The sequence below is a fragment of the Chelmon rostratus genome, chromosome 1 (genome assembly GCF_017976325.1).
Source record: "Chelmon rostratus isolate fCheRos1 chromosome 1, fCheRos1.pri, whole genome shotgun sequence".
In the NCBI taxonomy this organism is placed as follows: Eukaryota; Metazoa; Chordata; class Actinopteri; order Chaetodontiformes; family Chaetodontidae; genus Chelmon; species Chelmon rostratus.
Window position 1 is genome coordinate 9,958,353 of NC_055658.1, and position 288,357 is coordinate 10,246,709.

At 41.8% G+C, this 288,357-nt stretch overlaps 13 protein-coding genes and 1 long non-coding RNA gene across 22 annotated transcripts; 8 read left to right on the forward strand and 6 right to left on the reverse strand.

Annotated features, from left to right (window-relative positions):
• Positions 1-267: 267 nt before the first annotated feature.
• On the reverse strand, positions 268-78,080 carry kif26ba (kinesin family member 26Ba). Its single transcript, XM_041937682.1, has 28 exons — positions 78,021-78,080; positions 76,293-76,685; positions 51,245-51,961; positions 41,720-41,895; positions 34,490-34,697; positions 22,051-22,266; positions 21,097-21,190; positions 17,527-17,672; positions 17,154-17,270; positions 16,015-16,201; positions 15,251-15,449; positions 11,891-12,062; positions 10,829-11,161; positions 10,552-10,728; positions 9,907-10,045; positions 9,471-9,732; positions 9,273-9,374; positions 8,902-9,029; positions 8,214-8,393; positions 7,722-8,032; positions 6,866-7,547; positions 5,621-6,564; positions 5,189-5,421; positions 4,664-4,816; positions 4,331-4,545; positions 2,102-2,367; positions 1,001-1,151; positions 268-416 (listed from the first exon to the last, which is right to left on the reverse strand). Exons 1-28 carry the CDS (start codon positions 78,078-78,080, stop codon positions 268-270), a joined length of 7,110 nt encoding a protein of 2,369 aa, XP_041793616.1.
• Positions 78,081-81,371: 3,291 nt separating this feature from the next.
• Positions 81,372-89,952, forward strand: LOC121606499 (PWWP domain-containing DNA repair factor 3A-like). 2 transcript variants are annotated; one of them, XM_041936854.1, is made up of 15 exons: positions 81,372-81,571; positions 82,089-82,156; positions 84,367-84,512; positions 84,645-84,961; positions 85,084-85,339; positions 85,530-85,670; positions 85,761-85,831; positions 86,241-86,317; positions 86,584-86,644; positions 86,738-86,813; positions 86,951-87,001; positions 87,115-87,356; positions 88,429-88,650; positions 88,770-88,858; positions 89,501-89,952. In XM_041936854.1, exons 3-15 carry the CDS (start codon positions 84,506-84,508, stop codon positions 89,598-89,600), a joined length of 1,710 nt encoding a protein of 569 aa, XP_041792788.1. In that variant the 5' UTR covers positions 81,372-81,571; positions 82,089-82,156; positions 84,367-84,505; the 3' UTR covers positions 89,601-89,952. The 2 variants fall into 2 exon arrangements, with proteins under 2 accessions (XP_041792788.1, XP_041792779.1); XM_041936845.1 differs by lacking the exon at positions 82,089-82,156.
• A 3,659-nt stretch (positions 89,953-93,611) lies between these two features.
• amfra (autocrine motility factor receptor a) lies at positions 93,612-105,678 on the reverse strand. Its single transcript, XM_041959425.1, has 14 exons — positions 104,885-105,678; positions 104,159-104,480; positions 103,980-104,072; positions 103,652-103,816; positions 100,428-100,580; positions 99,690-99,730; positions 99,104-99,236; positions 98,854-98,987; positions 97,582-97,692; positions 96,923-97,119; positions 96,717-96,820; positions 96,475-96,609; positions 96,078-96,268; positions 93,612-95,677 (listed from the first exon to the last, which is right to left on the reverse strand). The coding sequence occupies exons 2-14, from the start codon at positions 104,411-104,413 to the stop codon at positions 95,521-95,523; spliced, it is 1,869 nt and encodes a 622-aa protein (XP_041815359.1). The 5' UTR covers positions 104,414-104,480; positions 104,885-105,678; the 3' UTR covers positions 93,612-95,520.
• A 172-nt stretch (positions 105,679-105,850) lies between these two features.
• On the forward strand, positions 105,851-110,124 carry si:dkey-148a17.6 (uncharacterized protein LOC108190685 homolog). The gene is made up of 2 exons (XM_041959472.1): positions 105,851-105,866; positions 108,689-110,124. Exon 2 carries the CDS (start codon positions 108,718-108,720, stop codon positions 109,801-109,803), a length of 1,086 nt encoding a protein of 361 aa, XP_041815406.1. The 5' UTR covers positions 105,851-105,866; positions 108,689-108,717; the 3' UTR covers positions 109,804-110,124.
• On the forward strand, positions 106,879-108,684 carry LOC121622660 (leukotriene B4 receptor 1-like). The gene has a single exon (XM_041959573.1). The coding sequence runs from the start codon at positions 106,901-106,903 to the stop codon at positions 107,915-107,917; it is 1,017 nt and encodes a 338-aa protein (XP_041815507.1). The 5' UTR covers positions 106,879-106,900; the 3' UTR covers positions 107,918-108,684.
• Positions 110,125-113,099: 2,975 nt separating the features above from the next.
• Positions 113,100-135,899, forward strand: esrp2 (epithelial splicing regulatory protein 2). Of its 3 annotated transcripts, XM_041963754.1 has the most exons (17): positions 113,100-113,232; positions 113,406-113,558; positions 114,061-114,189; positions 120,959-121,072; positions 122,229-122,343; positions 122,610-122,705; positions 123,367-123,421; positions 123,924-124,034; positions 124,732-124,864; positions 125,026-125,068; positions 127,240-127,541; positions 128,270-128,503; positions 129,090-129,288; positions 130,629-130,833; positions 130,949-131,147; positions 132,449-132,549; positions 134,379-135,899. In XM_041963754.1, the coding sequence occupies exons 2-16, from the start codon at positions 113,427-113,429 to the stop codon at positions 132,533-132,535; spliced, it is 2,154 nt and encodes a 717-aa protein (XP_041819688.1). In that variant the 5' UTR covers positions 113,100-113,232; positions 113,406-113,426; the 3' UTR covers positions 132,536-132,549; positions 134,379-135,899. The 3 variants fall into 3 exon arrangements, with proteins under 3 accessions (XP_041819688.1, XP_041819768.1, XP_041819849.1); XM_041963834.1 differs by lacking the exon at positions 113,100-113,232 and having other exon boundaries at positions 113,239-113,558; positions 123,927-124,034; XM_041963915.1 differs by lacking the exons at positions 113,100-113,232; positions 132,449-132,549 and having other exon boundaries at positions 113,239-113,558.
• Positions 135,900-136,484: 585 nt separating this feature from the next.
• On the reverse strand, positions 136,485-203,580 carry nfatc3a (nuclear factor of activated T cells 3a). Its single transcript, XM_041963636.1, has 10 exons — positions 203,330-203,580; positions 181,083-182,265; positions 176,264-176,426; positions 162,795-162,994; positions 162,101-162,273; positions 161,476-161,616; positions 155,797-155,852; positions 155,533-155,659; positions 152,424-153,506; positions 136,485-139,736 (listed from the first exon to the last, which is right to left on the reverse strand). Exons 1-10 carry the CDS (start codon positions 203,418-203,420, stop codon positions 139,660-139,662), a joined length of 3,294 nt encoding a protein of 1,097 aa, XP_041819570.1. The 5' UTR covers positions 203,421-203,580; the 3' UTR covers positions 136,485-139,659.
• A 12,562-nt stretch (positions 203,581-216,142) lies between these two features.
• On the reverse strand, positions 216,143-226,234 carry LOC121605194 (coiled-coil domain-containing protein 81-like). The gene is made up of 16 exons (XM_041935053.1): positions 225,863-226,234; positions 225,633-225,694; positions 225,390-225,543; positions 224,119-224,303; positions 223,935-224,009; positions 223,681-223,852; positions 222,139-222,250; positions 221,121-221,214; positions 220,671-220,817; positions 219,536-219,634; positions 219,044-219,213; positions 218,874-218,952; positions 217,759-217,869; positions 217,121-217,230; positions 216,895-217,020; positions 216,143-216,684 (listed from the first exon to the last, which is right to left on the reverse strand). Exons 1-16 carry the CDS (start codon positions 225,936-225,938, stop codon positions 216,546-216,548), a joined length of 1,911 nt encoding a protein of 636 aa, XP_041790987.1. The 5' UTR covers positions 225,939-226,234; the 3' UTR covers positions 216,143-216,545.
• Positions 222,594-234,817, forward strand: LOC121605010 (interleukin-1 receptor accessory protein-like). 3 transcript variants are annotated; one of them, XM_041934764.1, is made up of 13 exons: positions 222,594-222,877; positions 224,135-224,291; positions 225,396-227,155; positions 228,745-228,881; positions 231,113-231,368; positions 231,884-232,070; positions 232,200-232,344; positions 232,440-232,505; positions 232,600-232,723; positions 232,843-232,988; positions 233,110-233,253; positions 233,409-233,561; positions 233,641-234,817. In XM_041934764.1, the coding sequence occupies exons 4-13, from the start codon at positions 228,827-228,829 to the stop codon at positions 233,988-233,990; spliced, it is 1,626 nt and encodes a 541-aa protein (XP_041790698.1). In that variant the 5' UTR covers positions 222,594-222,877; positions 224,135-224,291; positions 225,396-227,155; positions 228,745-228,826; the 3' UTR covers positions 233,991-234,817. The 3 variants fall into 3 exon arrangements, with proteins under 3 accessions (XP_041790698.1, XP_041790781.1, XP_041790864.1); XM_041934847.1 differs by having other exon boundaries at positions 233,176-233,253; XM_041934930.1 differs by having other exon boundaries at positions 222,595-222,877; positions 233,179-233,253.
• Positions 231,437-236,027, reverse strand: LOC121605275. Of its 2 annotated transcripts, XR_006006794.1 has the most exons (3): positions 235,980-236,027; positions 231,862-231,963; positions 231,437-231,788 (listed from the first exon to the last, which is right to left on the reverse strand). It is a non-coding gene; the product is annotated as an uncharacterized LOC121605275 (long non-coding RNA). The 2 variants fall into 2 exon arrangements; XR_006006791.1 differs by having other exon boundaries at positions 231,437-231,963.
• A 2,641-nt stretch (positions 236,028-238,668) lies between these two features.
• On the forward strand, positions 238,669-243,751 carry LOC121605947 (interleukin-18 receptor 1-like). The gene is made up of 10 exons (XM_041936092.1): positions 238,669-238,835; positions 239,780-240,035; positions 240,449-240,623; positions 240,844-240,988; positions 241,085-241,150; positions 241,237-241,360; positions 241,503-241,648; positions 242,096-242,239; positions 242,342-242,494; positions 242,574-243,751. The coding sequence occupies exons 1-10, from the start codon at positions 238,715-238,717 to the stop codon at positions 242,915-242,917; spliced, it is 1,674 nt and encodes a 557-aa protein (XP_041792026.1). The 5' UTR covers positions 238,669-238,714; the 3' UTR covers positions 242,918-243,751.
• A 1,383-nt stretch (positions 243,752-245,134) lies between these two features.
• On the forward strand, positions 245,135-255,182 carry LOC121604229 (interleukin-18 receptor accessory protein-like). 2 transcript variants are annotated; one of them, XM_041933689.1, is made up of 12 exons: positions 245,135-245,361; positions 245,493-245,703; positions 246,199-246,367; positions 246,453-246,621; positions 249,832-249,903; positions 250,294-250,423; positions 250,568-250,722; positions 251,562-251,699; positions 252,162-252,266; positions 252,346-252,495; positions 252,591-252,706; positions 254,331-255,182. In XM_041933689.1, the coding sequence occupies exons 1-12, from the start codon at positions 245,268-245,270 to the stop codon at positions 254,568-254,570; spliced, it is 1,749 nt and encodes a 582-aa protein (XP_041789623.1). In that variant the 5' UTR covers positions 245,135-245,267; the 3' UTR covers positions 254,571-255,182. The 2 variants fall into 2 exon arrangements, with proteins under 2 accessions (XP_041789623.1, XP_041789631.1); XM_041933697.1 differs by lacking the exon at positions 245,135-245,361 and having other exon boundaries at positions 245,568-245,703; positions 246,236-246,367; positions 254,331-255,181.
• Positions 254,606-258,075, reverse strand: LOC121604243 (PEST proteolytic signal-containing nuclear protein-like). Its single transcript, XM_041933709.1, has 5 exons — positions 258,006-258,075; positions 257,098-257,324; positions 256,674-256,748; positions 256,526-256,581; positions 254,606-256,348 (listed from the first exon to the last, which is right to left on the reverse strand). The coding sequence occupies exons 1-5, from the start codon at positions 258,052-258,054 to the stop codon at positions 256,237-256,239; spliced, it is 519 nt and encodes a 172-aa protein (XP_041789643.1). The 5' UTR covers positions 258,055-258,075; the 3' UTR covers positions 254,606-256,236.
• Positions 258,076-259,705: 1,630 nt separating this feature from the next.
• On the forward strand, positions 259,706-267,006 carry stk16 (serine/threonine kinase 16). Of its 2 annotated transcripts, none has more exons than XM_041935799.1 (8): positions 259,706-259,772; positions 260,165-260,289; positions 260,427-260,646; positions 260,733-260,866; positions 262,137-262,224; positions 262,658-262,786; positions 262,904-263,025; positions 263,954-267,006. In XM_041935799.1, exons 2-8 carry the CDS (start codon positions 260,204-260,206, stop codon positions 264,090-264,092), a joined length of 918 nt encoding a protein of 305 aa, XP_041791733.1. In that variant the 5' UTR covers positions 259,706-259,772; positions 260,165-260,203; the 3' UTR covers positions 264,093-267,006. The 2 variants fall into 2 exon arrangements, with proteins under 2 accessions (XP_041791733.1, XP_041791742.1); XM_041935808.1 differs by having other exon boundaries at positions 259,707-259,810.
• Positions 267,007-288,357: the final 21,351 nt, after the last annotated feature.

Below are 288,357 nucleotides of genomic sequence, written 5' to 3' on the forward strand. Positions count from 1 at the left end.
CTCTATATATCTCCATTCCTTTTATCCCTCCATCTCTCCATCCATCTGTCCCTCTGTCTACTGCACAACTGGAGGAAACATGAGGATGAGAGGCGGCCAGTCCATCCCCGTATCCCTGCCTCCAACTATCAAGTCATCCAATGAGATGTATTAGTGTAGGAGATATTTTCTAAAGGTGATTAATCAGGGGGCAAAGGGTCCAAATGTTAACTATGTCCAGCTGTGTGTCTGTCGCTCTGTCCTCCAGCTCTCCGTCCCTCCATCTGTCTACCGATGTCTCGAGGACACGTCGAAGCAGGTGATCATCATGAGGTGGGCTTTGCAGAAGTTGACCCTGGTTTCCAGTTTGTCCGTCACAGTCTCCAGGGCTTCCAGATACTCCAGAGAGTCCACTTCGTAGGCCTGCTGCAGCTCAACTGGACAGACAGACAGAGAAAAACAACTAACACACCTTGCACAGACACTTTGGTTCTGAGTATATCAGTGATTTTAGTGATTAAGTCTGGTGATACTCTCCAGTTTTCATACTGACAACAAACATGTGATTAACTGTGTTAACCTGCATCTGGAAATGCTCCTCAGCAGACCTAAAAACTACACTGAGACTTTTTTGAAAATGAAATTATATAATGGTGACTCATTTTTAAAGATGGAATGAGATGGGATGGCAAGCTACAAACAGAAAAGTTGGAAATGACTGAAACCGACTAATGCTTTGTTGGTTTTGGTCTTTTCATTGGATTTGTTGGCAATAAGGAAAATTAAGAATACCACCAGATGTAAGCTTTTAAATCCTACTCAGACAGCAATTGGTTGTGATATAAATAATAGCTCATTGGTCATAGGTCACTGCCACAACACTCTTCAACAACTGACAAGAGAAAATATAGACATATGCTTGATAACTTGTGATACTGATTCTGTTTTTATTCTAATCTACTCATAAAATGAACTTCCTCAATAACACACTGGACACTGGATGTGTCAGAGTCCTGCTTACACTCAGAGGTCCACTTGTGTGGCTCCAGCATCAGGTGCTGTTTGGTTTGTTCCAGCTCCTTCTTCAGACACTGGTACTTGGCTCTGACTTCACTGATTCTCTGCTGACGGTGCTCCAGCAGACGGAGCTTGGCGCTGACACACACCACCTCCTGACACGCGGACAGGGGACAGACACACAGACATTTTATTTATTCACCTTTAGTTATCTGGAGGAGTGTGTCTTGAAACACGTGTGGCCCTCTGTCAGAAGCTGCCTGCTGAACGTTCACGCAGCTACACGCATTCACACCTCATCGACTCTCAGTGTGACGGCAGACGAGGACTTTCGGACGCTGAGCAGCTTCGCTGGAGCAGTCGGGGGTTAAGTGGCTTTCTTACGGCCGCTGCAGGGAAGATCTATATTTCATGGTTTTCTCTCTCACCGCTTTTCCCAAAGCTCACAATGCTCCCTCCCCTGAACACATAAAGGTTTAAGAGAAGAAACCCAGAAACCTGCACCGTGCATTAATTTGCATTTACATTAGAGTTTTGCTGTGCCACTCTTTATTCTGCTAAATCTTTGGAATTTATAATAATTTCTAAATATGCTTTGAAAGTGACACGGATGGAAATGCAGTGTAGATTTATTGGTGGGGGGGGGGGACTCACTATTCATATAGAACTTATTGCTAATGTTGAGTCATTCATTTTGTGAAAATCCTTACTGCTGAATTTTTAAAGCTCTCTTCCCTCCTTCAGATCCCTTAGCTTCCTGTATCTCTTTTCTTCTGCAGCTCCAGCCAACAGTGTCCAACAGAACACTTCTTGCTGTTTAATGTCTCCCACTATTATTGCTCATATCAGTTTCACTGACACCAAGTGCAATATGCCTCCTGCCCTCTGGGCCTCCTTTTCCGCTCTTTGGCTCTCCAGCTTCTTGAATTCTCTCCCCGCATCCATGTCACCACCACACAGGAGAGTCCCCTCACACACTTTCTCCTTTCTTTAACCCTTTCCTGCTTTCTCTGCTCCCTCTTTTCTGTTACACCCATTTTCCTGCCTTATCTTACTCTTTTCCCAGCTGTCCTGTATGTGAAAGTGTCTCCTTTCTCTCCCTCACCTTGCTCCCTCCTTTGTCCCTCCTCTTCTGCAGTCGCTCGACGTCATCTATCTCGTACACCTTGATCTCAAAGGCTTCTGTCGTTGCAGTCGCGCCCCTGATGTTCGAGGGAGCTGGGGGCCCAAGCGGACCATCAACCCAGCATGCACCTGGGCTGGAGGATGAGGAAGAAGAGGAAGTGATGGCCTGTTTAGACGAGCGGTGAGAAGGCGAGGATGAGGAAGAGTCCAAGGTCAGCGCTGGGATCAGACGACGACGCTGGAGACCTGAACGAACAAACCAGCGAAGATAATAAAAGAGTTTTAAGCAATTTCAGACAGAAACACATTCAATGCTACATACTGTAGCCTTTAAACTCTCCTATTCATTTATGTAGGAGCTAACACTGTCATACAGATACATGAAAAAAACAAGAAGTAGTTCTTCTTTAATTCCAAATGTACTCCATCCTTTCATTGTCTTTGTAGTCGATACCAGTAAAGGAATAGTTTGTGGATTTTGAAAATATGCTTATTGGCCTTCTTTCCGAGAGTTAGATGAGAAGATCGATACCACTCTTGTGTCTGTCAGTTCAATTTAAGGCTACTGCCAGTTAGCCTATCTTTATATTATGTAATGGTTGCCTGGTAACGTCACAGCATCAACAAACCAGCAGGAAGTCATTGTACCCGGCCAAGAAATAGTCTGGTACATAACCACCCGTGAAACAACAAACTGATGTTTGAGATGGGTGACAGAGGAAAGAGAGGGAGACGGATGAATCGCTGTAGAGAGGCAGAAAGGAAAGAACAAAAGGAAAGTACTGAGCGATTGAAAAAGCAGAGAGGGAACGAGCAACAGATAATAGAGTATGAAGCGAGATAAAAAGTTTCGACTCTGTTCATGAAGCCCATAGATAACAGCTGCAGGTCACTCTCTAATCTGCCCACTACGCTAGAATGAACACACACGCTAGTACGTGTGCACACGCTTTGCATAGAAATTGCCTGCCATGTCGACAGGAATGAGAGTCATCAGATTCACCAGGAACCCAGAGATAAGGTCCAGGAGCGAGAGAAAGTGGTGATTTTAATAAGGTTGCAGCTGTCTTTTGGTCTCAGTGTGGCACCGAGAGGTCAAGCAGAGACATTTGTACTTCATTACGTAGCAGGAAGCGGAAAATAAGTGGACGGAGACAGAACGCGGGTCTGCAGGGAGAGAGCTGGACGAATGAGGTTGAAAATGTGTGAGAGGAAGATGAAAAAAGACGCGCCGAGGAGGAGACGTGGAAGAAAAAACGAGAGAGAGAGCTGGTGAATCCGATCTAATGGAAATCAAGCACAAAGAGAGACTCAGCTGGAGATGTGATTAACATTTCAGTCGCTTCAGTCTGTGGCACATCTGCCCTTTCTTCCACTATTTATACTCTGTCTGCCTGAGCAGGGACTGGGTTGTTGTATCCATGTCGAACACGTGCAACAAACAGAGAAATCCTTTCTGCCTTTGTGTCTTCCTGTGACAGTCTGACAGCGAATGCTCTCTTTGAGGAACGGAATCGGTTGTGGTCAAAGGAAAATGAGAATAAATCCAGATGTTGTGCTGCGTGGCAGGAGGTGAGGCTGCACCTCAGTATGCATATGGATGGAGAGCGTTGCTCCGGTTTAAACACAATGGGAAGAGCTGCCTCTATCCAATTTGATTTTCTGCACATATCCTTCCTCATAGTTGGACAGTAATTTGATGGGGCCCATTAGCAGCCTCTCTGGGTGGAGTTCTGGTGAATATATATTCATTACAGCTCACACCAGCAGATTCCCTTTACCATTTCACAGATGGGTGGTCAGGGTCACCTTTCCTACCTGTCTCCTTCTGCAACCACAGCTTTCTTCACTTTGTCCTGACCTGATCACTGCTTTCTCACTGTGCTACTTCATAAAGGTCTATAATTTTCTTTCTATTAGTTCTATCTTCTATCTTCTGATCACATTTTGTCAAAGCTTTCACCTCTATGGATTTCAGAATGAAAGATTCATATTTTTAGGTGCCTTTCTGCTTTAAAATATTAGTCCTGAAAGAATGCAAAACACTAATGCATATTGAGAACAGGATAAAATGAACGATAATAGTAATTTTTGCATTTGGCATTGTGATTGTGTTCACTGATTCAGAAGTCTTTCTTGTTGCCATCTATGATCTAGTTCAGGTCATAAAGCAATACTTAGAAAACAGGTTTAAATGTGTAATCGCGACCTGTGTTGCTCCTGCTCTTCTTGCTGCTCTTGGAGCTCCGTCTGGAGGAGGTGGTGGCTGAGCTGTGCTCACTGAGGGAGTCCTGAGCGGAGGAGGTGCTTCCTGTGTTCTCGCTGCTGTCTCTCAGCATGCTCTCATAGCCACTGCTGCCTCCACTGTGGTAAAACAAGGCCGTCTTACCCATGGCCGGGGGGAGCTCGCCGCTCAGCACGCTGCTGTTAGAGGCAAAACGAGATCACAGTCAAAGGTAAAATTAAACCATCAGATGCTTTAAGCAGCACCAAAACTATGTTGTGGAAATGTAAAATGTGACATTTCTAAGTGAGCTTGTACCTGTTGTCGCTGGCATGGCCGCTGCTGCAGCGGTGTGGTTTTCTGGGGGCTGTGATCTTGCTGTAGGGGGAGGGCAGCGTTTGGACCACTGCTGTCCTCTCCTCCGCCATGCCACCTCCACCACCACCACCTCCTGTTCCAGCCCCCCCTCCACTAAGAATAGGAAAACAGGACAAAATAGGTTAAACCATGGACAGTTTCTGAATTTGTTTTAATGGCATTTTATCTTGCTATAACTGTTGACAAAGAGAGCAGAAGGCATCACATGCAGCAAAATTCCTGAATGAAAGTTGAACTGAGGGCTTTGAAGCTTGCACCTTAGACCATCAGGACCCCCCCAAACCATTTGTAAATGTTATGCCATGTCTGTAACTGATGATATTCTTACATAACCCAAATATGATGTTACTTGTACATCATTTACTGTCAGCTAATGAACTCAATTTAAGCAAAGACCACAATGATTCTGCACTTTTCTGCTCAATATTTGGAATGTGAAATAAAAATAAAGTAAAACCGACTCACCTTGCTCCTCCTACTCCTCTTTCCTCTCCTGGATCTGTGCCCCCTCCCTGGGCAAGACTCCTGGAACGGGAGCCTGCGCTTCCCTGGAGGAGCTCTGAGATTCGACCGTTGACGGCCCGCAGAGGCAGCTTAGCAGCCAGGCTTCCGCCTCGACTGCGACTCAAAGACTGGGTAGACCAGGATCCAGGGGAAGGTCCCTGCTGCTGCAGAGGGCCCTGGACTGAGCTCTGGGGCTGAGGAAACAGAACAATAGCTTAGGTGGGTGGAAGGAGAAACAGAGGCCGTGACGGCTTGAGTTTGTTGAGTAATTGTTAAGTATGTTCTGTGTTTCTTCTTGTGTAAAACTGACTTTTGTCTGATGAGCAGAGTCATGGAGTTTACAGGTGTTAAAAGCTTGTTTTTTTTTTACAGTGAAGAAATATTCCTTTCTACCTTTCCATTAGGAGGAAGGCTGGAGCTGCGGCTGGAGGCTTGGCCTAAAGACTTGGTGGAGAAGCTCAGAGTCTTGGTGCTGGAGGCAGACAGACTCCTGGCCTTGGGACTGCTGGTCATTAGCAGCTTACTGACCGCTGAGATCTTTGACTGGCTGCTGGTTTTGGCGGGCGACTGTGGAGCACTGCCTGGTCCGGGACCGGCACTGAAAGCGGGGCTGCTGCTGTTTCCAGTAGGTGAAGATACAGATCCAGCGCGGGTGAGACTGCGCCCAGTACGAGGCATGGTGCTGTCGCCCCTCACTCCTCCTCCTCCCCCTCTCAGGCTGCCACCCCTCTCCAGAGAGAAGCAGTCGTAGTGGTGGGAACCACCGTGGGAGCTGTGGACCCGACCCAGAGAGTTGGTTCTGTTTGCAAGCTGTTCCAACTTGGCGCTGAAAAGTCTACTGCTGTCTATGCTGGAGCCTCGTTGCCTGCTGACACCTGTGAGGCCGCATCCAGGTACTCCTGCATCATCTGCTGAGCTGCCCAGTAATGAGGCCACGTGGCTGGGTTGGTGGAGAGGGCTGGCTGCCCTGTTCCGCTGGTCGAGGCTGGATTTCCGCACTGGTGGCAGAGGTGGGATTCCCCCCTTCTTGTGGGAGAAAAAGCCCTGTTTTCCAGCGGATCCTCGGCGGTCAAGCGTGGCACGGGGACTGCAGGGAGTTGAAGTAGTGACGCCGAGGTTACGGTACTCGACTCCGCTGTCCAAGCCGTCGTGGCGGTTGAGGCGGTGCCAGCCGCGGGGAAGGCTGGCAGTGCGGTGGATATCTGGGCTGTAGATGCTAGTCAGGCCTTCTCCCTGGGCAACAACAGCCACCATCTCACAGCCATCCACCACTCTCTTGAAGGAATCTGGAGACGACACAAGCTCACCACCTGAGCTAGAGCTGCATTGATCCCCACCTGGTGATGGTAGAGCAGCAAATAAGAAAGAACGTGTGGTTAATTTAAGAATCCAGTTTATACTCGTATACTCGTAAATGCCAGGTGCAAAAAAAAACATTTCATAAAAGAGGCTTAGTTATGGAAGTGCAATTGACTAACTCTTGAAACTGGAGACAGTTTTTAAGTGTGTTTTGGAAAAGTGTGTTACTGGCATAAATAGTAGACTATTTTCATAAAGCACTTGGTCTGTTGTGGCGATTGGCCTGGACTGATGTTAGATTCCCAACCTGAATTATCGTCCCAGCCTAGCCCTGCTTACCATCCCTGCAGAGGCTCCGGTGGTCTCCAGCCCCACCTCCAGCCTGGCTCTTTGAATGCTCAACCTCCCTCTTCCCTGGCTTCACTTCACACACAAGCTCCCTGGACCTCCCCTCCTCCATGCCACGCTTCAACCAGGGGTCTTCAAAGCTCATTTCACTGGAAATAGAAGCTAAAAGCGGTGCATTAAATTTGCCTGGGTCTTTCATTAAGACGGTCTTGGTAGGTGACAAGAGGATGTTTGGTTCCTGTACAACCATTGGTTTGACAGCGACACATGGGTGCACGCTGATGGTGGTCTTGAAGGGAGAGAAGTTACCAGGTCCTGCCAGAATCTGGATGTTCGTTTTAGCCATGGAGGGAGGCAGTTTCCTCAGTCTGTCTTTAGTTGGAGTTCCCTTTTCACTCCCATTCTCTGACAGCACCACCTCTCCTTCCAGGCTCCCTCTTCTCGGGCTTTCGTAACCACCCAGCCCCTCCACTCCAAAGGAAAGGCTCTGGATGGGTTCAGGTTCAGCCAGGGCCTCCCCTTGCTGGCTCTGGGACTGACTGAAGCTGTGGAGAGACTGGTCAGCTTCACTGCCCACACTTAGGTCACTCATCCAGGAGGAGACAGGTGAACCACAGTTGGACATCACTGTGGCTAAGGCTTCACCTTCTATCCGCAGCTTGGCCATGGCCACCTACGACAGGACACAGCTCAGTCAGGTGTGGCATGAAATCCAAAAAACAGTCATTTACTGCTGATTCTGTAAAGCATTTTGTGAAAAGAAATATGCTTCACATGTGAATTTTAATCTTATCTTTAGAACACACTCTTAGTCACTCTAAATGCAAAGTAAGTCAGTCACACTAACCTCTGCCATGGCAACAACCTCTGTAACCCCTGAAGTTACTGCAGGACCTACAGGCATGTAAAAATCTTCCACAGCTCCATCCTCAGCAACACCGCTGATAATGCTGACAGCTTGCGAGCCCGAGGCGAGGGCGGCGACGGAGCAACGGTCACCGCTGAAGCTGATGATGCTTGTTGGACGACAGCTCAGGCCCTGAGTCTCCATGAGAGCCGTAGCATCAAGATTGTCCACACCTCCAGAAGCCACAGTGTAAACCAGTTCATCCTCCCCAAGCGAGAGGGGTCCGACTGTTCCGACAGATACTGCTGGTCCTGAGGCTGCAAGTGGAGAGTGTGAGAACCAAGTTACCAAATATGTTCATTTCCTGTTCTTGCTTAGTATGGTACATATTTGTCATCATGAATCTGAGGATTTCATATGATTCATATGACTTATTTTGCATCCCACCCCCCTTCCCTTGTGTAAAAATAGCAAGGTTTTACAGCATCTCACCATCCCTGTGCGTATCCAAGGGTATCGGCGGCACATCGTCGTCACAGAGTGTCTCAGCTGAGCCCAGGCTGGCAGACAGAGACGGGGTTGGCTCTCGGACTTGTGGGCTCATGCCCACCGGAGAGGTCCTGGACAGCAGGGACTCTGTGGAGGACCGGCCGCTGTCTGCAGCCAAACTGTCTGCAGAATCAGAAACAGACATTTGGCGTCGTAATTACTGTTATTTTCCAAGTGCAGAACACAAGAAAATTGGCATCACACCATGCCTTGTGAAGCTGTTGGTATAAAACAGCAATAACATTACCTGCAGGAGGGATTAACAGTTGAAGAACATGTAAGGATGCCCAGTAACAGACTGTTTATACATTATTGAGACTTAAGCTGTACCACTGTCTTACCATAGCATGTGTTACACAACAGGAAAACAAATGACAGAAACAGAAACTCTGTCAATTAAATAGAAATATTCTAGATTTACTGTGTATAGTGGATTTACTGAGGATATGAATACCCATTTCTACAGAGTGTGGCAAAGTCAGACTTACTAAGAGAAAAATAACACCGGAAAGGAAACAAAAAATGGACAAATAGTAATAATAATGATATAAATCATCATAAATATTAAATATCTATTTCAAGGTTTCATTACAAGCATAGTTCTAAAGCAGAAACACAGAAGGATGCGTACTGTCTGAGGTCAAAATGTCTATGGCTTGGCCGTCTTGAGCCAGAGTGTGTGAGGACAGAGGGGGCGTTGCTGGCATCACGCCCTTCTGGGTGTACACTTTACACCGCTGGGAGGGAGAGGACGGGGGCCTGAGGAAGAACACAAGGATCAAACACTATGGAGCTGGACTCTGGTGCTGCTGTCTTCTTACACATTTAGCGTGCATGCAACTCCTTCATTGCTGCTCATGGTTTGATTTGATGATTCAATAATAACAGAAGTATAAGCAATTATAAAACAAGTTTGTGTTCATATATTAAAGTCCAAATTTAGTTTTTATTAAAACAGAATGAAAATCAGCATTATTGCTAATGTGTATGCAAGTACCTTACCTGTAGTCTGAGGTTTTGGTCAGGCTGGCAATACCAAGTCGTGGTGATCCTAGTGGGCGTGCCTTCCCGTCAGCGTTGCTGCCCACATTCAGACTCTCACGACTGTTCAGAGAAACAATATATGAGGCATCTTGTCAGCTAAAGTCAAATACTTAGTGAATAGAATTCACAGTGGCACAAAGCACCACCTGTCCTCACCTGTCATTCAGGTGGGAGCTCTTGGCCCTGTGCAGGGGGTGAGAGGTGATGCTGCTACTTCCTGTAACGCTCCTGGTACTCGTAACTATGGTGGGAGCAGAACTCTGAGTCAGGCTGTGGATCATGGTCTGGGCCAGCTCCGCCTCCTCCACCACCTCCTTGATGTCCTGCAGCTGCTGGTCATTGGTCCTCCTCCTGGAGACTGCTGCCGCTGCTGAGGACAAAGAGGACTGCGCTTTACCTCCTACAGCACATGCAGAGCCTGGAGACAGAACAGCGTTTTCCACAAATGTCAAACGGGCCTTAATGCTGAGAACAATTGTCACACTGGTCGATGGGTGACTTCAAAGCCAGTTTTTGGTTGCAAAGTATTTCTAAAAGTAAAGGTGCTGGAACATCTATGTACAGTACAGTGTATATAACCAGTGACTGTGACCTGTTTTGCTTTCTGTATCCAACACAGCAGCAGAGGGTAGAGCAGGAGGAGCTGGGGCTGGGACAGCTGTAGATGGACATGGCTCTGGTTTAGCACCTTGTTTGCTCGCTGGAACCTCCTCAAAGGGGAACTTTGCCACCTGAACATAGAAACAGAGTGATTGATGAAAAAAACAAGGCTCCATTCTTTATATGAGAATACCTGAGTTTGATTTCACTGTTGACACAGGAAAAGCTTTCCACCTACGTCGCTGGTGGATGAGAATAATAACGACCACTTGAGCTGCTAACAGCATAAAAACCTGCGTTAGCGAAATGTAAATAACACAACAACGCCTTTTCAAATGGATGCCTTCAATTGTGTTACAAAACAACACAATTCAAAGCACATGGTTATTGAAAGGGACAGAAAATTGGCACTTCAAATAAGCTGTGAGAGCAAGCAAAAGGTTCTGCAGGTACATGCAGAACATTTTAAGCAGATATAGACAAAATCCTTTTTTCCATTTGAATAAATCAGCTTGTCAAACAACCTGCCAAACTCTCAATATGCCATCAAATGCAGATCGCATCACCCTAACAGAACAATTTGCCTTTCCTTTTAAATAATAACAACAGCAAAAGAAGGACAGAGGACTCTCATCACCTCCTCGCTGCCATCAATGCAGTCCAGTCTCTCCTGCAGCTCAGCAAAGGTGTTGCACTTCAGGCACTCAGCTCCTTCCTCTGGGACAGGAGCCAATGGCTGCCCAAGCAGTGACTGAGAGGGCTGCGGGAGGGGCTGAGATGGGCCACCGGGCTGGTCCTCTGGCTGCGACTGCACCTGTTGGAGCAGAAAATACAGAGACGTAAGACAATGTTCCTCCTCATCAAATGTTCTTCTCATTGCTGCTGCTTGTCTAGATTAAATATGTTTAAGTTACCTTGTTCTGGGCTCCAGCTGCCTGACTTTGCGTCTGCTGCTGCTCTGACGATTTACCTCGAAGCAAAGCTGGAATAATTGGTACAAATTCTGGTGGTCCCTCATTGTCCGTCAGCTCCCGATCTGACACCGAAGCCCCATTCGGGCCCACATAGATCACCGTGTCACATGACTGCTCGCTGCTCGAGTATTCGTCGGGATCACTGGACAGTCGCAGCAGCGGAAGGTCAGAGTCAGTGTCACCACGGGGATGGAAAGGTCGCAGGTGGGTCGGACGACGCATGCGACCCTCCTCACAGGAGCTCTCTCCTCCAGAGGAGCTGGAGGTGTATTGCTGAGGGGAGACAGACAGGGAAAGAGGAGGCGGAGTAGGGCGGTGAGAGAGAAAATATTCCGTTTTTAGATTTGCAGAGAGCGGTTTTTATCATTTTTTTTAGCCTTTAATTGGCAGTTCACACCAGAGAGAGACAGGAAAGATAGAGAAGAGAGAGATCCAGACAGATCCTGGACCAACATGCACTCTAGCCAAGTAACATAACAGATTTAAGATAAGAACTTTAATTGAATTATTCCTACTTCCACCACTGCATTTAAAATCTCATCACCTCATTTTTGCCAAGTTGGAGCTTTATTTTTAGAGCTCTGAAGCCTTCACCCCCTTTTCTCCATGTGAACAGTTTTGAAATAAGCATGAGAGGTGAGAGTGTATCAGTAGCACTACAGGCACACGTGATGGAAAGGGAGAGGAGGTGATAATATGCATGATGTTTGGAAATCAACTCAGCTCAAACAGTTGAAATAAAGTAATTTCAACTTGTTAGTTATGTAAAGCCAAGATTTTCACACGAACTCCAGAAATAAAACATGCAGTACAATGTCAAGATGATTACAGTATGAGCAGCATGTACGTATATGTTTCATTTGTCCATCTGTTTAATTTATCTTCCCAGTGACTGTTATTGTCTTTATCTTGGACTTGATGGAGCTAAAGTTTTATTTTCATGAGATGAAGAGAAATGATCTCCCAGCTGTGATGAAGCATCAAGGTTCGGTTCAAACTCACCACGGTGACTTTAGTTTTCTTCTTTTTCATGCGGAGGACGCGGGAAGCAATCTGGATGGTGGAAAGGGTTTCTGAGAAATCTCTGGGTGAGGCAGAGATGTGAGCAATCATGGTGGTCCGGCAGTTCATGTTGCCTAGCGACTCCCTTAGCAACATGGTCAGCTTGCTGTCCCTAGTAACACACACGTACACTGAGATGTGAGAACTACAGACATGTTGGAAATGCACACAGCCACTCCAAGCTGGTAGATTTTCAAACAGACGCCCAAACATTTCTGGCATTTGACAGAGGACTATTAACAGCTCATCTTGGTCGCAAGACCACTGGACATTTTTCTCAATTTACACTGGAAAACACTGGGCTAACATATTCATATAAATGAATGTAATTATTGATTATGTGTATTGATTGAGGCTGCTAAAAGATATGAAAGGTTGCTATTCAGGACTAAAGCTAACAAAGTCTTAAAAGAAGCACTCTGGATATTATGCAGTCTAATATTGGGAGACGATCTGTGTCCCAGAGAGATTATACTCACAGATGGGAGAGTAAAAGTAGGCTGTGTGTTTAAGAAAAGACTTCTCCTGGGTGGGCTATTGCAATCATTCATAGCCTTATGTGTGTATATGTGTGTGTGTGTGTGTGCTGAGGCCTGCAGGCTGACAGTGAGTAAAGCTCCTCTGTGGCCCAGTACCTCACGCTGCTGTCCCCCTTTTCTAAAAACACAGCCTGCAGGCATGTCTCACACACGTACGTATGTGTACATTCACATACGCAGACACTCACACGCAAGTATGTACATGCGCCTATCTTGACCTCCTCTTTCTCGTCGATGCTCGACTCCTCTCCGCCCGTTTGTTCTTTCTCTGTTTGCCGCCTCAGGCTTCAGCAAACCTCTTCTCTCTCCCTCAGTCCATCTCTAGCTGAGATTAATGTAGGTAAATTCATGACTCATGCAGTATTCATTTGCATGTTAATTCAAGTGCTTTCAGCCTGAGCTGCTTTTTTATTTTTTTTTACCAGGAAGGACGACTGTATGTAACATGCTGCTGATGCTCTATAGCCTATAGAGCCTATACTGAGTACAGCATCTAAATCACCTTTCTTATAAGGAACTAACATGAAGGAGCACACCTGAGGAAGCCACACTGTGAAACATGTCGTCCTTACTTATTTATAACTCAACTAATGAATGAAAACCATCTGGATTTTCCTATTAAGAACTGCAATTGTCAGACTGTGTATTAGAGTATAGAACAACTGACTGTGTCTCTGAAGTGTCTTGTATGACAGAGGCTCCGGATAGCACAGGAGTAAGAGCAGAAATGGGAAAATTTAGGGGGGCTTTGCCAGGAGAGAGAGACAGCAAACCAGATGGGTAGTGGTCCCCAATGAGAAAGGCTGATGTTTAGTGAATGTGGGAAGACTTGAGCATGTTGTGGCTGAAACGTAGATTTTGCAGACTGTCTGCAGACTTGGATTCCAAGTCTTCCAATCCAAGAGTTGCTTGGATTCTTGCCTGGGCAAGAGCCAGAGTGTTGAATTTGTGATGACAGACAACTGTCTCTTTTCCTCGAACTGGAAAGCTACAAATGCATGATAATGTCCAATATTCTGCTGATCAGCTGGCGTAGAATCACCGGTTACCTAGCAACAGTACTGGAACAGGGCTGGGATTATGAGAACAGGATGGGACCCAATCCCAAAAGTAATGAAGCACTGGAAGACAAACTCAGCCTTTAAAAGTGATTAAATGAATGGAACAGAGTCTTTGGACTCAAACTGTATGGCAGCATGTTTGGTCGAGCCATTGTCAGTCAGTCAGTCAGCCAGTCCGTCTTCCATCACTGTGGTCCAGACTGAAATTATTCTATTAGATGGATTGATGTGACATCCATGAACCCTCCAGGGCCACCAGCAGGGCAACATTTTGATTTATCCAGTGAAATATCTCAACATCTACAGGATGGATTGGCACAACTTCTGGTACATGTTGGAGTGATTCTCAACATTTTGCTTTATGACCAAATTACTTGACAAACTAATGACATTCCCATCAGCCTCAACTGTGATTTATCTTTAATGCTAATTAGGCCATTTCAGCATGCTAGGCTTAGATTGTATTATCTGCATGTCAGGATGCTGATGTTAGCATTTAGCGCAAAGCACTGCTGCACACTGCTGCCTCACAGAGTTGCAAGCGTTTCTGTTGATTCTGGTCTTGGTTCTCTAATTTTGAAGGTGCTGTTATATATCGTTCATACATCCTTGCCTCCAACTGCCAGCCACCTCCAAAGTCCTGTACTGTGTAACGACACGGCCCCTTCTTTCTTTTATTTTTGGTACACTAACAACCTTTTTTTTTTTATTCAGTAGCTATTTGCTGGTCTTCTATATTCTGCTGTCTACAGCCTGTAGTGACATGCTCCACCCCTCTCCGCTGACATGCATGTTAGCAGGGATTTGTGATTCCATCGCTGTGTTCTCAGTCCTCGGTTCGAGCGCAGTGGCAGCAACACGGCATACGTGGTTAAACCAGTTCAAATCCCCTCACAATCCAACAACACTCTGAGTCACCAGTGCCAAACCAGACTCTGCACAGCTTTGCTTGCAGCTTCAGTGTTAGGTAGGAGGTTGTTTTGCAATGTAAATGCAAAAGCTGGTGATTAAATTAACCCAGCAAGAAGCACAAAGCGACACAGCCTGAAGGAGGTGGAAGAGCAAAGAGGAAGGATGGAAGAAAAGAGGAATTAAATAGAGGGAAAGTTAAAATGAGGACAATTACTGTACAGTTTGGTCCATACACTGTACATCCTGTATATAGCATACATTACTTACAACAGCAATTTTTTTCTACCTCCCTCTCTCTCTGTCTATCTCTCTTTCTGTCCCCCCCCCCTCTCTCTCTTGCTTTCCTTTGCTCTCATTGCCTGTCAGTTAACCAGGAAAATGGATGTGATGAATATGTAACAGCAGCTGTTGTTGTTTATAACATTAAGTCCCCAAAACCTGAAGCAATTTAAGAGATCTCTCAGCTGCTGTCCTCTCCTCCTCTCCTCCAGCTTCAAAACCATTTCACCCTTCCCTCCACACTTCCTTCTCCAAACCGTTAACCTTATCCTCCTCTTTGTTTTCTACCTCAATTTCTTCTCCCTACTTTATTCAAAACATTTAAGTACATTTCCTTCCTCTCCTCTCCTCTCCTCTCCTCTCCTCTCCTCTCCTCTCCTCTCCTCTCCTCTCCTCTCCTCCCCTCTCCTCTCCTCTCCTCTCCTCTCCTCTCCTCTCCTCCCCTCTCCTCTCCTCCCCTCTCCTCCTCCTCTCATATGCTGTACACACACTTAAACACACCACCTTACTTGTATGGGATGTGCTTGCTCCCGTTGACCAGGGCGAGGATCACGTTGCCGAGGGCAGATAGAGAAAGGCACAGAGGGGTCGAGCTGGGTGAAGAGTTCTCCCTGTTTTTCCCACCTCCTCCTCCTCCTCCTCCTCCGAGTACTTTGGCATCACAGCTGCCCAGGTCCAGCAGGTGGAGGCGACTGCGACCTCCTGACACTAGCAAAGTGAAAAAGTGTGTCAAAAACCGAGGAGGAAAGCCAAGAGGATCGTAAAACGTCAATTTCTGTGTGTGTTTTCAGGAGCATAGATAGATCAGATGGATGGCATACAACTATGAATGTAGCCTTCAGTGTAGTAATGTGGTGAAAGTCCTGCACATTGTTACCAGTTATTTCTGTAAACATGAGTGCATGCGTGAATTAAACTAAACACAGAGTCTATAGAGGGATCATACAGCCTGTGATAGGTGTGTGCACACCTCTCCTATTTATCCACATTAGCTGTTGATGTGTCATTGTTGCGCTTGCTCTCTTCTTTCTCTGTCGCCATGTGGTGAAACATTATTTTAATAGTAAACAGCATGTTTATGTCTGCTTTTATCCTACTGTGATTATCAGGTGTAGGACTCACAGCAGGTGATGTGTGACATGATGACAGCAGTACAAATACTGTAGTAGCTGTGATAGTTAATTTGATGTTGAGTATTAATTGTAATAATTACACTAGAAATGGTGTCAACAATAATAACAGTAATAACATTGTTAGAAGAAGCAGAACTTACTCCCTCCTTTGCCTGTCTTTTCCATGCGATACTGGTATATGTGCAACGTAAACAGCATGTGCGAGTTCCTGTGTTCTTCTTCTGTGATGTTTGGACGCTGGCTACTGTGGCGAGCCGCTATGGCTGCGTCCAGAAACCAGGCGGCCTTCTCTGGGGTCGGAGCACGCAGTTCAGACTGATTCTGGAGCTGGAGAACGTTTGGGATGAGGAGAAATTGTGTGAATATCGCCCATGTAGGCGTAATAAAGAAGGACAGAGAGCCAGACAAGAGGCAAGTGTCTCTACACTGATAATATTATGCACGATGAGGATTCTGTGTCTAGAGGACTGATTGGCATATTCAAATAAAGGATTTTCTCATTTGCCTGCAGGTATGTGAGACAGAGATAGAGGAGAGCAGAGATGAGTTAGAAGGAGGAGGGTTAGCGAGAGAGAGTGTGTGGTACTGCAGGATATCATTACTGATGAGATTATGTCAGATTAGTTAAGGATTACACAGATGTTCTTGTATCAGACCCTATAATCCTATAAACATATAACTGAAGCCACACACACACACACACACTAGCTCACCCTCTGTCACTCAGTCGTTTTTGGCACTCTCCTACATACACACACACCATTCAGACTGCTTTGTAGTTGACGATGATAATAATTAAATGGGGATGAGAGTGGCTTGTTTAGCAATCAGTAAATGCAAAATTCAAACAGAAAACGACATTTGTTCTGTTTGTGTTTGTGTCTTCACGTCTTTTGCACTTGACACTGTTCTTTCATTCTGACTTCGCCCAAGAAGCACAAACCGTATTTCAAGTAAAACAGATGAATGAATGAACCTGGTGTTCGAACAGATGCCCTGTTTGTTTTGGAAGAAAAGCAGCTATAATGGAACGTGTGTGTGTGTGTGTGTGTGTGTGTGTGTGTGTGCAAGCAAGCATGCACATCCCACAATAGCTGAGACAACAGAGAACTGCCTGAGGCTAAACAAAGGCAAAGTATATTGATATAAGTCCCTAGGCTGTTCACACACACACACTCACAGAATTTAACCTAAAGCAGCCAGGCTAGATATACTAATGTCACTGTAAGATGCAGAGGGTGTGTGTGTGTGTGTGTGGTGTGGGTGGGTGTGTTTATACCTGCATGCCACAGATGGGGTCCTCACACAGGTAGACTCCAGGAGACTGTCCATCTTGTAAACTGCCTGTAGCAACTTCAGACAGCAAGTCCTTAAGGTTCTCCTCTTTTCCCCAAACCTACACACACACACACACACACACACACTAGTTGACTAGTACCTCATTATCTTTTATTTTCTCTCAACTTCAAACTGATCTATGACAAAATCTGCTCAGACCAAACTTGGGAGGGAGGGAGGCACTACACTGCTAGCATTACAGCTAATGCCACTATTTCTTAGTGGCCTCCTTTCTTAAATGTCTGTATCAGTAATGGTACCAGTTCAGCTCTGAAGGGAATGATTCAAATTGAGGTCTCAGCATGAACACTGACCTCAACTGCAGAGACGCGAACGGAGAAGCGTGCTCCTGTTTTCTCCTTCCTCTCGTTGATGAGCTTAAACAGCCAGGAGATGGCACAGGGGATTATACCCAGAGTCTGAAGAGAGTCGTCACAGCCAATCATTGTGTAGGATTTACCTGGAAGAGACAGACAGAAAGACAAAACAGGAGAAGGTTAACAGAAAAAGATGGAGACATATATCAACAAGAACATCCGTAAAAAAGAGAAAGAAGTGCTTCATATGAATAGACATGTGTGTGAAGTGTGTGTGTTAGATGTGTCCCTTTGAGCCACAAGATGATGATCCCCACACACACACACACACACACCTGCTCTGACTGTCAGGAGTTGGAGATCAAACACACACCTAAACAAAGCCATATGTCAAGCCTAACAATCACGTCGCCACGAACGTTTACACAAAAACAGGGGACATGAAAAGCCCGGCGTGTGTGATGCAGGGTAGAGGAACGTGTTCACTTTTGTTCAGAGATCAGGACGGAGGGGAGGTTGTCACCTACTCTGTAATTTCACATTGTTGTCTTTCGATGTTTCCTGGAGCGTCTAGACTCAGTGTCAAAACAAAGTTGCTTTTCATGATTCGTCTCAAAAATGTTCTAAAAACTGAAGGAGACGCAGTAACGATGCTAAAAAAAAAAAAAAGAGGCAGCATTTAGTGTCAGAAAAGCTTTACGTGCACCATTATAGAAGTGTTCATATGGTGGTGAAAGGAATATTTTAAAGCACAGCACCCAGACTCTTCTAGATAAAACCTCAAACTACTGTAATGTCAAAGAATGTATTACATTTTACAGCTTGCTCAAAGCAACAGTGGGTCATTTACTTTCATTGAACTGATTTACCAGTTGATTTCTTTCTATTTAACAAATTAGAAGGCCTGCCTCTGTCGTAATGGCTCTACTGTATCTAGTATCATTAACATAACCACAGAGCACTTTAACTACCCTCCTTTTTCTTTTTGCCTTGCAGGACTGTGCATACGTGAGAGAGTCTTAAATTACACGTCCAGGTGAGTGTGTGTGTGGCTCCACGATGTTTCCTTCTGTTCGGACGACTGCAGGCAGTCGAGACTTGGTCAGCTGGCTGACTGCTCCGCTGACTAACACAACGCTGCAACACAGTGACGCTACAGGCTACAAAGCAAAGACTGTGTGTGTGTCCATGTCTGTGCAGTTGATGTATATTCCCAGTAATTGGTCGCATCAAGCAGAGCTGCCGATGCTGTCAGAGGGAAAGTGAACAGGGTGAGAAAGAGTGAGAGAATGAGACAGCATTATATCATCAGTGCAGACACATGCACACACACACACACACTCTCATCATTACTGAAAGATGATTCATTCAAGGCCAGTAATCCAATAACAGATAACAAAATCCATCAGACATGACTTAAAGCCAGATGATCCCATTACTCTCCTGAAGTTCATCCATTTATTTCAGTGTTATTTGGACTTTTCTGGTTACTCCTTGTCAAAGTGTGTGTGTGTACATAGACTTGTGTGCATCCCCATATGTATCCTCAGCTAAGGGCCACGGGGCCTAAGACAAATGCTCCTTGTGTTACTTTCCTCATTTTAATTAGGGAAAAAGGTAATAGTGTTATAATGCAGCCTCATTATGATCCATGGCCTTAGGTGAGCTGTATCATAAAGAATGATCTCATCTGCTGCTACAGCCGTTCATGCTGAAGCCAGCAAGGTCAGAGGCGCTCCACAGCATTAATATGACAGTAAAATTGATTGAAAGAGCAAACTCTCTTTGGTGGATTTCTCACTCGTATAAAAGCACTTGCAGTATTAAAGCCAGAACATTCTGTTAAAATCATCCACTACAATCAAACCCTGACAATAAGTGGTCTGCTGTGTGGGTGTGTTAGGCAGTTCACAGCCATATTATACTGTATGAATTATCGTCATGTATAATGACACGGTCGGCATTTCCATGAGTCAATATTAGAGAGCTGAAAGAAAACATGTAAACATGGCGAGATGGGAAACAATGATCTAGACAGGCTGTCTGATGTGTACGCCGTGCTGGGTGACTGTCTTTGGAGAGCTGTGGTGATTATACATGCATCTGTTTCTTTTATGTGTCCTGTATGGGCCTTTTTGTGGGAGAAGCAGGCAGGTTCTGCTCTCTGCCCACTCGTTAGCTTTCTAATATTAAATGTGCAAGGAGCCTGATTTGAAGGAGAATACCTGTTTATTACAGCTCTGCTCTGATTTTCGTACATGGCCTTCTTGCTTAATCATGGTTAAACTCTGATTTGCCACGCTTGTTGTAGTTCTGTGCACCATGCAAGGGCTTCTTCCTAACATTACATGTGCGTTTATGCCTTTTAACAGCGTACTAGAGACTGTACCGAGCCCCCTGGAACAATGCTGGGCTATGAGGCCATTTTGGAGTTGTGGATAAACTCGGTAATGCAGTCATGCACAATGGGTCACACTGAGACTTTTCCCATACACATTATCAGAGTCATCAGAATTGTGGTTTTGAGTATAAAAACACTCCAGAATTACTGTTTGGTTTGGTTCAGTAACATCTGAAAAGTCTAGAAGAGCCGTATGACATTCAACAAAGGTCCCCACCAAACTCCAGCCAGAGACGTTGCAGGTCAGTGGTTTAGAATATAAACCACTTTACCTGGAGGTAAAACTGAGACTTAACGTTAGTTAATCCGTCCAAACGGCTTGCTTTTTGTACGACCTGTCTGATTGACTGCTCAAGTTTCTTGCTCCATTGGTCTGGAATCATTCTTTAACTGAATCGCCAAATCAAGGGGACCAAAATATTCACTCATAATACATTTATAAAACAGTTTACTTTTACTACAGGTTTGGCAAATTCCCTGCAGCACAACGAGGAAGCTCAGTAGTTTGCATGTTTTTACACAGAGCTTCATTACTGTTTGTTCCAGTAAATAGCTCAGCCATTAACACAGAAGTATTGCCTGCTGAACTGCGGCACTTCAATTCTCTGGTTTTGTCCTCTGCCAGCAGGTCAAGGGGACTTAAAAAATCCAACTGGATGTATGAAGATCATGAGCCAAGAAGGATAATGCTGCCTGCATGTACAGGGATAAACACAACAGGGGCTGACCAAGGGTTGGGGAACATGTCTCTGTCTCTCTCTATGTGTGCGTGTGTGTGCGTGCGTGCGTGCGTGCGTGCGTGTGTGTGTGTGTGGTGGGTGATTGTGCCAGTGCATGTGTGTGGGTTCAGACATGTTGCAGTGTGCAGTAAGGGGTCCTGACCCTTTTTAAGACGGCTTCTCTAAAAACCAGCTTCAGAAGGATTAGCGAGAGAGGAAGGAAGACAGAAACACAGGCAGAGCAGACTGAGAACGCTTTCAGCATCAGCAGACACTAATCCTCCTCTCTCTCTCAGACTGATTGATGAGGGCCAGTGGAGAGACGGCCAAGTGAAAGACTGACACACTGGCGCTCACACACACACACTAAAGACGACTCACAAGCCACTCTTGCTCTTATTTGTTAGCCTGCATGCATGCGTGTGCGTGTGTGTGTGTGAGTGTTACCCAGCTTGGAGTGTCCAAAGCAGAAGACACAGCCATCTGCTCCATTCACCACCGACTGAATCACCTCGGCAACCGTTCCTGCGCACACCTCCGCCTAGCAACAGGCAGACGGAGAGAGTGGAATGAGGAGAGACTTAGGAAGAGGGTCAGGAAGAGCATAAATACCTGAATACATACACAAAAAATATCGGTTTTTTCCCATTGACAGACAATCTAGAAACGATGGGAAAGCATCCTGTTATTCCAACTTGGGAGAGTTTGTGTTATTTCAAGATAGTTTCTCATATTGCTAACAATTCAGTCACATCAAAAATGAGTGAAAGCAGTTTAGCTCCATATTAATTTTTAATTGACTATAACTTCTAAGCTAATAGTTTGACACTTCGGGAGAGTTTAATATGAAGCTAGAACCAGAGTTAAAAAATATAGGCTACCTACCAGCACCAGCAAACCTCTCACATGAGCATGTCATATCTTGTTTTTTTAATCTGTACATCTTCGTCAATCTTTTGGTTTTGTCGGGTTTTACCTGCTGGAATCATTCGTTAGCTGGGCACAGAGACCGCCTGGTGCGGGTAGCTGCATCTTTTTGCTTCCAGTCGGTTAAGCTAAGCTAACGGGCTGCTGGCTGTAGCTTCATATTTCTAACTACAGACATGTTTCCCAAAATGTCAAACTATTCCTCCAGTATTGGATTTTATTTAGATAAAACTGCCAGTGACGGGAGCTTTGCAGCCAGTTTGTCAACAGCCTGTTGACTCTTCTGTAAATAAGATATTTCAAATATCTCTGACTTGGAATTACAGCTTTGAGGCTCATCCACTCACTATGACGTATGAAGTCCAGCTTTTTGTGTATATCTATGATTATGACTGTATTTCAGTGTAATGTCATTAAACATTTTGGATCGAAATCACAAGTCCTTCGTTTTCTAAAATCACAATTTTCTCTCACCTGTGATGCATCAGGAGGGAACGCAGCATCAAAGGTGAACATCTTTGGAGGGACCTGATTGGCTGCCCCCCTTTTCTGGGAGGGAGTGGTTGGTGTCTGATTGGCTGAGGGATCCATGATGGTGATTTGCTTCTTCCTGGGATCCACTTTGAGAAAAGAAGTGGACTCAGCTGCATCTGACTGAGACACTGGACACACGCGCACCATCACTTTCACCTGAGGGTAGGAGGCAGAAAATACATATTTAGACACGACTGAACGACAGAGACACCTCCACCTTCGTCCCTCACAAAAACAAATGACAAAATGAAATTACTTCCAGTCTGATACTTTATAAACCAGAGAAATAAAACTAATCAACAGGCCCACGACATACATTCATAAATGTTAAGCTAAGTTTATGTCTTTGATGATGTCTTTGCATCTCCTTGGATGCCAGTCTACTGATGTGTGCTGCACTCCTCTGTTGATAACACTTTCATTTCTCGTGGTTTTCTTTGTCACTTCACCCACGTTGGCATCACTGCTAACTTGTACCCACTTACACTTTCAGGGCACTGAAATATTTTCCCAGGAAATATACCCGACATGAAACTACCAACGCGTTTGATAATCCTGAGGTATTGTTGCTAGAAGCCATCTGAACTCCTCTGCACCTTCGCCGCGCCAAACACCTCCCAAAGAGTCACAACACTCATCGCTCCCTCTCTTATCATCTTATTCACCCTCTGCTTCTTCTTCCTTCTCCTCCTTCACCCGTCACTCTTTCCTTATCTCTTTCTCCCTCTATCCCAAATCCTTTCCCTCTCCTCACCGCTCCTCTCTACCTTGAGCTCACTGCCACATATCAAAAGTGCAGGAACCCTGTTTGGGGCTTTCTCTCCTCCTCTCGCTCTTCCTTTCCTCCCACTCCTGTCACAAACTGTTAGCAGCCGCAATTTGCCGCCCGACAGCTGCTGTTGTTTTCTTTGATATCAGAGGAAGCAAAGCGCTGCGTCATCGAATCTGAGTCAGTTCCAGAACATTTTAACATATTAACAACCTTTTCTCTGTTCGCTGAAGATGTTGCTCCCCAACAGTTTGTCACTGCTCTCTTTCTCCTCCTCTGGCTCACCTGGATGAATTAATCTTGCTATCTCTCGTTATTTTGATCTCTCACTGCCTACATCTCTCTCTGATTCAGTCCGTCTGTCTTCCTCTTGCTGTGTTTGTCACTGAATCTTTATTCCTGCTACATGCACCATGATTATCCAGAAGATTTACTCCAGATTTTCCCTTCTGACAAGGAGGTGCTTGGCTAAAGCCGATGATCAGTACAGAGTGTCATGTGCAATGAGTGCTGTGGCATTGGATGGATTCGGACTTGTGTTGGGATAGGAATGAAGTCAGTGGAGTTGTGTTATTCACATGTTGCATGGTCTTCGCTGGCTTGCTAATGTTGGCTGGTTTTGTTCAGAGTTGGAGGGTGTGTAACGCTGCTTCTCAGGTCAGGTGTTCTGTAGAGCTGTGTGCAGTCGCTGAAGCTAAGCTAGCTGATAGATGGTCAGTAAAATCCCTCGATATATAGTCGGGCTTCTTGTTAAAACACCATGTCTTGTTTTTGAGGAATGTAACACCTTATTTTTGCTGCTGGGTAATTTGTACTTTTTCGACCAGAAATGTGTAATGTGTAATTAAATACAGTTTTCAAAAATGTATGTTTCAATTCAGACAGTTTCTTTTATTTGTTGAATGTCCCTCCAGTTCTTCACATGCAGCAAGAATGGAAATGTTGTGATAATGATTTTTTAGCCCGTGAGAAGGTGAATTTGTAGTACTCTGTGCTCTAAGTCCTCTGCATTATTTCGCCAAAAATCATTTGCTGGTGCAGCTACTATTCAATTTTTCTTCTAACAAAGTCTCCACACCTCCAGCTGGGGGCCACACTTCTTCCTCACCTACCTTTTTTTTTTTTTTGCACACATTACAATAAAAAAAATATCCTAAAACATGAGAGCGCTTTTTGAAAACACCTTGCATCATATTTCAGGGAGGTGTTCAAGGAAAATTTTAATTTAAGACTGTGGAAGCACATACGAATCCATGAAGTAAAGATGTAAATATAAGGATGGAACAAGGCGAGCAACATGACCGATGACCACACTGTGGAAACCGAATCGGCCGAATTTCACGGTAAATTGGCCAGAACTTGGAATGCTGATGCCACAAAATCAGAAGATTTCTGACAAGACAGTTTAACTCATGACAGATATAAAGACCTGGATGTCCTATAGACAGCAGAGCGGCTGACAGGGTATATCTATATATACAGGCTGACAAGCACAAGATATCAATTCCTCATCCTATACCTTCTTGTTCTCGGTTGACAGAAAATGCATGAATGCATTTTTTGTTTTGGCCTCTGTGAGACTAGACTGTCTCATTTGGAGAGACGTTGCAGGTTCAGTCTGTCCCTCAGTCCTCGAAAGGACACAAATGTGTGGACGGCATTTTTTAGAAGAGCCAAACCCTGAATGAGGCTGCAGCACCTGTGTATGCCCTGCCTCTCCCCAGTGCATGGTGGTGTAGAGAATCAAAGGAGGGATGGATAACACTGCAAGTGCAGTCAAGTATCTCTGCAAAGTCCTGACACCTCTCATAGATAGTCATACTACACTGTTATATTACTAAATGTGCAAGCTCCACCTAAAAGTGTACAGTGACAAAAATCTGTGAAATCTATTTTCTATTTGATTTTAGCATGTGTTTTGTGAACAGGGTAGGAGTTTGTCACCAGGGCTCAGACGTGCAGGGCAGATGAAAAGACTGCTCTGTTTTTGAGGCTCCTCGGAGGGATCGGGAGAGGGGAGCAGAGATCTTTTGTCTGTTTGTGCTTGTTAGAGCAGATGAATCATCGTCTGAAGTGTGATTCTACGCTGCGCTTCCAGTTAAACACCACCACGGGATTACGAATCACGCAGTAATCCCGTAACACTCCAAACCCCACTGCACCCGTGGATGGAGCGCTCACAGAATAAAGGGAGGACTGTTAGTGAGTTCAGCTGTGTATTTATTTACTTACAGACACATTAGCTATGAAGAGGGATGTGATTCTAAATGAAAATGGGTACACAATGAGCACGGGTCAGTGACAAGAAAGAAAACTAATTGGATCATATAGTGTCTGTCATAGTACATTCATGTTTGAGCTTGGCTTCATTTCTCAAGTAAATTGGATTATAAATTAATTATCCTCTGCTGCAGTACAGCGCTGCTATAAGATCAATAGCATACGTATATAAAGCCAATTACAAATTGGTACAAATTATGTGCAATAAATTATTTCATGGCCCTTGGGCAAGAACCAAAGGCAACCAGAACAAGGTCATGTCATACTGAACAAACTCACCTAGAATGGTAAGTGTTTCCTAAAAAATAAAAGACTAAAAGCCTGCTGGTAACTGATATATTGCCATGTAAAAGGCACAAAGGCAAATAACACTGTAAGAGTGCTGCTGTTTATATGCACATTTCTGTCTGTGTGTCTGCCACACACACACACACACACACACCTAATAGAGCACATTAACAGGCTTTCCTTTGGTTGCATCATTAAATGACCACAGGCCTTTTAAGAGAGTTAGTTCAATAAAATGTGTGAGTGCGTGAGTGAGCGTGTATGAGAGAGTGTTTGCATTAAAGTCTTTTTCACATGAAGGTAATTGTATGAGTGTGTAACTTTAAAAGTGTGTCCATTGATGAGGGTGTGAGATAAACTGAGGTGCCAGCTGACTGCAATATATATGTAACCTTGGTGACCTGGGAAGACTCCGATGCTGCGGTTTAATGTCAGGTCAAGAGATCCACAGCTCGACACACACACGCGCACACACACACACTTAGATTCAGTACTTTGCCCTCTCATGACCCCAATAAAAGAGCCCATCAGATCTGTAAGAGCCTGGGGGGAAGGATTTTACCGTTGCACGCTTTACAAGGCGTAACTCATAAAGTCTTCCCCCCCTGAGAGCCCATTTCCTCCTCATGTCCAAGAGTGTGTATGGTAAGGGGGTTGCCTATGTGTGTTTGTGTGTGTGTGTGTGTTTGAGGTATAAATGGGGTCATAATTTGGTTCCATGTCCATTTCTCAAAATATGTGAAATGGCAAGAGTCATACATGGGGTCATTAACTTCAGTTCCCCCCTTTTCAAACTATCAACGCTGTGTGGTGATAACCACAAACAGCATCAGGGAAACTGATGCATCAGCACAGTTACGGCAGCTTTAAGAGATGCCATGTTTTGTTATGGCCATGATTTTGATTGTGACGCTCAACACTCTGCTGGAAGTTTAAACTTGAGTCCAGCTCAGCTGCGTGTCTGCATGCATGTGTAATCAAACCCACGCCCACGATATTCTCAGAGGATCCTTGGCCTAGTTCCACTGGTGAATCAATACATGTTGCAAAGTGCTGCAGCCACCGTGACACACAGGTACACATACACAGGGCAAACACGGGGACCCTTTGTTCTTCTAATGAAAGAGAAGGAAGAGTTAGTGGTGTTTGTATTCAGAAAAGAGACATGATGAAAAATAGTGAGAAATAAATAGGTCACTTATAAGTCTCCTGATACCAACACACCTTTCTTGCAGTGATCTCAAACTCTGTCCACCTCGCTCTTGATCCCTCATCCCTCTCTTCCTTTCCTCTTTTCCCTCCCACTTCCACAACACCTATGGACCCTTCCCCTCTTCAGTCTCTTTTTGTATCTGAGAAACATCTTATTTGCTCGATAGCACAGTCCACCCACTCCTTTCCCTCTCTTCCCTCCGTTCTCCATCTCTGCCTCCTCTTCCTGCTCCCCTTGTCTCACTTTCTCTCCCTTCCTCAGCACAAATGACAAGACAAATCACAGCCTCCTCCTATTATCCGTTCTCTACTTCCCTCTTTTCTCTCACACTTCACGCTGCTGTGAATACTGATGTGAGGCTGTGAGCTGCTGAAACGAAGGCCGAGAGGGAAAAAAAACCCGAGTGAGGAAGAGATGCTCGAGAAGTGAGTGTTTATTTGACTTTTTTTCCACAAGTCTGTGTGGGAATATTTAACTTCTACTTGCTTTGCAGAACAATTGATATCTGTGTTGTGCTGTAATGTGTGTCTAAGTGTGTATGATTACTATGTTCAACCTACAAAAGTGTACTGTGTGAGTATTTTTAACTAGAATACCACACTGTCTGACACATAGGTCTGCTTGTCATGCCTGGAACAGCTGGGGGGTTCATTTCCAGGCTAAAGGGTACATGCCATGGCAGATGTTGAGGCAAGAAGTCCCGTTTTTTTCCTGAGAAACTGACCCGACCTCTGATACACTCATACACATGGATATAGAGCTCCATGTTCCTCCTGTTTATATACCACACTCAGGCACAATGAAACCTTTGAGCCAATTTAAGTAAAGGAATTCAGCTAAACAGCAACAAACAACCCTAAGCTGAGAGAAGATTGGTTCAATAGTCCCTCACTGCAGTGCTTCATTACTATTGGCTGGAAAATCAATAAGAGACTAAGACTAAGCTCTAATTGGTTCCCAAAGACCGAATATACACACATTTCTGCAAACACATGAACAGAGAAAAAGAGACAAATACCATATGGGAATAGAAAGTTCAGGCATCGGATCAATTCTAATTTTAACTAATTTATTCATTCCAGCTCAGATCACAATATTGTAAGATCCATGCCGGCTGGTCTCAGTTGGAGGTGCTGCAGAGATCTTGCAACTCTGAGGCCAGAATTTGTGCGTAATTATACTATACTAGCTAAAGGAGCTCTTCTAAACCAGAAATAACAAATATCACTGAACAGTCCAAATTTTTACATACTAGCAAAATTTTATGTCCAACAAAATGTCCAAGCCCTCACTCAACGTTAAAGGATATGTTATTATCTTTTCTATAAAAAGACCAAATACTTGTCTTTCATAGGCCTCCACAGCTGCCCAAAAATGATGAAGAATGCATCAATGAGCCACATGTCGCATTGTGTGATATGCTTTGTTTTTACGATGCACCAGACCAGCCAGTTTATTTTGAGTCAATCCCAAATACACCCTTCTTGATAAATACATGAATGATTGCACCAGATGCAGATTAATATTGGGTTTTTTTGTTTGTTTGTTTTGTGGGTTAAGGTTAGGGGATGGGTAACTTTAGGTTAATGTTAGGCTAAGGATTATGGTTAGGGTTAGGCCAATGCTTATGGTTGGGATAAGTCTCCAGGAAGTGAATGTAAGTCAATGAAATGTCCCTAAAAGTGACGGACACATGACTGCGTATGTGGGTGCATGCATGCGTGTGTGTGTGTGTGTGTGTGTGTGTGTGTGCGTCTGTCATGCTCCAGCCCTGCCAATACTGACAGCATTAATATTTCAGCTACAAGGTGGAACAAAGTGGCTACTGGATTCCCATAACAGACTCACTCACTCATTTAGATACAAGACACACAGACACCCAGATAGGCATGAAAACACAAATGCCCGTGGAAAATGCACTTGCACATGCTCACTCATGACACAGACGCACACAGCTTGTGGCCTGAGAGAGATCGTAGCTGCTATTAAAAATTGATTAGCTGTCATAGTATCATTCTCCCCCAAGGTCAAGTTGCAATCTGTGAGTGTGCATGTGTGTGTGTGTGTGTGTGTGTGTGTGTGCAAAATGTTGGCTGCAGAGATGAAAGAGGTGGGGAAAAAAAAACTCCCACAGTCCTTCATTGTCATTCAGATATGGAGAAGAGCAGAGAGGGAAGGGATAAAGGCACGGTAAGGCAAAATATAAGATTTATCCATACACTAGATAAGAGAGATGAGGTGAAGAGGCGACAGGACTAAAAACACAAATCCCTGTATTAGCTTTCATAACAAGATATGTTGAACTGTGTGTAGATCATTTATAATGCAGAACTGTGGGTGAAGTGCAGCAGACCCCTTAAAGAAGGAAATGTAAGCCCCGGGGCAGCTGTGCCATGGCTCATGTATTTGTGATCTGGTCTGGAACAAGACTAAGAGTCCTGTACAGCCAAGCAAGCAGTACCGTGAGGCTGCACTTAGCTTTGAGCTAAATGCTGATGTTTGCACATAAAAGTAAAAAAAAAAAAACGTGGCAAAAACTGTCCTCTAAAGAGGCCTTCCAGTGCCCTGCAGGGTGCCCCTGGCCCTGCCGCTGATTTACGTGCTGATATTTAGCAGGTATAATATCCAAAAAACACGCAGGTTTGAACAATTTGAATATCCAGTTTTTGCACAATATGTCCATAAGAGGGAAGACCAAAACAACAAGAGGCATACTGCTTAGATGATATTTAAACATAAGCATAGTTTTTAGTGTATAAACCTACACATTACAAAATAAACAAAAAAAATAATGTCCTATATATGTTTTTGATTTATGTGCTCATTTAATCTTGATCTACATTTAATTTTCAATTAATTAATGTGTAGTTGTGTGTGTGCAGAGTTTCTAATTGGTTGGTCTAATTGTTGTCGGGTCCTGGAGGATTTCAATGTCTGGACTAATGGGAGAAATTCCAGTACATATTATCTGATTATGGACCCTAGTTTCCTATGCTTTTGTTTCCAAGCATGTAATGGAGACACCTTTTTTTTTTCTTTTTTCCAGTATTGATTGAGCGCACTACAGCCAGCAGCCGCGAATTGCACTGCAATGTAATCCCCCCAGGTATTTGCACACCGTCAATGTACGTCGACTAAAAGTGTTTATTTTGCTGCTGACAGGCTCAGATTGTTATTCTAAGTGTCTGACAGCATTATGGAAAGGATCCCTAAGGAGATAGACCTTTTGGTTAAAGAGTAGGATCTGTTTTGTTTAACCAGAAACACCTACAGTTCACCTCTTGCCAAATCCACCAGACTCCATTCCCAGAAACATTCATTTTATCACCGTAAAATACACTTCATTCGAATGCCACAAAAACAAAACAAAATGTGTTGGACTTCTGCTGATTATCACACAAAAACAGCAAAAGAAAACAGCAAAAGACACCAGTGATTACTGGACAACAGAAATTCCTGCCCGTCAGGCAGTGCTTTCAGTGCAGCTGCCGCGGTGGTGCTGCTTTTTTTCCACAATGAAATATTAATTTTCATCATCGAATGTATGGATTTTTTACTACTGAAATATAAATTTGAATTTAGAATATTTGTTGACAGCCCTAATACTTACCATGTTTACCATCTTAGTTTAACTTGTTAGCATAATGTTCAGTCGACACTGCATGGACATTTCATTAGCTTTGCAGGTATTCAGTCTTAAAACCGATTTCCTGGACAAACTAGAAGTTCAGTGTTTAAGAAGGGTTTAAATTTAGAGCTGTGGGGAACAGAAATGACTGTCTCAAATTAACCAGACAAATTAAAAATGTGTCGTGATGATGGTGCTTGATACAATAAGGGATCACCAAAGTTACTCCAATTAGTCATGAGGAGAATATGATTGCCTGAACCAAATTTCATGACAGTCCATGCAATAGTTTTGAGATTGAACCAAAGTGGTGAAACAACTGACGGACAGACTGACACTGCCATCACTGCAGCCATATTCTTGCTGCTACGTGCAGGGAGTAAGAATTATAATTCCTTAATTTTTTCAATCACGCAAGCATTAGTCTCAACTGCAGCTGAATGACACTCGCTGACATCAGTTTGTTAACTCTCATTAAGTTCATAGCTGATAAAAACCCGTTTTTGGACCTGATCATTCAAGATGAATCGAAAGCAATCCGAAAACAAGATGTTTTTCTTAGTTACAGATGAAGATCGGTTTTACTCAGTCGCTGAAATCCTCAGTATTTTCAAATCTTTACTTTTCACCTGACAGTAATCTGATGTGACTGTGTGACTCTGCAGCTGGTTTTCTAAGTGATAATACATACACAGCTTAATTTCCTCAACTGATAGACATCTCCCCCTGCAGTCAAGGGTCTGAATGGAAGGCTCCCAGCTGGCTGATTTGATTAAAGTGAGACAGAGCTTAACAGCAACATGTAGAGAAGCCCCATGTACAGAAATAACAGAGGGGAGTTTGAGATACAGACGCCAGTCACATGGATTCACTGAGGGATTCTACTTAATTTGACATCCCTGATGGAACGAGGCTGAACTCCCTCTCTTTGTAACAAACACACACACACACACAGACTACATCTGACCTGTGCAGGTTGATTTCCCCTGGCTTTAGCTCTGATGTCTCAATCTGTTTTCTGCCATATTAACATCGGGGAGAACACTAACCCCCCATCACACTCGCACACAAGCCCATGTATTCCGCGGGATGTAATGCATCGTACACACTTCCACCAGGGGCTTTGCCTTTCCTCGACATCTTTCATTGTATACTATAATCCTGTGCAAGCCGGTGTGCTTGTATGTGCGAGCGTGAATGTGTGCAAATGCCATTTCAGCAGGGAGCCGACCCCCACCGCAGGTGACATTTTTACTGGAGAAATGTCACCACAGCCATTTTCTTCCCATATGTTTGCAGGAGTGTGTGTGTGTGTGTGTGTGTGTGTGCAGGCTGTGAGTGTGTTTGATTAGGGCTTGGCAAGCTTCAGCTGATTTCACAGGAGAGGCTCGTTATGTTCCAAACACCAGAATATCTTGCTGCCTCGGCACCAAGTCCTCTCCTCCTTTCCCCTTCCAAACCGAAGCAACGGCCCTCCGCAGCAAACATGGCCGAAACACTAACGAAACAGCCAATTAAAAAATTAGAATTCAGGATTCGAGAAGTTAAAGCTGGGAGACTGTTAGCTTAGCTTAGCATAAATAATTAGAGGGAAACAGCTAGCCTGGCTCTGTACAGTCCCAGAGTTCACAAAGTTAGGTGTAAAAACAAGTTGTGGTTTGACATGGGGGGTTATGTTCAGGGCTACTTCTTGGCCAGGATTCAGGCTGTTTTCCCCCTGTTTTTCTTTAAGCTAAGCTAAGCTAAGCTAAACTAAGCTAAGCTAAGCTAACAGTCTCCTGGCTCTAGCTTCACTTTTAACAGCCTGCCATGACAGTGGCATAGATCCTCTCATCTACCTTGTAGCAAGAAAGGCATATAAAATATGGGGAGGCTGCCAGCAGGGTGACAGGAAGACAAGTTCTGTATGACAACTGGTCACCTTGATCAAAGGTCCACCATAACACAGATCACACCAGATCGATTGCTGTGAGGCGTCCACATGACTGTGAAAAGCAGGGTGTCTGACGGTTGTAATAAAACAGTAGTAGCAGCAGGCATTTGTGAACTAGCCTCCACAGCGAGGCGTTCCAGACGGCCTAATCACTTCTTTCACACGATCGCAGAAGATCATAGCAGGATGAAACAGAAGCCAGACTGGTATTATGAGACGGACGGACTGTGTGAAGGAGGTTTTAGTGCTTGTGGTTTATAATGTATACCGTATACAGTTTTTTTTTGTGTGTGTAGGGGTGTATAATCGAAGTATTATTTGGCTGTGACTTTGCTTGTATATGTGAGTGTGAATCAGTCTCCCTGACAACTGAGGGAACATCTGCTACGTCCATATGGAGAGAGATGGAGACAGAGGCTCAAAGGAGGGACGAAGAGAAAACACAACACATAAAATATGTTGCACAAAAAGACAAATAAAATATGAAACACTGCAGTATGAGACAGACATGTTCAAAATAGCAGGAGTACAGGTGCGGGTGTCGTCGCACTTCTTTACATCATGACTGCTTTACCAGGCGATTTTACTGTGAAATTTAGTTATGATCTGAAATGTGCTTTGTTTGATAGTGGCTAGGAGAGTGACAGAAAAGATGGGAAACGAGTGGCAAATATCATGAGGCAGACAAAGCGCAATGTTGTGAGTGTGTGCAATTTAGATTAAAAGCAAATATAATGTGGATCGAGTGTTTTCTCTGTGCTTTTGTGACTAAAAGTTAGTTCATCGTACAAATTCAGTTGAATGGACATGAGTGGGTGGGTTTTTCCCTCTCATCTGTTATTTAAAATAAATGTCACACAACACGCACACATTTTCTCATGCACTTAAAATTCGACAGTCACGGAGCACCCCAGCAGTCGAGTGTTTGCAGCGCATGCCACGTTCCAGCCTCTCTCTCCATCTCCTTGTTTCTGAGTGCATCACTATGGACTGTGCAATCAAGGCAAAAAGGATTTTTTTTTTCAATTACATAGTGACAAATACAACAACAAATACACATTTATGTATGTAGACAAAAACAAAACAGGACGTGAGCGGGCCCCCTTTCCCTCTCTGGCAGTGCTGCTTGATGTCTGTTTGATTTTGTCCTCCATAGCCATTCACTTTCTATCAGTGAGGACACACGCACACACACACACACACACACACACACACACACACACACACACACACTCCGAGTCAGTGAGCTTCTCACTCTCACTCAAACTGTGGAGGAGGGGGCACTAAAAACTCATTACATGGACGATCAATATTGCACACACTTGAGAAGCATGACCCCCTCCCGCCGCATCCACAGCACACACACACAAACGGTGACAGATGACTTTTGTCAGCCTGAGATGTGTTACCGTGGTAACCATTAGGCCACATTCCGGTATGGTGCAGCAGGGGTGACACACACACACACACACACACACACACACATACATACATACCAATACATACATTCAGATAAACTGGTCAAGGTCATGATAACATAGCACAGCTCAGTATTTTGAAACATTCATGTGCATAAAACCAAATCACCAAATGTCCATGCTACCAATGTATACTCTAAATAAAATTAATAATCCAAACATCAGCACTTTTTAGTTGTAACACCAATGTCTCCATCCTTAAGAAGCACAAAATAAAAAGCTCAGTTCATAATTGACTAAAACTTACACAAATATAACTAACAAATTAACAATAAATAGTCAATTGGTGGGTTTTTTAATAGAATTTGACATATTGTGGATTCAGATGTTATGACACAGTTATGTCTTCAGACATATGCTAAAATCAAGCTGCGGAAGATGAGTCAGAGTTGACACCTATAATAACAACCCAAATGTGTCTGACACACTTTTTACTATTTGCTTAACAGTTGAAAAATGGAATGAATTGCAAATGATCTGGCCAACTAACTTCTAGTCAGTGGGAAAACAACAACAGGTCGCTTCACTGAGACATATCGAAGCAACGTGTGAGACCCCATAACCAGGCATCCAGCCACCAATGACAGAGATAGATAGTGAATGAATATCCAGAAAATGAATGGAGGTTAATTAACACTGTTCTCCATCATTCAGTCATGAACAAACCAGCACATACAAGCAGACTTTGATTCTTATTTGCATGAATCAAAAACCAATGCTCTAATGTTTTGAGGTAGACTCTGTGGGTTCCCACAACACCACAGCCAAATAAAAGAGATTTTGCCTTTACCTTTCCAAGCCCAGGGGTATCTTTGATTTTGTTGGCTGCACGGAGAAGGCAGGGTGGAGCCGGGGGAGGGGCCATCAACAGGGCGGCGCTAAAATTGGTGGGGAACAGAGGGGGGTCACATGACGGTGACGAAGATGCCACTGGAGCTGTGACCGCGGCGGTCTTCTGCTTCTTCTTCTTGGACGCTAAGTTCAGCTTTTGTGCAGCTCTGAGTGAGGAAAGTCGAGAGAAAGAGGAAAGGAAGGAGACAAGGTGAGAAGCCAGTTGATCAATACTGGACCATACTTTAATATACTGAATAGTTAACTATAAGGAGATGAGAAAGGACAGGAAGGATGGCTGCACATGTACATGCACGTGTCCGTAATTATACCCTTACAGTTTGCCACAGTACGACCACGGCAAAAATGCTAACTGCAGAGCAGAACCCAAATACACACCCATCAATACACACACACACACACACACACAGTAATGTATCCATCACTTTTGGGGACATTACATAGACTTACATTCATTTCCTACAGACTTGCCCTAACCAGAGCCATACCTGCCTAACCGTCGCCCTTACCCTAAACTCAACCTAAACCCTACCTTAACCCAAGTCTTCACCCTACAGTGTAATGATGGCACTTGCATTTTGTACCCATAAGGACAGCAAATCTCCACAATGTGACTGTGTAAACTCTCGCGCGTGCACACACACACACACACACACACACAGCAGCATCTGGATGGGGAGTGGTTCATTTGCTTTCTTGCTGCTCAATTCCCTGCAGCATTCAGCTCAAAAGCAGACACCAAATATGATATTCATATATACTCCGTCTGCTCTGCACTCAGAGTCTCCTTACGTCTTCTCTCCTTTTACCTTCAACTTTTCCAAATCTCTCTTCTTTCTGCTTCTGTTCTCCTCGCTCTCACTTCAACACAGCAGGCTCTTCCTGTCTGCCTCACTCGGCACAAGGGGACTTCACAAAATGTTCGGTGTCAAACTTTTTCTGCTCTCTTTTCTAACTCTCTGTCTTTCCTCCAAAGCAGAAATACCACATTTCCATCTAACATGAAAGGAAGTAATAGGACAGAGGAAAAGCTAACTGTATGTAAAGAAGTTTAAAGTAGGCACCTCGAGCAGCTACCTTGTTGCGCCAGTGTTAGCAAGCGCTTTTACTTTTGACACATCTAATACATTTTTTTGGCAATACGTCTGTACTTTTACATGAGTAGGATTTTAAATTCTTGAGTTTTACTTGGATTTACTGCCAAGTGGGATCATGTCCACTCCTTGTCTTTTTGTCTGCCTGGATTGTCATGGTCAAATTTGTGTGTCTGGTACCATGCAGGGCTTATGCATGCATAGCTTATTACAGGCTTAATAGTCATACAGGCTGAGTACTTAATCATATATTGATAATAAATATGTATGCATAGCTAATAATACATTACTTTGATAAAAGCATCAATACTCACTGAGCATGGCTGAGCAGAGAGACAAAGAGAGGTTAAGTCAGAGTGAACCCATGCACATTAAATCTGCAGGTAGTAATTCACCTACAGTAAAGTGATTTATTGTCATTAGGGAAAAATATTCACATGCGTCAATGTAATTCCTTCTCTGGGATTTATGAAGCCACAATTCAAACAAGCGGATTCCCTGACAACCCGAGTTACACGCTGCAGCAGTATTAACGATACGATGAAATAAAAGACCTCTAAAACTGCTCTGGCAGGGATTCCTGCTCTGTTCTGCTTTAATCTCTGCTCACATATATTTCTATGATCTTAAAGAGAGAGAGAGAGAAGACCTTGCGCCCTGACACACTCTCTGTCAAAGAGCCATATTCTCACACCATTGGCTTTCAATTAACTGCAGCAGGTTACAGAAATGAGAGTAGGAGGGGGGAGAGTCGGTGAGAGGGGGAGAGAGGCGGGGACAGTGCCGAAGAGAGGAGGGAGGGGGGAGAAGAGAGATGTGGATTCAGTGACCCATAGAACGACGGAGCGTTTCACCATTTGACTAGCTCTCCCAGGAGATTTGTGCGTGAATCTTTGTGTAGGTGTGTGTTTGTGAGACTCTGTGTGTGTGTGTGTGTGTGTGTGTGTGTGTGTGTGTGTGTGTGTGTGTGTGTGCTGTATGAAGCAAAGCTCTACAGGAAGACCACTAATTGGTTTTTCGCTGTGTGCAAGCTAAGCTCACATTCATATTACAGCAAATGCCATCAAAAGCAATTACAGGTTTTCTCATACTATCACATGAATGCTCCAAACCTTCCCTGTAGCATGAAGCTACATGTTCAGTAGGTAATAAGGAAAAAACAACAGGAATTTACTCTATCATAAAAAAATTAATAATAGCATTAGTTAACCCCTTGATGCCTGAATTTATTTAGAATTATTTTTAATAAAATCATTCTTTGTGTTTTTGCTTTCAAATTGATCCTAAATTAAGAGGAGTTTGTTAATTTTTCTGTAGCACATACAATAGATATACATTTAGGTAGGTTCACCAACTAGAATAGGGTTCAAACAAACAGTATATGTCTACTTTTTTCAATGCTTAAATGCAGTAAAAACATTTTTTTTTGTGTATTTAAAATTCATTTATTTCATCAAAACAGCCACAAAATTGGCTTACAACCATTACATTGTAACAACAATTAGAACAGGGGTTCTATCACTTTAACAGGTCCGATGAGAAACCAGCGCTTGCAAAGGTTCCTAGGTGTGTGTTGAATATGCACAAACCGACATTAGAGGAATGCATGCGCGATTCGGCTGCAATGTGGATTAAAGCGGTATGATGCGAATTCGCATTAAGGGGTTAAGAGACCATTTTCACCAATATGAGGCACAAGAAAGTTGTGTTTGAATTAAAATCTACCATTTGATTTCTACTAAGAATGGAAAGAACAGCAGCTGCTGCAGTGCCAGTGCATGAGACGTGACTCTGAGGCATGACCACGATGGACTCGTGCACTGTTACTCAGCTGCAGGAGAGTCCTTCTTGCTGCCTTGGAAAAACACACGTTGACTTTTTTTGTGTGTGATTGTTTTTTATAATACCTCCTTCAAACCCATCAGCCTCATCAATTCATAATGCATGCTGTGCATCTATTCATATGTGTATATATGTACTATTACACTCGTATTATGTTCTCTCACTCTGACTGGTTCAATCTATGTATGTTAGACACACACACACACACACGCTACCTAATTGGTCGCATTTAATGACAAGTGGCCTGGGATTTGGCCAAGTGGATCCATTCCAATCCAACCCTAAAGTGAAGGGCACTTGTTTTCCATCCATCTACTCCATCTCTCTGTCCATCAGCTCTTCATCTGTCACCCCATCCTTTTATTTGCGCCCCCCCCCTCCATTATCTTAATTCATTATTCCACTCCTCTCCATCCCTCACTTCCCTCTGATTTTTTCAATTTGAAATCCCTCTCTACAATCATCCCTTCATCTTCCCCTCTATTTTATTCCCTTTCTCTCTCATTATTTTTATCCTTTCATCCTTTGCTGTCTCCCTTTGGCCCACCCGTCCATCCCACCATCCATTCAGCCTTCCTTACACGTATTGATCCCTTCATCCATCCATGCCTCTCCCCTCAGCCCCGTCATGTGTCTCTCTCTTGTTAAAAAGCAGCACAGTCCAGCCACTAACATGCTGATGCTTTGTTTTCCTCTTCCTTTCACGCAGCTACAAACACTTTCAATTGACATGCACAGACAGACTCACTTGAAACACACACAAACACACTCAGCTGATTTATGACTGGTGTCTCTGGACTGTGTTGTCAGCTCAGTAGCTAATTACATCCCATTTAACAGGCCATCAGTGGAGGGAGATATAGGCAGAGACAGAGTAATGGTGTCTTTGTGTCAGCATGTTGTTGGGGGTCAGTAAGACTGGCTTTACTGATACTATCTATGTATAGACATGTGCATGCAGTATACCCTCCAATTTACACACCTCCTGCTTCCTGCTCACACACCATCTTACATGCTACACTGCAATAATGCACACAAACATGAACAATGAAATAGTGTGCTCAACATAGAGTTAAGATGGCAACATGATAATTCTCGCTCATGTGTATTCGAACATACATATCAGATGCTGGTCTGGGCAATTGTAGATAACTGAGAAAATAGTGTTTCATTAAAGCAGCATGTTCTGCATCCTTCGTCCAATGTGTTAGTCAGTTTCTGAAGGAATATAAATTCACAATACAATTTCAGAAAGTAAGTTTTTGAGCTGTCAGTATTTTTACTAAGATAAAAATATTGAATGGGTAGAAGAGTTATACGGCCTCCCAGTTACTCTAAAAGCAGCATGAAAAAAGGGGCTTCTTCTTCTCTGTTAAAATTAAAGACAAGCACATGAGCAAAACAGCAACAAATCCTGATGTGATCAGGCAGTTGATGTGGTAACTTGTTTACAAATGGGCATTGGCTTAAATTGTCAATCAACCATTATGACTGCAGCCTAATTGGTGGCCAATTATCATTTGATGGAACACATCTTGTTAAAGAAAAGAGGAAGAAAGGCAGCAAGAGGCAGAGAGAGAGACAGCATTCCCCTGTTTCACCGCCGTGCTCCATCCAAAATAGCAACGCCTTCTCAATTCAGCGATTCACTTGGGACCTATTCATTTACTCTACACACACATACACACACACACACACACACACACACACACACACACACACACACAAAGCCAAATCCCCAAAGATCCAATCCTCGGAGCATGCAGTAAAAAAATTCCTGCACTGATAGAAACTCCCTTCCCCCAGTGAAGGAGAGCGTCCTCTCTCTCTCTCTCTCTCTCTCTCTCTTTCTCTCTCTCTCTCTCTCTCTCACACACACACACACACCTAGGCATTTACAGCATGTCTCTATCCTCTAGTCCAGCATCCCCAGAGGGCCACTGCAGCACAGGGTAGATGGAGCGCTGCTGTGCGATTGTGACATATTCACAGATAGATCGGTACTAATGAAAGATATTACTCTCATGCACATTAGCAGAGGTAAAGAAAAGGTCAGTGTGGAGACTTAGTGTGGAAAAAAAGAGCGGTATAACAGAACAATAGCAGAGGAGGAAGGGAGTGGAAGAAAGTAGAGAGCAAAAGTGAATGCAATTACATGAAAACAGAGGAGAGGAGAATGAAAGACCGGCCTGAAGATGAGGGAAGGAAAAAGAGGAGGATGTGTGGAGGAAGAAAGGGATCAGGTGAGAGGAGGTGTGGTGGACACAGGGATTTTGCTGTGTGCAGACAATCAGCAAGAGGGAGACTGTGTGTGTGTTTGTGTGTGTGTGCGTGCGTAATAAGAATGTCTGCATGCAGTGCACGTCTCAGAGTAAAGACCAAGACAGCCATGGGATTTACCAGCACTGCATGGCTGCATCCATCGACCATAACACACCAACACACACATAAATACACACACATATTCACATAACCAGAGCAAAAAATAAAAGGTGAGCGAGTGTACATTGTTTTTAGCCAATTAAACGGAAATCCTCCTGCACACTTACACACAGAAATTACAGGAAAATGCAGAGAAATTGTGGATGCGAAGTTTTGAACGGCAAACCAAACAAACACACTCTGATTTAAGGAGGAAATTACATATCACAGCGTTGACAAGCTACGGTAATTATACTAAAAGAGAAGAGAAAGACCGATTACACACACACACACACAGAGACACACACAGACACACACAGATCCACAGACAGTGACACCTGCACCATTAAACAAACCATGTATTTTCACTTGGAAGGTTAATGCTCATAAATCTGCCCAAAGACAGCTGGCTGTATGTTTGAAATGTCAACCAGATGTGTGTATGTGTGTGTGTGTGTGTTTGTGTAAAGTGGCCTTGTTACCTGACAGTTCAAGAGGTCATAGAAAGAAAGCTGAAGAAAGAGTGTGTGCACATGTGTTTGCGTGCATTCCCGTGTAATTTACAAGTTGCGCCTGGCGCTTTGAAAGACGGACAGCAGAGTGTCTGCTGCGCTGAAGCATGTCACTCATATATCAAACAGACACACACACACATCGCATTATCTGCAGATTTTGAGAACACACAATGACAAAAGACAGGAATGTGCACAACAGGAGAGAAGAGAGGAGGAGAGGCGAGTGTGTGTGTGCATGTGTGTGTGTGAAAGTGAGGAGGAAAACCTTTCTGCTATCATTTAAAATGTGATTTAAAGCAGCTCATTAGATGCGACGTCCCAGCAATATCTCAGACGCTGTGACACCCTCATAGTCTTGAATAATTCACTCATTCATTTTGAGCCTGCCATGTTTATTCATCAATAATTTACCCACATTACCCGTGTCGGATTTATGTTGTGTTGCTCTGCATTTCTCTAGATTTGATTACACAGCTCATCGACAACTGACTGGATGGTCGAATCATAAATAAAAACACCAAAAGATATGTAAGTATATGCTTATGCACAATTATTTTGTGCTATTCTATTTTTCCACCATCTTCATCTTACAGCATCTGCAGACAGAGTGCGGGGATGTCTGGACTCAAACCCAGGGTGGACTAAACCCAAGAATTGTTCTTGCACAACTGATCAAGTAAGTTGCATCTGGCGTCCTCGTTTTAGTGAAATTACAATGCTCAACATTCTCTGTAATGCTAATTCTCCTAAATGGACTGCACTTAGAGCCCCATAATGCTGTTAAATCCTCCAAATTTAATCCTTGTTGGATTGAACAAAATACAGAACCACAGTCGTCATATCAGTATTGTATGATTCATTAGTCTATAGCTCTCAGATGATATATTAGTCAAATTCAAATATTGCATGCTCAGATGGTGGTGGGAGATGCAGAGGCAGCGCCGAAGAATTATGAAGAGAGTTTTTGCAGTTTAAAAACACCTCCCAAATCCCTAATGACAACACAAGTTCAGCTGACACATCGGTAGATCTGGAGACATGCTGGAAAGAAATTTCAGTATTCCATCTGATCAAGTTTAATTAACTGTGGAAGCCAAAATCTGGATGCCAATTATAGTACAATTCATTGTGCAAGCCCTCCTGACCGGCATGCTGGCGCTGTGTGGAGGGATCAGGTAAGACGAGAAGTCTGGAGGTCTTCCTGACATGCATCATATGTCATCTGGGGTGACATACCCCAGATGTGTAGACTGTAGCATGTGCTGAATGTGGTGCTCTGCTCTGAATGCATCTTACCTGGCAAAGAAGGAGGCAGCAGCGGAGGTGGTGGTCGGCGGTGTCGCGGTTACAGGAGGAGTGTGAGAGGGAGAGCTTGTGTGTGAATTCGTGTGCGAAGGAGAGTGTGTGTTGTAGCGGTTCAGGGCAGCCTCGGTCAAACCTTCTCTGGAGGCCTCAGTGACCATCTGGGAGATCTGGTGAGAGACAGAGGTTGCAAATGTTTACTCTCGAGCAATAAGTGACATGTTTTCTGTGTGTGTCTGCGTCGAATTGTTGCACTAGTTAGTGTGTGAGTGGCTAAAGAAAGAAAGTCAACCTCTATCATAACCACCCCACCCCTTCTTCTCTCCCACCCAGACAGATGTGATAAGAATCTTTTTTCCTGATGACTTTGATCATGCCACATGTCCTTCATGACAAACGCATTAGACACACACACACACACACACACACACACACAGTATACCGCAGTATATCTCTGCCCTTGTCTTTTCCAGACGGTCAGATGAGAGACCAGAGTCCCAAACCCATTTGGTTTCCTGTTAAAGAATAATTCATGTCCATTCATTTGTGCATTCTGATGGATTCTTGGCTTCAGACATACTGAAATTTCCACAATTTTCAAAAAAATCTGTCAAAAAACTTGCAGCACTGTCAAACACAACTCAAATACTGCCTTTATTATTTAATAGTCATATTTATTGTTTGAAATAAATATGACTCGTGCAGTGGAAACAATAAACAAAATAACAGTTAATGCCACACATACCATATAACTTCATATATCATCTGCTGCAATATGTCTTTCTTGAGCTTTATTTTAATATACTTCCAATATAAATTGTTAGTAATGAGTGATATGGTATATTTGGTTAACAGATAACTGCAAAAGCTTTGCGTTTAGGTGTGTGTGTTTGTGTGTAGATGTATGTGTATTGATGTGCATGCATAGGCGTGTGTGTGTGTGTGTGTGTGTATGTGTGTGTTTAGGTGTGTGTTTCCCTTGGCAGACAGACAACAGATAAGCTCTCCAGCGATCACAGTGAACCAGCAGCAGAATGTTGTCTCTGTCCCTTATAGACAGAAACAAATAAAGAAGCACACCCTCCTGCGTCATTTAACCTGATGCCTTCTTCTTCTCCTCCACCCTTTCTTCTCTTCATTTCCAGCCCTCTCTCCTTATTGCTTCGTAACCTATTCAGTGTCACCGTCTCCCTCCCTTCGCTCTTCAGCTATTCACATTTGTCCTTTTTTATTGGATCATCCTTCATACCATTTGTCTGTTATCAGATATTATGCAGGGAAGAAGAACAATGAGGGTGAAGAGCGAGACCTTTGAACTTGTAAAGAAATGAAAATTACTCTTTTATCAGCTTTATTTCACTGTTGACCCAAATCTCTTTATCCCTCCTTCTTGTCAATGTGAACAAAGTAAAGGATTTAAAGTTGTATTGCATTTTATGTGTGGGTCTTTGTTAGGTGTACACAGGTTTGTGTGCCTGTGTCAATATGAGCCTGTTTGTGGTAGTTTCTGGAGTTATCTTATGCCTATTCATAAGATGCCTCACACACACACACACACACACAAAAGCATTTATGTGAAACGTTCAGCAGCTTTGTGTGTGTGTTTGTGTGTAGATGTATGTGTATTGATGTGCATGCATAGGCGTGTGTGTGTGTGTGTGTTTGTTGCCGACCCATTCGTGAAATAGATATGGATTATTGATTATAGTTCTTTATGTGCTGCCAGCAGCCAGACACCAGAGCACCTAACTCATTACTCCACCCCTCAATACAGGAACTACAGCTTGTATGAGAGTAAATCTGTGAGCATGTATGTCTATTGTGAGAATGTCTAGGTGTGTGTCCTTATGTGCGAATTTGTCTGCATTTCTCTGCACCTGTGTATATGTGTGTGTAAATCAGCTCCACTGTGCTTATATTTACTGCTGAGGGCTCCTGAGGCCCAAGCATGCAGCCGGCTGCCTTGATAAATTACCCACTGTAAATGAGATGCCTCTATAGTTTATAGCTATAGTTTTTCCCTGTGCATTTACATGCATTTCAAATGCTCAGACTTGCCCCTGCATTATAAAAGGCGTCGTGAACATATGGAATACGGGTTCAGTGAGCTACATGGAATACCTGTGCATTTATACCGGTTGCTCATTTGTCTTGATAAATGGAAAGGAGAAAACTACTTGCACATTGTGGGAGAAATGTCCCCACAGAGGGTGATTATGTGAGCTGAAAACTGGCAAACTCCAGGGCTGAAAAATGAAACCAACCTGAAAGTGGCAAAACCTGCAGTTACTCAAATAGCCACTTGAGGCTGGCTCCAAAAGCGAGTCAATCCCCATAGACCCCTATATTAAAATGCCCAGCTTTACAGCAGAAATAAACATGTTCACAGCAGGCTTGTACAAAATTCGAAATTGAATTGAGAATGACCCCCAAATTCAAATTCACTTCTTGAATTTCAATATGAATTTGAATTGAAATTCAAAACAGGAAGTGGAATTGCAATTCAAATTCGAATTGCAGGAAGTAGAATTTGAATTCCATGAAATTTAAAGAAATTCATGATAATGAAAGTATAGTTAACAAAGATTCTGTACAGACTTATATGATTACAATATGTATTTAATATCTACAGTATCTACAGTATATTAATATAGGGCCTTACCTTATGTCCACAGCACAATGTTGTATATTTTTAACAGAAAATGGCCCCATTTGTACCACAATTTGTCACTACAAATATACACCCAAATAAAAAATTTGAAGATATGGAGTGCTTCCAGATGGCTGCAACTCTTGATCCAAGATTTAAGCTTGACTGTGTAACGGTGAAGAAAAGAACACAATCAGAAACCTCCTTGCTGCAAAAGTTGATTCTGTATGTCCAAAAGCCACTTCTGACATGAATACCCAACCACGCAAACGCCCCAGACTGTTTTCCTACATGGGCACTGAAACAACCTCTGTGCCAACTGATGCAACCTCACATGAGCTCCCAGCTTACTTGAGCGCCCCATGTTTGGCAGAGGGCACCAACCCCTTGTTGTTCTGGAGAGAAAACCAAAATCGTTTCCCAAACCTTGCTCTACTTGCATGCAAATATCTGGCCTTACCTGCTTCCTCTGCACCTGTTGAGAGGATATTTAGTGTTGGTGGAAAGATATTCCGACCAGAGCGGTGCTGGGTTCCAGGAGTTCGGCAAAGTAAGTCACTGTCAAGATGCCGACAGCTGGAGCCACTGTCACTGAGCTTCACAAAGGCTCTACATCTGTGGGTGGTGTCACAGAGATGATGTTGACATGTTTTATGCAGTCTATGAGTAAAGGTGGTTGAATTGAAGCTGTTCAGAACGCAGCACCTGGACGAGCTATAGACTTTTTGTTTTAGTCAGCTGCACCTCCCGTTGTGTCCGCTGTTTCAACAAACAAATGTATTACTCTCAGAGGATTATTTGAAAATAAAGTGCGTTGTCTATGTTGTGCAAGCATCGGCCAGTGCCGATTATTTCAAAATGCCAGATATCAGCCCGATTAATCGCTCTACCACTAATTACACTTGTCCCATTCAGATTTTCCCACAGGACATAAAGGCTGACTTGCCATTTCAGCATTTCATAGATTAGATGAAATTACACTGGATGAAATTTTAATGATCCGTATGGGGATATTAGGTCATCACAGCGAGAGAGAAAAGGATGTAGATGATACCAGGACAAAGAGGGTGCTGAGGATAATACAGAAGCCAAATGTGTTGAAACATCTGGTCATGTTTTCACAGAACACCTGCTTCTAAGATTGTACCTGTCAATGTGGAATTTTGATGAATGTGATATCACATTGCCCCAGAAAGAAAAAAACACTTAGACAATTATTCTGTCACTCTTCCCCTTCCTCTTCCTCTACACTCCAGCACTTATCCGCATCCCCTCTTTCTGTGCTCTGAAAAAGGTAAAAGCTGGCTCGTTCATCTTCATTACAACACAAACGCCATTTCCCCAGCATCCACCTTCCTCATCTGTCTCTCTTACATTTATTTTATTTTTCCATCCTTTTACACACATGCTACAGGCAATTGATGTCGAATTTGTGCCTGAAACTTCGGGTTTGTGTGAGGAGAATGAGCAGAGGAATGGTGTGCTTGTGTGTCCGTGTACAGTATGTGTGTGGTCCTGCCTGCTTTTATCAGGGGGATAGACACAATCTGTAAAACAATCTAAATGCTGCTTACTGCAGTAGAGTGGGGGAAGAGAGAGATTGCCTGTCCTCTGAGGATGAAAGTGGGGGAGAAAACTGGGGGAGAGGCACACAGAAGTAAGTGAGCGAGTCTTTATTTAGTCTACATTTCAGGTAGAATTACAGAACCCGGGCGTGAGTGTGTCAGAGAGAGGGAAGGAGAAGCAAGCATGTAAATACAGAGGACACAGAAAACAACCATGAAAAGTAGACAAAACACACAAGGAAATGAAATGTTGACAGAAATGAAATGAATGAGTGGGAGTAAATTATACACATATATGTATATATACAGAGAAGTGAGGCAGAAGAGGATGGTACTGAATAGCTGACGCTTTACATCATCACACATGTACAGTATGTCGTATAATCAAATCAGAAACAGCCTCGAGGCTGCACACTGTAGCCTACAACATACAAAAAGACAAAGAGTTAAAAGAGGAAATAGTGACAGCAAGAAATGTAGTTTTATGTACATTCACTTTGCAGTACAGGCGACTTCACGTGATATCATACATAACAAGACACTCTTGACACTAATGATTCAAAATATGCCACAAATACACACTACTGTTCCAAAGGCTGTTAGCTAAGCATGCGTGCACTCATCATGCTCGTATTTCATGCAGTTGTGCAGCAACACAGAACTACAGCTCAGGGGTCAGTGCTGTCCTCTGTGTTGGCGACTGAACATGTGCACTGCGCTCTCAAAGAGCTACTCAAAGGGACCTTGGCTGCAGTAATTAACGGATTACATGTTGTTTTTCGATGTCGGCTGTTATTTTAGCTGATGAGATGTGAGATCTATCGACAGTCAATAGGTAAGTCTGCGCTGCTGGCCAGTGAGCAGTTAGAGTACTCCAAAGATTCAGCATTGTACTCCTGCAACACTACTGACTCCTGAGGGACAGTGTTTTTAAAAATGATAAAAAATCAGTGCAGCAGATCCACAGAACTATTTTATATTTTTATTTCAACTTGACTGCCCAGTGCCCACAGTTTAAGTGAAATCACTGGAGGTAATTCATCAGACTTCATGCAGCCCCCTCTGAAGCCACAAAAGGCACAACACAACTTTTCCCAGATAGCAGTGTGCATACTCCACAAAACCTGTAAACAGCGTTTGATGCATAAAATTGGTTTCCCTTTCAGGGCCTTGCTCCGGGGCACCACAGTCCTGCTAATAAGGACGGCCCACATTTTTTCTGCTGGGGACTGAACTGGCGACCTTGTGGTCACAATCTTCTCTAACCTTTATGCAGCCACTGCCGCCCTAATTAATCCTGAAGGATATCCAGCTAAGTCTGACAGTGTTTGGCAGCGCTCGGGCACAACAAACAGAAACACTGTCAATTAGGAAAGCTAATCTCGCCGTTGTTGAAATCAGAGCACTCACACACACACACACACACAAACACACACACACACGACACTGTATAAACCTGTTTTCAATTAGCTGCTTGAAGGACAGAGCGAGGGCAAAGAGACAATGTTCGGTCTGATTCTTCATGCCAGTGAGGGACAGAGAGTCAGCGTGAACTGAGATACTGTCTGTACAGCAACACCGCCACCGCATGAGCCCAAAAAATAAATAAGTAGTTTACCTGATTTATCTTTACAGTGTCTGTCAGTTAAAGTAATGTAATGTGACTCTGTTCAGTGTGTTATTAAATGAGAGATGGGTTTCTGTTGTTGCTTTGAGCAAATTAAAGGACCAAACACTACAGAGCTCACTGCTTTCTGACATCACCAGCTGGTTTTGTAGGCTGAACCTTTACTTTACGCTCACCAGCACCTCGACCCCTTCTTTAAAGCAACATTTGTCATCCAGCTGGATCCTAAATTAGTTCTAATGATAGAACTCGTATGATAAAAAGTGGCCAAACTTACCAGGTTTACTCATTTCCATATCCACTGCTCTGCCTCTAACATGCAGTATATAGGTCATTATGATGTGTTTAAGATACTTGAACTTTGCTGGGTGTCTACTTGTTTTTTGAATCCTTTTGAAAATGTTTGTGGCCTTCATCGGCTCACTGATCCCAATAAGCTACCTGGGAGATTTACGCTCAGTTTACTATAATCCGTCTTCTTTTTTCTGACCGACTCAGCATTTTCCATTTGTCCTAGACTTATTGTGGGACCAAAAAGAAAAGTCGTTATAAATATAAAAAGTGGAGGTTGTCACGTCTTAGACTGCTGACCCAGCAGAATGTTAATGTCAGCTGCACTGGTGGGAAACAGGTCTGCCTCTGCGTCCCCCCCTCTTTCTCTGTCTGTTGTCGTGCTACTTGTGAGTTGACTTTAACGGTGATGTTACTCAATAAATCAATTGAATCAAATAAGACCATACCAGTGTTGCTGCTGGTAATTTTTCTGAAGAGAGAGGACCACATTTCCCACAAAGCCTGCCGATTCTTGTAGTTTCAGCTCTACTCAATGTCCCTGTTCATGTTCATGTTTTCTTTCTCACTTTGCTGAAGAGCTCGAACATGTTGGAGGAGATTTCGCATTTGGTCGCTGTTGGATCATCTGCATTTTGTCTCCACTGATGCTACAACATGAATACCAATCTGTTACGTTTGTGCTGTGCACCCGCAAAGCACATCTCCAACGAGAAGGACTGCAGTGTAGAGGCAATGTGTCCGCGAGGGAATACACTGATGTCTCTGTAATAATCTGTCCCTTATTCTTGTTCTCTCTTCCATCTCTTTTGCCTTCTGTCCATCCTCTCTGCCCACATCTCTCTATGTGTCTTATCTATCTACAGCGCCTACCGTGTCTATATTTCATATTCTTTTCTCTTCATTTTCTCCTTTCTACTTCCATTTTTTGATCATGTCTCTCAGCTCAGCCCTCCCCTTCCCCTCCCCTCTCAGGGGTGAGTCTAAACGAGGGTGATTTATTATCGTGCTCTGTTTCTCCTTTCCTGCTGAAGCACCATTACTGTCAGAGTCACAGCACAAACACTAACCAGCATTTCACACCTACAACATAGATACTAACTCATATACAGAACAAGCACCTGCGAGCACACACCCAGCATTAACACACTGTGACACTCACGGCATGCACACACACACATTAACACTGACTGCACACACACAAACAACGTACACACACACTGTTTGCACAAAAGCACAGGTGAACACACAGAAACACTCTCGCACACTGACACACAGGATGAGCTGCGCAGACACACTGACACACAAATACACTGCCATATGATATTATGAAAGACAGCAAAAGCAGCATCTTGTTTTCAAGGGAAATAAGGTCAAAACATGGATGCATGTTGCAGACCCACTCCAACTCCATAACCTATGACTGTTGGAACACTGTGAAAATAATGTAAAAGAAGAAACAATGGAAAAAATCTAATAAATTGAAAATTGAAAAGAGCTCCTTCAGATTTCAACACTTACACTGTCATTTCCACAAAGACAAGCCAGAATACATAACAGCTCTTGTGCCTAATTTATTTCTGTTCAGCAAGACAAGATAACGAAACAATTCCAGAGACTGTCCAAAGTCATTTCCACCTACGATTCCACATCTGTGTGTCTAATTCAAGTCATGAGCTGAATACAGAGAGATGGGGAACAGCAAGATAGACGAGGGAGTGAATATGAAACAGACAAAGTGCAAGAAAGACAGGAGAAATAATGGGGGAGAAGGAAAGAAAGAGGCATAAGCAATACGAAGAGAGAGAGAGAATGAGGGTGAAAGAGTGAAGGGGTACTGGGGGTGTGTGACATAGAGTCCCCAGAGTCCTAATTATCACTGTATGAATTATTACATCTGTAGAACACGTTCATACACACATGTTCACACACACATGTTCACACACACACACACACACCTCTGGATCTCCCCTGGAGTCTCAGCTCTCCTGCCTCCCTCCACACACCTCTCGACCACACGTCACCTGAGGCGTTTTCTCCCTCCTGCCATCTTCCTCTCTCGTTTCCGCATGCTCCCTCTCTTCCTGCCTCCTCCTAAAACCTCTTCTATTATCTTCATTTTCAGTTTCAGTCACTTTCATGGTTTGCGACACGTTAACGAAATGCTTTAAGTCCTGGTTCAATCCAGCTGAAGTTATTTTGCTTCCCTCTCAATGAGGGCAGTTATCAAATCCAAGAATTATGGAGCGAAGTGTCCTCATGGGGGGCTCTTTTGGAGGAAAACAAACTTTGCAACTCTCTATGCAATTTGAGATTTTAATTGACACCCGCAAGCTACAAGAAACTCGCTTATTTAAGCTACTTGTAGTAACTTAAAGGAGCAACTCTCCTCTTTGGGAGAAATAAATGTTTAGATAAAGCACGAAAGACAATTTGGCAAAAATTGTCCTCGCTGGTCTGGACATGGTGTCTGGTTGTTTTGGCGTAGAGGTTTTCAAAGTCCCCCCCTATTACTTCAATTTGGGGACAATCATACTCAAAGTGTTGGACCTACAGTTCCTATGATGTTTTGGGAGATGCAAATGCTGCCGTGGAGCCAGTTAGTTAGCGTTTGGGGTTTTTTCCCCAAATTAGTTTACATTTTGTCAAATTGGCAGCATTAGCTGCTGATTAGCAGTTCCTCCATGAACAAAAAAACTTGAACATATGCTTTTTCTCAGGCAAATTCTAGCGTTCTATAGAGCATATTTTCCTAGGGTTTCGAAGCCGATTTATGGACGTTTATTCACAATGGAGATTGGAGTGTATTAAGCCTGGACTGAGCTATGACTATGGAGTATGAATTTTGACACAAATTGAAGTGATCGAGTGCTCAGGGTTTTAGAGAACCTTAATTTCCTTTCCCCTCATGTTGTATCTTTGCCTCACGCATCAGAGTGAGGGGAGAGAGAGAGAATCTGTTTTAGTGCTGAAGAGAGGTTAAAATAAGAAAGCAGTGGGAGAAAGGATCAGGAAAAGAATAAGGAAAGCAATTAAATGAACACAGAGGGGAGAGGATGATAACACCGAACACATTATCTCAGAAGTCAGGTATTGTCAGAGGTTGATAGCTAACAAGGTCACACTACAGCAGGTAGGTGCACCTACAAGTTGAAAAATTTAATTTAGGGCTTCCTCGCTGTCTGTCAGCCCCATATCATGAGACGTCTTCATCTGAATGCTGGTAGTCAGTTACCATTTGCTGTAGTCATATAAGACCAGAATAACTGCGTTCAGTTTCTGTGGTAATATTTGCAATTATATTGTGGGGGAACCAGCTCTATAGATTTTTATGTGTGACTGCAAGGCACACACACACAAGACACACACCTATACAGGTAGCTTACCTGGTATGGATAGAGTGTAACTCCTCCATTAGTTCGGTTCAGGTGCTGATGGGCCTGCAGAGCTGCTGTACTCAGTACTGCTCCACTCCCGTTATTACTGCTGTTACCACTGTTGTTGCCTGGGCTGTTGACCCCAGTCACTGGTTGCTGTTGAGGTCCAGCTTTTCCTGAACCATTCCTTCTGTCCACCCCACCTCCAAGCCCCAGGGAGCTGGGCTTGGACCCCAGTCTGTGCCCTGGACCTTGAGGTTGTGGGTTTGTGGTAGCACAGCTGGATGTTTGCCCCACCGAGGGACTCCCGTGGCCGGCATTGGATGGTCCGTGGTTCGGGCTGGGCGTCGGGGTCTGGCTGGGGCTCGGGGAAGGCGATTGGGAGGACTGGAGAGGAGGAAGTGAAACAGCAGCAGCAGCTGAGGAGGAGGAGGAAGGAAGAAAAGGAGGAGGCCACTCCCGCGATCCAGGACCTCCTGGTGCTCCGGATGCTCCCATTGGACCCGGAGGTCCTTGAGATCCATATCGTCCAATCAGGGCCGTAGGAGAAGAGGTGGGAGACAAATCCCACTGGTCAAGAGTGAGGACCATGCGCACGGCTTCCTGTTTGAGCTGAGTGAGGTGAGTGGCGCAGACATCACAGCGGCTGTCACGTTCGTTCCACGCCCGCCGAGAACTGTTGGGCACTTGAAGCTTATCATGAAGGAGGAGAGAGAAGGAGGGATCCTGGAGGGAGAGAGAGAGAGGGGAACAGAAAGCTGGGATTTAGACTGGTGTCTGGAGGAATGAATGGGAGCTAAGTAAAGAAAGAACAGCATGTTTTGAGGAGAGGAGAGGAGAGGAGAGGAGAGGAGAAGAAATGATAGGCCTGTTGAACAAATCACAACTATGAATATTTATACAAAAGCAAGAAACATTGCCGTGTAGCCTGGGGAAAGATTTGCAGAGTGGCACACACACCCAGAGAAGGGCATGCAAAAGCAAGTAGACTTACAGAAATGCATGCACACACACTCACACACACATTATAGACCCTAAGAGTAAAAGGGTCACAGAGGCTGGCAGAAGGGAGAGTCCTCTAATACAGAAATGAAAGCCTCTTGCATCTGATACTTTCTCAGCATGAATTTTGCTACAGTGCAGTCTCACACTGTGTGCATCTTTGAATAATCTGTAAAGCATCTTGGTGCAATAAATACTGAAAATAAAAGCTAAAACAGCCTTTTTGTTCTTACTAGAGGTTAATTGCTTGCCCATCATTTTCTAGCAATGAGAAACTACTGAATTGTATTTGCCATAAAACAGCAATAAAACAACTCTTTCATGTTCATTCATGCCTCAGAAAGGAGTTCAGAATTTTAAATGTAGATCTTAGAAAATATCACACCCACATTAAATTACATCCTTGTAGTAATAAGTAAATGTAATGATCTAAGCGATATGTCAACTGAAACAGCACTCAGCAACATTCCCTGACAGGTGGAGTGTTTCTCATTTTAAAACCCAGTTTTCTTTTTGTCTGTAGCTGAAGTGGTAACCACTCAGTGCTGTAATGGCCTGCTTGCAGGAAGATTTGTACACTTTTAAGAAAACAACAACAACAACAACAAAACAGCACATTGGTTTCAGACATGGACCCTATTTAAGCACAACTGCGAAGTGGTGGATCTTGGGCGCACAGACTGTGTGGGCGTCTCCAAGCACACTTGCTATTTTGGTTCATGTTTGTGCTGCTGAAGTGTAAAAGAGCTGGGTGAGGTGGAGTGTAGATCGGAGGGTCGCTTCAGACTGTCAAATGTGACACAACAGCACTTGCTCGTTATGCATTTAAAGTACGAATACAATCTTCTCTTTACAGAAAAAGAAAGAGTCACTAAAAAATCCTGAATGTATTGTTCTCTCCTTCTTTTCTCTGTACATCTTTCCTCTCTTCTCCCCTCACAAGTCTCTCTATCAGTGCTTGTCTGACGAATATGTGTGTGTGCGTTTGTGTGAGCAATCATAGTGTGCTTTCTTGCATACAGAAATCCGGATATTTGTCCAATTTGTTTGCGCAGTTATCTGTGCTAGTGCGCATGAATGCAGGTGCGTGTACAGGTATGTGCTGTGTGTGTGTGTGCGTGCGTGCGCATGTATTTTTTCCAGACTAATTGGAGCCATTCGCACAGAGCAAAGCCACTCTAAATCTCCTGCCATGACTCTCTGGTCTAAATATCAAAGTTAACAAGCAAAACACACGCACACACCACGATACAGATCTGTCTAAACCTCATTTGACCCCAAGGAAAAGATTTTTTCTAACTTATCCACAAAAGCTTTACCAAACGTTTTATCTGACAACAGGTCATTAAATTAAATTAAAGAAATTGTTTTTCCTTATAAAAGTCTGGCTTTACTCAAGGCCCTCAGTCTTGATGGTGGGATTAAAATGCCCGAGTGTGACGGTGTGAGCTAATTGTTAGCTTAAGTGTAGGTGGAGTGTCAGTGTATTATCAGTGAGTGTACGTCTGCTTGTGAGCCCTGTACTTCAACAAAACATCTGTTGTAGGTGGTGCCAGCTCGCTTGATAACACTAATTACCTTCGTGCTTTTGACCAGCCCACCTCCTCTGTAACACTCAGCCAGGTATCTGTGCAGGCCCTCATCCTTTTCTGCACAAGTGATAGTTACAGCAAACTGAGTGTGTGCGTCATGTAAAAACCATCTCATGCTATTTTAACTTGGGTTAGACAGGAAAGAGCTTACAGTGTCAGATAATACAGTATGTGCATGAAGACAATCGAACCAAAAAGCAGAAAACATCCCTCTGAGCAGCTGTTCAGCACGCTGGGACTTTTATTGGAGAATCTCAGTTCATTGTGTCAGGGAAGAGGCTGCGCATGTACAGTATTAATCAAAGTGATGGGTAGTCACTCTTTGTTTTATGAAGCTTAATCAATACGCGAGTTATGGAGATGCAGCATTTGTATGTGCTTCCAATCAATAGGGATGTGATGGACACAGGCAATCTCTCAGCAGATTTAGACAATCAGACATTAAGACAGAGAGACAGATGACAATGAGAGGCTGACGGGTAGAAAGGAGCAGCTTTCTTGTCAATATACTGTAAATGCATACTATTTACTCAAGTTTATACAATTAACTTGTTTATTCTACTCCACATTTACAAAACAGCTTACAGCTATGAAAAAAACAATGCATTTCAATTTTCGCCTGTCTGGATCAGTGTTTGTGTGTGTGTGGTCAGCCTCCTTGGTGGCCCACATACCCATAATGTAATGAGAGCCTGTTAGCAAGAAATAGAGAGTGAATGTAGCGCCTTTATCAATACCAAGCTTGTTGCCTTCCCTCAGTCGACATACTGTGTGTGTGTGTGTGCGTGTGTGTGTGTGTGTGTGTGTGTGTGTGTGTGTGTGTGCAAATGTGTGTCCACACAAAGCAACATTTCATCTAACTGTAAAATGTTACCTCTCAATGTGAGAGCTGCCAGCTAGGCTATGTCAACAAACCACAAGACCACACGATACACACACACACACGCATAGCAGGAGCTCAAACCTTGTCCAGCATCTGAGCAGTGTGTGTGTGTGTGTGTGTGTGTGTGTGTGTTCATGTGTGTGTGCGTACTTAGGGATAAAGACTACCTTGTTACTCAGGCAAACTAAGTGGCAGAAGAACGTGGTTTTTAAATACATCCAAACTGTACACACATGCAGGCAAGCAAACACACACACACAAACACACACACACACACACACACATTCTTGACTGGCATGAGACATCACACACACACACTCCAGGCTACATGAAATAAGCTGCTAGTCTCGCACTCTCTCTCTCTCTCTCTCTCTCTCTCTCTCCCTCTCCCTCTCTCTCTCTCTCTGTCTCACACACACACACACACATATACACACACACACAAAGCAAACATGCTTGCAGACTGACACGCATGAGAAGAAGCAGACTGGAGCAAAGAGAGCTGAGGTAGAGGCAGATTCAAAATGCAGTTGACTATTTATGAATGCATTTATTCAATTTGTCACTGTGTGTTCAATAATCCTGCTTAGCCACAGGGTTATGACACATTTTCTGCTAGGTGCAAAAATGTAGTATTTTCACACAAAACTGAATTTGTCTGAGGGAGGGAGCAGTAATGACAGCAGCAGTGATAATAACGACAGAAGGGCCGTTGCTCTTAGTGCTCTTAATGACTTCTCCCTGTGTGACTAAAATCTTCGCTGTAGAAAGAATCATTTCATGTAGATGGCTGAAAACTGCTCAACTAGCAAATTTCACTGCAATGAAAATATGTATTGCAACATCAACTACGTTTGCCAATGGGAGACGAGCGCCGCAACATGTTCACGAATGCACACACATACCCACAAGTCCAGCAGGTGTGTGTGTGTGTAAGGATTAGAGGGAAGACGTACCTTTAGCCATATTAACAGAGCTGGAACACAGAGAGGTGGACAGAGGACATGTGCATTACGCTGCAGAAGAGATTCTGGTATGGATGTATTTAAAAATAAAAAGCCTGCAACCAGTGCAAGTGAGCAGTCTCACAGTACAAACTTCTCCTTTTACTTTTCACGTCAGTCATTAGAAAATGTGTTTGAGATAGAAGAAAGAAGAAATGGTGATGCAATCCTCCAATCAATGCAACATAGTAATGCTAATTTTCCTGTTTAGAAAGAACTGGAAAAGTCTGATATTTGCCAAAAACTTGTAGACAAGGGAAAATCTCATTTCTCTTGGCCTCTTTCGACCCCTCTGTATCTCCCTGTCACACACACTCAAAAGCACTGGCACAGCACACAGGCGACCAAAGGGGCGATAAAGTGGGCACGGTGCACGGTCCTTGAGATGAGGGCCTGGCTGTTCCAAATTAGCTGAGATTTGGAGAGCAGCCAAGCTGCCTGATTGAAAAAAAGGGTAAAAGGAGAGTTGTGTTTTGAAGAAGAGAGAATGGGGGGGTCTGGGATACACACACACACACGCACACACACAGAGAGAGAGAGAGAGAGAGAGAGAGAGAGATCCAACATCATTAACACTCTGATACAGGGTATATATAGCCTGCACACACACACACACACACACACACACAAACTCTCTCTGTGCACTCTCTTTGACCCCGTTTCTGTATTTCTCTTCCCACTAATGCTTCCTTTTTGTTATTTCCAGCTCATCCTTAAGTAGAACAGTATAACTTTGAGTTTGTTTGTATTCCCTTGGTCCAAACACACACACACAGACACACACACACACACTCTCGCTCATTAGCGGGGTATTATGTTGCCAGACAAGCTAGAGTTCAGTCTAGACAAAACAGTCTTGAGGACTCATGTGGAAATCTAATTGGAAGCAATTTTATTGTCCAAGTCTTGAGGATTTTACAGTTATAGATTTACAATAAGATTATTGGTATTATTGCACCATATACTAAGATAGTGGTTAGATAAGAGTGTCTCATTGTGAACCTTTGTATTTGCTCCCTTTTCCTCCTTATGTCATCGCATCAAACTGTGTCTTCCAGGCATCTCTTCACCTCTGAGTTCATCAGTATTCTGTGAGTGACTCAATCAGTCTCAGCGCCACAGATAGTCTATGAGTGTGTGTGATTCATTTCCTCCCACAAGGGCAGACGAGCAGCGCCTCGGCTCTGCTGTGCAAGGATGGAGTGAGTGACGGAGAGAGAGAAAGCAGAGAGAGGGAGACGCATCCGAGCTAACTGAACAGTGACCTCAGCGACTCTTAGCGTGCTGACAATGAGTCTGTGTAGCAATTCAGTGAGTGTGTGTGTGTGTGTGTGTGTGTGTGTGTGTGTGTGTGTGTGTGCAGGGGAGGACTGAAGGAGGAACAAACACCTGATCAGACAGTCAGCCTTGTTTATGTCGATCCCCATTACTCTTCCTGGGGTCCATAGGAAAGAAACCAGGGGAGTCCAGGAGTGGAAAGTATGTTGTAGTACATTTACTCAAGCATTGTACTTTACTCTGCACAGTACAATTTTGTGGTACTTGTACTTTAAGTTTTTCATATTTATGCTTTCTACTTGTATTTCACTGCTCCAGTCAAGTCAAATTTACTTAGAAAGCACATTTAAAAACAACCCACACTGACCAAAGGTAGGACTTAGATTACTTCCAAGGACGGATTTCAGACTCAGGATCAGTTAATTGGGGGTGGATGGTGAAATTGGGAATAAAAGCCGTGTCCCCTATTAAAACCAGCTGATTTTGGGTCAGTGGTTAAGGTTGCGTTGACGCACACAAAAACAGCACGGGACAAACAGGACTGAGCTACCTTTTTTATCAAATCTCAGCAATAGCCAGTGTTGGGTTAGGTGTAACGGCATTATGTTACAGTTAATGAGAAAAAAAATGTTGTTAAATGAGTTACCAATGAGAATGTTGGTGATTACAAAGGGCTTACATCTGAATGTGTTCTTTTCATTAAAAAGCTCATATGCAGAATGTGACATTCATTCTGATGCTTTGTATCTTTTCGCCATGCAGGATTGTCTTCTTTTGGCAAACAGCAGTCAGGTCAGCAGAGCTGTTGGGACAAATTTGAGTGCAACACCATCAACAGTAGGATGGCTTACAAAGAGTTGTCACGATGTCGAGACAGGCTGCATTCATTGGGCAGTACATACTCAAATTTTGAGCGTTGTTTTTGATTGGTTTTCTTCTATGAATCTGCCCCACCTCTCATCTGCCAATCAAATCAGTGTGCGTTGCTCTGCGCTATTTGAGTCTGCCATGCGACCAGCTGTCCACATCGAGGTGGGTGGTCATGTTGTTCGACAAGAACGCCTTTAGTGTTTGAAAATCAAAAATATTTTCCCATCAAATCAGAAAAGAGCTCTAACTTTACTGTACAGTGTACAGCTTGTTAACCAGCAGTGAAAATGTTGTCATGCTGGACGTCAAACCTGAGGAAACACCTATTAACAAGTTAATGTTAAACTGTTGCTCAGTTTAAAACTTTAACATTGTTAGAAAAGTCATGAAAAAGTAATCAGATGCAATAATTTGATGAAATAATTGAAATCGTTTTACAGGATAACTTAGAATGTTTAACTTATTATATTTCAAAAGTAACCTTCCCAACATTGGTAATAGTGTCATTCCTTGTCCAGACTGCACACACACACACACACATATTGATAGGCAAACTCACACTCTGTCCACGGCTGACTACCTGCATTAAAATGATCCCTTTCTTTCAAACCTGTGTCACTCCATTTTCACTTCTCCTATATTTAGCACCAGTTCATCACAAGACACTAAAAAATGAGGAAAAAAGATAGTAGATCACAGAGAAAGGAAAGAGTGTGGCAGATAGTGGCCTAATTTGGCAATGAAGAAGGAGAAGAAAGGAGAGGAGAGGAGGAGCACGTCCTTAGTCAGTTATAGCCAGTGTGACACTGGTTTATTAGCGAGTGTGTGTGTGTGTGTGTGTGTGTGTGTGTGTGTGTGTGTGTGTGTGTGCGTGCGTGCGTGATCAGTTCCACACAAGTGACCAAGGAAGGTAAACCTTTCCTCCTCCCCTGAATACTCATTTACCTCGTCTCATCTCTCTCCTCATTCATTCCCCCACTCCTGTCTACACTCAGTAATACATGTATACACACACATGCATTTCTCAGCAGGTCTGGGATCAGTGAATTCATGCAGAAGAGACGCAGACGGTCTCTTGCACCTGCTCTGACAGGAAACACACACACACACACACATATACACAAACAGCAGAAGGCAGGAGTGTGACAGAATGATAAAGGAATGATGAAGGAAAATGGAAACCAGCAGAAAAACACTAAAGAAAAAACTATAAATGTGTGTGTGTGTGTGTGTGTGTGTGTGTGTGTGTGTGTGTGTGTGTGTGTGTGTGCAGGTATCCATCAAGCGTGTTGGTGGCCCTTGATCACACACATTGGTCACATGATGGAGAATGATGTGTGTGCGTACGTGTGTGTGCATGCGAAGCACTGAGTCTGTTGTCTGTGCAGGAGCAAGGTCAATAACACAGAGGTTATAAATGACACACACACACACATACACATACACACACACCAAACACATGGCTGTGCACACATACAGGACAAATGTTGCACTGGCAGAGGTCAAGCACAGGTCACCGTCTCTCCAAAACACACTCTGTCTGTCACTCTCAGTCTTTTTTCTTTGGTGTTTGTTTGACATGTCGAGCTTACACATACACACATTCAAGTATGTAACATTCAGGGCCAAATGTGATTCTGTCTGCTCGAGACAAGAATACACATCTGGAGACAACAACTTGTTCAAATTCCCCCAATGGCTTTCTGTCTGCTCATAACCTACAACAAAAGTGAAGCAGCATTTGAAGTGAAGTAAAGAAGACATTATTAGTAGTAGTAGTAACGATAATAATAATAAAAAGGAAGGAAAATGAATGTAAAATAATGGAGAATAAAACCCACGTGATAATAAGAAATAAGATAGAATAAGGAAGAAAATAGAATAAAGAGAATACATGATGTAAAAGAGAAACTAAAACCCTGAATATCAGTAATAAAATAAAGTTACTGAGGTGGCAGCAGTATTCTCATACTCTTTGTATATAATGTACATATACATAGCTGATTGTCTATTTTATTTTTATTCTATTATTCTGTATACCTTTTTTTGTTGACTCTTGGTCTTCCTATGTCTTTTATTGTTTGCTGCATGTAACAATTTAATTTCCCTGGCGTGGGATTAATAAAGTTTTTTATCTTATCTTTATCTTTTAATCATGCTTGAAAAACTGCCAGCCTTTTCCATTTATTTACTCAACAGAGGAGATGTTAAGCTGCCATCATCCCATCATTCACCTCACCACCAGTCAAGTGGGGATAAAGCACAGTGTAGTTTAACAAAAAAAAAAACAAAAATGTGTGGATGTGCACAGGTGCAACTTCATATTTATATCACCAGCTCTATTTTGAGCAGAATTCGTCCATTAAAAACACCTCGATGTGTGAGGACGACCAGAAACAGATGTGCGAGCCACAGTTGCTGCATACGTATTGAATCCCTTTTTTTTTACCCTATCTAAATATATGATTAAGAGCAGGGACCGACTGTGAATGAGATCAGCCATGAAGAGCAACATTGTCGCAATCTGTGATCATGTGGAGCCTAAAAAACACGACCACATTATTGTGTCTCAATTATAAAGGTCTGCCCATGTTCAAATGGAAGGAGAGAGGCAAAGGAAGGACAGCCGGGCTGAAAGGACAAAGGGAAGACGAGGGATTGTGTGAAGAAAGATGAATGGAAGAAGTTGGCTTCATGCTCTGAAAATCGATCGTTCACGCACAAACACCCGCCGACCTGCAGCAGGGCCTGATCTAAGGATGAACACTCTATTTATTTCAACGTTTTATAAGTAAACACTGAATTAGCTCAGTGTGTGCATGGGTGCAAAAACTAGCTAAGAGGCAGATTAATGTGTCTGTGGTGCACAGCAGAAATAACCCAAAGCAGAAACTGCTCTTTAATAGCTTGTAAGTGAGAGTCTGGACTCCTGCCTCCCCAGAATTTTCTCTTTACTTTCTGCTTTCCCTCAGTGACAAATAACTGAAGGAACACAGTGGGCTTCCTCTCTCTCTCTCTCTCTCTCTCTCTCTCTCTCTCTCTCTCTCTCTCTCTCTCTCTCTCTCTCTCTCTCTCTCTCTCATTTATTACCCATGCCCCTCCTATGAAGTCTCTCCTTTAATCACCTTTTTAATGCCTTCATTCCTTCATATGATCCAATAATGGGTGTAGGAGTTAGATTTGTTAGGACACAATGGTTACACACACACACACACACACACACACACACACACACACACACACACACACACACACACACGTCCACGCTTGCATAAAGTCACTCCTGCATGCATTTAGACGAACAGACACACACTTATGTCTGCACACATGTACACACGCTGCCTTGTGATGTTGACACGCTATGTTAATTACAAAGAAAAACGCATTAGAATGTTTGCGTTGCCATGGCGATACAGAAATTAATTAGCAAGCACGCAACACACACTAGCTATAGGGGATGTAAATTACCTGCTGCATTTGTCTCGCTGGAGCTTTTGAGAGTGTTTGTGCGTACGTAGTTGTGTGGAGGCGTCTTTGCGGCATGTGTGCACTGTATAATGCTGCGTGTGTGCTATCAGCAATAATACAGGTGTCGCAGCCAAGAGATGGTTTGGTGCCCACATGCACACAGATCATTCTCTCAGTGCTGGAGTGTGAAGGCGCACATATAAGCATGTGCATCCACACAGTCACCGTCACTTGTCCTTGAATTAAGAGGACTGTCTTCACCACTTGCCTAGGGAAGTCCTTATTTCGCTGCAGTGAGTGCAGGACAGCAGGGCTGGTTCACCCTGAGGACGAGACAGTGGCTTTACGTGCTTTGATGTGTTGGTCTTCCTGGATGTTAGTACCCTTTGAAATGTTACTTCTTTGAATGGCTGTGGGCAAGCAGCTCTCATGAAGCAGGGTCAGTGTGAAGGTCTTTAAAAGACGCCTACGGAGAGTCTTTGAAGCACATCCTCAGACCACCATGGTGACGTACTTCAGTCTGTATTCATGCGCCCACAGTTTGAGACTGACGACCATGATTAACTGCCTATCTGGATGTTGCCATGGATTATCTTGGGTTAACTGCTCATCACCCATTCTGCTCCACAAAGTTGTCTTTTCCTCACTGCACACACATATACACATATATACAGAAATAGCATTGCTTGATCAGTGCTTATGTGTGTAGTGGGATGTTAAACCCAATCAAAGAGGGTTCAAAAAACTGGAAACAGATGCTATGGGCAGATTAGCTCAACTCTCTCTCTCGCTCTCTTGCTCTCTCTCTCTCTCATGCAAACATTACAAGTATTTGTGTGTATTTGTGCATTTTTTATGTATTCTTCATGCATATTTAAGAGTGTGTGTGTGTGTGTGTGTGTGAACAATGCTGCCTTCCCATTAACAGCCTGAGCTACAAATCTTGTCCCAGCTTGTACAGTGTTAAGTCTACAGATGCGCTCCCTGCTACAATGTAAATAAGCTGTCTGGCTGCAAGAGAGCCTGGTTTTTATTAGCTGGCCCATCTACATGAGTGCTCAGCTGTAAATGAAGTAGTTGTTAAAATTACTCGCTCTTTTTTATGTGGAAGTTGCTTGCTGGCGCCTGTTTTTAAATTATCTGGCTTCCCATGGTGGTGCCTGACTGTAAATGAACTGCATATAAACTCTGCTGCCCATTTTTAAATTAGTGCACCATCTGCATCAGAGTTGCACTGTAAAAGAAGCAATTTGATACCAAAGCTATACGTGAAAATGGTCTGCTTCAGCTAGCTGCCAATTAGCTGCCTGTCTGGCGCCTGAATACAGATGACAAACTTGGCTCCACTGCTAGTTAATAAAGAAGGAACGTAGTCCATGTAACTGCCTGTTATCACATGGGATATTTGCAGGAGCTGCAGGTGGCTCAGGGCGTAATCCTGTAACAATACAGCTCATTTGTTACCATCCTCTGTTTTGTGTTCCCTAAAACTGTCAGCAGAAAGGTTCTAATTATATTGTTTGATTGACCAAATAATGTTTAGAGAGACACTTACCCTCCAACTAAGCAGCCAGTAAATAGGTTGGTAATTGTAGTGAGTATAAATAGGGTGTGAAAGTCTGAATAGTAACCTTAATGCCCTACTGTAAATGGGTTGTCCATTTATATCAGGGCCAGAGAAAGAAATGTCAGGCCCGAATTATTGCCAGTGAGAAGTTTCAGAATGTTTTACATCACTAAGGATCCATGCCTGAGCACTGTTAATAGAGGCACGTCCAACACACTGAAGTACAAATAATACACAGAATTTCAATCCAGGAAGTTCAGTACACACAGAAAACCTGCCGCCTTTACTTCCAGGTTTTTCCTCTGATGTGTGTCCATCCTTTCCAGAGTGTTCAACCACATCTTGACCTGTTTGTACATAAAGTAAAGTATGATTAATTGGATTTCTCTTTTTTTACCCCCCTTATCTATCTTTCCCCAAATCCTCGGTCCCGTCCTTTCTCTTCCCTCTCTCCTTCCCTCTCTTCCCACTCTCTCTTTCCCTCTCTCTCTCTGACAGTGATAAATTGCCTATAGGGTGAGGTAATCCATCTTGCCGTATCCCACACCTGAACACACACTCTCTCACTCCTCCTCTGGTCCCCTCTTTTCCTCCTTTCTTCCCATCCAGCCGTTCCTCGCTCCAGTATCCTTCCACCCCAAGGTTAGTGAGGCTCACTAGGGAGGAACTGAAGGTAAAGATCTGCCTGACAACTCGTGCTTCTGCGTGTGAGCACACACATTAGGAAACAGGTGAACGCTGTGTGCACAGAAACACACCCTTAGCACAAACGCAAATATACAAACGCAGTCAGGGGTTTTCCTGGCTCAGAATTAAGCAAAATGGTACTATGTCAACCATGAACTACTACATAATTTGATTCAACAGCTACAGAACTGGGTTTCATCTTTTTTTTTTTTTAGTGGCAGAATAAATTCAAACATGTGCCAGGTTGTGTGTGTGTGTGAGCCTGCAAAACAGATTATTCAGGTGAGAGTTTTTGACATGAAACAATAGCTATACTTAAAACTGCTATTTAAATAAACAAACCGTGTAATGCAGTAAACTGCATGTTTGACCAGGACTTCAAACCAATTCGCCCGGTGGTTCCCACAGGCCTGCACAAAGAGGTTTTATGCGTTTTAACATAAACCTTAAACCTCCTTGGGGTGTTCTTGAACCACCCTGCAAGCCTCTAAAACTAAAACACTTTTTAAACAGCCCTATATCCACGAAAGCCAACTGAGCGTGCTTGCTCTTTTCCAGGCTTCTGAATCACACAGTGGCGCTCATTCATACGCCGGAGCTCTGTGAAGGAACCACAGTGCTCCACTGTTGGTCACTGAAGGGCGAGCGGCTGAGGCTGAGGAGTCTTGCTCAAGAGCACGGTTGTTTCTGAGAGAGGAGACACCTATTCATCCAGGTTTCACATGGATTCAAAACGACAACAGCCCGGCCACAAACTCGCTGCTCCAGAAGATGTGATCAGTCAGATAGTCAGTCAGATGCTTTGCCGGACATCCAACAATCCATCAGTGTGACGGGATGAAGTGGGAGATACAGAGATACGTGGAGGTAGAGATTAGAGAGATTAAGAGAACGCTGCTTTAGTATGACTCCCTCTCTGACGCTGTATGTAGCCGGGTGTACAGTCAACAGCAGATAACAGTAAACAACAACAACCATTTCAAACCCTCTGAATCGAGCCCTGCAGGCTCCATCTGCTCAAGGTAATTGGAAAGTTTAACGGCTGGAGGCTATTCTCTGTTTCTGATTGAAGCACAGACTGGGAGCAAACAGCCAATTTAATTCTCTCTCTCTCTCTCTCTCTAAAACACACACACACACACACACACACACAGTCTCTTTTTATCTATCCCTGCTACCTCCTTATAGCCGCCATGAATTATTGCCTCTCCTTTTCTTTAAACCTCTATTTCGACCAGTTTCTTCCTTTCTCTTTCTTTCCTTCCCTCTCTCTCTTTTATCTTCCTCTTCCTCCATCTTGTTAATAAGCCAGAGAGAGGAATGATGGGAGGATAGAGGGGTTGCTGCTGGGCTGAGATGAATGACAAGCATTAGGAGAAAGTGGATGGTATTTATGTCTATTAGTCAGTATGGGCTAAGGAGTTATGACAAATGGAAAGAAGGGGGAGAGGAACGTGTTTGTTATGAGGCAGTTTACTGAGCTACTGTGATGCAAACTGCACACAGACATACATACAGCATGTAATGCATCACTTTCATCACAGATAGAGGTAAAGTTCTGCAGAAAGTCATGTCCACCACAAAGCGAGGACAGACTTTAAAGTCAAGGTTTTTAAAAACGTTTCTAAAAATTGGAACGCTGTGAAAGAATAAAATCATATTTTTAAATACTGCTGTAAATGATCCACAGCTGCTGCAGCAAAATCCGCCATGGAGCCGGACTGGAAACTGCAGCTTAAATGTCAACCTTGTTCTCGTTTCACCTCCTGCCCTTTACAATGCTCTGACACAATAGACTCACAGTGCTGCTTAAAATACGCACACTCACACACACACACACACACAGAGGGAGTTCTCTTCTCATCCTATCTTTGGCATTAGCCAGCCTCTTAACCTATATAGTTAAGCTAGGAATGTACGCACACACAAATTAGCAGCCCTGAAGTGCAGTGTATTTTGAACAGGAATGCCATTACAGTGCTTGTAAAACATGAACAACTGACTGACAGAGCCCTGACTCTAATTTTGACCCTAAAAGGTAGGTTTGTCACCACCGTAAGCACACACACACACACACACACACACACACACACACACACACACAGTACAAGGCCACTGCACCTTTGTTAGGGAAAGTACGTCATCTCTTCCCACATACTCATCTTTCTTTCTGTTTGTTTCTCTTCAGTTTCCCTGCTCCTGAAAACTGGCTATGAACGCACACACTCAGGCTCTGGAAATGGGAAATGAAAAGGCTGTCTGTGCATGTATGTATATGTGCATGTGTGTGCATGACTGAAAACAAATTGATCCCTCTGCCTCTAGACACCATTTAGTGCTTCTCTAGTCTCATCTGCGTTGAGCAGATGTATCATGATGACTTCATCTCTTGTTTTCTATTCATCCCACTGTGCTGCACATCCAAACGTCAACATCCTGACTGGCAACTGCATGAACGAACCTCATGGAACCAGTAAAAGCAGCTGTTTACTGGACAAATCAAGGTGCTAGAAAGTGTATTTTTAATAAAGGTGAAGTCAGACCTGCAGGTATCCAGAGCTTCTGCTTTCACAGCTATTTTCATGGAATTTTTATAGCTGTGACCTTATATTATAGCATTTTAGTATTAACTGTTTTTGTGTCAATGTCAATGCAAAGGTGCTAGTTTTGTTTGATTATTAGACAGAGCATTGAGAGGAGAAAATTGCCCTTATTTCACCTTACAAATGTGCTTTTGGCTCTGTGGCCATCATTTACTGTCACAGTCCCACCCCTGTGAGCTCCTGTGTGAGTGTGTGTTCTATTCATTTTTCAAGTCCACTTTTAGGAGGAATGCTGTGGGACTGGTGTGTTTTGCTTTTCTCTCTCTCTCGAGTTGACTGCTTTCCATGATAGAGTGTCATCAGTGGACCTGAGTGAAGTAGCATGCTACTGCCAGAACGTCGCAGCTCTATGTTTAGCTACATGCTGCAGACTCACAGTTCATAGTTTAAGTGTTTTTCAGCCTCTCAGTAGTCTCGGCTTTCTGCTTCTTCTGCTTTGCATTTAAAGAGCAACCAGTTTCTGTTGTACTTGCTGTTTGATGCATTCCGTAAAGGGTCCCTCTACCTACCTTGCGTCATTTGCATCAGCACCCCAAGATACACACACGAGCACTGTATCGTTTAAAGTAACCCTAAAACCCTGACCCTGAAATAGTCCCTTGAAGAAATAAGGCCCAGCTAATATCCTTACTTTGAAAGTTGAAAACTTAAATTTGTTCTCACAAAGATAAATTACAGACACACACTCACACACACACATCATCTCTGTCACTCACACCTCAGTCTGTCATGAGATTTTCCTAGGGTGAGACGCTGAAGATAGATGTGTTATATCTGACTGTGACAGTCTGTGAAGGCGTGTGTGCATGTGCGCGAGGTGTGTTTGCGTGATTGCATGCGCGTGCTTCTGTGTGATATATCAGCTTGTGACAGCAGCTTGGCTAATGTAAAAAATGTGGTTAGGAGGTCTTCAAATAAACCGTTCAGACTTCACAGTGTCGCAGAGTGGCGGAGCTGGCACCTGCAGCTACTGGAACACTGGGACATTTTCACTCCTCGTCTTGGCTCTGGATGATGGAATCAGAAAACTTTTAAAAGTCTGAGGAAAACACACAGGACAGAAAAACGGTGTCTGAACAGGTGCAGCACATTTAGCCCAACTGACAAACAGATGGATGGATAAACATCAAACATCAACATTAATGTCAAATGCATCGGCTTTGAAGACGTCGGCTCAGAGACTCACAAAAAGATATTCAGTTGGGACTTTTAGCACTCTGAGCTAATGAGTTTCTCACTAATACTTATTTCAGGTTATTTCAATATTTAGGGGAAAAGGAGCAAAATGTTTCTCAAGTATTGAGAAAAATGGTCTGTTGATATATGGTATAAGCAAAAATTATGAATTAATTGTTTTAATCCCTGTGTGTGCAGTTGTGTAGAGGAACACTATCATTCGTCCTAGAGACCAGCAGGTTTAATGTCACTCCAGAGGAGAACAGGCTCGGAGGACATAAGGGATGGACTTTAGTAAAATGGCCTCCATTTATCTTGATGTCTTTTGCCTGATGTTATTTGCTAAGCTTGGGGTGAGAAGGCAAAATATTTTGTTTAAGACCAAGGTGTAAAATAACTCTTTTTATAATGGAATGAAATGTGATCTTTGACCACTACAGCTGCATTTCCGGTGTCTTGTAAACCTGTGGGGGGTGCGCACTTTGTGTGCATGATGAGGAAAATTTAAAAAAAATTCTATATGTACAATATAATGCACGTATGGAATCTCAACCTTTGTATCACCACACACAAAAGCATGCCAAATATGAAACTCTAAACAAAAGGAGCCAGACAGAGGAGACATAACTACTGTATAGTGTTCTCTATTTATTTCTGTATTATGGAGGTGATGGAGAGGCAGTTGCCATGGTAGCTACAGACCTCATGGCAGCAGGTGCTGTTGCCACTTTGACCAGCAGTGTACGTGTGTGTGTGTGTGTGTGTGTGTATGTTTTAGGAAGGGCACATACACACATGCCAGTGTGTACCTGTGCATACTGTTGTGTGTGTGTGTTAGTGTGTGTTCGCTCATGCATGTAATTTGTTGCTACAACGTGCAGTTGGTGTGGGAGTAGTGGATATGTTTGTGTCGGTCTTGGAGTCTGTGAGGTACTGCACCGCTATACGTGGACTACAACTGTTTATTTGATCTTAATATACAGCATGTTTTCTTATTTTTGCCTTGATTTGACAGAAGACAATGTACAAAGACAGTAAGGGGACAGAGAGAGAGAGAGACCGGAGTCCCCATGATGTCCCCATCCAAAATAAATACTGCTTGGGAACCAGGATACCCCATCTTACATATATATATTTTAACCTTAACTTATTAAATGTGAAACCTTGACGTGATTCCTTGATCCACTAATGCCAAGTGACGAGAACAAAGACAGGCTTTGGAGCAAAGTTTCTTTAGCTTCCTTTAAAAATTAGCAAGTGAGCGGGGACTGCAGTTCGAGAGTCAAAATAAAGCAAACTGGTGATGGCACCCACTGTGCAAACACTTGATGCTTTGCACATCTATCAACTGGGCCTAATAATGTGTGTTTTGTGCTACATTTCCTAATTAATGCACTTTGGCTAACTCAATTTCATCATCTGCTGTCTTTTGGAACTGGCAAAGCTGTTTGGATTTTCTCTGGCTCTTTGCAGACAGACAGGTTTCACACACTGTGTGTTGACTGTGGCAGCCCACTGGCTGGGGTAGTTAGACTAATTAAGTGTGTCTGCTCTGGGTCAGTGACTGTAATGATGCTGATAGCACTATTAGGGAAAATGGCCTTCCTTCTTTTCTCTAACTACTCATTTCACCCCCTGTTCCTCCTTCTCTTTTTCTTCCTCCCACTGCTCCCCTCTAAATTTAAATCTTTGTTTCTCTCATTTTGCTTCCTTTCTCCGGAGCCCAATTTAGAAAAAAATTGTGTGCCTATGAGTGTGTGTGTGTGTATGTGTGTGTGTGTGTGTGTGAGAGAGAGAGAGAGAGAGAGAGAGAGAGAGAGAGAGAGAGAGAGAGAGAGAAAGAAACAGAGACTGTGTAGAGATAGTGAAGAAACAGAGAGAGAGAGAGAACAAGCTAAATGCAGTGTGAGTGTAAGAAAACAGCAGATGATGCTGTTCAGACACCGGCCTAGTTCATCTAGCTTGCACTGGGTTGGACCCATGTCGTCTCCATATCTGTGTACGGTTCCTCAAGGTACAGATAACCTGTATGGAAATGGAAATGTGTTCCCGTAGGATCTTAAGCAGCACATTCCTGGTTCCACCTTATCCCAAAGGGGTTCTACTGGTGGAGATTTGTGTCGACTGTGTGGATGACAGGAGCAGAAGGGGGAGTCACAGTTATGTTTACCATTAGACGCTGTGTGCTTCATTATTTCACTTTATCTGGAAAAGGCCAGACAATGTTCCCAAAGAGACACACATGGTCAGAAATCATCTTCCTGCCTGTTAGTGTTCGTAATTACAAATTATCACCCATTTAAGTTTTATACCATTTTTAATTACGTTCCTTGACGACACCTCCCCATTAGATATCAGATTAGACCTGCTGGCTTTGTGAGTTCAGAGTAACCCGATGTGTGGAGCAATGATGATACGCTGCTTTATAGTTTAGTACATTATTTTAAATACCTGAATTTTTAGCCAACTTAAATACACAAACAAATCTTTGGGTCTTATTTTAACAACAAAGTTTCTGATAAATGAAGTTACTGAATTGAAAAAGAGAGGATACAGTAAGTAATGCTTGATCCTCAGATGGTTTGTATATGTGTGTGCTCTTAGGGGGGTGGGTCAAATTGACATAAACCCAGCGAGAAGCTTTTCAATTCCGCCTGCATCAGCATCCCTCCCTCCCCTCACGCACACACACTCATCCATCCATCCACACCGTCTTGCTGTTATTGATGAAGCCACCTCTTTATATGGTAATGTCTTTCACACCTGAAAGGCATCAGGAGGGCATGATCGCTCTCTCTCTCTCTTTCTGTACACACACACACACACACACACACACACACACTACTATAACTATATATACTCTCTCTTACCTCTTGCCAAAAACACACACACATGCACTTGAACATGTGCTATTAATTCACATGAGCTGTATATATTTTCACCCGCTCTCTGCCTCTCACCAACACGCACACAGCTATGAGGAGCCCATTAACGCTGATGGAGATATGTATGCGGCTCACATCTGTCACATGTCGCTGCCGTGGCAACACCAGCTGCCGTGGTTACGGGAGGCCTGCTTCTGTAGCGTTATGGGATTTGGTTATTACAGGATAGCTAGCTTAGCTACCTGTGTGCAGAAATCCCTTTGAGGACACACCACGGAGCAATAATACTCCAGCATTTGATCTGATAAGTAGACTAATTACAGACAAATTACTGGCTTTGGGTGAAAATTACCTAGTGACTGGGATTAGTTAAATTGATTATATCCGCAAAAGTGTTAACCTAATTTGTTTTTGAGGGTTGGAAAGGCATCTGAAACAGAAGAGAGATCATAAACCTCGGTCTCCAGTTCACCTGCTGGTCAGATGTGCTACTAATGATGGTGCTTTTCCATTATGTTGGGAATTAAAAGGATTTGGACGAGAACATTAGGGTTAATACTTCCAATTCTGCACCTTATTGAAAGGATGAGGGTGTTTTGTGCAGAATATTTAAAAGCTTGTTACTGCTGTATATGTGCAAAATAACAACAGTTGAGCCAAGCAGATTATAGGTACTGCTGCACAATGTACCGTCCGCTGGTGTGATGCACGACAATTTTCATTATTGATTAATCTGTTCCAAGTATTTTCTGTTTAAGGTCAGGAAAGGAAGAAAAATGCCCTCACAAGTTAGATGGCATCCTCAGATTGCATGTTGTATTCAACCAACAGTCGAAGCGAAGATTAAGTCTTCAAAGAAAAGCATTGAATGTTTTCTTTTTAACTCAATCAATAACTTCATGCTATAACACATGTCTTCTGACTGACTGAGATGATAACTCAGATGGTTGTTTCTGCACTAGACGGCTCACTATTTCCCTGACGCTACTGCTTCATCTACATTCAGCACTTCAGCATTTCAAGTTACGAGTGCTATATAATATAATTATTGTATAATTTTTCGTTATCAAAGACTTCTGTTAAATTCAGTGGAACAAACATCAGAACTCAGAGCTCCAGTAAGTGACACTAATACTTTGTTGAGTAGTTTAGAATCTAACTTGTCCAGATATGGAGGAAATGTACAAGAAGACATTTTCACAAACTCAGCTCCGGCAGGTGTGTGTACTCTATTTGTCAAGAAAATCACTTAAGATCTTTTCAGACCCTGAATAAAGTTCTGGGAGTTTGAGGGTTCAGGGCAGTACCTTAAAAGTTAGCCACTTGATCTAGTTCTTCCTTCAGCCCTTCCCTGGATTCTCATGCTCTTTCTTCTTGAGGTTGCTGTTGCTCTGGATTGCTACATCGATCACTGCTGCTGTCGTCTCTTCCTCATTGACCACAACAATGTCTGTCTGGTTAGCCAGCACCTGCTTGTCTGTCTGGAGCTGCCGCAGGATCTTAGCTCTGCCATTCTCAACCACCTTTGGCGGTTTCTCCCATTTGGACTTGGGGACTTCCAGTCTGTATCCAGAGCATTATGCTCCTGCACACTATCCCAGTCACTTGGCCATGCCTTTCAGTGTATGCTTTCCCTGCTAGCATTTTACACCCTGCTACTAAGTGCTAGACTCACTGTCTCAGGAGCATCTTTGTACAGCCTGCATCTTGGGTCTTATCTGGTGGGGTTTACCCCTGCCTCAACCAATCTGGTGCTGAGTGCCTGTTCTCGTGCTGCCATGATCAGAGCCTTTCTGCTGTCCGCTCTTTTTTGATGTACTCGTAGATGTTCCCCGTTTCTTCCTGGAGAGTGGCTCTGATGCTCACCAACCCTCAGGCTCCATCTTTTTCACTTATTGCACAGTCTCTGGCTGTTCAGGTGGAACCCTCAGAGTTCTGTGTCCTGATATTTCTGGCCTTTATCTCCACCTTCAGTCACCTTTCTATTGTAGCTGAAAATCAGATGACTGAAGGGCAGATGTGTTGATGGCTTGGATCTTCCCATTGTATTATATGTATGTATGTATGAATATATATACACACACACCCTAATTCCAAAAAAGTTGGGATGTTGTGTAAAACATAAATAAAACAGAATTAGATAGATAGATAGATAGATAGATAGATAGATAGATAGATAGATAGATAGATAGATAGATAGATAGATAGATAGATAGATAGATAGACTTTATTTATCCCAAGCTGGGAAATTCATTTCTAATCCTTTTTGACATATACATACACACTGTATACTGTAAATACTGTATTTATAAACTCCAATCCTCGATACATGTCCAGTTGCCAGTAAGAGGTCCTCAGGGAGTGAATATATTCACAAACATGTCCATTTTTGGTTTCATTTCTATGTCTGAAGTGGAATTGTATATGTTTCACTTTATAAACATACATGGCTTTGACTTTCAGCTGATCTGAAACAGACACTTTGCTGGTGATTTAAACACACACACACACACACACACACACACACATACACACACAAACACACACACACACTGTGACCCACTTTGCTGAGCTGAACTGGACCAACCAAAAACAGACCCCCCCCTCCATTTATGATTTGGGCGTGGATATAAGGGATGAATACACATACACAGACAGACACACGCATACACACACACACACCAGTAGAGCAGGGACAGAGGCCTTAAGTGAGTACAGCTGTGTAGCCAGATGTGCTTTTGAGTCGTGTGGTTACGAGTGCGTGTGCACTTGCACGCGTGTGTGCGTTCAAACCTGAAAACCTACTCTGCTCATTCTAATCCCTCAACAGAACACTCTTTTGCCCCACACACACATCCACCCTAAGTTCCTCAGGCAATATGACCTGCCTGTCTCACTCTCTCTCTCTCTCTCTCTTTCCCTCCCTCCTTTTGTTTCCAGTTGACTGAATAAGAGCAGTAATAAAGGTATATGGTCAATACGATCCTGAAATTTGAGGATAACACTTAAATCACATCAAAATCAAAGATATATATATCTGTGTGTGTGTGTGTGTGTGTGTGTGTGTGTGTGTGTGTGCACGTGTATCAGTAAGTCGTCATCTTATCTCCTTTCAATCTCTTCACCTGTAAACTGTCATATCTCCTTAAAGCCACTAGGGAGCAGGCTACTCTTGAATGACTGAATCTGTGACTGAGGTACCTGCTCTACAACACAGACAGCAAACAAACACTGCACAAAAAAATCACTTAGCTTCTATGAAATGATGTTATCCAACAAACAAGTGGAAGAGCACACACACAAACACTGATCTGTCTGCCACAGTGTAATGTCTTGACATTCAAGCATAGTGATAATTTGGACATGGACACTGTGTATGTGTGTGTGCATGTTTCTGTATTCAAAGAGTGCTCTAACAAACTGCCACACAAACCTGCTAAATGCCCTACGAGCACAAATGAACACGCACACACACACTGAACTGCAGACGCCCAAACAGCAAAATATTCAACAGTAAGACCGGTGAAGGTCATCATTTGCATAGTATTAGCAGTCCTGTGTGAGAATGTGTGTGTGTGTGTGTGTGTGTGTGTGTGTGTGTGTGTGTGTGACTGTGTGGCAACCATGGGTCAAGCATGACCTATCATGTATTTATATCCAGAAAGAGAGACAGGTCTACAGAGTTCAGAGGTGTGCGTGTGTGCGTGTGTGTGAGCGTGCGTGCGTGTGTGTGTGTGTTTTTGGAGGTTGGGGGGTATCAGTTGGTAGATGTATGTTTTTATTCTAGCTGTGAGGGGTCACATATGTCCCAGTGTCCTGTGGGAATAACATGGGGACTCATGCTGACAGCACAACAGGAAGGGACACAGACACACACACACACACACACACACACACACACTCACACACACACACACACACACACTCAGCTTAAATGCTGCTCTGGCACATTTGGTGAAGGGGAAGGATTATTAGGTCACATTGCTTCACCAAGGACATGAGTTCAGCTTTTCCCTGACACAAAACACCTGCATAGGCCAGTTCACTCTTGTAAGAACAGTAGGAGGGAGAAGCCAGGAGATCCTGACTGCTTAAGATCGTTGTAAGTCCCTCATCAAAACAAACAATGAGTTACTCCATGAACCGAGTAATGAGGGCTCTAATTGACAGCTTTATTACTTAATTTTATTCACACTCACAATGGTTGCAATGTAATTCATTCATGCAGTCTGGATCCATCAACTGATCCTGAGTCAGTTGACTCATAAGACTCATGAGCAAGAGCTGAGGAGGAAAACTTCATCAGGACTACATGTTTAAAAACACATATTAGAGGCACACGTTCACTCTTCTGGCTGTGAATTTACCATGAGAATATCTAGCCTGCTGCATGCATGGTTTAGCACAAACACAAGTCCTCCTGATATTCCCTCTCCCACTTTCTCATTCATACTTCTGAGTTTGAATCCACAGCTGTTAAAAGCTCCCTCAGTTTACACCATATGCAGATGCATTTTCCACAAACACATACAAGACCTACACTAATTATAAATGTAAGTTATTTGCCTGCGCTTATTCTACAGTGCAATAAAGTTAACCACAGCGGGAAAGCTTTAATCAGCCTGAACTAAACCCAACCTCACAAACAACATTTCAATTAGTGGTCTGCCCAACAACAGTCCCATTAACCACCACTGTTCACAACCATTTCCAACTGTCATGTTCTTGAGCTAATAACAACCCGCTGTCTCTACCTCTGTGTCTTACTGGCTGTACAGTAAGTCTCTCTGTCCCACTGTGGTCCCGTATCTAACTCCCTCTCGCTGGATGCACTTTATTAGCCCTGTGGTGCATAATGAATGCTAATTTGTTACCAATTAACTCCAAGTCTGATGTGCGGCCCTGCTGCATTCATAACTAAAATCCAGTCAACTGCAGCAGAAGATCATCGAACCCAGAGGCAACGTGTTTAAAAATTATGCAGAGTCAAAAGCCCTGCCAGGAGGGCTTTCAATATGTTTTTTTTCATGCCTTCAATATGCATAACCACTCTTTTTTTTTTACAAGCCAAACCAATGTCAAGCCCTAAATAGACTTATTTCTCAATGATAATGTTTATCTGACACAAGCACAACAGCACAACCTGCATGAGTCATCTGTAGTGCCATGCTTTCCTTCCAGTTCTTTCAACAATGCTAGCTGTTTTTAGCACACGTTTCTTTTGTTGATTAATTAGAATTAATAAGCTAGAAAACAAATCATTTTAGGCAGACTATTCAGTATGTCGCAAGACCAAACAAAAAAAACAGCATATATACATGATCATAAATATGTATAATATCTGATTTACTATTGTATCATAATTCAACTCACAACACTCTGGGGCACACGATCTGTCTGTTGAGAGTCACTGTAGTAATGGAATTAAAATTGATTATATGGATTACTCACAGAAAAAAATAATTCACCTGTCAGAGAAGATTAGAAAAAAGCAGCAATCTATATGGATTCATATCTGCTCCAAGTGGTCAATGTCTTTCAGTAATCCATCATGCTAAATCCCCTAAAGGGAGAAAAGCAATATAGAATAAAACTCCATGACAATAATCAAAATAGTCGTATGTGCATCATCTATTACGTTGTTTTTGGCACCATGTCAGTAATTGATTAACAGCTTCAGATGTGATAATTATCCTAAATCCCAAAGGCTGTTGGGTCTCCCCTCTTTTCCACAGCTGGTCAAATGAGGGTTGGACAAATTACAGCATCCTAATGATTTATGAGAACAATAACTCTGACTACATAGCAACACAGTAAGCAAGGGAATGATTGGATGCCAAGCCTTTCATGAGCAACCAAGTTAATCAGTGTCGCTGTCCAAATGCCACAGTTAATGAAGGAATAGCTTATTTTTTGGAGGCTGTGTTACTGAGCATAACCCGCTCACCACTGACAGAACAGGTTGCACATGCAGTCGGATTCACACACACACTCATTAACACCATAAGACAGAAGGGGAAGCAGACAGTCTGTGGTTTTTACCTTGCTGGAGTAAGGTCCAGGGATGAGCAGCTTCAGTGCTTGTCTTTTCAGCTCTGTCAGCCTTGCGTTACAGTTCTCACACCATATCCCTCTTTCACTACCAGGGGAACTTCCACTGCCTGAGGCCGGGGATCCTGTCCCAAAACCTGGGGAGCCACCCAGAGAACCAGGCGATTCTGTCCCAATCCCCGGGGAGATGGTCCCGGGTGATCCAGAGAAGGACCCTGGTGAGGAGATTCCTGAGCCTGGGGACGGGGTGCCCGTGGAGCTTGGCATGGAGCCGGCTCCCTCCGGAGCTGGACGTGTGCTGGAGCGGGTGGTTTCGTCGTAGGCCTTCCGGTACCACGTGTCCGGGAAGAAGGAGGCAGATTTAGTCGGGGAGGTGTCGGGCATCTGTGAAAAAAGAAAGAAAGAAGAAACCTTGACTAATAGGGCTTTTTCACTAGAGGCATTTTGACACCGCTGCAGGCAAAGCACAGGTAATATTAATATAAATCACTGATGGCTTAATTCCCCATAGATTTGCATTTCCAGGGCCATGCTGTTGATCATGCTGGCTCACTGGTAATAACACTCTTAATTACACTTGTGCTTCTCTGCTTTCAAATGTCAAATCTGTGCCCTGAAAAAAAGGCCTCTATTGTGTGAATACATGCAACATCCCACTCATCCCAGTGCACACAACAGGTTGCACAGGTTGGGATGAGAGCAAAATAATGAGGAGGGTTCATGCAAAATTAAAGTCAAGCTATTTGCATCCACCTAGCTATATTCACTGTGATAGCTATTTTGTTGAATTTATTAAATCATTCATTGTTTTGTGGGTCTGCTGAACATGTAAAATGCATGAGAGAGAATAATAATGATTCTACTGACTCACAGCATGAATACCATCACCTTCATGCCAGCAACTGATAGAAGGTGAAAGAAACTTGCAGTCTATAGACAGTTACTGTACCTTAAGGCGATATTACACACAGGGCTGTCAGTGGGTAGACCAGTCTAAACTAACATTTGGGCTTTGAATCAAATGGTCAGACAATTACAAATGCACAAAAGGGAAGCCATGGCAAACATTTACTGTGATGGTGACAGGAAGTCAGATTCCGTGAGGGGACCTGTGTTTCTCCATTCAGACGATCCACATGGGAACTTCAAATGAGCCACAAGGAGCTGAAAATTAGAACTTCTGCGACTGGTTAAATGCAGTCAGAGAGGAGACACCCATTGATGCGGTGGAGGCATGGAGAGGTCGGGTACCATAGCTGCTGTATTCCATCACAAGGTCTATAATAAGGGAGCAAGGAGCAGGCTGATAGGTGGGAATGCACAACCATCTCCAAGCGAAGAGGGTGGCATTCGCGTGAGTTATAAGTTCATGCTAATGAGGCTGTAGGAGGTAAGCAGTGGCACAGGTGTGAGCGTAACACCTGATTTAGCCGCTTGCTCCTCAGTTAGGGATAATTAAGAGGTGTGGGAGCTCTATCAGTGAAAACGCACGCAACTGTTGTGACACCGTGAGCGGTGATGTGTGAAACGTGATCTTCACAAAGCGATCAATCAGCAGCATGAGCACAATCGTGCAGAAATGAGGTTCATGTTCATGCCAGCCTGAGATATGGGCGCGAGGTGAAGTTCATGCGTCACTGAATGGATGGTAAGTTTTTTAGCGGGCGCACAGGTAGCAGAGGTGCGTCTATTGCGCGGCCACTGGAAGGAAAAACCTACCCCATATTTTCTGCTCCGGCTGCTCACAGACCTCTCCTTGGTCCCCGACAGTGAAGTCATGTTGGAGGTGAGAGGAGAGGAAGAGGAGGGGAGAGGAGAGGAGAAAGAATCTCTGCCGCGGCTTCACATTCAAAAAGAGACCCCCGGATCGGTTTCAATTAACCACAACGCCCTCGCACTTCGCTCTTCTCAATCTGGAGCCAAACCTCACGCCGCTTCCAAACGCGCGTGGAAACCGGTTACATCCCCATTACGTCGCCAAGAGATGCTTTTTTTGTCTTCTCTTTCCCGCGGGTTGTTGCTTTTGGAGAAAACCCTTCAATCACTTCTGAAAAAAAAAATAAAAAAGAAACACACAAACAGTGAGGATTCACGCAGGTCGTGTGAGGCGGCAGCAAACCGCTCCCCGTCAGCAGAGGCTGCTCTGCGCTCAATGACGGCTCTCTGCTCAACAGCGCTCCGGACGGGCACCGCACTCAGCCCTGCCTCCCTCCATCAGATCTGCGTGTGAGGCTGCCCAGGTAAAACCAAACCAACCCCGGGGCAGATTCCGCCTCATGGGCCCCCGACAAAGACCCGATTCATTAGATCCAGTGAGGTCTGGCTGGAGCAGCTAAGTGAGTCAGTGTCCTCGCTGTTTAGACTTTTAAGTGTTACTGTCCATGGCCTCCTGTTGACTTCCCGAGGATCCGCACTCTGCAGGGGCGAGCCGCGGACTGGAGACACGGGAGAGAGGCGCACATCTGGAGGAGGGCGGGGTCGCCCTGCCCCTCATCAACCACCGGCCAATACACATCCAGAGGTTCCAGCTGAGTGGCAGGTACAGCGCTGCCTGGCTGAGGTGACAAAGCTGGACTTTGGGATGTTGTGAGGATGCTGTGATTTTTTTACTCAATTAAATATTAGTTTTGGTGGGGTTTTTTTCTCTGGGGATTTTGCGGTTTTAAACTGAAACACACTGTTAATTTGGGCAGTATTCCTGTCAGTATAATTACATTTTTCTGCTTACAGGTCAAACAAAAAAAATAAAGCATCAAGTATTTCCCATCATAGTTTTATTGCTGGCAGGGTGGAGAAAGCTAAGGTACAGCAACTAGACATTTAAGTAAATAAGATTTACAGAAGATGTAATCGAACAGTCAACTAAAAAATTAAAAAATTGACTTCATTTTTGTCAGAATTATTAGGTGAGGGGTGTGCGTTGGGAGGCTTGGACTCATGACCTAAGAATTTGTAAAAAAGCTGGCTATGGCTCTGGGCACGTCCTCTTTTAATGAAGTAGGCCACTGATAAGGTAAAAGCCTTTGGGGGTGGAGGGTGTGGAGATGAAGGGGAGCAGCTGCAGAGTTACAGAGGGATTTTGCATGAAGCTTGGGCACAACTGTGATGGGGACTGGGTGTGGACGTTGACATATGAGATAAGTGACGAGCGTTTCGACGTCTGTCATCTAATCTCCAACTCTGTCAAACACATTTTTTGGCCCCTTTTCTTGACCCACATGCCCTCTGGAGAAGTGACCCGTCAGTCAGCGTCTCAGTGGATTTAGTGTACGTGGTGTGCCACGTCCAGGAAATGTCATGTGGAAAAAGTATGAGTATAAGAATAAAGACCCACGTCTTTGGAAGACTGCAAAAATGAATATCAGAGCAGTAATATTTCTGTGTTAACTTGTATTGTACTAGAGGAGTGGCCTCTGCATAAAGTCACTGAGGTGTTTTTTAGGAACCATTGTGTTGTGCAGCAGTTTATGAGTGGTTACACACTGCCCTCTACTGTTGTCGTAGAGTTATTGCTGGAGACATGCGGAGCAGCAGCCGAGTGAATAAAGAGCATACCCGGTGTGTATTATAGCAAACGCTAATACGAATCCATCACAGAAACAGCACAAACGAGCAGCAGTGGAACAGCAGAGGAGCCTGTCAGGGAGAGACAGGGAGCTGTCAGGCAGCCCACAGCCAGAGCCAAGGTGGGGGCGTGTCCCGGGTCCCACTCTTTATGTTGATCTCTGCACACTGCTACGCATTTTCTTGTCTTTGCCAGTGCTGGAGGAGAGCGAGCCTTCAGCAAAATGAAAATAATAAAAAACTGGGGTGCTGGGAGGGGGGGGGCTATGATGGTCTCTTGTCCCTGGGCCCCAGCAAGTCTGTTGACAGCCCTGGATTTAAACATCATATGGTAATACTGACATTTTTCAAATTTTGATCTTAATAGAAATGTGTAAATTTTGCAGCACTAAGGAAAATAAAAGAGGCACCATTTACACTTAGAGAGCCTTTTTTCGCTGAATACATGCTGACATGTCCTGGATTGTGCATGGTGCCTCACTGCCAAACTGTCATGACGTACTGGGACTTTGTTAATGGTACTTGTTACACCTGTGCTTTTCTTGCTCAGACAAGTCAAAATGTGTGCTGTGAAAAAGGCCCATTGGCAGTTTGTACAGAGAAAGAGCAGATGCATCAATGGAAAAATGTTGTGTGTGATGTCTTGTCACGTGGTTAGTACAACCTAAATTATGTGACATGAGTCTTAACAGTGAACAAAAGTTTTCATTAGATTGTCGGCCTGTGTTGACCCACGACTTCTATAGCTTTATGATAATGTGTTCATCACCCATGCTTAGAGAAGAGTTATTATGGTTAAATTCATAATGTTCAGGAGACAGCATTGCTTGATCCCTGCAGTTGAAGGTGGTGACTGGAATGAACATAAAGAAAAGCAAGCAAAGACCGACTTAAGGTTATTAAGAGAAAAATTGGTGAGGTGGCAGAGAACAGCACATGTAAGATCTACACTACAAAGTGTTGGCATGCAGTTTTCTACACTTCATTAGATAGAAAAGAGATGAACATGAATAGTGACTGTTTGTCAGTTGAATGTTGTGGAAACCTGGGGTGCTCAGGTAGCTGACGTGTAGAGCTTGTGCTCCAGCTACTAAGGTTGAGTCTGTCAATTAAGCTAAAAGCCAAAAAATGAAACAAAATGTGAAAACTTGTACTGCATGATGTAAAACATATGCATTTGAAAAACAAGCAGGAATGGAGCCTGAATGCAGGTGAGAGGTGTGGGCTTGTTTTTTTTTTTGTTTTGGAACAAAGCATGATTTTCCCTCTCAGGTTTATTTTTAGAGGCCTGAAGGGGGAAAACGATGTCTTACACAACTGAAAAACCAGATGAAGCAGTTTTTCTTACAGTAATTATCCTGCGCCTTCTCAGACTAACCCTAACCCTAAGCCGACCTCCTAACACGATGCCCTGAACATTCAGTGTGACACCTCGTACTCCGGTCCAGTAGGCGGCGGTAGCAACAGGTCGTCAAGACAACCAGGCTTAAAACCGTGACCCCGGAGTCCCAACAAATACAAAGTGCTGTTCCTGGCTATGTGAATTGTTTGTGCAAGTGTTGATTACATTTTTAATACGTTATCTAAATTTAGAGGTCTTCCTCCAGACTACAAGAAGCAGTGTGTGCAGGAACGACGAGACCGGAAGACTGTACTGTCGTTGGTAGCTAACGATCCAAACAAACCGCAGATTTGATGACTTAAAGGTAAGATGGCTAGTCGCATATTAGTTAGCGCTACTGTTTCGACTTGTCTGCGGCCGGAACTTCGCGTCATCTAGTCCTGGCCAGTTCATGTACCAATAACGCTCGTTAACAATAATACTAACGCGAGTTAACGTTTCCTGTAACACCAAAGTACCGAACGTTTTCTGTGTGTTGGGTGTTGTCAGTACTGTCAGTGTCTGATTCTGTTCGTGACTACATTTCGCATTGGGAATTGCGTAATTTACATATTTCTCCAAAACAGAGTCAAGCACACAACACCCACATGCGGCCTGGATTACTTGACAGAATTATCCAGACGGATGTGATTGTGCAATAGTGCCGCGGTGTTAATGTTGACAAGCACTTTAAATTAAATTAAAGTCTCGGTTGCTCAGTGAGAAATGTAGTTCGTTTAAAGTCACATTTTGACATCATACAGCTTTGACTGTGACAGATGTGTTGATCAGCTCAGCTATCCACTCATTCCTCATCCTCATTCACCCGCTGTCTGTCACAGGGGTTCCACCTGACCGCAGCATGAGCTTCTTCCAGCGCCCAGTCGGCGGGCGCAACCCCCAAGCACAGGTGCACCGCTTCGGCGTTGTCACGTCTTCCTCCTTTTCAACAATATATATGTTTATTGCAGCAATACCCCCAAATAGTCTAAATCTAGATCTCAGTATATGTAAATAAGGAGTGTCCACTAAACTTTAAAGTTTACTTAACACTAAAAGCTGCCATTTAATTAAAAAAAGACCATGTTTTATTAAAAAAAAAAAAAATCTGAACCTTCGTTTTTGTTTTGGATCATATTCCCATCAGAGTCATAGCAAGATATGTAACTGCGTAGCTCATTTTCATCTTTCCCACAGCCACCCTGTGGCGAACAAGCAATTAAGAGCAGTTCTTAACAACAAATAACACATCTCCAAATGGAGTTGCATGGTTAATCACAGCATCTGTAACAAAAGACAAAAAGAGACGATTGTCTGAGCGTTAGATGTTTATTCATCACACATGGGGCGTTATAATTAGGCAACGCTTTTGTTTTGCTCTTGCCTCTCGTTGAAGCTATAGTCAGTCCTATTTTCATAAAATACACAATCAAAAGAAAACTCTGCACCGATGTTGAGAATTGAATGTTGAATGTATTCGGTACAGACAGCAAATCACTGGTAGCACACATCACAGGACCCATCAGCCTTGTCGTCACACTCAGTTTGGCCTTGGACAGACACTCCACAGCAAAACCTGTGGAGGGAAGTCTTTTCCTGCAGCTGTTCTCTTTCAGATTTGCTGTAAACAATTGTACACCTTAAAATCACGGAGTCCCTCTCCCACACACACTCATAACCTTTTCCTTAATTTTAATATGCAAGTGACATAAATAAACAAGTAGATGCTGCTATCTGCTGATAAATGCTGTTTAATGCACTAAAACTTTATTTTCTGTTCCTTCGAATTAACGTGCACTGCAGACAGAGTGCAGATCAGATACTTAAGCAGAGACAATGTGTACAATGACAGTGTTAAAGAGTATTCATATAAGTGAAGCAATTTGTCTCATTTGTTGCATGCTCATTACTTTAATCAAATGCAAAAAAAACCTACATCAGTTGACTGCTAATGTACGTACACAACCAGGGAATCCAGGGTTAAATGCCAAGTCATAATAGGTGGAGTTTCATTCTATTCAAACTGGTCAATGTGGCAGCAAGTACTTCACTCCCATTAGATCGGTGTTGTTGTTTGGAGCTGAAGTGAGGTGGCCACTCCCTGTTTATAAACTAAATGTACAACTGCAGTCTTCTGCCTGCCAGGAAGCTTCCTGATGGCTCATGTGCAGTGAATGTTCTTTAAATAAAACATAGCTGACATTAGGACTGATGGTGTCTTGGTCTGTGCTGACAGGAGACTGGAACTCTCTCCAGGACTGTCAGAATACAAAAGTTAACATATTACAGGATGACTTGTTTAGTTAGCAGCGCCAAAAACACCAATACTACACCTTAAATTTTACTTACCTCTGTAGCTCCAGTTACCCCCTGATGCCAAAAGTAACTGCTGTAGCTGCTTGCTCTGTGTCATAAACCTGCATTTTTAAGTATAGCTTCGAATGTTCCTGTAAATAAACAACAAAAGTGAGAAGTCCTGTACTACGACTTGTTGAAATATGCCGCATTCAAAGGCAGATAACAACCGTATGGTATCAAGCCAATATTTATCATACTATAGTTTACTGTCAAGGACACTGCATCCCCTTAGGCCACAGCAAGCAGGCAGCATAATACAGAATAGAACAGTCCTTTAAACTATGTTGCTCTCTGGCAACACTGCGGCTAATCTCCGTTATTAAAACTGGAACAACAAACAAGGCACACTAGTTAACACAAACAAAATAATGAAAGTAGTCGTTTAAAAGACTTGGCTTTGTCAGGGTGCAAGATCCTCCTCTGGCAGTGGTCTGGCCCTTGTCAGAATCAGAAGTCGGGAAACATGCCTGTCCTGTGCCTACATTTAAGTACTACTATTTTATATGTACTGATTAATATGTTGAAATGTATCTGTAATTTGCAGGACATTACACTGTAAGTTGTGGCCTGTAGTGTAAAGTTTTTCTGCCAGTTTGCAGTGCTGATTTTCATGTTTTGAAAATGTTTCAGTCGTAACTGGCTTTCCCGTATTTTCGTGGCTTTACCTGGCGCTAACACATGTAATGAATGCAGTGTGAATATACACCCTACTCAATTAAAACCAAATGCTGTAACTGTCCTTCTCTCTCTTCTGTCACACAGCTTTTACCTGTCTGGAGTGCTGGAGACTCATTTATCAGGGCTGGAACTCAGCCCTGATAAATGACACGTCCTGATACTTGAGCAGACCTCTCATCCAACCTTTCCAGAAACCGTCTCCAGAGACACCACAGAACCAAAAATGAAAGGTGACTCAACATGAAATTTTGTCATTTCACTTTCTGTCTGTTTTGGAGAATCAGCTAATTCTGCGTCCTTCAAAGACGCACGAGAAGCAACTCCGAATGGCAGTAGAAATATGACTGTGAATGATCTTTCAGGTGGACGACCACGAAAAAGAACGCCGAAAAAGAAGCAGGCACAGAATGTCAACTTGGACACCTTTTCAACTCGAACCACGAACGAGTCAAATGCTGTGCCGTGCAGTGATTTTGCCATCGTCGGCCAGCCCACTTCTAGCCCCTTACCAAGGACTCGAAAAAGAGGGAGGGGACAATCAGGACAGTCACAGGAAGCTTGCCTGACCTCCACGCCAGTCCACAGCTCGTCCTCTGACATCCTATCCAACATTTCAAAGTCCCCTCCTGGAGCAAAACAAGTGAAGCTTGAATACACCAAACTCATCACTCAGTTAAAGGTGGTTTTTTTTTTTTTTTTACTGATGAATATTTTCTCTGCATTTTGAGCCCAAGGATTTTACAGCCTGCACAGTTAATGCCACTGATACTCTGTAACTCCTTATTATCTGTTCCGTTGCAGACGTCAGAGATAGATTCACCGTGCTCCAAATCCAAATCTCCAAGCAGACGTGGGAGGTTTCATGCCTTGCAGCCAAGACAAGTTAGAAGAAGGGCAGCAAAGGAGAAAATGCAGACCAGGAGTAAAACCAACAGTGCACCGGCCAAGTGCCTGCGTGGCAGGACGCAGAAGATCAAGACAGGGGATACCACTGCTCAGTCACAGAAGCGCTGCAGACCAAGATTTGAAATGGAGAAGTCTGATGCAGCAGAGCCAGGTAGTGTCAGTCTCATGCAGAGTCACACTGTGTGTTTTATGAGGCCATCGCCCTCCCTAATAAATGGTGCACAACCACAATTTTTGCAAATCCATCTTAAATTTGTTGTGCTCTGTGCAGATTTATATTCGCCAGGGTAGCTACTACTGCTAACTCTGTTCTAATCCTGTGTTATTGCTCCCCCCAAAAGACGAGACTTTGCTGTCCTCAGATCTGTCAATAGAGCTGAGTTGCCATGAGGAAGAGCTGCCCTCTTTGTCCTTCCAGGAAGATGAGGAAAGTGATGATGAGGAGGAAGAGCTACCAAGTTTCTTGATGCAGGTGGACAAAAGTGAGAGAGATCGTAGTGACTGAATGCAAGATGGATTCAAGCTGCAGAATACACCCTGTATACTTTAAGTGGATTGTTTTTGTCTTTCAGAGCCCCTGTCAATTACAGAGGGAATGTTTGTGTGGTGCAAATTTAGAAATTATCCATTCTGGCCTGCATTGGTGAGTGCAAAAAGGCTTTGTGAACCACTGATTCCTCATAAGTCCATGTTTTTATAGAAGTGTTTAAATGGAACAACACACAATTTATTTATTAAGATTTTTGCCTAGATCCGGAAAACCAGAGAAAAAAAGTCAATGACTTAAATTGACCTATTATGTTATAAGTTTCCATGGTTCAGCTGGTGTAGTTGACTAATCATTGCAGCTCCAATAAACACTATGCTCGTCATAGCTCATAGGAAAACAGGTAGATGACATTCACAAGGGGGATTTAAATGAAAAACCACTATGGGCCATAAATGGCCCAAAATAAGGCCTGTGGCCAAGACTTTGCAATATAGAAAACCCTGAAAGTGTCAATGGTTTAAAATGTATGTATTTATATTATTGATATCATTTTACTCTGCAGGCAAAAAGTGTGAACCGTAAGCAGAAAAAAGCCAGCATCATTTTCATCGATGACCCAACGATTCACAAAAAGAAAGGGTAGGAAATAAAATGGTTTTGTCTCTCACTGCTTTGTTGGTGAACGCTGCTGCACTGCAAGTATGTCGGACCGAGGTTGTGGTGATCCTCAGGCCGTAAAGCGTCTGCAGATCACACCTCTTGATCTACAGACAACACCTGGCTATTCAGTGCTGGGGGGAGTTAAAATGCGTGAAATTCGTGCATCCAGTGCAACAGCATGTAGTCGTGATGATGATGTGTGAATTTCTGCCAGTTTTTTCACCTGTATGTTTGTGCTCTCAAAGGTTTACCGTGGCTCTGAAAACCCTGAAGCCTTTTGACTGTGAAGAAGCTAATGAGCTGGTGGTAAGACGCGCTCATGAATTATACACTCAGTTTTCTAAAAACATGTTTTCCTGACGCAGTGGCAGATTAACTATGTCTCATATTTTTTATTAGTGTAAAGCCAAAGAGGAGTATGATGCTGCAATTGAGTGGTCCTTGGAGCTCATAACAGACTACAGAATAAGGATTGGTAGGTATTGTCCATTTGAACCTGATGCAGACAGAAACGTTTATAGGACAGTGATATTTACATGCATATTATATATGAACAATATTCCTCTGATACCACTTATTTACTAACAGCATTAATCATGTTTGTCTTTGTAGCTTGTGGCTCATTTTCTGGCTCCTTCATCGAGTACTTTGCTCATGACATGAGTAAGTTTTGTCACATAACATTCATTGACATGGCACCACAGAATGAAAACTAGAGTACATGTGCAGCCCCACTAGGCTCTGACAATGCTCTTTACTGCGTTCAAATACTCCAGGCTATCCAGTCAGGAGGAAGTATCCGCAGGCAGCCTCAGAGAGACTAACCATCGCCAGCGATGCGATCGTGGAGGCGCTGTGCGACGATCATAAAGAGGACAGCGTCTGTGGACAGCAGGAGGAGGTCAGCAAGAGTTCAAAGAGGCTGCTGCCAGACCGGAGTCATGCCGCCCACAACCGAGCTAATGAGAAGCTCGTACATTTCATCGTAAAGCAGCGCATGGTGGAAGAACGCCTTCGGGTATGATTAATGGATACATTGATACATGGACAGACACACCTTAAACACACACTTTATACTCAATTTTCACAATTCCTGACATTTAATGAAAGGTCAAAAAATAACAAAAATGGTGCTAAATAGCACTAAAAGTTGTTCTTTGTCTTGTAATCATAGGGGAGCCACATTTGGCGCTATGTAGCTCCTAAGAGCACTTTTGCCAAATGGTTTTATATAGAATTATAAGAGGTGCCAGTCACCTTCTTTCAGTCTGCCATTGTCACGGTCACCAATTATGCACTTGAACGTCTCTCTCAAGGGAAGCCGCAAACACTGGTGATCACAGCTAACTGGAGTGTATACCATGAAGCTAGATTTTAGGTACAGTGAGGTAACTTCACGTTTAACCCTGGTTTTCAGTGTTTTGATAGTGGTTCACTTTCTACTCCGTTAGATCGCTCTGTTAACTTGTGCTGCACATCCAACTTACTCCAGAGCAGGCTGTGTTCTAAGAGAAGGAAAAGCACCACCTAATGACCAGTCAGCTCTTAAGAACCTTAAAGGACAAGTAAAGCAGATCAACACCAACCACTTACTGCATAGTGCTGTTAGTGACTGAGTACTATTAACTGACAATTAGCCTGATCTGCTACAACCAGTAATCAATACAAGCACACATTATTAGACTATAAACCATTAATCAAAGCAATAGCTTATCATACTTTAGCAGTTACTTGGTGTTTCTGTGGTGACGACAAAATATAAAACAAAATGCATGAAGATTTTGAAATAAACGGAAGCTCCCTGTGCTCTTAAATTTAACTATTTAAGGTTGGCGCTTGTTCCAGCAGCTGCCAGGCCAGCATAACGTCAGGTAATGGTTAAGGTTGAGCCCCTTTTTATGTGGAATCTTCATGTGCAGAATCTTTGCATGACAGACAGTTGAAACTGAAAACCTGTGACACTAATGTTGCTGACTTCAGAAACTGTAAATCAGTGAATCATTTCAATAGGCATTGTGTGTAGCATTAAAACAGCACATGCAAGATAAGTGTGAAAAAACCCGCCCTTCCTATTATCACTCCCCTTACAGGCTGTGATCAGCGGGCAGCAGCAGTCCAAATGGCTTCGCTCCTTTCTGACTGCCCGTCGGAGACGGGTGGTGAACATATACCTGGAAGATGACCAGCAGTTGGACCAGGTCTACTTGTACCTAAATGAGCTCTACACAACAGCCGTGGCCACCGCCTCATGCCTGACTGCGGTGAAATTCAGGGAACCCGTCCCCTTTATCCTGGATGTGCTTCTTCCTGAGGTGAGCTAAAACGCTCCTCAGCACTCATTTGTTTTTGTTTTTTTATTAGCAGCACATAATATGTTCACAGTTTATAGTTTGTAGTACAGGTGTTGTAAGACTGTTGTTCTCCTGTGCAGGCCATCATCTATGCCATAGCCGGGGTGGACAATGTGTCGGTTCAAAAGGCAGAAGAAAAGTACCTGAATGGGCGATGCATCAGTAACAGGTAAGACTTTGATGAGTAAGAACTTTTAAAGGAAGGAATTTTTATAGTTACAACCCCAATTCCAAAAACGTTGGGACTCTGTAAAACATAAATACAAACAGAATGCAATAATCTACAGTTTCCTGTCAACGGTTTTACAAAGTGTTCCAGAGCCCATGTAGCAACATCCTTTATCCAATCATGTGTTCACAAAGTGGTGAACCTCCCTTCATCCTCGCTGAATCCTGACTGACATCCCTGACTGAGCCTTTCCAGGATGCTCCTTTCATACCCCATCATGATACTATCACCTGTTAGCAATCAACCTGTTTACCTGTGGAATGATCCAAACAGGTGTTTTTGGAGCGTTCCACAACTTTCCCAGTCTGTTGTTGCTCCTGTCCCAACTTGTTTGAAACGTGTTGCTGCATCAAATTCAGAATAAGCAGATATTTACAAAAATTAGTAAAGTTGATGAGGTCAAACATGAAATATTTTGTCTTTGTACTGTTTTCAATTGCGTTTATGTCAAAAATGATTAGCAAATGATCCCGTTCTGTTTTATATGTTATGCAGCATCCAAACTTTTTTGGAAATGTGTTTGTAAATACTGAATATGATCAGTGATCAGTTTTGCTTTTTTTCATTTCTTTTTCATTACAGAGAAATACAAGAGTTCGACTTGATGATTGAGCAGTTGATAAGGAACAAAGCGCAGCCTCCAAACACTGCACTTGCATTATTCTCTGACCCCGTCAGTTAGAAGACAGATTATTGCAAGAATGAAAACTGTTTTTTGTACTGAGTTTTTTTTTAATGTTTTCTTTACAGGTAATATAGCTGCAGTTATGTGCCTAATGATCCACGCCTTTTTGCAAAACACAGCACTGTAATATATTGGATGTTAAATGCTGAAACAAATAAATCAGACAATCTAATCTTACCGCATAACTGTTTGCTGCCATATTCCTCACAGTGTTCATCATTGATAATCTATTGTTTGTATGTGGTTGTGTTGCAAAAATATTTTCTAAAATAACAGAATAGAAAGATTTTTTTATATGTTGTTTGTTTGTTGTTTATATGTTTAATGTTTATTTTAATAAACCGTTTAGTCCAACAGTAAAGGCTTTCATACACTGAAAGATTGACAAGTGCCAAATATGAATAAGACCTTTCAGCACATGTCTTCATCACAAACACTACAGTATATCCCAGGTGACACATGAACCCAACAGCACAACCACCAGGGGGGCTCAGGGCAAACATTAGCCACTGGGGCCGCCCCTCATGACAAACTGAAGTAATTCCAGAAATGTAATTACAAATCATTCAAAACCTTTTTCCGACAAGAAAATCAGACATCCTATAAAATGTGTGTGATGAATGTGTGGTATTGAAATACTTTCCTTGGAAATGGTGTAGTTGCATGAAAAGTGTGAGTTCATGGCTAGACGTGTTCTGAAGGTGCCAAGGTACAACTTTCATGAAACATCTGACCCTGTCATCACACATCGAAGTCTGTTTCTTATTTGCACCATTTTAATTATAGTTCCAACACTGACTCTGGGGGAGAAGTTAGAACAACATCAGTTGCACAGCTTCCTTTTACTCATGCAGTGCATTATGTGAAAGTGGTCATGAACACATCATGATGCCATCGTCCTACTCTGCTATTCTTTGCACTACAAGGCTTTTTTTCAGTTTGATGTATGTCAGATACTGACATCACACAGTCTACCTTGACTGGGGGGTTAACATCTAATCATCTGTTATACTGTCTCTTCAGGCTCTGTCGTCTTTATTTTTTAATTTTAAAACCAGTTTTTAACATTTCTTCTCAAATTTGTAACATCGCACCCTCAGATTTAATTGTGTGTGCATTATTTTTTCCCTTTTATTTCTTATAATGAAGACATCTTACCACTTCAAGAGACAGGCCCTCTCAAGACAGTACAAGACACATCTGAAAGAAAGCATATAAAAAAGGAAAAAAAGGACATTTTAAAGGTGGGAAGGATAAAGCTCTGTATGAACATTTTCAACAGTACAAGGTGTTACAGTTTTAATTGTTTATTTTTTGAGAAAGTGTTAAATAGATGCATTGTTTGAACTCTTTGCTAAAGGCACTGAACCATGCATTTATGCATATGGATTTGGCCATTATGATGATAAGATTTTCTGTTTCACTGTGCAGTATTTTCCAGGAGACCAAACAACACATTCCTCCAAAGCAAGACGAAACACTTGGCAATATTCTCTACAATAAAACCACAAACTGTAGGGTTGTGCCAAAAAATCTTCACAATTTTTCACAAAACATACAGAATTTTCAGTTTACATTACACCACGACTCTAGATGTGACGTCAGTACTTGAGAGACATATTTATGTAGCTACGTAAAGGCAAACACGCATGAACATGTGAACTATCAGATAAAAAGGCCAGTGGTAAATCAGTATCCGACAGAGCCAAAGTCCTGTCGTACTTCACATAAATTTGAATCTATAGTAAGTATACCAGTACACTACCCTGTTGTTTGTAACAATGGCTGACACAGTTAGAGATAACTATAACATAAAGTTAGATATTTTTGTTTTCTACCTTAGCTCACCACAGCACACCAGTGTGCAGCAGGAGAGGACAAAGCACACAAGTTATTTGTTAACCCGCCTATACAGCATATATCAAACGTCACTAATGTTGCAAGATTTCTATGCATTTTCTCTCCCTGCACGAAATCAATGGCAGACACCAACACCTGTCAACATGACAGGTAGGACACAAGGTATGTGTTGATAAGAATAGCAATGTTTACAATGGTGACACTGTGAGTAAAAATATTAATTTCAATATCCCCTGCCCCGGACAGTGAATACTGGCGGCAAGACACCTCACGCCCACACCGCAGCCAGGACTGACGGTACACAGTAATTCAGTGTAGATTTAGATGTAGATTAGATGTCTTTTAGGCCATAACATGCTGGGAGGAAAGTATTTAATCTCACAGAATTCAGAATTGTGTTTGGTTTCAAAGAAATGTATCTGTTTCAAAAGGGATGTAGTACAGGACAAGTTCTCTAACTTCTCCGAACCCCAACATTTAAAAACTTTGAGATTTTCCAGTTTTTTGTTTGTTTGTTTTATTTTCTCTTCAACAAGTATGTAAATGCCAAAATCAAACACCTTTTCAAAAGAGCTCCATCTGGTGGAGTTTTGAAGCTACAGAGAAACAGCTCACTCACTGCAAATGCTCCAAAGCACATTTGAAATTCCTCATTTTTAGTTCTCCTCCTGTATTTTTACTCAAAGCATATGTTTAATAACACATTATTGAATTACTTTCAATAAATCTATACATACAATTTCAATCTGCTATTGGAGAAAGAGAAAATTACTCTTTCATCAAGGTATTAAAGGTTTTTTGTCCCCACACCAGAGGATTGCAAAATGAAATGCAATTGTTGCCCCCCATAGGACACATGCAGCTCTGGCTCCGGAGATGGCTGCAGCTCTGGTAACTCCAGACACGTATTTATTCTCAAGAGCGTAGGCGACATCTCCACTGAGATAAACAAGTATTTCCACCAGCCACCAAATTTTCGTGACCTGTGCTGAGTAGAATATCAGTGAATGTGACGTGGCTCTTTCACTTTTGTCAGTGTGCTGATTTGCGTAAACTGTGATTACTACTCTATGAGGCATGAAGGGTTTAATCACAGACTTCAGCATTGTGGTGTGGGGGCAAAATGTATGATCTGGTTAAATCGATGTATTTAGTGAAGAGACGAACTGAATTCTTCATCCAAAGAAGAGGTGTTCATCAGGGTTGAAATGTAAATCCAACCAAGTTAATGTGTATATAAATGCTCCTGGCCTCTCCCTCCTTGGGTCTCTGTTTTATGCTGATGACCTTGATCTGCAGTCTCCTATTGAACAGGCATGACAGAAACAGCTGGATATAGTATTAAAGTATTGTCAGAACTGGGTCCTGGCAGTACATATGAAGAAAACTAATGTCATAATTTATCAAAAATGCCCCTGGCGTTAGGAGAACAGGTACCAGTTTACCATAAATAGTCATAGAACATAGAGTTATACCTGGAGTTAAGACTTTCAACGTGGTAGTAAATGCACTAAAAGAAACTGCTTTTGAGACCTCTAAATGCAATTAGGAGAAAATTACACACACACACACAAATGTGCCTGTTTATGTGGCATTTCTCTACAGTCGTGGTTCAAGAAGACCTCATAATGTTGTTACCCACCCCTGATCTGTCTGAATGGGCCCCCTCCATCATGTCGCATGGGTCTGCAGACCGATTACAGGAGGTTTCATGCTGGGCAGGGCAGGATATTTGGCATTAGCTGTATATATGACGTGCACATCTTGTTGAGGTACAGGTTCATTTAGTTACTGTGCATTGGTTTTAAGTCAGTGTACCTGCCCTGCTGGGTGGCAGGTGGTGGGATCTAGAAATCCACTGTCTCCACCTATGCATCAATCGACAATTAAAAATCCATATCCTAATCTGATTTAAACACAACCCATTTGATATTATATCACCACTAATGTTTCACTGTGAAACACACACACACACTGAACTCAAAGGTGCAGTGTATTGGATATTGGCCACTACACATCAGGCTAAGTTCACTATCACTGCTGCATTTTCAACAGTGTAATCTTAAAATAAGCAGGTCTGCAGCAGTCTGTGGCTGGACAATAGAGACAAAGGGGGTTTACATTGCAAGAAGGAAGATTAAACTTATACTTTGTTAAAAAGCTGTAGAAGCTCTGTTTATTGAGTCTTTTGTATTAACATATTTTACAAAAACTAGATTTACAGAAATTATCCATAACTGAATCATTCTTGATTTAGGCACAAAAATACAGGAAAGCTCAGTTCAAAAAAGTATTTCAGTTTTGACTAAATAAGCAATGGTTATGAAAGATAACCCATGAATAGGAAAATATATCATGGGTATTAAGAACTGTTAAACAACTGTATGGAAAGACTGAAAATAAAAACAAGTGTCCAATTTCTTTTCTTTACATTTGACTCACTGAAATCTAAATCCTATATTGAATCCTCTGAAACAGAGTTTGATCAATAAAATAAACACACGATAAAGATCACAACACTTCAGCTTTTAGTGGAAGTTTGTGGGCTGCTCTTTGGGATAAACTGGAAGGAAACAGAAGCACTTATCTAGATACATGCATATCTCACCCCAAACTGCCCTTGCACTGTAATCACAAGAAACCAAACACTTATAATACAGACAATCTCCATCTTTGTGTCCGTTGATATGTATCAACCAGCTACAGATTTTGTGAAATTTGACGATACCAAAACTGATTCAAGGGCCCAGTCCATGTCGTACATTGCTGGACATTACTGAAATCTCTGAGCAGAGGATGATTACGTTCCTCCTTGGTATACTTTTTAAATTAGCGCTCCTCAATGTGAGTGGACACAAGCCGCACAAATAAAGACACCCTAAAACTTCTTCACAAAGACTCTCTCAGTCATTCAGGTCATAGAATATCTAGAGGTGTCAAATCAGAGACAGCTGGATTTGTTGTCAAGTCTTGAAAATGTTTTGCTGCTACTAAATTCTGCTTGAATGAGTGACAAAACGTCTTCAAATGATTGTCCAGCAAGTCCAGCTGTTGACCTAACATCTATATACCCTAAAAATTCCAATATGATGGCGACAGATCACCAAAGACCAATTACTGTACTCTGTGGAAAATAAAATGGTCTTACCCAGAGAGAACTGCTCAGGAACAAAGGTTAACTGAACAAAGACTAAGAGGATGACACTCATTGTACTTGTACAAAATGTAAATTACCCCCTTTGCTGCCCATGTATCTCAAGGGAACAATATTAGAAAAAAAAGATTTACAGGTCCACCCCCCCCCCCCTTGTTAAATAAAATGCAAACTGTTTGCAATGGGTGATATTACACACTACATACAGAACCCATGCGGGTCAAAAACACTGTTTGCATCATTTTGATAGAAACATTCATATTTGACAGAAAGGCTGACCAATACTAAAGTGACATTCTCTTACTCCGAGGTAAGAAATAAAAACGTGTTGTTATTTTGCCTACACTTAATTCACAGTTGAAACTCATAAAAGGATAACACACAAATACATCAGATGAGTTTCTTCATCCAGAATACGTAGCTTTCTGCCAAGATCAACACAAAGGAATAAAAAAAAGAAATCTGATAAAAGGAAAACAAACAAGGACCCAAACAGCTTTATCTAGTAATGAAACCTTTAAATCCCTCTCATAAGACTCTTCTGAATGCATGCTCATCTTTGACAGCCTTCATTGCAGATACTGACTCCCCACTCAAGCTGGTTGTTACAATGTGTGGCACATGAATAAAGGGCAATGCAACCTTGCATTTCTTGACTTGCACCCATCAATTTATAATATGCTCCAAATACTCTGGAATCAGTGAGGCAGAAGCCATTCACAACAGTCCCACCTTATTTAGGCAGCCCAAAACAGTCCAAAGGCCATGTTTGCAATGCTTTTTAATTATTGAATACGTGATGACCATTGACTGTACACCAAATGGGGGGAGGGGAGATGAAATAGTTCAGTGCCTCTTGGGATGACGATGTTGTAGACTCTTCTGCTGAAGCCAATCTGTGTATCAGGGGGCGGGGTCTTGCTGATTTTGCATGCGTCTCTCTGCAGCTGCCGCCATGGTTCTACGTCTCAGCACAGTCAAGTTCAATTCTGGAACAATGTCCTCCTCCAGTCCAGGCAAATCCTCATCCTGGTCCTCTGGACTCTTGTTCAGATATCTCCTACAGGGAAGCAATGAGGAACACGTGGTCATGGAAACAGAAAATGCAATAGGGAAAAGAAGGCAAACAGGAATGCCACCTTTATACTTGTTACTTCTATACAACTGGGCCTTGGAGCTATTCTGAGAGTGAAGAAGGCCTTTCAACATTTCTATCCGTCTGGCCTGTGTTCACAGACTGAGATGAATTTGTCTCATAAGGAAAGGTCTGTTTGTATGGATTGTACATCATAGCTCAGTTATGATCAATCCAGTATGGTCACACTCCTGACCTTAAACATTTGTTTTCAAAAACAACAGCAAGAAGAAAATGTATTTTGAACTGAACTTCTTTCAAGTGTGAAAAATGGTTTGGCACCACTTATTGTGAGGTAGAAATCTCCAACCAGTAGTGTACAGACCTGCGTGCCTGCTGGAGCATCTCTTCTTTCCTCTGCTTTAACATCTTCTGCCTCTCCTCAGCTGACTTCGAGAAGCGGCCTCCTCTCACCTCCATGTTGTCTGACTCACTGAGGCCCTGCTCAGCTGCTCCACTGGGCCCTTCCTGCTCGTCTGGTGCAGGGCTCACCTGTGTGGGGCCACGCTCTATGGCCTGAGGAAGGAACATGGACAAAACACTGTGACAGATTGTTGCATTATGTCTTTCAAGAAAGCCATAGAAACGTGATCAACATGAAACAGAGAGCCAGGACGCACCGACAGAATTGTTGTAGAAATCGGAGAGTTGTGCTATCAAAACAAGGTTCAGAAATTATGAAAAATGACACTGCCATTGTCATTTAACCCCAGCTGACTGACCTGCGTTGGGAAAGGCACCTGGATGCGTCCCTCCAGGATGTTGTCAGTGGTGACCTCCACAGAGCGGGTCAATTGCAGGTCCTGCATCACCAGGTAGGAGGGCACCTGAGGGAACATCTCCTGGATCTGATGGGCCTGATGACCAGAGGCCACAGGGACAAAATGATAGCAGCGTTACCTTCATGTAAATTAAGTATCAAAAAACTGTCGGCAACTTCATGAAACTGGAAACATGAACTCACCATGGCCATGAGCTGGGAGTTGTTGGCCTGAGCGATGCCCAAGATATTGGTGGTGTGCATCACTTCCACTGAGAAACTGGGCAGCCAGCTGGCAATGCGAGACCCTGTAGGTAAACATATGAATTTTAGAATTCATTGTCACACACGGCCTATCTGATGTGACGTGCTCCACCCTCACATTTATCATTAATGTCAGACAGACTTACCATCAAAGTGGAAGAAGTGATTGTGTTGGTTGATGTGTGGTCTAGCATCTGCAGCAGCTCCCACCGGGCCGATGTTGTCTTCCAAACCCCCACCCTGCTGCTGGCTTCTGGCCTGGCCCCCATCCCCATTAATGTTCAGGGATGTCCGACATGTTGGACACGAGGTGTCCTGCTCGAGCCATGAGCGCAAACAAGAGCTGGAAAGACACACACACGCACACACACATTATTATGGCTTTTCTCTGTATAAAACATTGACACTCATTAAAGGTCTCAAAACAAATCTTCTGTAGCTAACCATGAGATCATACTAACAAAGCTAAAAAGCTTCATCAACCTGCTGTAATACAGCAGAAGGACAGCAGATTATTATTCACACAAAGAAAATCATAACTCATATGAAATGTTTACGAGTTTACAACAAAAAAATCTATATAACTTGTAATTTTAGGCACAAGCCAGACTAAACAAACTGCATTCCAGGCTGGTATAACTGGTTGCCTGCTATTTCTGCAGTCCCTCCTTTAGCCATCTTTATACTTGAAGTAAAGATAAACTTTTTCTAAACTCAGTCTAAAGTCAGTTGCACCACCTAAAGATCCCTTCATGGACTCTATTATACATACAAGCAACTGCTGCTGATTGAAAAAACACTTTACTTGTGGAAGAGATGTCCACAGGGTAGTTTGCGTGCTGTGACCATGGTATCCCAACAGATGGCACAATCATCATCATTAGCAGCCAGCTCCTCTGCGGTAGCAACAGCAAATCTGCCCAAATAAAGATCAGAGTGCATACAAAGTCATGATCCATGGAAAATACAAAGCTTTCATTACAAACATACCATGAGGTCAGTGTCGGAAATTAACAAGGGCAAAGGGCAAAAATAGAAGGAGTAAGAATACCCCTAAAAACTTGCCCTATATATATATATATGCAATCAAGTTTTAACAGGAGACTTAAGGTCTTATTTGACAGCATGTGTTTGCTTTAGTTGACATTCTGCTGTTACATTTTTTAAATTCAAGTAATATATATATATATATATATATATACACACACACACATACACACTCACTTTATTAGGTACACCTGTCCACAAATTTCTAATCAGCTAATCAGCAGTCAAAGCAGCAGAAGACCACACCTCGTGCCACTCCTGTCAGCTAAGAACAGGAAACTGAGGCTACAATTCGCACAGGCTCACCAAAATTGGACAATAAAAGATTGGAAAAACGTTGCCAGGTCTGATGAGTCTCGATTTCTGCTGCAGCATTCAGATGGTAGGGTCAGAATTTGGCGTCAACAACATGAAAGCATGGATCCATCCTGCCTTGTATCAACGGTTCAGGCTGCTGGTGGTGGTGTAATGGTGTGGGGATATTTCCTTGGCACACTTTGGGCCCCTTAGAATTGAGCATCGTTTCAATGCCACAGCCTACCTGAGTATTGTTGCTGACCATGTCCATCCCTTTATGACCACAGTGTACCCATCTTCTGATGGCTACTTCCAGCAGGACAACGCACTATAAAGCTCGAATCATCTCAGATTGGTTTCTTGAACATGACAATGAGTTCACTGTACTCAACTGGCCTCCACAGTTACCAGATATCAATCCAATAGAGCACCTTTGGAATGCGGTGGAACAGGAGACTCGCATCATGGATGTTGAGCCGACAAATCTGCAGCAACTGTGTGATGCTCTCATGTCAATATGGACCAAACTCTCTGAGGAATGTTTCCAGTACCTTTTTGAATCTATGCCACGAAGGATTAAGGCAGTTCTGAAGGCAAAAGGGGGTCCAACCCGATACTAGCAAGGTGTACCTAATAAAGTGGCCGGTGAGTGTATTAAGTCATCCCAACATATTTTTTAAATTTCTTAAACTGCATGAGGTAAAAAGAGAAAACAATCAAAATATATAATCACCTGGCCTCCATGTTGTTGATGACACGGAGGTAGTTCTTGTGTCGGCGGACGCGGCGCTGGACCTCATGGAAGAGATACCGCAGCTGCATGAAGATAACCAAGCTTGCCATGGACAGCCAGATATTACCAAAAAGCTAATGAGAGACATACGGACAGATTAGATTCAAGACTAGGGGAGCTGAAAAAGAGAGAAGGACAGACTAAATTCTCATAATATCACATGCCAACATCTGTTCCCTCTGTGTCTTACCAGCATATGTATATGGTGAATGAGGTCCAGGAAGAGCATAGCCAGCTCCATGATGAAGTCTGTGTAGTAGACATATGTCCCCTTACCCTCCCAGGTCCCTGGATGGTTCAGATCCCACAGATGAATGGAGTATCTGAGGGGACAAAAACAGCTCTTTCAGGCCATGAAACACCAGTGATATTTAGACAGCATGGTGGATGATGCAGGCCTATCTTAGATGGGGACTGGCAATTCAGACAAAATTCATGAAATAAACAAAGATGGTGTAAAAGTATAATGGTACACTAACAGGTAATTCTGCCACATGAGGGAGCAGATGGAACAGTTGACAAGTTTTAATGTTAGACTACAGATAGTGTGTCTATGGATGCCCCGGACGATTAGAGTTGCCGCTGCTGCCTGTATAATCCTAACCACCCTCTCTGGGACAAAGAAGCCTTTCACAAGGGTGTGAGGGAATCAGAGGAAAACAAATGGTGTTGCTAACATTAGCCCCTGATTCTAAATCTGCACAGGCCATGTCATCCATTCTGCTGCAGTGTGTGCACGTGCATGCATGTGCGAGGAGGCTTTAAAAGGAACTTACCGCATGATGACATGCCCAGTGCGCACAGTCACCAGCAGACACTGAAGACAAAGTTATACAGGTGAATGTGATGTAATTCTTATATTCCAATGTCCTTATGAACAATTTAAAATATGACCTTAATGAGGAAATGAGAAAATAATGTTTTGTGCTTTAAATTGTACAGTGATAATTTCTGCGTTTATTAGACTAAACCTCACTTTAAAAATACAACCCTTACGGAAACAGCTTTAACAATAACAAGGCTTTTTTCCACATAGCAGGAAAAGCACAGTAACATTAGGGATCATTCCCATGCCCCAGCAAGCCATGCACAATACACAATACCTGGGCTCTGGAACTGGCATACCTAAATGAAATGTAACCATTGATAATGGTTGAAATTAATTACAAATAATTACATGTATGCTTTTTCCTGCTATAATGTCTAATAATCAGTTTTAAAATAGCAGTGTTTACAATATGGAGTATCAGGGCAACAGCTGAAAGTGTGGCTAAGCTTCACAAAAGACAGTAGTGATACAGCAAAGATCACTGTGAAAACAATTTCACACATTGGACAAAATCTACCATGAGGAGGCATTTCCTGTTGCATGGAATTATAATAATGCAGTATTTGTGTTTTACCCTTTAATCAGCTGAAAATAAAGGTGGTTTTCACTCTTGGTTTAAAAAAAAAAAAATCTAACACTCATCACTGATTTACCCAGCCCTATGTGAGAATAAGCATGTTCTCACCTCTGCTGCCATAAAGGAGAGGGTGTGCATGCCATGGGTGGCTCCCAGCAGACCGCAGACCAGAGCGAGGCCGCAGCAGTCCAGCAGCAGGGAGACCAGCAGACAAAGCACTCGCACATGGCTGTTCATGGGAGTGGAGGGCGAGAAAGAAAGCTGTAGGGGAGAAAATGTGGATTTGAAGTGGATTGTGCTTCTCTCAAAGTTTCTCCCTTTCGTTTTGTGCTCAGCTTTGTGGGGAGGTTTTGTCTTCTTCATCCCCTTTCACATACAAAAAGCCCTCTAACATCTGGCTTTTTTCTTCAGTAGGAAAGGGTACAATCTGCATTGATTACCAGGTCAAATGACTCTGTAACAGTCATGGGTATTAATTGGCTCCGACTCTGATCAGCAGTGATGGAAACATGGCGGCCGGGTGGACACGGTAATTTTCAATCCTTTCAGGCGTTGGCACATAAATAGCCTGGAACATTATTTACTGTTTTTTCAAGTCCATGGGAACAAAGTGCAACAATGATTTTGTTGTTCCTATAGTGAAAGATGTGACACTGGCAAGACAGCATGGTGAGAGAGCTCCTCCTGATTAGAGAGGAATCATTCAGTCGGCATTAAGTTTGAAAGACAGACTGAAGTACAAGATAAGAAAAATGCTATAATATTGTCACTGGCCTCTGTAGCTGCCATTAGGGTCAGTTTAAGAGTTTAAGTTCATTTAACATTTATAAAGTAAATTTAAGAATAATTTGAAGTTTGGTAAAGAATAGTTTTGTAAATAAATAAATAATTGGCAACATGTCTAAGAGGCTGTCATATTTTCATGGCAGAGCTAATGTTTTTTTTTTTGTTAGTGTGTGGTCGGCGGGTTTTGTTGCTGCACCCCATGCATCCAGTGGAGGGGAGGAGCAGAGCACTTATTAGGCTCGATAGAGAGCACCTGTGATGTTTTAAGTTACTTTGCAGAGAAAGTTTTATGAAGACGCTTTAAGACTTGTCACACCTTAAGTTTCCGTCCTTGAGTTAATGTGGCCAATGAGGTACGCAGAGATATTTGTTTAATCATTCTTTTCTATGAGAATGATCTGTATTGTTTTAGACTCATTGTATGATTTGTGTTGTTTATTTTATCTAGTTCTCAAGGCATGTGTGACAGCACGTTTGATGGCATGTGTAATGACATCGATGTGTAAATAAATGCCCATATTCGAAGAACACCTTTGTGCTTGTGGTTCAACTGGAGGGGAGTTATAGCCTCCATGCTGCTTCTACTTCTATTACTATTCCCTGTTTTCTAGCATATTTGTGATGTCGACCGTAAGACCAGAAAAAAAAACTCATCAACTGGCAATATTTCAAATAAAAATAAATAATTCACCACCAAAGAACGTTTTTTGTTTACCAGCTTACAGACACACATGTACAACATGTTACAGTCTCAGGCTCAGTGCCATATTCAAAGGCAACTCTACTGGAGTAACTGAAAGGAAAAACTGAACTTTTTCCCTTCCAAATTTTACATAACCTATTAAAAAAAAATCAATAAATGCTGCTAGCTCCTCACATAGGCAATCCAAAAACATCCTGTACTGGTAAGACATTGCTGAAGACTGTAAACTGACAGGTAGCATTGTCTACAGTGAATAGAATACAGTTTAGGACTTCAAACGTTACAAAAACTAACACAGCTGAGCTGAAAGACATAAAATGGATCTCATCAATTCTGTAAAACCACACGGTTTCCACAGCACACTGACAACACAAAATGCCTCTTATCTTTAACAATGCTACAACCCACAGGAACAGGGAGACAGGAAGGAAGACAACTTTGTCAACACAACTGACAAACTTCAACCTAAAAAGAACATGAATTAATGCAAATCTATACTCAAGGATGACAGACACAAACAAAGTCTAGAAGACAGCTATACATACAAACACACATACATGCATTGTATAGTACAGGACATTCACACACACAAACGGGTAAATTGCTAGAGCAAGGCAGGTAGAAATGGTCTATGAGTGTCACATCACAGGCAGCATTGTAACTTAATGCCAATTTTAAATTTAACTGCTTGCAAGGAGATGATTAAATGTGGTATTTTGTTTACCCCAACATGCAGAGCACAATCTGATACAGAGACATGTCAACGTAATGACTGAAACTGTATCAGTACCCTAACAAGCCAGTGCAAAGAACTATTTATAGATCCAGAGCTGAAAAGAGTACAGTTACTCTCAGACTTTTGGGGGACACTCACCACACCTTTTAAAAGACTACTTTATAAAAGGTAACAAGTGCATTAATCAGGTGTCCTCAAATGTTAAGCTTCTAGCTATTTTGTTTTACACTTATGTGTAACAGGACAGCAACTAAGAACGTAGGCCTGTTTATTGTGTAGCATAAATAAGAACAGGTTTCATCAAGGACACAGACCTATTATTAAACTATTATAGAGTATGATATCTCACAGCAAAGACAGACAAAACACAAAGTGTTGCAAATGTACACTTTTGTGAATAAGCTCTACAAATATTCGTGTGATTTATATAAATCCCTATGCTAACTTAATGCCATACTGGCCATTACCAATGGCTACATCTATGCAAGAATGGTAATTTAGTAGTCACATTAAAAGAGCACTGGTATACTGTTTCTAACTGAGATTTCTGAGGATATGCATGTTTCCTGTCAAAACAAATAAGAGCTCAAAAAGCTTTTAGGTTCTGTAGAAAAACAACATCATTATCTTCGGGTACCTATGATGACAGTGTTCTTTACTATGTACGTCACAGATGTTTCCTCTCAAAGCAGAAAGGAAAACCTTTTAAAAGAGCCTTAAGATCACTAAAAATGACCAAACTATGAAAGAAAATCGTCTTTATATTGAGTGGCCCATCCAAAATGATCAGGTGTTGTCTTTTCTCTGTTATGTTTGTGTTGATTAGACACAATATGACCCGTGAAAGACTCTAGACTTCTGTTTTGTATTGTAGCCTGATTGGTTGGATGAACATCGGATACAATATTATTTTGTTGTTGTGGCTATTCTCAGTTGAAATGGACTGGAACATTGTGATTTGACCATATATGAAACAAAAGCAAATTCATGTCAGTAATTCTATAAATTTGGTTTATTGTCCTGCAGTATTACCACAACAGGTAGTCAAACCATGCTTTGGGGCACTAGAAAGAGTAAACAAAGAATGGTATAGTTCACAATACTTACATATTCAAATCGGTCTTTGCAGAGCTGCACCATGAGGTGGAGAAACACCAGGGCAGAGAACCACAAACACCACATGACCACCTCCTCCACTGTCTGTACGTTCAATACTCCAAAGATGAAAATGAACTTGTAGAAGATGAAGTTCCAAAACTTATCTTTCAGGTGCTGAGGAACAAACACAGATCAAATGACAAATCTTTTTCTAATACGTCTACACACAGGTAGAGCTGCATAGATTATTTGGACAATTTGATTTAAGAGATTAACAATCCCAGGCATGAAACTAGCTACATTTACCATTTTAACACTGATAAAGAGACAGACTCACCTGCTTCTCACTGACTCTCAGTGGGCCAAACACCACATACTGAATCATTTTTGCAATTAACATCAAAGAGCAGCAGAACGTGTTAACTAGGACCTTGGGAAATGCAGATAATACAGTGACAGTTAGTTTTAGTGACAACATCTCAAGTAATGCAAAGTCCTAAACTGGATGACACTCACCCATACAAAGAGACTGTCAGTGACAAGATACCACAGGACAGTGGTTGCCAATTCCGTGTTACTTATATCATTGTTTAGATGTTCAAGATCCACTTCAGAGGGAGCTGGTGTTTCATCATTTTCCAAGGCCCCAAATCCCGGGTCAGTCACAGTGGTGTAGGCACTGAAGATGCTGCCAGCAAGCAAAGCCACACTCAGTGCCGTGTAGGTCTGTAGGCTGGGCCAGGGAAACCTCTCCAAAAACATCAGAGGCATTGCAAATGTTTATAGTCCACACAACTTGCGAAAATGGTGTCTGGCTCGATCCGAGAACTCAAAGGACCTGTGAGGGCAGAAGCGAGTTAGCCAGCGTTGAGCAAACTTTGCTAAGTGACGTTAGCTAACCTAACGTACTTTTGGATCTCTAGCAAGGCTAGCTTCATGTTAGCTCAATACAGCCGACAAATATGCAAATTACCCCCGAAATGAACTCACTATGGTGATGTCTTATATATGAAATCACCCAAACAACACGAAAACCGTAGGCCAGCGACCACCCTGGCTGATGTTAATATACCACTAGAGCTAACGCTAAATAATAGGAGTTCACGCCCCTAACATGAGCTGTTAGCCATTTACCTGGCTTACGTTACCTAATACTAGCTTACTTGTCAGCTAATATTAGCTACGTAGCTAGCCACTGTTAGCCAAAACCACAAGTCGAGCTCGCATTAAATTGTCACTTACAGTTTCCACAAATGTAGTCAAACACAATATCCAACGCCCCTTGTTGAATACAGTGTTGTACTTTTAGTGCAGCTGCACTAAGAGCATCATAGTTGACGACATCGTCTTGTTTATTTCACCGAGCAAGCAGCTGGCTGACGAGAGGCTTCCTCTTCCTCTTCTGTCAGGCTTAACGGTAGCTAGCAGCCTGTGCGTTGCATTACTGCCACCATGTGGAGTTAGCCAACTCCTACAGTGTCCGCTCAGTCCTGTTCTCCTAAGGAAACTGGACAAACATCTTTTGTCCTGTCCACTTCCACCATACTACAGTGTGCTCTGTACTCCTGTTCCTACAATCTTTTCATTCTTTTGTATGTCCTCCTTCTCTGATAGCTTGTTTGGTGGGTTTGACAAAAGCAGGGACCAAATTTGACCTCACCTTGTTTTAGTACTCTTGAATGTATTGCCATTATATCAAATAGTAAAACCTGGCAGTTACTGCATCACACCTGATTTAAGACTACAACTTTGTTGGGTCTGATTTGTCCAACCCTGCCATCGAAATGGCAAGCATCTCAACAGTATACACACTTATATGCACATTTAAAGTAATTCCAAAACACCAGAGGTGGAGCTACATGGAGCACTGGCATAATAAGACAATAATATGTTAATAGCAGGACTCCATCCACTTTAAGGTGTGGCACAGATTGCTTTCCCGAAAAGCTGTAAATGCCAATACTGAAACTGAAAGCCTATTCAACTTCTGCACTTCTACCTTTATCCTATGACAAGACCTGTGGGAGATAATGGGAAAACATTGCCCTAGTCTTCAAATCAGAAGCATTTTAATGGAAGGAGCTTATTAGAAAATGAAGATAGCTTCAAAGATAATGACATAGTGATCAATACAGAGGATATAACGGAGGGCGAGTGCTTGTATACCAGACTCAATTTTCCATATGGTGCTCTGGGCTCAGGAATTATTCTGACTGTATCAGAGGTAAGTTATGGTAATTATTAACTGTTCCAGTGGTTAACATTCATGTGATAGAAGGAGTTGACAAAGAGTCCAAAGTTAAGGTGTATGGGAACGTTGTTGTAAATGAAAATGCAACAGTTATTGTGGGACAAGGACACTTGCTTAACTCTCCATCTGCCATCTCAGGATGAATGAATCATGTAAAAACTAGATATCTCTTTGTAACAAGGAGAAAATCCCAGATAGACTGTTGCAGTAGCTAGTGCCATCTGTCTATTATTGCTTCCATTATGCTTCATGATATCCGTGCTTTCTCAAAGCACAGGTGATGGCCAGTGTCTGCTAATGGTGATAACCTGTGGATAAGAGAAAGACGGCATGCTTTTAGGAAAGAATGAAAAGTGATGTTTTATGTATGTGAAGCATTATTCATTGCTGTAGAGAGCCATAGTGACGGTTGCTAAGCAGCCACAGTCTCCTGCTGCGTCCCAGCCCAAGCTTTGTTTTTAGATCTGTACGAAACAAACAAAACACAACAACTGTTAACAAACTTTTGATTCTGATACACACACAAGCAGAAGGTGGCAGTGATGCACATGGTGCTGCAGGTCTAAACCACAAAGCTACAAGAGGGAGCGAGAGTGAGAGCAGATCCCTTCAGAAGCAGGAAAGTTGACATTAAACAGTGATTTGGATAAAGGAACTATAAAAGATCTTTGACTTTTTCATTGTCATGCAAAGTAAATCATCACACGGCAGTAATCAATATACTTAAATTATTCCTGACTTGTTCTGCTAAATAACAGCAATAAAGTTTCTCTCTAAGCCACAGTCACAGAACAGAAACAGAGAGGTCTTAGAGCAACAGCGGATCAGCAGTCGATGGCAGACTGATCAGTTGTAATACTTGCATAATTCACATCTATGACTCGATGAGTGCCATGAGAAACCTGGTTCTTGTTCAATTTATCCATAAAGGGAAGTGAAGACTTGCTTGTGCAGCACTTTGTTTTTCTTTTCTTCCAGACGCCACTGTCAGCACATACACTCACACCATGAACCACTCAACCGAGCTGCCTCCTTCAGAGGGAATGGCCCCTGAGGAGTTTGACGGTGGGACAGCAGTGGCTTGTGTGATCCTGGGTCTGTCCTTCCTGGTCGGAGCTCCGGGGAACCTGCTGGTGATCTGGACTATCCTGAGACACGTCAAGCAGCGCTCCCACACGGTGATGCTCATCCTGCACCTGGCTGCTGCTGACCTGCTCGTCCTCATCACCCTGCCTCTATGGATCTACTCCCTGGTAGATGCCTGGGTGTTTGGAGGGGCCTTCTGCAAGGCCTTGGTGTACATTGTCAGTGTGTGCATGTTTAGCAGCATCTTCTTCATCACTCTTATGGGCGTGGAGCGCTTTTTAGCCATCTGTCATCCATTTGTGATGATGCGCTGGAAGACAAAGAGCTTTATGAACAGATGTCTTGTGCTTGTGTGGCTTCTTTCTTTGTTTTTAGCGGCGCTTGCTTCACTGACGGAGCCTTTGGATGAAAGTGAAGGAGCTGAGCAGTGTTTTACCAGGGACTTCAGCTCTGTGACTCAAGCAGTCATCTTGTTATGTCTGGAGACCTTGGGTGGATTTGTAGTTCCTTTTATCATCCTTGTCATCTGTTACTGTCTCGTAGCTGCCCAGCTCAGAAAAATGAACTTCAACTCCAAACAGAAATCCATGCTTCTTGTTCACGCTGTTGTGATAGCCTTCACACTCTGCTGGTTGCCTTACCATGTCATCAACATTGTTGATCGGGTTTGCATCCTATCTGGCACAGAACGTGAGTGTTTGCCGCAGAGCATTGTCTTCAGCTCCGGTGCCCTCGTTTTCATCAGCAGTTCAGTGAATCCTGTGTTATACGCCTTCTTCGCAAGGAACTTACAGGGGAGTCTCGAGGAGTCCCGACTGGTCAGGCTGTTCCAGGAAATGGTAACTCACACCAACAAACTCAGGGAGCTGGTAGTACAGCAGCAAACTGGCCAGAGGGCAGCAAATACGCACACAGAGTTGATGTCTGCCTCCGTGTGAAAAAAGACTGAACCCCTGAAAATGTGATGATGGGAAAATGTGACACTTGACTTGTGCCGTAAATGAAGGGACTCCATTATGAAGTCCTATGTATGATCTAAGGCTTTGAAAGCCTGTATGCCACATAATAAAAATAGTGCCGACAATGGTAATTGTGATTCTTATTATTAACACAAACCATACCCTCCTATCCTCGTTTCACATTTACCCTCAAATGTCAGCACAGGATTTCAATCTTTATGGGTTTTTTTTAGTTTTGATGATAATTCTTTGCTGCATAGTTCAAAAGTTTAAAACACATTTCTGTCGTATTTTAAGAACATTTTTAACGTGTTAGAGTGCCTGTATGACAAGCAAGGTTTTGTTAAACTGGAAGAATTTCACAGATTTTGTTGTTGTTTTTTTCTGCATAATTGTCGTCTGTATACCACAGCAGTTTTAAAAACTTGTCTTTAGATGCTCACTAAATTGCCTTAATGTCACTACATCTAAAGCGTTGTTCTCACGTTTACCCTCAGGTGAAGCATCAGAGATCATTTCTATTTTTGTCAGTAGACGAACTTATTTGAAACTTTCTAAATCACTTGGACCACATGTTTCCTTTTATACCCCAATCTATGACCTGAGGTGAAAAATGAACCCATGACGCATGTATGAATCACCGCGCTGTGTCTCAAATATCACTGTGAGGTAACCCCTTTCCTGTGCAGTCTATTCTCAAAGGGAAGTGAAGACTTGCTTGTGCAGCACTTTGTTTTTCTTTTCCTCCAGACACCACTGTCAGCACATACACTCACACCATGAACCACTCAACCGAGCTGCCTCCTTCAGAGAGAATGGCCCCTGAGGAGTTTGACGGTGGGACAGCAGTGGCTTGTGTGATCCTGGGTCTGTCCTTCCTGGTCGGAGCTCCAGGGAACCTGCTGGTGATCTGGACTATCCTGAGACATGTCAAGCAGCGCTCCCACACTGTGGTGCTCATCCTGCACCTGGCTGCAGCTGACCTGCTCGTCCTCATCACCCTGCCTGTATGGATCTACTCCCTGGCCCAGTCCTGGGTGTTTGGAGAAGCCTCCTGCAAAGCCATAGTCTACATGATCAACGCCTGTATGTATAGCAGCGTTTTCTTCATCACCCTCATGAGTGTGGAGCGTTTTGTGGCTGTGCGCTATCCCTTTGCCTCAGCTGACTGGAAGAGAAAAAAAGCTCTGAATAAAGTTCTGCTGGCTCTGTGGACTGTTGCCTTCTTGTTCAGCATACCTGTCATCCCAACTCAGGTCGTAGGGGAGGAGTCTGGTGAGGAGCACTGTCTGTACCGGTACTACACCTCTCAGACCCAGGAGCTGGTGTGTGTGCTGCTAGAGACCCTTGTTGGCTATGTACTACCCTTCTCCATCCTTTTGGTCTGCTATGGCTGCCTGTGCAGCCGCATTACTCAGATGAATTTCAAGTCCAAGCGCAAGTCCACAGTCCTGATCGCCAGTGTGGTGATTGTGTTTGCCATTTGCTGGACGCCTCATCACATAGGAAACATCCTCTCACTCATCATCCTGGCCAGTGAGGAGTCCTTCCCCGACACAGCAGAAAATCTGGAGAGCGTCAGGAGCACCACGGCCTTCATCGCTGGAGCCATGGTCTTCATCAGCAGCACTGTTAACCCCATCCTCTACATGTTCGCAGCTCGCTCCTTCAGGAGCTCCATACGTGACACCGGCATCCAGAAGCTCTTCCGCCACATCTCCAGCACCTCCCCAGGTGAAGGCAATAGAGAGGTGTCCTTTGTGTCCAAGAGACAAAGCAATCAGACCAACAGTTCAAAGTGTGTATCGGAGTCACAGGACCAAATGGACATATTAATAAAAATGTGTGAAAACAATCCATCCTGATATTGAAAATGTATGCTGTCTGTGCTGTGTGTCTCTGTGTAGGTATTCTTGTTTATACTGTATACATTTTTTAAAGAAGGAAATAATGCCTGCAATGAAGCTCAGTTATGAAATTATGTATGAAATAACAACAGAACAGGAAGTCAGTTCTTCTGTGTGAATAAATGTCCAACTCTGTAAACGACCTGTTTAACATGTTTTTTTTAAGTTTTATATGTTTCTTTAAATGTTGAACATATATTTATAAATATGTTATATATATTATGAAGTTTGATTTATACCATAGTATTCATAAAGAGTACAATAAATAATTCTATGAGCATTAAAGATGTCTCAGTGTACATTTTGTAAAAAAAAATAAATGCATAAAAAAATCTTTTTTAATGATTTTGTTGATGCCGACAATGGGAAATTGTATTCATTATGTTACAGCTTCTGTTTAAGAATTACTGTAATTGTCTGTAAGTGTGGGAACATAATTAGATCAAACACAGTAGATGTGTTTTTTTTACACTTTTGCCACAGAGAAATATTTTACTCGCAGCTTTTCCTTCCCTGATTGACATCAGACTTCAGCTAAGACTTAGATGAGACTTGAAGATTTTGTCAACCCCTCCGTCCCTTTCTGTGTTGGAAAACTCTAACATCACTGCAACAGTCTGATTGTGTGATCATGAATTCATGCAACAAAACGATTCACAGCTCATCTACTGCATTTTTTAATCTAATCTTATTTACGACTACTGTAAAAATGTTTCTCAGCCATGACAAATTAGCTGACAATGGTCCTGGTATTCCACTATAGACAACAGTCATGCTTTCGACTTCCTCTCAATGAGAGGATTGCAAAATGTAAATCTGCATGTTCCCTTTGTTGAGCAGCAAAAAGCGGAATTATGTCTTAATGTTTGTCACAGTCTCAAAAGAGAGTTCAGCATCAGCTTATTCACTGATATTTCTAAATGCATATCTAGACATTTATATTAGACTTTTATCATAGCACAAGTTTGCCTGATGCCCGAACTATGCAAAAAATTTGCTCTCAACAGCTGACAGCCAGTAGATGGCAGTGGAGGTGTGTTTTTAATAATTGAGTTTTGACACCATTTCAGTGTGGTGTCATAATAATCATATTTTTTGTTACTGCTATCACATTCTATGTCTCTTTCCAATTTCTCTAAATATTGATTTCACATTGACTGGACTAAAAACTACATCAAGCCGACACACATGTTAACATTCAGTAACTGAGGCTCCGCTCTTTTCTAAGCAGTTCAAAGCAGACAGGGTGCAGGTGTAGTTCTTGACATATAGTGAAAGTCCAAATTGACAAGTTTTGGGGGCAAAAAAGTTAAAACATTTGGAATAGGTCTGTATTATATGTGTATGTAATACTATGAGATGGTTCACTGTGATAATTTGAAGTGAAGGTCAAAGTGAAACCATTGTGACAGTGTTCACTGAATATTAGTGAGTCACAATTATTTTAACTGCTAGAGTGGAAAATTACAGAAAGCAAAGGGTGTGACAAAATACATATGTGTCAGATAAGATCACCCAAGAAACAAGTAAATGTAGCTGACCCTGAGACATGCTCCTTTTCTCACAGAATAAGGAAGCACTGTATAAATGAGACAACAACAGCCGTGTGGTATGTCTCTAATGTACCATTTGCCTTTCAGTTTGAGCACAAAAAGCCTTTACTGTACGCTTTAATTCAATTAACACTTTGTCCTAAATGTTCTGAATGGTTTTTAGGTCATCAGGCTCACAGTAAATTGATCACTTTTTTTCCTTCAAAACCTAAGTTGCATTGATCCTTCTGTATTAGTAATCACATTTAAACAAAAAAATCTGATTACTGTAATTTTGAGCTTCCGCCAGATAAAAGGTGCACCACAGGATGGGAGCTGCCAAAAGGAGGGATAACTGAGCCATGAATCTTGGCAATCCCTAAAGTTCACTAAAGACCTGCAAAACACAGGTGTTTTTTACCAATTACACCTGCTGAGAGGAAGTCATAGCTTGTCTTGTTTTTGTGCCACGGACAAGACGACATGTATAACCATGTGGTGTCATGAAGACAAATGTTCTTTGTTGTCGTGGGGGAATATCATTAAGTGTCTAGGATTTCAGCTGAAGAGTTTCCCAGTGTGTACCTCACCTAATCAGACTGGTTCACCTGGAAAGACTGATTCCACATACGGAAGGAGACACTGGGAATTACTTTTCAGATTGTGGGATTTGTGTGAGTGAAAGGAGGTGAAGAGACAAAAAGCCTCGCGTTCACTACAGTCTGCTGGCCCATAGTGATGGGAGTGTCAGCAGCAACAAAACATGGCATTCTGGGAACCGGGCCAAAGACTAGTGAAAACTACAGCCGGCCAGTAAGGACTTGTGAAGTTACTGATACCTCGAGTTCGTTTGAAGTGGCATTTTATTTTTTTGTATCAAAGCTGCTCCTAGATTAAAATATAGGCATTCAAAATAATGTGAGATCATGTGTGTGACCAGAAAGAAAAAAGCTGCTGCACAGTGACAGGAAGTTATATGTATGAGTGTGAAACTGCACAGCAGCATGGAGTTTTAGAGGAATGAATAAGCATCACAATTTGAAAACATGATAGACACAATACATTAGATTGTGCTTCCCACCACTGAAGATTTAAGACTATGGCAACAAAAGTGCCAGTTAGCTGAAGGACATCACTTTGAAAAACAAAGCAGGGTAAAATCAGTGTATGCTGCAAAGCTTTATTTTAAGCTTGTTAATGTCTGTCCTGACTATTATATACCAAACAATAAATGTTGTCCAAGTCCTGCCAATACACTTTACACTCTAGGTAAAGAAGTTATGCAATGTTTACCTCCAACGAGGCAATGAACATATAATAAACTATTTTGTCTGAATTTCTGGGCTAAAATACTATTCATGCAAGGACAAGGAAGAAAAAGCAAGACAACGATAACACAAAGCATATGTTCAAAAAGGTCAGAAAGAGTCATCTTTCAAGAAGTACAAAACTAAGCAGAATGTAAAACAATCAATATTGACATACTGTACTGTGCTGTTCATTTACACTGCAGAGTATGTGTGAAACAGCAGTGGACTTAAATGCCTCTTGGAGGTGTTACAGTCCAATTTTGTTCGACTACTTCCTGATTCTCCAAATCTGACCAATGACATTACAGCACTCAACCCAGCGACCCGCCCTCACCTTTCCAAACGAGCCAATAGGCGACGCCTCTGGGACTCTCCTCGCGCAGAGGGCGAGCCACACAGGTAACTCAGAAAAAATAGAAAGGAGAGAAGAAAAAAAACCCTCCAAGGCTTGTTATGGAGTTCGTGTGAAGGAAACACGGATTTCCAGCCTTCTTTACCAGTTAAACCAGTATCTCTGGATAGAGCACACTCAAGTACTTCAACAGGTAGAGTCTCTGACCGCAAACTCTTCCGTGGCTCCTCTGAAAATAATCTCCCCCCTTTTTTCTCTCTCCGTTTACCTCAATTCAGTTTCCAGTCCTTTTGTTCGCTCTCCTTATCACTTGGAAAAAGGTGAACCCTCGTGTTGTTTTTATTTTAATCTTTGCTTTAATTGTAGTTTTTACCCTTGTGGTCCCTGATGGCTTCGCACAGTGATACTCTGGTGGTGTTCTTTGGGGCAACAGCTGGTGCAAATGGGGGTAAACTGGGTTCGGATGAGAGGGAAATAATTCTCTTGGTGTGGCAAATTGTGGATCTACATGAGAAAAAGGTATGGACCTTTTTGACCCGTTCGTTCGTTGTACGGTTTCTTTTGTACCCAGAGTGTTTGTGTCTACCTGTAGTGGAGCAGTATGTCTGACATTCAGACCAACACGGTGTGCTCTCTGGAACCGTCCTGCTCCTCGCTCATGCTAGCTCGCGCTAACTCGCATTCAAACCGCTGTCTCGCTACAGCTCACCTTTATTTTTCACAGGTGTGCGACCGAAATTTAACAAGCAGGTGAGGAGAGTGTGATTAACTAATGGACGAAGCACACCTTTTTGGTTTGGCATGTCAGCTTCTCGATAAGAAACAGCGCTTTATTGACAATTAAGTGCTTTTCGCAACTACATTGTCAATTTGTGTGTTTGACCTTTTATTATTATTTTTTTTAATAAGAGTTCATTTCCTGAACGTGGGGGCTGTAGCCTGTAATTTGCCATCAATTAGCATGTTTGTTTGTTTTCTTCACGCTGTGCTCTGCGCCATGAAACGCTAAATCCCTTCTCAGGTGGGGAAGCTTCAGAGATGTCTTGTCAAGCCAGACACTTTGGAGCTGACAGACCAGTGCAAAGAGGAGACAGGACTGAGTCTGGACGACATCGTCAAGGCTGAGCCCCTGGATAAAGTCCTGCAACAGGTGAGTCCTGCCTTTCACTTGAAGGTGGGCCATATCCCGTCTGAAGTGGGCCCTAAAAGCCCTGATGCTGAGCTTCACACGAGCAGCAGCTCGTAAAACCTCTCTGCATCATGAGAAATCAATTAAACCAACTTTCCTCTCACAGTTTTTGCCCACAGCGAGATGAGACACGACAAGCCTGACGCAGTATTAAGCTGTTAAGTTAATGCCAGGAGTGTCAAATTTCCCTGATGACCTTTAAAAAAAAAAAGAAAAGGTCTTCCACCTGGATGAGATGTGTCATTGGTCTGGTCCTGACAGTTAAACCGTGCTGACAGTTTGTGAGAAGCTGTGGGGCGAGGACATGCAGAGCCCGAGGCATCCGGAGATAAGGAGGAGTCGCAGGTCTGGTCTTGTCTCGGCCTGATGTGAGCTGCAGACATCTGGAAGGCGGAATGTTTACCTGGGACCGCACCTCTGTTTTAGGCTGCAGGACAGAAGGAGGGGAGGCTTTCAGATCCTCACCAGTTTGTTCTAGCACTTCTTTACAGCCTAGGTTTGCTCTCTTGTTCCCCCCTGCTCTCAGGAGGCGCGTTTTGAACTGAAGTGCTTATGTTGCCAAACATGCTCTTCAGCCACCCCCTGTCAAGAGTGTTTGTTTGTGCTGTTTCAGTTCGTCGTGTGTTTGGGTTGATATTAATGCTGCTGTGGCGTGAACGCTGTGCATGCACAAGCAGGCTGGTTTGGGCAATCAATTAAAAAAGGAGCTGATTTCTTCTTTCTGGGGCTTTATAGCAGTGATGCTGCTAAGGTCATGACACTCGGTGCGTAGCCTAAGCCAGTTAAAATTTCATGGGAGTTTGTTCTACATGCTGAAGTCATTTGCACCTCATTCAGACCTGGTAAGACTTCAGCTCCACTGTTGGTTAATTTGTGTGCTGAACCTTCAAATATTAACTCAAGTAATCAGTTCGTTCTTTTCATACCATTATCTCGCCGGTTACTTTCCCTCGCTATTGGTCAATCTGAGATTAGTTTTATCCTTGTTCATGCAGGGAAGAAAAAGACACAGGCATGTTTCCAGATAGTTTAAACTGTTGTGTAGAACTGCAGTTTAGAAACATGTAGCCCATTCCAACTTATAGAGGGAGAGAGGGAAGCAAGCAGCTGCCTCTTATTGGTGGGCATGTCGTATTGATCTGTGTGGTCACGGCCCCCAAGGACGTCTGTGGGTTTTCTTTGGTGAAAGATTGATAAAGGTAGAGACTGGAGAGGTTAGCAGGGCCGTGTAACAGTTGGCTGTCATACAGTTTGCCAGCAAAACTCCAAAACACTGTAACTGTGAATATCTCATTTCATGCACCAACTGATCCACAGTAGAAATTAACAAGACTGTGGACTCTATATATGTATAAAACGCTGTAAAGCCAGTTTGTGGTACAGAGATGAGCACCGTGACTGAGCCTTTCGAGGCTCCTTTCATACCCAATCATGATACATCACCTGTTACCAATCAACCTGTTATAATACATAAAAAAGTGTGAATGCTGGCTAGCATGTATCAGGGCTCTGTCAGAATAGAATGATGTGTACAATGATGACTGGTTTATGACTGTAGCCGTGACCCACATGTCACATCATTGTGTGTGTGTGTGTGTGTGTGTGACAGATGGTTAGCTGTAGTCAGCCTGTTGCTGACTGTACAGGCTTGGCTTTAGTCTGGGACACTGACAGCATGTCACAGCCTGTAGGTTATGATGCGAGACCTCACACACCTTGTTGGTGGTGTTGTTGTTGTGAAACGGAAACATTGCATCCTCTTACTATGTAATTGTTTTTCAACCATTTTAGACCACAGCCTGAAATGCTGACTCCTGGCCTCAGCACTGAGTTAATTCACTTATATTTGGTGCTTGCTTGCAATGGCAGCCATATTGTAACATGGTTAACATAATGAATCACATCTTAAGAGTGATTCACACAAACTTGATTTTAACGCACCAGCCAAAGGCTGTATAAAGATGACGCATAAAGTCTAATTGGTGTGAACCCGAACCTCATCTCAACTCTGTTGGATGTGTCTACAGGTTCATGTCATGTTAATGCCTCTATAAGAAAGACATTAAAAGAATTTTGATGTTGACTTTTGTGTCTGTTGTTACAATGGCTATGTTTACATTCACACAAGAAAGCAAGTTAGTGGGAGCAATCAGACTAGGACAGGAGACTGGAGGATGCATTGCGCTGCAGTCATATGACTGCTTTAGAATAACATTTGCACTCACATCTAACTTATGTGTATGTTTGAGATTTAGGCGCTTTAAACAGTTACCTCAGGCTCTGCCCTGACACTCCCTGCTGCTCTTATCGGAGTTTGTTTCAGCTGCCACCACCCCACCTCACCTCTGCATACAAACGCTGATAGGACCATGTTCAAAGGCCACTTCCTCCCCCTCATCTGTGGAAATGCCTTTCAGAGGGTAGAGTGAGACGGAAAGTTGGTTGAAGAGATATTTGTGTCCATAGCATTTGTTAGTCTTGAAATAATTCTTGAGAAACAGATGTTGATTTGCAAGTCCTTTTCAAATGTATTTTCTGTACAATATTAGGACAATATATTTAATAATCAGTCTGATAAACTTCATTGATTTTTGTAAATATCTGCTTATTCTGAATTTGATGCAACAACATGTTTCAAACAAGTTGGGACAGGAGCAACTAAAGACTGGGAAAGTTGTGAAAGACTCCAAAAACACCTGTTTGGATCATTCCACAGGTAAACAGGTTGATTGGTAGCAGGTGATGGTATCATGATTGGGCATGAAAGGAGCATCCTGGAAAGGCTCAGTTGTTCACAAGCGAGGATGGAGGGAGGTTCACCAGTTTGTGAAACTGCCAAAAACACTTCAGGAATGTTTCTCAATGCAAATTGTAAGAAATTCAATTATTATACCAATAATATTGAAAGATTCAGAGAATCCAGAGAAATCTCTGCACATAAGGGACAAGGCCAAAATCCAGCACGGAATAGGCTAGACTTTCAAACCCCAAAGCAACAATGCATTCAAAACCCACATGATTGTAAAAGGACATTACTACATGGGCTCAGGAACACTTCAGAAAACCATTGTCGGTCCATCACTGCGTCTACACAGACTCTACTGTGCAAAGCAAAAGCCATTTATCAATATATAGAAACACTGCCGATTTCTCCGGGCCTGAGATCTTCTTCATGTGAGATGACTCAAGTCCACATTTCAGATTGTTTTTGGAAATCATGGATGTCATGTCCTGCCGGCTAAAGAGGAAAAGGCCTGTACAGATTGTCAACAGCAGAAAGTTCAAAGCCCACATCTGTGATGGCATGGGGGTGTGATAGTGCAGGGTAACTTGCGCAACTTGCAGTGCAGACCTGTCTCCCGTTGAAAATGTGTGGCACAATATGAAGCACGAAGCAAGAAATCATCTCCTCAGTTCCCAAACACTGAGTGTCCTTAAAAGAAAAGGTGATGTAACATACTGGTAAACATGCCACTGTCCCAACTTGTTTGGATCATGTTGCAGGTATACAATTTAAAATGAGTGTATATTTAAAAAATACTGATCGAACAATGTCATATATTGAATATCTTGTCCTTGTACTGTTTTCGGTTGAATGTAGGTCAAGAATGATCTTTTCCTGATTGCATTCTGTTTTTTATTTGTTTTACACGGGGTGGAGTTGGGGGGTGGGTGATAATGATGATTGTATCAATGGAATGAAAACAATACCTGCCGATCTATTTTTTGTTAGAGTAGTACTGCTGGCTGCATGTTTTTTTTCAGCAAGTTGCAAAAATTACAGAAAAAACTTAATAAAAAAGAATGTATTTCACACGTTGCACATTAACAGTCCTCTCATGTGTAGGATTATACTACTACATAGATCATGGTCATTGAAAATGAAATGTTGCTAATTAAAGGTGGATGCAGGCTGGCCTTTTTGTCGTCCGTCCGTGGTTTAGCTCAGTGGTCTGTTGTCTCTGCCTGTCTGTTGTTAGTGTGAGATTTGTCATCTGTTCAGCTTGTTTCTAACACAGAGGAGGTAGAGAGACGCTGCGCTGCCACGTCTTCTGAAACATTTACTTTTCTCTCATTAATCCAGCTTTAGTAAGTGGCCAAGATACACAACTATGAGCAAGCACTTGGCATTATCACTGTAAACATGACATTGTGCAGTATGGCTGTGTTTTAAGATGTGCCCTAAATTAATCAGCAGACAGTATTGTAGTTTTGGATTTGCGTGTTTACTGTTAAAACAATGTACGCTAGAAGTTGGTGACTGATTATTAAAAAAAAAAAATAAATGGGTGTTGTTAGCTTTTAGACACATGCAACTCCATGAGGAAAAATACAACCGCATGGACTGTGCCGGTGACTTCGCGCATTGAAAGAGGAAGTTAAAATTCAGGGACTTTAAATTCTAGTTGTGTCTTTTTTTTTTTTTTTTTTTTTTTTTGTTCTTTGCTACCTACTTGGGTAGTACAGCTCCATCCACCTACTGTTCTTGCCTACAGTTTATCTATGGCTACCCTGTCAATTAGTAACCCCCTGTATCAGGTCCCGGTCACCACGCAAACATTGCTATTTACTTATTCAACAACTCTTAGAGAATGCGAAATGCATCCATACCGTCTTGATTTGTATTACTGTGAGGGTGATTCCTGCTGCAAAGTTTTAAGTTTAGTTTTCAGACAACCTCCATGCAATGCTGTCTCACGTGTTAGAGCAGGGTCTTCCTGAGCTTGCAAACTGCTGGAGTCTATTTCAGATTTGAAGGGTAGCAGATGACATTGACCAGGTAAATGGCAGAGACATTTCCAGGGGAAAGTGAAAGGCTGAAGGGGCTTAGTCAAAAGAATGCTAATGACTGTCTTTTTAATTGTTTTTTAACTCAAAGCTCAGTAATCAGATCTTTTATAGGTCAGCTGGTGTTCATGGACCAACTGAAAACACCGAAGCTGTTTTTCTCAACTCAGTGATTCTTTTCCGCCACCCTAAATCCCTTAATTTAACCCCAAAGCATTGTTCCCTTGTCGGCAGCTGGTTGTCGTTGCTTAAATAGCCCTGAATTTCTCTCTGACTGTTAAGGAGCATGCCTCAACACGCACCTCTAATACTCTCTCACTGCCTGAAGATCTGTCATATATCGCCAGTGGCCATGTGAAACTAGTCAGCGCTGGGTTTTAGGTGGTCTCACTCCCAGACAGCCTAATTGTGCGCTTAGGGAGTTGACTTTGAGGATTCAGGGAAGAGGAAGGGAAAAGCTAACATAACGTTATGAAGCAGCCAGTGACGCGAGCAGGAAAGTAGCCTCATCTTGCATGGGAGCAATGAGCAGCAAGCTGTATTCAAGGCAATATTATGCAAAGAATCAGTGTGTGACCCATGTATGAGGTACCACATCCCTCCTGTATGGTCCCCACGTGCTCTCCAAATACCTTTTATGAGAACACCTGTGGTCTAAATGGATTAATCTGATGTTGAGTTAAGAATCATTTCTGAATATCAGTAATGTATTGACTAACTCCCAGTGGTATGTGAAAGTGGGTCTAGTACTGATACTGATACTGACAAGTGAGAGCTGATCAACAGCTCTCACTTGTTTGGCTCTGCCTGTCTGTATGGCTGACTCCCAGTGGCTCTCAGCTAAACCCCCCTGCACTGCCCCGTGTAAAACTGTAAGCAGCCGCTCTCAGCGTGTAAGCTCCCATAATTGTTATTAATGGTATGGCATGGAGCCAATGCAAATGAGTTACTGGTGAAACATTGAGCAACCTAACAGCCTCAGATATTTTTCTCACGATTTGATGGACCAAACCAAGAGGTCCAAAAAGGTGGCCGAATATTAGACCACCAGAGGACTTCAGTGGGGTACCCATGCTGCTCTGAGTCTGCTGGATGTTAAAGTTGGCAGTTTTGTGCTAACACTTCACTTTATAAAAGTTTTTGAAGCTTTGCTGCTATCAGTTTGTTTGGGAGTCTTTGACCAGGTTGCTCTTTCACCATTCTTTCATCTTCTTTCAGAAGAGAATATCTAACACATTCTCAGAAGTGCAGTCATGTGACCTCAGGTGTCATTTGCCTCACTGTATGTTGATATTAAAGTGGTGGCCTCTGTTGACAGTGAAGTGCTGCCAACAACAGGTTGACACAACACAAGAAATGGGGGCACACTGGATGTGGTGGTTCTAAATAAACCTACATGGGAGTTGCTGGTATTTAGGACTGGGTGTTCTAACCACTTTATGTACTAGTTTACATGAAGTGGAGGCAGACAGGTTGGACTGGTATGGGTTGTTTTTCCTCTTGTCTGGCCGCGCTAAGACAAAACTATGATCCCGGTGGTTAGCGGCGTGATCATTCCTCTCCTTTGTCTGCTCTCTCCCTCTCTAGGCAAACACTGAAACCTGTTAGACCAGCCCCATTCCTAATGAGAAACAAACACACAGTCACATGTCAAACACAACACCACCTTCACTTGTCTGCCTTTCCACTTGAGTTCACTGTGTGATTCTCAGTGTTTGCGCGACAGATACTTGAACCATATTTATCTTTTTTTATTACTAAGCCAAAATATTTGTAGATTAATGGGATGTGAGTTAATCCAAAATAAATGTCCTCTTTTTCTCTAAATATACACATCTTGGGTATGTTCAGCTTTGATATAGAGGGTCCTACTTTCCTGTGATAGGTACAACTTTTGAAATGTGTGTTTCATTTTCCTTTCTCCTTCTGTCTCATTATGCAGTTCCAGCAGTCAGTGTCATCAGAACTGAAATGCCTCGGCAGAAGCTCTTACACACTTTGTGTCAACGATGCCCTCATCATCCGACAGGCCCTCCACCCCGAAGCTTCCAAAAAGGTAATAGTTCCCACTGTTATTTGTCAAACCAGCACGCACGTTGTGCCAATAATGTTAAATATTAGCATTTGAAATCAAAAATGGAAAATATGTTTCCAGTAGCATTTCTTTCTTTTGTAAAACATGTTATTTGGCATTTTGCAGAGTCTTGTAAAATATTTCTAATGGGAGAAAATGTCAAAATGAAAATGCTTTAAAGGTGCATGTTTCTGCTAATTGCTGAGCAGTAGCATGCTGTGCTCTGCCTTCGATCATACCAATAATCCACTAAACAAACAAGTAATGTTTTTCTTCGCTTATGGCTCCATAATTTATATGGGAACCTCAACCATGTAGAACCAACTTTTCTTTGTTCCTCTATGGGTTGAGAAAATTCTTCCACTTCTTGAACTTTAGGGTTTAAAAACCTTCTTGGAGTTGTTGCATTGTCACATTTAATGGAGGAACTTTGCAGTCTTTAGCTCGCGGTCTTAACCCTTTTTTCTTAATTGATTTCTTGCGATCATCATTCACTCGCAGGTATTTCCTGCGAGGCAGACTGGTCGGATGCTTCATCTCGATGTGCCGTTTCAAATTCTTAGCCGATGTCGCTGACGTTCGGACTTGTTTTTTTTTTTTTTTTCAGACCCGTTGGGCACAATTTGCACAAAAATGTGAGATGTTTTCATATGGAAACCGTACTGATATGTTCATAAATCTCCTTCAGATATTCACAGCTGCTCCTGGATCACCAGTTGCATGAGCCATGCCGGGCGCAGTAAAACACGGTGCTGCAGGAGTTAACGCTCACACTCATTAGTTGAAAACTGATGCGTTTAATTCTCCGTTCACCAAAAACATGAGCATGTTTAATGAACTCGCTCTTTTAAATCGTTCATGCACAACACAGTCTGGAATTAAATCCTGTTACCTTTGAGAGTAAGATTTCTTTCCCTCATGAATGTGGCAATTGAGCCGTATTAAGAAGTAATGAATTTCTTTTGAATTATGTTCCCCTCCTCCTTGTGTTTCTGGTTATAACGTTGACTCAAGATGATGTCAGCATTTATAAACTAGTTTTTGTTCTCATATTGTGTGTTAGCTTCCTAGTGCGTCCGATGTCCATATGAGATCGTCATACTGAATCCTTGAGGTTTTTTATCTTATATTCTTTCAGAATCTTGTGCTTCCTGAATGTTTCTCTTCATTTGTGGACGTGAGGAAGGAGTTTCACAAATGCTGCCCAAACGCCGGCCCGGCAAGAAAGCTCGAACTTGCCTCCATGTTGGAATGTATCCTTTACTAGCCTGTGCACTAAAAATGTAGCCACATCTTATTGATACCCTGTTATAAATATAAATTTTAATGGTTTATTTCGGGTAAGATGCAGGGAAAAATGTTAATGCACATTGAAAAGCAGAAAGGTTCAGTTTAGGGTTATTGATGTTAAAGAAATTAGGCACAGAATCCTAGCAGCATGACGCAACAAAAGGTCGTACAAAGTCAAAATAACAGGCAGCTTAAACTGGTCAGCGTCCTTAACTGTGTGTGTGTGCAGATGTCGGTCTTCCTGCTGTGTCAGAGCAGTTGATGGGGGTGAGGGAGGTGAGGAGCATGGTGCAGTTGACGCTCCGCATCCTGGCCGAGCCTTACAGTAAGTGACATTGTTCCCAAAATGACCTGACACTGAACTAGACGCTGAACACTCACCAACCTGTGGCAGTGTTAGTAGGTGACTAAACTGCCAGGTCCCTGTGAAGACCAGTGAAGTGGCAAGCACTGCTCGCAAGCACTTATTAGTGTGTGTAAACCTGCTTTGGCTACCTGATGGTTTGGGTTTATATAATCAGCGCTGTGACTGCAAAACTGAAGCCCAAATGTTTACAGAAAGAACACTTCACTTGGACATGTGGTTGTTTGTTGATAATTGAACAGTGTCTCAGTGATATTACTTCTAGTTCATGAGCTAGAAATACTTGGTGTTTTTCATTGAAACCAGATCTGGAAAAGCAACAAACCCTCTTATGTGCCACCAGATGATTTACTGCGCTGTGGGTGGCTGTAAGTTGACTCCAGATATGTTGCAGTGCAAGTAAATCAAACTTAGATCTGATATGTTATTTTGACTGTGACAGTCGCCTCTGGCATTACCCCCTTAATAACAGCGCAGTATGTCTTTGGGTGTGATCGGTAACAGGAATGCAGAGTGCCTAAAACACACTGCTTGGCAGTGTGACCCTGGTCACTGTAGAAAAGATAAGCACTGTTTTGGACCTGCAGGACAACACATTCATTCATATCACTTTCTTTTTTAGATCACAAGTTCTCCTGTGTCGAAACCGTGAACTACAAGTTTGATTCCGGCACGTGGTATGTATGAACTTTTCAACACGTTTGTTTTTACCTCACTCGTCTTTGTGTGTGTTCTTCCTCGCCTGTTGTTTGCACACTGACAACCCCCCTCCAGACATATTCAGACCTCAGCCTTTGGGGCCCTTTGCATTGATTACAGCAACAAGGGAACCGCAAGCGTGTTATTAAAGCTGTCCAACTTTACCATCAAGTGCTTACCTGGCTATCTAGTAGCAGAACACAAAATCCCGCTGCTGTCAGACAGTCAAAAGCCTATCACCTTGACAACCCCCTGACATTTAATCATGGGAGTGCGTTACTGTGTTAAGCAGTTACCGTGAGTGGCCCCTGTGTCTGCAGCCTGTGGACCGTTTGCTCGAATTTTCCAAGAGCGCTTGCGTTGATGTTTTTGCTCACAGCTGTAGTCATCTGCAGGGAAGCCTTTCAGTAATCTCTTGTAATTATTCTTCCTTTCTGAATAAGATCAGAATGTCATTAATTCTTTTCCCTCACTCTTCAGCAGTAAGACGGAGCCAGTTGACAGTGAGACTGTGATCAGAGCGCGGGGGCTTCCATGGCAGTCCTCAGACCAGGACATTGCTCGCTTCTTTAAAGGCCTCAGTATTGCAAAGTATGTTGGACGTGGTGGGCATCTTCCAACAGCCCCATTACTCTGAAGATCATTATTATCTTTACAATGTTATTTATTATCTTTTTTGAAACTTCTGCTAAAAGTGATTTTTGTTTTTTAGCTCTCAGCACGTTTGTCAGCGTGCACATTTGTGGATTTTTTTTATTTTCATTTTATTTTTTTAGATTTGTGTCAGATAAAAATATGACTCATAAAAGCTTATATTACTTGTATTACTGTTTTCAAGCATGTAATCTTGTTAATATGTCTAATAATTTAAAATAAAATTTGCTGTCTTGCCAAGAATCAAATGAGAGGATTTATACCACTCCAATGTCTATGTAGCGGAGCTATCAGTCTGTTATCTTAGCTTAGCATAAAGGCAGTAAAACAGGGGGAAACAGCTAACCTGGCTAAAGATGTCAAAATGTGCTTACCAACAGTGCAGCTACATGTTTATCATACAGCTGTGAGAGTGGTATCAATCCTGTCAACTCTTGGCAAGGAAATGAATTTGAACATATGAACGTATTTCCCAAAATGTCAAACTGTTCTTTGACTGCATTGACAAGAACCTCTGTGTCGCTGTTGAACCCACCTGTCCCCGTCAGGTCCCTGTCACTGAGGTTTTAATCCTGACCCTGGATCCATTAACTGTGTTCATACTCATGCACGTGTCTGTGCACCTGTGTTTCAGGGGTGGCGTGGCCCTGTGTCTTAACGCTCAGGGCAGGAGGAACGGCGAGGCTTTAGTTCGTTTCATCAACTCCGAACACCGGGATCTGGCCCTGGAGCGCCACAAGCACCACATGGGCAGCCGCTACATCGAGGTGAGAGTCAGCATTTACGTCCTGTTCAGTCATACTGTAATTTTGTTCCGTGTGTTTTTAAAAATCTGAGTGAAGATCTATGATTTTGTTTGAGTTCGTTAGATTTGTATGAGTTACGTTGTTCTTTATGACTAAATCCAGCTTTTCTCTTGTCTTCTCAGGTCTACAAGGCCACAGGAGAGGAATTCCTGAAGATCGCTGGAGGTCAGATTTCATTTTTTTTTTTGCTTCCTTGTCTCTTCTCTCTCCATGTTAGTATGGAGACTTATGGTAAAAGACTTGTGTTAGCGAGAGGTAGTCTTCTATTTCATGGCTTCCCCACATCTTTGAGGAAAAACAAAACCCCTCCACATCTGTAAAAGAGCAGAGGTTTACTGACCGTAAAAGAAGCGATCTCATTTGCGCTCTGGCTCACTCTTCCATTAGCTATGTCTTTGCCTCATCCCAGCGACTCTCCAGCAGCTTATCATGGACTAATGAAAGGTGCTTTGTGAAGAGCTTCCCCCACCGCCCCCCCTCATCCCTTCCTCACCTCACCCCCAGCCCAACCCTTCAGAGGCCAGTTGGAGAGAAATTTCACTCTTGGCTAACAGCGGCTCACCTGTTGAGTTCAGCCTCGAGCTGCACTCCCCTGGGGGAGAGAGGGCAGCCGGCCGGTGAAAGGACCGGCTCAGCGCTGGTACAAAGGGGGTGTGAAGAGACAAAGGCAGGGCCCGGGGCCTCTGGACCATAGAGCAGCATCCAGCAGTAGCTCAGGACAGAGATAGCAGACAAAGAAAGACAGTCACTCAGAGCAGATAACTCCCAGCGGCTGCCAGTCTGACTCTGGACATTACTCAGAGGAGTTACGACCAGCACAGTTTGACAGCACCTTGGACTTTAAGCAAATAACTCAAGCAGATGACACACAGCTGCGTTGGAAATGGAAGTGGATCACTGTAAACCTGCTAATTACTGTATAATCCAAAACATTTAGTTTACCAAGCAACATTACTGCTGTGTTAAAAAATGAAATTTGATATTGCAGCTTTTTTTAATTTGAGGATTTGTTTTTTAATCATACAGTGTGTATATATAATACAAATAGGAACAATAAAACCAAATTTTCTTAAAAGATATATATTTTTATAATGCAACAGTTTTTACCTGAGCACTAATATACAAACTACGAGTCACTGAACTTTATATCTGCAGTGTTTATTACCTCGGTTACTGGATAACAGTCATATCAGAGGTCACCCGTTTTCCATATCTGTCCGGACATGTGGCTTCATTTCTTGTAATCAAAGAATGCCGCATTTTTTACACAAAACTTAACTGAACATGGATCTGTTAGCAATGTACAGTATATATTCATTTCTGTGATCTGAGGTCAGTTGGTCTAACGCTATTACACCAGATGGATTTACGAGATAAGACGAGACAGCTTGTTCTTAGAGCCGCTGTTTGTGTGGTTGTTTGAGCTGACGTGCGGTCTTAGCTTTCACAAGTCCCAGTCACAAACCCTGAACTGTAGCAGAGTAAAGAGGAACATGATATAAACGAAGGAAATAAAACGGAAACCAAATGCAGGTGATTGTGTAATGGTGGTCAGTGAAAAAAGCTGGATGAAAAACCTGCCATGGTCCAGCTGGCTGTGCCTGTGCACACGCCAGCCAGTTTTTCACGACAAACACCCCACTCAAGTGTGGTTCACTACATGATTCATTACAGTTTTAATAAGATGTCAAATATTGCATTGTGCAAAAGTTAATAATATTAAAGTGCTTATATATTTTTTCTACATATTTTTTCTTTTATATAGTCAATTTTCATTTTGCTTGTATTATATATATATATATATATATATATATATATATATATATATATATATATATATATATTTAAATGTTCTCTGTCTCTGCTGCTATTTTTCTTCCCACTGCTATTACATGGTGCTGTAATGCCCAAATTTCCCCAGCTGGGGATAGATAAAGTTTTATCTTAGCTTATTAAGTTTTTATCTTAAAAATGTGATGCAGAATCCTTCATTGAAAGTAGTTCTGGTCCATACTGAGAGTTCATAGCTCAGACTGTCCTAGAGCGGATCCTGGTGGAGCGGTCTGAAGGACTGGACCTGAACCTGCCACAGGTTTCTGTGTAGTTAGAGATGTTGAAGGGTTAGGAGATTATGATGATTATGTATTTAGCATGGGATGATTAAAAATGTGTCTGAAATTCTTGTATACTTTTTATACCTTAGTGTCTCTCTGGAACTGACTTAAAACAAGTTAGCCAACAACTACATGAACATGTGAACCTTGCTTGAGAACAATGAGTCACTGGGATGGTCGTGTGACGTCAGGTGTTTAATTATTGCTGTCCTTTGACACCAGGCACGTCTAACGAGGTGGCCCAGTTCCTGTCCAAAGAGAACCAGGTGATTATCCGTATGCGGGGGTTGCCGTTCACCGCCACACCCCAGGAGGTGCTGTCCTTCCTTGGTCCCGAGAGCCCGGTCACAGATGGTGGCGAAGGTCTGCTCTTTGTCAAGTACCCTGACGGACGGCCCACCGGCGATGCCTTTGTGCTCTTCTCCTGTGAAGAATACGCCCAGAATGCCCTGAAGAAGCACAAACAGATCCTGGGGAAGCGGTACATCGAGCTGTTCCGGAGCACTGCGGCTGAGGTGCAACAGGTAAATTCTTGTCGCCGTACGCGCTGGAGAAATCTTTGAGCCGTAAAAACTCATCATGTCACAGTCTTTAGACCGCTGCTGGGGAAATGTGCTGTCAAACTGCATCAAAGGATTCAAAATGCAAGAATAAAAGAGGCCGTTAGGGTTGTCTGTGGTCCTTCTTAAATAAAAGAAGTGGTTTGAAGCTTCCCTGACAACATGCTTAGTATATATCTGCTTTGTGTAATTCCAGAAATGTCTGTTTCATAATAACATTAAGGCCGGTAATATCAAGAGGGGAACTTGTGGTTTTCTATTTTAGACACAAACATTCCCATGTTTTCCTTGGTAGTAATTGGACTGGTATCGAAGGAATGTGACAAAACAGTCAAAGACATCAAAAAAATCAGATGATTGTGGAGTTTGTACAACTGAAAATTACATTTTTTTTGGGACAATGTTTGTCTTTTTATTTTTTCACCCTGAGACACTGCTGTCAGCTTTTTGTCCTTTGCTTGACTGTGAATGTTAGTAACAAGTGGACCCGACTTGATTCAATCTTTTTCTGTATTAGATTTTGTGTCCATGTCTCAAGCCTCCCGTTGACACTGGGACACCGTTGTGAAACTAACTTTGTGGTCCTCATCTCATGAGACATTTAACCGAAGGGGATTTCAGGCATTTGCAGGAAAATGGCAGTAATATCTTTTTGATTTTTCACCATCCTTCTCGTTTGTCGTGTTTGCCAGGTCCTGAACCGCTATATGTCAACACCTCTGATCTCCACACTGCCCCCTTCACCCATCGTGCCCGTCCCGGTCCTCGCCACGCCTCCCTTCCTTCCAGCAACCAGCAACACTCGCGACTGTGTCCGCCTCCGTGGCCTGCCCTACACCGCCAGCATCGAAGATATCCTGGAGTTCATGGGAGAGCACACCGTTGACATCAAACCCCACGGAGTCCACATGGTCCTCAACCAACAGGTCAGACTGGAGACTGGTGGGCTGAGGCACACGTAGACCTGTAAAGCTCTGTGTCTGTTAAATGTCATCCCTGTTCTCCCTCTGTCAGATGTCAAAAATCAAGTCTGAACAAGTTTAAATACGGAGAGTATCTGAAGTAAATCTACATTATATTATCCAAGTAAAGCAAAATAAACTTTGAATGTTTGTTTGTCAGTGCAGGACAGCCTACTTTACTGTAGGTAAAGTATTATTTGCTGTACAGATTTGGTTATTCTTTTTTTTTCTCCATGCAATATAACACATAAATGTGGTGTCACCTGAATCCACATGAATATAATAATATAAATTAAGTGGTGAAAAAGTTATTTGTTGTTATTAGAACAACAGCCTATGTTTTGTTTTATTCTATGCATCCTAACAAGCATTTAAGAGCTGTGACATCAAGTTTAACTTGACCACCCAGTCCTATCCTTCACCAAATTTTAGCCCAATCCATCGTGTAACTTTTGCAGTAGAAACACCACCTCCTTTGAATTTTGCCGGTAGATGTTGTGCTGCATTCTGGTGGTCACCGCCTTTTATCTCCTCTGTGTCCCCTCTGCAGGGCCGGCCCTCTGGTGATGCTTTCATCCAAATGAAATCATCTGACAGGGCGTTTATGGTGGCCCAGAAGTGCCATAAAAAGACCATGAAGGACCGTTATGTGGAAGTGTTCCAGTGCTCCACGGAGGAGATGAGCATCGTGCTGATGGGGGGAACGCTGAACCGCAGCGGCCTCTCGCCTCCACCCTGCAAGCTTCCCTGTAAGTCAGCCCACCCAGTTAAGACTGTTTGCCCAAAAAAGTGGTATGTTTGGGACACTGATCAATACAGAACATCAATGTTGCCTGAACAAGCAGGCAGCCATATTTGATGCATGCATTGAGCCACATATGTGAATATCTCAGTGCGCCACTGTCTGCTGCTCTGTCTTTAGCAACATAGATATTACTCAGCTATGGCTCTGCCTTCCTCTGACACAGTGATGCCAGTTTCGACCGGACTGTGTCCAATTCTGTGTGTGTACTTTGCTCTGTTATGGCTCATATCAGTGTCTTTGCTGCTGGAGATTAGATTGGGATTGGCAGCCCATGGAGAGGACCTTCTGTGTTTGTCTCTTTTTAAGGATCATTGATTAACGAGTCGTAACAAAGTTTTCACCCGGAATCCTTTACAACAATTAGAGTTTGTTGTGCACATAGTTCCTGCCTGACTAACCTGGAAACACTTCGGCCGCCACAAGGTCGGCAGTGTTGTGTCACGGTGTTGGCACTGACGGAGGCCACAGCCGCCCATAACTTCGCACAGATAGTGGCTGTTTGTGTGTAAATACAACCATACCATCATTTGTGTGTTTACATTGCAAGTATGACAGCCTGAAGGACACAGGAAGCTTTGTAAATAAAAATACCTGGCAGACAGAGGGAGTTTTTTGGGGGCCTTTCCGGTCTGATGTGATGTTCAGGGAAAAAAAAACAGTTTTTGTTTTTGGGTCTTATTTTTATAGGCCTGGCCGTCATTCTGGTCTCAATCTGTGACACATGCCGAGACTCTGCCGGACCAGCTTGGCCAGTTTAGCCATTTCATCCGAACCGCTTATTTGAAAGTAAAATTGAGGTGAATGTTAATACCTGGACTGACAGCGATACATGTCTAACTGTCCGTCAGATCTTGCAGAGCTTCTTTAACAGGATATAAACTGCAATAGATGATTATACCTTCTAATGAAGTGGGTTGGGTTACCTTTAAAGCTCTGATTGTCTGGCTGCTGGTGTTGCTTGCTCTTTTACAGCTGGGGCAGTCAATGTCACTGTGTCCCCAAATCTTGAGAAGACACAGGCTGTGTTCTGAAAACTGAAAAATAATGCAAGGGCTTCAACTTAAACACAGTTATAACTTTTTAAACTGACCTAATAACACGTCTCCAGGACTCATAGTAACTCATGGTGCCGTTAAAGATGGGAGTATTTTGTAACACGTTGAATCCCCATGTCGCCTGTTGCAACTCTTCGTATATGTCTCCATACTACACTTTACTGCTGACAGGACTGTGCATGCACTGAACGCAACATGTAAATGAGCGGCTCTGTGTCTCTTTCTGTAGGTCTGTCTCCACCCACAGCCTACGCTGCCTTCCCCACCCCGCCGGCCATCCTCTCCGAGGCTGCTCTCTACCAGCCCCCCCTGCTGGCTGCTCCCAGACCTCCTCAGTCCACCGCACACAGCCCTGCTCACACTCTGGCCTACTACCCCCCTCACCCACAGCTCTACATGAATATGAACATGAACTACACAGCTTACTATCCCAGGTTAGTGCATCATCAGCTACAGCTAGGCACAAAGTCAGTAAAAAGGTATCACATCTAAAAAGGTATCACATCTCTAAACTTTTCTTCTCCTTCACCCGACATACCCTCTCTCCAGCCCCCCAGTTTCTCCTTCCACAGTTAGCTACTTTGCAGCTCCACCGGGAGCTATGGCGGCAGCAGTCGCAGCCCAGCCCCACCCCGCTGCAGCCGCCGCCTCTCCTGTGCTGCCTCAGCCTGGCGCCCTGGTCAGGATGCAGGGCCTGCCCTACAACACTGGAGTGAAGGACATTCTCAGCTTCTTCCAGGGATACCAGGTCAGTACATGTAGCGCTGAGCTAAAGGCACACATATAAAAGTGCATTGGTGTTTGCAGGGATGTAAGGGACTCCCAAAGATGCCTTGTGTGTACATTTGTAGCCACATACTGTAGAAGCGTTCCAGGAATTAATACATTGTGGTGTTTTTTGGTGTAACTCCATGCAGGTTGTTTTGCATGTTAAACGTTTGGACTTTTCTGTTCTGACTGAGTGAATTTAGCTGTATTTGTAAAAATGTTTACACACTTGCATTTAGGTTGCAGCTTCTTTCCAGAAGGCCCAGTGCAGTTTTTCAGTTAGTTGTTCCTACCATCCACAGCAGGCACTTGACAATGATGATAAATTCAATGCTGACCAGGATAACAAAACAGGCAACGTGTCCACGGCTTTATTTTTTTGCTTGTTGAACTCTTCCCACAGCCGGCATCCCCACATGATAACGCCGAGCTCTCAGCTCTGCAGCTCAGAAGATCTACCATTGCTGCTTCTTATTGTAAAATCACACCACAGTATTTCACTAAGGGACATGTATGCACTTGTGCTCTTCTCCCCCTTCCCTGTGCGTCCCATGTTTTTTGCTGCCAGTCCAAATTAGGTGGAGTCCTTTCATGCAGGTTTGAACCCTGACAGGTGTGGCCCAGACATTTTCTCAAGTCAGGGGAGGAAAGGGGTGGGGTTTGAGGAGGTGGAGGGAGTTGGACTGTTGTTGTGTTGGTTGGTTTGGTCTTTATGGCTTATGCCATTTAGTGCTGGTGCAACCCCTACACTTAAGTCTGTGTGTGCATTTGTGTGTGTGTGCGAGGGGTTCACCAGCATCAGATTAATCAAAAAATAATAATTTTTGAGTTGTACCCTGGAGAACTTTACATGCTGAAGGATAATTGCAGGTCTGGGAGGGGGGGGGGGGGTTAAGCTGACTCCAGGCCTGACTGTTGGCTGAACCACTGTAATTGTACCCTAAATGGAGTGAGTTTGTTTTCCTGGCTGCACTAGCGTCTCTCACACTTGCTCTGTGTGAGAAAACAGTTCTCAAACCGACACTGGTGTCCTGTACCACGCAATCTCGTGCTTAATCACACTGTGGTTCAAATGAAGCCTGCTCAGCCAGTACATTGAGTGTGTGTGTTTGTGTGTGTGTGTGTGTGTGTGTGTGTGTATACACACACGTCTTCCTCGGGTATCGTTGAGAGTATATACCTCTGCATCTTGTGTGTATCTTAAAACTGTGTACTGTCATGTATGAACCAACGTGGAGGCCTCCCACCCTGACTGTGCGTTCATTATTATGCTGTCTGTAGTACGCCCCTGACGAGTACAGCGGCATGGTTCAGATGAGCGAACAGGCCAGGAGTCTGATTCAGCCCAAAGAATGGCTCTGTCTGTAGGGACTCACCCCAAGGTAAGAAGAGCCTCCGGACCAGAGAACCAGAGTGGACAGAGAGGGCATTTCCTAGATTAAATAACATCTGCATGCAGAAATGGACTAGCATCAAACTGCCCTCTAAGCACTGAGTTGGTGATTTGCTGGTCAAGACATCGAGGTTAAAGTTGGGATGAGTTTCGCTGAAAATTAACTTTTTTTTAAAGTTTCACTCTGTAGGCTGCATAAAACATTATATTCCAACATGTAACAGGTGCCTACTTCATACTGTAATATAATAGTTCAACAACTTGCGAATCACCAAACCAGAGCTTATTGTAAAGTTTGACCACAGTTCCCAGAGGTCGGACCTTGCTTAAGAAACCTTCTTTATGTGTTTATTAGGTTGCACTCTGCACATGCAGAAACATTGTAGCTTCCTGAATATGGCTTGCAAGGCATGTCACATATTATTGTGCTCACTATGGACAATTTGTGGGACATGAAATCCCAGAACAAATGATTGTCGCTGCAGTAGAGAAATGTCACTCTTACCATGAGAACAAATCATTACTTTTTCATTTTTCTTTCTTTTCAACCGTCATACACAAATCAGCAAAATAATGATTGGACTGATCTAAATGCCCAGTCTAGCCATCAAGGTTCTGAGCTCATGACCCGGCATGTCAGCCTGCTGCTTCCCAAACAAATCTGCCTCATAGCTCAGGGCTCTCCTGTAGGCCTGTTCAGAGTGCTGAGTCCTGACAGACACTTAGTGAATATGAAAGGCATGTCACAAAGAATATATGCAAATTTAGGTGGTTAAAGGTGGGGTTTGTAAAGGTAAATATGGCATGCTAACACGCAGTCACATTGTGAAGGAGGAGAGGCGGCAATTTTAACAATCCGTCTCCAGAATGACTCACCCCACCTTTGATTCTTCTGATGAAGTGACTCCAGGCCAAAGCTGTTGTCCCACAGCCATAAATATCACCATTAAGATTAATAACTAGTTGTGGCTCATTCTGTGCCTGACTTGTGCCTTCCATTTAATCATAAATGTGGATTATGGGTTCAGTTTTAAGACCTGGACCTGTGGCAGCACTCCCTCCTGCAGATAGTTTGCAGAAGATGACACCTCCTCTACGCAGGAAGCTTGGTATGGAAAACACAACAGTTTTGTTGTTAGTCTAAGTAGTAATTAAATAGATTAAACAAGTGATTATTGACTCAGGAAAAGAGAATACTTTTCCATTTCCTCTGCTAACAGAAGTATTGATTCAGAATCACATACAGACTGCAGGATCAGTTAGTCTTGATTCAGCACTCCTTCACTAAACCACCAGAGTGTCTTTTTGAATCAGGGCCTGCCCCACTACCTCGACCATTTCCAGTGAACGCTGTCCTGAAATCCTTTATCCCACTAACAGCATTTCCCTCTCTCATCCTCTGACATGTAATTCTCGAACATGTAGACTTAATGGGTTTTACTGCTGTCATTGCCACTGTGATCAGTGGATTGTTTCCTACCTGCATGTCTTGAGGAATCTGATGTTTTTTTTTTTCTTTTTTTTGCATCATCTTGACTTTGATGCAAGACGCTGATGCATGCAAACTAACAGATGAATAATGTGTGTGTGGTTCAGGTCATTTGAGAACAGCATGTGCTCTGCTTTTGCTCTTTCAGCTCTGCCCATTAATCTCCCTCTCTGGCTTTTCCTACCTAACTTCACCGCTTTGATGAGACCATCTTTCCCAGGGCATTGTTCGTCCTCAGCTTTGTGGGCTCCCCCTGGTGTTTTCACAGTGTAGCTGCATCAAAATAATTGACATTTATTGTTTTTATTGTTTTTGTTTTTCTTCTGCAGCTCCAGCCAGATGCCGTTCTCATCTTGTACAACTTCAGTGGCCAATGCAGTGGCGAGGCCTTGATCACCTTCCCTAGTGAGGAGATCGCCAGACGGGCCGTAGCCGAGCGCTCCAACCACCCCTTCTACGGCCAGCAGGTCCACTTGGTCTTCTGTAACTGACTAGGCCTCTGTCTTCCTCAATTCACCCTCCCGCTGAAGAGCACCTGCCTCCGAAATACATATCTTCAGCAACATTTTCCCCAAAACAGTTCCAGTTGATCCCAGTGCCCCTTAAAACAGCTGCTGAAGCTCTCCCTCGTCTGTGATCTGCCATTTATTGATACACAACTGCCACTGCTGGCCCTGACACTCCTGAAGCCACTGCTGGAGTCTGGACATCCACTGGTGAAGCAGCTGAAGTCGTTAAAGCTTCATGTGGAGCTAACGACTTTGTGGACGTCACACACAGCTTTTCTGTGTATTTGCACCTACTGTAATAGCTGGTTGTGGAGATGAGATGGTGTGGAGCCTGGACACACCCATATTAGTGTCTTGGCAAAGCCAAATATGCATGTATATTTAAATGCTCTATATAACACTGTACAGATGTTCATCCTGAAATGCTTGAGGCTGTACAAACCACTTCTGCTCACAATCTTTTCTGTGTATTTCTATTTTTTTTTTTTTACTCTTAACCACTACAAGATTTAGACTTTTCAGAGTTTGTGATCTTTTGGGTTCTGCAGCTCTGTGCAAACTCAGATGTGGGAGTGTGCATCCACGTTGTTTGATATGATGGCCTCCAGCAGTGTAGTGGTGTCATCAAAAAGAGAAAAAAAAGCCATAGAGACTAACTTAGACCACTGAAACAACAGACAGAATATCAAACTGTACTTGACTTAAATGCCATGAATTAATTTGAGCTAATATTGAGCAGCAGACAAATCTACAGCAACACCACAGAGTTGGCATTGTACCTTCTGCTGTGTAGCTTCCTTTTTTCTGTAAAAAGCATTTACGTGACATACAGTGTGTCATCCATTTAGACCTGTCCCAAGCACTACAGATTTATTTGCTCCAAAGAGTTAAGTGACAGAGCATCTTCTAGCGCAATAGAATGATGAATTGATTCTATTTTTATTAGTCCCATTTTCTTACGAAAGTGGATATTTTGTTATTAAATGTATAAGGGAAGAGGCGAATCCTGAAGCCTTTAATAATAATCGACCTCAGCTACTAGACCTCTTCTGTTTCGGTTTCCAGACTATTTATAACGATCAGTTTGTAGCATGCTTTAATGACCGGAGTACTGTGTGAAAGCTGCATGAGTTTTTCCTGTGACAGGCCTGCTGACAGCTATCTTAGTTTTTTCCTCTTTAGTGTGCCTACATTACCCAGAGTGCAATACTGGCCCAAACAAGGTGAGGTCAGCCTCTGGTGGCAGAGAACATGTTTGTTTCTTTTGTTGCAAGTTTGAGACTTGTATGAATTTAGATCTGTGTATAAGACTGTAAACAATAATAAAAAAAATGTTGACAATGAATCATTTCATTTGGTTTCTATGATGATTTCATAATGCACCAATAAAACCAATAAATGTTGCCCTAATATAAATCTATATATTTTCATTTCATAAATGGAGTAAATACACTTTAAAACGTGATGCTGACAGTCTTCTGCCCTACATACAGTTTTAAAGTAAATGGTCGCAGACGCTGTATGATTTGAGCAAGTGACTCCCAGAATTTAGAAGAAAAAAAGATGAGCTTTTCCCACCACGGCACTAGAGGGCGCCAAGTAAGACTTCAATTTCTATACACAACAGCACTGCAGTTATAGCCATTATATAACTTTGCCTTTCATTGACACAAAATGGCACCAAACAAGTTCCCTCTACACACAGGCATATAAGACTTTGTGAAACACTGTAAGCAGCTGTGTTTGCACTATATTGTCTTTGTGTTTGTCCAGTATAACCTTTGAGTAAATACCTGTAGTGTGCTGAGTTGTGAACAGGTGTTGGCGTGATGGTTTTGGAAGAATGGATGAGCGGGACCACAGAGTTGGGAAAGAAAAGGCCTTTGAAAAAAGGCACAAAGCGGCACAAAGCTGAGTTTTCTGTTTTATTGATATACACTACTTTAGAGCCTACAGTATGATGCAAGGTATTCCCTTTGAATAATTTCAAAAAGCACTGCAGTCTTGAAAATTACAAAAAAATTTTAACATACAAAATATACAAGAAATGACAATACAAGGCTCGGTAAACATCAGCATCAGCTAAACCTGTATTTCCCTTTTATTATTTTACAAAACATCTCATATATATATATATATATATATATATATATATATATATATATATATATATATATATATATATATATTCAACACTCATACATGTCCCCAACCTTTTAGGAATGACATCCATTTCAAAGTATCAAAAATAGAGTTGTACAGTCTCTGTTGCTTAACCAAAATGTAAAATGGGAACATATTGTTCGGTCTTTGGTTGTGACAGAAGAGGACGGCAGCCAGAGATTACTGTCAATGCTGGTTTTGTTTCGTTTTCTGTTGAGTCTTTCAAGCTGCAGAACCAGCTTCATATGCAAAAAAGCCATCTACCTTCTCCCACCTAACCCCTCTATGTCCACCCTGTGCCCCCCAAATACAAACAAATAATAATAATAATAATAGTTACTGACTTATGTCTTAGTCATGACAAAAAAAAAAAAATCAACCCAGAACAGCATACACACACACTGACAAACTGGTTTTCAAACAAGAGTTAAGGCATCCTAATAGTTTACATAGTGACATGATACTCTCACTACCTGAATGTTTTTTTTTCTTTCCGCTCTGTGAAGTTCATAAGCAACATTAATACAAATAGTTTATAATCTCATTTTTCATATTTAATGTCATATCTCACATTTGCTGCTGTTATAGTTTGCATAGCCTAAATATGTGTGTGCTTCTGTTGTTGAAAATAGGACTCTAAAAATTCCTGTCTTCTGTACAACGTATTTGGTACAAACACCAACCATCCACAACCACACACACTCACACTCACTCACACACACCTGAACCTATTAAGATGCTTGCACTGCGTCCTTGACAAGGCAGATTGGCTGACGGACAACTCCAGGATGCTAACAGAATCGATCAAGCATCTACAACAAGTCTACTCTCTACTTCTATAGGCATCAAGGTCTTTTTTGTCTTTTTTCCCCTCATTTTAAAGGCATTAGGCAGAATTTTAATGCATAGCAGAATCATTTTCACCAGGAAACTGACTTCAAACCGTCATAAGCAACACTCCTCGGCTCTCACATCACGGAGCATCATTGTCAAGCTTAAGGCAAAAAAGCCAAAGGGAATCTTCGCACCAGAATCTGTGTCTGTCTGTTCACATCCACATCTGTAACTGTAACTGACTAGAAACCTGCCTGAAGACATGCTTTCCTTCAGACTACGTGATTGCTGCCGTGCAGGAACTGTGCGTCCGTCAGCATAAGAAATATTAATGAATACATCATTGTGAACAGACACAATTCTGGAGACAAATAAGGATAAGTCTTTGATTGTGAACTTCAACATCAATTGTTGCAAACAGGGGATGTGGAAGACCCTGTTTGATCCAGATGTTGATCTGTTGTTGGGATTTGACCTTGTTCCTTAGAGAAGGGGGGACAATACATAAATGCAATATACAGACATCTTTCAGTATAAAATATTATTAAAACTTTTTGTTTTTCTGATTAAACTCGGCTAAGCTGTCACACCATCACAGGTACAGTGGCTGTTAGGAATTAGAAGGCACGCAGGGCCCCTGGGAGATCTGGGGAAGTATTGCATGAGAATAAATTTCAGAGACAGAGAGGTCTGCCTCTGTGGCTTCAGGAAAACACTTCTCTGTAACATGGAAATAACGGGCATCTTCAAATATCTTTGAATGAAAGTGATCAGGAGGGCTAACTGACGCCATCGCTTCATCAGGATTCATCAAGTCATATCCACGCGACCCAAGTCGCACATCTGTTTCCGGAAAAATATTCTAGTAAAACTCAAAGCCAGCTGTGCAAAACGACAAAAAAAAAAGCTTTCGCTACCATTCAAAGCTGCTAAGTGTTAATAAGGCATTTGTTCAACTTGAAGAAGACAAGGAAACACATGAGAGAGAGGACGTAACGATGAAACAGAGGAGAAAGAGGGGGATTCATGTACAGATATCTACACGGCTGCAAGGTTACTAAACGTTGTGGAATGTTGCAGGTTGCAGATCCCAGACCAGCGCCAGAGGAGCTCGTCCTCCCCGCCGGGCCCCTGCACTCCAGACCTGAATGGTTTTATCATTTAAAAGGGAGAAAAACAAGGAGCGCACAGTGTCGTCATCACTAAGCCACGAGCGGAAAACTGGGACCCGACTGGAAAGTTCAGCGTTACACAGAATTTTTCTGAAGGATTTTTACTGATTCATTCTGGTCGGTTTGATTTGAATTTGGAAATTCACGGCTAATAATTACAATAATCATTATAATAGCTAATAATTTTACAGCTAATGACTAATTTTTCTCCAACTTCCATGTGTGATTAGTTTTGCCACATCATGCTCACTCAGGCCAACCTAACATGTTTTGTAGCGTCCTGGGAGTCTTGGTATCCTGATGTCTATGAAAATGGTGCCTGAGAAACTCCGTTTTGAATCCCAGCTCTGGCTTCCTGTGAGAGCACCGTGCACTCCTGAGTCTCTCTTATTCTTTTGTGTCTCAAGGTGTCTTCATTCATGAAGGACAATGCTGGTGAGAAGGGGGGTGACAACACACGCCATTGTATTGTCTCCACTATATAAAGTTATTTGAAAAAGACAGTGCTCCAAACTCACAGAGAGCTGATTGGTCAGGAAGACAGCTGTGCTTTGAAAGGTCAGGCCTAATGAAGAGGGACGGCAATTTCTTAAATCCTCATTACTCTCCAACCATCTCAGCCGCATGTCTACATTCTCCTGCAGGTGTGAGTTCTGCATCCATGTCTCTAACTGAGAGAAATAGTACAGTTTCAAATGCAATGAGAGGAGACAGATGAGAGGGTCTTCCTGTCAGACTGGTGATCTGGCAGGTCCATGACGCTTTAACAGAATCTCCAACCGTAACTTGTCTTTGACCACAGTCACTCTTATTTCTTCCTGCCCTCTTGTCCCATCGCATGCAGGACCAGCAGCTGGACGAGGGTCCAGGGTCAGTGTTGGAGCTGTGGGGGTTGTAGGGTTCAGAGCTGGAGGGGATGAGCGTGGGCTGAGTTATGACTGGTTGTGTGCTGATGGAGGACCATGAGTGCTGGGGGACTGGGACATGTCTCTGCCGATGATTTCATTCACTGTGGAGGTAAAAACAAATAAAAAACAATTATTACTTATTCCCTTTATACTTTACTTAAATGTGCTGTGTGGCAGCACATCTCATATTATTTAGTCTGGAAACTTGTGCTGGGCATATGATGCCTAAGCGCCGAAGCTTGTCTCACTCATGTGAGTGATGACGTCCAAAACTTCAAATACCACTGATGCTTAAAAAAGAGCTTTGTTCAGTTTGACAGTTTTGACAGTGTTGCAGCTACACGACACATGCAAGTGATGCACGCGTTGGTGCCATAATAATAAAGGACAATAACTGAGAAAAATGCGATGTACACTAGAAAAATATAATCATGGGGACATTTCCACCAGATATTAAGTAAGTGAAGGTGATATTTTAATCAAAATGATTCTCTACTATTACTACATTGATGCACTACAAAACTGAAAATATGACATCTAGTGTTTACATTGTTTGGAAACCAACAGATGTCACGGTGCGTGCTGAGTTCAAGGCCTACAAGCTTCACATCTTTTATCAGAATAAACAGGAAAAAAAAGCCCCCAAGCCTCGTCAAGCAGTAGCCGTACAGGTCTGTGGCCAGCAGAGGGCAGCCTTGTTCCAAACTGACTTCCTCACAAGCCTGAACGCTGCAGAGAACCCGAAAGTGTGAAAAACTCAAACAAACTGGCTAACACAAAGTTCACAAAGTCATATGAGATGCAATTACTCCTGACATAACAAATAATAGAAACTATTCCATTCACTAAATGAGCCGTTTCTGACCTTTGCTTGGGTCCAACAACTGCTACCACAGCACACTGACTCCTAAACACCATCCTGTACGGCTGCCTGTTACTTCATTACAGCTTTAATGGTGGCTCGGTACATTTCCTCAGGCCTGTTCATGGGGTTTGCAAGGGCTGTGTAAAACCAACCCACTGTGAAAAACATGCCATTGAGCCCGGAGTGGCACTCAGGCACAGCGGGTCACTTGCTCCAGCGACTCATTTCAAGCCTGATTTTAAATAAATAACAGACAACTCTTTTCACTGTGCTGCTGCCTGTTTTTCAACCAGCGTGTGTGATTGTTTTACATCTGCTGCCTCCATTCACACTGGGACCACAAGAGACGCAGCGAGGAGCTAGTAAAAAGTGCAGCCGTGAAGTCAATCAGCTTCAAATACTTTGACGTGGTGAGGAAGACATGAGGACAGACAGGCAGACTTTCATTTGTTTGGAATTCGTGGAAAATGTGATGCAAATGTTTTTTTTTCCCCATACATGTATGTCAGTTCATTTTTAATCCCGTTATTTCTTTAAGAATTTTTTTTTAAGTGTTTCAGAGATGATGCTGACAGGTCAGAAAGACAAAGTGCAAAAATCAGGCTGGTCAAACTGGTTTGGGAGGGTGCAGCAGAGACCTCTGGCCCAGTTCGACACTGGGCTGATTTGCAGGCAGACCTGTCTGTACATGACATGTCAAAATACAGCTCGGCTCCTCTCCGCCTATTCCTGTCCACTTGTTGTGCACATGTACGGTAAAATCTCATATTCCCCAGGCCATAATCAACACATGTATTACTGTAACTCAATGTAAAAAAAAAAAAAAAAAGAGCGGGCAGGGGGTGACTCAGTCAATGATGAGCAAACAAACCCAGCCGAGTGCTGAAATATTGAAAATGATGACACACTGAGTGAAACGAACGCTGTTAAATAAAACAAATGTATTCATTAAGCAGCACGGCTCTCAACGACTTTGTCAAACGTAATAATCCTCCCAACTGTGGCGTTACCTTCCTATCTGTTTCACAATTTCACCGTCTCCTCCTCGAACTGCCGGCAGCTTTTCTTGTATGTTAATTGCAAATTTCTTGCAGTGTTTTTGACAGGGCGGACAGTTTTCATTTAGTCTACATTCTGTTGTTTTATTTGTGTTTTCTGCTGCTTGCTTTTGTGTCTGGCCACCATCACTCGCATCATCCTGTTCGCGTGGGAGGCTCTTCCTTTCCCATGTCAACCATGTTCACACACAGTCACACTCACAGCACCACCACGCACTTATGAGACTACACCAAGACTACGAAAGGAAACATTTACCTTTGTATATATAACACTGAGGTCTAATATACAACTAGTTAGGCAGCTTATTGATTTTGTCACCCAATTCCGTGGGTGATCTCTCAGACTCTATTGAAGGTTGTGACCTTTCAAAATACTAGTGGTGCAACTGTGCTCGAAATAAGCAGCATCTTAGAGTCTTTCGAGGACCATCAGAGCAGCTGTATCGATGAAATGAAAAAGCTGGTAACTGGGCATCTTTTGACCAACCTCCACACTAATTTAGCGAAATTCAGCAAAGAAATGTTTAAGATTTCACTTGTAACACATTCAATACAGAACACATATTAAAAATACCTTATATGAGGCTATATTTTTTTAAACATGGTCTGTATAAGGCTCTAATTGAAATCAATGTCCTGGGTCAATCACAGAGCGATGTTCACAAGCCTGCTATAGTCTCCTGCACAGCTGAAATGTTACGTGCTAAACTCTGTAGCTCTGTTGACTGATGGGAGTGACTCTGCTCTAACACCACAGGAATATGAAGCAACGAAGTACGAAAGACCGACATCAAGTGGGTGTCTGCAAAAACATACCATTTTCCGCTGAACTGATTAGATTGTTGCAGAGGCAAACATCTACCATCAACTGATACACAGAGACACGGAGGGCAATCAGCATGAAACAATCTGAAAACCCATGACTCAATAAATTCTAATTCTTCTCAATTTGATTCACTCAGTTTTCTCATAAACAAGGTGCCGGAAGAGATTTCCCCACACAATCTGTCTGAACATTTTCGTTAGGCTTCACTCTCGATATTACAGCTGTGCTCCATGTAAATTTGGATGACACGATTTAAAAAAAAGAGTGAACTTATTTTGGAAGTGAATTTCCATCTCAGTTTCAACAGACAACGGAAAGGAGGAAGCTGCACCTTATTCTTTGTTGTTTTCCTTCTGAATGATGTCAACAACTTACTGAGAGAGGACTTAATATATATGATTATTATCTCCAACAGTTTCTCTTTATGGTAAAAAAAGTTGAAATCATAGAAAAAGTATTTTACATAAAACCACAGCTGAATTTTCCCACAACAATGAGCAATAATCTATGCTTCAGACATAATCATTCATTTAAAGCTAGAGCTCCACACATCAATAATGCAGAAGTGAAAGAGAGTTTTGAGTCGAGCCGAGCCTATGATGAGTTTCATATGCTGATGGTGTCTTCTCAGATTTACTGGTATTGCTCATGACAGTGCAACAGAAAGACGGTGATTCAGCGCTGCCAGCCATAGTAAGCGTGGCTATGAATGGCTCAGCCGGAGGGAGATCCTCTGGAGATGACTGGGAGGGGGGCTCCCTTGTCAAAATATACATCTGCACTCAGCCCACTGCTAGTACTACAACTACTACTACTACTGCTCTCAAGTAGACTTCCATCAAATGGATCTTTCCCCTGCATGCTTATGGCTTTAATGCTCCATGCATGGAGCACTGGGATGAGATTGAGAAATTGAAAAAAAACAACAGATTAATAGCACACAGCAAGTGAAGTCTGAGTCCTCTATCATCTATACAGTAAAATGTTGGTTTAGACAGCTTTTACCCATTCAGCCTGCAGCCATCTTTAAATCATGCATCTAGTGGCCTTCCTGTTTTTGGACATTTTATCATAAATAACCCTGATTCCAAAGTAGTGGACGCCTGAATGAAACAGAATGTGATGACATCTACTCAACTGAATGCAGTACAAAGACAATATATTTAATGTTTGACCTCATCAACTTGATTGATTTTTGTAAATATCTGCTTATTCTGAATTTGATGCAGCAACATACTTCAAACAAGTTGGGACAGGAGCGACAAAAGACAGGGAAAGTTGTGGAAAGCTCCAAAAACACCTGTTTGGAACATTCTACAGGTAAACAGGTGGATTGGTAACAGGTGATAGTATCTTGGTTGGGTATGAAAAGAGCATCCCTGAGAGGCTCAGTCGTTCACAAGCAAAGATGAGGCGAGGGAAGTTTATAACAACCGCCTGTTTGCAAATGGCTAAATTCTGTCTTACACAGCGTCCCACTTTTTTGGAATCTGCGTGGCACTGATCTTTAGGACCAAGCAGCTTCTTGTTTATGAGAAACTGCAGGGGAAAGAGGCGGAAGGCGTAAATCTCTGAACTAGGTTAGTTTGAGTCACTTGAATTAATTATCATTGTAATAAATGTGTAAGAGAAAGATAAAACCAAAGAAGTCCTTTTAAAAAACTGTTATCCTAGAAACAAATTTATCATCAAAGCTACATACTGTATGTGTGTAGTTTCAATTCCCGCAGGAGTCCACCGAGATCGGGTAATCTCGTGTCTACATTTCTAAAGTTAATGTCAGAGAAGGTACGCTGAAAACATTTCCATAATGCGAAACAGAAGTGAAACAGGCAGATGGACATTAAGTACGATAAACACATCTACTGTCGAAATGGAAAATGGGTAATTATCATAACCCTGTGTGACACATTGAAAAAAGTTCCCTGACCCAGGCTTGAAAAACATTACTCTGGCAGAGCAGCTTAAGAAAATAACTTGAAGACAGACTGATTCTTGAGTCCAGTAAATGAAGACAACATGCCACAATGGAAAACATTTGTGCACAGGGAACAGAAAGAGGCAAGACTCGAGTCTGCCTGCAAGAGGGAATATCAAAGCACACAGTTTCCACTTGCAGGGCCCTGTAATGATACGCACACGTCTTCACAAAGCCTCAGGTACGAGAGAAAACGAGAAGTAAAAATCCACTGAGCGAACACACACACATACATACACACTGGAAATAGACGGTCAGTTGATGGAACTTGGACTGAAATCTTCCAGATCTGCCTCAATAAAGCTTTCTCTGCTCTGTGATCCTTTTCTGTTTTTCATTTCACTTTTGGAGCATGTGAGTGAGTGAGTGGGTGAGGGCAGAGAGTGCACCGGAGAAGCTCGGTTAAAATTCAGTTTCTCAAAGTCACTCATTTGTGTGAATCATAGGTGGATTTCCCATTTGATGTGACGGTAAGTGATTCACAAGACCTTTGATCCGGGACACAAAATAGCAGCTCTGATCAGCAGATGACCAAAGGACTTTAGGCAGGAAACCACTGGAGCTGCTACTTTGTTGGACTTATCAGCGGAGAGCATGAAGCTGATGAGCCTTTGGTGTCAAAACCATAATTACACCTGTTTTGTCCTGCCATTTAATGGATGCTGGTCAGGAGCTGCTAACCAAAAACACATAATTTGGAAGCACAATACATTTTTTCACTTAAGCAGAGTTTTGGTTAATGCCCCCTGCTCCATGTAGTCAATAAACAGCATTGTAGCTGCAGCTAACAATTATTTTCACTATAAATTGCTACGTACAAGCCCATGCCCTCAAATGGCTTAGTCCAAAATCCAAAGACATTCAATTTTACTGTCACATAAGAGAATGAAAAGCAGCGAATCCTCACATTTGGGAAGATGATATGAGAGAATGTTTTATATTTTTATTTGATCATCATCATCATTTGCTTTTAAAAAAGAAGAAGTTGCATTTTCCTCATATCTAACAGGGCATGTTGGCAACTTAACAGCAACAACCCAAGCTGACTCACAGGAAAACTGTTTACAGACACTCGCATACACACATTTCAGCAGCTCTGTGTTTACTAGCGGGAGTGAAATCTACTTCACCATGTCCTATCAAGTCCTTACTTGCGCGCCATGAGAAATGTGGGGACTAGTATTCATTTTCCAGTCCAACATCCAAGCTCGATGCTAGGCTGACAAGCACAAATCAACACTGACACTCGGGAACAGCAAGAGCAGCCAACAACGCAACCAACAGAATCTTGGTAAAGTCCCCATTAAAGACAGTGCTGTTAATTTTCCTGACAATGCGATAAGTGTGTGTTCAGAAACATGAACAAAGAGTTCATATGCTGCTCTCATCTCCACTGAGGGATTTCCAGGCTTCCCCTCCTCCTTCTCAAGAAAAAGGCAGCTCTGGCACTGTCTCCACACCAGCCTCTGCCAAGACCTCTGCATTACACTCTCTAAGACCTTAATTGTATGGAAAGATGACACAGAAAATCCATTTCCACTTGTTTCGGGGGAAAAGACCAGCAAATGTTTGCCATTGTTTTTAACGAGCAGCAGCAGCATTTGATGGAAATGTATTTTCCTCCCGCCGTTGTTTGTTCATGCCATTGAATCACGAGTTCTGTGTTATTTCTCTGTTATGGTTGGTTAATGGCAGCATGAAGCCTCTAAGCTGGTCCCGTACACACTTGCATGTGCACACAAACATGAAAATGGATATTTATTTCTGGTTGTTTCATAAAAGTAACCACAGTTAAATGAACTACAGATATGTTTACATTTCTTCCTCGTTATGTACACAGACATGAAAAGATAATAATTGTGGAAAAAATAGCTTGTCTGATGCAATGTCTCATGTGATGAATTCTAATGTTTCATAAAAGGGCTGCTCAGCCAGAATTGCCAAATATTCAATGCTTTTAACTCTAAATGTTTTACACGGTTGTCGAATGATGGTTGTTGTTGGTGATGTTGTGGCTATTAAATGACAATACATGACGCAGGGGTTCCTTTACAGTACGAAAAAAATCTGACCAAGTTCAAATGAACTTTTTAGGCCTTTCCAAAGGAAAAATGTGAATCAAGAAAATTTACAAAGTTAGACAACAGCCAAAGGTAATTTCCAAGTCTAATTTCATGTTTAATTTCATTTGAGAGTCATATTTCTCACCACCTGTCAAAGGTAAATCTAATATTCACTGGAGCTTTCTCCCTGGTCTGGTCGGCCAACTCCTGAGAAAAAGATCCAAGAGTTTTTTTTTTGGATTGCTAGATGTTGGCCTCTTCTCCACTCATTTGTTTTACTCATTTACGGCCCTTTGCCATTTTGCAACATTCAAGAAGTATACAGTACAATTAAACTGTGGGCAGAAAGCAGCTTCCCGTGAACTGAGAGTACTGGGATGTTGCTGTTGATTCTCAGCGGGACTGGCAGCGCCCACAAGCCTTTCCCAATTCAAAGAGCTCCTTGTTTTCACGTTAAAACAATAGTCCAATATGTTCGCTTTCTTGCAGAGAGTCACATGAGCTTTCATAGCTGTCTATCAAATATATGGCTGCAACCAGTAGCCTGCCAGACTTTATGCTAAGCTTATCTTAGCATAAAGTCTGGAAACAGGGAGAAACAGCTAGCCTGGCTCTCTCTGAAGGAAACTAAATCCACCTACCAGCCCCTCTAAAGCATTATCTTAAGCAAATTAACAAGTTACATCTCGCTTGTTTGCAGTCATTGTGCAAAGCTCACTAAACTAAAGCTAAAACAAGTTGTGGTTTTAAGGGGGGTCACCTGCCAGACTGTTGCCGGACTGTCAAGAGCAGGTGCCAGGCAAGATCCTTCATGAAGAGACTGCTTCCTGCAAAGCAGTAGTCCGGCACATAACACCCATAAAACCACAATGTTTTTACACTTGAATTGTATGGATTAAACAAACAAGACACACCATGATGTTTAGAGGCCTTTACTGGTAGGTACTGGTAGGTGGATGTTGTTACTTTTGGACAAAGCAAGGCTGTTTCCCTGTTTTCTTCCTTTATGCTACGTTAAGAAAACTGGCTACTGGCTACACCCTCACATTTGACATAGAGACAAGAATGGTATTAATCTTCTCATCTAATTCTGTGCAACAAAGCAAATAAGCAAATTCTCCAAAAATGTTCCTCTCCAGGCATTTATTAAACCCCTAATAAGTCATTTCTGTTCATCAAAATTACATATTTAGAAGGGTTTTCCATAAAAAAAAATCCCTTCATGCCTTACATTGGCTTTGGTGCCACTCTACACCTTTACCTTAAATAGTACGAGGGGATCTAAGCAGTAGTCCTCTATCTCCACCCACCCCCCCTCTGCTCACCTTTAGCTTCAACTCTGTTCATCAAACACACAAACCTATCCAACAAACTGTTTTGACTAATGTTTGCTGTAGCTTTCTTTGTCACCCTCAAGGCATATAAAACATCATGTCAAGCATTTGATATGAATCACCATGTAACTTGACAGGCTAATGTTACCTAACACAGATTTGTATGGACACAGTCAATGGATAAAACACAGGAAAAGTCAACTCCTCAACCCATTGGCTCATACACACTGTGTCCCCAGGATATATAGATGGAACAGCGTTAGGCTTCAATATAAGTTTTGTGGGAAAACAGCTCTCAGAAAAAGGCTCCTGCAGACTACAATTTGGATTTTCAGATCATTTTCAAGCAATGCATTGTTCACATGTCCTGTAGGATATAAAAAACACCTTATGGACATGTGAACAAGGTTAAAAACTTGATTTTAATTGGAGGAGGTCTTCAGTATTAAATGTTCTTCAAAGGACTGGAACATTTTTTAGAAAATGTAGAGTGCCTGTGTGCAAGTCTGAGTAACAACGATAGAGCCCATTAAAATTTTGATTGAGAAAACTGTCATAATGTCAACATGTGAGGAACAATTGTGGTGCACAATATGTGATGTCTCAGCTTTTTTGGCAATAGCTCCTGGACCTTGACGTCTATTTATTTGTCTGTGCACTTGTAAAGACAGAAAAACAGAACAATAAAAACACATATTTAAAAGATGTGTTCCCTGCACGGACACTGCCTTGTATATTTGATCACAACTACAGGAATACGTGTGTCACTCCCTGTGTGTGTTCATTTGTGCCATTACTGTGTCTGTGTCTCTCTCAAGGAGTGCAGGCGGCAGGGCTTGGCCTATTATTAACCCTCAAAGCCGTGCTCACAGTTTGAGGCAGCTGTGCATTTGGGCAAGGCAGGCCAAACAAAGACCACTTCTGTTGTGAACACACACTGCACGCACTACTGACACCACAGTAACTGCGTACATGCACACAAACACAAATGTGCAATCCCTTCCCATCCGTGCTCTGTAAACATAGAGATCGTCACATGCTGATTAATTAGTTAAATGCACAGTTCGGCAGCTAAGGGGCTTCAGATTCTGTCACCATAACAGCTGCAATCATTGTCACAGGAGGGCCCATTCTTCAAGTTACTACTGCGTTTATGGAGTAAGCAAACACACAAGTTTACAGGGATTTGACAAACCTGGTTGACATTCATACTGTGGATAGATAGGTATGGATGGATGATTTATTATAAAAACAGTGATATTATTCCATCAATCAGCCATAATTGCTTATCCTTAAGTCCTGTAATAGCAATAAAGTGAACAGAATCTATTTGTGTCTTTTTTTTGCCGAGGTACTGACACGCCACAGTCTCTACGCCACATGTGCCAAACAGTGACCATGAAAAACCCGTCTTTGATAATGTTTCATGATGGCAGCACCCAACCTTGCTCTGTTCTATTTTGATTCAGACATCAAAGCAGTAGAAATACACAAAGCTGCACATTTTAGCGACATTCAGTTATGTCCCACGCTGCTGCTGTTAAAAAGATCATTTTTTGCTTTTCCAGGTCATTGCCTTTGTTAACTTCTTGTTCTCCATTTTTCAATGCAAAACCTAATAAAAAAGCCTTGCTGTCAGTCGCCTGAAATTTCAAAGGAGCTATGTTAGATTTAATACACATTATTTATTTTTTCATATTTGGACCAAGCCCAGTTTCACTGTAACTGCACTACTACATTCAGTTGATATGGACAATTTAAATATTTACAGTATAAATTGTAAAAAAGCATTAAATCATCCAGTATTCACTTTACTTCATTCTCAGATGCCAAGTACATTTCAGATTGAATGTCTCGGCTGAGTGACCCTGCAGAGGGGTTGGATGCTGACCTTGTCTGTCCATCTGTCTGTCAGTCTGTCTTCTCACCTCCTGTGTCTCTTGCTTTGCATACACACAAATATAATACACTCACACCTAAACAACGTTAAAGAGATACAAACAAACACAGTATCTAACGCACATGCACACACACGTACACATACACACATTTTCATGGGGCACTTTTGGGGACTATGCATAGGCTTACATTCATTTTCTAGAGACTTACCCTAATCCTAACCTTAACCACTACTTAACCACTTGCCTAAACCTAACCCTAACCCTTCAACTGACTTGAACCTTATCCTCCCAAAAATCAGCAGTTTTCTAATTGGGGACAAAGCTTTTGTCCCTAGTTGGAAAAGCAGTCCCCAATTACCTGGTCTTGGGTCTGAAATGTGTCCCCAAAAGTACCCTGAATCAGACTCTCACACACAAACACACACACGTACATCTCAAGCCTGCTCTTGTCTGCGTCACTAGGGCCATCTGCTAACCAGAGCAGTTTTCTACACATTCACATTTGTATTCCCTCTCATGCCACTGATACAAGTCTGTGATACTACCGCAGTAGTACTGCATCTCATGTACAATGACTGTATGATATGCAAAATGATGATTCAATGATTCAAAGCTTTCTACAGGCCAGAAAACTGTTCAAAGGCAAATTCTCCAAAACATACATAATGTTTTACTAAAGGCTGGCTTATATCAGGAAAAATTGAGTGGAGGACAGCAGAAAAAAAAAAAAACAAGGCAGAGAAAATAGTGACTTGAAAGGAGTAAAGATGATGCAACCTCATTCTTCAGCGTCTAAAGTCTGTGTTAAAGAATGACGTGTTGGTGGCAGTTTTACTTGACTGCAGATCAGGAGGCCGGTTTCCTCTTTTCTAACCACATTAATCACAGTGTCATACACTGCCTTAAAATGTTACCTATGCATAATCACTCTTAGGCATCCTTCTGGATTATACTTGAGTGTGTAAACAGATTTAACCACTTTAAACAGCCATCTTTTATACGTGTATGTATATACATGTGAATCATTTATGCTATATGAATCTGTGTGCCTATATCTACATGTGCATTTGTGCGCATAATGATCTGCCTCTCTGTCAAAGTGGGGTTAATATGGTCTACTTAAGAGAGTGTGCTGCGACCTCCTAAAACTCAGAGCTGGGTGTAAGCTTCATGTTGCTACTTCACAACATGGCCTACAGAGCTGGGCTGGCACAGAAAGCTATTTTTAGCCACAGGCTCAAAGGGAGAGCTTACATTCCCGGCTGAACAGTGTCACTCACAAACTTTTCTCACACTTTTTTTTTTTTTGTGAGTGCGAGGGCAGCCAGCTACTTTCAGAGTGGCTTTGTGTCTGTCTCTGCATATGGGATGGGAAAGACAGACTGTATCTGTATTTTATGTTTTATGTGAGACATTTCAGAGTGAACAGTGTGCATACATTCATCCACATATTAGCCTATAAAAGGGAAAGACAGAAAAGAGAGAGGAAAGTTTTGTAATAAAGGTTTCTCTCACAAGGGTTACACATTTAAATGTGTGTTAGCGTGTGTGTGCATGTATTATGCAATGATGAACCTCAGTGGTCGTTGGTCTTTCACACATGACTTATTGACAATGGCCCTGCGTTAATTAGGCTCACTCTTGCTAGCACACAATATCACACCTCCCTGGACACAGCCTCACCAGGCTGTTTATTAACCCCAAAACTTTAGGACCCTCATTTGAACAAGGCACTGGGGTTACTAAAACCAAGGAAAGGTTCTGAACGGCAGATAAGAAGGTGGATGATTTAGAATAGTTTGGACACACACATTTAAGATAAAGAAGTAGAGTTCATGGATGAGAACAAAAAGCTGCTTAATGCACATGCTGACTTACAACATCAAAGTTCTCCTGAGCATGCTAATTAGTGTTGTTAACGCACCTACACACACGCTCACATACACACAAACACACAGAGGATGCAATTACTGCAGCAGTACACATCTGTCTTTGCAAGTAAAACAAAAAGATGCAATCATCTCCCTCTATCCAGTCCCAAGAAGCCAGAAAAACCCAAGGTTTAATTATTCTCCAAACTGCTGCCAGAGATACAGAAGCTTAGTGGTTTTCAAATAGGCTCTTTAATATGATACTAGAGTTATCAGTCCTATTGTGTCTATGTTACCCAATCCTAAGTAACAGGACCCCTCAGTAATGAACCTGTGTACAACTGTGTGCGGCAATGACAGATGAACCGCTATCACCATAATCAGGCATCAAGTTTTCAGCCCCTCCAAAATACAACAACTGGTGCTCAACTGGTATTGTTTTACATCATCAGATACAAATTTATCCTGACATACTGCAGGATAAATTTAATCCCTCAGCGGTCCCTTGTTTTAGACTGAAAATGAGATTAATCACAGAGGGGTCTGCTATGTAAATATGTCGTGTGAGAGGACAGGGTGAGGATGGAAAATGTGATAATGAGAGCAGATGGACAGGACTGACAACTGGAGAATGAGAGTAAGAGCAAAAACAAAAAGACACATTTAGTAATACAGACAGTGCAGGGAAAGGTGGATGGAGCGAGGGCCGATGTCCAATGGGTGTCTTTGTCTAAGGGCCAGCTACTCTTTTTAATTGTTTTAAAATGTGAGAATTGTTAGAGCACTTGCAACCAAATCTGAAGTGTCTAGTTCTGATGTCCTTGCCTGTTCTGTGAAAAATGCAAAACAATTTTGAAGTTCCAGAGATAAACATGTTCAATAATTATCTTACCATCATCCAGCGTGATGTCCTGCAGGCCGATGGAGCGGAACGTGGGCTCCCTGTCCTCTGGCTCCTGTTTGATGTTCAGCCTCTCCCCATCTGAAGGGAAGGGCCCTTGTGGACTTAGAGGGTGGACCAGAGGCCCTGCTGCCACTGGGGACAGGCTGGCCATGACCGGGCTTGTAGCCTGGGGAGAAGGCTGTCCTGAATGCTGCCCCAGTGGACTGCCACCAGATGTGGGGGAGGATGAGGTGGGAGACTGGTAGGGCAGTGAGTGGAGCTGAGGGGAGGAAGGCCCAGAGTGCGGAGAGGGAATCATACGTGGAGGAGGGGCGCTGGACGGTGTAGGGCAGGAGGCTGACCTCTGACTTACCGGGTGGTAGCCCATAGCCCTCTGAAGTTGGGAGGAGTGCTGTCCCACAAGGGGGTGGCCACTGGGAGAGGGCACCTGGGTGGGATTTGGGGAGCAGTGATAGCCTCCAAGTGTGTGTAGGTGTGTGGACGACGGTGTGAGCAGGGGTTGCTGGTTCTGGGGAGACCCAACAATGGGGTTGGTGGTTGAAGAGGAGGGCGCTGATGGCGAGGAGCAAGGGGAGGAGGAGTACACCATTCCCATACCCATTGGGTGTGATGCTGCACCGGGGCTGTGCTGAAAGGGCATCCTCTCATAGCCCTGAGGAGGAAGGCTGGACTGGCCATTGAAGGGCAGGCTATGACCGTGACTGTGGCTGTGCTGCAAAGGCTGGTAGGAGGGCCGGGCAGGAGCAGGATGAGGAGCTGGAGCAGAGTTCGGGTGGAACGTCATGTGGCAGTCTGCAGGGGGGTGGTGCAAACTGCGGCCCTGGAGGTGAGGCAGGTGCTGGAAAGACGGGGAGCCCAGGGAGGGGCAGGGGGCCTGCAGGGGTAGCAGACCAGGTCCAGAGCCCATGGCCAGGCCGTGAGGGGAGCTGGACAGAAGGTTGTCCGATGGGTGGCCCTGCTCAGGAGAAGGCAGCTGGGTGCGCACCAGACTGGCAGAATGTACCAGGGGCATGGACATAGGGGGAACTGCAGGAAGGTCCAGCTCGTCTCTGTGCTCCTGTTTCACCATGACTAAAGGGAGAGAGGTATACACAGAGAAAGGGAGGAAGACAGATATGATGAAAGAGGAAAGACAGACAGGATGAAATAGGAAAGGTACATTGTCAGTTACGTCTGCCAATCTAATACTGCAAGAAAAGAAAGTAAAGGCATGTACTCTATAAATCTGTCCGGTCACTACTTTGCAACAGTGAAAGTGTCACTGCTATTTTTGCTTCAGGTACTGTAGTTCAGTGACTTTAACCAACTGCAAAAAGTTGTTTCAAGTTTTCCTAATTTTCAACCCGACAAAATTCCCTCAATCTGCGGCTTTAAAGCTGAAATATGTCTCAGTAAAACCTGAAAAACTTGGTCATAAGAATCTCAAAGCAGTGAACAATGTATGAATTGTGAAATGGGTCCCCATCCAGATGAAAAAAGCCTACCTAAAAAAGAGTGACATTTTGATATAAATGGGGCCATTCCCTTTTACTGTGACAGCTCACAGCACTGCTACACCAATCGGTAACCTATTTCCCAATCTGGTGCCTTGTGACAGTGAGTTTTATTTTTATCCAGCTCTGAATCAGAGGGAGAGCATATGTTGTCAGTCCGGGTGCCATCATGTGAAATGTTGTGTGGGAAAAGGAGCCGAATGCCCCGCAGCCCAGATCAGACCGACAGAACAAACGAGTTCACCGATCGTGCCCTCTACTCACCCCATCATGCCTCTGGGATTGAGAGGCAAGGGGCATTAAAGGGCCAACCATTGTTAATTTTGGCTAAAAATGGAGCCATAGGGATTTCAAGTGCAAGGCAAAAGTAATGTACTGTATATTTAAATAAAGAACATAACTGAAGTTGGGGTGGTACTTCAAAAATAAGCATACCTATGTGAGGTTTCACAAATAGTGTGCCCCTCACGTTTGAAAAGTCTTGATGTCTGCCTGACAATGCAGGAATATCAAAATACTAAGCAAGACCAAAAGGCATTTTGTCCCCCAGTTTTCTTTATTAACATGTTACTTTTACAATTTTCTCAGAATTCATCCTTAGAGTGTGCCAGGGCCTCTGCAGCCCAGCCTACGATAAAACTTGCCACAATAAAGCAGGCAGTGTCCGTAGTGATACTGGTGGTGTCAGCGACCCAGCTTGACTGACAGAGCAGGGTTACTCTACTTTGCTCTGATTGGCCGCCCTAATCTTACAACGGTGAAAACAGGAACTATCTGTGCTGAGTGGGCGTGCTTGCAAACAGAAAGGCAGGGTGGGTGGAGGGGCATGGCCGCTTATATGCGTTCACACACAAACACACACACTGTTGTGGTGAAACTCAGGGTTTAGATGTGTTGCACAAAATGCTCACATGTCATTATATTCCACCAACGGTGTTTTCAGTTTGACTGGCTTCAAGAGGGAGGGAAAAAAAAAACGATAATATCAAATTGCAAGGTAGGAATTTGACTTGTATGAAAAACGTGAAGGAAACTTTCAGATAAAAATATCATGAACACTGAGTTTCCTTGCTGCTAAAATAATTATATCAAACCACAACTCAAGGTCTATGGTAAAAGTTTCCTGGATAGCAAAAGATTTGCATCATAAAACCCCATGCAAATACAGTACACACGAGAAAAAAAAAAGGTTGGCTTGGGAGTTTAAGTAGGCTTCACAAAAAAAACAGCTGGCAGGTGTTAATGTTATTGTTAGTAGAAGAGCCCCCTCTAAACCACAGCAATGCTTTCCTTGGTGAGAGAAATGGGGTTAGTGCAGCCCCTGTGGAGAAGTGTGCAACACGAGGAGCATGTTACAACTGTCTCTGCTGTCAGTCACACTTCTTGTCATTACCTTGGGAGATTAACTAAAGCAGGAAGCAACACCCCCGAAGGAATGCACAGTAAAGCATCTAGTAACAGCACAAGATTTCTCATACTTGTGCTCCTTCGTCTAACCTGTTTTGTTCCCCTAGAATCATCTTTTAAATGTAGCTGTTGTAAGTACAAAAAAAGAAGAAAGGTCTACAATTCCTCCTAAAAGTCGTGAGAACCTCTCATCTCACCTGAAAGATAAGTGAAGCGTTGTGATTGGCTCCTTTTCCTTTTGCCATTGCAGACATAGAACTGCACCTGCACAGCTGAGCCCACAGTCTTACTGTGGTAGGGAGGGACCTCCACCATGATGCATGACTACAAAAAACATTTCACATTATTTACATATCCTTATTGCAGACAAAACATTTACGTACAAAAAAATGCAAATATTTGAACAAAAAAAAATATTCAAGTGAAAATATTACAGACAAAATAAACAAACAACTACTTACTCCTTGAGATTTCTCACGGATTATTTTTGCCTCAACTTCCCATTGTGGTCGTCCATCTAGAAGGAATGAATAAGAACAATAAAAAACAAAATACATAAAACAGTGACAATTTTATGACCATAAAATATTACAAATTAAAATTAAAAACACTTAATTGTATATACTACAGTGAACACTTTCGTCATTCCTGCACTCTCATGTAACATTTATAAACAATTATTTGACAAACCAGAATATCAGAAAAAGACTTGAACAGCTCTCAAGCGCAGGTCTGACTAAAGACAGAGTAATGCCTGACTTTTCACTTGAATTGCTTACTAACACACAAGCAGGAATAAACTCAGGGAACTCAAGATCAATAAAGACTACAGTTTTAGAATTTAGACCTATTTTGAAGTATAGTGTGATATTTTTCAAAGTGACTTTTCTCATCTGGAGCAGGTCGCTCTATTTTCTATTTTTTTTAAGGATGATATTAGTTTACAGTGATTTCTCAATAGAGGGGCTTAAGAACAACACAAGGCTTCAAAAAGCACAAGATTTCAATTTGTTCCAGAGAATGAGAAGGGACATCAACATGACGTCATTTTTAAAGGCCCAGAAGCCCCATGGAGAAAATCTTAGCAGCTATTAAATAGTAATCAAATGTCTAAATATCCTGCTGTTTGTCTAGCCTGGTTAAAATTATGGAGAGAGCAGTGGAATAATTGTATTTATTTTAAAATGTCTTTACGTGCTGCCAGGTTTCTGGCTAGAAAACTTCCTTTCCAGTTTTCCTATGAGGGATCTAATTATTTGGCCAGACATCTTAGGGGCAGTGGCTTGAAGGGAAGCAGTTGGGGTGAAAACACTGACAGGCTTGCCGTGTGGCTGGAAGAAATCAAAGGCATCACAGCGTTGAGAAGAATAAAAATTTTGACAACAAAGTTAGTACTATGTAGTCTCTCAGCGGAGGCAAATTGATTTTGCAGTCATCTAGTTCATGGTGCTCACATGGTGGAAGTTTGCTCTGCACCTGCACGGCCTCTTCCTCTAAACCCAAATGATTCCCCCAAATACCACTGTCAGACATCTGCAAAAAGTCTGCAGAGAGGACCAGCTTATGTGTTGATTCTAACAAAATAAGCACTCAACTGTAAGCCTTGTAATATTGAGGATATTCAGCTTTCTACCAAAATCCACACTCTATAGCAGCTTTAAACAGGAGATTTACCTGTTCTGATCTCACCCTAGCATTAGCTTTGGTTGTAGTAATCCACTAGTGCATTAGCCAATCATAACACTAAAGGGGTTCTCTCTTGCTTAACTTGTAGATGACAGCGAGGTTTAGTTTTTTTTTCAGTGAGCAAATGACCTTGAACGTCTTTACAGCTGACAGCAGTGCATTATTGCAGCACAGCTTGTTGACATTCAACAGGCAGGAGCAAGGGCCCCACATGCTCTGTCAGACAACAAGCGCCAACAGGAACCTCATACCATGCTAAGACAATGGCTCGGATCACCCAGACAGCCTGCCCCCCCCCCCCACCCCCCACCCGTCAGAGGAGAAAAGAGGATCGAGCAAAAATAAAAAAGGTTATTGCTGTTAATGTTGTAACATCTAACATCCCACAGTTGTTTGGCTTTTGCAACAGAAACAACACAGCGACCACAGAGTGTTAGTCGCTATTCAAGGCAGCCAGTGTTATGGCCTTTAAAGTCCACTCCTTTATATAAACATTCATCCTTGTAAAGTTGAAATACTCATGCCAATTATGGACTTATTTCTAACTTAAACGTTTGATGAGGTCCATATGTCTGTCTTCCATTTCTTATTCCTTATTGCTAACTAATGTGTTAGCTAACAACAATATTTTATTTTTCCTCTCTTTCCGAGAACATGTACAGACCACTGGTTAAATCAGAAAAAAATACGGGAAAGTGTGAGTATCACGGATTCAAAACAGAATTTCCAAATTTTCTTCATGGAAAGGCCTTTCATTGTGTAGGCTTTCATCATATTATCTACCTGACATCCACTTTGCAAACACAAATCACACCAAAGCTATGCACGTTTGGATACAGCAAGCCTAAACTATTAACTACTTTCTTACAGTTTGATGTTTATCTGCTTCAGAAACGGATCTCACATGAACACAAGCTAGGACCTCTGTTTCTGGGTAAAGTCAAGTAATATATAGCACCATTCCATTATCCCCGTGTACTAGTAACAATAGGGCAGTCTATCCATTTCTTCATGAATCTACTGTTGTCTTTCAATTATGAGACATGGTGGAAAAATATCTGTCACTGCCTCTGTTTCTTTGTTTTCTTCCATTCCTTTACTCCAATCAGTGCCTTTCTGCTCTAAAGCAGGTGGATTAGTCATGATGAGGAGGATCATTTGCACAAACCTAATCAACATCATCTTCCCTGCCCCCTCCATATTCTTTCCGTCTCCTTCCACACCCCGATGCCTTCATGCACCATGGGGCCCCAGCTTTCGTCCCTACCCAAGATGCACCTCTCTAAGGTTTCCACTTGCTGCTGTGCTATAAAGACTTGACCATCAGTGAGTTGTTTCAACTATGTTGCTTTGCTCTGCCATGCTTCACCTGGTACACCTCAAAGAGCTAAAGACATTCCTCAGGCCTGTTTTCTTTCTAGAAAATCTCAGAGAATGGCTCCCACTCACAAACATAACACCACTCAACTTTCTGCCATGTGTGAACTTGATTCTGTTGCTCTACATCTCAGAGGTTCCTCGGGCAGGCAGAGACTGGCTCACCGAATGTTGTCCATTAAATTTTCCATCCAAGGGAACAGCTATTACATGTGTTTTGATTACGGAGTGGTGTACAAAAGAGAAAAAGATAAGGCAGAGAAAGATTGGTGACTAAAAAGAAACACAATGAATAGCTCAGGGAGTTTAACTAAGTAATCTCTTTAGCCTAGGTATTTGTTAAACAGATATAGGCAACTTTTAAAGTCACAAATACTAATGTTAGGAAACAGAGACTCATTCTACATTCATCCTGATTGCCAAGCTCCCACCCTTGCTACACATGTGGTACAAGAAACCAAAGTGCTCCTGCACTAGCTTCCCAACTGCATACACTGCCAACTGTGATGACGGCAGAGGCAGTCCACATGCCCCCTTTCACTAATATTGCACTGAAAATACTATGAAAAAAAATATTGCAATGTAAATTGCAACTGCATCAGGATATACAGTATATTGCCTCTTGATCTGAGTTTACTATCTCATGCTTACTTGACAGATAACATTACCAGCAGACATAAATCTGTTCTGCATTTGACAAAATGCCCTGTGGTAATGAAGGACTTGTTGAGGCTGAGATCATGACAGATGTGATCTGGCAACTGACACACACGCACACACATTAGAGGTTAAATACATTTATGAGAAAAATGCCTTTTCTCTTCATATTTTTATTTTATTGTGAAAATGAAATATGGAAGTCATAGAACTATTTGCTATAAGGCAAAAAAAGAGGCTTTATTTGATTCTAAGAGCTAAACAAAATACCAGCCAAAAGCCACTACAATAAAAGTTAAGAAACTAGGTTTGGTCTGCTACTTACAAACTTGAGATCCAAATCCCTTTTTTCATATTTCTCTGTGACAGGGCTACAAAGTAACATTTTCCAACTGAGATGTTTCAGAACACCAGCCTAAATCAGTACAATTCAGTACCATGAGAACCATTAACTGTAAAATCAGGAGTTAGGGCAATTACTACAAACATGCTGGGCAGGAGTTATATCACAACCATTAAGCCCTCAAAAGAAAGTTGCAGATTTCCTCATTTTAAACTGACAAAGCAAATAAACAATCTCATATTTTCCAGTGTCTCCATCATCACATTGGACATCAACAGTAGCTCAAGATTTTCTCTCACTGTAAACATTAACAGCTAAGCTAAAAATTAACATTATGCAATAAGCACAAGCAGCTAAACTCTGTGCGGTATGAGTACTAGTATGCGTGTGTGTTCTAAAGTTTACAAGCATGTTGCTGCACAGTGTAACTACAAAAAGGCATAGAGTTTATAAATGGCTATGAGATCTGACTTATCTGTACACAGCATTCAGTAATGTTCAATTTCCAACGATGTTGATCGGTAAAACCAAAAGGATGCAGTAAACTCAAAATTGATGCGTTCAGGGGACTCACCCTATTGTTTACATAATTCTACACTGTGTCTTAACGGTCATCTCTGTTTAATCATGGTCATACATAATCATCTGTTTAATTCGGTGTGTATATGATACACTAACCTGCCCATATTATAGTGAAAAATCTCACGGTCATCTCCCACTAAAATAGCGCAGCTAACCAACAGATGCTGGCAGGAAATCGCACTGACAAACTTTAAAATATCTAAAGTTTGTATAGAAATACAGTTTGTCTTTATAGATTATATTAATGCTAAATTGACAAGACGACTGTCTACATATGACACCTGCTATCTTGTGTTTCTAGAGAAATGTGTTTCTGCAGATTTGTAAGAACTCTCAATATGTCATAATTCTCAGAGGGAGTTCGGCGTAATATTTGCCGTGGAGAGCATAGGGAGCTTCCGTTTATGCATTTTTTTTATGTTTTGTCACCACCACAGAAATATTAGGTACCTGCTAAAGTATGATAAGGTTGTCTGATACTCATTGACTGTGGTTAGTTATTGGTTGGAAAAATAGTTAACAGCTTAATAATGTGAGCTTGTATTTACTGATGGCGGCTGATCAGGCTAATTGTCAGCTAATTGTACTCAGTTTCTGGCTGCAGTGCACAGTAAATGGCTGTCCTTTGTTGTTTTTAAACTACTTTCCTAAACATGATGTGATTGATCGTGTAATTAACGACTCCTCATGAAACTTGACAGCTCAGCGTTCTCGCTGCCCTTTGTTTTAACTTTCCTTTTATAAGAAACATTAAAAATTATTCACCTAGAAAAAGCTCTTCTTTGTATAATATGGCCTCTGCTGCTGTGTGTCTGCAGTGTTTCTAGTGACAAGAAAAGAGTAGGAGCCTCGCCTTGAGAACTTTTTCATACGTATGTTTAATGTTAAACATGTAAAAAAGTGTTTTAAGTCTAATGATCTCAGACTCAAATGCTAAAGCATGGGTAGCATGGGTGTTGAAACTTGTTCAGATTATTCTTGATCACATTTATTGACTTTAATTTATCATAAAAAAAAGTCTTGCAGTAAATACAGTACATTAGTGATTTACCATTTCTTCATAATATGTAGTTATCACTTATCATCATTACACCATTGGTTTTTGCCATGGTGCCCTACATCTTGGCCATGATGCCACAATAAATTTCAATTTGTCAAAGGCCAAAGTGGCTTTGCCCGAAAAATGACTTGATTCCAGGCCTGGACATGCATCAGGCATGCCTCCTGCAAAATCTTCAGAACCTTCTGCAACATTTCCACGATCCAGTTTCATGTATAAGTATATAAATGCAAATTCATAACAATTCATAGTTTGTTGAAGAATATGATTGTCCAACAGACCACATAAATGACACATTGAATGTCTAACTCATGGTGGCCTACCTGAGACAATCTGTCATATAACCATGACACATGACGTTTTACACACACAACTGGCAAGCTGTTTCTGCAGTGGTGTTTCAAGGCTAAGCTGCTGTGCGGACATAACACTTACCAGGGCCTTTCTCCAGGAAGATGACCTTGGACTCTGGAAAGAAATTGGAGCCGGTGATGACCATCTCTTCTCCCCCGCTGACCAGGCAGCTGGTCAGGCTGGATTTCTCTACCTGGGGCAGCTCTTGAGCTGAACGCTGGGCTGGGGGAGACGCAGTAGGGGTTGAGGAATAAAGAAGATGATCATTTGCTGAGCTGTGTTCATTCACGCTGCAGTGTATTTTTTAGTGTGTACTATAGATGTACTGTAATACAAACAAATTAAGAGTGCCATCAAATCATGCAGGCTAATACACAATTGTCTAAAAATGTAGGCTAAAAGAGTACCACAGATTTGTATTAACACCTTTCTGAGAGCATCAAAAAACAAAAGGCAGTATTTCTTGCAGAGCTATGGTAATGAAAAAGACAGAACTAAGCACATTTGCATTTAACATTTATCAGATGTTCTTATCTTAAGTGACTTTCAGTGAGAGCAAACATTAGATTACATCAATATCCTAAATCACCAGACTGGAAGCTTGCTAATTTGTGTGCACTTGTCTGTCTCAATTTTTCCCATACGTGGCTTTCTCACTGAATGTGTTCGTGTGTGTGAGACTCAAGGCTGGGAAGTTGACACTCACAGCACTCCACAGGAATAGAGGCAGCCTGCAGCGACAACACCTTCCCGTTGGGTTGAGGGATGTGCACTCGGAACACCACCCGGACCCGTGTGTTCTTTCTTCCTATATCCGTCTCTCCCTTCCGCAGCTCAATGTCTGAGTTCCGCAGCTTGAGGATGCCAGCACAGTCGATACTGCAGGGTAGAGGGAAAATAGTTGGCCCAACATGGCAACACCGTGATGGCAATCTTCTAAGACATATTTAAGTAGTAAAGGCCTCGGAGTGATAAAACCAACCACAAGCGCAGCAGGGGACTGGCAACGAGAGGCAAATTAAGTGCTGAATCACAAAATAAAAATGCCTGTGAATATGATTTATTACAGTTGTAAATGAGAAAATCCCTACCAAATCCTTTCCTCTGAATTCCAATATAAATGAAACCAGACCTTATATAAATATAATCAGTCAGGTGATGCAGAATCATAAATATTCAAATAAAGTTTATTTCTCTGCTCCAAGGGAAACCCTCAGATTTTCCTTCTGTGCCTAACTCTCCTGTTGGTTTACATTAAGAAAATCTATTAAATCCCCATTGGAAGATGTTACAACCCAGTATGACCATAAACGTGGTTATTCTTTCACTGGACAGGGCTTCCTTCATGGTGGTAAGCTCATAACTGAGTAATGTATCCCTGTAGTGCTTCTGACACCTACCTGGCTGACATATTGTTTTCGGGCAGGAGAGGAATTTCAAGAACTTTGGTGCTGGAGACTATAATTTCTTGGCTGGCTGTGGCTACGGTTTTCCCGGTGATCCGGTGCACCTGGTAGAAGGCGTGCGGCCTCAAGTAACGGTCGTCTGCTGTTCCAATGAACATCTGCAGGTTGACAGGCTTCTCGCTGTAGCCAATGAGCTGAGACACGACAGAGACAGAGACAGAAAAACAGAATAAAAACAGATGTGAGTTCTTGGGGTCCACATGAGAGGTGTGAACAAAGGAATACTCTCTTCATTTCCATGGCCTTCAGAAGGCCACCTTTTTTGGAGGGAATCTAAATGTCAGGACGAGGGTGTTGCGATATTTCTGGCAGGGCCACTGGAGACTCATCTGGCGTTTTGGCCTCCAAGCAGTTTGACACTGATGTTTTTACCTAATAGTCTATAATTTTTTCCCCTCGCATGCCTGCACTTTCACAGGAATCTACGCAGGACACTGTTACCTCAAAAAACCTTACCAGAATCTTGAAACCTTGTCTGGTCAGTTGTTCCAAGACTAAATAAAAGTCATACTACCACAAAAAGGAAAACTCAGACAAGGCAATAACACATAACCAGAAAAATGAAAAACAAGGATGAATCTGAATGAATCTGTGGAAGTATGATATGTACTTTCTACTACTTTTCTCCTCCAATAAATATTACATTTAACATACTTAATTATACAAAAGCATCATTTATACGATCTTCGGTGAGGCCTTGTGCATATAAAAAGCCTTTTAATGGTAACACTGTGTCTAAAACGAAAAAATGCCAGCAAAAATGTCAACAGCTTTTTCAAATCCAGTAGTTCATGCATGCCAACCTGGTTGGCATCGGGCACCTGGAGTAGCAGCTGCCCTCTCCATTAGTCCCTGACTGCTGGCACCCGGTTTCCACTCAGGCAGGTGGGATTTTGGATGAAGGAAAAGTGTTGCGTGCCGGGTAGAGACAAGGGGAGGATGGAAAGGAGAGCAGGACTTTTCCTCCTCAGAGGCACAGAACAAACACACAGGCCACACAATCCTACTACTGTTGTAATGTTGTGCTTGGCAGACTGCGTGACGGCAAGATGGCACCCCCCCCCCCCACACACACACACACACACTCACACACACACACACAAACACTCCCACCGTACGGCCCTCGTAGCCCACACGTCCAGCTCAGATGGAGGGCAGCACATTGAGGGTAACAGAAGAGAACAAGGCCATTCATTGCTGTTTCACCCCAGGAACTGCCAAGCCTCAACCCCATCACAGCTGGCTCCTGACCCTTTCCTGCCTTGCAGGTTTGCGTCACACACCACTGTGTCAATGTTTGGTGCAAAAGTGTGGTGGGTGGAAGGAGACAAAGTGGGTGTAGCTTGGGATTTGTCATGTGCAGTTCCAAAACCAGCTTAAATAAAAAGGTCACAATGAGGCCTTGGAAACATACAATATGTACCAGAGAAAAAACAGAGAGAAAGCAGTAGCAAAACCTGCATACTGGGTTTCAAAGTACTGACTTTTGCGGAAGCCAATTAATAAAATATACTGGTCCTAAGCAGGATAATCAAACAACTTGTTTCCAGCCCTGGTAAGAGGTGTACTGGAATCAGTTTTCATGAGAAATGCTGTCATTGGGTTTACTGTGTAGCCTGTCCCCAATTTTTGCATCTGCCTCTCTTTTTCTCCCACTTGCTACTTCCAAGAGGGTCCCATGTGCTGAAAGAAGTCAAGGTATGGGGGCACCGATGTTGAACTGTTTGTTTGAGTTGTGGAAAAACTGAAATATGCTATTCTTATAGCAGGTTATGTGAGAGGATGAGCCTCCAGGGGCAGATCTAGGCAGGCAGGGTAGTGATCTTAAATCTTAATAATACTTCACTGTTCTTGTAGGGTTGTGCTACTGAGCTCCATAAAGACCCAAGAGAGGGCTGAGTTGTTAAATAATACACGGGAAACTCTATTACTAGCAAGCAAGCAAAACTGGACTTTGTGTAACTACTTAACACGTATATTGTTAGGAGATGCACAATGGTGACGTAACTCTTTCAGTGTGTAAAACTTTTGTAGCTAGGATAATAATAATATGCATTCATAAGCATTGCCTTGTTTAAATCGTATACTGAACACTTCTCTTTCACCTCCACTGTGGCTACCCCAGTGCCTCATGTTGATTAGAGTGGAGAGGCCAAAGGCTATACACAAGTCTGGGCTGAGAGGTGTTAATATAGCTTCAGAGTGAGCTGAGGGAGAAGCCACACAGCTGCCTGGTTCAGACAGGTCATTGTAACACTTGATGTTCATTTAGCTCAGATAAGAAGTGTTGGCTGACAATTCAGTCAACAAATTTGAAAAGAGGCCCTTTTAAAAAGAGGCAAAGGGAGAGAAATTAACACCAACATTGGCACAGTCTCAAAGAGGCACTGCTTTACAATACTAGAGTTTCACTGAAAAAAAAAACAAGGAATTACACTAGACATGGCAAGACTGTTAACTGAGTGGAAATTTGATCTTCTCCATTGAGTAAGTAGTGGCAGTTACAGTATAGTCATGTATAACTCTATAGTTAGGGAAAGGTTTATGAATAAATCAGCGATCACTCTGTCAACAGTTGAAGGTTTTCTAGGCGTTCCACATCAATTTTCCAACCCCCAAGCTTTGTTCGGAAGCAAAAAACTCCCTGCCCCAAGGTATGTTGATACTCCTCACCACATCCTCCATGTTCAGTGATGGAGGCAAGTCTGAATTAGACTGAATGACTAAATAAATGTGTTTGTGTCTCTGTGCCCTGTGAATAAGCTTGAGCTTGCTGTTGGTTCTTGTAGTACAGAGCATGCAGGATAGAGCGGCAACGATAAATCGATTAGTTGCTAACTATGAAATTTATCAGCAACTATTTTGATAATTAATTTCTAAACATGACCTTAAATGTAAATATTTTCTTGTTCTTTACTCCTCCATGACAATAAACTGAATATCTTTCACTTGTGGATAAACAAGACATTTTACAGACCAAATAAATAATGGATTAACCAAGAAAACTAACGATCGAGGTGATGGCCAGAGAAGGCAGCTTCCTCTTCAAGCAACTGCATATAGTGAAATAATTCCTCACTCTGCTTTCTCACCATCACCCGTGTCAAACTGGAATCAAGCCACTGAATGTGGCACAAGAAATATATTTCGGAAGGAAGTTGCACAGAGGACCAGCATGAGGCCCCTATAATAACCAGTAATGTGTTCATCTTTGAAAACCACATTAGATCTAAAGAGCCACATCAAAGTATAAATCCTGCTAGTAACAAGCTAACAGGTAATTATACACCCTGCTCTGAATGGATCCATGGCCATAAATGACACCATTATTCTGGATTCAAAGAAACATGGAGTCACAGGAATCAACTGTCTTGTGGCTTGCGTTGCTTGTTTTATGATCATGTCTGCACACTGTGGAAGTGAGTGCAGACAGGCAGCACTTGCACGTGTGTAAGTGTGTGTGCATGTGTCCATAAATCAGGGCATGTTTATTCACAACTCCATGTGTGTTCCAGACAGCATAAAATGAGTTAACAGTGTCTGGAGGAATGTATCTGTGAGAAAGGATAGATGGATGTTTAAAAAAAAACAAGCTTCCTATTTGAGCACCTGAAATTGTTGAGTTTCAACATGTTTAACATGAAATAAAGTAGAAAATGTGGAGGATTTATTTCTTCCAGTTTGCCAGTTCTACTCAACACTACAAACTGTCAACATGAAACAAAAAAGTCCTCAGTTTTTTTCTTTCCTTCCATTTACCCTCTTCATCTCTGCTTCTCTCTGTGTCCTCTTGTATTTTCTCTATTTCTCCGCCTCTGCACACAAGGGATTTGGTGTGGAGCCAGAGTGTTGACAAACATACACTTAGCAGGCCAGGAGTTCTTTCCAAATCAAATAATCAACCAGGAAAACCTGATTAGAGGGTCTAGAAAGAAAGGGCTCACTTCAGCAGTCCCAGTGAATCAACACTCCCGGCCAAACAGAAACATACCACACAGCCGGGCTAATTCGGTCCCTCTGCTATGGTCACAACTGCTACTAAAAACACAATTATTTTCTTTTTGGTGTTTCCTCAATTCAGTTCAGTTTGATTCATTTAGATACCTGAAAAAAATGCATTATGGCGTTATGAATGTAAGCCATTAAAAGGAAAAACTGATACAGTCAATAATAATTGTACACGTATAAGCCTTTGAACATGGATGTAGTTCAAAGAATAACATTTACTTTAGCAAAAAGGGCTCAGTTGATGGTACTGGTACACAAGTTATTACTTATATTAAAGGATTTTCATTGATCCCAAATTTTACAATAAAGTGTGGTTGACTTTCTGACAGTTTTACATCCTTAAGACAGCGTTACAACTGTGTAACAAAGGTTGAGTACAATGACACCATGAGCTCCTCAAATAGCAGTCCAAGCACACTTCAGGGGCCCATTTGCACCTTTAGAAAATGGGTAAAGCACCATCTGCAAATAGTGCGACTTGTAAACAAGCACACATGGATAATACCAGACTGAGAAGGCTTCTCGACAGTGAAATCTATGCTTGAGTGTGAAATACCACAGGAGGGTGGTCTCTGCACTTTTAACTCCTCACCTTTCTCCCTGTCCAGACCGCACTGAGCCCAACTGGTCAGTCAGCAAGTAACTGAGGCCTGGTAGAGATCAGTTCTTATATTAAACCACACTGACATTAAATCCAGTCACATGTCCCCAGCCTTGTGCTCGTTGAAGCCCTTAACTAACTTACGGCTGCTGCTGCTGCTTCTTACTGTGGATCGAGTTTAGGATGAACTCTCTCCCCTAAAATAAAACCGCTGGATACGGTTACATACTCAGATCCCACTAAATAAAGTCCCCACTTATTTTTGGCCTTCATCTGTTCCACTGATCCAGTAATAAGGTTAGCAAGCAGAGGGGAAAAACAGCTCCCATCACAGCATACACACCCGGGCATACACACACCAAAGCGTTTAAACTTTTGTTCAAAATATAAAAATGACAGTGCTGATATTGAGTGCTGAACTGGGCTTGAAGAGTTCTGATCATGTGATATTCACATGGGCAAAGCTAAGAGGGAGAATGTCACCTGCTCCATGCACCAAAGCACTGCCTCTCTTTATATACTGTGTTTCATCAACTACTTGTAGGCATTCATTCATTTTCTGTTTTAATGACTTATTCCCATTTTATCAGCGCTCATCCTCACTGCTTCTCCCACCCTATCTTCTCCTGACTTCCCTCCTTTCTTTCATCTCTTGCCTCTCCTTTTCCCTTTGTCACTCTCTCCTCTCCGTCCCTGTCCTTGCCTCTCACCTACCTCTGCTCTAGCCCTCTGCCGTAACTCGACACTTTCTCACAGCGAGCGCCTGACTCTGCCAAGTTGTTTCCCTGTGTTGCTCCACTGTTGCCATGGTGAGACTCTGCGTGTATGCAGAAGCGTGTGTGTGAGTGTGTGTGTGTGTGTGTATGAGCGTGCACCTACGTACACTCACGTTGGTGTAAACTACAGTCCTGGAGCTTGTGTCAGAGAGGGTCTGTGTGCTAGAATGTGTGGATTTAAGCACACTAACTTTGGTGTCAACTGTAGTCCTTGGAAAGGTTTGGGAAGTGTGTGTGAGAGAGAGTTTGTGTATGTATGTGTGTGTGTGGCAGTCTGGCTAGCATGGGTGAGCAACAGATGTAAAACAGGAGCAATGGTGGTCAAGGTCATGAGTGAGTCCATTTTATCTGGCTGTGGTTTCACTACTGTGGCACTGTGGCACCACGACCTGGGATCTATGGAGACACACACACACACACACACACACACACACACACACACACAGAGCACAGCTCACACAGGCTTGCTGTTTGCCCAGCACACTAGGGAGGGCAAAGAGAGCCAGGGGGCCGGTTGACTGTTTGTTTAAACAAGGTCAATACATGCGCGCACACACACACACAGGAGCGTTTACTGTATACTGCATGAGGGCTGTATATGGCCTTGCTAGACTTGTCCAAGCTCAATTCCTCTTATTCCCCATTCTATCCTCCCTCACTCTCCCTCTCTCATCTCTCCATCTCTCTTCCCCTCTCAGTAACTGTTTTCTCACTATGCACTAAGCCTGATTACAACAAATGAGAGCCAAGCTTCCAACATGTTTACATCAAATACAACCCTGGGGCAAAGCAACACCAGCTCTAGCCAGTTCACACAGTGCAAACCGCATGGCTCTGCATTGTTATCTGTGTGTCTCCCCATTATGACAGGCAGTCTATTGAGGGAGTCAGCAGAGCGAGAGAGAGACCCATCGAGGGAAAAGCTTCACTGTGGCGAAAAGCGAGAGAGCAAGTCTGAAGAAGAAAAGAAAGCAGATAAGACAGAGGTAGAGACATGTGGACAGAGTAAGGGAAAGGGTTAAAGGCACAGAAAATGTGAGAGTGAATGACAGAGACAGAGAGACAGATGGCAATGGGGTCACAGCCATGAATTCAAACATTGGGATGAAAATCATTTATTGCATCCAAGCCAGTGGAAATTTAAGGCTGTCTTGGACAGCTTCTGTCATATCCCCTTTCAAATCCTTGTTACCAGACACCATGGCCTCTTTTAGATTTATTATCTGTTGCAACAAGTTTAAAGATGGACATGATATTTTTTTCCACTGTCTGTTTTATTTTTCAGACTTGTAATGAAGCACAGTCCGATACAATGTTTGTGTGTACTCATTTGGTTGTGTGCTGTGTACTGTGACTGTTTCTTCACTTTATCTGACAGCCTTTTTCTGTTTTGTCTGCCTGCCTGCCTCAATCCGTAGCAGCAGGTAATACCAGAGGGGCTCCTTATATTTGTGTGGGTGCAGCAGCACTCAATTAAGCTGGTTAAATACGCACAAGGATACCTCAGCCAGCCAAAGAGGCTTTGGAATTATATGTCTCCTAGCAACAGGTGTACTGATTATGGTCTGCAGCTAGCCCCAGAGGAATGGCAAAAACAGTCAGTCAGAAAGGCACAGATGAGGCCATCCTGCAATAGTACGATTATTTTAAAAAGGTCAGCTGGTCAACAATATTGCTATATATTGAGAACCATCAGGGAGGATCTTGCACATTTTTAAATAACCTCAAAGATATTTTCAACATTTGTACATCATTATCAATATGACAATGCTTGTTTTCAAGTCTGTATAATGTATATTGTATGAACAGTACATAAACATGCTTGTGCTATGTATAGTGGAAAATAGTTCATTCTTCAAATATATTCCTAAGTAATTGTAAATAATTTCTTTCAACCATCAGAAAGTTCAAATATTTCCCTAGCAACCATCAGGTTACAAAGGGGAGGATTTCTATTATAGACTTCGTATTTGTTGTTACACGTGAATAAGAAGTAATTGTTCTAATGGATAGTCCCACAAAAATCGTTGATAGAAAGATCTCAACAAAGCTACACTGTGGCTAGCAACAATATCATTAACACTGAGCATCAGTCTTTGCATTGGGAAACACAGCATTCCTCATAGAAACCAGTGCTATGAATCATGTCTGGCAAAACAATTCAATAGAAAAACTGTCATGCTTTATGGTCTTTGTTTGTCTGGCTACCTTACATAGAGACACTATAGCAATTGCCAGCCAATGCTTTATGATACCCCTGCCTCTCTTTAGATCGCTGATCAACAGCTGATCAGCACCCTTAATTCTTTCTTGTTACTATTAGCAGACCAAGTTGGTGCCAAACTTGTGTTTTCTTCCTTGAATAAGTGAGATGTATTTGTGTTGCCAGAGCACATGTTACTGTGGCATTGAATTCAAAGGCATGTCTACTGCTCAATATCATGCACCACACACTATGTATGAAACTAATGTTTCTTGCAAAGCTAGAAATTGATACAAGTGGCAGAGTACATGCAAACATTAGCTTGTGGTAGTTAATATTCTCACTTGAGCTGTACAACAGGATCTCTTCAGTGCTTCATTTGCCTCGTATTTTCTATGGCTCTACTTCTTAACAGCTCCTACATCCTGTGTTTGGGGCCCAAAACCACAGCTTAGAAATTACTGACCTAAAACTGCTCTTCAACTGAGCCATTAAATTCTTCACAGAGTCCCTGAGAAATCTGGATGAGAGCCACTAGATGAGAGGAATGAGTAACTTAAAGCTAGTAGAACCTCAAACAGAAACTAAAAGAACCTGAGTATTTCTTTTTCACAGAAAAGGCCAATTTTGAAAGTTCCTTATCAAAACCTTGTGTACCAATCCACGATCCTGTCAAAAGCACATAAGTAAAATGGAGCTGCCGGGTAAATCCCTCGCAACTTCAAAACAATATATTAATTGAACAACTGTATGCACTGTTGTATTTCTAATAGGCGTAAATCTAATCTGATTTGTTTTGATGCTAATAACCCAGATCTTTCATTTTTCTACATTAATCCAATTTTAGAAGTTGGTTACAAACAGAGCGCCAACACAAAAACCCATATACAGAAGCCTCATAGTTTGCTTGACCAGTGTCTGATCAGTGAAACACTTGTTGGGACTTCCACCTAAAGGTGATGAACAATAGAAGTCAATAACACCTGGCAGGCCACAAGAAAACCACCAGGCACTGGTGCCTAAATGGCAGGATAGAGACATCCTTAAGTTTGTAAACAAGGCTCTGGCTCATCTGCAAGAGTTTGCCAGTGGGTAGTCGGGTACAGATCATGTTACTGTGACATACTACTTGAAGCCAACCTGCTAAAAGAGAGTGGTTTGAGCTTCAAAGTAGAGTATACACAACCCTCAAAATTGTAACCAAAGGTTACCTGACTGAGAACTATTTAAATCTGGCAAATGTGACCTCTTTTAGACCTCGAGACAAGGAACATCCCCGTAGGCAGAAGCAAGAAGGATGGACCCAAAACCACAAGCAGCTGCAGCAGTCCATGAAGTGAACTTTCCAAATCTGACTAAACTGATGAAAAAGAATGAGCATGCAGCAACCAGACTTGGTTACACGCCACAGAACTGCCCTCAAGCCACATGGATGAGCTTTCTTACCACCTGTGAAATGTAAAAATGCATAGACTGGATTAGATGGTGAGTTTCTGAACTTTTCCATCTCCGAGCAATAGCACAACGAGCACAACCCTGGTCCTGGCAGAACCTGTGAACCTCTTACCAGCTTGCACTCCACTTTCTATTTCTTCAAGAAGTCACAACTGTATACAAAGTTGAAGACTTTATCATTTTTGACTATCTAAAGTATTAGTTCCATTAGTAGGATTTTCATACATTTTCCTTACACCTAATAGTACATGCCTACATGATCTTGATCCTGACTGCTACTGTCAATCATGATTTATTGGACTAGACAAGGCAATATGGCTTGGTATTTACTACTGCTGAGGGCTCCAAAACAAAAATGTGTAAGCCAAGAAATCTTAGTTTGCAGACTTCAATCAGGCCAGATGAAGAAATGAAATGTGTCCAGAGACAAAAACAGACATAGTCCTGTTGAAAAACACAAGGGCGAAAGAATTTCGGATTAACAAACCAAGGAGACGATAACATAATAACTCACTCTTCTTCCTCTTACACACTAACAGTACAATACAAACATTTTAGATCTTCAACACATGTAAACTAGACCAGCCCCCCTGCTCCCTCCTCAGACATTCTCTTGTTTTTCTGTTGACACAGCAGCTCAGTGGTGCATTGATCTGGGCAACAGCGTGGCCACAAAAGGAAGTCATCACCATGTCCAGATGGCAGCTATGCCGTCATCTGGTGACATCACGCAACCAGAGTCAAGACCCGAGGAGAATGAGACATCCCACAGGGCCGCAAAGGATGTAGAGGTACAAGCTGTAGAAAGGACAGCTGCTGGAGCATCATAGTGTTTCAGATCAAAAATACTAAATCTTGTGAAGAAAAGCTTGCCTTGAATGTCGAGAATAGCACAGAGATGAAAAACAGAATGCTTATATTCATTCAGTCAACTGGCACTTTTGTAATCATAATCATAAGTCTATTTTCTAGGCCTCTCACTATATACTAATGTTTGGCATCAAAACAAAGAAAAGCTCCTTATTAATGTTGCTGCCAAAATTGTTAATATTGGTAGCATCCCAATCTACATATTCAAATTCTATGGCAGAGACGCTTCACACATCCTGGCACCAGTGTCACTCTGTATTCGGGGAATAGCTTGGGTCACACCTTCAGGGCACCTGGGAAACATGATATGTGCAAGCTTGTAAACACAGTCAAAACAGTGGCTGCATGACATTGAGTTTCCCTCCAATAACATCTTGTGTTTTTGCCATTGTTGTATATGGCATTTTTTACTGTTTATTTTTTTTACAGATCTCACCATATATCCAGAGCTGCATGTCCTTCTAATAACCTCAAACAATACAAAGTGCACGTGTGTGTGTGTGTGTGTGTTGGTTTTCAAAGTAAATGCGTTTCTGTAAAAACAATAATGGCACCACAGGGTGACGAAACAACCTTTCAATACAGTCCTTTTTTTGCACAGTGCATCAAAAAAAAAGCAAAGAGGACCAACAATAGAGGAGTGGATGTTTAGTAAACAAAGACTGGCTCGACCTGCTGGACATGTGCTGATGCTATCTATACTCACACAGCACAAGCCAGCTGTTAATTCTATGTTGATTGCCAGTGTTTTAAGTGTCTACACCTAAAAAAATTAGTTGTGTAAGTGTATCCTAAAATTATTGTGAAGCATACACTCTTCTGTAAAAGCTCAGAGAGGTGAGTTACTGTGAGTTCAATACACAGGAAATGAGTGCTATATTCAGAATGAACAATTTACAGATAGGCATTATATTATCAGTATCGAGGTGTTAAAATGATAAACTTTGAAAACTGCCTCTATACTGAAAAGAGTGGAGCGGTATGTTTAATAGCTAACGGCAGAATGATGCAAAGATTTCTTTAGTTTAACATCACACATACTCTTACCCTAAACTGTAAACCCATACACTCACCCCTCCCTCCCTCCCTCCCTCCTTCATAATGCTCATTCACCCACACAAATTCTCTCCGTGCACAGGGCTCTGCAAACCGCTGCTCATGACAAGCAAATGTGTGCTTTTCTCACTCCGTGTGCTCCCTCTGACCGTGACAATGCATTGCTGTTTGTCAATGTGATCATGAAAGTGCGTTCCAGCAGAAACGCATTTAATTTTAATTTTCAGAATACTGGTACTGAATGTCGACAGAAGAAACACTGACTCCTTTCACTTTTTGTAAGTATCTATCAATACAGTTCTAGGCACCCAGCCACAATCATTTATCAAGAACAGAACAAAGTGCCTTGTAACCCTTGCTCATCTAAAAAAAAACCTTCAGTGGGAGTTAACCAAATTTCTCTTGTGACTTATCGTCTGTTTTTGCCTCCTTGATCTAAACTGCTATCAATGGAGTTACTTTATATTCTAATCTTGGTCAGTCAACCTAACAAAAACTAACAATCATAACAACATAAAACAGATTACTTAATAAAAATATACAATTCTAAAAAAAAAAAAAACACAAAGTCTTCACACTACATTAAAACCGGCCGCACTGACTGTCAGGGCTAAGCACACAGTTAGAGTAGACCAGATTCCAGCTGGGTTTGGAGTCATTTTTGAAATTGTCCTGTCTGAACTAATATATAAACTCTACTCACTAGCTTCTGCAAGAAAACTGCTATGACCAAACAATTCCCTCTGGGGATGAGGAATGAGGGCAAGCGTGGCAAACCGCTTGGTTGAAAACATTTGACAGCTAAATTATGCATTGTCACATATGGCAGGATAGAAACTTGGTCTAACTGAGGTTGAAATGGTTAATGATTGGCCTGGAGGGAGCCTACATGACTGAACGTATGAGGACATGGGCTGTTTCTAAAGCAACAAATGGCAGTAATTTGGGTTTCCTTGTTGTTTCAGGATATTCTGTGTCCACAGCTGTTCGATTGTTGTATTTCTTTTCATTGTTATATGCGCTGTATATTGTGCATAATGAGCGGTGACTGGGTAAGCCTAAGGACTAACCTACTTCCCATCTGTAGTCCCAAGCAATGACAACAGTTGCCCACTCCCAAAAATAACAAGACTAATAACAATTACACATTAATTTGGCTGTGTTTCCAATGCACTTTTACACATTTCACCATCAATAGAATATACTGGATTTAAAATAGATTGATAAAGGATTATCTTATATTGATAACATTTTTTTTTTATTTATATTTTTACAGATTTTGCACTTCGGACCAGAAATATACTGCATTTAAACAAAAAACTAAACAATGAAAGTCACATTTATCCACATTTTGGGTTTTAGACAAAATGACTGCACTGATAGTAGAGTATATGCAGATGTGAAAGATATACAGAGGATAGTGGAGCGTACGTGGCAATCCTATTAGGCTGACTGGACAGCTGACCGAACTGGCAGTCTGAACTCAACCATTGTTGGGTTCCACAACAAACCCAGAGGCCATATCTTAATCATAAACACAAAGGAAGCTTGTCACTGTGTTCTTGAAATATTAATGGGACTGAAATCTTCCGCTGTTGCTCTCTCTCTCTCTCTCTTCCTACTCGCCAAGAGAAAAGCAGCCATAGCTCTATGTAGGCTTACCTAGTCTCTTGCAGGTGCTATCAAATGGCAGACCAGCTGACTGGGCTACAGTGACAGCTCTCTTGCCTGCCTGCCTGCTTGTCTTCCTGTCTCAAAAGGTTGACTGACAGTCTTGCTGTGAAGAGAGGATCCATGTGACAATCCACATATGCAAATCTGTAAAATGAAACCCTAAATGTAATGCTCATTTACAACAACCAGATGATGTCTGACCTTTGAGGCTGAACAGCTACTTATTTGTAGTTCAATAATGGATTCATTTTATCATTCAAATACTGCTATCTGTATTTTTAGTAGGAAGTGCCATCTCTGCAAGCTGGAAAACAGTCTATATCTCCAGAAAACATTGCTAAATTCAGCAAATAAGCTCAGTTCATCTTATTTGTCTTCGTTTCATGTCTGACTTCATCACTGAAGGCTAAAAGAGCTGACATCTTGGCAGCGTGGTTAACTTAACTAATGCATGGCCAGCATCATGTTAACAGACAATAAATCAGTCCTGACCTCGGGGGGAAATTTAATCCTCAGTATGGTAGAGAGATCAGTGTTAGTATTTTGTTTAATGGAGCAAAAAAACAAAGTTTCTGTTCTGCAAAAGAGATTTTGGTCATTTTTATGCATAGGAGTTTTCCATATCTAAGCTTGTTCGTATTTGAAAAATGGTCTTTACAGTTTCAGGTTTAAACTACAAAATGGTGGAGGTTTTTGACACTGCTTAAGGCTGACTGAGCAGCAGTAAGTGCACCAAATGTGGGAAAACAAAATATTTTACCTTGACAAGTGGGTGGCCACCAGATGCTGCTTTGACAGCTCCTCGGCTGCCCTCGGTCTCATAGTGCGCTCGGTGGTGGGCTTTAGGTTGCACCTCTATCTTGAGCTCATACTGGCCAAACTGGCTTGGCAGTGGCCAATCTAGGGGAGGCAGTGAGGAGGTCCTAAGGGGAGAATACAACAAGAATGAACTCACACACACCCACAGAAAGAGGAAGAGTATATAAGAGCTTCAGTATGAAACCATTATAAGATATAGTGTTAAGAGACTAATCTGACACATGTAGTAATTAGTGCATGTAAATTTGAACAAACTGTCCTGAAGCTTAAGACAGAGAGTCTCATCTGTGATGAGGAAAGAACATTTTAACAGTCTTAACAGTAAGAATTTCCACTTAGAAAAACTTGGGTGCTCACACCTTCACATTTTCCATATTTCAATTTATTCTGTGCAGACATGTTAATCCATGTGACATCACAGAGTCGGGTCAAGCAAGACAACCTCTCGCTCAACTCTCTGTCTTAAGGCCATCTGAAAACATTCAAAAGCTGAAAAGGTGGTATTCCCCTTTGATGGTCTGAGACAGTATAGTAGGTGTAAAAAGGGGGTGTCACATGCAGCACACTTAGCCCCAACAGACAGTAAATCACTGGAATGCCCACAAGCATTAATTCTGTTCTTCAACATAACACTTGTAATAGGTCATGTTAGGACTTAAAGGGTGAATCATTTTCTCTGTGAGTCTTCCGTGTGGGCGAGTGAAAGGTGGTAGGATGAGAGCGTTTGTCAGAAGGTGAGTAAATTACAGTGTATGTGTGTGTGTCTGTGCATACTGTACAAGTGTATATTGTACGTGTTGAGCAACACAGGGGCTGGCATTGTTTGTTTTCCCTCCCTTCCCTCTTTTTTTTTTATCTGCACAAGCCACAATCATATTTGAACAGCTGCACTCGAAAATACAACACTCAGTGGCCTTCTCCACAGATAAACTGGTCTCTCCATCTGAGTGCATTAGTTCAGTTTATCCCCAAAACATTTTGTAAACACTGGCATCAACCATAAGCATCGTAACCTTTTCCAAATGTTGCTGTATTTGTTGTTGTTGATTATAATTTTTTTAATTATACAAAAGTACAACATCCACAATCCGCTAAAACTAATGATTTTGGAGCATATTGCCATGTGCCCAAATGCCTAAAATGGGCAGTAATCTGGACCAAAGTATAATTTTGTTGTAGACATACTGAAAAATAAACCATCCACATGAATTAGAAGTGAAATATACCTCATCAAGACACTAATACTACCAATATCTTTAACTTTGCCTTTTTTATCATCATTATCTTTATATCTGTCGCTGTTATGATTATTCTATGTATGAAGCTTCAAATGTCATGAAAAGAAATTTCCACAACATCCACAGCTTGATTTATGTCTGTTTACTCAGCTTGTATTACTAGTTTAATTTTGTTTTACATGCTGTTGCTCACGTAAGTCCATCTTTTTATTCTATTCTGTACCCTATATCTATATTGAACTACTATACTACATATGTTTAACTGGACATGGTACTTTAATTGTAGTATAAGACACGATGTAAGCCATTGTCACTTCTTGACAGAGCACACAATTAATTATTCATGACCCAAGAGGCCTACTGTGGGGCAGCAGAAGCTATACAGTATATGTGTCACCCAGGTGTTTTGTCTGGAAGCAGTTACAAAGTGCCATTGGGTTTTTTTTAGCACAGCAGTATAAGCAATCATAAATTAAACTGTCTGTGTCTATGTATGCATGCACACTCCCACTGTGTCCATGAATGTGTATGTGTGCCTGTATGTGTATGGCTGTGTATGTTAGGCCTGAGCCTGTGCTGAAGGCAGGTGCAAGTTTGTGCTGTCTCATGGGTCAAGAGTCAGACGCCCTATGCTACACACTGATCTGTACCTCAGTTTTGGCCACTGTAGGCTCTTTGTGCTCCCTGTCAAATGGTGGAATAAGCTTTTCTTTGGCTCTCTACAAGGCGGTACAGGGTCCTAGCATGCAAATGTTCCTACGCTAAACTGCATGATACATCTTTGACAGTACAAATAGTTTTTAAGGGACGTTTTGTAAAGTTGTAGCCAGCATGGTTGACTCTCTTAATTATTCCCTTTCCAAATGTCTGTCAAGTGCTGCTATGTGTAGACCAATCTGATCAGACTGAATTAAAGGCATGTGAGTCGAGCTTTCATTGGAGCCATTTCACTTCATAAACTGTTTTACGGACTGGCATCCAGTCCAAAGGAAAGACTGCATTTTGGAATGAAAAGCCATATGTCTGATATTTTGTAGTTTTGAGAAGCTAAATGTAGACATGTGGCTACAAATCTAACTGAGTAACATTCTACAGATTTCCCTACCACATATGACAGGAAAATCACCTAAAACCACTTTAGGTTGTAACTTGTCACATAAACTAACCAGATTAAACAGCCAGGATGAGCAAATCACATGCAATTATAGCAAATAGTTGTCATGGATGTACCCTGTCACTTTTTCTTATCCTGCTTTAAAACAAAGTTTATACTGTATGGCTATCTGTGCTAAGTAACTGTAATGATGGATGTACAGCTACAATTCCCAAATAGTTAACAAAGACTATTCTCAATCCTTTAAAGTTTGATTTTCAAACAAGGTTTTCACTGACAGGCGCTCTATCTAAGATCTAACAAAGTGTAATAGAGGCACCTAACCCTTATGTTTTCCTCCCGGCAGCCATGACATAACCACTTTGCATGGCTGCTACAGTAACAGGAGTAGAGGAGGAGGAAATATGAGCTTTGTGATGGAGCAGAGAAGCAGCAGAGGCCTATGTCCTGACATACCATAACCTTTCTCAAATGTCTAAGCCATGGTGTAGGGGCTCCTGGCCAATCCCATTCCCACAACCCATCTAGTCTTCGTGGTAGTCACCATTATCCCACTATCATCCTTTTCATCCAATGAATTTGATAATCTTGCATCTGCACAAGTTGAATAAATGTGAGTTTCACTTTAAGTTACAAAGAAACAACACGGATTACAAATTTTACAAGAAACTAACTACCTTGCATTGCTGGATTATTTTTGGTAACAATTCTACCCTAGGCCCTTTTTACCGACTAACTACTGTATTTGCAACATAGTTTTACTGGCCGTTTGTTTAAATAAAGCTTTTGGCAACCAACTCATAAGAGTTTATCAATATTTCATTGTAGACAGCTCAGGGAGAAAGGGTGAGAAGACTCTGTCAAAGTCAGTGTCTGAACACCCCACCAATTTTTTTATCCCATCCACTCCAACCCAATCCCAATCATTCCATCTGGGCCATCTGCTCAAAACACCACAAACACACATTAGTTTGTTAGTGGTGTTGAGTTGCCTATGTGCATGCACACAGGCACCTCAACAGTCTTCTATCTCATGGCAGACATAAGGTTACACTCCCTAACTCTCTGCTGTAGAAATCACACCTGATATTTGAAATTTTGTTTTAAGTTTGACCTGTACTTTATGCCACAGTGAGCAACTATTGAAGGCCTACTCTACAGCAATGGACATTATCTAGTCGCTGTCATAGCCATGGCCTTAGGAAATTTCACTTGCAAGGGCAAGGATGAAAAGATCAAATGGTGACTCATCATAGAGCTGGCAATGTTACCCTGTTATTGTCTGGAGAGTGTTGGGTCTATGTGAACAAGTGTTGTGTTATGTCTATGAATGTGTCTGTGTATGTATGTGTGTGAGTGTGTGTGTGTGTGTGTGTGTGTGTGTGTGTGTGTGTGTGTGGTGGCCCCCTCGCCATATGTGCCCTGTGCTGATTTACTGTGCTAGGGGCCAGTGCACACAAACAAGGCCATGTCTTCATCTGCTGCACACATTGGAGAACAGACAGCAGAATCCTCTCCAAAAAATATTCCATTATGAGTTTCTGATTGCACCCGTCACTCCTGTGGAGATTGTGCCTGTGTGTTTGCATGTGTGTGTCTGTGTGTTTGGAGGACTGGGTGCTGTGAAAGTCCTTGTGCCCACCCCCCCCCCCCCACACACACACACTAATAAACTTGTATTACTCTACTGCATAACTAAATCACATTTAATACTGCTGATACAAAGCGCAAAGTTCCCCTGGTACTGAACATTGATCTGCAGAGTTCCATCAAAAGGCCTACCATTAATCCAACTTGCTGTTTGATACTAATTTACTGCATTGCAATGTTCACACCTCTCTACTAGATCAAAAAGGGTTCTAAATCTTTATGACAGCTCCCTACACTCACAGCAATCACCACTGAGGTCTATTGTTCGGTCTTGACCTACTAAGAACTTCTAAGATTGACGACATGTGTTGTCTTGCCAAGCTGTGATTAATAATTCACAAAAAATACTGATTAAGAGGCAGTTACATACTGCCTACTGCATACTGTTTTTGGCTCTAAGTGAAAAACGCAAAGTTTCACGACACAATGCATCAAGAATCTATTCAATACTATTATTGCAGTCATGACTGTTGCCAAGTCTTTCTCAAATACAAACAGGAAGTAGAATAGAGCAAATGGATTGCAACAGAGAGATCTTTTCAACCAGTTGAGTAAGTCCTCGCTGACATTTTAAAAGATAAAAACGTCTGAATTTTCCAAACACTTCCTCTCCAACCGAGTCTTCTACATCTGCATGAATCATTTGCTTTAGCTGGATTAGATGACCGAAAATGTGAGATGAAGATGAATTTAGACAAGATTGTTATTAGTAAAATCCACTTTTTTATGCTTATTCTCCTCAACATCAGCAAATTTACCTGAATATTGGTGTATGACCAGGCTTGGGTTTATTCCATGAGAAGTGAGAGGGTACTGACAGGAACTGTTCCCCAGGCCCATCCTTCTTCAGGCTGTGCAGGGCCTCGTCTGAAGGAGAGTCTAGACTAGGAGACATACTTCCCTGGTCATCTGACCCCAGCTCCCCTTTCCCAGTCTGCAGAGCTGTTCTGTCCTGTGAGGTCTTCCTTGTCTTGGATGGGATGTCAGCCTCAGATGGGCAGCACTGGAAGGGTGACATGCCTGCAGAAGGACTGCCAACCCAGGTGTCCTCTGTCACGCTGCCCCTTGGTGAAGGTCCTGGTGTGGGTGTGGGTGAGTGATGAGGAGACAATGAGCCAGGGTAGCAGATGTCAGCGCTCGAGTGGCGTCTCTTCCCACAGGGTGAGGTGGGACGTGAGGAGGGCCTTGAAGGTGGCCGTGGGCTAAGCCAATTTTCATCAGTGACACTGGTGCGAGGCGAGTGGCAGGGTGATTGTCGGGGTGACAGGCTGATAGAGTGGGAGTGATGCACAAAGGCAGGGTGGTGGTGTTGCCAGTGGGGCTGCTCCTCCAAAACGCCACCACTGGTTTGAGGGGAGGCACCGCCTGGAGAAGTAAGCGGTGGGCCCAGGGTGAATCGGGCAGCTGCTTCATTTAGCTCTGAGTCAACATCGTCATAGATGTGTGAGAATGATTCACAGGATGAGGCATCAGAGAACCAGCTCCTAGAGGAGAGGCTGCTGCATGGGCTAGGGCTGAGCGAAGAGTCCCGGTATGAGTGGTCCAGGGGGAGATACAGGTGGTCTCTTGACAGGGGCCTATCACCATGGTAGTCCCCATCAGGGCCATTGGCCCTGAGATCCTCTTCATTGGCATCCATCTCCTGCTGGCAGCTGGGGGAGATAGAGGTTATCTGGATACTGGGACATTCAAAGGCCTTTGGTGCCTCCACAGGAACAGAGGGCAGCAGGGGGGAGGTGCCGTACTTGGAGTCTTGTGCCTCATAGCTCGGAGGTTCAGGTCCTGTTTTGTGTGACTGAAAGCATGGCGAAGTGCTGATGACCTGGGAGTGGGACTGCATGCCATGACGAGGCAGACCAATAGACTGGTGGTTGGTGACCATAGATTGGGGCTGGCCCACGTTTAGGATGTAGAATGAAGTGTTGTCATCAGGCTCCAGATCTAGGAGAAGAAAAGGAAGGGAAGATTAGATAAAGTAATATAGAGAATATTTTCAATTACTGTAGTTTTTTTCTGAACATTTCTTTAATTTCCTTAGTTCGACTTTGTTGACCGAATGAAGAAGTACAATAAAAGTGCTCTTGATACAAATATCCAGAGCAATTCTAATCAAGAAGTTTAAAGACTACACCTTAGTTGCGTCACAGTTCTTCAAACCACAATTTTGGGGATAACGTATGATACCTAAGAGTGTATTGGCACATATAAGGTAGTGTTTATGCAGAGCAGACAAAAGCACTAGTGGGCACATTTGCATAGAACGCATCCTTTAATCATCCATAATAACTTAATTTTCTGCTTTAGAGCTTGTGCTGGCTCTTGAATTAGGCACAAGATCCATGATTATGAGGTCAAACTGCCAATCCACAGTCACCCAAGATATTGAAAGCATATTAAATGTGTTGTATATTAGTGTTTAGGTCACTGTATATTTGTGCCTGAGGACTCCGAGAACAGAGAAGTGGTCCGGACTCTCCTCCTGGCCTATTTATCTGTTTGTTGGATTTAAAAAGAAAAGGAGAAGATGCAACTGGTCATTATTTTAAGTCCAACTACTAATACTGCGTTCCTCCAACTAGTAATGTACTCATCCCGCTACAGTCTTGTTTGCACACAATACTATGTGACACCAGGGCTAGGCTTGAGCCTCTGGTGACCAAAATTGCACAAAATTATTTGGTAACAGATTCATGTGCGGTTGCATCCTGAGTTTGGGCATGCAATTGAGCCCAGTTTCAGGAAATTAGAGGCCAGAGTGTTGCTGGGTAGCAGGCACTCATACAGGCATGGTTCCAAGAGGGATAACCGATGAACAGCACTACTCAGGAAACAAATTCACACAACGGTGCGTGCTGTCGGCTGTCATCACAGCTAGCTCCGGCAGGCTATTTATACCAAAGGTCATCCGGCACAGGCAGTAAGTACACACACACACAAACACCCACACACAGACAAACAGACAAGAGCCCATTGTCCGCATTGGCACTATTCTGTTAGAGGTTATTGATAAACTTGCACTGGATATGCTGTGCTGCTCCCACTGGGAGGAAACCCCAATGCTTCCCAATGTTTCACGTGAGAAAAGTTAATTTCACATGCAGAACATTTTCAAATTAGAAAAACATTTGGAATTGAGAATTTGTCCGATTTGTCCAAAAGCATCTAAAATTTCTTCTCATGCTGATTTTCACTGGTGTATGAATTGTGCATTTAGTATAGCGCAGACCCTAACTTTAAAGCTCATTGTTTACTTTTCTACAATGCCACTCACCTAACCAAAACTGAACTTAGTAACAAAAACATATCACACACCATATAACCCATTGTAAATAGTAACTAACTAAAGAGTAAAAGAAAGCGAGCATCATGCAACATCAGTCTTCCTGTAATGTCCTATCTTTGGCTTTTTAAACAATGGTGAATACAACTTCTGCTTTAGTGTGGAATGAAACAACCAAAAAAAAAGAAGTTATATATATATATATATATATATATATATATATATATATATCCTTCAGAAAACTGCAAACTGACCTGGGCAAAACTTTAGGCCAGTGAGCATTCATAAAACAACTAGCTTAGCTAAAACCACAGTATAGCCTGTACAGCAAAAGGTTGTGAAATGATTACACAACACTTCCTCATGTTCCTTGAATGTGACTAGCTGCCCAAAAATGTCAAACTGAATAAATAACTAACTTAACTATTATAAAACTAAAATCTTTGTTAATGTGTTAAGCACAGATAATTTCAGTTCATTAACTTGCCATTCATGTTTTCTCTGACTTTAAGTGATAACCACACACCAGTCATATGACAGCTTTGTCAAATTAGACATTAAGAGTAGTCTCAAATAAATTTGTAAAAGCAAAAAGAATTTTGGTTTCTGCCCTCCTAGCCTCTCTATCCAACAGCAGCAACAGAAGGAGTAGTAGCAAGCTCTTTATTTATAGCTGCTCGGCTTCGCGCCTGCCCTGCCTGCTTGTCACAAGACCTAACAGTGGATCCTATGATGACAGCATCTGACTGACTGACAGGGAGCAAGAAAAGGACAACTGAGTCGGGAAGAAGAGGAAGATGATGTGAGGAAAAGAAAAAACTCTGTATCCTCTCACTCAATGATAGCCTGAATTGGGAAATAGCATGAAGAGAACAGAGGAGGAAAAAAAAAAAAGGGGGGGGGGGGGGGGGGTGAAGAAGCATACCAAAGTATTACATTAGAATCATACAATATACCATACTCACACATTATGGCAACATCACCTACTATAAAGTTTTATAGCGACATACGTTTCTTCCATTGCAGTTTTTGTTCTTTTATCTGGGTCGCAAAATGTTCCCTATCTGTCATAATGATGATTGTGCAAATCGACGTCATGAGTGTCTGTCATTCTTTCCCTATACACTAATAAAAAACTAAAGGACTACACTTGTAATCCAAATGAAAACAATTTCTTTCAAAAGTCGGTGACTGTGTGATGTGATTTACACAAAAGCCATTATCTGAGAGACTACTTTGGAGAGACATAATAAAAACCATGGGTTGAGGTGAGAACAGACATAGATACTCATAAACATCTCTGCATCATACTAGAGATTCTCTCTGTTAAGGGTATATAGGCAGCCAAAAACACTTCCGCTGTTGTTGTATGCATGTTCACATGTTGTCCTCATTGAGATGCTTTCCTAAATGGGTGAGACGGGCAAACCATCAATCCGCCACAGGATTTGACTTAATTAGCATGAAAAAAGGTGGCGGTGGAGAGAGGAAGGGGGATACAGAACATGGAAGAAGAGAACAGTATAGACAATCTGCCTTCCTGTCCCCTCGTTTGTCTGATGAGCTCTTGTTGTTGAACACCACGCAGCCCAGGAAAGGACAGATATTAAGAGAAAATATTAAGACAGTAAAGCAGGTGATTATGTTTAGACAATACTACCAGTAGGAATGGGGCTTAATAATGATGTCTGAAGTCTGCGAAGTCTGTCCTTGCTGCAGCGAGCAGGCCTGGAATTAAGTCATTTTTAGGGCAAGGTCACTTAGGCCTTTGGCAAATACAGATTTATCAGGTCATCACAGCCAAAAATGTAGGGTACCAAGGACAAAACAAATGGTGGAATAAACATAAGTGATAATTACATATTATGAATACGATCGAGAATTTGTACTCACTGTACTGAAAAACACTACTGCGTTTATTAAAACTGTAACCTCAGTGTTTGACTTTTCTACAAAATGCTGTCTGATTGATATTTTTGATCTGATATTTTTAAGTGAACAACTTAAATTAATTGTTATTGTTATATTTTAATGCTAAAATAAAGTCTACAAATGGGCTAAGGATGATCAATCTGAATCTGAACAAGTTTCAACACCGACTCAACTATTAACATTTGAGTGTGAGATCATAAGGGTAGTCATAAAAATGGCTTAAAACACTTTTTTTCAGCCACCATTAGTAAATCCAAGCACACATTATTAGGCTGTAAAAAATCAATCCAACCAATAAATAACCACAGTCAATGAAAATCAGACAACCTTATCATACTTGAGGAGTTACCTTGTGCTTCTGTGGTGGTGACAAAACATTAAAAAAAAATGCATTCAATTTCAGAATTAAAAGGAAGCTCCCTACGCTCTCCACGGAAAATATTGCGCCCAACTCCCTTTGAAAAACATGACATATTAACTGTTAACTGTCTACAAAAACACATTACTCCAGAAACACAAGATAATTCTTGTCAATTCAGTATCAATATAATCCATAAAGATGAACTATATTTCCACACAAAGTTTACAGATTTTGGATTTTGTCGCCTTAACTTCCTGCCAGCCTCCATTGGTTAGCTGCACTATTTTCATGGGAGACGAACGTGGGAATGAGAGGCAAACGTTTCAAAAATTTCAAAGATTTCTCACAGCATGAAGCATCAGGGTGCATACCTATCAATATCAATGGATAGTACTGAATGCCTTACACAAACAAGTGGCAAGTGAGATCTCACACTAACTTCTTAACTCCATGTATGTTGGTGGTTAGCCTGACACTATGCAGCAATATGCTTGTAAACCTTAAAACACACGTGTATTAATACTTACACAGCACAGTGTTTAGTTGCTTGTACTTTAGTTGTTAGCTAGCGGGTTACCTGTAGTTGTTTATACAGTGAGAGAAATCTCATGCTGCTGCTGTTGTCCTGCGTGATGATGCAGACACGGGAAATGTGAGATTGTTTATTTGCTTCGCCACATGTAGTTTAAAATAAGAAAAAATCTGCAGCTTTCTTCTAACATCAAAACAGCCAGTTCAAGAGAGAGGATGCCAAACTGTGGTAGAAGGGGCATTACGGCCACACCCCGTGGTATAATTCCTGCCCTGCAGTATGTCAATGCTATATTTGTCACATACAATGAAGAGATGGCTGCAGTGAGGACACTGGTGTAGTTTATTTTGTTAAAGTCAGAATCGTCATATTAATGCCGAAATGTGCATGATGATCTAATTAAATCGAACTAACTGGCACTGTAAAAGCAATTTAACTCCTCAGGGGTAATATAATGCCAAAGATACATTTAATAATAATGATACACGAAATGTACTTGAAGAAAAAATTAAGACAATGCCAATGAAAAGGCATTTTATTGACAAGAACAACAACAGACCTTGTGTACATGCCCAAATACTAATTTATCTGTGCCTCATTCAATATTGCAAAAACCTTCACTATACTCCTCATTAATAAGGAAATAGATTACATATTGTTTTTGCACCTATTACTATTCTTGTTTTGCTTCTTCCCCATATTCACTTGCTAGGAATTCATATTGAACACGAAAGTGCTACATGTAAGACAAAAAAAGAGTTTCTGAATTTGTCAGTTTGATTTTCTGGCTTGCTGCTTAGCAAACAACACAACCTGACAAGCTTATTTTTAGCTCTGTTGAATCACACCAAAAAACCCTGAATGCAGATCTTTCAGGGCAGACCTGTCGCAAGTGCTAACTGAGTAATGAGCTGCTGCCTTAGTAAATTAGGTGCTAATTAGACGCAAATTGTGAGCACAAATTGAATGAAAGTCGCAGCGGAATTTGCCCTGTACTTTTATGTTGGTAAATCTGGCATTGTGTTTTTGTACTATGTTTCCTTCTTCTGTGAGGTATCGTGCATCTGTCGTGCATTGCAGTATTTTGGCTGTGAACTTACTTGAAAGGTAAGCTTGTTTACTCCAACTGAATATGACAAATAACAAACACTACCTTTAAAAGATAAGACTAAGCAGAAGTCAGAGTTCATGCCTTGTACATCTCCCTCCACAATTCATGGCACACCAAATCAATATGCTTTGAGCTACAGAATATTTAAACTTCAAGCAGAGCCTCAAGACTAGCAAAGCCCCTGACACTTTTGAGTCTTGAATGAACTGTTGCAAGCTTTATTAAGGATGCACAAAACTAAACAAAAAAAGCTTCAACTGCTGGATCAGGTAAGTCCTCAAATGTGCAGGTTGACCCCTTGGGCATTGATGGTTCATTTCTGACAGTGTCAGAACTTTCCATAAACGCTGGCTGTTGGCCATATAGCCAACTACTCATTTAGGTCCAGCTTGTACTTTGTTGTGATTTGCCATGCATGTACATTTGATGACCAGTAGCCTTCCGTTCAAGACAATGCAAGCCTGATGATAGAGAAATGTGTCTGTGTCAGTCACTCCCCCATATGCTCTACATGAACATCTATGTGCTTGCTCAGCTGAGAGGTTGTGTCCTACCTAGTCTAGAGTCATCTTCAGGGTTTGACAAATATTAGTAAACTACTTGATGAAAAAACACATAAGGAATTGCACCGATTGCACGATAGGGCATCCTCACTAGACGGACTGCTTCTGAAAATACTGGAAAACACTGGTGGTGGCAGCAACTTGATTGCGCAGTAAGCATTAAAAAAGTCCACTGCATTTTCCATATATGCCACACAGCTATAGGCTCAATGAATTAATGAATTAAATAATTATCTTTATTTACATTGCCCTTTTTACAGCAGAAAAACACACACTAAAACAGACAATGTTGTCAAAGTCACAGGCATGTGTCATATGAGGAAAATGTAGCCTCACACTGCAATTTGAGTTTAATATGTCCTACAAACCTTTTGCATTTATTGCCATTGAACAAACGGTTGTCAGATGCCCCACATCAAGTTTAAAAATATATAATATAATATAATATATTATAATATATAAAATATACAGTACATCTTAAAAACATATTATGCTGTGGGAGTCTTGGCCTTTGTATTAGATTCTGTGTTGGCCTGGTGATAGTAATGAGAGCAGTAGCTTGTCTCTGGGCTGTCAACTTCTCAGTCTCCTCAAATAACAGATTAGAAATCCCTCTGCTGGGTTGTCCTACAATGTCAGTGCTATAACATTCATTTAACATACTGAGTTCAACCTAATCCTTTTTTTGGCAATGTTATCTATACTCTGTACTCTCTCTTACTGGCCCCATGCTTTATGATTTGGCAATCATAAAAAAAATAGAAGGTGAGATGCCACAAAAAGTCCATTTACTTTTCGGCTTTTGCATATTTTTACCCATCGTAACGTGGTAAGTGGCAGTGTTGCACAGATGAGTGTCAGACAGGGGGACGACCATGTTACCTGGCCCACAGCCCTCTCCTTGCCCTGAGTTAAGATTAGCCTGCTACCTAAAACCCTACTGTGTGAGGAGAGGAGGTGGGTGGTGGGAAACCCCCCAGTCAAAGCCAAACACCGGTCATCTTAGGAAAGGAGGTCAGCAAGGAGGAGAGGAGAGGTGAGGAGAGGAGAGGAGGGAGATAGAAGAGGAGACGAGAAAAGCAGTACTAGTACTAGCATTGTTTTATCAAAGGCCCCTGCTCTGTTCCTGAAAGCCCAGTGCCGGTGCGACACACACTCAAGTGTCTATACATCAGCCAGCCAATCCGGTTAAATAAAGATCTCTAAGAGGCTTTGCTGTACCTATGCTAATAATAGCTCTGCACCACTGGGAGATGTTTCAGTGAAGCTCTGATTGTTGGATGTTTGTGACACACCACAAAGACCATTGTGTTCTCACGGTAACCACAGGGACCGGCCTTACCCACTGGTGATGGTGGCATCCACTTTGGCTCCCTGACACAAGCTCAACAGGCCTCTGGCTAACCGTCACACTGCCTGGGGATTCTCACTTAGGGGATAATCCATAGAGACTTTGTTCCTCCCTCCTCCTACTCTCACTGCACACAAAGTGTGTCAGGGTCCTGTGACCTGCAGTGACACACAGGCCCACATTCTGAGAAAGCCCAGTTTACTACTGAGGGAGGGAAGGATTTGTCTCTCCCAGAGAAGAGGACTTCACTGTCAGGTTCCTGCTGGTGCACACTCGATTTTTCTGTCTACCTCTCAGTGTGTATATGTGTGCATATGTATGGGTGTAAAAGTGTGGGTGGTATGAATGTATATATGTGCCTGTGGTTGTTGCTTCTGTGCCTTCCTGTGTGTTTCTGCGCACACTGTGTGGGTATATATGTGAGTGTACCTTTGTGTGTGTGATTGCTTGTGCGTATGTGTATGTGCGCACACCCCAACACATATTACTGTCTTAGGTTACCTGTTAGCCCCAACACCATGTGGTGCTGGAACTAGAAGGTAACCTAAGCCAGGGTTCCCTTTGTGGTGGGCAAGCAGATTGATTAGAACAGGCTCTGCTTACATCCCCTGTACAGAAGGCTTTGTGTTCAGGCCAGTCTCCTCTTTCAGCTCTCCTCAAGAGCTGCTGACCAACAGACCAGAGCGAAAGTGTGCCAATACGCCATGTACTATAAGCTTCAAGGAACAAATGGCATAAACCTCAGATAGATAATCAATTAACATATTTAAATAGTTAATTTGATACTTTTTAATTCTATAGTCTGTAAATGAAGTGCCCATGAAACATTTTTCCTATGTTTCTTGAGCATTTAGACATGTCAGCTGTCCTTCTCAGAACAGACAAGATTCTGTTTCTACAAACCACATCAACTCTGAGAGACACATGCTAAGCAACAACACGTCATCTTTTTTATGCTCCACCCAATCTGATATTTTCTTTGCTGAAAACAATCCAAATACCTGAAATAAGGGTATCTGCCAATATGGGTTAGCAATCCCATACAAGTGCCCTTTTTTTCCAAATTTAAAATCTGTGTCCCTCACTGTAAGGAATTCATTAGGGGTCATTTTGATTTATGGTAACAACAGGGCAGAGATTGCTGTGGCACTAAAAACTAAAAAGTTAAAACAAGAGTTTTACCATGACATTGTTGGAGAGTGTATGCCTTGATTAATGTATTAAATCATGTACAATAATTATAATACAATAAAAAAAACATTTTACATAACATTTGGGTTGATACAGATATTTACAGTGATTCCCAGCAGAGCTCCCAAAAGCAAATTTAAATCCTCCCCCTAGGTTTTCCAAGAAATCTGCAGCTGGCTGGTTGCCTACATTTCTAAACACAGAACCAGTGACGCACATGCACGCACGTATTGTAAGGGTTGGCCTACACCTGTGCCTCTAAACCTTACTGACTGGGTTTGTGCCAAACCTGCCAGTGATCCCTGTATGTGTAGATGGTTGGGTCTGTGCATATATAAAACTCATTGAGAGTGAGCGACAGAGAATTACAGATGTAGAGGAGAATGAAGAAGGCTGGATCTTTCAAGAGTTATGACGTACATATGCAGTAGAAACCTGAGGTATGGGTCTCAGTCTGATCTGGCATCTACAGAGCCTTGTTATTGTCTTATCCTGTAATGTTACGTTAGGGTTATATCAAAAAGCTTTTCTCTGCCGTCACAGCAGACTCACCAGCCAGCAGAGGCTTAACAATGGCAGCCTAAGCCAATGTTAACATATGCCGGCAGCTAAATTAAGCTCCTAATTAACAATCTCATGCCGAGATAACATTATGGGATAAACATAGAGTGCCAAGTAGCCACCTGAACTAAATATCCACCAACGCACAAAGATCCCTTTCAAACACATCGCTAATTGCCTCTAGGGCACATTAATTTGGTACTCTAAATAGATCTCAGGAAAGGATAGTATTTATTAAACAGTAAAAGTGAACATTAATAGGTAAAAACAAGATAAAGGTACAAAATACGATTCAGGAAAATGCCCTAAGACAAGAATAATCTTTCAATCCAGGAGTTCCACAGCTGAGGGATCTAGACACCAAAGCCCCAGTCAACTTCACTTCATCTACACAGGCTGCGTGGTGAAAGAAGCATATTAGCAAATCAGCAACAGCAACTTCAGTCATCTGTCAGTGTCTATACAAGATGTGTTCGGGCATAGTATTGCTGTATAGATCACATGTGTTTTGCTAGCTCTCAGAGCCCGATACACAATCCTTCTAAATACGTATGGAAAACAAAAGAAAATTATTACTAAAAAATGTGTGTGAACACTTTCTGGGAGGGCAAGCCTTTAGTAGCAAAGCTACAATTGCTAGAAATTGGACTCAAACAGGATTGCTGAATTGAAATTATTTGATTAGAGAAAATCCCTAAATCACTAAATATCAGATGAACGCAGATAATGTTTGTGTGTGTGGGCGTGTGTGTGTGTGTGTATGTGTGTGACACCAAGAGACACCAAATCATAGTAGCTAGGAGTGGGTGGTATACCAGTTTCGTCACTGTCACCAGTGTCACATTCTGCCACGCCATGGATTTTGCAATACTGCTTTAGCACATTAAAAATAATGTGCTTTGCTGTGGCTGCGATAAAATGCTGGTAGAGGGCTATGCACGAACTCCAGTAATTACTATTTTCCTCTTATAACATCAACTCCGGCAGTGTGTGTGGAAGATAACACTACAAGCAACCAATGTCAATTTCTCTGTTGTTAACTGCAAGAACCAACACAAAAGTCTTCATCTCATCCCACCATCTAAGGAAGTGAAGACCCAGTGGATTAACTTGATGGAAATGTCCCCATACCAAACAAAATCAGGAAACCCTTAGGTTAGCTTAGGTTAACCAATACAAAGCAGGATTTGCTCAAAACTGAAGCTCAAGGACGGATTAATACCGACCTCAAACTTTGAACCTGTAAGTTTTGCCATTTTTATGTTACTTTACTGTTTATAGTGCTATTAACTTGTTGAATTTGACATTAGCACATTCTGCATCTAATACGGCTAGTAGCATCTATTGTAGATCAACAGGCTGGAGCAATGTTGGTGTATTACTAGAGACAGTCAAAAGAAACTGCGTGAATGTTAAGCCTCATGTGGAGCCAGTTAAATAAGTAGTAGTAGGCTGGATGTCAGTAGCTGTTTTTTTCACATTGTTTTTTGTGTAGCCCTGCATAGCCAGACCAGACCTAAATTATCTCCACACTTCATAGTGCAACACAAGATCATCTGGTTTTGTTGGTACAGGAAAGCCCCCTCTGCGTTGGTATGTGTGTCTGTTGCTGCCGTATGTAAGTGAACTTGATAGACATGTCCTGTGGCCTGTCTGACTCTGAGAAAGAATATTTAATAATAAACTTACATTATAGGGCAGGTTACTCCTTCCAAAACACATGTAGGCCATGTGGAGCAAATGAACACGTCAATTTTTCAATTATTTTGAAAAATCCAAAGATGTGTCTTTGTTAAAACTGAAAAGAGGCAGAATCATGTTTTGGGTGGAGTATGCCTTTTCTTTTTGTAATACAGCGATATAATACCGTCACTGATATAAATATGATGATATAATACACATTTTACGTCATATCACCCACCCCTAATAGCAGCATAGTATTTTTCTGTTCATTAATCTTATGAGATGTGAAAGAATGCTTACAATACTAGGGAAACCCCTTTTTATACCTTAAATCCACATTTTTTTCTCCATGTTATTCTGTGTTTTACAGTTGACTCATGAAATCATAGGGTCGTACAAAACTGAAGTCAGGAAAAAAAATGTCATTTTCCAAAGCTGAATAGCAGACTATTTCTTAAATTCAGACACATACACAAATGAAGGAAAAACAAAAAATCTTGTTTGCTTAGCTACAGCATCTTATACAATGAATACAGTAGTACACCAGTCTTAGTTCAAGTGCAGTTGTATGTAAGTAACCAAGCTGCAATTTCGTCCCTTGACTTGGTTTTTCCCAGTAACCTGGTTTCTAGTGTACATGTAAACACAAAACATATCAGACGGTTCACATATGTATTGGTTTTCAGTGGGTCAGGAGAGCTACAGTGCATTAGAAGATTGGCCTCCAAGGCGAACACAAGCCGCGTGATGGCCTGCAATAACCCAGAGCAGATAACATCAGAGGCTACTGCTAGCAGGGGTGACATTTAAACAATCTGTCAAGGCTGACTGTGCATGTGCCTGAAAAAATCACCCGGGGAGAGAGAGAGAGAGAGAGAGAGAGACGGGGAAACAGAGCTTTTCGTATGCCTATATGTGTGAGAGAAAGTGAGAGAGACAGAGTGTGTGAGCAGAAATACAGAGCAGAGAGAAACACAAAGAGAGAAGAGTTGACATTTATACACTGTGGGTCCTGGAGAACGTAGTGAGACGACAGTATATACACACCACTGATAAATGCACAAGTGTGTCATCCACTAACTTCCAATCAAGTTAATAATAAATCAGGTTATTTAAGTGTATATATTATGTTCCTGGAATATGCAAGCATAAAAAAGTAATGACAGATATAAAACAAGTGAAATTAGGCCTATGTACACCTTCCTAATCTTCACATGTCAACAACTGCCGCCCCAACCTTTAGGCCTTGACCCATCTTCACACAATTAATTAACCTGTACTGGCGGAACAACTTCCCATCCTGTGTTGCTTGCACAGTAGTGGAATGGATGATGAGGATATGATGTGCAGGTGAAAAGAAACTGAGTGTCCTCAAGTAAAGGGTCCTTCTGCTCTGTTCAGAGGAGACACTCATAACAGTCCTGTTTTTTTATCATGCCTTCAATCAGGCGAACACAAAACATTAGAAATAAACAGGAAATAATCAAGGAAAAAACAGGAAGACAGCAATTTCCCCTCCAAAACCATAAATGAAAGTTGTATATGTCCACAAAAAGACCTACACCTAAGGTATGAAACACCCTTCTGTTCGTCTCTTTCACTGTACATAAATTCTAAGAGGATTACTAGGATATCTTTGCCACAGAGACCCAACTTATGTTGTACTCTTTTGTGCATAACGTACATAAAAGGGATCAGTGGTTCATAATGTTAAAATCTCTATTGGTGTGCAATGCCCTTTTCACCCAGCTGTCAAAGTCCACATGGTCCACATTCCAACTGTGACCCATGAAGCTGGGTCCACTCAAGCACATGGGCCCCAGTTGGAATGTGCACCATCAACCCCATGAAAATCAAATTTACTTATTCATCCCACCTAAAACTTCCTATCATTGTTCATGGCCAACAAAAGGCACTGCAACTACCACTGTTTCTGGATAACTCATTTTAGAATATGTCACACCTGATCATTAGACACATAACAGGAGTGGGGCAAGAAAAACTGCATGGGGTAGAGGTGCCAATACCAAGCATTAGCCTGACTGAAATATGGCTTTGAGGCGTAGCCTAAAATAAAATGGGATTCAAACCACCCTAATCCCTGTGTAGCAAGCTGTGCCTCATAGTAATAGGGGACCAAAGAGAGAAAGAAAAAAATGAAACCAGATGCAGGAGTTCCAACAGCTTTCTCTGGTGTAATGCAGCCTCTGACATGTTGATACAGCGCAGCCATTGGAAGCTTCAGTTACACTAAATTTAAACTAGACAGATGCCACACATAGTTACTCATGCCTCGCCTCAGGAAACAAACGTCTCATTCATCACACTGTGTGCTGGGACCCCTTCGGTTGAGTAGGGTTAGGGGGCACCCACATGGTGATCTAGCCACACATGTGGACCTCATGCATGACTGTCTGATCTTTGACCTCTCTGTCTTTTACATTTTCATAGAAATACTGGAACATGTAGGTCCATAAACTCTGTTTTTGTGACACACAAAGCCGTCCACCTGAAACTATAAGATCTATAGCGTCTGCACACAATTTCTTGTCTAACAGTTAAAACTTCACTGTCCTTGTTCTTCCTCAAAAAATGATACAAGCTTTGTTTGTATGTTTGGCTCTTGTTGTTTTATTCCTGTCTGCCAGCTTTTCAACTTGTGGTGATGTTTGTTATGATAATGATGCCTATATCAACAAATATCAATGTCCTCCATGTGTGACATGTCTACATATCAATATGATATTCAACATGTCAACAAGCTAAACAATTTAAATGGTAAGACCCAAGCTCAGGTGCAGTGTGCTGTGAAACACTATTAGGAAAAATTGAATGTTGGACATATTTCAACCTTAGACTAAACTGGCCATATGTGTTGTTGCTGAAAAATCACCTTCTCTTGTCATTTTAGGGGAAGTTCACGATTATTTTTGACAGACTTCAGGACAGCTCATACTCTAACGACAGCTGCTTGTCTGAGTGGTGGCTCCCACCCGTCAATATAAAAGTCTAGACTACACACAAGACACACCTGGCTAGAGCTGGGAGTGCCGACACACTCACCTGGCGATGTAGCGCACAGCATTCTTCCACTCCTCTCCCCGTTAAGATTGCAAAGCGCTTGAGCAGTAAAAAGTTGAAGGCTGCAGACGTGCTGGGACGAGAGGGGTTCTCCTGCACTAAGTACAAACGAGTCACTAGAACCTGCCGCCTGCCCTCTGCCACTCTCTTTGGGAGCTCAAAATAGTCCACCATGAGAGCGATGTAATTTCAGTCTTTCCCACGACAAGGACTGAGAGGATCGTGCTCTTGCTTCACAGAAGCAGACCAATGACAACAACACAGAGAAGGGCAAAATTGCCTTCCCTACTAGCTGCTTCAGTTTGGTTATTTAATTATGATAATGTGCCTTGACATATCCTCAGATTTAAGGCGACAAAGACAATCCCACAGCAACAAGAAACGTCACAGCACATTAACAGAACAAAATCAAACCTGACTAGTCACTAAGTGGTTGTGGTGACTGCTGGCATCTGGAGATTTCATTAGCCCCAGACCAGGCTCTCTGATGTCACTGGTGGTCTCCCTCACATCCTGAGAAAGCAGTGAAAAAGGAAAGAAGCCTCAGTCGTCCTGGTGGCGGGTCTACAATGCTCTGTGCTGATATGGCGGTAACCAACCACCCCAAAAACTTCTTTCACTTAGTGAGAAGAAAAACAAGAAAACCATGTATATGACATATATACAAAAAGGATAAAAGAAAGATCTAGACAAGGAGAGCGAGTGAACAAAAATCCTGTTCATGTTCCCCTTACCAGCAGCTAGAGAGCGGTGTGCCCCCCTCTCCTTTCATTCCTCCCTGCCATCTGAACCCCACATGGCATGTCTGGGCAGAGGGCCAGACACCTCCGCTATGGATCTACAACTCTGCCACCCATAAAGGGCACTTCTGCCCCCCTGCCTCATACCACCTCTAACACCCAATGAGGCCACTGCTCGTGACCTGCATAACCCGATCTCACCAATACCTATACCACTCACACAACCACTTCACAATAGACACTCTATCACAAATGAGGTAAGTGTCATTTTAAAGGTTAAGCCCAAATACCATACTGTATGTAACATACAGTAAGATGGATTGTGCTATTTTCATATATGAAACTTGATTTAAAAACAATGAAGTTGAAATATGTTCTATAATTAGTATGTACAACCAAGCTTACCCCGTTTGATACTATAGATGAAAGCAAGTTTGTGTCTACTGTCTGTAGCAAGCAAAACCATCACACACAAGTGTCTGATATGGCCACTTTCAGTGCCGTTTGTTTCACAATGACAGTTAGCTATAAGCTACAAAGAAAAAAGGTCTGGGGTTGATGCCTGTTATGCATAAAATTACTAAAAACATAACTTGCATAACTCTCAACACATGGTTTTCCCTGCGTATGTAAATCTACAGCAGGCTGCCCAGGTGTTTTTTTTTTCCCAACAACGTAAAAGGGCAAATTTGAAAAAGACACTGAGAAAAGGTGCTGTAGAAAACAAGATCAAGCAATGGTCATATATATACTATTAACAAAAACATAACACCATATGTCACTTTACATGAAGAAAACCTTTCAGCCAAGAGAATTTTGTATGGATATTATTGTGAAGTCACCAAAGGAAGTTTTAAGGAGAGTAGATTTAATGTGGGCTCAATGACATCTTCGAATTGCTTGTTGTGTCATACTAACAGACCAAATGCTAAATATAGAAAGACATACGGAACAAGGGAATGGTTTGTAATTTTCATGAAAGGATCTGCGGGGACACTAGAGTTCCTGGTCAGTCTAAAAAACAATTTGTCTGAGTTGTCATTCGGAGTCGCTACTTGTCAAGTAAACATAATTCGGGGAACTTGTCCATTTGCTGTTTGTGGACAAAGGCTGAAAAAGCACTGTATAGTGTTCAGTTTCTGATCTGCATCGCTTACATAGGAAGCCAATGAGAATCAGTTTACCTCACTTTTTTTTTTACTTGACTTTTCCACTTCCTGATGTGTGTCATCATCTTTGTGTGTTACAAAATACTGAATCACTGAACATATTTTGTTACTACCCTAGAATTGAGTCATGGTTACTGACTAGAGCTTAGTACGAGTTAGTTTTGACGAAGGTTAGATTGAAGTCAAAGTCGAACATTTTAACAATTTTTCACTATTTCTTGCTGCATTTGATTAAAAAGTGAGTTTTGTAGCAGTTTTGGTAATATTTCACACCCCTAGCACAAAGAATCAAACAATGACTTCTCCCATGCCATTACTAGGATTAGAAAAGGCCAGTGGGTCAAACGCAATGAGAAGTGGCTATGAGGAAGAAGAAGCGCAAAGGCAGTACCTCATATTCTCAAAGTTAAAGACTCCATAGGCACTACCACAGCCTCTCCAGGTAAAACTGGCAAACAGCTGAACTGCCTTTATCTGAACCATGCACCTAGCAAAATGTGGAAAATAATTTTATATTCAGTATAAATGGCTCAGGCAGCTAACCACACTATAGTGACAACAGAACTGTCAACATGATGAACTAACGCATGCCTTTAACTACAACCTACTGAACAGACTTCATCCAAATGTTTCAACACACATCGTATTAAACTGCAACCGAGTTTTGAGGCCAATACGATGTTTATGTTTGAGAGTTAAAAAATTGCAATTTTTTTTACATAAACATGTAACATAAACAAATATTTTAGAAAAGGAGCCCTTAAATTAGAATGTCAAAATCTGCGGCTTTGACAGTGTTAGCCAAGTGAACTATTAACTGTTAACTAAATAAATAAGTTGTGGCAAAAGACTAAACATAAACTTGTAATTCATTAGGTAATTTCCCTTTTGAATAAAAATCATTTTAAGAGGATTTTAATAAACATTTTTCCTCAATTTAAAGATGCCCGTTTTGTCAATGAATATTCTTTGTCCTTTCTGCAGATTATTTCAGTGAATTTTGAATGATCCTACCTTACTTTCTAGTTAAGCTGATTCACAGAGGGGCTTGTTCTTCTATTCAGCTGGCACTGTATATAATAAGGGGAAAACCCTTACAGTAAGCGTGCCCAATACCTCTGAATAGAAACCATGGAATATTTCACCTCAAAGAGGTGACTGTTTCCTGAGCAACAAGAAAACACTGAGAGAGAGCATGAGAATGAAGAGACAGACATCCAACAAACAGACAAAGAAGAGCAGAACAAGCAGGCGGGACATTACACTGTACCACACCATTGCACAGATTCTTAATCACATTCACATATGCAGCAGAAACGCTGAAAGACAGAAAGATAACCAACAGTTGGGTGATCAGGAAGCCAATACTCACTCGTCAGCTCCATTTACACAAACATGTAGAGATTTGACATAAACATGAGCAACCAGCTCCCATAACAGCAACCTTTTTGAAAGTTAAGTTGATTATTGTAACATGTTGAAACTGTGCAGCTGCTAGTAGAAATATAGAAAATGTGCCACTTCTGTTTCATTTTTATTTTTGGGGGATGGTACCTCCCCATCTCACAACACTTCAATTAAAAGCCTGCAGAATTGGCTGCATGCAGTAGATACTGACATGGTAACAATTACAGCCCAGTTCAAGTAACATTCAACGATAAGAAGTGGAGTAAAAACCTGTCAGTTATTCACAGTAGAGGTTCTCCATGTAGTTACAGAAACAAGCCCTGACTTGATGCTTGCCTTCAAAGAAGGAGTGTGCAACTCCCTGTTACTCCAGCTGTGTGATCCCGTATTACACTCCAGTTATTCATTTGGATAGGCGACCCCCCTTTTGGGCCAACTCATACAGTCAGTACCAGATTAAAACCACTTGCACAGTGTTACTTTTATTCCTATGCTTATTCCAACTGCAGTTTTTCCTCTTGTTCCATTTCCAAATCAAACTTTTTTAATCGAAGGAAAATTTGATTTAAGATTGCACAAGCCAAACCTTCATGGAGTCATTGCTTTGCCAGTTTCATGAAAAGGACACTGCTGGTGAATTCACAAGTTCCAATGGTTTAGGCCCAAAGACAGAAACAAATGAAAAGGCTGAACTTAGCATGGATGCAAAGACCAACGCAAGTGCTATTAAATAATTAATACATTTATAGGTTTAAAAGACCCTTTCACACATACATTAGCAAACTGTAACTAAATAAACAACCCAAACTCAAAAAGGCAGCAGCTTCTGTCACTGACAGAAGTGACCAAGAATATTGTATGCATTCTTAGCAATATCAAAAAAAAAACCCATGGTCTCATCCGCCACTTCCAATACATTCCACTTTTTTTCACTGCAACACCACCTCAGTCCAGTTGCAGACATCTGGAAAACTGGTTTATGAGTACCTGCCCTGGTTAATTAATTAAAATTTCACCTCTATCAACTATCTGCTATCTTTAAAGGAATGAGCACAAATTACCTCTACTCAGCATTTGTAAACTGAGTAAACACTGTAGCTGTCTGTCATTCTGTTGCCTCAAGACAACAATTAAATATCAAAGGGGAGAAATCTGCTCCTGTCAGTCATAATAGATATCAACTTTATCCATTTGCATTTGGCGAGACATTACACTTCAAAAGATACTGCCTGGTGTGGCCATAGTGAAAACACACTCGTACCTGCACCTTTGAATTACAAGTTGATTTATGCACATATCAACTATGATCAATACAAGCAATAATAATAAGTAATAATAATAATGTAGTTTTCAGTTCTGGCACCTCTAACATACTTTTAAGTAATTTTTGGAAGGTACCAATTAACTGACCAATAATAACATCCATCCCTACAAGCAACAACTTCAAGTTATTTTACCAGGATGTAACCATTTCAGTTTCATTTCTCTTAGTTAACTGGAAGCATTTCTCTTCTCTCTTCTCATCTAAAAACAGGTACCATGACGTTCCATAACAGTTTGACAATATGACGTATATATGGTGTGCCTGCTTGATCCATCATTTGCGGCAATCCATAATACACTTAGAGTGAAATATTCACCTCCAGCCCAACCATTTTATGTCTGCACATCACATTAACTGGAACAGTTTACAATGTTGTGTGTATTATTTTAGACACACTGCTTGTAAGTCAGCGTGAAATACCTGACATCTTTGGAAGCCTTTAGGATCTTAATTAAAATTCAAACTGTCTGGGAGAGTGCGATGACATGTCAGCCACATGGTCTGCGATGCTTGCATGCAAAAAGTTTTACAGTTTAGTCTCCATTTAGAATGCTTCCAAAACTTATGATAATTTGCAATTGAGAATTTATTCATATACCTAAGCACTGCAGAATCTTTTTTTTTTTTTTTTTTCGGGGGGGGGGGGGGGGGGGGGGTCATGCAGCAAAGGTACTTGTCCAGATTCAAACCCAAGGCATCTTATTTAGCATGATATACAGCTGAGACCACTGATCCACCAGGACGACAATTTTCAGGTTCTGGCTACTGCCGTTTTGATGCGCTTCACAGCAATATATTCTTTTCTTTCTTTTTTCTTTTCTTTTTTTTTGGCTTAAGTTGGATGTAAAAAAGCACCTTACTGAAGACATATCCTGAGGGAGAGAGACAATGGCTCTTAACAGGTTAATTTGTTAAGTAAATAATTTGAAAGAAAAATTGATTTCTAGCTTTGAAGCGTGAATGTAGTTTTTAGAGATTAAGACTTGACAACAAGTCTTGCTACCTGTCAAACTAGTGACAAAGTTGACAAAATTTAACAGACTTGAGCTTGCTTGAACTAGCTGGAGCTCATTTCCATATGTTTTACTCCCAGACATCAGATCGGCTGTGGAATCAAATTTAGGACACTTGTCAAAGAACAATAAAGACAGTGACCTCAGTTTAATGTAAGACCTCCATTTCTGAACTCTATTTTTAAGGACTTGACTTAGTGTCTGAAATCATTATAGTGAGACTTATTATAAAAATAAAATGTATAAAGCCTTGCTTGTACAATATTGGTTTATGGTATGGTTATCGCCAAGAGATGTATTCTGAAGCTACGGAAATCTGACTCAGCCCCCCCAATTCGAGACTTGGTTAAGATAACTGGTTTGGCATTGTACATAAGGAGAGGCTGAGATATGAACTGTCTGGCAATACTCAGAAGTTCCTCAGTGTAGAGCCTGGTGTTGAACCACATCATGGACAAATAGGACTGTCCCCTCAGTAACACATACCCCTATAGTGTCTCTGTGTTTAGCAGTGAGGATGCTAAAATAACAGTGTGAACACTGCCCCTCTGTGCTTTTATTTTACTATCATTATTACTATTATTCATTTATTTATTTTTATTTTTCTCTTGCATCTGTCACATTGTTGTCACGCCAGGTGTACTTTCTCATTTATATCCTTTGAGTGTGATTTTTTAAATTCATATTTATCTTACGTTGCTCTTTGGGAGGGAGTGGAAGGGATGAGGACCTGTGTTATGCTTTTTTACTGCATTTGTCTACCTGCCTTATGTCTTGTTGGATTATTTGCATTGATGTAAAAACCTCACAAATAAAATAAAAACGTATAAAATCCTAATTTCATTTGTTATTAGTGCAGATAATTCAAATTGTAATTAATTAATTTAAGTACATGGTAGAAGTAAGATGAACTAGATAAAGCCTTCAAGGTGTAGTTAAATGTGCATGAACACAGTGTAGCATATTCATTTGTTTTTTGTGGCTGCTTAGTGACGCCTATAAACTCATACATTTTATTTAATTAAATGAATACATTTTATTTCTCAAATTACACTTGGAAATAATGAAATAACTACAGTTAAGACTCAGTTTACAGTGATTACAACAGAATTTGTCCTCTACGTTAATTTTACTTTGTTACCCATAAGTGAATACAAGTTTTGACAACATTAGCATGTGCTACTTAGCAGAAATGCGCCTCAGTGACATTGAAGCTGGTCCCTCTCAGCCATACTTGACTTCATCATTTGAACCACACTGTAACCTGCTCCAGTCCCGCCAAAGTTACACGTTGTTCGCAGTTACAGTTGACAAACTGTCTGTTGCAAAAACTCCATGAGGCATTTTCAAGTTTTAACCGGATTCAGAGCTGTATAAGAATATGCCAATGGGAACCGTTGTGCTAACCTGCTAGCATATCAAGCTAATGACAGCTGGCGTTGTGGACATTAGCTGAACGACCAAGACAGAGCAGACGCCTGATGTTTTAATAACCTCTCCGTTCCTTAAAAAGAAAGAAAAGAAACACGTTGGGGTCGGTTCCTCTTTTACAAAGCAACCACTACTCGAGATTGGGGTGGAAAGCTGCCGAGCTGAAATGAGCCAACAGCAGCTCAGTGAGTAAGTTATGTTAACGTTGTGCTGTAAGTTTACTACCAGTGCATAGAGGACGAAACATGCCGCTGAGCGACGGCAAACACACTGACCTGCGGGGCCTAACGGCTGCTGCTGCCCGTCCTCTCCGAAGATCAGTCTGAAGTCCAGCTCCTCATTACCGGGGCAGTTTGCAGTAGTCATCGGGTTTGACAGCTCGGGTTTTACCCCGCCACTCGACCGTCGACCGCTGGAGCAATTTATGCTCTCCTAAAATATCACAACATTTACCGACTGCCACGACGAGGAACTTCAACTTTTGTTCATTTAACTCAACAGAATCTGGTCCACGCACGAACTCGTGTTTCCCCCCCTCGTTTGACAAATCCAAAATACAGCTCACTGGCGAGAGTCTGGCTTCAACTTGAGAGAAAGTCGCCTGCCCCCGCCGTCTCGCACTATTTCTCTCTGTCTGTCTCCCGAAATAGTCAGCAACAAAGTGGCGCGTCCTCTGCCAGTGTCTAATGTTCGCTGTAAAGCCAATGAAATATCCGTTTAATTGTCCTGTTCCCTCTTTCTCTCTATCTCTCCTCCTGTTTCTCTCTCTCTCTCTATCACTCTCTCTCTCCCTCTCTCTCTCTCTCTCTCCGGAGCTTCAGTCCCAACTTTTACTAACCCCGCGTGACAAGGCAGTTCCAGTGGTGACGTCAGCAGACACAACACAACACAAGGGCGCGCGCGCAGACACACACAACACACACACACACACACACACAGACACAAACACACACACATACATATATATATACATATGTGTACATATGTGTGTGTGTATGTTTGTGTGTGTGTATAGACATATATATATACACACACACAAAGAGAGACAGAGACACATGCATACACACATGTCCAAGGCTATGGAGTTAATAAGCTGTTTATTAAAGACTCAGGTCCTCCCAAAGTTCTGAGACTTTTACCAGAGTGACCTTTTTTTTCCTGGATAATGAAATAATAGACACATAGGATACAGAGGAAATATTTTCCCTAAAATTAGTTTCCCTAATGTATTTGATTTTATATTATTACTATGTTATTAAGTAGTTTTTGTAAGCCAAAATGTAAAAACATTTGAAATTGCACATAGCAAACCTTTTGACCTTGCAACAACTAGGTCTTACAGCCACTTCGCTCTATTTAATTGGCCCTCCATTCGCTTCCAACAACCCACCATTAGATTACATCCAATTGTGCCTGGCCCTTAACCCTACCTCGTTTTGTGGTTCCAATCCAAAGCAGGATTGGTAAGTATAATGACGTGACGCACTTTTCACCTTTAGATCCCTTGAGCCTGTCGGCACAGGGGCAGATTAATTTCTAATCAGCCAATTTTGGTTTGTGAATGGGGTAATATTGTTGATAGTGAACAGTATACATTATGTTCATAGCTTTTTGAATCATTTAGGTGGTAGATGATGCAGCCTAAATATAACCCCAAGCCAAGTGTCATTGAAAAAAGTGTTTTTTGTGTTACCAGAGCACAGGGGTTAAATATCTGTAGTTATTTCCCACTTTTATCCCTGCTTCTGCAGGGTTCAGTTTGAAATGTTGTTCTCTAAATGTATTGCCTGCTCAAATTATGGTTTTTGCACAGTTTCTTGGTGGGACTGAGTGGGTATATTTTATACAAGCACATGCCACTTAAATGTTAACCAGAAGTGCAATTATGACTGAGAAGATGAACATATTGTGACCCAGCACATAAAAATGTTTACAGTAAATCTATGTAGCCAGTCAGAGATTTGTGTACCCCTTACACCTGCATTTAAGAGAGAGTTCATTAAATGTTACTGACATGGCAAGCTAATGGGGAGTTTTGCTACTTGTGCATATTCAGTACTCACACTGTATATTCCTGCTCTGATGGATTCCTTTCTGTTATTGCTGCATTTAAATCACAATGTATTTTCTTACCAGAGATGTGGTGGCAAAAGTAAATCTGCAGCTAGAATAAAGCAAGAGTAAATCTGTCTGTACATGAACTGTTCAACTCCCTCTAACCTCTAATCAATCTCCTCAGGTTAATCTTTATTGGGTAAGCAACACAGAGGTTGTTGCACTTTAAAGCTTTAATAGCTTTGCTGCTTTGATGATCTTCTTGCTTGACAACAGTTGTCTTAATATTCAGTTATTTCCTGTCTTTACCTTGTTTGAGATACCAGCCCAACATAGTTTTTTTCCCTTTATATTTACACATTTACACATAGCAGCATATATATATTACGTTATATACATTCAAATTCTTATTGAGATGGCCTATACCTGTACTACGTAGACACACACACACACACACACACACACACACACACACACACACACACACACACACACACACATTCATGGCTGACCATGAATGCCTCTCTCTGTCATTTTTTTAATGTTTTACTGAAAGTTATTCCAACACATGGATATAAAACATCTGAAAATTTTTATTATGTGCATCACCTTCATTCATTCTACCCATCAAAATTCAGGTTTTTTATGATCAGCCTGCCATAAAAGAAAGAAATTAGTACATGTATATTATTTGTATAGAAATGAATGTTGTATATGTTTCTATATATTAAACTAAACACAGACCGCATCAAATACCACGTATTACCATGCTGGAAATAACTTCTGCAAGAGCACATTCTGATGTAAATCAGTCCATCCTCAACACAAATTAAGTGCGCAGCAGACAGCAGCCTGTTATTTCTCTGACACAGCCACACTACATATACCTATGCTAGATGCATGTGGGCGTACAGACAGGCGCTCAGCTCTCAAATGCATCTGAAAGCATCAATATCACATTTCCTGTGGTCTTAATTTCCAAGCAAAAACACAAGGTTGAACCTTTTCTGACTTATATGCCATCTTCTAAAGCAATTCTCTCTCCAACAGACACTTTTCCTTCTCAGTACTGTAAGGGTTGGTGTGATTAGTGTTCCAAATATACTGTCCTGCTCCCAGACATGCACTGGTCTGATTAACAACAAATATTATGAAAATTATTCTCTTTCACTCAGATGTTTTGCTAAAAAGCTATTGGTGGAATATGGACAAATTTTCTAGTCAAAGTGTTATATAGTTACTTGACTTAAATGAGTACTAATAAGTACTAAATAAATTATATTACCAAAAGCAACTAACCTTAAGGATTACTATGAGCAACAGTTACCCTGTTAGTCAAACATCATTGTTGTGTAAAGTCTGAACTGACACATGAATACCAACCGGTGCCCGTCTGTACTCAGTGGCACTCGAAAAAGGTGAGTGGGAGCTGTATTCTTGCCCTGTTGCAACATATTTAAGTCAAGCAAAAGTAAAGAATAAAAGAAAAATTACTGATACAAGAATGTTCCTTAACAATCGCAAGCATGTTAAAGCATTGGTTTGCTCACTTCTAATAACTATAATGACATGGAATTACACATGGGCTCACAAAAGAATAGAGGAAAGGAGGACATAATGTTTTAGTTGTAATTATTCCAAATAAGTCTTAATTTACTTACTGTATATTTGTCATAGATATATTCTTATTGAATTGAATTCTAGTGATCATCGTGTTATTATGTGGCAGTCACATGACATGTCTGAACTTTCTCCCGTGCAGTTTAATTCAGGTTACCTGCGTCTCTTATCTTCACAAATGACCTTTGAGGGGAGAAGATAAAGAAAACAAATTGTGTGGGAGGCTGTGCATGTGGTTTGTGATATTATGTTCTTGTAAAGAAACTTTTGAAGAAAAAAAACAACAACAACAGAATCTGCCCCCACACTGGTCCTATCTGAGAGGTGTCACTCTTTCAAGGATTGGGGTTTGCACACACTGCAGAAATGCACGCAGCACATTGGCAACAGGCGCAACGTTCAGTAAATGTCAACAAATTGCACACCGTGCTGCAGCAGAATGTCAGCCGGTAAGGAATTAAAGGCTCACTTAGACAATTACACTGTTTGTAGAAAAAAATATTTCTTATTTATTGACATTCTCCAACATTTGAAATGTAAAAAAAAATCTGTTATGTATTTCATGTATTTGTTCTTGTAACCACACAACAGTGGTCGACTTTTCGACTTCAGTAATGCAGCAGAGAGGAACAACCTGCTTAGTACAATTTATAGAATAAGCAATCCCAGGCAAACAGTATCTATTACTTCTTTTGAAAACATGTCAAAGAAATACTGTAGCCATGTTAGACAGTGTAAAAGCTTGTTATCATGGCTCTGGATAGGATTTCAGGTGACTCGAAATCTTCCTTGTTGATTTATGCTGCCCTCTTTTGATCAGTCTGTGAAACTGACTATTCACTTAGTCTGATGAGCGAGTCGGACAGTTGCAGTCACAAGCCCGGGGTTTGGACAGAAAATCTGCGCGCAGTGTGGGTTTAACTCATTTTAATGTTTATGTCCTCCTTTGTTAGAAGACAGTAATCTAAGACCCCAGTTCATAGGGACTCCAGCTGCCACAGCATCGGTTTGTCCAACATGTGACAGAGATTCTATTACTGAAAGTGTTTGTGATGTTCTGAAGCTACAGAAAATCAATCAGTTAGCCAATTCATTCAGCACATGGGAAGGGTAGCTGATGTAAGATCAATGCTAGATGTGACAGCAGCACTGATGCAGACAGCTGATTTTTTTTTCTATGCTGGGTATACATGCAATTGTCCTTTGCAGAAAAGAATATGATGGGGATATAAAATGTGTGAACAAAAATAAATGAATGAAAACATTCCTAGCAGGCAACTCCAAAGAGACATGGTCGAACAGCAGAGGCTTAGCCGCCCGTTTGACTGCTCTGGATGCATGTTTGGTTAGATTAGTCTCCTTTTTATTAGCTTCCACTCCCAGTGGGAAAGCAGCAACACTGGATTATCCCCCTAAGAATCCCCTGGACTGGCAACGATTATGCCTGTCTTTTGCCTTTAGGATGTAATTCATAAGTGTAGATAAAAACTATGTTGACACACTTGAAAAGATGAACAAATGACAACAATCAGACAAAATTCGATTACCAGATGAACACATGTGCATTTACAATGTGTTGGTCTGTGCTGAAGAGGATTGACCAGAACTCAGAGTCATGTGGGCAGATATCGACAGTCACTGTTGTGTTAATGACAGTGCTCTTTCTCACCCTTGTCTAATTTATTACAATCTCTCACATAACTGTGCCGCAGGCAGTGCTGATTCATGAGGGCAGCGATCAGATGATTGATTTACCGTTAGAACAGGCATACAACGCACAAGATGCTTGTCTGGGGTTGGTGAATTGGTGTGCTGCTCAAAACTACATGTTTATATCCCATTTCAAGATCGCCTTTATTATCACTGAGCATAGCATGACAATGAAATTTGTATTGCAACCCCCATGTTAGAAACAATAAGAAATACAAGAAAGTAATAATAAAAAAAAGATACTAGAATAAACTTAACATGCAGATAAAAATATGTGTAAATGCAATAAAAAATATACCAGAAATGAAAATATACTAAGGCAATAAGAATATACTAGAACAATAAACAGTAAAATATACCACAGCATAGAATATACCAGCAGCATAAAATATACCAACAGCATAAGATATACTAACAGCATAAAATATACTATACTCAACAGCAGCTGAAAAAAAATACTAAAATGTATATAGTGCAAAATGGCTGACCATTTAGTCAAGCATGTGTGTACCTAAAAGTTAAGTACACAGAAGCTGCAGGTGGAGGTGGAGGTGAAGGTGTTAAGTGCGGTGTGCGGTGTTCACAGTTCTCACAGTCTCTCACTGCAGTGAGGGGCTGCTGGGGGTGATAGCTCTGACAGCTCTGGGGAAGAAGCTGTCCCTCAGTCTGTTGGTGGTGGTGCGGATGTTCCTGTTGGAAGTGGTACAAAGAGTCTGTGGCCCGGATGGCTGGGGTCCGTGGCGATGGATCTCGCCCTCTTCCTGACCCGGCCTTCATAGAGTCTAGGTCAGGAAGGGGGCAGTCCACGATGCCCTGTGCAGTTTAACCACCCCTGCCAGTTGTTTCCGCTCCTGTGCCGTGCAGCTGCCATACCACACTGTCACACTAAGGCAGAGGATGCTTCCGATTGTGGCCCTGTAGAAGTTGACAAGCAACTGAGAGGAGAGTCCAGCCCGTTTCAGTTTCCTAGGAAGAAGAGCCTTTGTTGTGCCTTCTTCACCAGGTGGGAGGTGTTCATGGACCAGGAGAGATCAGATGCGATGTGGAGGCCCAGGAACATGATGTTGTCCACACGCTCCACCACTTCTCCGTCCATGAGGACGGGGGCGTGATCCGTCTTTCTGCACCTCCTGAAATCCACAATGACCTCCTTGGTCTTCCCTGTGTTCAACACCAGGTTATTGGCTGAACACCACTGGGTGAGCTGGTGTATCTCTTCTCTGCCCAAAGACAAAGACAGACACCATCGATAGTCGCTTCACTAACTTTGCCACTATGCTGGGCTGATGAAAACCATGAATTTCAAAAGTGTCAGCTTTTCAGAATGTGAAGAAATCTCAGTTTATATTAATAGTAATAAATATTTTGCCCAGCAGAAACATTTGTGAGCTGTATGAAAGCCATGCTAACAAAGTGCTTTTGTACATTAATTTATGCAAGTGGTATGCTAACTACTGTAGCTACTTAGTGATTAGCTTTTCCAAGCTTTGTTTTGTGCCCTTCAATAAGGGTAATAATGGTGAGAGAGAGACGAGGAAAATCACACGAAGCAACTCTTTCGCTCACTCTTTAGTAATGAATGAGGAAGCAGAGCGCGATTCCCTCTGCCGGAGCCCCGAGGCATTGCCAACAGATCACAGAGCAATCAAGCCACTCTGCACTCTTCTCTGTGTTCGTCTGTGTGTTTTGCTAGCTGTATGTCTTAAAGATCACTTATTTTATAGGTGACTAATGAACAGGACGTATTAACTGTAACGAAGATGAACAAAATGAACCTTATTTAAATCAAAACTTTTTACCTAGAGTTGAATTATTCCAAATGAATTGCTTTGTCCTGTCACACAACAACCTGTCACATACTCCCCCTCAAAAATAGATGTTGTCCGCAACATCTTAACATCCGACTTCTAGTGCAAATAAGGGGTGTCATGCTGCGTATCATCAATAAACACACACGTACACGGGATTCAGTGTTTCAGGGAAAAACAGTCTGGATGATTTCATACCCCCCACTTTTCCCTGAGGTTATATATTGTAGCGTCCCACTGGATCCAGGAAACGGACGGAGAGTTGGTCTCACCTACTTTTTATTGCAGGATAAACGGTTACTGTCGGTCGCAACCACGCCGAACAAACAATCATTAAACAAGCTATTCCTGCAAAATCTCTTCCTCATTCGCGCGATTCCCTTCTCTCCCATCCACACACACAGGCACACTTCCTCACTCTAGCCCCGCCCCCTCCTCCTGATCCAACCACACGCACGCATCCGTACCAGAGGCGTTCACTGACGGTAGGAAACTGGAACACTAAACAGCAATAACATTGCGGGGTCGTTACAATATCTAACTGTTTACCTGCCCTCGCGGTACACCAGCATAAGGAAATAAAGCGCACCTCAGTTCCCGGGCGAAACGTAAACAGCTCTTCCTTGCATTGTTAGCAGTCATCGAACAGTTCTAACCAGTAAGTAATGAGGAATTGTGCCGTTGTTCAACTAAGTTAACTAAACTATGTCTTGCTTTGTGACATATACCCTTAGCTAATTTGCTAATTATCTGACATGACATCTACCACTGAGGTTAATGTTATTATTTTTTGTTAGAGAGAGAGACAGTGGAGGGAGGAGGATCATGCCGAAAAGAAAAAGACAACAGACCATCAGGAGTACCATGACACAAACACGCCTGAACAGTGTGGCTGTGTGCCATATTCACAAGGAAACACTTGACATGTTGAACAGGAAGGCAATGCCAAAGTATTTGTTTCATGTAAAGACAGTAGGAGGCGCACTTTTGGATGTTTTGAGTAGGGGTAGGGAGGGGCAGGTTTTCATTATTCTTATTTATTGTATTTCTGTCAAAAGTTTTTAGTTTGTGAAGCATTTTGTATTGCATTTTTAATTGTATTTAAGGTGCTATATAAATAAAGATTGAGTTAGATGTTAGGGAGTTCTTTGACAGAAAATTGAAAACTTAAATCCTGCTCTCAAACTACCATCAACTCAGTGGTATTGTTTCATATGATTGACATCTTTTGGAATTGTTTCTGAAAGAGGTTTTGTTCTTCTTGGAATAAATGTTTAATTGAGGAAAAACACATTTTTGTTATTATTTTCGGCCATATATTACATTTTTAATATAAAAATTTAAACATTAATGGATAATTGTTGGTTAATTTTCCCGATGATAGATTCAGAAAATTTTGCTCATGTGCCACAACCTAGAACACCCCCACATTTTAAATGGCTGTGACGCCCCTGCCCCAATCCCCCATGGGTGCAACCCCTGTGGCGCAGAGTGCCATCTTTTTTTCTTACACAGACGACAGGGGAAGAGTAGAAAGAAGTGGACTTCTCAACCCACCCTTGTGCTATCAAGTCATGTAAGTAGTCTTTCATTTCCTTGTATAAGGGTTTTAGAACAGAGAGATATGTTCTTGACACTGGCTCGTGATCTTTAAGTGAGATGTTCATTTGCAGATTTTCTACACAGCCTATGTCATCATCAGACCTGGAGAATGACCCTGACTCCTCTCTCAACATCTGGCTAACTTTTTGTTTTTGCTGTTCATCAAGGTGAGCCAAATCAACAGGAGGATCCCACTGTTCATGAGCAGGGGTGCTTTTGCTGGAGCTCTGCGCCTGGACATGGTGGATGGATGCGGTCGGTGCATGTTCTGTTTTAAAAATGTTGGCAGGATACACTGACCTGACAGACTGCACAGTTCCAATCACAGTCCTTCCTCCCAGTATGATGTCATGGCTTGTAGGGTTCTGCACACTGACAATGAATTTTGGGGTTGTGCCGCCTTCACTGACACAAGAGTATCACAAAACTCTAGTCCTTCAGGCCACTGTAGGTTCTCATAAGGTTCAAAAATCAGTCTTATCTTCTCTCAAAGGTGGAGCTTGTGTGCGGCACTACGTTTAGGCACACTGACTCTCATTCGCTGTCCTCACATTATGCTCACATGTCTGTCCCACGCTCACTGCTTTAATAAAGGTTTTTGCTTTGTTTTTCCTAAGATGAGAAAAAGCCATTTTCACTGCCTTCACAAGTTTTTCTTTGTCACCATGTTGTTCCTTGTCCTGCAAGCCGTCCAATACAAGGCGTTCAATGACATTAAAACCTATGATAGGACACTGTTGCTGGTCTCCTTTTAGCACTAGTATGGGTATTATCAACTCACTGTCATTAGCAGCCAGTTTAAAGGATACTTCAAGCCAACAAACATATGGCATTTCTGTCCCATTGGCGGCTTCAATCTGTAGGGGATCAAGTGGGTCAATGAGCTCTGCAACGTCTCTCAGTGGCACATCAGGTAAGTGGCTAGCTTTCCACACTTAATCTATAGCACAGACTTGTGAGCCTGTATCCCAGAGTGCCTGAACCTTGTCTTTGTGTAGGTAACATCAGATGATACACTTTTTCCCTACTAACTCCCTTACTGTAGGTGTTTTCTCAGGCTCACCATTTTCTTGTTGTTTGACTCTCTCATTTGACTTTGTTGTCTGCTTCTTAGCGCTTGAACATATACGTGGTTTACAGGTTATTTTGTGTGTAGGCCAGTGAGCTTCCTGGCATCCTTTTGAGCACTATAGTGTAGTCTTGCAAACTGAACAACATTTCAGTGTCTCTCCTGTGTTTTCTTTTTCACAACTTGCACAAAATTGGGACTTAATTGTGCTACTGGTTGCTCCATGCCCAGCAGGAACAACCCCTCTTAGTTTAAAGGGCTCTTCCTTGCTGGTTCTACTGGTCTCTGTGCTCTGCAGCCAGCTCTGAAATGTTCACTGCTTCCACACTTGAAACAATGCTGACAGTATTCTTCACCTGCTTGGACACAAGCTGAACACCTTGAGCGGGGGCGGGATACTGGATTATATCGCTGAGGTGGAAACCTTTGTTGGAATTGAGCCGTTCCTCTCATCCGTCCAGAGTCAAAGCCCTGCTGGTACTCCTGCACTGCTGTAGGTGACTGCTGGTGGTAAAACAGGATGGTGTTTGATTCAGTCTGATAAGGTAAGGGCTGTGGATGTGGAAACATTGGATAGGGGGTAGAAACATTTGCTGGCTCTGTGCTTTGTAGGGGATACAGTGGGGTTACAGGTGTGGACCTTTGGACAGCTTCCCTAATTTGGGAAACCTCGGCTCTCAAATCTTTAAGGAGCACCATATCAGAGCGCATTTCTTTAATCTCAGATAGCAGATCAGGGGGGCAAAGTGGCAGTTCTTTGCTGGGTGGTGCTTTTCTTCTCCACTGGATCTTCACTCGACTGTACTGTACTCACACTAGTTACTCGTGATGGAGCAGCATGTTTCTTTTTGTCCTGTCTCTCTTTCTCATTGTCGCAGGCAATGTTCAGCTCATCTGAAGTGTTTGTCTGTAGGGAGTAAGGCTGCAGGTCACTTTTAATATTGTCATTGTGCATGAAGAGACTCTGGACTAATGCTAGGTCGTATTTTAAACTTGAATCTGCTTCCTGAGATGTGAAAAGAACTTTCTGCCTCAACTCCATTGCCCTAATCAGGAAATTCTGGGGTGTTTCTTTACTGCTCTGCACTTCAGAAGTGAGTTGTTTATATAATTCTGTGGCACCTCTTTCCTGATAATGACATCTCAGGATTCTGCGAAGGGCAGGCAGTGTCAATTTCTCTTTGCCTTCGAGGTAACTTCGTAGCTGCAGGCCTGGTGTGATGGCGTGGATAACAGCATTGACAATCTCTGACTCTGGGTAGTCCTTGCTAAGTCCACTTTCAATTTGTCTGGCCAGGCTAGAAAAAGTGAGCCTATCTTTTTGTGCCTGTGTTTGCTATTTTGCTATTTTATTATTATGTATATAATTTTTTACTGCTCTCTATTTGGATACTTTATTATGTATAGTTTGTTCTTTGTAGTCTTATTTCACAAATTTTCACTGATCTTCACTTATTTTTACTGTGTGTAATGCTGCTGTTGCACTGCAATTTCCCAGCTTGGGATCAATAAAGTCAGTCAGTCAGTCAGTCTGCCTGTCTGTCTATCCATCCATCTATCCATGCCCTCATCTTCTAAGGTGGCCAGCTCTTCCCGTTCAATATGCTTTATGATGTGTGCAATTAATTGACTGCGAGTTTTGCCGGTAACATTTTCTTTTAATGGTCCTGATATCTGAAGTACGTTGCATACTTTAATCAATTGCTCTACTGTCAGTCTGTACAGAGCTCCTTTAATCTCCAGATGCAGAATTTCAAATTCAGACTCCATTTTATCAGAATTGGACAGAAATAGTAAAACAAGGATTTTTTTTTTTTTTTTTACGTTAAAGGCCCTCTGCTGCTCCCTAGTGGTCACTTTTGCTCACTTCAGGATACAAGTCGCCAGTACGTATTGGTCTGAAGACCGCCGTGTCCGCCTTTCTGGGGTCCATTCTCTGATGCCTGGGTAATTTTAAGGGATGATCGACTCTCACTACACCCACTACAGCTCAGGGATGGTCCTCCAGGGAATAATGGTGAGAGAGAGACGAGGAAAATCACACGAAGCAACTCTCTTGCTCACTCTTTAGTCATGAATGAGGAAGCAGAGCGCGATTCCCTCTACCGGAGCCCCGAGGCATTGCCAACAGATCACAGAGCAATCAAGCCACTCTGCACTCTTCTCTGTGTTCGTCTGTGTGTTTTGCTAGCTGTATGTCTTAAAGATCACTAATTTTATAGGTGACTAATGAACAGGACGTATTAACAAAATGAACCTTATTTAAATCAAAACTTTTTAGAGTTGAATTATTCCAAGATGAATTGCTTTGTCCTGTCACACAACAACCTGTCACACTTGTCTCTAATAATACACACTCATATTAATACAGTGGGCCACTGAACCAAACTAACTTGCTTGTTTATTTGCAGAATACAGAATGGATTGAATGTGGGCTCTGTAACTTGTATTTTGCATGCACAAACTGGAGGTCATCAGTACAATCTTAAAACGGAACTGAGAGTACTGAACCAGCATTGTGACCAAATCCATGATTTTTAACAATGAAGCTCCCCTCACCAGCTGTTAAAGGCGCGACTGACTCGACGCTGCGTAAATAAATGCAGCCCTCTCATTTGCTTGAATGGAACCAGTCTGTTGAGGTAGCAGCGGTGCCAATGCATCTTCCTGCAAAAAAGCTGAGCCTGGCTCAACATTTGCTGCTGCGCAACACAGCGAGGAGCTGAGTTGGCCTATCAAATCAAACCAGCGTTGAGTGTTGAAATCTTTGTACAGAGTTCAGTTTCCAATAAGGCTTTAAACTTCCTGGATTGTATTGACTGTCTCACTGGTACCAACATGCCACCCATCAACAAAGGCCCCTGGTAATGTTTTAATGCGGGGATGTTTTCAGTCTGAATACCAGCTAAATGCACAGCTGTCAGCTCATGATTTCCATTTTAATACCTGGTTATAAGCTTATGTAAGATCAGGGAAGCTTCTGAAACAATCATGTGATAGACGTGTTGCAAATGAGTGCCTGCTGAGCTGCTAACCTTGTACACAGTGCTTGTTTTGTTCTGGGTTTGAACCAGAAACTGAGTGAATGCATGAACTGAAATCTAACAGAATCACAGCGTTATGAACAGCTACGCTCAAGTGCATTTGCACAGCGATGCAGTCAAGTGGGGGAAAAAAGCGAACACGCAACACAGTCAGTGACTACAAACCTGATCTGATCTGAACACAACGATTTTAATCAACAAAGAGAGTCAAAATTTCCACCTCTCACACAAACCTTTTGACAAGCTACCTGTCAGCCAACTGAGCTGACATGCATCATTTCATTGAATGATATGGGTGAGTAACAGGCAACCGTGGGGCAAACAAATACTAAAACAAATAGGGAACATAAAAGTACACGGACATGAACTCGAGAGACTCGAGACTAATTTAGAAAAGGAGCCAGAATAAATCTCACATGAAAACAGAGGATAGCACACACCATAACATCCCAGTATGCTTTATATATGCTTAACTTATTATTTAAATCTTGAGAGGCCGTCACAGGATGAGCTACGAGGGTTGAGGTCTTGCACGGGCTGTGAGGTATTGATGTCCATGTGCTGCTATAGGCTACACTGTTCATTAGATCATGAACTGGGAGCCGGAGAGGTGATGAGAGTCTTTCCAGATGTTGGTCTCTCCACAGTTGGTGGTCCTCCTCTTACACTGGCAGCAGCGCCTGTACTGTGCAAGCTTATCTACCAGGAGCTGACCAGCAGACCTGACCACAGGCAGGCAGAGTAAAGCACGGAAGGATGAGTTAGTGACCAGAAAAACATGTTGTCCTGCATGAATCTAAAGTCAGTCAGATTAAGTGCCAACTTTTAAGAGTGAGTGTGTGAATGTTTAAGCAGCTTTGGAGCTTATGAATAGATGTAAAGCTTAGGTGGATGCTGATGGAGGCTCAGGGTGATCCTCCATCCACACACACCTCAGGAAGCGCCTCTCCTCGTCCTCTCGCTGGTGTTTGAGCTTCGTGCTGCGACTCCACTCGTCCGCTAGTGACTTACTGATGTCCCTCTTCTTCTCAAAGCGATTGATGCAGCTCAATATTAACCTGGACACGAAGCATACCGGTAGGAGACAAACTACCACAGTTTCCACATCGTTATCCTCATCGTTATCCATTGCTTTCATTTCCCCCATCCTTTACTCACTCCGTTTTGTTGTGTTTGAGAGTTTCCCTCTCCTTCTCCAGCTGTTCTTGGCGGTTGTGCAGGTCTTCCCTCTTCCTCTGAGTGGCAGCCGTGAAATTTACCTGGAAGAGCTGCCAGTGTGCAGAATCACAGCACATCAATCAAAATGACCTGAAAATATTTGTGGGCCTAAATGTAAGTGGAAAATAACTAAGTACATTTACTCAAGTACTGCTACTTTATACTTCAACTTCACAACATTTCAGAAGGAAATATTGTATTTTGTAAGTTTGAGCTACCCGCTGTATATAAAGTACAAGCTACACATTAACCTGCTGCAACATGAAACTGCTGCTTACATGTTAATGCATCAATGATGTTAATCCAGCAATATAATATAGAATAATATTACAGCTGTGGTGTTTCTGCATAATTGAATACTTCTTCTTGTTATACATTTAGTACATTTTGCTGATAATGGTTATGTAATTTAAATTAAGTAAAATTTCAAGTGCAGGACTTTCACTTGTTATTTTTACACTGTGGTATTATTACTTTTACTTAAGTAAAGGATCTTAGTACCTCTTCCACTGCAGAGGCTTATAATTAAACAACTACGCTAGGCTAGGCTCATGGCAGCAGTAAGGAACAGAGGTGACCTTCTGGGCTCTCTCTCGGCTCTCTGTGTCGCTGGCTGCCGTCTCATAGTGGTTGAACCCAGAGTTGTCGGGCTGGCACTCTGGAAGGTCTGCGCACTTCTTATCTTCCACCTAAAGTACAGAACAAATTCATTACAGTTGTACAGTTAACATAGGGGAGGAAATGGTGTAAAACAACCTCTGGGCCAGATGTGGCCTGGCGACCTGGAAACTTGGAGCCTACGTTACCCACAATGCAACCTGACAGCTGATAGTTTTGTTGGAGATTCAAGTGTGTTACGCTTGTAGTAGCTAATGTGGCCTTGAATTGCCTAAACCCACCTCCCAGAAAGCCTACATATGCAATCTGTGCATGTTCATTATTGAGGCTATTTCTTATTTTTTGTGGTTATTCAGAGAACGTATTTCCTTATAAGAGTGCTGCAAGTTGCCAGAACAGGTTAATTTAACAGGATTTATGAATAATCGTGTAAAACATGTAAAATAGGCTTGAAGCAGTTTGTCAGGGCGACCCGCCTGCACTTAGACCCTTGCCTGGCAGGATGGGCGGTGGCTTTACTCTGCCACCTTCCGCATCCTTGAACAACACAACACATTTGGACATCTATAATTGTAGCTGAGATTCTTCAGAAATCAGCAGCATCGCACTACAGATCTTAATTCCTAAAATACCTAAAATATGTATTTTTAAAGCCTATTAACACCAGAGCTATTAAAAATTAAAAAAAAGTGACAACCAGTTCCCATGTATCCTCCATAACTAGCTGCAAATAGGAATAAAACATGTTGCAGAATAATTATAACCTGATGAATATTAATTTTGTAACATCATTGTCTCTTTTCATTAATAACGTTTAGAGTAGCCAGTCCAAAAAAAAAGTTACTTGTGTCTTCTTTTCATAAATTATTCACAACTGGATTACTTCTAATGTTGGATTTAAAACTATTTTTAAAACATTCTCTAAGAAATAAATCTCATCACTGGTGATCACTACTCGTGCTGCTTCGCTTGTGTTTGCGACAGCATATCAAGGCTTAAGAAGTACTTTTCAGCAACTTGACACACTCTGCACAGTGTCAAGTCTGAAAGTCAACTTTGTGAAGTATTGTCTTGCCTGAGTGTCCAGCGCCCTCTTGTAATGCTGAGTTCTCTCATGTTTCTGCTGGAGCTGCTGAGCCTTCTGCAGAGCTATCCTAAAACACACATACACACCAGATGACAAGCTAGTTTTCACAGCAGATGATTTTTTGAAATGCTTGGGCTGCACCGCTGTTACAGACTCACTCCTGGACCAGCTGGACCTGGTTTAGACGTTCCATGAGAAGACGGTTCTGCTGGTCTTGAGCATCGTGTTGCCGCCGGCTCTCTATCTGGCTCTGAAGCTCGTTCATGTAACGATGCTGCTGAATCCTCCTGACGGGAGTGAGGGGCCGAGCAGGGAAGATGAATGAAGTCTGAAAGCAAGCAGCCCAGAGAAGACACTGAATTTTAACTGTTACACTAAACAGATGCAGTGAGTGGCAAGAGTTTTAAAGAGTGATTTAACATTTTTTAATAAGATTTTCAGTGTTCAGGGTGGAGTGCCCTCACACACACAAAGGATTCGCAGAAAGTTCATGGCACAAATTTATCTTATTGACATCAGCATCACTGTTTCCTGATAACTCTCCCACAGTCCTGTCAGAGCATTATTAAAGGCCCAGTGTGTAGGACTTCTACTTCTATTACTGATTGACTTCTTTAGTAACACCACTTTAAAGTCCAGGTTCTACTCACAGGGAATAGAGGACAGCACGTCTTCTCATTCTTCTCCGACATTTGCAGGTTGAATGTAGCAACCTGCTTTGCACGTTCACGTTGCTCACTCCGCTTTGCCTGCCAGATGAACACACACACATTCACACAACATATACTAAAAAAGAAAAGTCATTTAAAGCACAAAATATACTCCCATGGTTTTATTGAACCATGACATAATGTTGGCAAAAACAACATGCAAGACAGTTGTTTCATTTTGAATTATAACATCTGTCATGGTCCACACTTCTTTCCCAGCCCTATAAAGAGAATAAAGCTGTTTGCTCTGCTCTCTGGCCCCAACCAGTCTGGAACCACCCTTCACTCCTTGATTTTTTGAATGCCATCTTACTTCTGCCTCTGGCTATCTGGAACAAACAGTTTCTATAACCTCAGTCTGTGTGTTGTGTTGTTTTCTGATCTCATTTTTGTTTTCCAAACAAATTCTCACAGCTCTCACAGATCAGCCTGGACCACACAGTATGAGATGGGCATTTGGAAAGCGGCCAAAACAAAATGTAAAATAGCGTACATCTATTTATTCAAGCATTTTACTTTTAAGATTTTTTTTGCAGTATTATTTTTTTGCAATATGTAAAAATGCTAGTTTTAAACATTCCAGAAACATTTAAAGTTAACTAACATTATCAACAGAATGTGAAGAGTTAACAGTTCTGACGTCTATGTACTGTGCACATGGCAACCCGCTAGTCCAGGCCTGTCCATTCTCATAATACCACTTTGTAGAGATGGAGATGTATGCGCTGCAAACTCTCTTATCTTTTTTTTCTTTTTTAATTCCAATAAATAAATAAAATAAACTCACAATATGTCAGGAAAAGAAATATTCTTACACCTCTTTTCCTTATTATACAGAAAAATACAACCGTACACCTTCTGAATTCAAGTTTGTCTCTTTTACTGAGCTAAGATGAGTGTAATTGCAACGTTAGCTCATTGTAAAACACATCTATGCTAATATCAGCATGTTAGCATTGTCATTATGAGGATGTTGCAGTGCTGACATTAGCAGCATCAGCACGGACTGAACGCACATTAAGCCTCGTTGTCGTACAAATACTGAAACACGTGCATGCACGCATATCAAGCACACCTGCTCCTCGTCCATGTACTGCTTGTCCCTCTGTTGTTCTTCAAGCAGTAAGAGTTTCTCCTGAGCTTTCTCCTCTACCTGCCGCTGCACCCTCAGGTAGACTGGAACATTCCTCTGAGCCCGTTGCATACACAGGTAGCACAGCTCCTATGGAGAGCACAGGAAACTGACAGTTATATACTGTAATTAATTAGTAATATAAAGATGTAGTTGTTTTCTTTGCAGGCAGTCAAATATGAATTGTAGAGAATGTATTTATGCGGTTTTTACTGTATTCATACAGGAATATCATCTCCCTTGATACATGTGCTCCCTTAAAGGTAATGTTATGCTCTAAACATGCTCACCTTGAATTTTAGAGACCACTATGAAAGCCAGATTAGATCTACAAGTACACACCTACAGTACACAGATACATGAACACACCTACACACCTACACACACACTCACCTGTCCAGCACGGGTATGGCCAGCACAGGTAAAATTCACAGCGTGTTTCTCCTGTTTGGGAGCGACCTCTGGTGGTGAGATGGAGGCGGTGGGCCTGGGAGTGGAGACAGAGTCTTTGTTCGTGTATATTCTACGAAAAGGGAATGACTCCCTCGAACACGTGCAGTTTGGTTTTATCTTGTCACGGCAGTAGATCATCTAACCAGTGTGATTTCCTTGGACATAAAGAATTTTAACTAAATGTTAAATTCTTTATTTTGCATATAATTTTCCAAGTTGTTTGTCAGATCCTTCGGTAAGATCACTCCATGCCATGGTGACAGCTACTAGAAACCAAATAAAAAAACTTATTATAGTGTATGATTTTATACCAATTTAAAGGACCAGAACTATTGAATTAAAGAAGATAAATTCACTTCATCACAGTTGTTTTATCCCAATATAATGTTTGTGAACAGCTGTTATTTGTAATAAGTTTCAAATAGTGGCCTTTTTAAACCAAGGGCACGCATTTGAGGGGTGAAGGGGACTCTAACTGTTTCTGATGATATTATAACAGTCCAAAATTAGCAGTTCTGTCATCAGTGGTGACACTGAAAATCAATGGCACTGAGGTTCTTAGCGGACTTGCAACAAGACAACAAATAATAGCGGAATCATTTGAAACAATAGAGAGGATCTTATATACAGGGACTATAGGGACTACTCAGATTGTGTGTGTGTGTGTGTGTGTGTGTGTGTGTGTGTGTGTGTGTGTGTGTGTGTGTGTGCTGACACTGCAGGGAGGTAATGACAGAAAAGGAATCTGAGCTGGAAGCTGCCTCGGGGGCAGTAACAATATGAGACCACCACTGAGCTCTCAGCTCTCAGTGACATCTACCTGCAAACAACAGCTGTGGGCAGTGCAAACTGAACCTCTCCATAGAGAGAGAGTGTGTGTGTGTGTGTGTGTGTGTGCGTGTGTGGGTGTGTGTGTGTGTGTGTGTGTGTGTGCGCTTTTGTGTGGTTTTGTGTGTACTTGTCAGTGGCCTCCATCAGGGGTGTTGGATTCGGTTCTTCAGACAGGCTGACAGCTTTCTTCTTGAGGGGCTGCAGTGTCTGATGGGATTTAGATTCTCTCTGTTGGGGAACTTTTGTAGAGACACACAACACTTTGAGTAGGTTCACCGTTCATGAATATATCTGCACTTATCTTGATGTGCTCCAGATTTATCATTATTGATTCTGTCATTCTGCACGCAATAGTGATTCTTTCTTTGCTGTATCTCAACCTCTGTTACACCCTGTTTTTAATAGAGATGGGTTTCAGTAGCCAGTTCCAAGTTGGTACGATGCCTAGACTCATTAGGCTCTAACGAATATCTTATCTAGCCGTCAATTATTACAGAGCTTTCCATTCATTGAGTGTCACACCCCAAACCGAAAGTAAAAGCTTTGTATAACGTGAGAATGAGTGTTCCGCCTCAACTGGTGCAACCGGTTGGTCTTCAAGTGCAACACCACAGTTTAAAGGAACAGTTTGACACTTTGAGGCGTACACTCACTCACTGCTGAACGTTGAATGAAGGGGTTGATTGTGGTCTGGACGATAAATATGAAGCTACAGCAAGGAAATGGTCAACTTAGCTTAGCATGAATACTGGAAGCAGAGGAAAACAGCCAGCCTGGATGTGCACGTAGTCTTGTCTGCATCAGAAGAGTGTGATGCAACCAGTCAAGGCTCCAGGAAATCACTCCTCCCACCGAGAAATAGTTTGGTATGTATAATCACAAATTGTCATTTTTGCCCTTTTTTGTCTACAAGATAAAAAATGTTAATTTTTACATCATCTATTTTTTTTACTGTGCTTATATATTATGTTTCTACTGTGTTGCATGTTTTCTACTGTGCAATAGTTAACACTGTATTTTATTATCCATATCTTACTATATGCAACTCAAATATTCAAGGCAATATTATTTTTTATATTCTTTTTGCATCCATACATGTACATATATGTAGTTGATTTTTATTTTGTATCCTTTTTTATTGTCTGTTTGTTCTTTTTTTACATCTCTTTTTTATTCTTGCTATAATTGCTGTCTGTAACATCTTAATTTCCCTGGCGTGGGATCAATAAAGTTATATATTATCTTATCTAATTTATGATTTTGGAAGCGCCAGCTGGAGCATTTTGTTATCTTTGGACAGAGCCAGGATAGCTGCTTCTCTCTCCTTCCAGTTCATACTAAGATAAGCTAACCAGCAGTTAGCAGTAGCTTCAGATTTAAAGGAGAGATACATGAGTCAGCTAACATTTCAGCTAAAATTCAAATGAGGCTTATTTCCCAAAATATCGATAATAGCTACTACAGCTAAAGCAATTTGTACACATTGCCTATATGATAACTCACAATTAGCATAATTTCTATCACATCATATTTTTTTAGCTTCTGCAGCTCCAGCTCGTCCACACAGTAGGAATTTGAAAGAATTTGGGTTTGATTCAGTGCTTAATTTAAACTCATTAAACCGCTATCAAATCCCAAATTGTCAGCCTTGTGTGAAAAGCTCTTTCACCTCCCGCATTCCTCTGGTCTGGAGCTGGTGACAGGCTCCATAGGTCTTTGTCACCAGCCTTGTTGTCTGGCTGAGGAGAGCAGACAGTTGGCAGGGTGATGGGGTTGGCAGTCTGTGGCCTCTGAAGTCTGGACAGTCCACCAGACATTAAAGAGACACTGCTCCCGGGTCTCTGGAAGGGTAAAAGTACCAAAGATTTGTACGAATACATATTCTGTTCATTCTGTAACACACATGCACTCCTAACTACTCACATTGTTAAAGGCTAGCAGCAGCCTACCAGTTCCATCCATGGCGTCAATGAAATCTCTGTTGAACTTCATCCGCACCTTTAAATAACATCAGATGAGATTAGTTCGAAAAAAAAAAACTGTTGTCATAGTCGCAACAACGTGAACCATTAACACCACAAAAATACAGTATCAGCAGCTGAGCCACCTTGTTGTTCTTAAAGGACAAAACTCCAATTCCCTGTAAGGCGAGGAACACGCTTTTTTCGGAGGCCAAAGCTCTGAAGAGGAGCAGAAGAGTTTCTCTAACGCAGCCCTCCACCACGTCTCGACTGAAACGAGTCTCTTGGGACACAGCTGCAAAGTTCAGGTGCACCACTGGTAAGTGTGTTGCTGCAAGACACACACACACACAAATCTTTATTGTTCTTTCATTAATGTGATTGAGTGCATATCTCATATCATGAGTGCAGCTATGATCGTCTGTGTTTTCTCTGTAACGTTACATTAAAAACATCTTTCGTTAATGTTAATCGAGAGTTTAACAAGGAAAACTCATCTGAACTCACTCCATGTGTGAGACTGTGTGTGTGTGTGGTTTGATTAGGTCTGATTGACAGCAACCGAACCACCACCTGTCATCAGATTCCAGTTCAGATATTTCTAAACCCTGATTGGTGAATACGTGACATCACCTTTTGTAGCTGAGCCCCGTCCACTTCAAACCAGTGAGAAGGGCACAGAGAAAGAACGAAATCTCTCATGTGAGATAACGTTGTGTTTTAGCTGGCAGAAAATAGTACACGTGAGACCCCATCGCTCAAAATAAGAAACTGATTGAAAGCTTTCCTTTAATTAATGGAAAAGTTTAACATTTTGGGGAAATGCACTTACCAAGATTTGACGATTGCTGACACTCTTCTGTTGTATGCTACACAGGAAGCTAACTTAGCTATAAATCCATTGAGTCTCTGCTGTGCAGGACCAAGACATAGTCTGGCCCCACAAAATGACAATTTGCCTTTTTTATACTTTGGGTTATGTGTAAAATTAACCACCAAGACATACTGTGTAAATTAATGAGCTTTGGAAGTGCTGATAGGAAGGTTTTGTTCTTTTTGGCCAGAGTTAATGGGCCAACTGTTTCCTCCTGTTTCCAGTCTTTATGCTCAGGTAAGCCACCAGGTGTTGTGGTTGCATGTTTACTGAGCAGACATGAGGAAGGTATCAATCTAATCGTCTAAATCTCTGCAAGAAAGCATATAAGTGTATTTCCCATCTCATGATGTCATCAATAGAAGTAAGGGAGTGTCTCAAGCACTGAAACATCTTGATCATTAATAACATTACCATTAGCACCAACAAGTATTCACTTTTTTCAAGAACACATGATAATATCACCTGAAGCCCATCAAAATGTTACATTATGATATATATCAGAACATGCATTCATCTGGCTTTTCTTATTAATGCACTCACCTGCAGCCAGCGGCCTGACCTGCTTTAAGCCCAGAGACTGGACTAGCTTCCCTGCCAGGAGGAAGATGGGTCTTTGGATCAATGTGAACTTGTTTCCTGTGCCCAGCTTCTGCTGAGAGAAGGTGAAGGTCCCCAGTCCTGCCAGGTGGACCCCCTATTACAATGGATCAATCAGTCAGTCTCACATAGATAGATAGATAGATAGATAGATAGATAGATAGATAGATAGATAGATAGACTAACCTTCTGTAAGGTCATCTGACGCTCAATGTAGGCGGATACCTCAGCCCAGATACAGTTAATATCTGAAAAACACATGACGTTTGTTTACAGTCCTGGAGAGGTTGTGAATGACACACATGTGCGTTGTATTAGCAGAGTGTACGCAGAAAGTTAAGCACCGGCAGCTGAATGGACAGTTAAACACGCTGTCAGTGGTTAACAAAAAAACTAAAATAGAAGTTTTATCCAACCGTTTTCAGACAGTTGGCAGAGAGTGGGTAAAGAGCGTCCGTCCGCTTCTGACACCAGCCGCAGGATGTCAGTCATCTCTGCAAAAAATATTTTAAAAAGTCCTCGCAGGATGAAGGTTAGGAAACGTTTTCTTTCTACTGTCTTTTTCCTGCTCGCGTGCAGCTGCCAGAGATCAAGACGAGAAGCGCGCACCGATCCGGGTCTCCAGAGCGCAGCGGCGCGTCGGAATGGCTCCGGTCACTACAACAAAACAGGTTTTCAGTTCAAGTTTCATCCTGCTGTTGCTACACAAAGCTCTCGGCCATGGAGGCCCGTGAAAATCATACTGTGCAGTGAGCGTAGTCAACACTTAAATATTAGACCTAGTAATTAAATAAATTATTGTAATAATAATAATAATACATGCTCCCCCACAGGCGAGACCCTGTCTGCTGCTGACAGTAAAGTGCATGATTTACTAACCGATGTGATGGTGACAGTAGGGAAAGTACATTAACTCAATGTGGTCAGTGTACAGTTCTGAGGTACTTGTACTAGATAGCCCATTGAGTGGAAATGCAGTATCTGCATGGAGGCTACCTTGTTATTCTCAAATGGAAACTCCACTGATTTTGCACACAAAGGTCATGTTATCGCGGAAAGTACCACTCAGTCTGGGAGAACAGCTGCATGTCTGCTGCAGATCTGCCCAATATTGGTCAAGTCTCCCAAAAGCAATAAAACCCCCCAAAACATTATGATGTTGTCAACGGTGCTATCGGTTGCATTATGGGAAGTGACAGGAAGTGGAGCTTGACTCATACTTAGGACTTAAAGTAAGGACATCTCGGCCTCTGTCTGCCTCTTATGAGTCCCCTGGCTGTATGGAAGTGCAATGCTATATCACTGGACTACTTTAAAGCATTGGTTTTGCCTTGTCACAGCTTAAAATGAAGCCGTCTACTTGGCACCCCTTGTTGCTGGTTATCTGTTAACCCAAAAGTCCACCAGTCGCTACCAGTTCACCCAAACAGCATTCCCCCACCCCCTTGTTTCAACTGACAACAAGCAAAATCTAAACATATAACCATAATTTTGTAATGATAACGTTTTTTTTCTGCTTTTCTAACTGATGATCTCACGTTCCATCAGATTTTTCTGGAAGGAGAGGAATAAAGGTTTGTGGAGGAACAGAAGAGTTATTATTAAAGGAGTCTCTACAGACGCAGCTGAGAGGTCCAGCTGCACATCAGTTGGTGTGTTGCTGACAGGGGTCCATATGGAAATAATCTGTCGTTCAGTACCATTTTGAGGTACCTGTTTCCATTTTATGCCACTTCTGTTCTACTCTGCTTGATTTCAGAGGTTATTATTTACTTTTTACTGTTTTGGGTTCCAGTTTTCTATTTTTAATGCTCAATGCTACAGCCACATTTTGGTTGGTATACTGGGAAAGGAGTGCTGTAATCTAAGTACAGTACATAAGTACATTAAGGTACTTACTTGTAAATTACTTGAGTCTCTTCTTTTCATGCCACTTTCTCCTTCTGAGAAAGCACTTTTCACTCCACTGTGATTATCTGACAGCTGCTGACTGTTCTACACATTAAGATTTTTGCATACAAAACATATAACAAAACATATGAAGAGCTTATAAAAGATGATGTTTTGTCATAAATCAAACCACATGACAGTATGAACAAGTAAAGCTGAAAGGATTAGTGAATTCACTAATTGACAGAAAATTAACTGGCATTTATGCTGATAACTGTTTCGATTATTCTTCAAAAATACTTGGTCTATTGGTTGGACTGAAGAAGTGTTATGAAGCATGTCTCTGGGTGATAGCATTTCTCTCTATTTTCTGATATTTTGCAGACGAAACAATCGAATTGATTAATGGAGAAAGTAATCAGCAGATTAATTCACAATGAAAATAATCATGAGTTGCAATCCTGTACAGAACAGTTCAAAATGAGCTCAACCTCAAACAGCTGCAACAGTAAAATCCTGCTTTTAGAGCATGAGTAAAAATAATCTGATGATCTATATTTGGGTAACAGTCATAGGGGACTTTTTCTGCATTGCGTACTTTTCATGCTTTTAATACATTTATACAGTAACATTTTCAATGCAGGACCTTCATTTATAAGTATTTTTATAGCGCGGATAAGTACTTTTACATAAGTAAAGGATCTGAAGACTTCCTGCACACCTGTCAGAAAGCACCAGTAACCAGCCATATAAAGAACATAATATATCTCCACCTGAACTGCATTTGAAGCAGAAGCCTTTGAAGCAGCCTTTAGACTTCAATGCTGGGAAATAAAATGAAACACAAATATGATCTAATAGTCAATAGAATGAGTAAAATCAAAACTTAAAATTATTAAAATCATTTTTGAAGAGGTGGGAACATATCACATATTTGACTTGAAGGGCTTGAGAATCTGTGGCAACAGTCCCGGGGAACAGAAGAAGAAAAATCCCAAGGATGTGGATCTGGAAGGATGTTGCATGATTTCCAGCAAAAATGCCAAACACTGATAAGACACAAACAACCTCCTCTCTACCACGTGCAGGAATATTAAGATAACAAATACCATGACTAAGGGTGCTAACGTCACTTGTTTGTTAAAGGCAATACAAACATCACTGATATAATGGGTATTATTTGTTTTTTTAGGATAAATTGCCTTTGTATATATGTTTAACAAACACATAGCTCAGCTAAACTATGTCAACTCCAAATATAAGCAGTAAATGACTATCTAGGCCATTTAAACAGTAGGCCATTGAACTCAAACGCAGCTGAGCGGGATTTCAGTCGCCTTTATTTGGTCTCCTCTTTCAGTTTCAATTTTTGAGCAGTGGTTAAAATTCAACCTTTGTGTTTCTGTAGAACTGCAGCAGCTGGTTATAAAAGGCGGCCGTAAGAAGACACGATGACTCTTCTGGATCCCTGATGAGGAGGCGTTATCAGGATGACGGTGAAAATGCTTCTGCCTCTTCTGCTTCTCCTCCTGACATTACTGACAGGTAAGAGAGTTGCCACTCCGTTCCAGTGTGTCACAATAAGTCAGGTTGAATAGTGTGTAAATGTCTTGGTTGTAACAGGAGAATGTGGACTATATGTGATGTTAATTATTAAAAAGTCAGAGGGAGGATCACCTAATCTAGTTTCGATATGTGCTATGAAATCTATAGTCCTACATGAGTACACTGATAACAAATATACAGTAAGTAATTATTACAGTGCTCAGCATAAGAACATATTTGAGGTATACTTTACTTCTCATTTGGGTTTAGAGGAGGAAAATATTGCAGTTTTTACTCCACCACATTCATTTCACATGTGTAGTCAGTTGATCATAAAATCAGCTGATAAGATTAAACTCAGTGGGTCTTAACCTTCCGACTCGGGGCTCCTGTTAACATTTCTTTGAGTTGTTTGCATTTCCACCAAACCGACGTTGCCCTTCTAATCTTCCCAGATTGTTAATAAATTACCCAGACCCAAACAGCCACAATTATCCCATACTTGACCAAAAAAAAGAAGAGCAATGAACGTTTTTATGTTGCTGTTTTTATCTCCCCTTCATTAATCATCTCACAACCCCTCTGTGTTTTCCTGTGACCCCATTGTGGAGGGCGCCAACTGAACAGCACTGTCGGTTGCGAAAAGTAGTTAAAACTGGTTCTGGGGGGGGCAGTTTTCTGCATATACTTTAACATTAAGCTGCTAATGTTGTACTGTGATGTAAATAAACTTATAATAGAGTAACACAACATTGATGCATTGGTACATTTCTGTGATAATTAAGAAGCTCATCATCTCATAATGACCCAATGTTTATTTTAGCTAAACTTTTATTATATCCTGTGCCTCTTATCTGGGTCCAGGTCATGTTAATTTATTAATAATATTTCCATGAATTCTTTTATATACCGTCAGGATGTACTGACAAAAATGTGTTACAAATGTCAATAAATTTGTTAACTTACCAAATAACTGTGGGCCTTATTGTCCCCACTGGTTTGAAGATGAAACAGAAATTTTACCATCTGGTTTTTAAAGGGTCTTAAAAAGTCTTAAATCTGACACTGAGGAAATCCTGTTTACTTGAGTGAAAGGTCTGAGTACTTCTTCCACCTCTGCAAGTCTGTTATTATGATACTAATGTAATATTAACACACCTAAAGATGACTGACGATACTGTCAACATTAAGAGGCAAGGCTCTATAATAAAAGAGCGTGCATAAAAAGTCTTTAGGAACAGATCTTGTGGTCATTGAATCCTTCTTCATCAGCTGAAGTCCACACTGACTGATTGTTCTCATGACTTTGGGCTCAAGCTAAAAAAAAAAAGTTGAAGAGGTCATCAATAAACCCCTGTGATATGACGATTCTGACTAATTCACACAATATCAACAATTCCGTGTTGTGAAATAGCCGCGCGGTTAAGAGACATGTCAAATAGCACAAATAAAGCATGAATCAGCCTGAGTACTTCCACCCAAAGATGATCAGTCATTTTAGATGGAAATCACAAGACCATTAGACACCAAGTAGCTGGGATATGATCATCGTGTTTCGTAATACTTGCGTAAATGGTATAGTATTGTATCACAAAGGGTAACTGACACTACTACCCACTGTATGTACTATGGAGGTACTCTATCACAGAGTAAGATGAGAGGACACCACTTTCATATGTCTATATGAAGCTACAGCCAGGACACCTTTAGATTAGCTTAGCATGAGTTAGAAATGGGGAAACAGGTAGCCTGGCTCTGTCCAAAGGGAACAGAACCCACCTACTAGCACCTCTGAAGCTCATTCAACACATTACTACATATCTGATTTTTACAAACCCATTAGTTTTACAGGCAGTCATGTGTGGGGCTATTTGCTGGCCGGGTGCAGTGACTGAGTTACTGAGAGTTGCCTGACAACAGGAAGTTATTGCGCTCAGCCAAACATTAGTCTATTTCTAGTGTCTATGCTAAGCTAAGCTAACCAGCTGCTGACAGTGGTTTCTTCTTCACAATACAATGTGTAACTATTCCTTTAAATAACATCTTATACCTTAGAATTGAAGCAGCTTTCTGGTTGGTTGATTGTCCATTAATAAATATTTTGATTAGAACCACATTTCACCTTCAGAGCATATAATCATGATACTTTTGGCATTTTTTTGTCAATGTCCACAATCATGTTATAGCTTTACACAGCAAAACGCACTAAAACGTGTGACACTCATTCGCAGGTGTGTGTCCCCGGAGACCCAGAGAGGTAAATGTCAAGGCGGGTGAGATGGTGGCGCTGCAGTGCCCTCATCACAGAGGGTATAATCACGGCGATGCCAAGCCGACCTGGACCAGTTACACCACCCAGCTGACGGATCTCAACGCCAACACGTCCTCAGTGGAGCGGAGTCGGATGGGCGTGCTGCTTCATGGAAGAAGTCTTGTGATTCTCAGTGTTTCTGTGAACCATCAGGGGAATTACTCATGCTCTCTGGGGTAAAGTGCAAACATTGATAAATAATAATAATAATACATTCATTAATAATTAATAATTACAACAGAGCCAAAGAGAAAAGTGGCTTTCATTTCAGTATGACACTGAACAATACTATCAAACTGGCACAAATAGTTAGCCATGCAAACACATTTTGCTGCCCGGGAATTGGTGAATGAGGTTTTACATTTCTGTTAGCAGACAATGAACACAAAGTTTAGATGTTTGCTGAGTCCGCATCAGAGCTCAAAGCACTTTTTAGTCTTGTGATACTTCATGTTTCCTTGGATGGCTGATGATGACGCTGATGATGACGCTACATGAAACGGCATTCAAATGAATCCTGATGGGGGCGGGAATGCCTGGACTTCATGGTAATCCATCCAAACGTTGGCAGACATCTGCAGGTCTTGCCGAACAATCTGGATGTAGAAATAGCACAGTGGGAGCCTCTGCGAAATGTTTCAAATCTAAATGTTAACACTTGATACTAACTTTTTCTGTGATGGCGCGACAGGAATGCCAGCAGACAGTTCTGGTTCAGGCTGACGGTGTACACGACGCAGACCGGAGAGTATGAAGAGAGGAACACGTACTCTGCGATATGTTACAGAGAAGATTCATGCACATTGAATTGCCCTGATGTAAATGTACCTGCTGGAAATATCCCAAATATTACCAGCAACCCCATTATATGGCACAAGGTATTTAAACACTGCGGATTCAAGCGTGTGCAAAATTTTGAAGTGAAAATTTGAAGTATTTTCTTGCATTTAAAACTGGTTTTCATGCCGTTCGTGCTTAGAAATTCTGCTTCTCTTCCCATCTTGCAGGACGGTGAGTCATTACCAAAAGCTGATTACTTCCCAAGTGTGGAGGAGACTGACCAGGGTGTCTACACCTGTACCAGATCTTACCTGTATCATGGCCAAACATATAACATGACCTTCACAGTGGTGCTTGATGTCCAACAAAAGAGTAAGAAACACCTTTTGGTCAGTTTATCTGCACTGAAGTTCATATTTTCGAAGAAAAAATAAAGATGTGAAGTGTTTTCTTCTTTTTATGCGCAGAAAAAACAGAGAAATCTGCAGTGATCATTTCACCACACATGAATGATGTGTTTCACGTGGATTTGGGTGAGCTTTGATCTCGTAGCGCGAACACACACAAGCATTTCCCGCCTTTCTAAATCACGGCTTTGAAATCTTGCGCAAACTCTGCTTCTTCTAGGCTCGACGGTGGCGATCCCCTGTAAAGCTGTTCTGTCCTCATACTTTGACGAGGTCTTCTGGTTGAGTGGAGACTCATTTGTGGAGAGAAACGTCAGCTTTCCAGTCTTCTACAATTATACAATGTAAACACCTCACATAGATACACCAGCTCTTACAACACAGAGATAACGCAAATGTTTACACACGGCCGCATAATCACTGTACAAACAAAAAAGGTGATTCCCTTTCGTTTCCTTTCCAGTGAATATGATACTGAAGAGATAAAGATGACAGCGACTCTAGTCCTAAAAAAGGTGTCAGAGGAGGATCTATCAAAAAAATACACCTGTAAACTAGACACTGACAACGAACCCTCAAGCTCTGTCACCATCACCTTGGCCAAAAAAGGTACACAAGATAGATGGACGGATGGACGGACGGACGGAGCTTTGGTTTTGCTGTTGCCTGGCATCTGCTCCTTTAAATGAATTGTCATTTTTAGAGTTATTTGCCCTTTATGTTCCTACAGCTTCTCTTTTCTCCCTCCACATGGCTCTCGGCGCTGTGGCCATCACGGTGGTGATTGTTGCAACAGCAGTTGTTTATGTGAAGCTGAAAATGGACATTGCTCTTCTCCTCCGAGACACTCTCGCCTGCTATCGCAGCACCTTGGGTGAGATCTGTGTTTTTGGCGATTTGCTTCAGATAATGTATATGATCAGGTACATATTTGTTTCCCCAGAATTTCACAGTAAAAGCATTCAGTCACGTCTTCCACACCTTTACCAGTATGTGACGGCAGTGACCAAGCTGTTGTTGTTTGCTTAGATGGAAAGAGCTACGATGCCTTTTTGATGTGCTACAAGAGCGACACAGACGCAGGACTGAATGAAGATGACAGAAAATGGCTGGAGTGTGCTTTGGAGGAGACATTCGGTTACAGTCTCTGTCTTTATGATCGTGACGTCCTACCAGGGAAAGGTACATATTTAAGATAACTTTTAGAAAATCTACCTAAAAATCACAATGAAGTAACATATAATCTGAACTCTGGTTGCAGCTGTAGCAGAAGCAGTGTTGGACTGTGTAGAGCAGAGCCGGACTGTGGTTTTGGTTCCAACCTCTCCGGATCCTGATCCAGGTTCTGGCCTGCTGAACCACATCCATGCAGCCCTCGTGGAGCGGCAGACTCGCTTGGTTTTCATCAAAACTGAGACAACAGAAGCCTCCAGATCAGGTTCATTACCAGAGGCCTTACAGCTTCTTGGCTTGGCTGGAGACTGCGTCACCTGGAAAGGTGTGCGCTCCATGCCGCCCTCCTCCTCCTTCTGGAAGCAGCTACGCTATCACCTGCCTGCCCCGCAGCGTGCACCAAAAATTAGTCTTTTACCTCAGACAGCTGCGCAATAATATTTAGCAAAGCCAGAATAGATATATATCAGTGTTTTTAGTATATGAGATAAGTATTATTTAAGACACGTCACACTGCAAGATAGTTGACAGCTTTCAGATTATTTTTTAACAGAGAATTAACTTTAACTTAAATATTAATTGTTTTAATCATTTGTATTTTGCTACATATTTTTAAGATTTTAAAGCTTTTTACAGGATTCACAATTTACCTGAAATATCGTTTGAAGATCATCTCACTCACTGGCAATTTGTTAATTTCATGCTGCTCTCCATCCCTTCATAACGTATTTCCACCATCCAGCCATTTATCATAAAATGCAATGTCATAGTGTTGCGTTGCCCCCTCCTGGTGAGCCCCAGCACTGCATATCTTGCAGGTCTCCTTACTCTGCCCACACAGGGTCAGCTCTTGACTGGTTGCACACATCTCATTGAGTGAATTGGCCTTTATCCCTGCAGACACGTTGACTGTTCAGCCAAGAAAAAACACAGGAGCTTGTGTTGTAACCTTAACAACCAGTAAATCGTGTCACAGTGCCAGGACCTTGAAGAGGAGGGAGCTAAATGGAATTCAGCCATCATTCATTTCATCATTTACACCTGCGCTTTTCTTCAGTGAAAATAGTGCTATCAAGTGTGGGCACTGAAGGGAAAGGGAAAATATGCAGTGGTGGGGTCCTCCTGACCCAGGAGTGGACACCACTGCCTCAGCCATACATTACTGAATTGTTTAAAAAAAGCAGTTTTCTGTCATTTCTATTGTATCATTACCTTTAAACCTACATTAATAAATGTTTTTAACAACATGGAATAATATATGTATTATGAAATAGCTGGCCTTATAGTCTCTTGTAGGTATTGTTTTGATTTAACATTTTGCAAATTTTTTTGATAAACCCACCGAACAGCAAATGGTTGTCGAGTGACGGGTAAAAAAGTGGAAAATATATCAGCTGAAGACCACAGCTGGGCCAAAATGGCAGTGCCAGCCATATTTGTTGTTCCACTTGTCAGCTATAGTTTGCTCATTAACCTTAAGAACCTAATAAGCAGGTGACATGATGAGGGAAGCTCAAATGGCAGCTTATTATGTTTTCCTGCCACCTAGTGGACGAATCCATAAGTGCTGCTTCAAAGAATGGATGTCCATTGACAAACAAAAAACATGCTGAACTGTTTTTACTTTCAAAGCCTCATCAATGATACACCAAAATCTAAATCGTCTCTCTCACAGGCTGTGGTCATGGATACTAGGTTAAACAATCTATCAAAGAAAAAGGTTTGTAACAGTTGAGCATGTTCAGCCCCCCTCCTCTTCATTTAGTCAGGCATGCTTAAGTTTCGATTACACAGAAATGTGAAGGTGAAATGTGTTGTCCTGCTGTGGTGACAAAGATGAAATCTGCAGGTTATTATCATAAGCTAAAACTGAAAACAAAATGAAAATAAGTATTTAAAAAATCTCATTAACTGAAACTAAATATAAATGACAGCCTTTAAGAAAAACTGAAACGACACTGAAGTCATATCAAAATAAAATACATGCAAATTAATTTCAGCTCTACTTTGTTTTAGCAATAAAGTATCAAAAGCTCATTTATTGTCATTTTGCAACAGAAGGCTGCACATTGAATTTTAGGAACACTTCGTAGCAAGCTTTACAAATTGTGTATGTTTAACTTTTGACTAACTAAAACTACTGTAAAACTATCATACATAGGCCAGCATATGACAGCATAAAGCTGTGACCCCCAAAGAGGTCACCCGCACCCATTTCTTGTGCAGTTAGCTGACTTCATCATAAATACAGCAGAAGATCAGCTTCTGTATCTGTTGTCAGCACAGCCGGAAACGCTCACATTGTTTTTAATTTTTTCTTTAAAAGTTAGTCAGTCATAATTAAAACTGCATTTGACTTGATGCTGCACACGAGGGTGGTAATTTTCAACAGCAGCATAAGCAGAGCACAGGTAAAAAATTTGTTACCTGTGGAGTTGGAGGTGTTCAGCCTGTCGCCTGCAGCTCTTCTTCTCACAGCTCCCCGTGTCACGAAACGCCTTCTAAAAGTGGAAATGAATCTGCTGACGAACACATACAGAGAATGCAGAAGGAAATGTTTGTGATAGCAGCGATTCAATACAGCTGACAGGACTGTGGGAGAGCCAACAGTGAGCTTGATACCAGTCAGATAGAATGAAAAACAATAATGGATTTCTCTCGTGTATGTGAAGGCAACTTTGAAACCAGTGTCAGACTCCGCCACTATCAATAAAAACTACAAGCCTATACAAAGAGGTAAAGAATGGATGCACTGAATGGTTATGGATGAAAGGTCAGGTCAAAAACAGGCTTTTAGGTCATAAAAATCGTCTTATATTAAACCTGCAATACTCGATTTGACCACTTGGGGGCAGCAGAAAAAAAGTTGACTTATGGCCTTTAAAGTTGTGGCAAATTTGTGAGCAAACTGCTCATCTACACATGAACATTGCAATATTATATCATACATTACAGAGTTATGTTTGTGGCCACTTGGCGAATGTAAATCCAATATTAACTCTCTTTCGGCTCTGTTTTTGGTGTCTTCCAACTCCTGAGGGAAATACCTGGCTCTGTAACGTCACCAGCCTGTCTGCTGTGTGCTGCTGAGCAGCCAGTGTACAGTTTGCTGCTGAAGACGACAGTGAGAGTGAACCAGAACAGGAAAATTGCAGGCCGGACAGCTAAACAATGCGCTGAAACTCACTATAAAGCTCTGTAAAGCTGCAGAGTCAGGTGACAGCTCGCTGTAGGTTCTTCACTACATTGTAACTGTAAAAGTCTGATTTTGCAGATAAAGGTCATGTTATTCTGGGAAGTACCACACAGTCTGACAAAACAGCTGCATGTCTGCTGCAGATCTGCAGAATAGAAGACTTTGCGAAAAAAAAAGGAAAAACAGTAATGATGTAATCAATGATGCAATCAGTTGCATTATGGGAAGGGTAGTATCCAATGTGTTTTGGTATTTGACTCATAGCACGGACTAAAATCAAGGAAATCTCGGCCTCTATCTATCTCTTGTGAGCTGTATGGAAGTGTAATACTGTTTCGCTGGACTGCGTTAAAGCAGTTTTGGCTTGTCACACCTTAAAATGAAGATATGTCTACTTGCAAACCCTTGTTAACCTGATATGTCTGCCAGCTGTTACCAGCTCAAGCAAAGAGCATTTATTCCCTTATTTCATTTGGGTAACTTTTGCAAGGCTGAAGAGGTAACACGCATCCAGTTTTTTCCATGAGAAAAAAGAGAAAAGTTTGAACAATTTTGCATGGCAGATGATTTTTCTGCATTTCTGACTAATCGTCTCAGGTTCCTTCAGATTTTTCTGGAAGGTGTGAAGATCTTCATGAGGAGAAGCAGAGGAGTTCCATCTTTAAAAGAGTCTCTGGTGACGAAGCTGTAAAGTTCAGCTGTACATCAGTGGGTGTGTTGCTGAGGGATATGTAGGCTATAAGTGCAGCAAAGTGCGCTTATTGTTCCAAAGAAACATTTAGTGGTGCTTCACTACCTACTTTTCAGATCAATATTTTAAATGCAAAATAGGCATTTTAGGGCTTAAACTCGCCAACTAGCTCTTAATATTAACTCCACCTTGAAAACATTAACTTTATACATTAATGTAGACGTATAATATTCCAATAATATACTGAATATAAATAATAACATTAAATGGTGCCATGTTGCATAAAGAGACGCTTTTAGGGACATAATGCTTTTATTTAAGATTTCAAATTCAGGACTTTTTCTTGTAGTTGAGCATTTTTTTTTCATTTCATTTTATTTAATTTTGCTACTTTTACTCAAAAAAAAAAAAAATCCAGCTTTTCTTCCACCGCTACATGAATGACCCTTTTACTAACTGTGTCCAAAGAATTACTAAAACCAACTTCCTAATGATCCACCCTGCTTTACCACTCACATCCAAACCGTTATTTTCTGTTTTATTTGTGCAGTTTGCTCTCTTATCCTTACAAGTGTCCCTGCTCAGCCTTGTTGCGCTCACCCGCAGCGCAGTGGTCTGATCTGCTTTAAACCCAGCGACCGGAGGAGGGAGTTGGTTCACTGCATCGTTGTGAACTTGTTTCCGATATCCAACTGCTGAGAGAAGGTGAAAGTCCCGAGTCCTGCCAGGTCCTACCCCTATCACAAGGAGTAAATTAGTCAATGTCTTATTGTTTTTCTGTGGTTTGCTGAGACTGTTGTCGCGCAGGGCGCGCAGCGATGCGGGTTTCCCGGCCCGTTTCCAGAGCGCAGTACTGCGCGTTTCCTGCATCTGTCACGAAACTACATCTAAGGGGATTTTCTCAGTTCGGGTTTCACTTTTCGTCATTTATGATAAAGAGGAAAGACTGATTTACCAAAAACTATCCAAAAAGTAAAAAAGTAAAAAAAAAAAAAAAAAAAAAAAAAGTAAAAGTAAAGTAAATCACCATTCTAGAAATAGGTATACAATAATAATAATAATAATAATAATAATAATAATAATAATAATAATAATAATAATAATAATAATACATACATACATACATACATACATCGGAATATTTTCTTGGTGAGGGATTTAGGGGTGTTTACATTACAGCAACAACATGACGCTCTTCCTTAAGTTTCATGTTTCAACACCCGGTGTGGTTTGACAGGATTGGGGAAATGTTCAAGAGTAATTTAGTAGAACTGCATGCGGGGACAGTGCCTGCAGTCGCTCCCCCTGAATGTTCGGTGCGCGGTGCTGCAGCAGCGGGTCATGATGGTGAAAGCGCTCCTGCTCCCTCTGTTTCTCCTGCTTACATCATTAACAGGTAAGATAACGCTCTTAGGTTTGTTGGGGGGTGAGGAGTCAGCGTTGTATTTGATTTAAAAAAAAAAGATGCATGCGACGACGCAATGAAGGAAGAGGAAGATGGAGGAAGAAGGAAAGCAAAGAACACAGATTCTAACACGCGATGAACATGGTCATACGAAAACAAAAAATAATCTGAAATACACAATCAAGTATAAATTATATGTCGCTTAGAATAATGCATTAACAGACGGTGACCATGATGGAAAAGGTAGCCTCAAATATTTTGCTTGAGTGAAAAGTGAAAAGTCAGCCCCACAGAGAAGAAGTACTCCGTTATGTCAAAATCTTACTTTAGTAAAAGCAGCTTACACATCCTGATTAGCTCCAAATATACTTAGAGTTCCAGAAGTAACAGAATGAGCTATTTCAGCATAATGTTTAATATGATATTGGATTCTAATTATTGATGCATCAATGTCACTTTATTGTTTATTGTAACAGCACATCATTTCTATACCTCATTGTGACATGCAGATGTAATGATCATAGACATTACACATTATGCAGACATTAACACATAAACAGAAACACAACTTCTTCTGAGCATTGACCAGTCCTGACTTCCACAAAATTGGAAAGGTTTCTATCACAATGAAATCACAAGACTTACAGGCACCAAGAAATTAGGATGTGGTTAAGAACCCTCACTCTGAAAGCAGTCACATTTGCAGAGCTCATGATGTTTCACAAATGACCCAGTAAAGAGGTGCAATATTACCGTTTTCAGTTTTTTCCAAACGTAATTAATCTTAGGCCCAGGCATTTTTGTCTTACTTAAAGGTGCAGAATTTGGGTTTGTATTTCTTTGTAATTCAATGCAATAGTGATGTTTTTGAAACCAGTTCATGGTATAGCTTTTACACAGTAAAACCAACTAAAATGTGTGATGCTCGTTCGCAGGTGTGTGTCCCCGGACACCTAGAGAGATATGTGTCAATGCAGGTGAGATGGTGGCGCTGCAGTGCCCTCCTTACAGAGGGTATAATCACAGTGATGCCAAACTGATCTGGTCCAGTAACACTACCCGGGAGATGGTTTTGACCAACAACATGTCCTCAGCGGAGCAGTTCCAGATGGGTGTGCTGCTTCATGGGAGAAGTTTTGTGATTCTCATTGCTTCTGTGAACCATCAGGGGATTTACTCGTGCTCTCCGGGGTAAATCTGGTCACTCCTACAATCATCCTTTATTTTGTATCCTATTATCTTAAAATTATGTTTCGCTAGCGTTTATTATAACATGTAGGCTATATATCAGTTTGACACAGTACAAGGATGGTGTGAGTTTCTTTGCATGCAGACAGCTCCTAAATCCAGATTAACATTGCTAGTTGGTGCTTTGGTGATTTCTGCAGAAGACATCTGCTCTCACTGCTATGACAAAGCCTAAACAGCAGCATTGTATCTTTGCAGAGATTGTGGCACTTCTATTTGTTAGACTCTGCAGACGCATATGCAGAAGGACACATTCAAGTACATGGATGTGAGAGGTGAATTTGTGGATGTACAGTGAATACTCAAATACTATATATATATATGTTATATTAACCTTTTCTCTGCGGATGTGACAGGAATGCACAGTTCAGGCTGACGGTGAACACAACACAGACCATGAAGTATGAAGAGAGGAACACGTACCCTGCGATATGTTACAGACAAGATTCATGCACATTGAATTGCCCTGATGTAAATGTACCCGCTGTAAATATCCCGAATATGACCAGCAACCCCATTATATGGCACAAGGTATTTAAACTATGCAGATTTATAAGTGTGATTTAGTTTTATTAATAAGAAGCTCCAGAGGCGTGGTCAATTGATCTTCTGATTGCATGTTTTGGTTTACAAATCTCTGTATATTTTTCTTTTTTCCCCTAAAGCATACTGTAGTTTTGAAGGTATCTCTACGCGTTAGATTTTCATTCGCCTCATGCTTAGAAATTCTGCTTCACTTCCCATCTTGCAGGACGGTGAGTCATTGCCAAAAACTGGTTACTTCCCAAGTGTGGAGGAGACTGACCAGGGTTTCTACACCTGTACCAGATCTTACCTGTATCATGGCCAAACATATAACATGACCTTCACAGTGGTGCTTGATGTCCAACAAACGAGTAAGAAACACTTTTTGGAGATGTTTATCTGCACTGAAGTTCATGTTTTCGAAGAAAAAATAAAGATGTAAAGTGTTTTCTTCTTTTAATGCGCAGAAAAAACAGAGAAATCTGCAGTGATCATTTCACCACACATGAATGATGTGTTTCACGTGGATTTGGGTGAGCTTTGATCTTGTAGCGCGAACACACACAAGCATTTCCCGCCTTTCGGCTTTGAAATCTTGCGCAAACTCTGCTTCTTCTAGGCTCGACGGTGGCGATCCCCTGTAAAGCTGTTCTGTCCTCAGACTTTGACGAGGTCTTCTGGTTGAGTGGAGACTCATTTGTGGAGAGAAACAGCAGCTTTCCAGTCTTCTACAATTTGACAGGGTAACCACTTCACAATTCACCCTTACAATGAAGTTTGGAAGTGTAAATATTAACGCACGGCCACATTCTACACTCCACACACACATTGAATAAGTTGTCTTTCTTCATGCTCCTCCATTATTCCCTTTCTTTTTGTTTACAGAGGAAATGATAAAGAAGAGGGAAAGATGACAGCATCTCTCTTCTTCAAAAAGGTCTCAGAGGAGGATCTATCAAAAAAATACACCTGTAAACTGGACACTGACAACGAACCCTCAAGCAGTGTCACCATCACCTTGGCCCAAAAACGTATGTAAGATGGATGATAGATCTAATGTGTGTTTAGTACTTTAAAGGTGCAGTCAGTGATTTTAACCCAGCACACTTTGTGTCAAATTCAGCAAACATCTCCTCTCAGTCCTCTCGCTGTCCGTTCTGTGTGCGCTGAAAAAAAATCTGGTGTTTGTACACGAAGTAAACAAAGAACACAACACTGTTCTAGCCAATCAGAAACAGGGGGCGTTAGTGCTTATGCACAGGGGGGAACGGGTGCACGCAAGGGATGCTAAATCTAGCACATGCTAGCATGCTGAACTCCAGAACACAACCAACAACAGCAATCTTCCTCCAGAATCGATGACTCCTCCTTTGAATCTCTAACATTATTAATTGTTTAGTCTAAAAAATTTCTATTTTTTTTTTGTCATGTTTGAATGACTATTTAATGCATTTATTCTCTCCATTATTCCCCTACAGCTCAGCGTTCCTATGCTTGCCTAGCTCTTGGCATTGTCTGTGTTGTGGCGGTGATGGTTTTGACAGTAGTTATCTATGTGAAGTTCCAAATTAACATCACTCTTTTCCTGCGAGACAGTCTCGGCTGCCATTGCAGCTCCTCAGGTATTTGTTTTAATTTAATTAAGTTATGTTTAAGAGGTACATATTTGTGGTTTTCTGTACTTCAGTGTGACGGCACTGACCAAGCTGTTGTTGTTTGCTTAGATGGAAAGAGCTACGATGCCTTTTTGATGTGCTACAAGAGTGACACAGACGCAGGGCTGAATGAAGATGACAGAAGATGGCTGAAGAGTATTTTGGAAGAGACATTCGGTTACAGTCTTTGCCTTTATGATCGTGACGTCCTACCAGGGAAAGGTACATATTTAAGATAACTTTTAGAAAATCTACCTAAAAATCACAATGAAGTAACATATAATCTGAACTCTGGTTGCAGCTGTAGCAGAAGCAGTATTGGACTGTGTAGAGCAGAGCCGGACTGTGGTTTTGGTTCCAACATCTCCGGATCCTGATCCAGGTTCTGGCCTGCTGAGCGCCATCCATGCAGCCCTCGTGGAGCGGCAGACTCGCTTGGTTTTCATCAAAACTGAGACAACAGAAGCCTCCAGATCAGGTTCATTACCAGAGGCCTTACAGCTTCTTGGCGAGGCTGGAGACTGCGTCACCTGGAAAGGTGTGCGCTCCATGCCGCCCTCCTCCTCCTTCTGGAAGCAGCTACGCTATCACCTGCCTGCCCCACAGCGTGCACCAAAAATGAGTCTTTTACCTCAGACAATCTAGGATGTTGACCGTGACCATGACGACTGCTTCATGGTTTTCAGTATATGACTGACGTTTACTGAGATGTTGAAATCGGGAGCCTTTGTTGAACTTAATTCATTTTTAACACTTGATTTTTCTATAAAGCACCCTGAATTCTTGAATTGTCCTAGATAGGTAGAAAACTCGTCATGACAGCTGACATGAGCAACTTTTTTATGTCTCCTGCAAAGACGTGTAATGTAAGAATGTAATGTGAATACTGTTACTGCTGCCATATCAAGAACGGTCTGATTTGTGGATTCTTGTTAGCTCTGAAGTGTTGCTTTTCATAGCAGCTCGTGAATTAAAATTCCTGTTTCATATTTAAATGGTGTAAGTGGATTTTCTGTCTTTATTGTTATACATGTAATGCTAAAAAAAACTTTTCACTTGAATTTGTTTTAGAACATGCAAGGTCTGTTATCTCACTTGCCAAATTTACTGTCTTTGCTGCAGGCGTCATGCTGGTCTTCATCATCAATGTCCTGATGACAGCATCAACTGTACCATGTAATGCGTTACTGTGATGCCCTCATCAAAATATGTTGGAACTGTCAAAATTTAAAATAAAATGTGTTTTATATTAAACCCGCTGAGAATTAGTCCAGACTACAGTCTGTAGTCTGAAACATTACTTCCCTGCGAATATAAAGTGAGTTGGATGTATTTCTGTTGCTTTGAAGCATAATGTTATCCTTGTTCATGTTCGTTAATCACAATGGGTGCCTTTTGATAAAACTTCCAGACTGATGATGTTTTTGTTCATGTTCATGCCCATGCTGGTTGGGTCATATTGTGAACATTTCACTCTTGGCAATAGCTGCATAATTTCAATAAAATAACAAGTCAAAAATGTAATATAATGACAGAATAACAGCAGAACCAAAATGAAATACACCTTTCAGTTGTGGGCCTGGCTTTCCTCTGTCACTGTTGCTGAAATGTGCTGCGTTGGCTGCAGTGGTCTGAGGGTGTCTGGCTAGCTCATTTTCTATTTGTAAAACTGCCACGATTGTGTATTCTGGCCTGATGCATACTGGAGATTCAGCACATCTGGGTATTTTTGGCATACTGCAGGTTTAGCTACATTTTGGCCAGATCAGTGCGTACTGCTAATATTATGGGCGGTTTCGAATACAGCCTTTGTAGTAAACAGTTCCCACGCAGGTTGTTGCCATGGTTACTACACTGACAGTTGAAATGCTTCTGTTGCTATGCCTGTCAAGCTTTTGATTCTGGCACATATGCAGTTTACAGTGCAGCTCGCTACCTGAGCAAATGACTGAGGTTTAATTCCAATGATTATATTTCCTCCTACAATAAGTTCTTCACCCAAAAAAAATTTATTCAACAATTCCCCATGAGTCCGTTGAAAATGCAGCATGAGTCCTGCAAAGCTTGACAGGATACAGCTGCTCCGCTCTGATTGAATGAACGCTGTTTGGAGAGGCGTTTCATAAACAGTCAGTTCAAATCATTAATGTGTCAAATAGTCAAAACAATCCAAAAAACATAGTAGTGACTAGAAACACGTGCTTGGTAAAAGTTCAGTCACACATGCTTCATTTGGCAGTAGTAGACAGCAGAGAAGAAGATGGTGGAGGTGAGATGTAGGTCAGAATGTATGTTGGGAAAAACCAAGCCAGTGAAAGTACAGATGTGACCCAGTAAAATTAAGGTCCTAACCACCACATGCAGGTAAACCTTCTTGCTGCAGCTTAAAGCAGTTAGCATACGCACCATGCTTTCGGTCTCTCTGTGTTTGGATCTCCCTGTAGTATTGTCCCCTGAATTTCACCATGACAAAAAGCATCCTTACAAATTTCCCTAACCTATATGTCTGTTGTTCTTCAATGTTTTATAGTATTTACTTTTCTGTGTCCAGTTTTCACTGTAACCTATTAAGTATTTTTTTAAAAGCTGGAAATCATGAAAGAGGTTTCCTTTCGCAGCACAAACATATCACATTAGATTACACAACACAACACAACTAAAAGATGCTCTTCTGCAGTTCACATAGGAAGTGACACAGCTAATGAAAACAGTTCTACAGCGCGTTCCAGTGAAATCATGTTCAAACACGACCAAACAGGAAACCATACGATACCACCTACTACGCCATCTACATCCTGTGAAAATGTTGCGCCTCGTGTTACTGGCTGAGAGGCGAGGAGCAAACATTAACCATGATGACAGAATACCAAGAACTCCAGATGTGGATGTATGTGAGGGAAGATAACAGAAAAGGCACTAAAATGTATAGAAGACGGAATTGATCCGTATCATGACTGAAATCAACAAGCAGTGTTTACAGGTTTAGAGAAGCAGGATGCAAACAGGATATGTTGTGTTTTTTTTAATTTTCCCCATTTTCTTGGAGGGATGCTGTGTAGGAAACCATCAAATGAAAAAGACAGTAACAGGTATTTTATTTAAACACAAATTCAATTTCAATATTACAGCTGAAAAACTGTTTTAATGTATGAGCGTGTAGTTTTAATGACTTTTCAGACCTTTTAACATTGTACAGTTAACATGGATCAACTGTCTCTAGCACCTCAGCAGAATATTACACACCAGCACTACAGAGCTGTGGCCGGGGAAATCTTCATGATGCCATGCTTAGAATGTGTGAACCAGCACGTGGAGATGGAGTGGTCGAGGACTGGAAGAGGCAGAGAGGGAAATAAACGCCCATCCATTGACTGTGGGAGGAAGTTCCTCGCTGAGACGAAGCATTCTGGAAAGTACACGTGCCGCACATGGTAAATAACCATGTTGAATTTTGACGTTTAAGAAACTCCACAGTTAGGTCTAAAGTCATCAGCTTAATGCCTCAAGTCCGATTCCAGTCGAACTTAAGCCCAGACTGTAACAAATACTCTGGTTAGTAGGTTTGCAATTAACAATCGGCAATTTCCATCCGACTGTCACCATCCACATGTTGACCCACATCCCAGTTTTAGCCTCAGTAGTGGAAGTGTTTGGCCTGTATTTGAATGTTGATTTAAACAATAATTGTAGACTGAGGTTGAAATCAAATCCAATCATATTTTCAATTACAATAACCTGAAAAAATTGTATTCAACAAACTTAGAATTATTAAGAAATCATCTGTAATTTTTCATGTATAGAGTCGCAATACATTTTTAATAATACACTTCTTAAAGACTATTATTATTATTAGCCACTTTAAAAATGTTTTATGGCACACAAAGCCAGTTTAAGCCAGTTTAAGATTGAATTTCTATTGTGTTCAGGCTGTCCAGTGGCAGCAAATTGTCCTTCCATCTCCAGGTGGTGGAGAAAAACAGCCTGAGCTGCTTCCAGCCTGAAGAGAGCAGTAAATATCTGCTTGTGGGTGCAGGTGGGCAGGTTCCCTGCCCGGGCCTCAACTGCAGCAACAACACAGACGTCATCTGGTACAAGGTGAGACACACACACATGAGCAAGGATTATCACAATAGAAACATATAAGTCACAGTGAAACTTAAACAGATGTGCTTTCTTCCAGGAAAACAAAGCCATGTCTGAGCAGCGTCGAGCCTCCTGTGTGAAGAATGGCCATTTATATCTCTGCCAAGTCAGTGACCACGACACAGGTGTATTTTTCTGTGACAGACAAATAATTGAGCAAGGAATCAAATGGACCTTTAGGAGGGCTGTTAACGTCACAGTCATACGTAAGTGTTGTTTGTCTGTGTGTGTGTGGAACATATAAAGTACACAGTAGTACATGCATGAGAGTCCTGATATACAAAAGTAATGGAAAGTTTTCTCAACCAAGTCTGTGCAGAGGCAGAGGGGTTGATTAGTTGAAGATGTTAGTCTTCACCGATACTTTATCTGAGTGAGGTTTGTACAGATTAGAATCTGTGGCCTCGACCATGGCTCTGAAATATCAGCAGCATAGCTGAGCTGTGTAAATAAATCATGGTGCTGTCCGCGGTGCTGAAGTAGCAGACATGTCAGCCGTCAGATGGATCTACAATATTCTCTAAATTATATTCCATAAATACTCAATTCTATACTATATTGTAGCCAGTAGGCTCTGTAGAGTTGTGTCGCCTTCATGATCAAAGTGACATGTAGCAGTCTGTAGTCGTGGAAGAGCGAGAGGATCATAGAGGCCCTGCTTCCTTCAGTATTCCTTCAATGTTTCTATGATCATTCAGTGGCATCTGTGCTGCAGAAAATACACCTCATACCAAGCCACGTCCATAACAGAACATATTAGAAATAGGGTTTGGGGTTGTCCCCCATTAAAAATTAGTTCGTCAATGAGTTGGTGGCCTACTCTGAAATATCTCAACAGCTATCATTGTACTGGCCAAAAAAAAAGGTCACCACCAAATAAAAAGGTCATACACTCTAATATTTCATTGGACCGCCTTTAGATTACACATTCTCTGCGGCATTGTTTAAATCCCAAAGATTCTCAATGGGGTTAAGGTCTGGACTCTGGTGGCCAATCCATGTGTGAAAATGATGTCTCATGCTCCCTGAACCAGTTTTTTACAATTTGAGCCCGATGAATCTTGGCATTGTCGTCTTGGAAAATGCCCGTACCATCAGTGAAGAAAAAATCCACCAACCTGGTCATTCAGTATATTCAGGTAGTCAGCTGACCTCTTTCTTTCAGCACATACTGTTGCTTAACCTAGACCTGACCAACTGCACGATGGGTGCATCACTTCAGCTGCCTCTCTTCTTACCCTGATGGGCCCATCACTCTGAAACAGGGTAAATCTGGACTCCTCAGACCACATGACCTTCTTCCATTGCTCCAGAGTCCAATCTTTATGCTCCCTAGCAAATGGAAGCCTTTTTTAGCCTCACTGATTAGTGGTTTTCTTAAGGCTACACATGAGTTCCCGTCGCATTGTGCATGTGGAAATACTCTCCCCTTCACTATTAAACATAGCCCTGAATTCGACTGTTCTTTTTCTTTGATTTGATCTCACCAAACGTTAAAGTGATTACCGATCACGATCATTGAGGATTTTTTTCCGTCCACATTTCATCCTTGAAGACGATGGGTCCCCACTGTCCTTCCAGTTTTTAATAATGCATTGGACAGTTCTTTACCCATTTTTAGTAGTTTCTGCAATCTCCTTAGATGTTTTCTCTGCTTGATGCATGCCAATGATTTGACCCTTCTCAAACAGACTAACATCTTTTCAACAACCACGGGATGTGTCTTTCGACATGGTTGTTTAGGAATGAGAAGCAACTCATTGCACCAGTTGGGGTTAAATAACTTGTTGCCAGCTGAAAGACAATCGCCCATACAGTAATAATCCAATAGGAGGCTTGTACCTATTTGCTTAGTTAAATCCAGGTGGCGACTTTTTTTTTGGCCAGGCAGTCTGTCACGCTAATGTCATGTAATCTCACTGTGAGGAAGGAGAGATGGTATCTGAGATAGTATATCAACAGCCCCTTTCCAGAATGACTCATCCCACCTTTAATGGATGCCAGATGAGGGATGAGAGAGGACCATGAGGTCAACATTTGTGTTTTTGAGTGATCAGCTATTGGATGAATAGAAGTTGGCACAGACATGTTTCCTCATTAACAGTTGCTAAATAGCAAATGTTAGCATGCTACAGTAACAGGCTCCAAAAAGATGATAAATAAACATAATCAGTTGTTATCTAGTTGTTATCTTGTAACATGCTCAAAGACATTTATGTGTCCAATAGATGTTCTCATTCAGTAATCTTGTGCATTTGAAAAGATATCAGAAATATTTGTTTGATCTGGGCTGAATTCAGAAGAAGATGTCACGACTGAGGCGTTTTAAACATCATAGGCATCACATTTGGAATTCAAGGCAAACCTGTTTTCATATTTTCATGCAAAATAGATGCTCAGTTGAAACAAGGTCTGAGAGTGCTTCAAACTCTCTAATCGCTGTACCTCACTTTTTTCATTTTCATTTTTCATTCCTTGCTATGAGAAAGTTTTTTCACCACCACCTATTTGCTATCATCTGTCTAAATCTATTTACTTTGAACACTCGCCCTGTAAATGGGTTCACGTTTGGCCCAAAAACCACAAGGTTTCCTCGACAGCAGGTGTTAGCTGTCCCTGTGGTTACTGCAATCATTTCTTTCCTGCGCAGAAATGCATGTTTAAGATAATAATGGCGATAATACCTTCAGCTTAGATATTTGATAAACGAAGGGACCACTGTTTAAACCACACTGCTGTGATTTAAAACTTGGAAGATACTGTTTTTTACAGAGCACTACTAGATTGCCCATTAACAAAACAAATCAAATAGTATCAATAGAGCACTTCCTCTTTAGTGGCCTTGCACACAGTGTTGCATTGTTATCTTCCTCTACATAGCCACCATTGGCAGCCACTGTTAAAAAACAAAATGCTGCTTTTCTGAACAAAAGTAATCCTTGTAAATCAGGTAAACCACTGGAAAAGCTGCAACAGACAACAGCAAACTGAGAATCCATCACCTGTACAGTAAGAGAGTGTTGTAGTAAAACCTTACTTTTATTTTCAGCTTTCACTTTTCATCATGGCCACTGAAGTTTCCCAATGAAACCCCATTGTAACTGTTAAATCCTATCTATCTATCTATCTATCTATCTATCTATCTATCTATCTATCTATCTATCTATCTATCTATCTATCTATCTATCTATCGATCGATCTATCTTCCATATGGCACTTTCACATGTTTTTTTTCTTTTTCTTGTCAGCTAAATGACAGTATAATGGTCTTCATCATATAGTGTTTCTGGGGTTTTTTACACGTGGGTGTCTTGAAGTAGAGCTCGGATCTGATGTATACAGAAAGTTGTTTTTTTTTTTTACAGTAAACTAGAGAGGTTATAATACATAACTGTGTGACTCTATTTCCTAAACAGCTCATTACACACCAAGTTACCCTCCCAGGATTATATATCCTGAGAGCAACATGACAGAGGAAGTGGAGCTTGGTAAGTGTGTCCAAATGTGCTGAGATATGATCCTACAGCTATCAGAGATAATAACCCATTTAGATGTTTTTTTTTTAACTGCGTCAGAGCCATATCAGACATGTGAATGAAAAAAGGTGGTTGTCACTCAATGGTCAACGCAGCATAATTAGCCTAAGATGTTGTATACAGCAAACATCCCAGTGTTAATATGTTGTAGTTTTTCTGCAGTTGAAAATGTTATACAAAAATAAGCATGATAGAGATGTGTCGTTGACCCACTTTGATGTGCACCAGCCCACATCCTCCCCCAGGCAGGTTGTGGCGAGCTGGTCTGTTTAAAAAAGTCCATGGCCGTTTTTTAGTCATGAGGGTGAGATTATAATGGCCATGTTTTTGTATTTGTTCTAGGTCAGTCTCACACTCTTACATGTAAGATATATTTTCCTTTCGAGATAAAGCCCTCATCAGAGGTGCGATGGTACATGCATTACGGTGGCAACATGGCAAATATGACTCCACTACACATGGAGAATCAACGGTGAGTTACTCGTGTTTGCTTTTTTGTCTTTCATTATGCAGTGACGGTTTGTTTGGATTTTGTAAAAACACGATGCTTTAGCCTGGCGTGCACGATAAGTTTTCATTTGGATGCAAGGGAGCTGAAATTCTTTCCCTGATTCAGAGAGGAGAAAGTGACCTTTCAAGAGACCAAGGTCATACAAAGAGCCATCATAAAAGAGGTGACGCCACAGCACTTGAACAACACATACACCTGCATCGCCAGCAATACTGTCGGAAGCAGCAGTGTCACTATCAAACTCAAGAAGACACTTACAGGTACTGCTGTCTCTGCTTTCACCTTCACACCTTATATACTTATTTTCTTTACATAATTGTTACATTACAGTCCAAATTGTTCTATAACCTATAAACCTATCAACACATATCAACATTTAATGATGATGCTGTATATCACATAATGAAATCTGCATGCATGTGTAACACGTAACACATTTTACACCACAGCACCACAAGTAGAAGGTGGGGCGGTGAAAGCCCCTGCTGCTGCTGGAGGCAAACGGCCATGATCCAGTGACTGAGGCAGCTGCATGTGCCACAGCGCCGGCAAAACCCAGTGCTCAAAGGTTGCCAGGACCTTCAGTTAAACCTTTGCGGCCGGAAAGAAGGCAGCATTTGTCTCAATTTCACATCTTTACTCAAACTGAAAACGTTCCATGCATTGAAGTCAAAGATTATGTAACCAATCTAGTGGGCTCAACAACATGACACCATTCATAAGGCGACTTAAATCTGTAGCTGTTTTTAAAACACCCATGCTCACACAGCAGACAGCTATTTTTAGCAAAACGTTAAAAAAAACCAACGTTACACCACCTACCTGTCACCAAATGATGGGAAAAATCTGCCTAACTAGCTAGTGAAGAACGTGGTGCAGGTGGAGTCCAAAACAGAAATAAAAGGAGAGTGAATTGTTCAACTAATATTCAATCAATGCTGATTTTGTTCCATTTTGCTGGATTTGTAAATAAGTTTGGTGATAATATGTATGTCGATTTTAAAAAAAGAAACAGCCTGTTTCCACCAACCCCAATACAATTATTGCCGCTTTAAAGACACAATCCCATCTAATGAGTGTATTTTGGGCTGGGTTTCAGTACAATGGCCATCGCTGGTTGGGTATCCCATTGTATCTATGCTGCTGGTTGCTGGCCTGGGAATCATTTTGCATGTGAAATGGCTGGAACTGCAGCTTATCTACAGATCCCACTTTCAAAATGGAAAACACAACGGAGGTCAGAATGCAGACACACACACACACACACACACACACACACACACACACACATAGTACCGAGTAGGAAACCAAAGGCAGCCTGCATGCACTCCGCATCACAACAGCTACTCCGCTTCACAGGATGTGGCTTCATTTCTAGATAAAGCTCTGCCGCAGCATGAAGAGTACATTTCTTTTCATTTTTTATTTCTTCATTTAACTCTTCAAGGAATTACATCAGTAAATGAATTGAGACATTCTGAAAATTGCTTGAATCCAGTGCATGTGCTTGAAGGGTGTGCGTATAGCATGCTGTGATGCTGCACTTAATGCAGTGGTGTCAAAAACCGAGTTGACTAACTTCAATAATTTATCACTTCTTTGTAGTGGTACCACAGTTGTAAAAAGAACAAAAACACACATTCAAGAAACCCGATTTCAATTTCGAATGTTTTGGTCTCTTTCACCCACCACCATTCAGATGACAAAGAGTTTGATGTGTTTCTGTCGTACGTGTGGAGCCCTCCATCAGCAGAAGTGGGGGGAGTTTTGACGAAGTGGGGGGGGCCTGACACTGATAAGGAGGGTAAGCCAACATGTTCAGTGTTTGATATCTGGATTTCATTTTAATGTAACTTCACTGCTAAAGTAACAGTTGCTCTTAGTGGCAGCATTTTTATCCAGCATGGACCCGCTGAATTCTGCAGAAGGTAAAGCCAAACAGAGACCACTAGAAGTGCTGCTGCCCCAAGTGCTAGAGGGCCAGTGGGGGTATCGCCTTTGTCTGCTGGAGAGAGACGTGCTTCCTGGAGGAGGTCAGAGGATCAGCTTTGTGGATGTGTGTGTGTGTGTGTGTATGTGGGTGTGTTCACCGCAAACGTTCCTGATGGTGTCCATTTTGGTATTGCAGCATATACAAACGATGTGGTCCTTGCAATACAGAGAAGCCGAATGCTTATCTGTCTCCTGTCAGATGACTACCTCTCCAACAGCAATGCTGTGTTTGTACTGGAATCAGGAGTGCAGGTAGGACTACATTTCAGGAGAGAGCAGACAACTAACGCTGCATTCATGTCATATTGGTGGTAACATAATCATGAAATTTCTCTGAAAGCTCCGATATGTCTGAGCAGTTGAGAGAATCTTTGATCATCAGGGCTTTCTGCCAGAAGCCTTTTTGGCCTTTAGGAAGTCAGGTGACGTGGTATAAAGTGCAACAAAGTACACAGAGGGAGGAGGTCGAATGGATGAATGGGTCAAACAGGGTACGTGTCTCATGTGAATTGAAAATAGCGAATATGGTAATGTAAGATAGTTAAGTACAGTGTTGCATGGAAGATATTGCATGGATGTAATAGCAAGATATTGAAACATAAGTCAGACAGTAGCGAGTTAAACAGTCTGACAGCAGCTAGAACTAGACAATTCCGGCGCCGCCAAAATTTTGACAGTGGCACGAAGGGGCCACCCACGTGTAAAAAACCCCAGAAACACGATATGATGAAGACATTATACTGTCATTTAGCTGACAAGGAAAAGAAAAAAAAAACACGTGAAAGTGCCATATGGAAGATGCAAGAAGAAAAAACGCAAGAGATTACAATAGTGCTCGAGCCACCATTGTAATCCACACGAGTGGCTCGTGCATTGCCTCCTGCCACTAATAAAGGACTTTCGGGTGCGTTCCTTATGACGAGGTGGATGCAGCAGTCTGTTGCTGAAGGAGCTGCTTAAGGCCCCCACCATCTCGTGCAGGGGGTGGGAGGGGTTGTCAATGATTGATGTCAGCTTGGCTAACGTCCTCCTCTCGCCTACCTCCTCAGTGGTGTCCACAGGGCAGTCCAAGACAGAGCCAGCTCTCCTGACCAGTTTGTTTAGTCTTCTTATGTCTCTCTCAGAGCTTTCACTGCCCCAGCAGACCACTGCGTAGAAGACTGGAGACTGAACAGCCAGTCTGCACACAATCCCACTTTTAGTCTAGGTGTAGCATATATGTTTCCTCACAACACACAATTTACATACAGATATATTTTATAACCATCATTACTGTTTCTGGCAGGCAAGAGATAATCAAGACCCTTGTACATTAAATACTTTTTAATACCTTCCAATAAATGCTTTTCAGATCTGCAGATACCCTGCCATTACCTAACTTCCTTAGAAACCAATACATTAGAGGATTTATATGTAGGATTTATATGTTTTGCCCATTAACGAGGCTAAAAATTGCATACACATTATTGTCAACTATTTTACTGACCATACTTTAACCATTCTGATGCTTCTTCTACTTTCCAGCCAGTAATTGTTTGTTTATATTTATTGTGATTTTAAGGTAGGCCCTATCTGTTTGTATTGCAAGAAACTATTGTCTTGTGGGTTAAGGTTCCCAGCAACATCAATCTTGAGCGCAGTCTTCAAATAACCACATTAGTTTCATTTTTTCTATCCACTGACATAAACTGACACCAGGTGCGTGGATGGTAGGAAATCAGTTCAACTTAAATGTTCTGCTAAGTGGTTAAGTTTGTCTTTGGTGACAAATTCCAAATAAGTATTATTAGTATAAGGCACCAGTTTTATGGTTCAATCAGATAAGTTATCTTAAGATAAGTAATGATTTGCTACATTACTTCGTCCATATCTTTAGGCTTTGCTGCAAAACTCCACCCTCAAACTCCTGCTAATATGGACCAGTAGAGCCTCGGCTTCCCTCATCCGGCCGGACCCTCCACTGCCCACACTGGTCCAGAGGGCCGTGAAGGTGCTACCCAGTCTGGACTGGACCACAGGAAAATCTGTCAGAGCCACCAACGTCTTCTGGAGGTCTCTGAAGAAGTCCATGCCCGGTCAGAGAGTGAAGCTGGTTTCACTCATGCCGGAACAATGATGAGACTAAGTTACCAATTAACATTCTTCCTAACATGATGTACAGCATATTTATTTCACAAAGCAGTTTATATTACATTTTTTACTCTGTGTGTAAAGGAAATTTCCATGATGGCAGGGCAACTAAATCATAATGTATCGTATTCAGATGTCAGGAAAAAGTGACTTACCCTCTGTGTCATGCTCTGGCTCCAGTAGTTGTAATTTTATCTTTAATTTTCATCTCTATCAAAAATAAACTGTGTTTCAGTTCAACAGTGCAGATTAATCAATTACCTATCAACTCTACATTAGCATTTATAGCATTAAAAATAATAAATATAACATAAAAGATTTGATAAACCCACTGCACAAAGATGAATGCTATTGACAATTAAACTTAACAATTGGCTTTTATATAGCTGTTTCTGTATCAGCTTAAGTACAAATTCATCTTGTGAGGTTTTGTCATGTGTTGTTACAGCAGAGGTGTCAACAATGAACATTTCACACATTACGTATGATACCATTTCTTTATTATGACTGGCTTTTAAATGTGTATTCAAGAGAGTTGTGTTTTAGAACTCAGGTTGTGGCAGTGGATATAAATTTCGTTCAGGGAAAGCCCGTTCACAACAGTTAGGTCACCCACGGAGGAATTTAAAGTTTATATTTTTGATCAAAGGGATCTTCCACAAAGTCATTCAAGTACCACATTTATCTGAGCCAGAAGGATTGGGGCTACATTTCTAAAGAATGGGCTTACTGATGTGAAAGTGGCAATGAAAATGGTTTGGAAATGTGCCTAAGCTATTTTTTTAACCACACATAACTCATGTAACACGACCATCACCCTGGTATACTTGTCATGGCTGTATGATTCTGGTCTTCACACAATTGTCAACTAAAAACACATGAACAGTCCTTCCCTTTGCCAGATTCAGTGACAGATCACAGACAGACAGAAATACAATATTAGGTAAGCAAGAAACAGAAATACTGGCACAAAGCTCAAACACACATAAAACAAAACATAAAAATCAAACAAGACAGCTACGAGGTGGCACAGCTGGTGAAACAAAGGGTTGTACACTGATGTTGAGAAACTAATGATGCAATCCATCTATGCCCCCCTCCCCCGCCTGCCCCCCACACACACGATAACACTCACACACACGCCCATTTGTGGATTGAAAAATAAAACATTATCACGCTTCTATGTACATTTTTACACAAATATTAGACAAGCAACATCAAGAGTTTGCTCAGGATACCTAACCAGCTTCAGATCGGAACAGGCATGTCAAAAAAGGGGAATGAAGGCTCTGAGATGCCAGATTTTCTAATCAGCCAGCAGAAACCAACTGTAGCAAATGTTACAGTTTAATGAATATTCTGGCTAATTTGTTAGTCCTATCTCCCCACTCTTCACCACTCAACACAGAGGCTTGACACCCTGGTACCCTTCCTCTTAGTTAGCGTTAGCAGGTAGTGGTTAGAATCGTAAACGTGAGAGTATCATAAAAGGCTTAAAGTATTCTTCATCTCATGTCCACAAAGATGAGAAGTTGTCAAACACAAGGCCACAGTGAAGAATAATCTGAGCCTTAATAGATATCTCTGACAAGCTTTAAACTATACAAAATAATCCATTAGCGACCACTAATTGTGTAACTCTGGTAAGTCATTTACAATTTGTCTGCTTGGGCCTTCATCTTCCTCTCCCAAAGTTTTTGATGATCGGAGAAGCCCTGCTTGCCCTTGTTGAAGGAATTGGGTCCCGCAGATGTCGGTGTTTCCCTGAAAAGATAGCAGATTAGCCACTTCAAACTAAAACAGAAACATAGTTGATAAGGTCAGCCAAATGAATAAATGTGAAATGTAGCTATTAATGTTAAAAGATTCAAAAGCTGAATGTTTTGATAACAGCAGAAATGGAGGAAGCAGTTGTAGTACATGAAGTACGTGTGTGTGTACCTGCCAATGTTCTTCATCCTCATCTTTGCTTCTGGAGGCATCTCCTCAGGTTCACTCTGCATGGCAAGCGAAAGTTAAGGTCAGCCTTGGGATATTTGTTGATCATGGGTTTGTACAACCGTGACATTACTGTGTTCATGCCACTTACATCATCATCTTCATTAAAAACAGATGCCAGCCCAGTCTTTTTTGGAGGGAGTGATGGTGCAGGTTCTTTGGGTTTCTAAAACAGGTTGGGGACGCAAGATTTAGAGAAGCAAAACAGAACAAGACAGCACCATGTCTTCACTTCATAACATGCAAAAGAAAAACTGCAAATCCTCACATCAGACAAATTTAACGAGGAAATGTTGGTACTTTTACTTGAGAAATTACTCAGACGATTAAGATTATTTCTATCAATAATAAATAAATAATAATTTACACCTTTCAAAATTTGTTGCAACTGTTTGTGTGGGTGTGCCAGTCTGTGCAGCAAGTTTTAACACAATCATAACTGCAATCACAAATAATAGATCAAACATTTTTTAACACAGTCTGCAAGCCGTTAATATCCATTCCTTAACACTCACTGATGCTCCAAGTTTGATAGATATGGGGTTGGACTTCTTTCCCAGCTGACTGCTCATGCTAAAGCCTATCTTGGAGACTTTGATGGGTGCTGGTGGGTCTGCTGAGGACTCATCCTCATCTTCAGGTGTGAGATGTTGGGATGTGCGTTTGACTGCTGTCCCTTCTCCTCCCACAGTGCTACAAGAGACAGGCTTAGTTTTCACTCTGCCTTCCTCCTCCTGCGGCCCTGCTTGAGGCAAGACAACTCACCAAGGTGAACAACAGTTTCCTGTGAACTGGAGAATAATAAAAGATATCTAACGCTACATCACCTTTGACCTGTGTGGCTAACGTTAAGTTTCAAACCATCAACTAACCACGGGTAATGATAATTTAGGTTCCACTTTGCCATTTAACTTATTGTTTTATGAGTCCACATGAGAACTGTGTGTCCTGCTACCTACAATATCAGGCTTCACTGTGCACAGGGTCTGACAGCAGCTAATAATAACATCGTGCTGATTTATGTAGCGTTAACCTGCGCCAGTTAGCTACTTGCACACTAGCTATGCTAACGCCAGGTTAGCAAGCCAAATAGAAAACAGTCTGCTGTTAGCAAGTCTTCCCTTTATTACCAGGCTAACGTTAACAGCACGGTAAGAGAAGTAGTCACACCCAGCCCCATTTCCAAAGCGCTAGCTTCCTTAACCAGGAAACGTTAATTCTGTTAACTGGTACTTCATATTAGCATTAGCTAGCCAATGATGTATAGCTAGCATTAAGTTAGCTAATTGGAGTTTTACGAGGGTGTCCTCCGTCTAACATTAGTTGGGGCCAGTTTTAATGGATAGGCAGCAAATAAAAAACAATACGTTATACTGGTTATTTCTCAACCATATTTTAGCCGTTAAACCAGCACAAATATCACCTCCGTCGTCGGTGCAACCTCTTCTGCTATGCTTGTAATCCGCCATCATTTCTCCTCTCAATCTGGCCAGTTCGTCTTCTTCTCTTTGCGGCAGACTACACGCAGCAACGGCGTATTGCTGCCCTCCACAAGTCATTTGTAGCACTCCATTGACTGAGTTAAACCCCCATGAAGAGTTCAGTGAGGAGGAGAAAATTAGTTTCTGTTGTTTCACAATGTTCAGCTATGAGTGTTGATTTCAGTGAATGATCTGTAACTCTGCTTGCATTAGGCTCCTCTCTGTGTAATCACGGTGATCATCATGATTCACAGTCCCAGCAACTATATGCTGATATCCAACCTTCCATTCATCAGTAAGATACTGGAAAAATAGTTTCAGTGCAAATAAACTCCTTTCTTAAACATAACATTCTGGATAAATTTCAGTCAGACTTTAGAACAGACCACAGCACTGAAACTGCTCCTACTGAAATAATTAACGACCTCGAACTAAATTTTGAAATTCTAATGAAAGTAAGGTCTCAGTTCTTGTCCTCGTAGAACTCAGTGCAGCGTGTGATGCAGATTGACCATGAAATCTTAATCAATCATCTTGAACAGTTAGTTGGTCTTTCTGACTGTGTGTTAAACTGGGTTAAAACATACATGAAAGGGATACGTTTTATGTCAGTCTTGGCAATCATGTGTATCTGGTTTTTGGTTGCACAAGGGAGCTGCTTTGGTCCATTACTGTTCCCACTATACATTCTACCACTTGGTGACATCATTAGAGAGCACATGTATGTATGTTTCCATAATTATGCAGATGACACACAACTACATCTGTGCTGAAACAAATGATGATGCTGCTATAGACTCCATTAACTAACTGTCTTTTGGCAATAAATCAATAGATGAGAAATTATTTCACAAAGTTGAATGAGGACAAAACTGAAATCTGAAATCCTGCTACTCTGCCATAAAACAAAAAGAGAAATGCTGTTTATTTATGCACTGGGTAACATGCAAGAACATTTTCAACCTCAAAGTTGCTAGTAGCTGCTGGTAGCCTTTGAATTCTTTTTGCACACTGCACGCGTGAAAATCAAAATGTGTAATGGTCTGATGGCATCAAAATGTCAAAATACACAATTAAAAATTTTGATTACAGACTAACTGAAAAATCCTGAATATGTTGTGGTGAATGCTGTGAAGAGTCCAGTTAGAACTCTGGGTTTGCCTTTACAGAGAGCTGCTCCAATAACCAAGACTTGTTGCCATAAGAGGTTCCTTTATTTCCTCTTTAAAGAGCATATGACCTACCTCCATGATGGGAAAAATTATGACAAATATAATATAACATATGCAGTATATGGGATGATTAGTGGGTGAGGAAAGACAAAAAAAACAGTTCTGAAACACAAATCTGTTTTCATTTTTTTTGACTTTTTCCTTTAATCCTTGATCATGTATTAAAATTAAACCATATGAGAAGTTTAGAGAGAAATATCTGTGGAAATTCTGTAACATTAACCATTGTTTTAAATCTATGGCGATGGATTTCAAGTAATAGTTACAAGCGACACGATTAATGGGTATAGGATTTAATTTGCAGTCCACGTTGTGAAACAGAGGGTGGCGGTAATGCGCCTAATGCGCTGGCTGCCGTCTGTCCTTAGGAGCCAAAGAGACGAACAAGAAGGAGAAGGAAAAGGAAGAGGTGGAAAAGGAAGAGGAGGAAAGATATGGCAGTAAGCTAATTTGGTAAACAGAAAAAAGCTATAGCTGGTAAGAATAAAGACGTAACGCTACCAGTTATAGAATAGGTATGTTTTATATATAGCTACCCATTGTGTCAGGTAGTCAGTTGAAGTTGGTACTAACGTTAGAAATGGACGTTAATATCGCAGTTTGGCTGTTGCAGCCTGGAAGTCTAACCGCTAGATGTTTGTGGTGCGCTGTGCTCTGTTAGCTACAGTCAACGTTAACGTTAGCAATTAACGTTTTTCGTCTGACAGGTTGTTTGCTATCTTAACGTATGTTTTGTGTAATGGGCCCATAGCATATCTCGCAGTTTGCGTTTAGTAATGGATGTTTTTTTAGCTAGTAAGTACCATTATACCACTGCCTGTGTTTCTCTGTCTCTGTCAAATAACTTTTATTTGTCCTATTTCTCCCAGGCCCTTAAAAGCTTAGTGTTAAACAATGTACCAGCCAAGATGGGGCAGACCCTGTGCATGTGCTCCCGTGGCTCCATCACTATTGATAACAAAAAATACTACTTTGTCCAGAAACTAGACGAAGGGTAAGTTTTTAAACTCCATTCAACTCCACCATAAAGATGAATTATGCTGATATTTTATATTTGTTTGTCAATTAATCCCATTCCAGTTGGGATTCATGCTCCTCTTTAATCTAAATGTCTGTGTGTACTCTCTTCAGTGGGTTCAGTTATGTTGATCTGGTAGAGGGGGTAAAGGACGGGCGCTTCTATGCCCTGAAGAGGATCCTGTGCCATGACCGTGAAGGCCGCCAGGAAGCTCAGACAGAGGTGGAGATGCATCAGATTTTTAATCACCCCAACGTCTTGAGCCTGGTTGCACACACTTTTGTTGATCGTGGAGGCAAGACTGAAGCCTGGTTACTTCTTCCTTATATTAGAGTAAGTTGATGCAACAGTCATTGTGTCCACAATAACTCTGAGAGAAGTGAACTGATTCTGATATCTTGGTGTGTTTGTGTGAACAGAAAGGCAGTCTGTGGTCTGTTCTGGAGAAGCTAAGAGACAAGGGGAGCTCAATACCTGAAAAACAGATTTTACAAATCATGCGTGGCATCTGCTCTGGACTCAAGGCCATTCATGAAAAAGGCTATGCACACAGGTAATCCCTCTCCACAGACACAACAAACAAACATTTGCATAGGACATATCAGACCAGCAGAATGACTCTTGTTCTAGCTAGAGTGCGACACCAGTGTCTGTCTGGACTCCTTTTTGATCACATCCTACACTGTGATCAAAAAGCAGAACCAGATGCAAGTTTTGGGGTAAATATCATTTTCCATTGTTTCACCCAAACCATTTTTGCCTCTCTCTGCTGTCATGAAATGAATAACCTTTTTCCTGCACCATGTCAAAGTAAAAGTCACTGGTTGACTATATTTCTCATGACTCTCATGTGGAATGCAACATTTATATTGATATGATAAACAGGATTTTCATCATCTGTTAATTAGGTTTTCTTACCTGGAAAATCTGTTGAAGTCTGATATATTTGAATCTCTCCAGTCATAATGTCAGGTGAAAATATTCTGACTTTACATGCTGGTTTCCCCACTGCCTCTCTTTCGCCTGCCCTCCCTCTCACACTTCACTTAATAGTTTCACATCTAGCTTGACAAATTAAGGGTTTATTTCAACCAAGCCAGAGTTGATAGTGATTGTTGGAACAGTGTAAGGACAAACCAAGGTTTTGGTTAGTTTCATTTTGTTACTTTCAAGTTCGAATGATATGTGTTTTACGGTGATAGAATTTCTGTTTCTGTAAATGGAGTCTGGTGGCTTTAAAATGACTGTTTCTGTAAATAAGGGTCTAGTACTGTTATTGGTTAAATAAAAAGGATTTTACTGTTAAACTGAAAGGTCTGTTCTGTAGGGATCCTTCAATGTTGTCAGGCACTCGGAATAACAACCTGAGCCCGTCAGTGGCTAATACAAGCACTTTTAGCAGACTTACGCTCACTGTGCAAATGCCCAGACAACAATGCTTCATTGAGTTCAGTTTTTCATTTCATGGTTTGGGGTAAACAAAAATGAGTGTGTAATGTGTGTGCAGATATTTGGGACACCTAGTATGGCTTAGTATATTGTATTGGAGTTTATATCACAATGAAGGTATTCCTCATGATGTGGTTGATCATTCAGCTTGTAAAATGCACTCACTGTATATTGCCAACAGCATTTAACTTAACAGAGAAATCCAAAATAGTTAAAAATTCAACTGTCAGCTCAATCAATGACATGCTATTTGCCAGATGTTTTATTGAATTATTTAATTAATTTCCAAATGTCAAGCTATGTGTGTTCCTTTTTACATTAACACAATTAAATTACAGACTTCTGAACCCTATGTGTCTGCTATCATTTCACAGAGACCTCAAGCCCACAAATGTGCTTCTGGATGAGGATGACAGGCCAGTTCTGATGGACCTGGGCTCTATGAACCGTGCCAGGATTGAGGTAAGGGCGCAGGGTATATGAAGAATTTTGTAAGAATTCACTCATCACTTTATAAGTGTTTAAAACTATTGGTCAGACACGAAAGCGGAGATTATTCTTGAAGCACAATTCATTCCATGGATTAAGTTTCTAATGTTTCCTCAGTGCTTCCAACCGTGCTCATATTGGACATTTGGCAATCTGTTTTTTTACTTTTTCCCTCTTCACAACTGATGTAATTGCAACAGCAACAGTTGGTCAAGTGTTGCTATAGCATAAATATTTACATAACATTTCAAGAGTGAGGTAACATGCCAGCTGGCCATCACCTGTACATATCCAGAAAGTGTGTAGTTTTCAGCTGTCTGTGTTGTGTGTCTGTGTTGTGTGTCTTCTGCATTACCTGAATGATCCTGACCCTGTGAGGATTTTGATTAAACTGAGTTTATTTCAGGTTCGAGGAACCAGAGAAGCCATGACCATACAGGACTGGGCAGCCCAGCGGTGCACGATTTCCTACAGGGCTCCTGAACTCTTCAATGTAGAGAGTCACTGCATTATAGATGAGCGTACTGACATCTGGGTAAAGCCTTGTATTTTTCATCCCCTTAGACTTGTTTATTTTGTGCAGGTTGTTTTGTCCCTAAAATGCTCGATCCTTCACTTACTACTGCTTTTCTGTCTTCCCATACTCCTCCAGTCACTTGGCTGTGTGCTTTACTGCATGATGATGTTAGAGGGTCCCTATGACATGGTATTTCAGAAGGGGGACAGTGTTGCCCTGGCTGTCCAGAATCCAGTGGCCATCCCACAGTCTTGCAGGTTAGTCTTAAACCAGAGATTCCACCAGAGTGACAACGATCAGCTCCGTCAGACACGTTGCAGACGGGACGTGGATGTTACATGCCTGGTGAAATAGAGTTTTTAGATTGTAACATCTCCTACACTGTAATTTGAAGAAAGATTTGCAAGGATAAATCAGGTTATGATAAAACTTTTTATGGTTATATTAAAATGTCTAAAAACGAATCAGACCTATGTTATATAGTTTGTTGAGGTGTGTACTTACATTATCTCAAATGTTTCCAATAATGTTCAAAACTAGAGAAATCCATAATTTTATCCAAGGTAACCATGCGTTTCATGCGGTTGCCTCTCAGTGGCTTTATATTCACTGTACAGCCACTAGTTGCGATAACTTCTGGGAAAACACGGGAAACACCAGGTGATGCATCAGAGAGTGAGGAAGGAAGTCAGGGAATGTGACTAAACATGAATAAAACTTGAATACTTTTTCCTCGGCCGTAAACATTCTGTCTGAGTCAGATAGCAATGGAGGTTGTTGGACAATGGAAATACAACTCCCATCATCCAATGCTACTTCACAACATCGTCAAACTACGTCCTTTGTTTTTATTATTTTGACTGAGAGATCTCTGCTGAACTGAACACTTAACTTGGATGTGAACTCAACCGTGACTTCTGTGTACTGTTACACTCCTATTCAGTTCCCCTTTTAATGAACAAAAATGCAGTGTAAAAATGTAAGCTGGGTACATTTTTTAATGTATGAACTCAGGTTATTCTATGCTGTTGTTCTGTTTTGTGCAAAATAATGTTAAAATTATCTTATGATTGGTATTAATACTGCGTGCATGTGAACAAGGTTAAAAGTCATGTTTTAAGGTTTGTCTAAATACAGATCAAACTTAAGTTGTTCTAATTAAGTGTCTGCTTGTCTTTTGCCCAGTTACTCGCAGGGCCTGCAAATGCTGCTGAGCTCCATAATGGTGTCAAATCCCCATGAGAGACCAAACATCAGCTGGGTTCTTGACCAGGTACAGGACCTGCAGAGTCGCAGCCCCAACACCCAAACCAACATGGTCTGATCTTGCACGGTGCACTGGATGTGGGAGACCTTTGCACATATAAATGAACATCCCTTATTTTGAGCTTGAAAATATTTCTTTTATTTATTAACTTTAGTGTAAAAGTCCAGGTACAGACTTTCACTCAGCACGGGGAGCTTGGCAACACTATCAGCTTTTAGTTTGAATGATCTTGTCCAGGATGCATATGACTGTGGATTCTTTAGTTATAGACAAATTATGTGAGGAATCTGAAAAGCCTCAAGTGTAATTTGACCCTGCAATATGATGCTTTTGCAAGGATCAAATGTTGCCTGTAATCAAAATCTTGAAGGGATAGTTGGGCATTTTAGAAAATGTTAATTTGCTTTCTCATAGTGTTACATGAGAAAACAGATACCACTCTCATGTCTGTGCGTTCAATGTGGAGCTGTAGCCAGCGGCCTATTAGCATAGCTTAGCATAAAGACTGGAAAGAAGAGGAAATGGCTAGCTTTACTCTGTCGGAAAGTAACAAAAGCCTTATCATGTTATATCTTGTTTGTGAAATCAGTACAAAATCACAATGTAAAAACAACAAGTGGTGGTTCTAATGAAGTTTATGTGTACGGATATTGTTTTGCATTTTAGTTTTTAGACAGATAGCACAAACAAGATATACATGTTAATTAGTAAGCTTTAGAGGTGCTGGTTGATGGGTTTTATTTTAGCAGAGCCAGGCTAGCTGTGTCCACCTGCCAGCTGCTGGCTGTTGCCTTAATATATCTATCAGTGTATTTCTTGTGTATTCACATAAAAAAAACAACAACAAAATTTTGTCTTAAAATTGTAGTTTGCATTTTTAATGAGAAAAAGGGACAACATTGAAGCTTTGCCAAACTTTCCAGTGGATGAAAGCTACCCGAGTTTAACGCTGGGTTCAGACAGGCGGAAGCACCACGATGCCCTGCCCGCTTCCTTTCGTAGTCCATGTTAACCAGTTGGGCTGTTCGGACAGGATGGGCTGCGTTGTGGAGCTCCGCAGCCGGCTTGCGATCTGCAGTGGTTGTTTTGCTGTCTGATCTTTTTTCTCCGCATTCCAAGAGTGAATCCAGCTCAAGAAAACACACTTATAATCTATTATAAACAATATAAATAATATAGGATATAAATCTGATCCTGATAAATGACAATATATGCACCCCATGCTTGCTAACCCTTTTGATTTTCCGGGCCCTCTCCTCGCTGTTCTACTGGAGTTTCAACTGCCCTGATTTCTGTGCCCCAAATGATGAAATATCAGAGTCTGCCCATCCACTATATTTATCAGAAATAGCATCACTGCTGTTTGTGATTGTGTTTATATTACTTACTTATTCCACATATTTGTCAGCTGTGTCGAAAAGAGGGTGAGAGACGAGCAAACACACACACAAGCAGACAGACAGAGATGTGGGGGTTAGGTGGCCATCGGCTAACCGAGGCCAATCAAATGTCAAGTTCATAATGATTTAAGGAGAGGAGCGGAATCAATTGTTGACCGGCACAGAGAAATGCGCTTCTGGTGTCAACAGGAAGGCTACTGCTCACATGAGAATTGACATATCACGGCGCTTTCTGAACCCGGCATAATACATATTAGGTTACATTCCCTACCATGAAGGAATATGTTCCAGTTCCCTTTATTTTTCATCTTGATTCCTGAGTTTTGTGTGTGTGCAACACGTGTAATATTATAACAGCTTTTCCCCACACCTTTACTGGACTGTTCGTTTCCACTGGGGAAAACTTAAGACACACAGTGCTCCTCACCTGCAATGCTGCATTTGAACACACAGAGGTGCTCCACCATTACAATCCCCCTGCCCCACGCATTGACATGGTGATTGACCATGTTTCTGCCGGTCCAGGTGATAATGTGTGAATGTGCTCTTTGTCAAGCAAGAGCAAAGAGTATCTGCATACACGAAAGAAAAAAAGGACAAGGGGTCAGGTGTTACTGTGACAAGCCTAAACAGATTAAGGAATAACTTAGAAATATTTTTATTAACCGTAAGTCGAAGGCATTGTCTGCCATTGCAGTTTAACCTTTCTTTTTTACTTCACTTTTCTCTGTATTGTGTTTTTAAACAGTATTTTCTATTTCAGCTATGCTTGTGCTGAATTCTGGGTTTCCTGTCATGTGTGACTGTGGTCTCACACTTTGGTTCTCTCAGGGTTCACCCACATCTCAAAGGGTCCTACTATCTCAGACCCAAATCGTACCTTTAAAACTATTATTGCGTAAATTTTTGCTTTGGGCATTTAAGTTAAGATGAATGCTTCGTTGACTCTGTAATGCGGTGATATTGACCCATATTAGAACAAAAAATTTCCTTGACAGTTAATACAGTTAATTGTTGGAACGGTAATTGACAAACTGTTTAAATATATTATCTATTTTAATGCTTTAAGTTTGTGAAATGACTACGAATATTTGTGTGGTTGTTAATGGTGAACTAATAATGATATCACACTGCTGGTAAAGTACGGAATTTTCTAAGTGTACTCGTAAGTTCACAGATATTAATGAGTATGAATGTGTTATTTGATTGTGGATATTTCTGTTAAAATTCTGCTTCATCTCTTATTCACTGCACAGTAAAGGATAAATAAATATAATATATGTAGCACTCTCTACACAGTTTTTAATATGATTGTGAAATAAAGCATCATCCTACATTTAAAAACTAGTTTTTTTTTAAAGTATGTGAATCGATAATCAGATACAACCACCTGTACTACTTAGTCAGCATGACACACACACAATGGCCAAATGTACTTGGACACCACTCGTAATTTGTCATTTCAGCTACATAAAATCAGCTTTTAAATGTCCATTAACAAACATTTGCATTAAAACAGGTCGTACTGAAGAGCTCAGTCACTTGAATGCACCACTGTCATGGGATGCTCTCCGGTTAGTCAGTTAATCAGATATCTGCTATCAGTGATGGAGAAAGTATTTAGATCCTCTTGTAAAGGTAGTAATTCTGCAACATTAAAATATCTGTTTCAAATAAAACTCCTCCATTGAGAATGTCACTTAAGTGAAAGCATGTAAGTATTATTAGCTCATAATTCAGAAAAGTAGTTTTTTACAATTATGTAGTGGATTACTGGATAGTTATTGATGCATTGATGTGTCAGTATCATTCTATTGTTGGAACTGATACAAAGTAATTTGAACATTTTTAATACACCTTTGGGTAGGTAAATCTAGAACAGCGTCATATGCTATGGTTTTAATCCTATGTTTTGTATGTGAATTCTTAACCTCTATAGTTATAATTAACTACAGCTTTGTTTATACTTCTGCATTTGGGGTTACCTCTACCTACAGTGCATATGTGTGTACCATCAAGAACTACACCATAGGCTACAGAGTTGCCACATGATTATGCCCATATCATGTAGAATATCTGTCTTGTGTTGTTCCTGTAAGAAGTAGATATTCTGGGGAAACGTGGAGTAGAATTATAAAGTACCATTAAAATGCAAGTCCTTAAAGTACAAGTACCTCAATTTTGCATTTAACTAAAATACTGCAGAAAATGTACTTCATCCACCGCTGCTTGCCAGAATTGCCCCTGACAGCTGTGAGTGCTGTTCCACATTGTGAAGTGGGGACGTGCAGAAGCCACAACAATGGGACTGTTGGGTGCAGTGGTGTGCGAATTGGTCCTGGAAGCCAGGAGTAAAGGTTGGTGGAAGAGAAAGAGGTCTTGGGCTGTTTCTTATGGTTTGGGCAAGACCCCTTACTTTCAATTAAGGGAATTCTTTAATTCTACAGTGTACCATGATAAGTTAGACAACAGTTTGGGGAGGGCCCTGACCTTAACTCCACTCTAAGATGAAATGCAGACTGCGAGCCAGGTGTTATCACCCAAAATCAGTGCTCAACCTCACTAACGCTCAAGTGGCTGAATGGGAGTAAATCCTTGCAGCCAGATTCCAACATGTTTTGTAAAACCCTCCTAGAGGGATGGAGGCTCTTTTATCCAAATACAATGTTCACAAACTTGCATGTGTACACATAATTTTGGCCATGTAGAGTAGCAACTAAAGCTCCTTGAAAACTTAAATCGCCTGTAATAAGATTTTTTTAGGTTCAGTTTTGCTTAGTTTTAGATAAATCTTCTCCCGTGTTAGACTAGCACAACCTTCATCTGACCGCATTGAGCACTGGTGGCTTTTCTCTACGCCTGTGTGTGTGTGTGTGTGGATTCGTGCACACATGCTTGGAAACAAATATCACACTGCTCATGTTGCAGGATTTACAACCCTCATGTCCACTCAGATTGGTGAGATGTCACACTTCACTGTTGTCCCAATTACTTTCAAAGGTAATTCGAACCTTACCAGGCACAAACACACACTCTCGAATGACCAGTCATAAAGTACACACAACGTACCATATATTTACAGTGTATATGCCCTTTTATACACAAACACCCTAAGGATGCATTACACTTGAATTAATGATATCCCAGCTGATTTCTTCCTCAGGCCCACCTACAAACCCCAGACTCCCCCGGGACTGGGTTCAGGACGGAGCTGTGTTTATGGGTTGAACGTGTGCCCACACACACACACTGTCACACTCTGCCCCCACCTTTTATATTCACCATCATCTGCCTGTGACGGCCTGAAATGATGTCATACAACACAAGCTCAAGGTCAACTCAATGTTCGCCCACATTTTAGTACCAATTTCATGTGCTTTTGCTTATCATTCAGTTAGGGGGATGCACTAGCAGTTTGGATCCTGTGTGTGCGTGTCTACGTGTTTCATTTCTAACCCAACCCCAGTCCTCAAACTCAAACACACTTTAGCTCTCACACCATAAACCATCTGCAGGCTTTATTGATTTGGCAATGAATCAATTAGTGAATTATTTAATTAGCAAAGCATTATGGGTCAGCGCAGAGCTGCTCCCACCCTGCAGTGTTCCTAGGTCTCTTTAAATCATTTTACACATATGTTTGGACCCCATGTGGGTGCGAGTGTTTCGTCTTATCTGTGCAAAATGACCATACAAAAGTTTTCTAAACAGAGCGAATTCAGATATGATTCCAGTGGGACGTTGTAAAGTCGCCCAGTAAAGTTTCTGTTGTTCCTTGCCAGATGAGGGGGTCCTATTTCTTTAAAGCTTTATGTGTACAGACCCAGAACTTTTGCTGTCACTCAAGTCCAAATTAGTCTTGGCTGCAGCTGAAAGAGGGAGAAATATGGACGTTACGTCTGCCCTGTTGAGTGGATGAGTTATGGTTTGTGTTCGTGATCGAGGCGTCCTTTCCATCCAGGAGCTTTCTTTGTGCTCATTAATTCATGGGAGTGTTTGGGTTAAAATGCATAATGAGTTCATTAAGGGGGATTGGCGTAATCAGGAAAGGTATCGCCTTAATTACTGGCTCAAGGCCAGACCAATCCGTCCTCTGTGAGATCGGCAACCCACCCTGTCCACAGAGCTCACTAATTTAATTAAGTGTACAAAATGCTACACACTAACGTCACCCTTGGGGGCAATTATGGCACTAGAGATTGAAAGATCTCCACCGGGGGTATTTTACTTACTGGCAGGAGATTGCCTGTGTCAGTTAGCTGATTGCATTGATTATATTGATTTGTAACAGCTTTTCGGGTAATTTCATCTGCAAAGGTGAGAGCAACACGTTGGCCCAGGGACTTTTTTATTTATTCTTTCTTTATTTAGACCCTGGACTCTTTTGCCAAGTGATTAGATGAAATGGAGCTCCACAATAAGTCTTTTAAAGTGGGAGTTGGGGAGGGAGGATCGATAGTTTTTATTTGCCGTATAAGGTCAGTACAGGTTGGATGTTATGAATTCCTTTAAAGGCATCGCAACTCTTTCGCCTAAAGTGAAAGTGCTGGATGGCTGTGCTGAAGCAGCAAAAAGTGGCTTGAACAGGCAGCTTGAACAAGATCTTCAGCTCAGAAGTTAGACGGACTGGACAGGTCTAGTGTACCTGAGTCATGTCCACCTAGAGATGGATTCATTAATTTCTGAACTCGACTCTATGCTGGATTTCACAGAGCTGGAAAGATGCCTTGAGCGTCCCCTCCCACTATGGGTACACACTAGAAAGATGCCTGCATTTCTTGTTTTAGCCACGTTCTATTTTAATTTCAAATGTTATTTTCAAACCCTTCAAATATTGACATTCAGTATGGTTGGGTTATGGCTGGTTAGCAAATCTTTAAGCTAGTGGTTTTTAGTTGTGGTCCTCATAACTCAAAGCTCTGCTATTCTCCGTTATCTAATCAGGGTGTGGTTGATTACATATTAACTTGATACATGAAATAAGCACTGCAGCCGAGATTCAAATAAATTCCATGTGATCATCATTCAGGCTCAGTGAGTCGAGGCAGGTACACGATACCGGAGCTTTAGTGATAACATTCGTCCAACTTCCTCTCTCCTGGTACCAATTCCATTGCTTACGGTATCTGACGATATCAAACACCAATCGATACTGGCACTGTCTTTTCCCTCTGATTTCAAATCTGTGTACCTCACTGTGTGGGACTCATTTGGATCATTTTTAGCTTGGAACTGATAGTGGAAACATTGAATTTCAGAACAACATTGACAAAGAAACCAGCTAATGTTGATTAGTCACGTCATAGCCGATAACTGATCTGCATGATAATAACCATATCTGACCGGTGCATCCTGATTGTAAAATTTCATCTTGACTTTTCCTCACATCCTCCCCTTGTATCTGCTGATTATTCTCGTCAGTGTACACTTCAAACTGTTTAATTAGAAAAATGCTAAAAAAAAGAAAAAGTCTGAGAAAGTACAAAACTTAAATGCTGACAGAATAGTATTATTATTTTCTATTCTTGGTCAAGGAAAAAATATAATAGCAGGGAGTCATAACGGATATTTTTATACTTATATGCTAATAGATATTTAGTGATAATAAACTGCGATGTAACATTAAAGAAAACCACTATTCATCATCTCACCTGTATGTTAACAAGAAAGTTAGGCTAAAGGGTCATGACAGCATAATAATAATCTAATCATATTGTAAAAATGACATATTTAAAAACAAATTTGTTCAGGAAGGCCTCTTCAAACCTTTAGTCTAAATTAAATTATTAGAATTAGATATAGGAAACAAGAGAATAATTCCTGTCTATTATGTTGCTTAATGCATATCTTAGCTTAGCTTATCTTAATGCTCCTTATGAACAGAGCTCCACATTCTGCAGTTTAAGAAAACACAAGCGAATAAATCAGACTCTGCTTTATTGACCAAGTATGTTTACGCATTCAAGGAATTTGACTCTATTACAACACATAAGCAGCAGTTGGGGAAAGATTGCTGAAGCTAAATAAAACAGAATAAACCAAGGTTGGTGAGTGTGCAGCATTTCTCTATTTGCTTTTGTATTTGTGGCACAGATCCAGATGCCACTTGTGTTTTATTTATTTGCAGTATTTTTTTTTTATCCCCTAAATGTAATGCGTTCTCAAGCTTGCGAGGATGCTTTTGCTTGCGTTTTCCTGAATTTGCGGCGAGTGGAGGTTTCCCAGCCACTGTAGGAATGCCACTGAAATGGGTGCTATTCTGTCAATTAAAGAGAGAAATGCGACCCAAGCGATCAGTTTTAATTGCAGGCCTGTAACCTTTGCTAAGCATAAGGCGAAAGGAGGGTAATAGTTTGATGAGCAGTTCATCAGAGCTTATTAAGAGGATGGGACGGCAAGATAATCCAGAGGTGGCACGGTCATTAACCGGAGCCAGAGAAGAGCAAATTAGCTGATTAAACAACTTCCCGCCCGGCCAATGCTAAGTGGGCAGAAGGGAGGGGCTTCTTGTTGATTGATGGATGACGAGGCGTGGAGGAAGTGTTTATGTCGCTTGCCAGTTGAGTTGTCACTGAATGAGTGAAGTGTCTTCATCAATTTGGAGCCATTACCATGTCAAAAGGAGAGGATGGTGCTTGAAGGAGGGGGACAGAATGGGGGAGGAGAGGAGCAGAAAGGCCATCTGCATACTACAAGCTTATTCATTTTCACACACACACACACACTCGCTCCTCCAGCCCCTCCTCCCACAAGCAGGCCAGTTTACCGTAAGGCTCTTTAATTTTGCTGAAATAGGGCTGTGACAGCTGTGTCATGCTGATGAGAAGGTGTTGAGAAGAGTGGCAGCCTGTCAAATCTCATCTATCTCAGCTCCGATACTCCTGAGCCACCTCCTCCTCCACCTCCTCCTCTTGTTCTGGCCTCACCTCCTCGTGTGTCTGCTCTCCTCCTTCTCAGATGTCAAGCCTTTTTCCTCAAATATACACAGCAGTCCCAGTCTGTCAAACTGGTATGTGTGTGTGTGTGTGTGTCAGGGTCAGGGAGGGGCATTGATTGACGTCGGAAAAAGGACAAAAGTAATAACTGGGAGCTGTTTTTTATTTCACCTGCATTGATTGTTATAGGTCTCTTTATCATCTGACCTGGCTCAATTATGCCAATTGGATAGCGCAGTGACACTGTAAGGTTGCGGGGACAGTAAAATGAAACACAGAAAGTGAGAGGGGGATTAAAGCGTGTGTGTGTTTGAGAAAGGTGGAGTAAAGATGAAGTAGACGAGAGCAGAAAAACCACAGTGGTGGAATATGCATCACTTAGGATGTATTACTCTGCAAAGAGGAGGACAACGATTTAAATGTTAGTGATGTCATTTCCATCTGTCAGTCATGTCGGGGTGCGGTAAATGTGGAGCCATTACATAAATGAGATGTTGACGTGAACCTCTGTATGCATGCATGCAGACACATGCGCTGGTATCTCTTAAGTTGCATGGAAGTAGAATATAAATCCAGCACACGACCTGAATCCATCGTGTTTGCTCTCAGTAGAAATGCTTTTGTGGAACATTTTTTGTCAAATTAATTGGGATTTCCGACAAAACTACTCATCTTGATGTTTTGGGTGGAGTTGTTAAGATACTGCTATGCTTCTACATACTGCAATCAAATTTGGTGCAAGGGTTAGGGTTAACCAAGGGTTAGGGTTAACCCTGATCCTCTACACCTACACAGTCATGATTTGTAAGGGTCACCAGTCAAAGCAAGTACATGTTTGTCCTGTAACAGACAAGTTAATTAGTATGCATTTCCTTACATCTGCCATTAGCGTATATTCTAATAAACATATGTTATTGTTATGTTAATTTGTACATTTCCAGAACGTCTGAAGCTTCTGATAATCCCAGATAGTATAAAACAGAGTACAAATGTCTGCATAGATTTAATACAGTTGTCAGGAATGTTAAAATAGCATAATTTAACAAGTGTAATTTAAGTCCTGAGCAGCTATTAAACAGTTTTCATCTGATATTAATAGTCTGGGTTTGGGCCAGAAGAGATGTTTCCTTGCAGGCCTTTACAGAGATGTCCATCTTCCATGTGGATAGATGAGAAAGAAAGTTTTCCTTAGAACCTGTTAGAACCTTTAGAATATGGCACTGACAAACTGATCTGCCTTTTTTATAATAGACTCCTCCCTGTGTCATTATTGAACATCAGTGATGTGTGAAAGAGCCTGGACTGATGGAGTCATCATTTGACATTTATCGCTGCTGTGTCAGATAGTTAAACATCAGTTTTGTGTAAAGAAACTTAATATTTCATGTTATTAAAACAGCAGCTCTGCTTCAAATCTTACCACACTCAAAATGGGCCCAGAAATATGACACCAGCATTAGTTTAAAAAATGTGAACAGTTTCACCTGGTTTTCTTCTTCTAATTTGTGCGTATTTCTGTGCAAACACAAATCCAGATACCTGCACCTACATGCGGACATGCAAATTCATGTGTAACGTTCACAAACAGTGGATGGAGCCGCTGTGACCGCGCCTCAGCCCGGAACTGTATTAATGATGCCAGCTGCTTTGATGCTGTCAGCCGGACCGATTACCTTGCTCTTAACCCTCTTTTGAACCCAGTGTGCCACACAAAAGCCAGCTGTGAGCCTTCATAGTAGTGCAAACACATTAATGCCACTTCATTCACTGTCATTACTTCACAAGTGAAGGGAGGACGCATTTGCTTTGAGTCAGCATTAAGACCATATGTCACTCACACTGAAAACAGGCTGGATTAGAAAAGGTCAACAGCTCAGTGAAGGCATACATAGTTGAAAGGAGAAAAGCATCATCATATGTTGATCAGCTCAACGGCCCTGGGAAAGCAAATACAGTCACAACAACAAAAACCCAAATCGATCAATGTGTGAAGAGTATTACACAGCTGACCATAATGTTCATGTTTTTTCTTTGATTTTAAATGGATATGCTATGGATGGCTAGATTTATGCTTTATTGGTTTATGTAGACATGTACAGTGCCTCATAATCTTAACATACACATGTAAACAAGAGCAGAGCCTGCAGCCGTGCCTTGAGCTCTGTGAGGCTGCAAAATGCTAACAGCAGTATGCTAACACGCTGGTGTTCACGAGGTATAATCTTTATGATTGTCATCTTAGTGATTCCCTCAATAAGGGTCATCAAAGTCGCTGCAGTTTATCCTCTGGAGAACATAAACGTGTGAAGAATTTTCATGCTGCTCCATCCAGCAGTTTTACTAAAAACCGAGAATGTCAACCTCATGGTGGCGCTAGAGGAAAAGTGATGTGCAGGATTTCTCTGAAAAATATTATATAGACTCATACAAAAGTAATCCCTCTCAATCATCACTAATGACCCACTAGAAGTGTGTGGGGGTGTATTTATCTGCAGATCTTCCCCTCTGCTTGTATTTTCTTATTCTTGTTTTGCTGTGGTCACAATGTTTCTGGGCTGCAACCTTTGGGCGGATGTTTAGTCCCCAGCTCGTGACAGCACGCTGGTGAGGTCATAAGAAGGTAGTGACCAGGTGCCAAACTGTAAGCACTACACATCCAAGAGGAAGCTACGAAAATGTTGGACACAGCACTGAAAACGCTACTGATGTGTAAACATAATTTCTCTTGATGTATTAGTGAAAATTGCTTTCTTTTATTAAGAATATGATGTGACAAATTAGTTATTTTATTGAGTTTGAATCACTACTGTATGAGCTAAACAGTGTGTGAATATTATTAAGCCGAAGTCGGTGACATTAAAGATTGAGGTTTAAACTCTTATTAGAACAGAAAACTGTTCCATGTGTCTCTTTGCAGTTTGCAGAGCGGAGGTGGGAGATGCCGGCAGCGTGGGGGGAGGCCGGGTTGGAAGGTCAGTGTCTCTCCTGCCAGAGGAGGGGAGGCAGTCTGTGTTGGTGGAGGGGGGATTTAATTAGAGCGAGTGCCTGCATCCCCCTCTGGTCTCCTGCTCCGTATTACTACTTGCTGCCAAGGGTTAACTGGCCTGATAAATGGGATCAGCCACACTCGCACATACAGACACACACACACACCTGTGTTGTACAGAGGGAATGACTAAGGCCTGTATAATACTAGCAAAATGGGTGACGATACAGATCTTGACAAGCATGTAGCCTACACACGATACATCAAGTTTTGCAGAAGTCCTATTTGTGAGCTGGAAGTGGAAACAGGCAACTTTTCAACCACCTCATAGCATTTGTGGTACTTTTGTTGAGGCAAACCGATTTGCTTTCCGTTTCCCTCAGTAACCAACACAAACACATGACATTTCATGAAGAAATTATCAACCCCATTTTGGTAAAAAGAGTGTAAAAAGAAGCATGTCCACTGAATCGTACCCAGCGGCACACAGATTTGCACAGTGAAAGTGAGGCTTATAGGGAACCAGTCTAAACACAGATGGTGTCATTATTCTACAGCCATTACATTGTGCCATCATCATTTACTCCATAATAATGAGTTAAGGCAAACAACTTTTGCATTGCCAGTGAAAGTGTTGGATTGGTCAGAAGCATCTGGCACCATGACACTGAAAGGGGCTCATGAATTTGAAACCACCGTCACATCAGATTTAAGATGATGTACCTGGCTCTGTGTCCAGCTGCCAGCTCTCACAAACACTCTCACCTCCTCATATTCAGTATTACTGGAAGAGTGGTAGACGGCATCCCTCGCTTCATCTGGCCAGTTTTTAGCCATGCTCGCATCATGGCTCAAGATATAGTGGTTCAGGTTGGTTGCTCCACCTTCACACTGGAATGTATGAATAACTATGGATGGATTGCTCTTAATTCTTAATTGCTCTATTGGGCAAAGACATTCATGGCCCACAGAGGATGAATTGTAATGACTTTGGTGATTCCCTAACTTTTCATCTAGTGCCTCCATCAGGTCATAATTATTATTGTCCAATAATTTGGTTTATGACCAAACACCCAAATAGCAAATAGCTAATGACATTCCCATCATCCTCGGCTGTACTTTGAGTTTATTGCTGATTTGCAAATGTTAGCATGCTAGCACTGCTGTAGACAGGTGCGATTTTCTTCGATTTCACAAGTTGAGTCAAGTTCACATTTCTTGAATTTATCTTCTTTAAATGACTTCACCTGTCAGTACTGCATGTCCTTTCACTTATGTTTTTCAATTAGAAAAATCATCCTGTATCTCAAATTATATCTTAGGTGTCTTAAAGTTTGTTGACATACAGTAGGCCACTTCCCGGGAGTGTATGTGTTTGTGAACACACCTCAGTGTAGGAAAGTATGTTGGGTGATACGCCACTGGTGCGTGTTTTTTTCATAAATCTTTAGCCTTAATCAAAGCGGAGGCCATGTCCATTAATAACACAGCGTGGTTGGCCTGATGACAGAACACAATGCACCTAATGGAACAATTTATTTCCATAATGCTGCATTGTCAGGGCAGGCGCACAGTCTCAGGGAGGGGGAACAGGGTAGAGAGCAGGAGAGGGAGCCGGTGCAAGAAAACAGAGAGGACAATGAAGGACAAATGAGGCAAATTCTGTGAGTTTTGAAAACATTAGTCAGTAATATTTAAGACAGAATGTGGATGAAGTGGGATCTTGTGTTTTTCATGTTCATGTGTCTACCCTCTTGGTCTGAAATCTTACCATAAATTTCTAAAATGCAGCTGTACAACAATAAACCCAAACAGCTGGGGCCCCTAAGAAGCAGCCCGAACTTTTGTGATGTGTCAACTTCAGGCAGTTATCAATGCGACAAACGCTGAGCGCCTCTCAAACCACAGGAGACTTTTCACATGGCAGGTTAAACCACCTGTTGACCTTGAGATTCAAGTTTTCGATGATGGTCAATACCCCATTGAACATGGACATGACCATGGCTGCTATCAAACATTTAGCATGAGCAAAATATGAAGCATCACACACTTCCTCTGATTGAAAAGTTAAAATTGGGTCATCCTCTGACCAATGGATAAGTTAAACCACTTAAGTACAGCAAAAAAAAAAAAGTAGGTTGTGTTTAGGTTGGCTTTAACTCAACAAGAAAAGGAAACAGGAAACAAATAGCAGTCTACTGTGTTACAGTCCATCCATCCACCCTGACCTCCACCTTCTGCTGACCTTGTGGGTCCAGACCTCCTCCTTTACCTCTAATGGACACGACTTCATTGCTTGAGCACAAACAAATGTTGTTTTGGGGGGTTTAATAGGCTAATCCTGTTATTTTCCTTGCGAGGACGGTCTCCTTTAACTACAACTAGCTCTCGGCTGTGACACGATGGATGCTCTAATGAGTGACGGAAGTTATGTGGAGGGCACAGTGTGAGACAGAGCAGTAGACAAATCACTTAGTGACCCTTCATCATCTCTGCTTGTCAAAATCTCTGACAGAACAATCAATTACGGAATTGCTTATTCCTCAGTTACCTCACACCGAGGCAGTCCCAGTTTGACACATCTGGAACATTTCCTGAAACTCAACACGTCAGTGCACCAAGAGCAAACAGAATATCACAAACAGTGCTAATCTCATAAGCATATTTGAACAAAACCAAATGTCAATAAACATGAGATTTAGCTTTGTAAATATGGGAGGTGTAGATTTTTTTTCACCCAGAATTATTTTGAGATGTGTAAATTTATATAGCACTCTGCTTTACAACACAAAGACAGCCAAAGACAATAAAAACCACAAGAGAAAAACAAACATATATAATAACATATATAATATCAAATAGGGAAGTTAGTTTGGATCCAAAAATGAATATTAAAATGACAGAGGTGAAAGAAATAGATAAAGAAGACATTAAAAAACACAAGGAGATGCATTCCAGCTCATGGGAGAGTAAAATTGTGTAATTTAGCTGTGAGCCTGAAGCTGTAAGCACAAAACAGCAATAATAAAAACCTTTTCTAAAACTTGGAGGCAGCCAGTGAGAGGAGGCACTCTGCATGAAGTATATTCTCCTCTCTTGGAAATAGTTTTGGGTCAAATGAGAGTAAGAGATTCCCTAATGAGTGACTTAATTAATTCAAAATCAGTGCGGGTCAGAAAGATCTTAACTCCTGCCATTGTGTAAATTGGAGAAAATGCACTGTGCTTATACAAACGTGATACTTTGGCTTGGTCAGAGGAAATGTTGGTCAAATACCCAAAAGAGTATCCTCAATATAAGTGGAGGAAGCATGGAGCAGAGAGAGCCTCATAAAACTATGTCAGATTACCCTGCTTGAGATTAAACCATGCGTTACAACATAGCAAAAAAAAAACAACAACAAAAAAAACAAAATAAGGCTTAATTTGTCTGTTGTAGGGACATTTTGGCCTTTGTTGTGGATCAAAAAAGTACATACATGGAAAGGTTTGGTCTCATTTTGAGCCTGAGCTGTGGACTCTGGAAGTGTTGCACTTGTTTGTACACACCAAAACATGGCAGAAATAGTTAAGTTGAGAGAAAAGCTCAAACCCTGCTTCCTTTCTCACCTGCAGACACTGTTCGACCATCCAACAAGATGGCATAAAAATGTGCAATAGTTTCAGGGACTCACCATTTTGACATAATTTGGATGGTTTATCAGATTCTCCAGATTTTCTCTAATGTCTCTTTGCAAAATCTCAGTGTTTCTGGTTCTGGTCTCTCAGCACCAATCCAAAATAAGCACAGATTAGTTATTTGTGACAGGCCGGCTAAAAATGATTTAGGCTGCCTTAAAGATTGAGCGCATGTAGTTTATCAGGAGGAGGGGCAGCTTATTCAAACCAATTAGCACACTGACAGAGAGGTATGAGTTCCCTGACCTCTCCACCCTTGTAGCCATAAATAGAACAAATATAAGGAACAAGGAGTGAAGGAAAGACAAGTGAATGAGGCAGAGACAATTGTATTTAAACGTCTTTCATTGTTCCCTCAAAGTCAGTGGTGCAGTATATTGTGCTGTGCTGTGAATCAAGGCTAATCAGCTACAGAAGTCCTTGGTTTGCGTGAAAACTTGCAGGATTGGACAGTATCTGTTTGTTCTGTGAAGTTATTAAAGTCAAAAAGGATCACTCTGAATCTAGTTTTATCCGAAAATGTGTGCTAAGATGAAGCTAAGCGAATGGAAATGTGTCTGTTGGTACGCAATAAGGGCATTTTGACCATTGTGTCACTTCATCAGAGCTCTGTTGCCGTAGGAGACGGACCCGACCACACTTCGTCACACCTCTGACGACGTTTTGATCAATTGAGAGCCATTAAAACACACCACAATGCTGTGATTTACCTCTGCCATAACTTCATAGATTGACAAATCTTAACAGGGCTCCATTAGTCTATTGACAAAGTCAAGTGACTGATCAATTCATTTAAATTTTTGGAATATTGACTGCATCCTAACAGAAATTACCTGATGGGAAGTGGCACTACGAGCATTACCACAGAGAGATTCATTTGCCTAAAAGATTAGCCTGATTGAATTTGTTTTCTAATCTGCATGGCCCGTCACGCGCCGCTCATACAGTAACAACTCCATTAAGCAACAGACAAATCGGAAGATTTAATTTGGCACAATGAAACTTCTTTTCCACCTTTGTGTGCATGTGTCTGTGCAGGTGTGTATATCATTAACTGTAAAAGCAATATCTGGGTCATGGTAATAGCTAATCTTATCTGTCCTGTTTGTTTGCGCTCAAACTGAAATTTAAACACAGTTTATAATCTGAGACTGTACTGAATGCTAAGATCAACATGCTAACATGCTCACAACACACACCTCCCAAAACAGGTTCTCAACTCAGAACTAAATGCTGGCCAGCAAACACCTGGAGGTCAGAAAAAGAGTTTCAAGAGCAACATCAGGATCATCCTCTAAAAATTCCACATAATCTGCTCTAACAGGGAAGACCTGGATCCAAACAGAACCGCATGGAGAAACAGTTTACATGAAGGAGCCGCATGACCTCCCAATGTTCCTACAATGCAAGGTTTGAGGTTCAAGAATTGGCCTCTTCAGCCATTCGAAGACCCATAACGAAGACCCCCCCAGGGGGACAGCATGTACGTATTAATCTTTAGAATATATTGACAGGTGTAGTAGGCTACATTTTCCAGAGTTAAATCAGCAACTTGCATGGAAATAATATGCATGCTTAACATGTATGGACTGGTGTTGTCCTCAGAATCAGCACCTGTCAGTACTTTCTGAGTGTTTTTATCTTCCTATCCCTTACAAGTTGATATTGAGTTAGTTTCAGCTCTGTGGGCACAGAGATCTACTGAATAAAAGGCACCAGGGAGTGTAAAAAACAACGTGAGTTCTGCATGAATGCACCTGGGGATGTACAGATAACTTGCAGCCTCACTCTCTCTACTGGATGCCGTGTCCCGTGTTTTCATACGTTTTTCTTTTTTTGCAGCATTACTGTTGTAAGGCGGTTATGGTTGTATGTTCATCCTTCAGATTTACTGTATGTTTCATAGTGGAAACAAACAGAATAATGCATCTTCAGGCACTTGAACAGAAACTGTCATCATTTTTATTGGAACTTATTTAAAAAGTTAAAATCATTTTTCTACTGGTGCTGTGGCAGGATCTCCAAACTCATTAGGATTCTTCCCCAGGGGACCATTAATGTCTTTCCATCCAGTAGCTGTTGAGATATTTCAGTCTGGAACACAGTGGTGCCATCCTTAGAGTTTGCATGGCTAAAAAAGATTTTCTCTGCAATATCACCTGTTTAAAAGCAGCAGTATTATTCAGTCAAGCAAAGTCAAAGCTAAATCATGAAAAATGTAGAAAGGGCTTGCTGCATATAAAAAAAAACTGTGGACCATCTTAAAACTTCACAATACTTTCCATTTAAAAAACTAACCTGCCTGTGTCTTGCTTTCACTATCTGTCACTGCTTGCTGTCCTTCTGCCCTCAGTAACCTTTGGTTAGTGTTAACGGGTAAATTGGGCAATAAGAAGACATTACCTGCATGCTAATGGCAGTGGACGATTTCCTCACAGCGGAAACCATGGTAGAAGACATGCTATCATGAGCAACAAGCCTCAGCGCTAAAGTAGCAATTAGATGCAGATTTTAATGTCATTTTAGATAGCAAAGTATGGCTCACGATGGGCTGGAATACACTGTATTTATTGCACTCTTTACAGATGAAACTGAGCTGACCTGCAGAAATGGAGAAAGAGAGAGAGCAAACAGCCAACTGGCGGAGATCTTCAAAGCACTTGATGGCTCTGAATGTCCTCATAAGTGGCCAGATAATGCACGGTGGAGAGGGGCAGTGAGATAGCAGGGTGAAAGTAATGATGTGTTGTTGTGGCTGATAAGGTGTATTTATCTCCTATCTTCCCATGTCTATGCACAATGGGGCCCTTGTATGGCCGATAGTAAAACACAGAGCTGTTAGATGGAAGGGCCCATTAAATGGTCATAAAACTCACACTGGACTGGATTATGCTGAAAGGAAGCTTTTGTTTCCAGTGCGGAAAAAATAAACAGGTGAACCGGGAAAAAGACTGGAAAGTCGCAAGGCTGGAATTCCCCAATTTCAATGTAAAGCAGACTCTGAACCTGTGCTGTTTTATTTGTTCTGTGTCTGTTGTGGTTTATCAACTTGTCGACTTAATTAAGCTGCCATTGATTAGCTAACACTGTGTGAAAGATGCAAGGCAGCTTCTCAGATCAGCAAATCTGTAGATCTGTTAGATTAACACCAAAGTTAATTCCGGTACAATTAATGTATTTAGATATCTTCACAGAATTTGATAAAGGGCAGTACTGACTAAATGTTACCTCACCTAAAAGCCAGGTAGGGTCGATATCACTGCCATCACACAGGTCAAAGCATGCAATAGCTGTGTTGTACTACACTCACTACAGTGTGGTTGTGTATTTGAAGCTTCTTGCAGACAGATCATTGAGGTTTTAAATGATCCCAATTAATCTTAGAAGCAGAAGATTTATCTATACAACTGTGAAAGTGCACAATGGAAGTTAGAACACTACTCAAATTTAACTATTATTGTGTAACTACAGGTGATCTTTCAAACAGCCAACTGAGAAACCATTCCATACTAAAGTAGAACAAGCTGTTTCGTCCCTCTTCTGACTCTCGATTCTTCAGCAGCATCTGTCGGACCTCGCAGTTGGTGTGAATGTTTTGCTGAATGAACATCACCCAGGCAGCCACCTGAGTCGGGCCGACTGTGGCGGAGTGTGGACACTTGGTTCTTGGTTCCAGCACCGGGGGATCAAATGTGAGCTGGCTGTCAGAGATCTATAGTAAGGGCTTGCTGAGGTTTTGGGGCTGCAGACTTGGACTACGTAAGCAGTTTCTTAATTTTAATTAGTTACATCACCATACTTTCTATTTTGCTCTTTGTCACTTGAACTTAAGCATCTCCGACTCTGAGTCGGAGTCCTTTTTGGGTCTTTATAATGACCCTCTGAATGACATCGCTGTCCTAGTCGCTCTTCCTAGGAAATAAACGAGCGATTTTACAAGAAAATTCAAGTAATGACGTGAATTCAAGGCTTAGCAAACAACTGCATTTTCTGTCCAGCAGCAGCTCCTGAAAGTGCTGATACGCACCTGATGAGAGAGAGAGAGGAGGGGGAACAGGCCAAAGCAGCAAAGACAGACAAAAGGAGATTCACATGCGGCGAGCTAGATGTCATATGGCAAAGCTCAATATTTGTTAATAAATGATGGGGACAGGGTACAGAGACAGGGAGTAGAAGTAAAACTCTAATAAATTACCTTTATCTTCTTAATGAGACAACATTAATTTTGGTCTCAAGGTCTGGCAGAAAGCGGGCTGATTTATTGTCCTCCTTTAACATTGTGGGAATTAGTCTAATTACCAGGGGTATGGAGAGCTGATTCTCACTTCACAGGAAGCCCATTGTGCACCCGAACCATTTATCACAGCCGCACTCCGGATGTTGGACTCCTGCTCTGGTGGGAAAACTGGTCCACAGTGTCACAACAAGCCTGAAGGAAGGAATGCACACACGAACAAACAAACACACACCATTATTGTCCATCCATGGACTTAATCATTTCTTGACTTGTTTCCTTCATACCCATGCATATTTATACACCTGAAGAATGCTGGAAGTCACCGACTCCTCTCTGAGACGTATTTGCAGGACCTACTCTTGCCATCTGTCCCCAGTGTCCATCTCGGAATGGACAAGGGGCTTTTAGGTATGCTGCTCCTGTGGTTTAATGATGTGGTTCTGGGGGAGCTGGTCACTTCAGGTGTTTTCAGGCCACATCAGGATGTGGATGCTATGACTGAACTATTTGCCCCTGTATGATCCAGGACACGATGACCCAAGTCTTATTTTGCATTTGCCGTAATCTGAAATCTTACTGTCCGGAACTTTGTTTGATGTACTGTTAGGACAATCTTGTAGAGGAGATTTTAAATCTCAGGGAGGCTTTTCCTGTTGAATCGGGCTTAGTCCACATATTTGGAAAGTTATCTCACAATGTATCAGTGACAGTGAAGCAAAGAGTCTGTATCTTGCATGGTGTTGACCTGTTTTCGTATCATCCATGTCCTCAGACTGACAGTAGAAGCTCTTTATTTGCTTTTTTTCAGCTCCTGAACGTCCTCATCTATCAACAGTGTGAAGGGTCTTATCAGTGGGTTAAGTAAATCAGCGAAGATCAGTAACCCAGTGAGAGTTGGTGCTGACTAGGCCAGCACACAGAGAGCGCCTGGATTAGTTTTAGGACAGGGCAAGCTGTCTCAGAGCTGTGGTAATGATTGAAAAATATGCCTGTAATTGCTGATAAGCTCTTTAATGTTTCAGTAAACTCCTGTTGGCCGCTAAGTTTACTGACGCATAACTCATCGATAAACTCTGGCTTTGTAGTGCAACGTCAAGGACCGGCGGCCTCTTTGAACCAATTGTCTTCTCACGGTCTGAAGGGTGTGCACTGCACCTTGAGAGTTCTGCAGAGAGTTCAAGAGGGCATGAGCATGTGAGGACACGAAGAAGGGATAGGAGGCAATGAGAGTTTAGGTTAGTCAGATCTAATTCAAGGTTAAGAGGCCTTCCATGGAGAACATTGCAGTCAGATTATTCATCTGATGATCTACGTCTTTGCTGTTGCTGTTTTTGACTCAGCTGTGAGCACCATCCACAGTCCATCAGCAACACAGTAAATCGTACTCGGCCCTTTGTGATGCACGGTGACCCCGACCTCTGAAAGGTTTTTCCCTAATGGATCAATACAGGATCACATTGCTATCTCTGCTGTTTTGTGGGTATAAAGCAAAAGGAAAACAATGCAGAGTGTTGCAGCCGTGCTAAAGGATGACCAAAGACCTGCAAACTCAGCGAGGCTGTCCTGTGGCACAACAGTGCTTTGAGCTAAATGCTAACGTCAGCATGCTAATAAGATCATAGTGACAATGCAAACATGCAGATGTTTAGCAGGTGTAATGTTTAGCAGTCCCGACCTTACTTTAACTTGTTAGCATGCTAATATTCGCTAAGTAGCACTAAGCACAAGGTGTAGCTGAGGCTGATGGGAATGTCCTTAGTTTTGCAGGTATTTGGTCAGAAACCAGTAGACCAGCTGACCTATTGGACAAGTGACATTTTGATTTTATGATGGCGCGAGATTAAACTTTATTTTATGTTTATCCAGTTTTCTTAAACTTTCTGTCAAAGTGGAGGAACAACCAACAGCGCCACACCACTAGCATGGCTGAAAATGCTTGATTTAGATATCATCATCAGATGTCATGCAGTATCTCCAATTTGTCCTTTTCTTCTCAAGTTAAATGATGACCTTACATGGATGAAGGGTTATATTGTTCCAGCAAACTCACTGGGAGAGTTTTTGCAACTGTACTGTGCAGCAAGGTGGAAAAAGATAAATACTTATCTTAGACTTGCCAAAATGGGGGTGCAAGAAGTGCACAACTGTCTCGAGGCCCCAAAATCCCTGAGTTAACCGCATGTCAGTTAAATTGCTTAATCCTATTAATTAAAAATTTGTTTAGGGATTAACAACACTTATGTTTAGTATCGAAGAAGGGCCCTGTTTCAAAATCCAATTTCAACACCTTGATTATTTGACTTTGTTTTGCGTTAACATTTCATTTCATATTTCCCCCAAATGATGCTGCATTTAGTCACATTTCTTCTTTAGGGGCCAACGGAGCCCCCAAACTGGTTAATCCTGCCGTGAGTCCCTGCATATTGTTTCATCATCAGCATTTATTTCTTTATTCATGCATTATTTCTATGTTAATTTGCTGACTTCCCTACTTACTAACTTGCTTTATCAGCTTGAATTAGGCCTGAAGTTGGACACTATCCTGCAATCAGAAATTTTCTGTTTTGTAGATTGTCAAACCTAAATAACCTTTTGGGGGATTTACAGCATTTGAAGGAATTTTGCTGTTTTAATGAAAGAAATGTGACTTATATTGATCTGTTGTGGCTTATACACACACAGCACAGCAAAGCGCTGCCCAGGCGAGGGCGGCTGACACTGGAGGCACAAGCGCAGTTTCGGGCGCCCATTCAATTTAATTTGTGCTCCTCTGTCAACAGGCCCGGGTGACGGATTTACCCGTGGCCTGCCTATTTAAATTACTTTCAAATCATAAAAGCAAGGAAACGAGGCTTTGCGAGGGGAAGAGGTTGAGGGAAACAGGCAGAAAGCAACACTGATTTCCCTGAAGCAAATTACCTCTATATCAGCGCCGGAGACAGGCGGTAATCTGCCTGATAGAGAGCTGAGGGTGAGAGACGGAGAGAAACAGCGGTGAAGGAGAAAGAGAGAGAGAGAGGTGGGCGGACCTGCAGCACCGCTCCAATTTCCTCGAGGTCAACTACGCGCGCGCGCGCGCACGCGCCAGCCAATCGCATATCATGGGTGGGGGTCTTGAAATGATTCTGTTTTATTCAAACCTGCAGAATGGATTCCAGTTTTCGGAGATGCACGATTTAGAGCTTTTTGTCTGAGTCTGGAGCTGCAGGTTGGATTAGACTGCAGCCGTGACATCTAAAACAAAGACATCCGCACCGGCCGTTTGTCTCTGAAGGCGTTCGGCTGCTCATGAAGAACTGATGAAGCCAATTAAAAAGCGATGAAGATGTCTTGAAGATTAAAACACCAGCTCCATTTTTCTCTGGATTAGATTTTCATTTCTAGAAGGAAGATTTAATCATCATCTGATACAGTTGCAACTCACGATTATTTTCATTATCGATTAATTTGATTATTTTCTCGATTAATCTTTTGGTGGGAAACCCGTCCTCAGTTCACAGAGCTGGCACAGAGGTGGCATCTTAAACTGGTTTATTTTGTCTGACCAACAGCCAAAAAGTCAAAGATATTCCTTTTACTGTCATAGAAAACAAGAGAAATCAGAAATATTCGAGGCTGGAACCTCTGGATTTGTATAATTTTTTGTATTTATAAATCCACAAATGATGAGTAAATTATCATAATTGATGTCAGTTATTTTTTTATTGATCAATGTGTCGATCAGTTGTTTCAGGTATGTTGTACCTGGCGGGAAGGTTAGGCCTACATAGGCTACAAGGAGCATTTTTACAGTTTACAAGTTTTAGACCAAAAAATAAGCAGCCTAAATAATGACCAAATAAAAGATTCAGTACTTCCCCATCAGAATTAGAAGGACACGCATTTAGACATTCGTGCTGCATATACAGAAAGTATAGCTCAACCCGTTAGTTATAAATATGCAAAATTTAAAAATATCTGCGTAATTAAAGGTCAACTGAGCTGTAACTGAGTTTATTTAAAAAACGAAGTTTTTTTTTTGAAATCAATGGATGAAACGTTCACTATCGTCTTTCACATGGAGTTTAATCCTACTGAGCATGCAGTGTAGATTCCCAGTATAAAACTGTTTGATTGAAAGTCTCGTTTGACACACTTGAGCAAACTGATTGTTGGTTGCTGAAGTTTTTTAGAATTTATAATAATCTATTATAAATTTCACAAGGCTTTATTTTTGACAGTGGTCTCTTCTATAGAGTTCAACTGACAGACATGCAGCCACGACGAAAAGAATAAGTCAGACTCCGTTTTTTTCTTTTTTTTTTTATATTAGTTCACCGGAAGCAGAATGCCAATTAACTTGTAGCCTCTTCTGCCAAGTCATTACACTTTTATACGGTTTGTGTGCAGTTCTTGATCGAAATCTTTACTGGCATTGGTATGGCCTTAGTATGAGAATGAAGCAAGCCATTAATATTAATGATTTAAATATGGGAGTGGGCGCATTTTTTTTTTCCTCACTGAATCAGAGGTATCCAATCACCTTAAGACTGTTGAAAAACAGCCAACATTTGGTGCGAAGGTGTGGAGGATGTTTGCAGCACTGATAATTAGTTTAGACAATCATGGCGGTGTATATAATTGTTTATGGTGAAGCATCTGCAAGCTGTGGTGAGTACGAGGAGCTGGCAGTAAGATAGACACTGAAAATACAATCGCCTAATCTTCTAATGTACCTCCGCGCTTTGATGCAGTTGAAGGTGTTTGCAGGCGGGACAAGGGTTGGACATTACCTCACTCTGATGCTTTCTGGGGGGGAGAAACGAGCGAGTAATTAGCTGATTAGAGGCCAGTCACAGCAGCTCAGCCTCCAGCCAATCAAGGCGCACACCGGCCTTGCAGGGGTGGAGAAGGACGGCTGATGAAGCGATACACACACACCTCACTTCTTTTTCAGGTTAGTGTGAACTCCCAGGGAGGACGCGATGTTGCAGGGTGACATGTGCAGGTACAGTTCAAGGAACTAGATGGAGGGATGCGCATGCAAGCGTCAGTAATTTAGAGCCCGTCAGAAAGGTTTTTTTTCTCAGGAGAAAGGCCGTTAAGAT

What these genes read in the sequence shown, in the direction of transcription:
- LOC121605947 (XM_041936092.1), top strand. Translation starts at nt 238,715, where the DNA reads ATGCGGGGACAGTGCCTGCAGTCGCTCCCCCTGAATGTTCGGTGCGCG. An exon ending in ACCCCATTATATGGCACAAG is followed by an intron (nt 240,624 to 240,843) that starts GTATTTAAACTA and finishes CCCATCTTGCAG; the next exon opens with GACGGTGAGTCATTGCCAAA. An exon ending in TGTGTTTCACGTGGATTTGG is followed by an intron (nt 241,151 to 241,236) that starts GTGAGCTTTGAT and finishes TGCTTCTTCTAG; the next exon opens with GCTCGACGGTGGCGATCCCC.
- stk16 (XM_041935799.1), top strand. Translation starts at nt 260,204, where the DNA reads ATGGGGCAGACCCTGTGCATGTGCTCCCGTGGCTCCATCACTATTGAT. An exon ending in GAAAAAGGCTATGCACACAG is followed by an intron (nt 260,867 to 262,136) that starts GTAATCCCTCTC and finishes ATCATTTCACAG; the next exon opens with AGACCTCAAGCCCACAAATG. An exon ending in GCCATCCCACAGTCTTGCAG is followed by an intron (nt 263,026 to 263,953) that starts GTTAGTCTTAAA and finishes TCTTTTGCCCAG; the next exon opens with TTACTCGCAGGGCCTGCAAA.
- esrp2 (XM_041963915.1), top strand. Translation starts at nt 113,427, where the DNA reads ATGGCTTCGCACAGTGATACTCTGGTGGTGTTCTTTGGGGCAACAGCT. An exon ending in TGGATAAAGTCCTGCAACAG is followed by an intron (nt 114,190 to 120,958) that starts GTGAGTCCTGCC and finishes CTCATTATGCAG; the next exon opens with TTCCAGCAGTCAGTGTCATC. An exon ending in CATCCTGGCCGAGCCTTACA is followed by an intron (nt 122,706 to 123,366) that starts GTAAGTGACATT and finishes TTTCTTTTTTAG; the next exon opens with ATCACAAGTTCTCCTGTGTC.
- amfra (XM_041959425.1), bottom strand. Translation starts at nt 104,413, where the DNA reads ATGCCTCTGATGTTTTTGGAGAGGTTTCCCTGGCCCAGCCTACAGACC. An exon ending in GCAAAGACCGATTTGAATAT is followed by an intron (nt 100,581 to 103,651) that starts GTAAGTATTGTG and finishes TCTCCCCTACAG; the next exon opens with CTTTCTTTCTCGCCCTCCAC. An exon ending in AGGTGCCTTTCCCAACGCAG is followed by an intron (nt 96,269 to 96,474) that starts GTCAGTCAGCTG and finishes TTCCTTCCTCAG; the next exon opens with GCCATAGAGCGTGGCCCCAC.
- si:dkey-148a17.6 (XM_041959472.1), top strand. Translation starts at nt 108,718, where the DNA reads ATGAACCACTCAACCGAGCTGCCTCCTTCAGAGAGAATGGCCCCTGAG.
- nfatc3a (XM_041963636.1), bottom strand. Translation starts at nt 203,420, where the DNA reads ATGACTACTGCAAACTGCCCCGGTAATGAGGAGCTGGACTTCAGACTG. An exon ending in GCAGCCGTTAGGCCCCGCAG is followed by an intron (nt 182,266 to 203,329) that starts GTCAGTGTGTTT and finishes TTCTTCTCCTAG; the next exon opens with ATCTGGAGCCTGATGACAAC. An exon ending in GAAAACAATATGTCAGCCAG is followed by an intron (nt 162,274 to 162,794) that starts GTAGGTGTCAGA and finishes TCTACCCTGCAG; the next exon opens with TATCGACTGTGCTGGCATCC.
- LOC121606499 (XM_041936854.1), top strand. An exon ending in AACTCATCACTCAGTTAAAG is followed by an intron (nt 84,962 to 85,083) that starts GTGGTTTTTTTT and finishes GTTCCGTTGCAG; the next exon opens with ACGTCAGAGATAGATTCACC. An exon ending in GGGCGATGCATCAGTAACAG is followed by an intron (nt 88,859 to 89,500) that starts GTAAGACTTTGA and finishes TTTTCATTACAG; the next exon opens with AGAAATACAAGAGTTCGACT.
- kif26ba (XM_041937682.1), bottom strand. Translation starts at nt 78,080, where the DNA reads ATGACTTCACTGTCGGGGACCAAGGAGAGGTCTGTGAGCAGCCGGAGC. An exon ending in CTTTGGACACTCCAAGCTGG is followed by an intron (nt 17,673 to 21,096) that starts GTAACACTCACA and finishes TGTCTCTTCCAG; the next exon opens with GTAAATCCTACACAATGATT. An exon ending in AGGTTGTTGCCATGGCAGAG is followed by an intron (nt 7,548 to 7,721) that starts GTTAGTGTGACT and finishes GTCCTGTCGTAG; the next exon opens with GTGGCCATGGCCAAGCTGCG.
- LOC121605010 (XM_041934764.1), top strand. Translation starts at nt 228,827, where the DNA reads ATGACGGTGAAAATGCTTCTGCCTCTTCTGCTTCTCCTCCTGACATTA. An exon ending in TGTGTTTCACGTGGATTTGG is followed by an intron (nt 232,506 to 232,599) that starts GTGAGCTTTGAT and finishes TGCTTCTTCTAG; the next exon opens with GCTCGACGGTGGCGATCCCC. An exon ending in CATCACCTTGGCCAAAAAAG is followed by an intron (nt 232,989 to 233,109) that starts GTACACAAGATA and finishes ATGTTCCTACAG; the next exon opens with CTTCTCTTTTCTCCCTCCAC.
- LOC121622660 (XM_041959573.1), top strand. Translation starts at nt 106,901, where the DNA reads ATGAACCACTCAACCGAGCTGCCTCCTTCAGAGGGAATGGCCCCTGAG.
- LOC121604243 (XM_041933709.1), bottom strand. Translation starts at nt 258,054, where the DNA reads ATGATGGCGGATTACAAGCATAGCAGAAGAGGTTGCACCGACGACGGA. An exon ending in AGGTTGCACCGACGACGGAG is followed by an intron (nt 257,325 to 258,005) that starts GTGATATTTGTG and finishes TGCCTCAAGCAG; the next exon opens with GGCCGCAGGAGGAGGAAGGC. An exon ending in CTATCAAACTTGGAGCATCA is followed by an intron (nt 256,749 to 257,097) that starts GTGAGTGTTAAG and finishes AACCTGTTTTAG; the next exon opens with AAACCCAAAGAACCTGCACC.
- LOC121605194 (XM_041935053.1), bottom strand. Translation starts at nt 225,938, where the DNA reads ATGACTGACATCCTGCGGCTGGTGTCAGAAGCGGACGGACGCTCTTTA. An exon ending in CTGCCAACTGTCTGAAAACG is followed by an intron (nt 225,695 to 225,862) that starts GTTGGATAAAAC and finishes TGTGTTTTTCAG; the next exon opens with ATATTAACTGTATCTGGGCT. An exon ending in GAGGAGAGGCGCTTCCTGAG is followed by an intron (nt 216,685 to 216,894) that starts GTGTGTGTGGAT and finishes GCCTGTGGTCAG; the next exon opens with GTCTGCTGGTCAGCTCCTGG.
- LOC121604229 (XM_041933689.1), top strand. Translation starts at nt 245,268, where the DNA reads ATGCAAACAGGATATGTTGTGTTTTTTTTAATTTTCCCCATTTTCTTG. An exon ending in AAGTACACGTGCCGCACATG is followed by an intron (nt 245,704 to 246,198) that starts GTAAATAACCAT and finishes TATTGTGTTCAG; the next exon opens with GCTGTCCAGTGGCAGCAAAT. An exon ending in ACTCAAGAAGACACTTACAG is followed by an intron (nt 250,723 to 251,561) that starts GTACTGCTGTCT and finishes GCTGGGTTTCAG; the next exon opens with TACAATGGCCATCGCTGGTT.